Raw genomic sequence first — 288,358 nt, forward strand, 5'->3', positions numbered from 1 at the left:
ATATCAGATTACTATAAAAAATTCTACTCTAACAAATTTGAAAACCTAGAAGAAATGGATGAATTCCTAGAAACACGCTACCCACCTAAACTAACACAAACAGAGGTAGAACAACTAAATGACTCATAACAAAAGAAGAGATTGAAAAGGTAAGCAAAAAACTCCCTCCACCCCACCAAAAAAAAACCCCTGGCCCAGATGGCTTCACTGAAGAGTTCCATCAAACTTTCAGAGAAGAGTTAACACCGCTACTGCTAAAGGTATTTTGCAGCATAGAAAAGGATGGAATACTACCAAATTCATTCTATGAAGCCACCATACCCCTGATAAAAAAAAACAGATAAAGACACCATAAAAAAAGAAAATTACAGACCTATATCCCTCATGAACTGAGATGCAAAACTCCTCAACAAAATTCTAGCCAATAGAATTCATCAACATATCAAAAAAATAATTCACCATGACCAAGTGGGATTCATACCAGGTATGCAGGGATGGTTCAACATTAGAAAAACAATTAATGTAATCCATCATATAAATAAAACAAAACACAAAAATCACATGATTTTATCAACTGACGCTGAGAAGGCATTTGACAAAGTCCAACACCTATTCATGATAAAAACTCTCAGCAAAATAAGAATAGAAGGATAATTCTTCAACGTAATAAAAGGCATTTATACAAAGGCAATAGCCAACATCATCCCAAAGGGAGAGAGTCTGAAAGCATTCCTCTTGAGATCGGGAACCAGACAAGGATGACCTTTATCACCACTCTTACTCAACGTTGTGCTAGAGGTCTTAGCCAGAACAATTAGGGTAGATAATGAAATAAAGGGCATCCAGATTGGCAAGGAAGAAGTAAAAGCATCTCTATTTGCAGATGACATGATCTTATACGTAGAAAATCCTAAGGAATCCTCAAGAAAACTACTGAAACTAGTAGAAGAGTTCAGCAAAAGATCAGGATAAAGATAAACATACAAAAATCAGTTGGATTCCTCCACACCAACAAAAGGAACATTCAAGAGGAAATCACCAAATCAATACCATTTCCAGTAGCCCCCCAAAAGATAAAATATTTAGGAATAAATCTTACCAGAAATGTGAGAGACTTATACAAAGAAAACTACAAAACGGTTCTGCAAGAAACCAAAAGAGACCTACATAAGTGAAAAAACATACCTTGCTCATGGATAGGAAGACTTAACATTGTAAAAATTTCTACTCTACCAAAAGTAATCTATAGATTTAACGCAATTCTGATCCAAATTCCAATGGCATTCTTTAACAAGATGGAGAAACAAATCCCAACTTCATATGGAAGGGAAAGAGGCCCCGAATAAGTAAAGCATTACTGAAAAAGAAGAACAAAGTCAGAGGCCTCACTCTAACTGATTTTAGAACCTATTATACCACCATAGTAGTCAAAACAGCCTGGTACTGGTAAAACAACAGACACATAGACCAATGGAACAGAATTGAGAATCCAGATATAAATCCATCCACATATGAGCAACTGATATTTTACAAAGGCCCCAAAGCAGTTAAATGGGGGAAAAGACAGTCTTTTTAACAAATGGTGCTGGCATAACTTGATATCCATCTTCAAAAAACTGAAACAAGACTCATCCTTCACAACATGCACAAAAAAGAGCTCAAAATGGATTAAAGACCTAAATATAAAATCTAAAGCAATAATGATCATGACAGAAAAAACAGGGACAACATTAGGAGCCCTAGTACATGGCATAAACAGTATACGAAATATTACTAACAATGCAGAAGAAAAACTAGATAACTGGGACCTCCTAAAAATCAAACACCTATGCTCATCCAAAGACTTCACCATAAGAGTAAAAAGACTACCTACAGATTGGGAAAAAGTTTTTAGCTATGACATTTCTGATTAGCGCCTGATCTCTAACATCTGCATGATACTGCAAAAACTCAACTACAAAAAGACAAATAACCCAATTAAAAAATGAGCAAAAGATATGAACAGACACTTCACTAAAGAAGACATTCAGGTAGCTAACCAATAAATGAGGAAACGTTCACGATCATTAGCCATTAGAGAAATGCAAATCAAAACTACAATAAGATTTCATCTCACTCCAAAAAGGGTGGCATTAATCCAAAAAACACAAAATAATACATGTTGGAGAGGTTGAGGAGAGACTGGAACACTTACACACTGCTGGTGGGAATGTAAAATGGTACAACCACTTTGAAAATCGATTTGGCGCTCCTTAAAAAGCTACAAATAAAACTACCATATGATTCACCAATCCCACTCCTTGAGTATATCCTAGGGAAATAAGAGCCTTTACATGAACAAATATATGCACACTTGTGTTCATTGCAGCAGTGTTTACAATAGCAAAAAGATGGAAGCAACCAAGGTGCCTATCAATCGATGAACGGATAAATAAATTATGGTGTATTCACACAATGGAATACTAAGCATCAATAAAGAACAGTGATGAATCTGTGAAACATTTCATAACATGGAAGAATCTGGAAGGCATTATGCTGAGTGAAATTAGTCAGTTGCAAAAGGACAAATATTGTATAAGACCACTATTATAAGAACTTGAGAAATAATTTAAAAAGAGAAGAAAATATTCTTTGATGGTTATGAGAGGGGGGAGGGAGGGAGCAAGAGAGAGGAGTATTCACTAATTAGACAGTAGATAAGAATTATTTTAGATGAAAGGAAAGACAACACACAATACAAGACAGGTCAGCACAACTGGACTAAACCAAAAGCAAAGAAATGTCCTGAATAAGCGGAATGCTTCAAAGGCTAGCATAGTAGGGGCATGAGTTTGGGGACCATGGTTTCTGGGGACATCTAAGTCAATTGGCATAATAAAATCTATTAAGAAAACGTTCTGCATCCCATTTTGGAGAGTGGTGTCTGGGGTCTTAAACGCTAGCAAATGGCCACATAAGATGCATCAATTGGTCTCAGCCCACCTGGAGCAAAGGAGAATAAAGAACACCAAGGACACAAGGTAATTATGAGCCCGAGAGACAGAAAGGGCCACATAAACCAGAGACTACATTAGCCTTAGACCAGATGAAATAGAGGGTGCCCGGCTACAACCGATGACTGCCTTGACAGGGAATAAATCAGAGAGCTCCTTAGGGAGCAGGAGAGCAGTGGGATGCAGACCCCAAATTCTCATAAAAAGACCAGATTTAATGGTCTGACTGAGATTAGGAGGACCACTGTGGTCATGACCCTCAGACCTTCTCTTACCAAAGACCGGAACCATTCCCAAAGGCAACACTTCAGACAGGGATTGGACTGGACAACGCAATAGAAAAAGAGCTGGTAAAGAGTGAGCTTCTTGAATCAAGCAGATCCTTGAGACTATGTTGGCATCTCCTACACAAAGGGGGGATGAGAGGGCAGAAGGGGTCCAAAGCTGGTGGAATGGACACAAAAAGAGAGAGTGGAGGGAAGAAGCAGCCTGTCTCATTAGGGGGAGAGCAATTAGGAGTATATATCAAGGTGCATATAAGTTTTTGTATGAGAGACTGGCTTGATTTGTAAACTTTCACTTAAAAGCACACTAAAAATTAAAAAAAAAAAAAACACTCGCACCTCCTCTGTGGCAACTTGGAGCCTTTGGCAGCAGATCACAGAGGAGGAAGATACTCTTCATTAAGTTTACATGCATTGAAATCCAGCTAGATCTCATCTAGCCTGTCTGCCTGCCTTTTCTCGCCTTTTTGGGACTCTGTTTCGTCTACATTCTTCTTTGTTTCTCTGCCACTCCTTTCTTCTCTTCCCTATACTGCCTCATAAGCACAGAAATGTTCATTAAAATACCCAAAATTATACAAGTAGTAAATAGAATAGCTGGAATTCAAACTTGGGCTGATTCCAAAGTCTCTGCTCTTTCTGTAAAATGAAAACCTATGTTGCAAACTTTGAATAAATAATAATGGAATAGTATGCAGCCATTACAATGGAAGATGTCTATCTCATATCAAAAATAAAGCTGGTCATATTACATAACTATAATAGGACATATGTTATAATCCTATCTTTGTATTACATGCACAAAAAATCTTGGAAGGAAATATACTACATGTTCAACAGAGATTACCTCTGAGTAAATGAGTCATGGGTGACTTTTTACTGTCTTTATTATGCATTTCCTATATGCTAATTTTTTGCTATAAATATTTCTGACATTAATGATTTTAAAAAGATATTGCCTTCATTCCTCCAACAAATATTTATTGTGTAACTGCTATGTACTAGACCATACAGCTGAAATGCTCCTTAGAAGTAAGAATAGAGAGACTTCTTGTTGCTTACTTTGGACACGTCATCAGGAAAGACCAATTGCTAGAAAAAGACATCATGTTTAGTAAACTAAAGAATCAGAGAAAGTGAAAGAAACCTTCAATGAAATAGATTTACACAATAACCTCAACAATGGGCTCAAACAAATCAAAGATCATGGAGATGGCCCAAGACCAAGCAATGTTTCCTTCTGTTACAGATAAGGTCACCAGGAGTCAGAGTCAACTTAATGGCAGCTAGCAAGCGTATGTGCTAGGTACCATTCAAAGCACAAAGACTACAAAATTGGCACAAAAACAAATGACATCTTTGCTTTCATGGGGCCTAACTTGTAGTGGGAATGGGAGAGGAAGAGGCAAAGAAAAAAAAAATAAGATAAATATATAACATTCCAGGTGGTCATAAAGGCTTTGGAGATGTTACAAAATCTTTGGATCGCATCACTTTAAGTATACAGATTCTTTCTGCATAAGTACTCTAAACTGCCAAACTCCTAAACTGTAGTTACAAAGTTATTCAAAAGCTTTAGATTCACTATTCAATAGCTTAACAGATATTTGTTTTGTATATATATGTCAGACACTGGAAGGGGGTCTTGAAAGTAAAGATATATAAAATAATTTTTGACCTGGAGGAGATCACAGTCTAGTGAATAGCTAGTTATATAAGTGGCGAAACTGGTTTTCTACTATAAACATGATAGACATGGATGGTTACGTAATCTTTGGCAAAAAGATAAATTGAGACTGTGCACAAAATGATTAATTGCCATTCTCCACCCTGAAAACACAGAAAAGTGACGTGGCTGACAACCTGAGACTATCCATGGTACTACACCTGAAGGTGATAGGTGTATAACAACAACGGACTGTGTCTATATGCCTCTTTCTCCATTTTATTTTTACTTAAATATGTGAAAGATGGATAATGAATAAGGAAGACTGAAGAAGAATTGACACCTTTAAATTATGGTGTTGGCAAAGGATATGGACTGCCAGAAGAACAATCAAGTCTGTGTTGGAAGAAATACAGCCAGAGTGCTAATTGGAAGCAAGGATGGCGAGACTTTGTTTCACATATTTTGGACATGTTATCAGGAGGAACCAGTCCCTGGAGAAGGACATCATGCTTGGCAAGGTAGAGGGTCAGTGAAAAAGAAGAAGACCCTCCACAAGATGGATTGACACGGTGGCTACAACAATGGTCTCAAGCATAGCAACGATTGTGAGGATGGCGCAGGACCAGGCAGCGTCTCATTCCGTTGTACATAGGGCTGCTATAAGTTGGAACTAATTCAACGGCATCTAACAGCAACAACATATGCCTCTTTCTCAGTTTTATTCCTACTTAACTTTCCTAGGATTATAAAACTATTTGTTTTATAATCACAGAGTAGTGCTTTTTAATGTTCAAACGGTATAAAATTTGGAACTTATATATTTTCAAAAATAGCAACTGCAAAATTGCCCATAATTTTACAATCTAGAGGGAAGAACTGTTAATAATTAAGTTTTGTCTTTCTTCTGGGCAAATGGGCAATAGAAATCTTTTGATTGAAACATATGATTTAATTGTATGAAGTGGGCTACAGATACAAGATGGTAGTTTTTATGGAGACATATTTTAAATACTTTTCAAAGACTTGAGTTGGGTCCAGTATGTTGGGGACAATTTTCATCTACATATTCAGTTTCAATCACTCCTCAAGCTCAGTATGTTAATGGAAAGCATTTTCTAATTTCTAGTGATCTTCATTTTTCTTATTCCCTAAACTCCATAGTCATTTTTTTCTACCTGGTCCATAAAGGTATGCTCTTATTTGCTTTAAACCAAAAATTAAATGTTAACCAATTTTCAAAGGTGTCTATCAAAAAGGTGACAACTGTAATGTTGATCAGCACAGAGTAGTGACATGGCTAACAAGTCATGAATGCCCGTGGCGCTGCACGTGAACATCACAAGCCTGTGACAATGACAATAGACTAGCACAGAGGGGGCCCGTCAACCTCCAGCAACAAAGACAGGAAGATCAAGACGAAACTGTCAAAAGCACATCAAAAGAAAGAACATCCAAAGATAACGAGTAACACATTGTATACAAGAGTTCCCAAATTTTAATACCACAATATATTAAGAAAATAAAAATTTGGTCTTTTTTTTTCCCTCTCTCTCTTTCTGTTCATTCCTAGTTTTCTTCTCAATATCCGAATTCTTACATAATTGCCTTTGTTTCCCTATTTATGGTTTCTGGACTCTCCCTACGGTGCTTCAGACAAGTCCACGCGTTCTTGTCCCAAAGGTAAAGATGAAGGCAGAGCAAAATTGAATAAGATCAAGAGTTCATGAGACACAGAGTGAAGGAGAAACAAAAGCTTTCCTTCTCCACACAACAGAACTGGGAACATCTAATCAAAGATGAGTAGGGGGATTATTTTCCCCTCTCCTGCTCCTAGGTAAAAGGAGATATGAGTTAGAAAAGTCACAACCCCACTTCCATAGCACACAAATAATCAGTCTCCTGAGTCCACTTTGGGGATTCCTTTGCTGGCCTTTGCCAAGCATTGATTATCTGTACCTGCTTGAATGACTCAAACTACCACACGTCTATCATGAACGCTTCTCCATTGCAAAGAAGAAAAAAAAAAAAAGATGATGTCACTCTTCCAGCTTGAATTTTTATAACAGGAACTGGAGGTAACAGACAAGATTTTAATTAGGGATACTCTGCCTCAAGCTAACCACAATGGATTAGAATGCAATTCAGTTAGGCTCAGGAGTAGACAAAAATTTATTCTGCCTATAATGGGATTGCTAGATTTCAGGTGGATTTGTGCTTTGTTCCTTACAACAATAGTTGATACAGATATTAAAGGTGAATAGAAGTTCTCCATTATTCTCAAGTAGAAATGGATTTGCTTCAATACTAGATATTCAGGTCTCAGAGCTTTACTTATAATGATTTAAAATGCCCTCATTACTGAAATTCCTGCAAGAAAACAATAACTTTATTATCATAGGTCTAAAGCACTAACAATAACTTTGTTGTTTTAGGTCTAAAGCAACTTAGCCTTTTCCCCCTTTTCTCACTGAAGTAATTGTTTTTATAATGTAATTTTTAATAACTTGAGTTTTTCTGAGTGAATACTACAGTTGAGTTACATTAGAAGAGACTGTTTCCATATAATGATAGTCATTTTTAAAAATTTAGAGATTTTATATATATATATATTTATATGCATACATACATACATATATATTCATCCCTTGGCCTAAGCATTGTCAGCACTTTGATCCTCTTTAGCATCAAAATAACCTATTTTATACTTTTGATTACATACTGTTTGTTATGAGTATCATTGTCAGATTCCACATAGGGACACAAGGTGCCAAGATGGTGCAACCGAAAGATACTCAATAGATAAAAGAATAAATAAGGGATAAAGCAGTCAATCTTCTGGGCCACGTTGTTCCCAAAAAAGCAAACCTCCCAGGGTTCCATACTGATGTTACCAACTCTTTCCACGTGGTAATTTAATAACATAATTGATACGCCCTTTAAAATGTGATTTTTAAAATTGGTTTGCTAAATTTTAGTGATATTTATGTCATTTATTTATGATTAGAACACAAACTATTTCCTACAGATTTCATATTCAATTTTCTAAGGATGGTTTCCTGGGAAAATATCATTAAATGTTGGAATCTCACCATATAGCCAAACTTTCAAGGACATACCTCAATTACATATTACAGAACACAGTACAGGTAAAAGGAGGCAAACACATAAAGGTAAAACACGGAGAAAGATCAAATGTTTTGTTTTGATGAAGATACAGTGTCTTAGAAAAGTAAAACTTTCACTGATAGGCTAGTTCATGTGCATTTGTAGCATGTTGTATAAGGAGATGGTAAAAATATCCATTGTTCCCATATCATGACAAAATGCTCATCTCTGAGATCCTACTGACACTAATCTCAGCAGGCCTCTTATGCCATCAGAAGAATCATTCCCTACTGCCATTTGCACCTAATTGGCCCAGCAGCTAACCCAGAAGAGACCTTTCCTTCAGCGGTCACCACCCCCCACCGTGATTTGCACCCACTGACACTGGAGCAGCTAATTCACCTTCACGACCTGTCAGCTTCCACTTGGGTCACTTTAACGCTGCCTCCTTTGTGACTTGGATCTGGTTTTAAAACGGTGATAATCTAGGAAGTGTTCCTCTTGGGATTCAGTTGTGATTACATAATCTGTCACAGACCCGAAGGAGTTATAAATACAGACAGACGCTGAGATTTCACTAGGGATAAGGCATTGGAAACCCTTATGTCAGATAACTTACTTGCTTGCCCTTAGAAGCAATTCTGTATTTTTATTCATGTACAAAATATGCAGTGAGGGCAACACTGTTATCAAAAGAAAGGGAAAAAAGCTCTTAGCTATTAGCTAAACATCATTTTACAAGTTATCCTCTGATCTAGGCACTGAAATCAAAAGCACACAGTTGGAGTGAATGGTAATTGGAGTACTAAGTGATTTGAATGGTGATAATTGGTGCGTCATTGCCCAATATACGCAAAAGAGAATACATAAATAGGAATAATTCAGTCCTACTGGATACAAGTTTCACATACGTTAAGCAATGAAGCTACAATTACCCATGGTAGCCACTCAATTACATATGTTCCCTTCAACACAGCTTCAATTTCCACTCTAAGCTCACACTTAACTTTCTCACAATTTTTTTTTAATGTAAGCCCTTTATGCCAGCAGATCCGTATATGCAATTTGGTAAAGAAATAGTAATCCTGGCTTAAAGCCAGTCACCATCTCATGCTGGCCTGAAACGAGCCATGCCGAAAACTGATTCTCACCTTGTCTTGCACATGAACTACTAACATAAAGTATATTCGTCTACACCCACTTAAATGCTCACCCATGGAGTGGCACATCCCTCGTGCAGGCATCAATCCACACATCCAGGTGGGTGCCGAGAGAATAGTGCTTCCCCCAGCCATGTGTCTGTTAGAGGTAGATGCATGCATGCACAGGTACATACATCCACAGACTGACACTGCAGAGGTATTCACACATACACAACCACACCTACATTCACTCAGTAAAACAACCACCACCCACTACCCACTGCCATCGAGTCGATTCCAACTCAGCGACCCTGTAGAACAGAGTAGAACTGCCCCATAGAGTTATTGCCCAAAGTCTCATCCATGGGCCATTGCTCCCATTAAACACTCAAAGAAATGTCCCATGGACAAGATTCCCAAGGTCAAATACACAGTATCTCCCCACCTTTTAGACTTTCTCAGTGTACATTGGCCAGACTTCCACTAAAGAAACACATTTACATTTGTATCACTCAATATTCCCCACATTTGTTTAATCAAGTAAACTTTAATTTAATGCTAAGTCAGAAGATGTACAGCCATTACTTATTGACAAGGATAAATAAGTGGCAAAAGGAAAAGAAAGGGTAGAATGTGAAGTATGAATACCTCAAGAAAACAAAGGATCTATCATAAAACAATACTAAACCTATTAAGAACCCATATTTAAATCCAGAAAGTTGTAAGGTTATTTGTTTTTAATACCCAGTCCCTATAAATAGAAGCTCTGCGTCAAAAGCAGTTTGTTTATGAAAAGAGTCTGTGGCTAAAGTTCATAGCCAAAAATTTAAATTTCAATATACATGAATACCAGTGACAGAGAGTAAAAAACATTAAGGATAGGGAGGTATTTCTCATTTCCAGAAAGAGTAAGAAAGAAAACTTGCAATGAAACTTGTTAGAGATGGTAGAGCCATGCTGAAATGAACTATCAATTTTGTTTTTAGGTTCACAAAATAAAGACTCAGGTCTGAGGAAGTTTCCAGGAGGGGAGAAAAGATGTCCCTCTCACTCACCCACGTGTCTGCCTCACATAGGCAGCAGTGGCTGAGGGACAAGTGTAATGACAGTGAAAGTGGAACCAAGGACATTTACAAATCTGGGCCACGCATAAGCCTAGTAGTTTTAATAAGTGAGCAATTCAGAAAGGGAAAAAAAAGAATCTCTCTTTACAGCCAGAAATAGAGAGAGAGAGGACCAGAAATATTAATAGAGAAAAGGCAGAGAAAAAGCACCAGACTATGTAAGGCCACTGTTTTCATTAACCCATTTCAAGGCATACATTATTTTTAAAGTGTTTGGCAATATTTTTATTTTGATATATCTTAATAAAGAGTTCTATTTTTTATTTATAAAAGCTACAAGTGAAAAAAAAGAAGGAAATCAAATAAAAGCATGTTTCTTGTCAGACAGGCCAGAGGGCCTGGTGTCACCTTCATCATGGATTCAATTCTCATAGGTTAATTCAGCAAACTTGCATGAGTGCAGTAATGAAAAATATCATAAGAACAAAGGCTGACCGTGGAACCCGTTGAGGCATTTCTCCATTTTCTGTTGACAAGATCTTGATCATAATCTTTTTGCACAGACCACTGAGTCCAAGGCTGTCCACCAAGAACACAGTGAATGATGAGGTCAGGTTATTCCACACAGTCATGCTTCATGTCTCCAATATAACCTGGATCTTTAAGGCAATACTATCTATGGCCTTTTCCCTGGGCTATGAGCTTTTGCCTCTACAAAAACAGCTTAATGCTCAGTCATCTCAATAACTCAGTTTGTTTTTTTGGCTTTAATCAGTACTGCATTCTTATGTAATTTTAGAGATATCAGTGGAGTCCCTGGGTGGTGCAAATGGTTAACATGCTCACTGCTGACTGAAATGTCGGCAATTTGAGTCCACCCAGAATTGCCTCGGAAAAAAGGCCTGGAAATCTACTTTCAAAAAATCAGCCATTGAAAACCCTATGAAGTACAGTTCTACTTGACACACACGGGGTCTCCATGAGTTGGAATAGACTCAAGGGCAACTGTTTTTTTAGAGGTGACAGTAAACTCATTGTTGGTGGCAGAGAGAAAGACCATATAAATTTGTTATTTTAAACTGAAACATTTTTGAGAGTGAAAGAGAAGATAACAGGATTCTGGGGCAGTGGGTGTAAATTGGAACTGTCCTGGGCAAAGGGGACATGTAGTTGCCCTATGGAGAAAGGACTAGACGCTAAAATCTAATGTAGTCCAGTACTTATAAATACCACATATGGAATTTCAGATGAAAAGTGCCAGTTAAAACTTCCCCTCTGGGGAGTTTTGGCATTCTCCTCACTGTCTCTAGACTACCTATTCCTGTTCAGTCTGGCTATGATCTTACATTTAGACAGTTTCTCATCCAAGTAAATCTTCCAATATTTCACTGAGTTTTAAACTATCCACATAGTCAATTCAAAGTGCAAAAGGACATAATAAAAAAAATTCTAGTAACAAATATGTTTTCAAAAGATGTCATAAGGTCAAAGAACAGCTCCTTTTTCTCTGCTTGGGCTTTTTAAAAAGGGGAAGCCACAATGTTCTGTTTTTAGATCTATTCTGATTTCCACCCTAAAAATAAAAAATAAAAGGCACCACATTGTGAACATGTAAAGATTGAAAGAAAATTTCAGGAGACTCACATAAAAGATAATAAAACAAAAGGTTATGATCATCACAAACCCTATTCAAGCTGGCAGCAGTGTTGGCAACAAATCCAAGGGGCCCCCTGAAGAAGCACGCAGTAAAATCAGGATTGTGGTTTAATAATTTTACTTACTGCCTTTTTTTCAGAGGTCAGTTACCTAATTTCAAGGTCATGGACTTCAGAGAGTTTATTTTCAAACATCAGTCCTAAGTGTAGATAAGGTAGGCAATTTTCTTCATTGTGTAATTTGATATGTCCCAAAATTCTCCCTGCTGAAAAAATATATCCCACTAGTCTATCATGGAACCTTTGTTACTATGTTCCCTGCCATCTTCTATAACAGTAGTTATTAACCTTTTCTGGGTCACAAGCCACTTTTGAGGGCCTGACGAAAGCAATGGACCCCATCCCCCCCAAAAAATGTACAGGTAACATTCACTAAACATTACAAGCAATTTCAAGAGTTTCAGAGACCTTGTCCGTCCCTCCTCAAGCCCATCCATGGACAGTTGAGGCATTTGCTCTTTTAGGATTTTCAGAGAAATGTGTTTTCAAAAAAATAGGCTTAGGTGTTGCCAGTCTGAGGGTAATATGTTCACAGGTTAACACTTTTATATCATTAAGTTAATATGCAATGACTTATTATGGTATACTTTCATGTGACAATTAGTAGGCACTTCAAGAATTGAGACTCATAGCTAAAAAAAAAAAAAATGAAAGATAGTAAATTTAAGAAAGTCTACATTTCACTATGAAAATGAGGATCACACAATTTACAAAGAAAAACGTTTCAGCACAAAAAAGTAAGTGGAAAAATGAAATTGTCAGCAACACACATAAAAACGCATCAAAATGACAACACTAAACACTTACTTATCTATAATTACGCTGAATGTAAATGGACTAAATGCACCAATAAAGAGACAGAGAGTCTCAGACTGGATAAAGAAACACGATCCATCTATATGCTGCCTACAAGAGATAAACCTTAAACTTAGAGACACAAACAAACTAAAACTCAAAGGATGGAAAAAAATAAATCAAGCAAACAATAAGCAAAAAAGAAGAGGAGTAGCAATATTAATATCTGACAAAATAGACTTTAAACTTAAATCTACCACAAAGGATAAAGAAGGACACTACATAAAGATAAAAGGGAAAAATGACCAGGAAGATATAACCATATTAAATATTATGCACCCAATGATAGGGCTGCAAGGCACAAAAATCAAATTTTAACAGAACTGAAAAGTGAGATAGACACCTCCACAATTATAGTAGGAGACTTCAAAACACCACTTTCGGAGAAGGACAGGACATCCAGGAAGAAGCTCAATAGAGACATGGAAGATCTACTTACAACAATAAACCAACTTGACCTCATTGACTTATACAGAACTCTCCACCCAACTGCTGCAAAGTATACTTTTTTTCCTAGTGCACATGGAACATTCTCTAGAATAGACCACATATTAGGTCATAAAACAAACCTTTGCAGAATCCAAAACATCGAAATATTACAAAGCATCTTCTCAGACCACAAGGCCAGAAAATTGGAAATCAATAACAGAAAAATTAGGGAAAAGAAATCAAATACTTGGAAACTGAATAATAATAAAAAAAAAAGACTGGGTTATAGAAGACATTAAAGAGGGAATAAAGAAATTCATAGAATGCAATGAGAATGAAAATACTTCTTATCAAAACTTCTGGGACACAGCAAAAGCAGTGCTCAGAGGTCAATTTATATCGATAAATGCACACATACAAAAAGGAGAAAGAGCCAAAATCAGAGAACTGTCCCTACAACTTGAACAAATAGAAAGTGAGCAACAAAAGAATCCATCAGGCACCAGAAGAAAACAAATAATAAAAATTAGAGCTGAACTAAATGAATTAGAGAACAGAAAAACAATTGAAAGAATTAACAAAGCCAAAAGCTGGTTCTTTGAAAAAATTAACAAAATTGATAAACCATTGGCCAGACTGACTAAAGAAATACAGGAAAGGAAACAAATAACCTGAATAAGAAACGAGATGGACCACATCACAACAGACCCAACTGAAATTACAAGAATCATATCAGATTATTATGAAAAATTGTACTCTAACAAATTTGCAAACCTAGAAGAAATGGATGAATTCCTGGAAAAACACGACCTACCTAAACTAACACAATCAGAAGTAGAACAACTAAATAGACCCATAACAAAAAAAGAGATTGAAACAGTAATCAAAAAACTTCCAACAAAAAAAAAGCCCTGGCCCGGATGGCTTTACTGCAGAGTTCTACCAAACTTTCAGAGAAGAGTTAACACCACTACTACTGAAGGTATTTCAAAGCATAGAAAATGATGGAATACTACCCAACTCATTCTATGAAGCCACCATTTCCCTGATACCAAAACCAGGTAAAGACATCACAAAAAAAAAAAGAAAATTACAGACCTATATCCCTCATGAACATAGATGCAAAAATCCTCAACAAAATTCTAGCCAATAGAATTCAACAACATATCAAAAAATTAATCCATCGTGACCAAGTGGGATTTATACCAGGTATGCAAGGCTAAAAAAAAAAAAAAAAATTTTTTTTTTAATGCAAGGCTGGTTTAATATTAGAAAAACGATTAATGTAATCCACCATATAAATAAAACAAAAGACAAAAACCACATGATCTTATCTATCGATGCAGAAAAGGCATTTGACAAAGTCCAACACCCATTTGTGATAAAAATTCTCACCAAAATAGGAATCGAAGGAAAATTCCTCAACATAATAAAGGGCGTCTATACAAAGCCAACAGCCAACATCACTCTAAATGGAGAGAGCCTAAAAGCATTTCCCTTGAGAACAGGAACCAGACAAGGATGCCCTTTATCACCGCTCTTATTCAACATTGTGCTAGAGGTCCTAGCCAGAGCAATTAGGCTAGACAAAGAAATAAAGGGCATCCAGATTGGCAAGGAGGAAGTAAAATTATCTCTATTTGCAGATGACATGATCTTATACACAGAAAACCCTAAGGAATCCTCCAGAAAACTACTGAAACTAATAGAAGAGTTTGGCAGAGTCTCAGGTTATAAGATAAACATACAAAAATCACTTGGATTCCTCTACATCAACAAAAAGAACATCGAAGAGGAAATCACCAAATCAATACCACTCACAGTAGCCCCCAAGAAGATAAAATACTTAGGAATAAATCTTACCCAAGATGTAAAAGACCTACACAAAGAAAACTACAAAGTACTACTACAGGAAATTAAAAAGGACCTACTTAAGTGGAAAAACATACCTTGCTCATGGATAGGAAGACTTAACATAGTAAAAATGTCTATTCTACCAAAAGCCATCTATACATACAATGCACTTCCGATCCAAATTCCAATGTCATTTCTTAATGTGATAGAGAAACAAATCACCAACTTCATATGGAAGGGAAAGAAGCCTCGGATAAGCAAAGCATTACTGAAAAAGAAGAAGAAGTTGGAGGCCTCACTCTACCTGATTTCAGAACCTATTATACAGCCACAGTAGTCAAAACAGCCTGGTACTGGTACAACAGACACATAGACCAATGGAACAGAATTGAGAACCCAGATATAAATCTATCCACATATGAGCAGCTGATATTTGACAAAGGCCCAGTGTTAGTTAATTGGGGAAAAGATAGTCTTTTTAACAAATGGTGCTGGCATAACTGGATATCAATTTGCAAAAAATGAAACAGGACCCATACCTCACACCATGCACAAAAACTAACTCCAAGTGGATCAAAGACTTAAACATAAAGACTAAAACGATCAAGATCATGGAAGAAAAAATAGGGACAACCTTAGGAGCCCTAATACAAGGCATAAACAGAATACAAAACATTACCAAAAATGACAAAGAGAAACCAGATAACTGGGAGCCCCTAAAAATCAAACACCTATGCTCATCTAAAGACTTCACCAAAAGAGTAAAAAGACCACCTACAGACTGGGAAAGAATTTTCAGCTATGACATCTCCGACCAGCGCCTGATCTCTAAAATCTATATGATTCTGTCAAAACTCAACCACAAAAAGACAAACAACCCAATCAAGAAGTGGGCAAAGGATATGAACACACACTTCACTGAAGAAGATATTCAGGCAGCTAACAGATACATGAGAAAATGCTCTCAATCATTAGCCATTAGAGAAATGCAAATTAAAACTACGATGAGATTCCATCTCACTCCAACAAGGCTGGCATTAATCTAAAAAAACACAAAATAATAAATGTTGGAGAGGCTGCGGAGAGATTGGAACTCTTATACACTGCTGGTGGGAATGTAAAATGGTACAACCACTTTGGAAATCTATCTGGCCTTATCTTAAACAGTTAGAAATAGAACTACCATACAACCCAGAAATCCCACTCCTCGGAATATACCCTAGAGAAATAAGAGCCTTCACACAAACAGATATATGCACACCCATGTTTATTGCAGCTCTGTTTACAATAGCAAAAAGCTGGAAGCAACCAAGGTGTCCATCAACGGATGAATGGTTAAATAAATTGTGGTATATTCACACAATGGAATACTACGCATCGATAAAGAACAGTGACGAATCTGTGAAACATTTCATAACATGGAGGAACCTGGAAGGCATTATGCTGAGCGAAATTAGTCAGAGGCAAAAGGACAAACATTGTATAAGACCACTATTATAAGATCTTGAGAAATAGTATAAACTGAGAAGAACACATACTTTTGTGGTTACGAGGTGGGGAGAGAGGGAGGGTGGGAGAGGGTTTTTTACTGATTAGTTAGTAAATAAGAACTGCTTTAGGTGAAGGGAAGGACAATACTCAATACACGGAAGGTCAGCTCAACTGGACTGGACCAAAAGCAAAGAAGTTTCCGGGATAAAATGAATGCTTCAAAGGTCAGCAGAGCAAGGGTGGGGGTTTGGGGACCATGGTTTAAGGGGACTTCTAAGTCAATTGGCAAAATAATTCTATTATGAAAACTTTCTGCATCCCACTTTGAAATGTGGCGTCTGGGGTCTTAAATGCTAACAAGCAGCCATCTAAGATGCATCAATTGGTCTCAACCCACCTGGATCAAAGGAGAATGAAGAACACCTAGGTCACACGATAACTAAGAGCCCAAGAGACAGAAAGGGCCACATGAACCAGAGACCTACATCATCCTGAGACCAGAAGAACTAGTTGGTGCCCGGCCACAACCGATGACTGCCCTGACAGGGAGCACAACAGAGAACCCCTGAGGGAGCAGGAGATCAGTGGGATGCAGACCCCAAATTCTCACAAAAAGACCATACTTAATGGTCTGACAGAGACTAAAGGAATCCCGGCGGTCATGGTCCCCAAACCTTCTGTAGGCCCAGGACAGGAACCATTCCCAAAGACAACTCATCAGACATGAAAGGGACTGGCCAGTGGGTAGGAGAGAGATGCTGATGAAAAGTGAGCTATTTGTATCAGGTGGACACTTGAGACTGTGTTGGCATCTCCTGTCTGGAGGGGGGATGGGAAGATAGAGAGAGTTGGAAGCTGGCAAAATTGTCACGAAAGGAGAGACTGGAAGGGTTGACTCATTAGGGGGAGAGCAAGTGGGAGTACGGAGTAAGGTGTATATAAACTTATATGTGACAGTTTGACTTGATTTGTAAACGTTCACTTGAAGCTCAATAAAAGTTAATAAAAAAAAAAGTCGACATTTGTAGATAAGTCAGATGAAACCTTTCATTCATTCCATCAAGAATTATTAAGTATCAACTGTTTCAGATATTACGCTATGCCCCAGGAATAAAATGCAGAATAAGTTAACGGCTATAAATCTCTCGTTAACATACCAGTTAATACAATAAAACGTGAAGGGCTTTAAGGAGAGAATTGACAAAACAATAATAAGCATTTATAAAGAACTTGCTATATGCCCGGCTATGTGATCCATCTATCCTTACAGCCAAATGCAGCAAATATTTAAACACTGTTTTATAATGAAGATACTATAGCATAGAAAACCAGAGCAATTTGCTAAGGTCACTCAGCTGGTGAGTGACAGAGGAAGGAAATGAGGCCAGAGCTGTGTGACACAGAGACTCTGCCCCTAACTTTTGTATTATCTAGATTTGTTTATTTAAAAGCTATGCTGGTAGGCATGTGAACGGTAAAATGGGGAAGAGGGAGACTGGGGGAAGAAAACAAGTTACAGACAGTTTTCTGAGGTACTGAAGGCTTTAATTCAACCATGATACAACTGGATAAGGAGTATGTTTGAGAGATTGTGCTTTGTGACTAATTAGTTATAAGGAGTTAGAGGAAAGAGAACTCAAGAGTGACTCCATAGGTTTCTGAGTTGAATGACTTGGCAAATGATGGTATTGTGAATTAAACTGTGCCCTCCAAAAAGATATGTTTAAATTTTAACCCCTGTGCCTATGAATGTGACCCTGTTTGGAAACAGGATCTTTGAAGATGTTTTCAAGTTAACATGAGGTCATTCTGGAGTAGGGTGAGCCCTAATTTGATATAACTTGTGTCCTTATAGAAGAGAAGATACACAGAGACAGAGAGATAATGGCCATGTGGAGATGCATCTATAAGCCAAGGAATGTGAAGGATAGCCAACCATCAACAGAAGCTAAGAGAAAGGCATGGAACATATTCTCTCAGAGCCATTAGGGAGAATCAACACAACCAACACTCTGATTTCATATTTTAGCCTCCAGAACTGGAAGACAGTAAAGTTCTGTTCTTATAAGTTGCCCAGTTTGTGGTATTTTGTTATAGCAGCCCTAGGAAACTAAGACACATGATGTCTGAAACAGGATATTAAAGAGGGACAGCTTAGGAAAAGAGAAGGAAATGTAACCAGTAACAAATTCAGATGCTTGAGTTGGTGGCTCCTATAGCCCTGGTGGTGCAGTGGTTAAGAGCTTGGCTGTTCACCAAAAAGTCAGCAGTTGGAATCCACCAGCCACTGCTTGGAAGCCTTATGAGTCAGTTCTACTCCTTCCTGTAGGGTCGCCATGAGTTGGAATTGACTCAAGGGCAGTGGGTATGTGTTTTGGGGGGAGGTTATAGGACATCTAGTAGACTACGGAGTATATGAGTCGAAAGTTCAAGAAAGGGTTTTAAGCTAGTGCAGGGCTTATCAAGCTGTTGTCCACAGACACCTGGGGCTTGCATGAGACACTTTTAGGAAACCCATACAGTCAAAGCAATTTAAATAATGCCACAAAGACATGAACGTATTTGCCTTTTTTACTGTATTGATATTTGTACTGATAACACAAATCAATACTGAGTACAACTACCAGCACCTTAGTGCAAACAAAACAATAGTCTCCACTGCCACACGCCTGCTTTAAAAAAAGAAAAAAAAAATCCCATTTCACTTAAAAATGCCGGCCAGAATTAAAATATTATATTTTATTATATTTTTATTAAACAATTTTATTATAAATGATTTTATTAAATCTCAGCTCTTCAGTAGAGCTTTTTTTTAATATTTAGAGTGCTGGAATGGGAGGTGCGTACACAGCACTTATGCTGCAGACTGAGGTACACTGGCTGTTGTGTCAGCAGAAATACGTGTGCACTTGAGTTGTGAGCTGATGCAGTCACTTTTTTCATGGGACCATTTTGTTTTTGTTGTTTCTTGAAAGAACAACTGCAGATAAACTATGGTTACTCAGACCTGATTACTTGGCAGATGTTTTCTCAAAATGAACGATGTGAGCCTGTCACTTCAAGGAAAAGCATTTGTTGCTAATGATAAAATGCCAATTTCAAAAAAAAATTAGAATTTTGGAAAACTTGCATCCACTACTATGAGTCTGGAAGCTTTCAAATACTTAATAACTTTTCTGAGAGGATAAGTCATGACAATAACAGATCTGGGTTTTTAATATTGTAGAGTTAAATATGTCAACATCTGGAAAATCTGCAAAACTAAGGGAATCAGTACTTTCCACATGGCCAGTGTGTGATGTTGCAATGTCCGGCACAAGTAAAAGGTCCGTTGGAAGCTCAAGGTGAACCAGCAGATTGTCACATTACAGAGCGTGAGGAGTTCTTTGCTATGGTTTCTGATCCCACCTTGCAGCTTCTTTTTCTGAAACTACTTCTTGTTGAGATTTAGCGTAGTATCACAGAAAAATATCCCCTGTTATCTGAAAAGGCTATTAAATACATCTCCCTTTCTGAACCATATATCTGTGTGAGGCTGAATTGTCTTCATATACTTCAGCCAAAACAGAATATCACAAAAGATTGAATATAAAAGCAGATGAGAGTTCCTCTGTCTTCAATCAATCCAGACATAAAAGAGATTTGAAAAAATGCCCACAATGCTTCTCTTCTTATCAAATGTTTTGTTTTATAAAATAGTTACTTTTCATTGAAAATATTTACTTATTGTAATAGATTTTAATGTTATTTTTAATTAATAAAACTTCTCAATTTTAGTATTAATACAATAAATATAGACAGATATATCCATATAACCAAAAGCTCTTGGGGTTCTCAATAATTTTCAAAAGTGTAAATGGTTACTAAAACCATGTAAGACTCATCAGTATATAAATGGTAACTGACACCATAAATAAGAGAGAAAAATGGAAACCCTGGTGGCGTAGTGGTTAAGTGCTACGGCTGCTAAACAAAAGGCCAGCAGTTCGAATCCACCAGTTGTTTCTTGGAAACTCTATGAGGCAGTCCTACTCTGACCTACAGGGTCACTATGAGTCAGAGTCAACTCAAGCCATGGGTTTTATTTTAAATAAATTCAGTGAGAAAATAAAACTATTACCAGCCTCTAGGTGGCAATAGTTAAGTGGATTTCAAAGAAGGGAGTTGTAGAAGACTTCTTTGAAAGCCAGGGTGGCTAGAAAATTCTAAACACATGAAATTAACTAAGAGGTTAATTGAGGGAGATCAAAGGAGCCCTGGTGGCACAGTGGTTAAAGTGCTCAGCTGCTAACTGAAAGGTCAGTGGTTAGGACCCACTAGCTGCTCCAAGGTAGAAAGATGTAGCAGTCTGCTTCTGTAAAGATTACAGCCTTGGAAGCCCTACGAGGCAGTTCTACTCTGTCAGATCAATTTCATTATTTTCTCTAAGGTCAATGTTGGTATTTAATACGTATCCCTCATGGTAAAAGTAGGAGCGAGCAAAGACATAAACCTGAACAGCTTGATCCAAATGGCCACTTTGCAGACCAATTCAACACTTCTGAAAACATTTTATAAAATGTGCAATAACTGATGAGACCAAATGTTCTATTAATTAATTTAGCTGATATGACAAACGAAGAAACTAACAATGTAGAATGAAATATTCCAAAATCTAATTGATACAAAAATTTGAAAATAACCTCTATAAGCAAAGGTGATAATCTAGAAAATTCTTTAATGACAGTCATTCAACATTAAGAAGGCCACCACTGATTTCATTTGATTTGAAAACTTAATAAAAGGAAGAAGGTTAAAAGGGTTCAGGTTAGCAGTTACACAACTGCCTTGACACTGAAGCATTATAAAGGCTAAGAGCTCTCAAAGATAAAAAGAATAGCGAACTGGACACCTTAAATGCGAACTTTTAAAGAACATGTGGTAATAATGTTTGCGTGGTATCTCGGTGTCCAGTGAGCACTGGTCTGATTTTAAAATATAGCTCCTCTAGATAGGAATTTTCACTACCAAATATAAATAATCAGGACTAATGAGAAGCAACACACAAAGTCTTGGCAAGTGTTTTGTTCCAGGAATCTTCCTGGTAAAAACGCATTGATCTGCACAGCTAAAACAGGTACTGCAGGCCTCGTATTCCTTGAGCCTGACAGAAAACAATATATCTACTAAAACTCTTATGTCATTGTGGAGTTTTGATGTGTGTGTGAGGGTGTGGGTGTGTGGAGGTCTGCGTATGTGTGCTCATTGTGGGGAATGGTTTATTTTGTGGATTCATTCATCAAATTAAAAATATAAATATAAAATTTTTATTTTATTCTATTTTAACACATACGAAGTTAGTAATCCATGAAGTATCACTGCTTCTTCCCTCACCCACCAGACAGTTCTAATCATCCATTCCAAAGGGGCACTATCGCCAAGCAAGAAACCCTCTGTGGGAGCCAGTCATATCCTATCATAACAGCTCAATGACGCCCTCTAGTGGATAGTTTCCATGCTATACTTTTGAGGAGAAAATTACATGTGTATTCCTAGTTTTCCCTTCATTCTCAGTTGTAATTTATGGCATTTTAGGAATTTTCACATTTCATAAAAATATTTTTTAATAGGGAACATGTACTCAATGGAAGTTGTCATTCAAAACAAGAGTCGAGAGTCTAAGATGGACATAGAATCCATATAAAGTATATAAAAGCAAACTGGCCTCAGAATATCAAAAGGAAACCCTGCTGCAGCTGTAATGACCCACTCAGAGCCCCCAGAGATGGCTTTTTCCCTGGAACCTGGTGGCCAGAAGCTCGCTTCTTGCAGACACATATTCAAAGTAAAACAAGGGAAAGTCTGTTGTAAGCACAACTAAGACAAAAAGGTTAAGGGAGAAAGACAAAGAAGAAAAGAGAGGAAGGTATCATTCTATGTCAATACATCTTTGCTAGGACTAAAATCCCAGGGAAGCTTTCATTGGTTAGGACAAGATAATATACAGACAAGCTGAGGAGAGAAGAGGTAAACCATGCTATCTTGGGTAGATGGTTGAAGGGTGTGTGTGACTGTGAACCTACACAATTTGAGGCAAGATATAGAATAAGTTCAATAATTATGTCATCACTGTGGAAGCCAACAGATCAACCAGTGCTCAATTGTCTGTTGTTGGGAGCTTTGAGTTGATTCCAACCCATAGCAGCCCCATGTGACGGAGTAGAGCTGCCCAACAGAAGCATCGCTAGGGTTGGCGTCATCCAGTGCGGTAATTCAAGGTGTCATCCCCCCCCCACGGAACTCCCATACCAGACCATACAGAATCCTTAGTAATGTTTATTATCAATTTTAATCATAGAATAATATGTGATAAATATAGTTGTAAATTGTTTAAATGTATATTTCTTAGATTATACAAATACTCACAAAATTGTTTTGTAAAATCTTTCTATGTTGAAATAGAACATTATTATAACATTATTAGTAACTGAGCAGGAGCCTTTTTTTTTTATTTTTCTCCTTCTTTTTCTTTAATTACTACTTCATTCTCAAAAAAAGCTGTTAATATAGACACACAAAAACTAATTACCACCATATTATAGCTAAAACCCCAGAAAATTTGACAAAATTGGTGACTATAAAACACCAGCAGCAACGAAAACAGCAAGTGCTTGTAGCACGTGCTCCTAGTGCTCGCTTGTAGTGTATGCTCGTAGTGCCTGCTCTGTTTCACACAAAGATGAAACCACGTGATTCAAAACATCGTCATAAATGGGTAACAACAACAACTCTGATTGGAATGCATTAGAAGGTTCAAAAAGTAAATCAGCATAGGGTTTTATCCTTGTAGGTATATTGATACGTATAAGCAGGGCTTAAGAAAATTTTTTTCGTTGTTATAACTAACTACAAGGATATTTTTATTAAAAATAATAATAAATTTCTGCTGAAACACTGCACAAAAGTATTACAGACAGGCATTTTGGTGTTACCCTCTCAGACAGTGTCACTCAGTATGGTTCATACCCCCTGTACTGCTCTAGTGATGCCACTGAAGCATCGGGTTTTCTTTAGGGGAGCAGATCACCACATATTTCTCCCACAGAGCCTCCGGATGGGTGCAAACTCAACCTTTCTGCTAGCAGCCTCATCAACCTTTTCGTTAGCAGCCCACCGCTTAACAATTGCATCACCAGGGCTCCTTTCAATTGTCTGTAGTTGGATCCAATTTGAAAGCCAATACTGAGACTTAGTAAAGTGCCCTGAAGCAGTGCTGACCACATTCACAGGACTGGAACTCCCTAGGGTACACCAACGAGGATCCCAGAGGACAGCTACAGACAAATCTCTCAGTCACACATATAGCATTATCAATAGTCCCATAAAAAAATAGTGAGCAAAAACTGAAGATTGTTATGTGAACCACTGCGTACTTGTTCATTTCATGTATCTGCTGATTATTGCTGCTTCTCCTTCGTGAATGTAGGCTCTGACATTCAAAACAAAACCCTTTTGTAAAATTCCTAATAGTCTAAGTTAATACGTGTATGTATAAATGTCTGAATTACACTGAACTGACCTGACTTAAAAGTCAAGACCCTGGTGACCAGGAGAAATCAGGTAAAAACCACTCTGCATCATTCTCATTCGTTTTCTCTTTACCATGCTTGAATCAGAAGACTTGGATTAGAAGTTTGGAGCCTGACTCTGAAAATAACAAGCTGTGTGGCCTTGACTAAGTCAAGGAGCAGGAAGCATCAAAAGAAGATGGAAGGAATACACAGAGTCATTATACCAAAAAGAATTAGTCGATGTTTAACCATTTAAAGGTGGCATATGATCAGGAACTGATGGTACTGAAGGAAGAAGTCCAAGCTGCTCTGAAGTCATTGGTGAAAAACAAGGCTCCAGGAATTGAGGGAATATCAACTGAGATGTTTCAACAAATAGATGCAGCACTGGAGGTGCTCATTTGTCTATGCCAAGAAATATGGAAGACAGCTTCCTGGCCAACTGACTGGAAGAGTTCCATATTTATGCCTATTCCCAAGAAAGGTGATCCAACTGAATATGGAAATTATACAACAATATCATTAATATCACAAGCAAGCAAAATTTTGCTGCAGATCATTCAAAAATGGCTGCAGCAGTATATCGACAGGGAACTACCGGAAATTCAGGCTGGTTTTAGAAGAGAATGTGGAACCAGGGATACCATTGCTGATGTCAGATGGACCCTAGCTGAAAGCAGAGAATGCCAGAAGGATGTTTACCTCTGTTTTATTGACTATGCAAAGGCATTCAATTGTGTGGATCATAACAAATTATGGATAACATTGTGAAGAATGGGAATTTCAGAACACTTAATTGTGCTCATGAGGAACCTTTACATAGATCAAGAGGCAGTTGGTTGGACAGAACAAGGGGATGCTGATTGGTTTAAAGTCAGAAAAGGTGTGCGTCAGAGTTGTATTCTTTCACCATACCTATTCAATCTCTATGCTGAGCAAATAATCCGAGAAGCTGGACTATATGAAGAACAGGGCATCAGGATCTGAAAGTGAAGTAAATCCTCACAACTGGACCAATGAGCAACATCATGATAAATGGAGAAAAGATTGAAGTTGTCAATGATTTCATTTTCCTTGGATCCACGATCAACAGCCATGGAAGGAGCAGTCAAGAAATCAAAAGACAGGTGGAGGAGCCAAGATGGCGGAATAGACAGACGCTTCCGTCGAGCCCTGTTTACAAGAAAGACCTGAAAAAACAAGTGAAGTAAGTGAGTATGTTTGTGAAAAGCTGGGAGCCCTGAGCATCAAAGGTGAGCTTAGACAATGAACTGAGGGGCAGGGGGAAGAAGAGGCTGTTCAGAAGTGGAGAGGAGTTGCTGGACCTGAATGGTGGGGAGCCCTCAGGCACCATTCCCAGAGCAGCAGTGGAAGCAGTGGTGGCAGCAGGCTGGTACTAGCGTGCGGCCGCAGTTTCCTCAGGGAGAAGCATCCAACCACACAGCCCACTCACACCTACAGAACCTGAGGAGAACTGCGCGCCCTCGGCAAAAGCTAAGTACTTGCGTATATTTTACCGCGCCCCCCCCACCCTCAAGCCATCTTCAGTGGCTGAATCCCTGGGCCTGAGATAGACCCTGGTGAGCACCTACAGCCATCCTCCCAGCCTTGGGGAAGAAAAAATTTGCAATTGGGGGGAAAAGATAATTTGCTAGCTCCATTAACCAGGGGAGCTGAGGACAGAAGTGGCTCCTGTCCGAGCATAAACTGTCCATGGACCTTGAGCACCTTTCCCTTCTGCATGGACCTGTGTGGGCCTATTTCAGAAGACTAGGCCCTTGTTGGCAAACTCCAACCATTTCAGCGGTGCGGTGGAGAGGTGGGTGTTTGACGTTTGTTATTGCTTTGCCTAGTAAACAAGGTCCTCACCTACCCACATCGGGGACCAAAGCACTGGTAGCTCCACTCAGGTCACCCAGCCACCCGCAACAGGGGTCCAAGGATAACTGGTACCTCCCAGTCCTTACGACCAAAAACTTTGGGTGCCCATGGTCCCTCTGCAGAACCCACCCACCAGCATGCTCTAGGGAACAGAGACGTGTTTTCCTCAGAGACTCTTGTGGGTCATTGCTCAGTACCATGCCTTGTTCAGAGCATGACCCCCTGCTGCAATCAGATACTGGTATATATGCCAATCACCCCTGCCTGTCTAAGACTGAAGGACACAGCCTGTACCAAACACTTGATATCAGCTACCTAGAAACCTGAGCTGAATTCATACAAGAAAACTGAATGGACTCCTAGACTGATATACCTGATAACAGCTCCAGCCAGCTGGGGACAGGACACCAGAGCTCCAAAGGCAAAAATAATCAAGATAGCTCACTCAAGCAACGCATAGGGGTATACCAAAACAAAACAAAGCAAGAAGCTATGACACAGTAAGCAAACATAAACTAATACAATAACTTATAGATTGCTCAGAGAAAACAGTCAGTATCAAGTCACATAAAGAAACAGAAAATGATCACCTCAACAGGCTCTCGAAACAAAGAATCCAGGGATCTTCTAGATGAAAGTGCGTTCCTGGAATTACCAGAAGCAGCATACAAAAGTTTAATATACAGAACCCTTCAAGACATCAGGAAAGAAATGAGGCAATACACAGACCAAGCCAAGGAACACACAGATAAAGGAACTGAAGAAATTAGGAAGATTATCTAGGAACATGATAAAAAGTTTAATAAGCTGGAAAAATCCATAGGCAGACAGCAATCAGAAATTCAGAAGATTAACAACAAAACTACAGAATTGGATAACTCAATAGAAAGTCAAAGGAGCGGAATTCAGCAAGTAGAAGCTAGAATTTCTGAACTCAAAGATAAATCACTTGGCAATAATATGTTTGAAGAAAAATCAGACAAAAGAATTTAAAAAAATGAAGAAACCTTAAGAATCATGTGGGACTGTATCAAGAGAAATAACCTACAAGTGATTGCAGTACCATAAAAGGGAGGGATTACAGAAAATACAGAGAAAATTGTTGAAGATTCATTGGCAGGAAACTTCCCTGATATTGTGAAAGACGAGACGATATCTATCCAAGACGCTCATCAAACTCCACATAAGGTAGATCTTAAAAGAAAGTCACCAAGACATATTATAATCAAGCTTGCCAAAACCAAAGATAAAGAGACAATCATAAGAGCAGCGAGGGATAAATGAAAAGTCACCTACAAAGGAAAGCCAATAAGAATAAGCTTGGACTATTCAGCAGAAACCATGCAGGCAAGAAGGCAATGGGATGACATATTTAAAAAATTAAAGGAAAAAAATTGCCTGCCAAGAATCATATATCCATCAAAACTGTCTCTTAAATATGAAGGTGAAATTAAGACATTTCCAGATAAACACAAGTCGAGGGAATTCATAAAAACCAAACCAAAACTACAAGAAATACTAAAGAGAGATCTTTGGTTAGAAAATCAATAATATCAGGTATCAACCCAAGACTAGAACACTGGGCAGAGCAACCAGAAGTCAACCCAGACAGGGAAATCCAAAAAACAAAGCAAGATTAAAAAAAAAAAAAAAGCCCAACACAAGGTAACACCGATATTATTATATAAAAGAAGACAACATTAAAATAATAAACAGGGACTAAGAAATGTAATCATACACCTTCCATACGGAGAGGAAGATATGGCGATACAAAGAAATAAAAGTTAGTTTTAAATTTAGAAAAATATGGGTAAATAAAAAGGTAACCACAAAGGAGACAAACTATCCTACTCATCAAAATAAAATACAAGGGAAAAATACAGACTATGCAGAAACAAAATCAACAACTACAAATATGAGGAAAGGACAATATATAAAGAAAATCTACTCAGCACATAAAATCAAGTGGGAAAAAGAAACTGTCAACAACACACAAAAAAAGACATCAAAATGATAGCACTAAAATCATACCTATACATAATTACCCTGAATGTAAATAAACTAAATGCACCAATCAAGAGACAGAGAGTGGTAGAATGGATTAAAAAAGAAGATCCATCTATATGCTGCCTACAAGAGGCACACCTTAGACTTAGAGACACAAACTAAAACTCAAAGGATGGAAAAAAATATACATATTAAGCAAACAATAGTCAAAAAAGAGCAGGAGTGGCAATATTAATTTCTGACAAAATAGACTTTAAAGTTAAATCCATCAGAAAGGATAAGGAAGAACACTATATAATGACTAAAGGGACAATACACCAAGAAGATATAAACATATTAAATATTTATGTACCCAATGACAGGGCTGCAAGATACATAAAACAAACTCTATCAGCATTGAAAAGTGAGATAGACACCTCCACAATAATAGTAGGAGACTTCAACACACCACTTTCGGTGAAGGACAGGACATCTAGAAAGAAGCTCAATAAAGACACTGAAGATCTAAATGCCACAATCAACCAGCTTGACCTCATAGACATATACAGAATGCTCCACCCAGCAGCAACCAACTATACTTTCTTTTCTAGTGCACATGGAACATTCTCTAGAATAGAACACATATTAGGTCATAAAGCAAGCCTTAGCAGAATCCAAAACTTTGAAATATTACAAAGCATCTTCTCTGACCATAATGCCATAAAAAAGAAAAAGCAGGGAAAAGAAATCAAACACTTGGAAACTGAACAATACCCTGCTCAAAAAAGACTGGACTATAAAAGACATTAAGGATGGAATAAAGAAATTCAGAGAATCCAATGAGAATGAAAACACTTCCTATCAGAACCTTTGGGACACAGCAAAAGCGGTGCTCAGAGGCCAATTTATATCAATAAATTCACACATCCAAAAAGAAGAAAGGGCCAAAATCAAAGACTTATCCCTACAACTTGAACAAATAGAAAGAGAGCAACAAAAGAAACCCACAGGCACCAGAAGAGAACAATTAATAAAAATTAGATCTGAACTAAATGAAATAGAAAACAGAAAAACAATTGAAAGAATTAATAAGACCAAAAGCTGTTTTTTTTTAAAAAAAAAAATCAACAAAATTAATAAACCACTGGCCAAACTGACAAAAGAGAAACAGGAGAGGAAGCAAGAACCCAAATAAAAAATGAGAGGGGCGATATTACAACAGACCCAACTGAAATTAAAAGAATCATATCAGATTACTCTGAAAACCTATACTCAAACAAATTTGAAAACCTAGAAGAAATGGATGAATTTCTAGAAACACACTACCTACCTAAAATAACAAAAACAGAGGTAGAACAACTAAATAGACCCATAACAAAAGAAGAGATTGAAAAGGTAATCAAAAAACTCCCAACACAAAAAAAGCCCTGGTCCGGACAGCTTCACTGCAGAGTTCTACCAAACTTTCAGAGAAGAGTTAACACCACTACTACTAAAGGTATTTCAGAACATAGAAAAGGACAGAATACTACCAAACTCATTCTATGAAGCCACCATATCCCTGATACCAAAACCAGGTAAAGACACCACAAGAAAAGAAAATTATAGACCTATATCCCTCATGAATGTAGATGCAAAAATCCTCAACAAAATTCTAGCCAATAGAATTCAACAACATATCAAAAAAATAATTCACCATGACCAAGTAGGATTCATACCAGGTATGCAGGGATGGTTCAACATTAGAAAAACAATTAATAAATCTACTGCATAAATAAAACAAAAGACAAGAATCACATGATTTTATCAATTGATGCAGAAAAGGCATTTGACAAAGTTCAACACCCATTCATGATAAAAACTCTCAGCAAAATAGGAATAGAAGGAAAATTCCTCAACATAATAAAGGGCATTTATACAAAGCCAAGAGCCAACATCACCCTAAATGGAGAGAGCCTGAAAACATTCCCACTGAGATTGGGAACCAGACAAAGATATCCTTTATCACCACTCTTATTCAACATTGTGTTGGAAGTCCTGGCCAGAGCAATTAGGCTAGATAAAGAAATAAAGGCATCCAGATTGGCAAGGAAGAAGTCAAAGTATCTCTATTGCAGATGACATGATCTTATACACAGAAAACCCTAAGGAATCCTCCAGAAAACTACTGAAACTAATAGAAGAGTTCAGCAGAGTATCGGGATACAAGATAAACATCCTCTACACCAACAAAAAGAACGTCTAAGAGGAAATCACCAAATCAATGCCATTTACAGCAGCCCCCAAGAAGATAAAATACTTAGGAATAAATTCTACCAGAGATGTAAAATACTTATACAAAGAAAACTTCAGTACACTTCTACAAGAAGCCAAAAGAGACTTCCATAAGTTGAAGAACATACCTTGCTCATGGATAGGAAGACTTAACATCATAAAAATGTCTATTCTACCAAAAGCCATCTGTACATTTAATGCAATTCTGATCCAAATCCCAAAGACATTCTTTAATGAGATGGAGAAACAAATGACCAACTTCATATGGAAGAGAAAGAGGCCCCGGATAAATAAGGCATTACTGAAAAAGAAGAACAAAGTGGGAGGACTTACTTTACCTGATTTTAGAACCTATTATACCACCACAGTAGTCAAAACAGCCTGGTACTGGTACAACAGATACATGGAACAATGGAACAGAATTGAGAATCCAGACATAATCTATCCACATATGAGCAATTGATATTTGACAAAGGCCCCAAAACAGTTAAATGGGTAAAAGACAGTCTTTTTAACAAATGGTGCTGGCATAACTGGATATCCATCTGCAAAAAAATGAAACAAGACCCATACCTTACTCCATGAACAAAAACTAACTCAAAATGGATCGAAGACCTAAATATAAAATCTGAAACGATAAAGATCATGTAAGAAAAAACAGGGACAACATTAGGAGCCCTAATACATGGCATAAACAGTATACAAAACATTATAAAGAATGTAGAAGAAAAACTAGATAACTGGGAGCTCCTAAAATCAAACACCTATACTCATCCAAAGACGTCACCAAAAGAGTAAAAAGACTACCTACAGACTGGGAAAAAGTTTTTAGCTATGACATTTCTGATCAGCACCTGATCTCTAACATCTAGATGATACTGCAAAAACTCAACTGCAAAAAGACAAATAACCCAATTAAAAAATGGGCAAAAGACATGAATAGACACTTCACTAAAGAAGACATTCAGGTAGCTAACATACATGAGGAAATGTTCACTATCATTAGCCATTAGAGAAATGCAGATCAAAACTACAATGAGATTTCATCTCACTCCAACAAAGCCGGCATTAATCCAAAACACACAAAATAATAAATGTTGGAGAGGCTGTGGAGAGATTGGAACACTTATACACTGCTGGTGGAAATGTAAAATAGTACAACCCTTTGGAAATCGATTTGGTGCTTCCTTAAAAAGCTAGAAATAGAACTACCATAAAAAAAAAAAATAGGATCCAGCAATCCCACTCCTTGATATATCCTAGAGAAATAAGAGCCTTTATGCAAACAGATATATGCACACCCATGTTTAATGAAGCGCTGTTTACAATAGCAAAAAGATGGAAGCAACCAAGGTGCCCATCAATGGATGAATGGATAAATGAATTATGGTATGTTCACACAATGGAATTCTACGCGTCGATAAAGAACAATGAGGAATCTGTGAAATATTTCATAACATAGAGGAACCTGGAAGGCATTATGCTGAGTGAAATTAGTCAGTTGCAAAAGGACAAATATTGTATAAGACCACCATTATAAGAACTTGAGAAATAGTTTAAACTGAGAAGAAAACATTCTTTCGTGGTTACGAGAGGGGGAGGGAGGGAGGGTGGGAAAGGGACATTCACTTATTAGATAGTAGATAAGAACTTCTTCAGGTGAAGGGAAAGACAGCACACAATACAGAGGAGGTCAGCACAACTGGACTAAACCAAAAGCAAAGAAGTTTCCTGAACAAACTGAATGCTTCAAAGGCCAGCGTGGCAAGGGCAGGGGTCTGGGGACCATGGTTTCAGGGGACATCTAAGTCAATTGGCATAATAAAATCTATTAAGAAAACATTCTGCATCCCACTTTGAAGAGTGGCATCTGGGGTCTTAAACGCTAGCAAGCAGCCATCTAAGATGCATCAATTGGTCTCAACCCACCTGGATCAAAGGAGAACCAAGGACACAAGGTGGTTATGAGCCCAAGAGACAGAAAGGGCCACATGAACCAGCGATTACATCATCCTGAGACCAGAAGAACTAGATGGTGCCAGGCTATAACTGACTGCCCTGACAGGGAACACAACAGAGAACCCCTGAGGGAGCAAGAGAGCAGTGGGATGCAGACCCCAATTTCTCATAAAAAGAGCAGACTTAATGGTCTGACTGAGACTAGAAGGACCCCGGTGGTTATGGCCCCCAGACCTTCTGTTGGCTCAGGACAGGAACCATTCCCAAAGCCAACTCTTCAGACATGGGTTGGACTGGACAATGGGTTGGAGAGGGATGCTGGTGAGGAGTGATCTTGGATCAGGTGGACACATGAGGCTATGTTGGCATCTTCTGCCTGGAGGGGAGATGAGAGGATAGAGGGCGTTAGAAGCTGGCGAAATGGACACGAAAAGAGGGAGTGGACGGAGAGAGCGGGCTGTGTCATTAGGGGGGAGTAATTGGGAGTGTGTAACAAGGTGTATATGGGTTTTTGTGTGAGAGACTGACTTGATTTGTAAACTTTCACTTAAAGCACAATAAAAATTATCAAAAAAAAAAAAAAAACTATGCATTTTCTTCGAAGGCCGGCGAAGCAGGGGCGAGGGATTGTGGACCATGGCTTCAGGGGACATCTAGGTCAATTGGCATAAATAAAATCTATTAAGAAAACATTCTGCATCCCACTTTGGAGAGTGGTGTCTAGGGTATTAAATGCTAGCAAGCAGCATCAATTGGTCTCAACCCACCTGGAGCAAGAAAGAATGAAGAATATCAAAGACACAAGGTAACTATGAGACTAAGAGACAGAAAGGACCATGTAAACCAGAGACTACATCAGCTAGATGGTGCCTGGCCACAACCAGTGACTGCCCTGACAGGCAACACAACAAAGAACCCCTGAGGGAGCAGGAGAGCAGTGGGATGCAGACCCCAAATTTTCGTAAAAAGACCAGACTTAATGGTCAGACTGGGACTAGAGGGACCCTGGAGGTCATGGTTCCCAGATCTTCTGTTAGCCCAAGACAGGAACCATTCCCAGGACCAACTCTTCAGACAGGGATTGGACTGGAATATGGGATGGAAAATGTTACTGTTGAAGAGTAACGTTGAAGAGTAATATGGTCAGGTACCCATATGAGGCTGTGTTGGCATCTCCTGTATGGAGGGGAGAGGAGAGGGCAGAGGGGGCCAGAAGCTGCCCGAACAGACATGAGGAGAGAGAGTAGAGGGAAGGAGCATGCTGTCTCATTAGGGGAAGAGCAATTAGGAGTGTATAGCAAGATGTGTATAAATTTTTGTATGAGAGACTGACTTGATTTGTAAACTTTCTCTTACAGCACAATAAAAATTAATTAAAAAAAAATCAAAAGACGCATTGCATTGGGTAAATCTCCTGTAAAGGACCTCTTTAAAGTGATGAAGAGCAAAGATGTCCCCTTAAAGACTAAGGTGTACCTGACCCAAGCCATGGTATTTTCAATCGTATCATATGCATGTGAAAGCTGGACAATGAATAAGGAAGACTGAAGAAGAATTGACACCTTTGAATTGTGGTGTTGGCGAAGAATATTGAATATACCATGGACTGCCAAAAGAACAAACAAATCTGTCTTAGAAGAAGTACAACCAGAATGCTCTTTAGAAGCAAGGATGGCGAGACTGCGTCTTACATACTTTGGACATGTTGTCAGGAGGGATCAGTCCCTGGAGAAGGACATCATGCTTGGCAGAGTACAGGGTCAGCAGAAAAGAGGAAGACCCTTAATGAGGATTGATACAGTGGCTGCAACAATGAGCTCAAGCATAACAACGATTATTAGGATGGCTCAGGACCAGGCAGTGTTTCTTTCTGTTGTGCATAGGGTCGCCATGAGTTAGAACCAACTTGGCGGCAGCTAACAACAACAAGAACAACAAAGTCAAGGATTTCTTTCCCAATGATAGATGGCAAAATATATGAGTGAAACTGATTTAGTGCAGGGACTCAGAAGATTTTCAAAATGTGTGTTCACTGTCCTGAGCCTCCTTGCTAGTGCTTGTATATCCACCCCTCTTCCCAAAACATTCCTGTTTTCTCAGAGATAGGACTATACATCAGTCCATAGCAGTAGCACCCAACCATTAACCCATTGCCGTCAAGTCGATTCTGACTCAAAGCGACCCTACAGGACAGAATAGAACTACCACATGTGGTTTCCAAGGAGCACCTGTTGGATTCAAACTGCAGACCTTTTGCTTAGCAGCTGTAGCTCTTAACCACTACACCACCAGGGCTCCCAGCAGTAGCACATCTGCTAAGTATTATTATGTAGATGCTATTTGATGCTCAAGAAATCATATCAATTATTTAAATCTTTTATCTTGAGCCAGGAAATCCTCCTTTGCCATTCCTAAATAAAAACGTATTCCAGATGGGTTCAGAAATATGAAGTTGGGCATATCTTCATACTTGGGAATGTTTTGCCTTCAAATTAAAAAAAAAAAAGGAATGTAGGTATGTTACTGGAAACCTGGTGGTGAAGTACTTAAAGAGCTTGGCGCTAACCAAAAGGTTGGCAGTTCATATCCACCAGCCCCTCCTTGGAAAGCCTATGGGGCAACTTCTTCAATGTCCTCTAGGGTCACTATGTGTAGAATGGGCTCAATGGCAATGGGTTTTGGTTTATGTATATTATTTGGTAGTTGTATGTTAGGAGTCTATCAACATATATGCAGAGAAACTTTAACATGAAAAAGAGGTGTTTTGTTGTTGTTAATAACTAAATAGACCAAATTCAAGCCCTTCCATTAAAGTCAGAGGTCTTAGCTTAAAATGACATTCTTTTAAATTTTTCAGAAGTTAATATTAAACTATGACAGCAGCTCATTTGAAAAGGAAAGTTTCTGAAAAATGAAATAAAACTGTACCTTGAACTAAATGGTTTAGAACAATGTTTAATTATTTGTAATTAATAAAATAGTGTTGGTCACATTTTATGAGGGTGTAAAGAAAGAGGGAAAGCCTCCATTCCCTTAAAATTTTGACTGTAGATGCAGAAGTTTTACCCAGTGACAACTGCTTTTGAGTCATAATTCTCTACACAGGAGAGGGGATTTAAAAAATTAAAATCATTTTTATTAACCAAACTTCTAATTTTAGTCATTCCTTTCCATTTCTTTCTCAGCAAAACTTTTTAGGAGAGCTGTACTGTTTTACAAGATTGATACGTTTTCTATTCCATCTTCTTTATTTTTCCTGGGGCAAGTTGCTACAAGAAGCTGGTAGGATATCAAAAATTTGAGTCACTCAAGTTCTAGATAATCAAGCACAGTTGAAATTCAAGCAAAATCAAGTAATGGAGAAAGGATGGGCTTCCCTGGGTGAGGCGAACAGTTTGAGCTCAACTACTAACTTAAATGTTGGCAGTTGAAACCCAGCAGAAGAAAGGCCTAGTGATGCGTTTCTGTAAAGACGACAGCCAAGGAAACCTCAGGAAGCAGTTGTACTCCGTAACACACAGGGTCACCATGAGTCAGAATGGACTCAGTGGCAGTGGGTTTGGGTTTTTGGTTTCCAATCAGAGAGAGCTGAGTTCAAATACCTGCTCACTTGCTCATTAACTATATAAACTTGGGCAAGCTGTCTCATCCATTTTAATTCTTAGATCATGGTGTTGTTGTGGGGAGATTAAAGAGAGAATAAGTACAAAGCAATGGGTGCAAATTAGGTACCGAGTACATTCCACTGATTTTCAAGTGTTGATCATTTCAAGCATGTTTGTGCTTGCCTCAGTTGATGAGAATCTTAGTGTCTATCAGCACGGGCCTTAAAAAAAAAATACCGCCTATAAAGCAAAAGAATATACAAAGCAATTTTGCTTCAAAATGTACCTTCTTTTATCAAATCAAGCCTAGTTTAAGCAATGGAGTTAATTACAAAAAATAAAAGTATCACATTAACTTTGTGCAAAAATAGAGTAGCAAAGTGATAATGCATAACAATAAGCAGCAGAGTCAGAGTCACTGAATCAATCCATGAACACTTACAGCAAAATGAACAAAACTGTCATAAAAGTACTGTGCTGCAAGCATATTCTCTCAAATAGGTCGTTCCGTGCTGTTAGAGACGAGGTGTGTGGATGCCTCAGCTGTGTTCTCACTATTTCATCTTTCCGTCTCTGATTCTCCTTCCCTGAAGCGCCCTAGGAACTGAAAGCCGCTAATTCGACCTACTGCAGCTCTCATTTGGATCCCATTACTGCAAATGTCCCTTCAACCAAATTACAAAATAACACTCATAAATTTTATTCCACCAGCCAGAACTGCCCCAATTCTAACATAACTCAGAATCTAGCCTGAATTTTCATCCCTCTTAAAAGGCTTACATTTTTAATCTCTGGAATATTTTACCTGCCATGTTCTAACTTTCGGCCTAGTTTAGAAATGGATTTTATCATAAAAAATAAAAGTACTGCAATAACTTTGTGCAAAGCCAAAGCGCCAACATGATAATACATAGCTATAACCAGAAGAGCAAAAACCCAGAAAAACCTAGAAAATCACAGCCCTCTCTGCTTTCAGGCTCTTACAACTCTTTTTCAGAGAGATTTTCTAGACACTCTCCCTCTGGCTTCATTCCCAGACATGCCCTCACTTCTATTGCACCCCATCACTGCAGCACTACTTAGCACTTATCCTGGCTACAGCTGTGGCTGGTGGCGTGTATAATACCTCCACGTGCCTGTCCCTTGCATGTATAGTTTTATGGGGTTTTCTATATGATCCCCCATTAAATAAGAGCAAAATATATGTCAATTTTGCTTTCTGTCATTTCCCAAATACATAACAATTGTGGATTCCCAGAGGAGCTATGCGTCAGAAATGTACCTCTTGTACCGGTTGTGAGTGTGCCCAGATAAACATTGGATGCCTTCTCTCAAAGACATTTATAATTTAATGTGGTCAGATGTATTTTAAACAATAGGTAGCTGTCGACAAAGTCATTATATTTCAGCCGTAAGTAGCGTGTTACCTTGACTGGAAATACATCTCTACAAAAGTTAACTTCTCTAAGAGTGAAAGAACAAAGGAACATAATATGTCCCGTTTTATACTTATGAAAGCTGTGCACCATTTTCTTGTTGTTTTGTTTTGTTTTTAACTGCTACTCTACCACGTTCAAAAAGAGTTGGCTGTTCTGTGCTCAGCTCCATTCATTTCCCTGACATTCCTTGATTCTGGGCCGGCTCCCCAGCCACCATCCTTCCTTGTCGCCGAGTCCTGCCAGTGCAGCTCATTCAGTAGCCATCATCACAGCGAACTATCTCCCAGCAGCTCCAGATGGAAGATAGGGGTAAACAGCTCCCTGAAGAGTGCTCTCCAATGCGGTGCCATCAATCAACCCGCAGCTGGGACCAAAGAAGGCTCAGTGATGGAACCAGCTCCTTCCTGCCAAAAACACAGCACTTTCCTTAGGGCCCAGCTTCCTTCAAGAGGAAGATGTCACACCTACTTGTTTACGCATTCAGGCAGCCCCTGATATCTGAGATTTATACCCAGCTTTGGGTAACCTTGGTCATTAATATTCTTTATTAATTTTTAAAAATTTTTTTCAAGTATAGCAGACGTCCAAATTGGTAACTGTATTCACTTTACTTCCCCTTGGAAAGGAAAAAATTTCCTTATGCTTGTTTCTTTAATAAATCAATATACACAAAATCAAATAATAGGTTATTTAACCAGACTAGTTGGTACATCAAATTATTTTTATGGCTCATGTTCATTATCCAGCTCAAGACAGTAGTAGTGTCTGTTGAGTGGTGGCGTGCAACAGTGGTAAGCAGACCATTTTTTTCTGCAAGTAGCAGACAGAGGGAGGTCCTTCTTTAAGCCAAGATTACCTCTGAAAACAAAAGTTGGAGCTCTGCAGCACAAGAGCCTTGGCACCCACACACTGCAGGGTAGACATCTGTGTGATGACTGCCAGGGACGCATCCCTCTCCACCATAATGTGGGCGAGTGGATGATGCTATAAGACATCAGCATGGATTATATGAGCAGAAAATAACTATCAGCAAAAAAAATAAATTCCATTTATTATTATACCTTTCATCATAAAAATGTTCAATCTGTGGCATACACACCTACTTGGTAGCGTTATTTAAGGTAAGACTACAGAGGTCATTTTCTTGAAATAACAAGTGTTAATTGCATCACATATATCCTCCCCCAAAATTGTATATGGCTTCCCTATTCTCTGGAACTACCTTTTCCAAGATGCTGTGGGTCTCCCATCTCTCAACAACCTAGTCTGCAGACAGTAGGAAGATTTCCAGAGCTCTTCAAATCTTTTTTTTTTTTTTTTTTTTAAATCATCCTTACTGGTTCAGTAAGCTGATTTCCTTTTCTTCAGTTAGATACAAAAAATCATTCTATCCACAGATAAAAAAGTCTGTTTTTACAAAGGTTTTTACTTTTCTACACACACACACACACATTCATGTACACATATTTACTTCCATCTAATTTCTGCTTCATACGTACAGGAAAATTAGATACAAAGAGAATGAGACTGTCATTAATTCTACATGATAATACATGAGCACATGCTAATGTATATGAGAGACTCCAGGTAGGAGTTGTTATTAACTCCCCTAAGCCTAAACCTAAGCTTAAACCTAAGCCTAAGCCTAAGCCTAAACCTAAGCCTAAGCCTAAGCCTAAGCCTAAGCCTAAACCTAAGCCTAAGCCTAAGCCTAAGCCTAAGCCTAAGCCTAAGCCTAAGCCTAAGCCTAAACCTAAGCCTAAGCCTAAGCCTAAGCCTAAACCTAAGCCTAAGCCTAACCCTAACCTAGCCCCATGAGCAACGGGATTGGATCATTGTGATTCATAGGGTTTTCATTGCCAGATTTTTCAGAAGTAGATCACCAGGCCTTTCTTTCTAGTCTTAGTCTGGAAGCGCCACTAAAACCTTTTCAGCATCATAGCAACACACAAGCCTCCACTGACAAACAGGCTGCCCTTGAGGTACATTAGCCAGGAGTCGAACAGAAGGAATAGCATATAAAATCAAAGCAATGGAATTGAGTTGAGTGATAAGAAAGACAAAGAGATCAGCTATGGTACTTTAGAAATTGCCCATGTTGTTTTATAAGTGAGGAAACTGATACCTGGAAACATGAAATCACTTGCCAAAAATTGCTCATCTGGTGAGTGGCCGAATCAGGACGAGTACCAGTGCCTCATGAACTCGCATGGAACAGGCCAAAGAGTTTGGGTTATTTTAGGCTATGCCATGATAAACAGCTGGAAGGAAATGGCAGTATAAAAATCAATTGGGAGAAATTATTCTGCCAACAAAGAACACAGTATCATTATTCATTCATTCTACAAGTGTCTTTTGAGCAACTAATGTGTTAAAGTAATTATGTGGCTTATGAAAATAAGATCGAGTCCCTTCCATCCAAGGAAAGATAAGCCTAGAAAAAAAACAGTTGCTGTCGAGTCAATTCCAACTCATAGTGACCTTACAGGGCAGAATAGAATAGCCCCACAAGGTTTCCAAGAAGTGGCTGGCGAATTGGAACTGCTGACCTTTTGGTTAGCAGCGGTAGCTGTTAACCACTGCGCCACCAGGGCTCCAAGCCCACAAACAACCACAATACAAGGCAGACTATAAATGTAAGCCGTATATATGTAAGTCAAACCTCAAAACTTAGCATCCCCAAATGAAGGCAATAACCCATTTGGTAAGGGATATAATAGAATATAAGAAACAAATCTCTGAAACTCTATAAAAACCATTTAGATTCAGTTCAATTAAACAGACTAGAAGACAATAATTAACAACAGTTTCCATTAGTGCCATGTTTAATCTCCACCACCCATCTGTCAGTTTGTCATACTGTGTTGTGATGCTGGAAGTTATGCCACCAGTATTTCAAATACCAGCAGAGTCATCCACAGTGGACAGATTTCAACAGAGCTTCCAGATTAAGACAGATTAGGAAGAAAGGCCTGGTGACCTATTTTCTGATAATTAGCCAATGAAAACCCTATAGATCAGAACAGAATATTGTCTTATTGGACTCAAACATGTCAAAATCATGAAGATGGTGTAAGATCAGGCAATGTTTCATTCCATTATAGATAGGGTAGCCAATGAGTCAAAGCCAACTTGACAGCAGCTAACAACAATAAAGTAAAGATAATCTATATGTAAAATAAAATTTAAAATACCTATTTCCATAATGGAAGATATGTTCCTCTCAGTGGATGCTAAATTTTTGGTTTATGAATTCTAAGGCTTTAAATTATGCATAAAAGTGAACTTACTCTAGAAATTGATCCCTAAAGAAAAGTACCTGCTCCTTTATTTAAAAATTATTCACTAAATGACTTCTAAGTGAGGCAGCTAACAGATACACGAGGAAATGTTCATGATCATTAGCCACTAGAGAAATGCAAATCAAAACTACTGTGAGATATCGTCCCATTCCAAGAAGACTAGCATTAATCGGAAAAATAATAATAATGATAGATGTTGGAGAGATTGTGGAGAGACTAGAACACTTACACACTGCTGGTAGGAATATAAAATGGTTCAACCACTTCAGCAATTGATTTGGCACTTCCTTAAAAAGTTAGAAATAGAAGTACCATACGATCCAGCAATCCCACTCCCTGGAATATATCCTAGAGAAAAAAGAGTTGTCACAAGAATAGATATATGCACACCCATGTTCATTGCAGCACTGTTCACAACAGCAAAAAGATGGAAACAATCTAGGTCTCCATCAACAGACAAATAGATAAACTATGTTATATACACACAATGGAATACTACGAAATGATAAAAAACAATGTTGAATTCCTGAAACATCTCACAAAATGGATGAATCTGGAAGGCTTTATGCTGAGTGAAATTACTGAGCCACAAAAGGACAAATATTGTATGGGACCACTATTACAAGAACTCAAGAAAACATTTAAACACAGAAGAAAACATTCTTTGATGGTTATGAGGGTGGGGAGGGAGGGAGAGAGGAATTCACTAACTAGGTAGTAGATGAGAATTATCTTAGGTGAAGGGAAGGACAATACACAGTGCAGGCGAAGTCAGCACAACTGTCCTAAACCAAAAGCTAAGATGTTTCCTAAACACAACCAAATACTTGGAGGGACAGAGTAGCAGGGGCAGGGGTCTGGGAACCACGGTTTCAGGGAATATCTAGGTCAGTTGGCTTAACGAAGTTTATCAAGAAATATTTTGCATCCCACTTCAGTGAGTGGCATATGGGGTCTTAAAAGCTAGTGAGCAGCCATCTGTTATGTTGTTGTTAGATGCCACAGAGTCAGTTCTGACTCATAGCGACCCTACTATGTACCATAGAATGAAACACTGCCCGAACCTGCGCCATCTTTACAATTGTTGTTGTGCTTGAGACCATTATTGCAGCCACTGTGTCAATCCACCTCGTTGAGGGTCTTCCTCTTTTCTGCTGACCCTGTACTTTACCAAGCATGATGTCCTTCTCCAGGGACTAATCCCTCCTGACAACACGTCCAAAGTATGTAAGATGCAGTCTCGCCATCCTTACCTCTAAGGAGCATTCTGGTTGTACTTCTTCCAAGGCAGATTTGTTTGTTCTTTTGGCAGTCCATGGTATATTCAATATTCTTTGCCAACACCACAATTCAAAAGCTTCAATTCTTCTTCAGTTTTCCTTATTCCTTGTCCAGCTTTCACATGCATATGATGCGATTGAAAATACCATGGCTTGCGTCAGGCTCACCTTAGTCTTCAAGGTGACATCTTTGCTTCTCAGCACTTTAAAGAGGTCCTTTGCAGCAGATTTGCCCAATGCAATGCATCCATTTAAGATGCACCAATTGGTCCCAACCCACTTGGAACAAAGGAGAATGAACACCAAACACACAAGGAAAATATTAGCCCAAGAGACCAAAGGGCCGCATAAACCAGAGACTCCATCAGCCTGAGACCAGACGAACTGGATGGTATCGGGCTACCACCAATGATGACCCTGACAGGAAACACAACAAAGAGTGCCTGACAGAGCAGGAGAAATGTGGGGTGCAGAACTCAAATTCACGTAAAAATACCAGACTTAATGGTCTGACCGAGATTAGAGGAACCCCAGAAGACATGGTCCCTGGACTCTCTGTTAACCCAGACTTAAAACCATTCCTGAAGCCAACTCTTCAGACAGAGATTAGACTATAAAACATAAAATAATACTTGTGAAGAGCGTACTTCTTAGTTTAAGTAGATTAAAAAAAAAAAAAAACAGGAAACTAAATGGGCAGCTCTTGTCTGGAGGCAGGATGAGAAGACAGAAACGGACAGTTGCTGGTTGAATGGACACGGGAAACCCAGGGTGGAAAGGGGGAGTGTGCTGCCACATTATAGGGATTGCAACTAGGGTCACATAACAATAAGTGTACCAATTTTTGATAAATTTACTTGAGCTGTAATCTTTTACTTAAAGCACAATTTTAAAAAAAAAAGACTTGTAAGTGTAAGCTTCTTCAGAAAATTATTTTTTCTTTCACTGTCTTAGAATGAGAGTTCAGAAAAAGGTGGCCAGGTCTTAACTGAAGTAACATTTTGGTGGAAGGGAACCAGTAGATATGAGTTCCTCTTATATAACTCTTTCATGCTGTCTCACACAGGGTTGCACCAAACTGCACTTGCCCTGCTTGAACTCTTGTTTGGGAGGTGTTTTAACATTTCTAGAAGCCACAATGTGTGTTGCTTCTAGTAGTTACTGCCATTTGAACTTTTGCTGATTCAGAGCACAAGGGCCTTGTGTCAATCAGTCAGGGTTCTCCAGAGAAACAGAACAAATAAAGAGATTTATTCTTAGGAACTGGTTATTGTGATTGTGTGGGCTGGCAAGTCTGAAAACCATAGGGCAAAAAGGCAGGCTGGAGACTTAGGATTTCTATGTTCAATCTTAAAGCAGAATTCCTTCTTTAGGAAACCTCAGTTTTTGCTCTTAAGGGTCTCAACTGACTAGATGAGGCCCACTTACATTAGCAAGGGTAATCTCTTTACTTAAAGCCAACTGATTGTAAATGTTAATTACATCTACAAAATACTTTCACAACACATCTAGACTGGTACTTGACCAAACAACTGAGCTCCATAGCCTAGCCAAGTTGACACATAAATTAACCATCACAGCTCTCACAGGGTTGATTTAAAGGCCAAAATGTGTTAGAACTCAAGGGTAAAACTTACAGACTGGGAGGGTCAGGTTAAAGATTTTCTATTTATGAAACATTTACATGTAACATCTCTTTTTATCTTCACACAGGCCCTGTGAGGTGTCAGACAAGGTATTAGCATTCCTACCTCTTGGATGAAGATACAGAGATCCTTGACTATGGTTCCAAGAAAAGTCAGTAACAAAGTGGTGACTCAATTCCAGGCCAAGACTTTTTTCTTACCACCACACCATATTAAGCAAACAGCAAATTTCTGTTCATGGTAAGTTTTCTTTTTTTTTTATTACTTTTGTTGTACTTAAATGTATATGTAACAGAACATTTGTCAATTCTTCACAAGTACAATGCAGTGACATTAGTTATGTTGATCATGTTGTTCAGCCATCACCATTATCCACTTCCAATTTTTCTGTCATCCCTTAACGGAAGCTCAATGTCCCTTAAGCAATAAGTCTCCCCTTTTCCCTCCCTCCTGCCTGCCCTGGTAACCTCCGAATACACTTTGGTCTCTATACACGTGCCTATTCCAAAAATTTCATATAAGTGGAATTGCATTAATAATAATCAGCATAAAGCTAGTCTCCAAAATGTGAAGATAATTCATATCCCCACTTTCTCACTTCATTCTCCTGACACCACCTACCCATGTGGCACTTTCTGTCTCTGACCCTAACCACCCAGATTTGGATCTCCACAGGTTAGGTCTTTGTCCTTCCAGCCCTTGCCAAAGAGGCAAACTTCAGCCTCTCTGGCGGTTCTCACCAATTACAGTAGGTTCAATAATTCAAAAGAATGACTCACAGAACTCACAGACACTACCTATATTCACAGTTACCCAATCGTTATAACCAGAAAGATACAAAAGGGATGCATCAGGCAATGTCTGGGAGAGGTCCATTTTCCTCAGGGGTGTGCCATACCCTCTCTACCAGTTGGATGTTCTCACCAACCCAGGAAGCCCCAAAGAGGGAGAGCTCCAAAACCCAAGGTCCCTTATAAGTCACTGGGACCTCAACGTATATGCATGACTGAGGCCTCATTGGAAACCCTGGCATCATAATTGTTAAGTGCTACAGCTGCTGACCAAAAGGTTAGCCTACCAGGTACTCTTTAGGAACTCTATGGGGCAGTTCTGCCCTGTCCTATAGGGTCGCTATTAGTCAGAATTGACTCGATGGCAACGGGTTTGGTTTTGGTTTTGGGGGGCCTCATTACATATCATAAATCAATCAATATGTACAATTGACTGCATTGTGCCTCCTCACTTCCAGAGGCCTGTTGGCAGGGTAGGGGCTGTGTGGCTCCTCACATTTAAGTATTGCCTGGCTATTTCAGAAAACAAAGGGCACCTTGATTTCTCAAGAATTCCAAGGGCTCTTTTCAGAAACCAGAAGCAAAAGCCAAATTAAATTCTCTGTCCCACACAGGGATCATAAAATATTTGTCCTTTCATGACTCACATTTCACTCAGCGTAATGTCGTCAAGCTCTATTCACCTTGTAGTGTGTATTAGGACTTCGTTTCTCTTTATGGCTGAGTATTATTCCATTGTATGTATGCACCACATTTTATTTATCAATTCATCTGTTAATGGACATTTAGGTTGTTTCCACCTTTTGCCTATTGTGACTAGAGCTGCAGTGAACATTGGTGTACCATTAATTATCTGCTTGCATTCCTGCTTTCAGTTGTTTGGGGTATATACCTAGTAGTGGAGTGCTGAATTATATGGTAATTATATGTTTAACTTTTTGAGCAACCACGAAACTGTTTTCCATAGCAGCTGTATCATTTTATAATGCATAGTAATATCTTTTAAAATTGACAAATATTTGTTGAGTCTTCGATGTGCCAGATTTTACATCATTATATGAAATTAGCACAAAAGAAGTATGCATTCTCTTCCCACCAGGATATTTTCATCTAGATAAAGACCTAAGATATTTATAGATGGAATCCATATTTATCAAGCAAGTATAAAACAAGTTGTTAATTTTGAAATACAGTTAATTAATACAGTAGGTAAAAACAAGTGTGAAATCTGAACAACAAAATGAACTCGAAACACGGAATCTTTGTAAGAATAGATGGATGGCTCCCACCAGCACTGGAAAATGGAAATTGTTCAACTTTTTCAGAAAAACAGGATTAGAACCGCAAAGCTCTAGAGACAGATACACTGCCTATAAGCCCTACTACTGTTTGGTTTTTTGCTGCTGGAACTTTACAGACACCAGAAAAGTGGAGCAGAAAAAGCAATGTAAATTATTGAAGTGGTGCTGCCATTTCCTGAAGCATCCAGGATAGTCTGTCCATGAAACATTAACATGACATTTCTGAGCTTTGACAGGTCGTTTGGAAGAGAAAGGGTAAAGAACACACAGGTCCTTTGGTGGGAATGGAGACATTTATTCGGATAAAAGCAAAAAGCACTCTGGCTGGTTTGTGCGCCAGCCTCCACTGAAAAACAGGAAGAAAACATAAAAATTTAAAGCCCAATACTGAAATAGATTAAACTTGATTTGTTCACTACCATACGAGCAGGCGGCATTAGAAGCATCTGAGGCTTTTCTCTCCTCCTTTACTCTTTCAAGGAAGAAAGATGTCCTGCCTCCTGAACTATGCTCAGCATTTAATTTATGCCTCTAGTAAATAACTGAGCTGCATGTCCTTTGTACACAGTGAATTAATGTGTTTATCCATTGTGACTAGAGGGTGATGAAGGATGAAAAGTGTTTGTTTCCTCAGCTGGCAAAAGGATCATTCCTGTTTCTAGTAATGATTTTTGACAGTACTGGTTTATAGGCAGAGCCAGACTCGCTCACATGTAGGCAATCTTGAGGAACACTGGCAAAGGAGTGTGTGCCGTGGAGTATGTCCTCCACCAAAGAATCACCCCTAGGAACCAGAATCACTTCTTTGGATGTAGACCCTGAGACTCAAAAAATAAAATAAAACCCCCATCTTTAATGACAATATATTCGTTGTGGTAAACATACCCCAATGCTCTGAGTGTGAATTCAGTGGTTCCTAGGGCCGGTTCTAAAGTGCTCCAGGTGGTGCAAATGGTTTGCACTCGACTACTAACCTAAAGACTGGCAGTTCAAAACTACCCACAGATGCCATGAAAAAAAGGCCTGGTGATCTGATTCCATAAAGATCACAGCCAAGAAATCTCTATGAAGTAGTAACTGCAACACATGGGGTTGACATGAGTTGGAATTGATTGAACAGCAGTACATTTGGTTTGGGTTTAGAGCCATACAAATAATCTATGCACATACATAGAAACCCAATCATGTTATACTCTTTCAAAGAAATTTTAACTAATGGCAAAATATCTTTCTCTGTAATATAAAAAAATATATATATATATATATAGCCTAATACAAATTCAAAATCAGGAACTTCCTAGAAACAAACTTCAAGACATTTACTGAAATCATTTTGTAGATAAACGTTTGGCCACCTTGACATAAAAATGGGCAGCAGGGCAAGGTGATTCTTCAAATCTTTCTTATATGAGCATAAAAAGTAAACCAAAGGAGGAAGTCAAATTACAATAGTGGAGATTATGCTACAAAATGCTAACACGCTATAGGGATATTTTTTATTCCCTTTTTTGTGGTTTTTTAGTAGTTCATTTAAATAAGGACTTAAAATTAATAAGTGAGTTTATACTCATGGTTCCCCCATCTTAGTATGTTTTTCTAAAAGTGACATCAAGATATTTTCATGGGGCATGTGATTGTTCCATAAAAGTTAACTTGAAAATATCATTGATATACTCCAAAAGCCCTAATTCTCTTAAATTACTTATTGTCGGGGAGATGAGAGGGCAGAGGGGGTTAGAAGCTGGCAGAATAGACACGAAAAGAGAGAGTGGAGGGAAGGAGCAATTAGGAGTATATTACAAGGTGTATATAAATTTTTATATGAGAGACCGACTTGATTTGTAAACTTTCACTTAAAGCACAATAAATTTTTTTTTAAATTACTAATTGTCTAAAATTATTTCACTTATTCAGACTTTATGTGGACTTATTTATGTTTTCTCACCTCTTTAATAAGCATAAATAACCAGAACTGTTCACAAATTATATGTGCAGATATGCCATAGTTTTCATTCAATATTATTTTTTATACCATTCCCATTGCTTGATTTCCTACTACGACATCACTCCAAGAGCTAGAGTTGGGGCCATATACTGCATACGAATAAGTTCAGCCCCTTTCAAATCCTGAGAATAATTTAATTCCAAGGTAAGAAAAATATGATGACCTATGACACCAATATTTGGATCCACAGCTAGTCCACTCTACTATTCTGACTCATATTCCAGTTGTAATAAGTACTTGCCTTACACTCCAGATCTAGAGATAGGCCTTTCAGACTCCTTTCCTGGCTCCCTATTTGGTTCTCCATCCTCTCTTTCTTTTCCCTCCCCAGTTCCGCACAGGAGTCTTGCTCCTCTAGACTAGTTCTCATAACTCCCTCTATATTCAGTAGCCTCCTGGAGTCATGTTAAGCTCACTCATCTACAATTCCACTTTGTACCTCCTGTTGTGCCCTAGCCTAGCCCTCCATCCTATCTGAGAGGGAATTAACCAAACTGATAATGACATACGTATATACGATAAATAACATACACAATTAGGAATTGTTTTCAGCTGCTAGTAACAAATATTTATGGGGAAAAAGGGGGAAGGAGTATCATTTTCTAACATTAAAAAAGTCTGAAGGTATTGGTCTAGGGATAGTATGGAAGTTCCATGATGTCGTCAACACTCCAGGCTTTTCTCTCTTTCTTCTTGGATTCTCACAGCCCCCGTTCTCAAGAATAGCTCGTGGTAACAAGACAGCCACTGTATTCCATCCATCACGTCTGCATTCCAGGTAAAGCTCTTAATAAAGGCCACCCCCCCCTTTTCTTTTCCTAATGAAAATGGAAGGTGTATTAGATATTGAAAGGAGCTCTGGTGGTGCAGTAGTTAAAGTGCTTGGCTGCTAATCGAAAGGTGGGTAGTTGGAACTCACCAGCCGCTCCATGGGAGAAGGATGTGTCAGTCTGCTTCTGTAAAGATTCCCATTGCCGCCAAGTTGCTTATGGACTTAACTCTATGGCAAAGGATTTGGTTTTGGTTTGGGGTTGGGTATTGGAAATGGGTGACTGTAAATTTCAACCACAATAGCTTTAATTTAAAATCATGATTATTTTTAGCCTCCCCCTCCCCCGCTTTGAAGGTCTTAAATGAATAATATAAATTTTGGTATTAAGCAATTGAGTTTTTTTTTTTTCCCTACAATTATTTCCTTAAATATTCACACAAAAAATCTAAACAGTCCTTTTTCCCATTGATACAGCCAGTTGACTTCTTGTCAAAATTTATTCCACGTATTTAGCATCTTGTTCCAGGCCTTATTTAATTGTGTAACTGTCATAAATGTTTGATATTTTCCTTTAACAAAAACTGATATATTACTGTTTACTTAATTTACAACTGATTCATTCAGTAACAAATATTTCTTATGTACTATAGAAATTTTCCCTAATTTGAACATAAAATTTGCTAACAGGGGGCAAAGTTTCCGGGTCAGAGACTGCCAGATATCTCGGATTTTATGGTTAAGGATCTCAGATTAATTTTGCTTAATGGGAATCAAACATTTCTCAGCCTGCCGAGCCACTTTCAAATCCTATTACCTAAATGCTTTTGTTTTAATTTCAACATATTACTTACAGGTGCCAATTTGTCATGATTTTCAAGTTCTCAGGAGAACTTAGATGTGCAAAATCAAAATATAACTTCTCCATTTTTGAAAGTGGATGGATAAATAGAGATATAGATAGACAGATACACAGATGATAGATAGATTGATAGATGAGAGACAGATGATAGATGATAGATAGATGATAGGTAGGTAGGTAGATAGGTAGGTAGATGATAGATGATAGATGATAGGTAGATGATAGGTAGGTAGGTAGGTAGATTAGATAGGTAGGTAGATAGGTAGATAGATAGGCAGATAGATAGGCAGCTAGGCAGATAGATAGATGATAGATTAGATAGATGATAGATAGACAGACAGATAGGTAGGTAGATAGGTAGGTAGATGATAGGTAGATAGGCAGAAGATAGATAGATAGATGATAGATAGATAGATAGATAGATAGATAGATAGATAGATAGATAGATAGATAGATAGATAGATAGATAGATAGATAGATAGATAGATAGATGATAGGTAGGTAGGTAGGTAGGTAGATAGGTAGATGATAGATAGATGATAGATAGATAGATAGATGATAGATAGATGATAGATAGATAGATAGATAGATAGATAGATAGATAGATAGATAGATAGATAGATAGATAGATAGATAGATAGATAGATAGATAGATAGATAGATAGATAGATAGATAGATAGATAGATAGATAGATAGATAGATAGATAGATAGATAGATAGATAGATAGATAGATAGATAGATAGATAGATAGATAGATAGATAGATAGATAGATAGATAGATAGATAGATAGATAGATAGATAGATAGATAGATATAGACAGGTAGCTAGAGAGCTAGACAGGCAAGCAGGCAGGCAGACAAGCAGGCAGCCAGGCAGACAGGCAGACAAGCAGGCAGGCAGGCAGACAGACAGACAGCTAGATAGCTAGACAGACAGCTAGACAGCTAGATAGAACAGCTAGACAGACAGCTAGACAGACAGGCAAGATAGACAGATAGATTAGATAGACAGACAGATAGATGATAGCTACATAGCTAGACAGCTAGACAGCTAGGCAGGCAGGCAGGCAGGCAGACAGATAGACAGATAGATAGATAGACAATAATAGAGATGCAGGCAGAGATACAGATAGAGATGGAAAGATGTATCCTGACCACATTGATCTCTCTAGCTAAACAAGCCACTGCCAAAAGGAAAAGGTACTACTGGCCATTACACATGATACAGACAAGCCCGGCATGACATGTTGTGGAAACTGAGCCATCAGATCCTTACCCGTGTTTTAAAGGAAGACTAAGATCCTTTGTTCTACAGACAGCCAATGGCCTATACGCTCTGAGTACCACAGATAGAAAAGAAAAGGGAAAGAGCAAGAGATACACAGACTTGGTGAAAAGAGAAATGTATATTACCACTGAAGGAAAGGGAAAAGAAAATGAGGGCAAGGAGGAGAGAAAGTATGAAAAAGTAGATGGTAGAAAAGACCCAGAAAGTTCTGGAGGGTTAAGTATACTCATCTTGTCATTCTCTGACTTCATTTAAGAGGTGAATTGTTTGACCCTTCAATTGTTCTTTATCCTTATCTTTATTTATTTTGAATAAACAAAGCAGCAAACTCTGAGAGAAACAGTGCTTTGAGGTAAACCACAGTGAACAGGGAAATATACCTGGGGCGTGGCAGGGGGCGGGGGGGCAGAAGAAATCGCCAAAGACTGACCCCTCTTGTCTGCTCTCATTACCCAATACTCCCATTGCTGTCAAGTCCGTGCTGACTTATAGTGACCCTAAAGGACAGAGTAGAACTGCCCCATAGGATTTCCAAGGAGTGGCTGGTGGAATCGAACTGCCAACTTTTGGTTAGCAGCTGAGCTCTTAACCACTGTGCCACCAGATGCTTTTACGTCTCATCTTCTCTGTTTTAAACAGTCTTACATGGACCAGCTGTGAATAAAGAAAGAGGAGTGTGGCCTGTGCTAGGGTTCTTACTAACTGAGATAGAGAGCAAAGAATTCCCCTCTGAAAAGAAAGATAACATAGTGATCAGAGCATCGGGCTAAAAATCAGAAGCCAGGTAAGAGTACTCAACCTACCACTTGCCAACCAGGCAAGCCACTTACCCTTTTGTATGAAGATTTTAAGCTATAAAACATGGCTAATTATTTTAATGAGCAAATAAGTTATGTGTCAAAAGCTTTTAAAAGTATACAGTATCATAGCAATTTAACAATTACCAATAATGAAATGAGAAGTCAAATAGTGATTTCCAAGCGTGGTTAAATTTAATGCATTAGCAGTTGTATAAGGTCTTTGAGGTTAGCGATACAATAAAAGATGAAACTGAATGCTATAATCACATTGAAAAAGAAAAACTAAAATAAAGGTACTTGAAGAGTAATATGTTTCTCTTAGATTTTATTTGCTGAAGCAAGATAGAAAATCATGGCAATGCCAGGCTAAACCCTTTGTGAGTTTTATATTTGCTTTTAACTCTTGTTTTGAGAGGATTTGAGAAATGATGGCTACAGGGTTATGTTTGCTACAGAATATGCAAGCACACTCAGGTAAGTAGGGAGCGAATGGCATACATAAGAGGAAACCAGCCAAAATCAATTAAATTGTATTCTTGGTAACTCATTAATACAGTGCTATATGCAGGGTATTGTTGCTTCTCTTGTGAGGTAAAAAAGCATTTACCTCAAGTGCCTGACTGTAACAACACACCCTCAAAATGCCAGTAATTAGTATAATCATTTTGCCAAAGAATGGAACGTATGCAATATTGTATCCACCGTATTTAGAATTATTCACATCAAAAGGAGTCTCCGGGTAGGTCCTGCTGAGCCGTGTGAGAGACAGCTCCCTGCTGGGAGGTGACAGTAGTTTGGATCCTTCTTTTTCAGGCCTAGCATGCCCCAGTTGGTATCGGAAGGGTTCCTCATTGTTATTGCCAGTTCCTGCCTCCAGGACAGCCCCTTCCACAACCTCCCACTGTGGGGACCTCCATCCTGCAATGAGCCATCTGGAGAGAAAAGGCTGACCCCAGCTCCCTCTGGAGGTTGTTAGCTCTGTCCCACAGTTGGCACCCAGGGTCTCAGGAGAGTTGGCCTCTTCGCAGGCTTTCTTCCCATGTCAGGAAGCTGATTGTGCTCTTCTCACTACCCTGTCAGCTTCTACCGGTTGCCCAAATTATCGGACAAATCTCTAAAGCAGACTTGGAGTTCCCATGAGAAATGCAGGCTGCTACACTGAAATTTCTTGTTAACAAGCATAAGGACCTTGTAGCTAAATTTAACTGGTAAAAAAACTCACCTTGTTTGCTTTGTATAGCTTTTAAAAATAATTTAAAATTTAAAGTATATAGATACATATCTTGATATAGGAGTATAAGACCATGAGCTTGGGGGTTAGAAAGGTTTGTGTGTTCCATCATCGGTTAGCCCTGTAACATTACCTTGAGTTGCAGCTTTTGCATCTGTAAAAATGTGTGTGTGAGTGTGTGCATCTGTGTGTGTGCGTGTAAATTAAAAGATGAGTAGAAGCTTCCTAACACATATAACTGTTAGCTATTGGTATAAAGACAAAAGAGAAAACTATTGGTAATTATGATGGTTAATGTAATGTGTCAACTTGGCTACGCTATGATTCTCAGTATTATGTAATTATTCTCCATTTTGTGATCTCCCATAAGTAATTGTCATGGATTGAATCGTGTCCCCCCAAAAATATCTGTCAACTTGGCTAGGTCATGATTCCCAGTATTGTATGAGAGTCTACCATTTTGTCATCTGATGTGATTTCCCCATGTGTTATAAATTCTAACAGTATAATATGAAGAGATGAATTAGTGGCAGATTTTTGTATTGATGAGATCTACAAGACTAGATAGTGTCTTAACCCAATCTCTTTCAAGATATAAAAGAGAGAAGCAAACAGAGAGACACGGGAACCTCACACTACCAAGAAAGCAGTGCTGGGAGCACAGTGTGTCCTTTGGACCTGAGGTTCCTATGCACAGAAGCTCCTAGGCCAAGGGAAGATTGATGACACAGATCTTCCCCCAGAGCCAATGGACAAAGCTTTCCCCTGGAGCTGAAGCCCTGAATTTGGGCTTGTAGCGTAGAAGACTGTGAGAGAATAAATTTCTCTTTGTTAAAGCCATCCACTTGTGTTATTTCTCTTATAGCAGCACTAGATGACTAAGACTGTAATATAATGCAATCACCTGCATGATGTGAGCTGCTGTGATCAGCCAATCAGTTGTAAGGGGAGTTTCTTTAGGGGTGTTGCCTACACAATGTATATATGGACGTTCTGGCAAAGCTTGTTTGCTTGCTCTGAATCCTTTCTCCAACACATCATCATCTGACTTCTGGTTCTTGGGACTCGAGCCAGCAGCTTGTCATCTAACCTGTCAACTTCGGGATTTGCTGGGGATCTGCAGCCCTGTGAGCCAGCAGCCTTCCATCTGACCTGCTGATTCTGGATTCATAGGCCCCTATAACCACATGAGTTGGGAGAAGCCCCAGCCTATCTATGCCTGGCCCACAGATTTAGGACTTGCCAGCCTCTACAACTGTGTGAACCGTTTTCTTGAGATAAATATATATATAAACAAAACCTGTCACCATTGAGTTGATTCTGACTCATAGAGACCCTATAGGACAGGATAGAACTGCCTTGTAGGGTTTTCAAGGAATGGCTGATGGATTTGAACTGCCAAGCTCTTCCTTAGCAGCCATAGTTCTTAACCACTAAGCCACTAGGGCTATATATGTATGTATATACACACACAGACACACACTTCATTCGTTTTGCCTCTCTAGAGAACCCAGCCTAAGACAGTGATCCTCTGTTACATTCATTAGTAAAAAGAACTTATTTAATATCCCAACCAGATAGCAGACCACTGTATTAAGTCCTGGGGAACAAAGGCAAACAACAACAAAAAATCCTTCCTCTCTACTGTGAGAGATTGTTAAAAATAATCAAAACTCACCAAAATTTGAACATAAGGTTTATCCAGAGAAGTTATTCTATATGCATATAGGGAAGCCATTTTTATTGGCCTCCCTATATGCATATAGAAGAAAAGCAAATGGCTTGAAGAAGTTAGGTCCAGTGTGGCTTATAAAGAGAAAAGGCAGGAGAAATACAGAAGATCAGCCACTGGCTAATCTTAAAGTGGCTGCTTAAACCCTGCCTCTCCTGCTAATAATTTGGCCCTTCACCCACCTGCAGCCATGACGTTTTCTGAGATTTAAATTAGGAGGTAATGATTTGATGATTATCTTTTTCTAGCAGGATAAGACAAATTTATATTGCTATAAAGCAGTTTCTGGCAGGCTTTTGCAATTTGGGTCAGGTTTTTAATGGTTAGTATTTGGTTTCATGGATAAGAAAAATGTTAAAGTCAAAGTAAGATATCTTGTATTAATTTTCCCATTCAACAAGATTCTTTCTATAGAGTTATGGTGATACGTGACTCTATGGTCCTAAGGCAGATTTTAATAGCAATCTTTTATAATTATTGAACTCAGGACTATAAAGTATCATAAACATCCATCTTGTACAATCTCTTACGCTAAGCTTGCATTACCTCTCTAGTGTCCTTATTGGGGAAACGAAAATCAGCCCCTTCATATTAACACAGCTTCCTATGACAGTCCTTAGAGAAAGAAAGTTCAAGTTTCATCAATATGATAGATGCTTAACACCTTTTTGGATACAAGGCCCCTTTCAAATGCATGTTATCAACATCCCTTTCAAATAGCCTAAAGTTTAGTAACTTCAAGGTCCACTTCTGAGCAACAGCTTAATACCAGTAGTGTCATGATGCCCCTCCTCCCCTGCTAGCCAACAGGCAATGGAGGTAATCTTAAATAGTACTTGTGGAAAAGAAAATCTGCAATTTTGATGTGTTAAGGAACTTGAGTGTAAAGGTCCCCACCCTCCTTTTTTCCTGAAATGCAGTTCTTAGAAAAGACAAAGTCTTATTTTAAATTGTGAGTCCATGATCTTTTTTTTTTTTTTTAATTTTTATTAAGCTTCAAGTGAACATTTACCATTCCAATCATTCTGTCACATGTAGGTTTACATACATCTTACTCCCTTCTCCCACTTGCTCTCCCCCTATTGAGTCAGCCCTTACAGTCTCTCGTTTCGTGCCAATTTTACCTTCTTCCCTCTCTCTCTATCTTCCCATCCCCCCTCCAGTCAAAAGTTGCCAACACACTCTCCTGTGTCCACCTGATTTAATTAGCTCACTCTTCATCAGTATCTCTCTCCCCCCCACTAACCAGTCCTTTTCATGCCTGATGATTTGTCTTCGGGGATGGTTCCTGTCCTGTGCCATCAGAAGTTCTGGGGAGCATTGTCTCTGGGATTCCTCTAGTCGCAATCATATCATTAGGTGTGGTCTTTTAATGAGAATTTTGGGGTCTGCATCCCATTGGTCTCCTGCTCCCTCAGGAGTTGTCTGTTGTGTTCCCTGACAGGGCAGACATCGATTGTGGCCGGGCACCAACTAGTTCTTCTGGTCTCAGGATATTGTAGGTCTCTGGTTCAAGTGGCCCTTTCTGTCTCTTGGGTTCTTAGTTGTCGTGTGACCTTGGTGTTCTTCCTTTGCCTTTGCTCCCGGTGGGTTGAGACCAATTAATGTATTTTAGATGGCTGCTTGTTGGCATTTAGGACCCCAGGTGCCACAATTCAAAGTGGGATGCAGAGTGTTTTCATAGAATTGTTTTGCCCATTGATTTAGAAGTCCTCTCAAACCAAGTTCCCCAGACCCCAGCCCCTGCTTCGCTATCCTTTGAAGCTTTCATTTTATCTCGGAAACCTCTTTACTTTTAATCCTGTCCAATTAGGCTGACCTTCCATGTTTTGAGTGTTGTCTTTCCCTTCACCCAAAGCAGTTCCCATCTACAGATTGATCAATAAAAAGCCCTCTCCCTCCCTCCCTCCCTCCCTCCCCCCTTTGTAACCACAAAAGTATGTGTTCTTTTCCGTTTTTTCTATTTCTCAAGATCTTATAATAGTGGTCTTATACAATATTTGTCCTTTTGCAACTGACTCATTTCGCTCAGCATAATGCCTTCCAGATTCCTCCATGTTATGAAGTGTTTCAGAGATTCGTCACTGTTCTTTATCGATGCGTAGTATTCCATTGTGTGAATATACCACAATTTATTTACCCATTCGTCCGTTGATGGACATCTTGTTTGCTTCCAGCTTTTTGCTATTGTAAACAGAGCTGCAATAAACATGGGTGTGCATATATCTGTTTGTGTGAAGGGTCTTGTATTTTTAGGGTATATTCCGAGGAGTGGGATTTCTGGGTTGTATGGTAGTTCTATTTCTAACTGTTTAAGATAACGCCAGATGGATTTCCAAAGTGGTTGTACCATTTTACAACCCCACCAGCAGTGTATGAGAGTTCCAGTCTCTCCGCAGCCTCTCCAACATTTATTATTTTGTGTTTTTTGAATTAATGCCAGTCTAGTTGGTGTCAGATGGAATCTCATCGTAGTTTTAATTTGCATTTCTCTAATGACTAATGATCGAGAGCATTTTCTCATGTATCTGTTGGCTGCCTGAATATCTTCCTTAGTGAAATGTGTGTTCATATCCTTTGCCCACTTCTTGATTGGGTTGTTTGTCTTTTTGTGGTTGAGTTTTGACAGAATCATGTAGATTTTAGAGATCAGGCGCTGGTCTGAGATGTCATAGCTGAATATTCTTTCCCAGTCTGTAGGTGGTCTTTTTACTCTTTTGGTGAAGTCTTTAGATGTGCATAGGTGTTTGATTTTTAGGAGCTCCCAGTTATCTGGTTTCTCTTCATCATTTTTGGCAATGTTTTGTATTCTGTTTATGCCCTGTATTAGGGCTCCTAGGGTAGATCCTATTTTTTCTTCCATGATTTTTATCGTTTTAGTCTTTATGTTTAGGTCTTTGATCCACTTGGAGTTAGTTTTTGTGCATGGTGTGAGGTATGGGTCCTGTTTCATTCTTTTGCAAATGGATATCCAGGTATGCCAGCACCATTTGTTAAAAAGACTATTATTTCCCCAATTGACTGACACTGGTCCTTTGTCAAATATCAGCTGCTCATAAATGGATGGATTTATATCTGGGTTCTCAATTCTGTTCCATTGGTCTATGTGCCTGTTGTTGTACCAGTACCAGGCTGTTTTGACTACTGTAGCTATATAATAGGTTCTGAAATCAGGTAGAGTGAGGCCTCCCACTCTCTTCTTCTTTTTCAGTAATGTTTTGCTTATCCGGGGGTTCTTTCCTTTCCATATGAAATTAGTGATTTGTTTCTCTATTCCCTTAAAGTATGACATTGGTATTTGGATTGGAAGTGCGTTGTATGTATAAATGGCTTTTGCTAGAATAGACATTTTTACTATGTTAAGTCTTCCTATCCATGAGCAGGGTATGTTTTTCCATTTAAGTGTGTCCTTTTGAATTTCTTGTAGCAGAGTTTTATAGTTTTCTTTGTATAGGTCTTTTACATCCTTGGTAAGATTTATTCTTAAGTATTTTATCTTCTTGGGGGCTACTGTGAATGGTATTGATTTGGTGATTTCCTCTTCGGTGTTCTTTTTGTTGATGTAGAGGAATCCAAGTGATTTTTGTATGTTTATTTTATATCCTGAGACTCTTCCAAACTCTTCTATTAGTTTCAGTAGTTTTCTGGAGGATTTCTTAGGGTTTTCCATGTATACGATCATGTCATCTGCAAATAGTGATAGCTTTACTTCCTCCTTACCAATCTGGATACCCTTTATTTCTTTGTCTAGCCTAATTGCTCTGGCTAGGACTTCAAGTACGATGTTGAATAAGAGTGGTGATAAAGGGCATCCTTGTCTGGTTCCCGTTCTCAAGGGGAATGCTTTCAGGTTCTCTCCATTTAGAGTGATATTGGCCGTCGGCTTTGCATATATGCCCTTTATTATGTTGAGGAATTTTCCTTCAATTCCTATTTTGGTGAGAGTTTTTATCATAAATGGGTGTTGGACTTTGTCAAATGCCTTTTCTGCATCAATTGATAAGATCATGTGGTTTTTGTCTTTTGTTTTATTTATGTGATGGATTACATTAATGGTTTTTCTGATATTAAACCAGCCTTGCATACCTGGTATAAATCCCACTTGATCAGGGTGAATTATTTTTTTGATGTGTTGTTGGATTCTATTGGCTAGAATTTTATTAAGGATTTTTGCATCTATGTTCATGAGGGATATAGGTCTAAAATTTTCTTTTTTTGTAATGTCTTTACCTGGTTTTGGTATCAGGGAGATGGTAGCTTCATAGAATGAGTTGGGTAGTATTCCGTCTTTTTCTATACTTTGAAATACCTTCAATAGTAATGGTGTTAAGTCTTCCCTGAAGGTTTGGTAGAACTCTGCAGTGAAGCCATCTGGGCCAGGACTTTTTTTTGTTGGGAGTTTTTTGATTACCGTTTCAATCTCTTTTTTTGTTATGGGTCTATTTAGTTGTTCTACTTCTGAATGTGTTAGTTTAGGTAAGTAGTATTTTTCCAAGAATTTATCCATTTCTTCTAGGTTTTCAAATTTGTTAGAGTACAATTTTATGTAGTAATCTGATATGATTCTTTTGATTTCATTTGGTTCTGTTGTGATGTGGTCCTTCTCGTTTCTTATTCGGGTTATTTGTTTCCTTTCCTGTTTTTCTTTAGTCAGTCTAGCCAATGGTTTATCAATTTCGTTAATTTTTTCAAAGAACCAGCTTTTGGCTTTGTTAATTCTTTCAATTGTTTTTCTGTTCTCTAATTCATTTAGTTCAGCTCTAATTTTTATTATTTGTTTTCTTCGGGTGCCTGATGGATTCTTTTGTTGCTCACTTTCTATTTGCTCAAGTTGTCGGGACAGTTCTCTGATTTTGGCTCTTTCTTCTTTTTGTATGTGTGCATTTATCGATATAAATTGGCCTCTGAGCACTGCTTTTGCTGTGTCCCAGAGGTTTTGATAGGAAGTATTTTCATTCTCGTTGCTTTCTAAGAATTTCCTTATTCCCTCCTTGATGTCTTCTATAACCCAGTCTTTTTTCAGGAGGGTATTGTTCATTTTCCAAGTATTTGATTTCTTTTCCCTAGTTTTTCTGTTATTGATTTCTAGCTTCATTGCCTTGTGGTCTGAGAAGATGCTTTGTAATATTTCGATGTTTTGGATTCTGGAAAGATTTGTTTTATGCCCTAATATGTGGTCTATTCTAGAGAACGTTCCATGTGCGCTAGAAAAAAAAGTATATTTTGCAGCAGTTGGGTGGAGAGTTCTGTATAAGTCAATGAGGTCAAGTTGGTTGATTGTTGTAAGTAGGTCTTCCGTGTCTCTATTGAGCTTCTTACTGGATGTCCTGTCCTTCTCCGAAAGTGGTGTGTTGAAGTCTCCTACTATAATTGTGGAGGTGTCTATCTCACTTTTCAATTCTGTTAAAATTTGATTTATGTATCTTGCAGCCCTGTCATTAGGTGCGTAAATATTTAATATGGTTATGTCTTCCTGATCAATTGTCCCTTTTATCATTATATAGTGTCCTTCTTTATCCTTTGTGGTGGATTTAAGTCTAAAGTCTATTTTGTCAGAAATTAATATTGCTACTCCTCTTCTTTTTTGCTTATTGTTTGCTTGATATATTTTTTTCCATCCTTTGAGTTTTAGTTTGTTTGTGTCTCTAAGTCTAAGGTGTGTCTCTTGTAGGCAGCATATAGATGGATCGTGTTTTTTTATCCAGTCCGTGACTCTCTGTCTCTTTATTGGTGCATTTAGTCCATTTACATTCAGCGTAATTATAGATAAGTAAGTTTTTAGTGCTGTCATTTTGATGCCTTTTCATGTGTGTTGCTGGCCATTTCATTTTTCCACATGCTTTTTTGTGCTGAGACGTTTTTCTTAGTAGCTTGTGAGATCCTCATTTTCATAATGTTTAACTTTGTGTTTATTGAGTCGTTACGTTTTTCTTGGCTTTTTTCTTGAGTTATGGAATTGATATTCCTTTTTGTGGTTACCTTTTTATTTACCCCTATTTTTCTAAGTAAAAACCTAACTTGTATCCTTCTATTTCGCCTTGTATCACTCTCCATCTGGCAGTTCAATGTCTCCTATATTTAGTCCCTCTTTTTGATTATTTTGATCGTTTATCTATTGATTTCCATGATTTCCTGTTGTGTGTATTATTTTGTTTATTTATTTATTTTTTAGAATTAGTCTTAATTTGTTTGTTTTTGTGCTTTCCCTGTTTGAGTTGCGTTGATATCAGGACGTTCTGTTTTGTGACCTTGTATTGTGCTGGTACCTGATATTATTGGTCATCCGGCCAAACAATCTCCTTTAGCATTTCTTGCAGTCTTGGTTTAGTTTTTGCAAATTCTCTAAACTTGTGTTTATCTGTAAATATCTTAATTTCTCCTTCATATTTCAGAGAGAGTTTTGCTGGATATATGATCCTTGGTTGGCAGTTTTTCTCGTTTAGTGCTCTGTATATGTCGTCCCATTCCCTTCTTGCCTGCATGGTTTCTGCTGAGTAGTCTGAACTTATTCTTATTGATTCTCCCTTGAAGGAAACCTTTCTTTTCTCCCTGGCTGCTTTTAAAATTTTCTGTTTGTCTTTGGTTTTGGCAAGTTTGATGATGATATGTCTTGGTGTTTTTCTTTTTGGATCAATCTTAAATGGGGTTCGATGAGCATCTTGGATAGATATCCTTTCTTCTTTCATGATGTCAGGGAAGTTTTGTGTCAGGAGTTCTTCAACTATTTTCTCTGTGTTTTCTGTCCCCCCTCCCTGTTCTGGGACTCCAATTACTCGCAAGTTATCCTTCTTGATAGAGTCCCACATGATTCTTAGGGTTTCTTCATTTTTTTTAATTCTTTTATCTGATTTTTTTTCAGCTATGTTGGTGTTGTTTCCCTGGTCCTCCAGAAGTCCCAGTCTACATTCTAATTGCTCGAGTCTGCTCCTCTGACTTTCTATTGCGTTGTCAAATTCTGTAATTTTATTGTTAATCTTTTGGATTTCTACATGCTGTCTCTCTATGGATTCTTGCAACTTGTTAATTTTTCCACTATGTTCTTGAATAATCTTTTTGAGTTCTTCAACAGTTTTATCAGTGTGTTCCTTGGCTTTTTCTGCATTTATCCTAATTTCATTTGTGATATCTTTAAGCATTCTGTAAATTAGTTTTTTATATTCTGTATCTGATAATTCCAGGATTGTATCTTCATTTGGGAAAGATTTTGATTCTTTTGTTTGGGGGGTTGGAGAAGCTGTCATGGTCTGTTTCTTTATGTGGTTTGATATGGACTGCTGTCTCCGAGCCATCACTGGGAAACTAGATTTTCCAAGTAGTCAGCTAAAAAAAAATGCAGTCAGATCCCTATCTGAATTCTCTCTCTGGCTCCGGGTATTCGGATGTTAATGGGGTCGCCTGGGGAGGGTGGGGGAGGGATCTGAGAGCTAGGAGTGTAGCACCACAGAATATAGAGCTGAACAACACGTTCACGCTCCACCCCCGTTCGCCAAAATCCGGGCTGGACGGGTCCCTGGCTAGGACACTGCTTTCCTTGTTCAGAAACCAGTCAATTCCTCCTGGGGACTTCCTCCGGTGCGCGGCACCGCTCGTGGGCACTGGGTGGGCGTTTCCCGCACGAACGGGTGGGCCCGCCCCCAGGGTCTATTCAGGCGATTATAATTAGGTCCCGCGGTCACGCCCCGCCTGTGCGCACGCCCAAATCCCAGCGGGATGACTTCCGGGTTAAGACGCTGCATTCCCTGTACGGGAACCAGTCACTTCCTCCCCGGGACTTCTCCTTCCAGAGCGCCACACCTCTCGCGCGAACTGGTTTGGGGTCACCTGCACGGCCAGGTGGGCCCGCCCCCTGGGTCAATTCAGGGCAATAAAAATGGACTCCGTGCTCACGCCCCGCTCGTGCGCGCGCCCAAGCCCCGGCAGGACGGCACCCCGTCTGGGACGCTACTTTCTGCGCTTCGGGACCAATCAGTTCCTCCGCACGGCCCGGTGGGCCCGCCCCCTGGGTCAATTCAGGGCAATAAAAATGGACTCCACGCTCACGCCCCATTCGTGCGCACGCCCAAGCCCCGGCAGGACGGCACCGCATCTGGGACGCTACTTTCTGCGCTTCGGGACCAATCAGTTCCTCCGCACGGCCAGGCGGGCCCGCCCCCTGGGTCAATTCAGGGCAATAAAAATGGACTCCGCGCTCACGCCCCGCTCGTGCGCGCGCCCAAGCCCCGGCAAGACGACACCCTGTCTGGGACGCTACTTTCTGCGCTTTGGGACCAATCAGTTCCTCCCGGGGACTTCTCCTTCCGGTGTGCCACACCTCTCGCGCAAACTGGGAGGGCGTCACTCGCACGACCAGGTGGTCCCGCCCCCTGGGTCAATTCAGGGTAATAAAAATGGACCCCGCGCTCATGCCCCGCCCGCGCGCGCGCGCGTGCCCAGATCCCAGCGGAATGGCTGCCCGTCTGGGATGCTGCTTTCCCTGTTTTGAGACCAGACACTACCGGGGATTTCTCCCTCTGGTGTGCCGTGCCACACGCACGGACTGGGTGTGCGTCCTCCCGCACGAACGTGTGGGCCCCGCCCTGGGGTCACTTTAGGGAAATATAGTTGACCCCCCACCCGCTCGTGCCCCGTCGGCTTCTCGCCTAACTCCCGGCGGGACGGCACCCCAGCTGGGATGCTGTTCTCCCCCCTCCCAGATCAGTCACTGCCTCCCGGGTGCTTCTCCCTCCGGCTGCGCCCCTACGCCGCCCGCGCCAACCTGCTAGGCTTCCTCCCGGGATGGGTTCGGGGGGGAAGGGGTGGGCCCCCTTTCTGTGCCGTCTGCCCCCCTGGGCTCTGCCCCCGATCGAGCTCCGAAGGTCACCTGCCTGGTGCGCTGGCTCCTAGTTCTGAAAACAGTCGCTGTCTGCCCGTATTTGTTCGTTTTCCGTCTCTAAGTCTGTGCTTGTTGTTCAGAGTTCGTAGATTGTTATGTATGTGATCGATTCCCTTGTTTTTCCGAGTCTTTGTTGCAAGAGGGATCCGCGGTAGCGTCCACCTAGTCCGCCATCTTGGCCCCCGCCTTCCTTATTTTCGAGTCCATGATCTTTTATTTTCCATCACACTAACAAGTGTTCATGTAGCCTGCCTGGATTTGAACATGAAAACCCCAATTAAGCAGCATTCCCTTTTTAGATCAGGCAGACTGCTAGAAGCATCTTTCTTACACTGAGCTCAAGGTTGTTGGTTTGCCTTTCTTGTCACACACACCCTGCCATCTCTGCTCTGATCTCTGTGCTCACACCAAGATGAATTGTTTGATGTTCCTCAGAACATAGCCTATACTTCTGTTCTGGGGGTCTCTGCTCTTGCCCTTACTCCCTCTGAATTTTCTCTCATTTCTTCCCTTCCCTTTTCAAGGATAACACCTACTTATTTTTTCAAGATTGAGCCCAGGCATGTTCTTTCGCAGGAAGCTATCTGTCTTAGTCATCTAGTGCTGCTATAACAGAAATACTGCAAGTGGATGGCTTTAACAAACAGAAGTTTATTATCTCATGGTCTAGTAAGCTGGAAGTTCAAATTCAGGGAGCCAGCTCAAGGCGGTGGCTTTCTCTCTCTGTCAGCTTTGGAGAAAGATCCTTGTCATAAACACAAAGGAAAACCACATCAGATGTCAAAATGGTGGACAATCACACAATACTGGGAATCATGGCCTAGCCAAGTTGACACACATTTTGGGGGACACAATTCAATCCGTAACACTGTCTCTGACCATCCCAAATGCACACTCTTCATCCCAGATTTATTCAGCACTCTCCAAATTTCCTATTCCTGTCTCTAGCATTGTCTAATTTCATTGTATCATGATTATTCATGTGTCTAATACCATGATCTTAAACTGTCAACCTCTTGAAGGCTTAAGCTGTGTCTTGTTCCGCTTGATAACCCCACTTTCAGGACAGTACATGCTAAAAAATACTCTGTCAAAAATGTTTATTGAAAGAACTTTTTTTTTTCTTCTTCATCTTATAACTGTCATTCATCAGTTCAACTTTGATCACGTAGAACTAAAACCAAGCCTAACTCCTCCTTGACACAAGAGTCCCTCGCAGATTTGAGGATAGACAGCATCTCAAGCCATGTGTAAAAACGGAACCAACTGTAAAAATGATGCAGCAGGCATCTGACCTTTTCATCTAACTTCACAAGGGGGAGGAGAAAGCATCAAGATCAGCATCAGCCCAAAGCTGATTCCTATGAGGTGGAGGTCAGACATACTCCTCTCTCCAACCTTTTTACCAATTCCAACACCAGCCGCCCCTCCCATGGCACTCTCTACTTCTCTGCTGAGTTTCTTAATTCATTGCAATAGCCACAAAGAACTTAAAGGTAATACTCATATTTACGGGGGTTATTAGGGAAGTAACAGGTTACAATTCAGGATCTGGGATTACTCATTACTCAAGATACAGTTCTTTTATCAGGATGACCTCTTCTCAGCAATGCCTCTAGGTAGGCCTCTCTCTAACCCTTGGCCTTTCAGGCCCACGGACCCTCAGCCTGGCCTCTGCCCTACTTGGGTAAGTGTGATAAAGCTCTTTAGCTCCACCAGTAAGTGCCCGGAAGTACCCCACTCCACTAGTAAGCCTCAGCCCAAAAGCGCCCAACTCTCTCTCCCTCTGTGGGTCGGTAAATCTAGCTCCGCCAAGTGCCCAGAAGTATCCCACTCCACCAGTAAGCTGCCTGCCCAAAAGCTCCCAGCAGTCTCACTCTGTGGGTTTGCACACCCACTGTAGCTGCCTAACTCCATGCGCAGGGAAGCACACTGCACTATCTATCATCCGTCTGCTAGTTCTGCTGCTGGTTCCCTGCTACCACTTCTCACCAACCCATGCCATCTCTGATGTTATAGCCCTTTCTCCTGTGTCTAGGAAGTTCTTAGCACAGGGACCCTAGGTTCAAAGAACACGCTTTGCTGTCATCTCTTCTTGGCAATAGTGAGATCCCTCTACCCTCCTCTGGAATAGCTCATTTTAAGCCTTGTGGGATGGCAAAACTGACCAATCCCCTTCTCAGGGTTCCATACACCTTATATGCATGGTCCCACCTCCATAAGAGTGCCATGCATCTTATTTGCATTAATATCAATGCTGTTCAATCCCCCTGGTGGGTCACAAGCACCTTATTTGCATAGCCCCACCCAATCATTTTGTAGGAGTCACAATACCATGAATAGCTAGAAGGGTCATATTAAGCAATTTACTATACCACACCATGTCATTAACATTCATACTCATTCATTTGTTCAACAGTTAATTGATAATATTTAATTGATGCATGACAGTTAATTATTGTAGATACCATGGAAAAGAAAAGAAGTGAAGCATGAGTCCTGCCATTGGGAAGAACATAATTTTGGATGGTTTTCCTGTATTTTATCTTCTCTATTGTAAATTCCAAGCCCCACCTCACCAGTCCCATTTAAAATCTATAGATTTTTACATTAGTAATATGTTCACATTTTTCAAAATAGAAATAAAATTTAAAAGGGTATATTGGGAACTTCACCCCTACTCTTATACCTTGCTGCTCCATTCTCACTCTGCCTCCTATGGGTAACTACTTTTTTAAATTATTTTTTCATTATGCTGGAATTTCTTTATGAAAATAACAAATATGATAATACATTCTTATTTCTTCCATTTCTTAAATAAAAGATATCATGCTATATATTCTATTGTGTACCTTCTTCTTTTTTTGTGTGCTTAACAAATTATCTTAAAAATCTTTCCTAATTAGTGAACAGAGAGCTTCCTCATTCTTCTTCATAGCTGCAGAGTCTTCCATGGTAAGAATACATCATAATTTATTTGATTAGTGTCCCAACTACAGATTGTCCCCAGTAGTTCAATTTTGGACATTTCACATATCAAATTACACACTTTCCTGAGTTGGACCCTAAACTGTCCCTACTCATGAAACCCAGGGTTGTACTAGCTTTAAAGCAATCACAATACTGGTCTGGTATCATTAATATGCAAGCTTTTTATCAAGTAAAACACCAGTCTTTTCCACAAGTGGTATTAAGGCGTTTCTCCTCCATTCTGTACTTTAAATGATTTATTTTCGTATAAAGAGAAAATTTTACATTTATCACAACTAAACTTCACTTTGTTTCAATTCATCATTCCTGCATTCCAGTATGACTTTTAGAATCTTGACTCTATTATCAATCATATTAGCTGCTACCTCTCACAGATTGGTAGCGTATACAAATTTGATAAGTGTGTTCTCTGTTTTTGTCCAAATAATTGATTTTCTCACTTTACCATAATAAATCTCTTTCCCTGAGGCTGAGATCTCATTGCTCATTCCCTCAACTTTCCCTTCTTTCTGCATCCGTCACCTACCTCATCCTTCCAAGTTCCCAGGCTTCATATTCCCCCAGTTAGTCCTGCTTTCCACAGCACCTTCACCATTTGTTTTCTCTCCACATATGTCCTTCCCTCAGAATCCTTTATTTTCCTCTTATCTCCACTTAAATATATATGTGTGTGTGTGTGTGTGTGTCACTGGACCCTGCTAACATCCTAATTGATTTGCTTCCTTTCACAGGTACAATTCTCCAATGCATGGTATACTCACAGTCTTCCCTCCTGTTCTGGTAATCACCTGACTGAAACATGCACACCAACAGTATCAGGCACCTTGGAGTCACAGTCTCCACTGCATCCTTTGCCCACATTGAAACGTTGAGGCTCCTGCAGCAAGTCCCCAGCTGCCTCTCTGACCACATCTAGCTGGAGCCTCCTTCTTTAACTCACCATACTTCCTGTTGTCTTCTATCCAACCTAATTCACAAATGAATACTTTGGGTTTATGACCTCTGCTTTAAGGTAACAAGATGGATTTCTAAACAAATACACCAAAGTTTTTATCCCCACAAAATCCCTTCAAAGAAGTAAATTTGCACACTATATATATATATATATATATATATATATATACACGTTTATTACAGTGGCATGGCCATTGCTTAAAATATTTTAGCAACCTGTCTATATGCATTCTTTTATGCAATCGTATCATGGCAAGTCTTTCTTCATGAAGAGAATATTTAAAATCACATTTTAGCCAAAAGTTATTTGAAAAGGTGTATATTAATTTAGCTAATGATGTTTTTGGTTAAAAACAAAATATAACTCTAATTAGACTGATTTTCTCTTGAGATTTTTAGAAGGCAATTTGGAAAAGAGAATTTAAAATATTATTTGAACAATAGCAGCAACTTTATTAAAATGAGTGTAGTTTTTTTAAAGAGACTACCTTAAAGGTCAACATCCCATTTTTTTTATTTTTTTAATTTATTTTTTTTAATAATTTTTATTGAGCTTTAAGTGAACGTTTACAAATCAAGTCAGTCTGTCACCTATAAGCTTATATACGCCTTACTCCATACTCCCACTTACTCTCCCCCTAATGAGTCACCCCGCTCCCGCCTTCCAGTCTCTGCTTTCGTGACAATTTTGCCAGTTTCTAACTCTCTCTACCCTCCTATCTGCCCTCCAGACAGGAGATGCCAACACAGTCTCAAGTGTCCACCTGATACAAGTAGCTCACTCTTCGTCAGCATCTCTCTCCAACCCATTGTCCAGTCCCTTCCACGTCTGATGAGTTGTCTTCGGGAATGGTTCCTGTCCTGGGCCAACAGAAGGTTTGGGGACCATGACTGCCGGGATTCCTCTAGTCTCATTCAGACCATTAAGTCTGGTCTTTTTATGAGAATTTGGGGTCTGCATCCCACTGATCTCCTGCTCCCTCAGGGGTTCTCTATTGTGCTCCCTGTCAGGGCAGTCATCGGTTGTGGTCGGGCACCATCTAGTTCTTCTGGTCTCAGGATGATGTAAGTCGCTAGTTCATGTGGCCCTTTCTGTCTCTTGGGCTCATAGTTATCGTGTGACCTTGGTGTTCTTCATTCTCCTTTGATCCAGGTGGGTTGAGACCAATTGATGCATCTTAGATGGTCTCTTGTTAGCATTTAAGAGCCCAGGCGCCACATTTCAAAGTGGGATGCAGAATGTTTTCATAATAGAATTATTTTGCCAATTGACTTAGAAGTCCCCTTAAGCCATAGTCCCCAAACCCCCGCCCTTGCTTCGCTGACCTTTGAAGCATTCAGTTTATCCTGGAAACTTCTTTGCTTTTGGTCCAGTCCAGTTGAGCTGACCTTCCGTGTATTGAGTATTGTCCTTCCCTTCACCTAAAGTAGTTCTTATCTACTAACTAATCAGTAAAAAACCCTCTCCTACCCTCCCTGCCTCCCCCCCTCATAACCACAAAAGTATGTGTTCTTCTCAGTTTATACTATTTCTCAAGATCTTATAATAGTGGTCTTATACAATATTTGTCCTTTTGCCTCTGACTAATTTCGCTCAGCATAATGCCTTCCAGGTTCCTCCATGTTATGGAATGTTTCACAGATTCGTCACTGTTCTTTATCCATGCGTAGTATTCCATTGTGTGAATATACCACAATTTATTTACCCATTCATCCGTTGATGGACACCTTGGTTGCTTCCAGCTTTTCGCTATTGTAAACAGAGCTGCAATAAACATGGGCGTGCATATATCTGTTCATGTGAAGGCTCTTATTTCTCTAGGGTATATTCCGAGGAGTGGGATTTCTGGGTTGTATGGTAGTTCTATTTCTAACTGTTTAAGATAACGCCAGATAGATTTCCAAAGTGGTGGTACCATTTTACATTCCCACCAGCAGTGTATAAGAGTTCCAATCTCTCCGCAGCCTCTCCAACATTTATTGTTTTGTGTTTTTTGGATTAATGCCAGCCTTGTTGGAGTGAGATGGAATCTCATCATAGTTTTAATTTGCATTTCTCTAATGGCTAATGATCGAGAGCATTTTCTCATGTATCTGTTAGCTGCCTGAATATCTTCTTTAGTGAAGTGCGTGTTCATATCCTTTGCCCACTTCTTGATTGGGTTGTTTGTCTTTTTGTGGTTGAGTTTTGACAGAATCATATAGATTTTAGAGATCAGGCGCTGGTCGGAGATGTCATAGCTGAAAATTCTTTCCCAGTCTGTAGGTGGCCTTTTTACTCTTTTGGTGAAGTCTTTAGATGAGCATAGGTGTTTGATTTTTAGGAGCTCCCAGTTATCTGGTTTCTGTTCGTCATTTTTGTAATGTTTTGTATTCTGTTTATGCCCTGTATTAGGGCTCCTAGAGTTGTCCCTATTTTTTCTTCCATGATCTTTATCATTTTAGTCTTTATGTTTAGGTCTTTGATCCACTTGGAGTTAGTTTTTGTGCATGGTGTGAGGTATGGGTCCTGTTTCAGTTTTTTGCAAATGAATATCCAGTTATGCCAGCACCATTTGTTAAAAAGACTATCTTTTCCCCAATTAACTAACACTGGGCCTTTGTCAAATATCAGCTGCTCATGTATGGATGGATTTATATCTGGGTTCTCAATTCTGTTCCATTGGTCTATGTGCCTGTTGCTGTACCAGTACCAGGCTGTTTTGACTACTGTGGCTGTATAATATGTTGTAAAATCAGGTAGAGTGAGGTCTCCCACTTTCTTCTTCTTTTTCAGTAATGCTTTACTTGTCCGGGGCTTCTCTCCCTTCCATATGAAGTTGGTGATTTGTTTCTCCATCACATTAAAAAATGTCATTGGAATTTGGATCGGAAGTGCATTGTATGTATAGATGGCTTTTGGTAGAATAGACATTTTTACAATGTTAAGTCTTCCTATCCATGAGCAAGGTATGTTTTTCCACTTAAGTGGGTCCTTTTTAGTTTCTTGTACTAGTACTTTGCAGTTTTCTTTGTGTAGGTCTTTTACATCTTGGGTAAGATTTATTCCTAAGTATTTTATCTTCTTGGGGGCTACTGTAAATGGTATTGATTTGGTGATTTCCTCTTCGATGTTCTTTTTGTTGATGTAGAGGAATCCAAGTGATTTTTGTATGTTGATCTTATAACCTGAGACTCTGCCAAACTCTTCTATTAGTTTCAGTAGTTTTCTGGAGGATTCCTCAGTGTTTCCTGTGTATAAGGTCATGTCATCTGCAAATAGAGATAATTTTACTTCCTCCTTGCCAATCTGGATGCCCTTTATTTCTTTGTCTAGCCTAATTGTTCTGGCTAGGACCTCTAGCACAATGTTGAATAAGAGCGGTGATAAAGGGCATCCTTGTCTGGTTCCCGTTCTCAAAGGAAATGCTTTCAGACTCTCTCCATTTAGAGTGATGTTGGCTGTTGGCTTCCTATAGATGCCCTTTATTATATTGAGGAATTTTCCTTCAATTCCTATTTTGCTGAGAGTTTTTATCATGAATGGGTGTTGGACTTTGTCAAATGCCTTTTTTGCATCAATTAATAAGATCATGGGTTTTTTGTCTTTTGTTTTATTTATATGGTGGATTACATTAATGGTTTTTCTAATATTAAACCAGCCTTGCATACCTGGCATAAATCCCACTTGGTCATGGTGGATTATTTTTTTGATATGTTGTTGAATTCTATTGGCTAGAATTTTATTGAAGGATTTTTGCATCTATGTTCATGAGGGATATAGGTCTGTAATTTTCTTTTTTTGTGATGTCTTTACCTGGTTTTGGTATCAGGGATATGGTGGCTTCATAGAATGAGTTAGGTAGTATTCTGTCATTTTCTATGCTTTGAAATACCTTTAGTAGTAGTGGTGTTAACTCTTCTCTGAAAGTTTGGTAGAACTCTGCAGTGAAGCCGTCTGGCCCAGGGCTTTTTTTTGTTGGGAGTTTCTTGATTACCGTTTCAATCTCTTTTTTTGTTATGGGTCTAGTTGTTCTACTACGGATAGTGTTAGTTTAGGTAGGTAGGGTTTTTCTAGGAATTCATCCATTTCTTCTAGGTTTGCAAATTTGTTAGAGTACAATTTTTCGTAATAATCTGATATGATTCCTTTAATTTCAGTTGGGTCTGTTGTGATGTGGCCCATCTCTTTTCTTATTCAGGTTATTTGTTTCCTTTCCTGTATTCCTTTAGTCTGTCTGGCCAATGGTTTATCAATTTTGTTAATTTTTTCAAAGAACCAGCTTTTGGCTTTGTTAATTCTTTCAATTGTTTTCCTGTTCTCTAATTCATTTAGTTTAGCTCTATTTTTTATTATTTGTTTTTTTCTGGCTCCTGATGGATTCTTTTGTTGCTCACTTTCTATTTGTTTAAGTTGTAGGAACAGTTCTCTGATTTTGGCTCTTTTTTCTTTTTTGTATGTGTGCATTTATCGATATAAATTGGCCTCTGAGCACTGCTTTTGCTGTGTCCCAGAGGTTTTGATAGGAAGTGTTTTCATTCTCATTGCATTCTATGAATTTCTTTATTCCCTCTTTAATGTCTTCTATAACCCAGTTTTTTTCCAGGAGGGTATTGTTCAGTTTCCAAGTATTTGATTTCTTTTCCCTAATTTTTCTGTTATTTATTTCCACTTTTATGGCCTTGTGGTCTGAGAAGATGCTTTGTAATATTTCAATGTTTTGGATTCTGCAAAGGTTTGTTTTATAACCTAATATGTGGTCTATTCTAGAGAATGTTCCATGTGCACTAGAAAAAAAAGTATACTTTGCAGCAGTTGGGTGGAGTGTTCTGTATAAGTCTATGAGATCAAGTTGGTTGATTGTAGCAATTAGGTCTTCCGTGTCTCTGTTGAGCTTCTTACTGGAAGTCCTGTCCTCCGAAAGTGGTGTGTTGAAGTCTCCTACTATAATTGTGGAGGTGTCTATCTCATTTTTCAGTTCTGTTAAAGTTTGTTTTATGTATCTTGCAGCCCTGTCACTGGGTGCATAAATATTTAATATGGTTATGTCTTCCTGATCAATTGTCCCTTTTATCATTATGTAGTGTCCTTCTTTATCCTTTGTGGTGGATTTGATTTTAAAGTCTCTTTTGTCAGAAATTAATGTTATTACTCCTGCTCTTTTTTGCTTGTTGTTTGCTTGATATATTTTTTTCCATCCTTTGAGTTTTAGTTTGTTTGTGTCTCTAAGTCTAAGTTGTGTCTCTTGTAGGCAGCATATAGACGGATCGTGTTTCTTTATCCAGTCTGAGACTCTTTGTCTCTTTATTGGTACATTTAGTCCATTTACATTCAGCATAATTATACGTAAGTATGTGTTTTAGTTCTGTCATTTTGATGCCTTTTTATGTCTGTTGTTGAGAATTTCATTTTTCCACTTACTTTTTTGTGCTGACACGTTTTTCTTCGTAAATTATGTGTTCTACATTTTCGTAATTGTGTGTTCTACATTTACGTTTGCTGAGTCGTTATGTTTTTCTTTGTTTTTCTTTTGAGTTACGGAGTTGTTATACCTCTTTTTGGTTACCTTAATATTTACCCCTATTTTTCTAAGTAAAAACATAACTTGTATTGTCCTATAGCGCCTTGTTTCCCTCTCCATATGGCAGTTCTATGCCACCTGTATTTAGTCCCTCTTTTTGATTATTGTCATCTTTTACATATTGACTTCAATGACTCCCTGTTTTGAGCATTTTTTTTTTCTTTTTAAAATTAATCTTAATTTTTTTTGTGATTTCCCTATTTGAGTTGATATCAGGATGTTCTGTTCTGTGACCTTGTGTTGTGCTGGTATCTGATATTATTGGTTTTCTGACCAATTTCCTTTAGTATTTCTTGTAGCTTTGGTTTGGTTTTTGCAAATTCTCTAAGCTTGTGTTTATCTGTAACTGTTTTAATTTCACCTTCATATTTGAGAGAGAGTTTTTCTGGATATATGATCTTTGGCTGGCAGTTTTTCTCCTTCAGTGCTCTATATATGTCATCCCATTGCCTTCTTGCCTGCCTGGTTTCTGCTGAGTAGTCTGAACTTATTCTTGTTGATTGTCCTTTGTAGGAGACCTTTCTTTTATCCCTGGCTGCTTTTAAAATTTTCTCTTTATCTTTGGTTGTGGCAAGTTTGATGATAATGTGTCTTGGTGATTTTCTTTTTGGATCAGTCTTGGATGGGGTTCGATGAGCATCTGGGATAGATATCCTTTTGTCTTTCATGATGTCAGGGAAGTTTTCTGCCTACAGATCTTCAACTATTCTCTCTGTATTTTCTGTTATCCCTCCCTGTTCTGGGTCTCCAATCACACGCAAGTTATTCTTCTTGATAGAGTCCCACATGATTCTTAGGGTTTCTTCATTTTTTTAAATTCTTTTATCTGATTTTTTTTCAGCTATATTGGTGTCATTTCCCTGGTCCTCCATATCCCCCACCCTCCATTCCAATTGCTCAAGTCTGCTCCTCTGACTTCCTATTGAGTTGTCTAATTCTGTAATTTTATTGTTAAGTTTTGGATTTCTGAATGCAGTCTCTCTATGGATTCTTGCAGCTTATTAATTTTTTGGCTATGTTCTTGAATAATCTTTTTGAGTTCTTCAACTGCTTTATCAGTGTGTTCCTTGGCTTTTTCTGTAGATTGCATTATTTCTGAGGTCATCCCTGATGTCTTGAAGCATTCTGTAAATTAGTTTTCTTATATTCTGTATCTGGCAATTCCAGGATTGTATCTTCATTTGGGAAAGATTTTGATTCTTTAGTTTGGGGAGTTGTAAAAGCAATCATGGTCTGCTTCTTTATGTGGTTTGATATCGACTGCTGTCTCTGAGCCATCTCTAAGATATTGTAGTCATTTATTCTATATTTGCTCACTGAGTCTTATCTTGTTTTGTTTTCTTTCAATATACGTACATGGGCTACTAGATTGTGCTGTCTTGATTGTTGTAGTCCTTGACTTACTTATGTCCTATTACCAGCTAGTCTGGGCTGTTACTAGATATATAAGCCTAAGAGTCCATTCACTATTCTTGAGTAGAATCTGATTTTGGGTCATCAAGTGTGTGGTGCAGACCATCACCTATCCACCTAGAGAAGTAGTGGTGATAGTTGTGTGCACCAGATTCTAGTAGCAGCAGGGTTTCACATTCCAGGGGGAGCAGGATGCTGACAGGCAACCCTCAAGTGTCAGTGAGGTAGGTGTGTCTCTATTCCTAAAGCACTTTGGTGGGTGGGCTCTGCAGCTGTACCTTAGGCCCCCAAAGTGTATACCTCTGCGTATTGGTAGGTGTCACCCTCCTTAGACCCCTAAGGCAGGAGGCTAGGTGGTCTAGGGGGAGCTTCAGCCCTCAGTTCCCTGTTGTGGGTCAGTGAGGGCTCTGTTGAATACGCAGAAATATCAGACCTGGGAAACTTGTCTTTCCAGTAATCCGCTAAAACAATTACAGTCAGATCCCAATCAGAAATGCCTTTGCATTATAATAGCCACCTTGTTCCCTGTAGGGATGAAAGCCCAAGTCTGTGGATCACATGTTTGGCTGGAGCTGGTTCTGTGTTTAGTCCAATTAGGGAAGGATTTTTGGTCCCTGGGTTTTCTGTAGCTGCTTCTCTCAGGCCAGTAGAATGGGTTGGGAAAAGACCAAAAAAAAAAAAAAAAGAAAAACTGCAGCACACTTCACTCTCTGGCTCAGGAAATTCCAATGTTAATGAAGCCACCTGGGAAGGGGAGGGGAGGTTTCAGATAAATAGGAGAGAATATAGACAAAGTTACTTATCTCGTTTGGTGATGACTGTTTTATCTGAGATTCCAAAGGGGTGTGTAGCCTGTGTGCCGTTGGCTGGGTCGAGATTGCCGCCGAGGGTCAGGCCCGCTCCCCGTGCTTGTGCTGTCTCAGAAGCCGTGGTCAGTTCCTCTGCTCCCAGTCCAAAGCCCAGCTCCAAGGCTCCCTGGCTGGGACGCCACACTCCAGGCTCCAAAACCAGTCGCTGCCTCCTGGTGACTTCTCCTCCTGTCAGCTGCGTCGCTGCGCTGCCTGCGTGCACTGGCTGGCCTTCCCCCGAGGTTACTTCTGGGGGCTAGGGCTTCGTTACGTGTTTGCGCCGTCTCAGGATGCGGTGCTCAGCTCCCCTGCACCCAGTCCAAAGCCCGGCGCCAAGGTTTCCTGACTATGACGCTGGCTTCAGGCTCCGAAAACAGTCGCTGCTTCCCCGTGATTGTTCATTCTCAGCCTCTGTCACTCAGGTCAACTCTTTAGATCTGTATTTGATGGTCAGGGTTCATAGATCGTCATGTATGTGATTGATTCACTTGCTTTTCCAAATCTTTGTTGCAAGAGGGATCTGAGGTAGCTTCTACCTAGTCAGCCATTTTGGCCTCACCAATCCAGCATCCCTTTTAATGTATATTTTGGTTTGTTAATAAAAGATCTCTCTATTTACTGACTAGAATAATGAAACTACCATCACCAGGTTCCCCATCACCACTTCTAATGGGGGCTAGGAGGAAGACATCTGCTGTGTAACAGTTTGGCAGTCCTCAAGCTAGAACAGGGCTCAATTCCTGGCCAATTCATCTCAAATGTGTAGCCACCATCCATTTATCAGTGAAGGCTTGCTTGTTGCTATGATGCTAAATGGCTTTCAGCAGAGCTTCCAGAATGAGATGGGCTAGAAAGGTCTGACTATCTATTTCTGAAAATCAGCCAATAAAAAACCCATGGATCACAGTGGCCCAAAGTTTGTTCTGTTGTGCATGGTGTCACCAAGAGTCGGGGTCCAACTCCACAGTAGCTAACAACAAAAACGGTCTTCATGAGTCCCTGGGGTGAAAAACGGTTAACATACTCAACTACTAACTAGAAGAATGGAAATTTGAGTCTACCCAGAGGCACCTCAGAAGAAAGGCCTAGTGATCTACTTCCAAAAAACAAGCCATTGAAAACCCTATGGGTGCAGTTTCACTCTGACACACATGGAGTAGTGAGGAATTGGAATCAACTTCATGGCAACTGGAACTGCTCTTCATGTTGCTAATGGAGCAGTCCCTGAGAGGTATATGGCCCTAGTAACTGAGTGGTTCTCATTTCTTGAAAGGCCTATGAAGATCATGAAAGTGGGAGAGGGGGATGAAGAAAAGGCCCTGACACTGCTCTGGATATTAACTTGAAGTCATGTCCTCCTGTGAGATAGGCAACTTTGAAAAGTATGACATAATTAAGAAAATGTTTATCTGTCCTCCTATGGATTTAATATAAAATACTGAAATAATGACCCTGACCTTCAGGCATGTCGTGAATGGTACCTCACACCATTGTTTGGTTTTATTTTGTCTTAATTTTCAGTTAATTGTGAACATTTAAAATTTATTAATTTTCATTTTAAAAAATATGGATTTCTGGACCCTATCAACTTAGATTGTATGACAACAGGGGAACCTCATTCCAGTGTGGTAACAAAATGATGGAGACCGTAGAGGTCACCACAGTCTCCACTTCTCCCTATAATACTGGCCCCTACACTTGATTTTTCTACCTGGCCCCTGAACACAACTGAATTTGAGACCCATGACTTAAGCTATGTTGTCTATGAGACCTGACAATGTTTGTCCTTGGGAAGAGTCTTTGTGTATGTTCTTACAGTTATTATTTTAGACAATGAGAAAAACTAAGGGGCATATATACAACTTACATTCAGGGGAGGTCTCAAAGAAGAACTGAAATTCAGGTGAAAATGACCATCCAAGTGAATTCTGAAGGATTTGAAATACCAAGGTTCCTTCTCTCTATCCCCTGACAACCCTGGGGTGCAGGGAGTGTCAAAAGCACCACAGACTCTCTTACTGGAATTCCTGGGGAATTATTCTGGACTGAATGATGCAGACACAGGAACATGTAATGTCGGCAAAAAGGGACTGGGTCTTGAGGCAGAACAATAAATCCTAGTGCTTCTGAATTGATTGAAATAGAAGTGATTCTGAAAGTGAGTAAATACCCTAGGAGATTGATTACTATGCACTTTTTTAAAACACTGATTTCTCAATTCTTAATTTTAGACAAATATTGGCTGTTTTCTTAATGCCAAGAGGCATAAGTGAAGATTAAGCCCTGAGACAGAGCAACTTTGGGCTAAAGAGAAAGAAATTCAAGCTCTATTACAAAAGTAGTGAAAACCAAGTACTGAATAAATATAACTAGTGGTTTCTACCTACCTAAATGCTTTTTTAAATGCCTGGGTTCCCCCAACACTTCCTTCCACTACTCACGCATCCTCCCCAGGTGAACCTACATGAACTTCATTTTGAACTCTGGTAGACTCTAAGTTCCTTTAGGAAAGGAAGTGTATCACATTCTTACATTCACCATGACTCTTAAAACAGGATTTTCGTATAATAAAAGCTCAATAAGTACATATTAAGTGAATGGATTTAACTTCTTTAAATATATTCCTCAAAATATAACACTCAAGCTTGCAGAAGGGCTACAGAGTAAAGAAAATGAAATTATGATAGATACCACACAAGCACACACACACGAAACACCATACTTTTTTGCTGCTACTTCATCAGCGGGGTAGGATTTGGGAGTCAATTCTCATATTTATAGATGTATTCGTAGTCTCAGGTACATAACCCCATTGTAATACACTTTAATCGAATCTTCCAAATAATAGATTCCTAAATTAACACTTCCTCCTACCCACCTCCACAATTAGCACATTTACCTAACTTGAGGGCAATGGTGCACACGGAAGTTCTGATTCTTCTATGTTCAGAAGATAGTAGAGAAACCAGAAAATCAGGGAAAGAAGACTGACATTGAAAACAGGAGATTTAGGATAGGAAAAAACAGAGTCAGCGCTCTTATTCTACATCCTTTGTGCTGGAATTGCGAGGCCATGAAGGTGTTTGAGAAGAGAGATAACATGATGAGTTGGTATTCAACAAAGAAATATTCAGCTTCTTCAGTCTCTCCCTTTCTGAGGCAGAGAAGACAACAGGAGGATGCACAGTCATCCATGGATCGAGGCATGGGGAAGGGGGTCTGTATTAGGGTGTCACTGATGAACCTTATCTACGTGTGCTGCATTCGCTACCCTGAAACCAGCTCCCTTAAATAGGTGCTCTCTATTCCGTAATATATGCCACAGGCAAGTAATTATTTTATAAGGACCAAGAAATTCCCAAAATTCTCTAAAGAAAGAAATGAACCTTTTTAAACAGAAATAAAATACAAAAAGTATGTATAGTGATTTAAGAAATAAGGAATATGAAGGTAGGTAAAAATAAGCATGTACATATGTTTTTTTTTTTTTTTTTTTTTTAATTTTGAAAAGATAAAGGGATCTCTAAGAACTAAACAGAGTCCCTAGGTGGCACAAATAGTTAGCATTCTTGGCTGCTAACCAAAAAATTGTAAGTTTGAGTCCACCCACAGGTGCCTTCAAAGAAAGGCCTGATGATTTACTTCAGAAAAATCAGCCACCGAAAACCCTATGGAGCACAGTTCTACTATGACACACTTGGGTGGCCATGAGTCAGGGTCACCATGAGTTGGAGTCGATTTGATGGCTACTAATAATGGGTGGACTAAAAAGGACAAAACTAAGGATGCAAAACTAAGCTCTTTCATGTCTTAAGAGAGGGGTTATAGGCTTAAAGCCCTAACTAGAGTTTCATGTGCAAATATCTTCTGAACTTGGAACTCAGACTAAAGAAAAAACCAAACTCGTTGCTGTTAAGTATATTCCGACTTGTAGCGCAACCCTACAGGACACAGTAGAACTGGGCCACGGTGTTTCCAAGGCTGTAAATCTTTACAGGAGCAGACTGCCACATCTTTCTCCTGTACAGTGGCTGTTGCCAATCTTTTCATTAGCAGCCGAACTCTTAACTACTGCCCCACCAGGGCTTCTGGCCTACAAATTGTGTACCAATATTTTTTCAGGCTAGAATTACAAATCCTTCACTTAGCATGAAATCCCCTTCAAAACCTGGTGTTGACATCTTCTCCCGACTCTCTCCAACCCTTCAGTCTGAGTTCAGGGTTTATCTTTTAAGCCCTCACAAAGGCTCATTCACTTCTGTGTAACAACACTTAAGCACACTCTGTTGTAATCATTGCTTACTTAATCTGTCTTCCCCACAGATCTTGGAGGACAGAGATTGGATCTTCAGTGTTAACATATACTGAATGTATAGTGTGTGCCAGGCACTGCTCAAAGTGCTTTAACTATTTGTTTTTCTAAACAATTCTCTGAACTTGGTAATATCTCCATTTTACAGATAAGGACACAGGTAAGAGAGTGTAAGTTACATGTTCAAGGCTGTTGTTGTCTGTTGCTGTCAATTCTGACTCATGGTGACCTCGTGTGTGCAGAGTAGAACTGCTCCACAGAGTTTTCAAGGCTGTGACTTTTTGGAAGCAGATGGACAGGCCTGTCTTCTGAGGCGTCTCTGGGTAGATCCAAACTGCCAACCTTTCTGCTGGTAGCCAAGTGCTTAACCATTTTCACCACCTAGAGACAACTAGCAATTCAAACCTAGGATTCAAGACTAGTCAATCTAGCTCCAAATCCTAGCCACATAACCATACTGGGCTTTCTCTATTATTCATATTTTTACTCCCAACCCCTCAGCCAGTCTCTAGCACACAGCAGATACCCAATAGCACTGAATTGATGACCGAATGAACACCCAAAGCTTTTCTACCACACCACTCACCCACCTTCTTATATCTCAACCCTCATGGCAGGAGATTTACTGCCCAGCATAAAATTAGATTGCTTTCCTTAACTACACACTAACTAATTTGTGAAAGGAGACAGCTCAGAAATATGTTATGTGGCAAGGGGATAACAGTCCAAAACTAAGTTCTCCACACATAACCCACTAAGTGGGATTTGAGAGTTGGCTGTATTTGATAATACATACTTAGATCTAAATATCTCAAGACCTTCATGAAATATTCATAGCTTTATGTTCATGCAACCCTCACTGCAATTCATAAATACTAACAACAATATTTTACCAACAGCAAAAAAAATAAAATAAGACTTACAGAATTAAGTAATTTGATTTGGCAAAGAACTGTTAGTAAATCTCTGGCTGAGACTGAAATAGACACTATAAATCTAACTACATTGTCTCAAGAGAGAACTAGCTTTCTCCTGCCAGCTTACCATTGCTCTGCTTAACTACAATTTTTCTTCTTCCTTATTCCCTTTCTTCTTCTTCTTTCTTTTTCCTCGTGACCTCATTCCCATCCTCTGGCAAACATAAGAAATATAAAGTAGGGAAATGAACAACTCTTTTAGAGGTCATAAAGCAGGAAATTCCTAAATTCCTCCAGAGAACATTTACCCTTTCCCTTTCTGCTACCCTCATCTTTCCCTGCAACTACATAGTGGTGATGAAGATGATGCTGAAAGCTTGCTTTGTTGGTAAATCAAGTGTTCTCTCAAATGAGTCCAAGGTGAACTTTTCTGTTAGTCCAGCAGTCTGTCAGAACCAGACTGGGATTCTAACCTTCCATACTTCCTCATCCATCCTATCCTAGGAAACAGTAGGAAGAAAGATGTAGAGTCAACCTATGTATTGGCATTTTTTTCAGTATTAACCAAGCAGCAATTTCCTTTCTGGAAAACTTTTCACCATGAACACACATGGATGTGAGGCTGCTAGAATTTAACCAAACAATGTTAAAAATGAAAGAGAAAATGCAATTGTATCACACATGCAGGAAAAAATGCATGAATCTTTCTGAGTCTTCTTCATATTATTAGAAATCTGTTTTATAGTGATAAAATAGAGTTGAAGGATCTAATTCTTCTTTGGGCAACAGATTAATTTATAATCATAATATTGAGCAGATAATAGAGTACAGGTCAGCTGATTTTCAGATCCACCAAAAGTGTCAATGTGATTTAGAGAGTTTTAAAGTGTTAACACAAAATCAATATTTGACATATTAATATATTTAAATTTTATGCCAAAAATTCATTAAGGATTTAATGGAAGAAAATAAAATTATTCTAAGGTTCCAAATTAAATAGCCTTAATGCCACAAACACCATATCATTTTCCATGTTTCCTGAACTGAAAGTTCTAAAGCACAGTGGGGAAAAAATTGTGCAATTTTTCACTGGTATAATAATAATTTAAGTCTCGAATGATTGAAAAAATGAACTATGATTAGTCTTCAGTTTTGTGAGTTAGTATTGAAAATGTTTTACTTTTGTATTACTAACAACCCAAATGCCTATGCTTTTTTTAAATTAATTTCACAGAAGTCTATTCCTACTTCTTGGTTAAAAGAGTGAATAAGCAAAGAAAGTGAGCAAAGACATCCAAAAAGTATTTCAAAGCTTTTGAAATGTAATTGGGCATGTGGGAAGATATGCAGTGTGTACCATAAAAATAAGAGCTGAAGTATTAAAATATATATATATATATATTTTTTTAATATATATATATTTTAAAAAAAGAAACATTCAGGCAGTCTATGGGCTGTTAACTCTGCTTGGTGAGGAACCCTCAAAGTTATTTTGAGAATTAGAGTTTGGTGAGAAGTGAACTATGTAATTTTGCATTCCTCTAAAACTGTGGCGCACTCTATCGTAATTTCTGACCATTGTCTTCATTGGATGTCTGAGTATAGATACTTAAGACCAAGTGAGCTTACCTGCAGTATTTTTTTTTTTTTTTACGTAACTGAATATTACATGAGAATTTAGACTATTTTTATGACCCTTTTCTTTTTTTTTCTAATCAAAAGCTCTCAGGCAGTAATTTGAGCTCCTATCTACTGGCCTTTTTGAGAATTCACGAAAGGAATTTCTCCTGTTGCTTTGGCTTTAGCTATTACTTGGTGTTGGCACCCACTTCCATTTGCACAAGGTTACACATCTGACATGCTTTATAACAATATTTTTCATGTGCAGACACAAAACCAAAATTTGAATTTTATCTTTTTTGGTGTTGGCACCCACTTCCATTTGCACAAGGTTACACATCTGACATGATTTATAACAATATTTTTAACGTGCAGACACAAAACCAAAATTTGAATTTTATCTTTGCTATATTCTAAATTAATCCTGTAAGTTTCTCTAAAATGCAGGGAAAAGACAATTAATTTGAGACAACCTTATTTATGCCACGTCTTTTCTTAAAGATTTGCAAATAAATCTGCAGGGATTTGAAGTAGACGCATTCAGTTTTATCTGAAGGAAAGTACCTCTCAAATGATTAAATACACTTTGCTTTTTATTTGTTTCGCTTCTGAATTTTTATTTCAAAAAGGAGGGGAACTCCCAAGAGCATGGCTATACCATGGCCAAGGTTCCTCACACCTCTGACGTACTGTGGTTCTCTGAAAATAGAATGGCAAAGGTAATGCCCAAGAAAGGTTTTATTGCAAAATCACTTCTTCCTGACTCAGGTCCTAAAACTAAAAGTTTGAACTAAGGATATTTTAAAGCCAAATAAGCAAGTTTCTGCATTATTCATAAGCCGGTTAACCAGATAAAGGGAGAAATATTTCTCCTAAGACTTTGATGATATGTTTTCTTAAAATAGCCCTACTTTTCTTTGTTTTCATTTTCCTTTCTTTTTCCCTTTTATACTTTCTTACAATTCTATTCTTTGAGGATAGTTCAAATGTCTTCCCCTGAGAAATTAAAACCCAGGCTTCTTATTACCTCCTTGACACTGTTTTAACATACTCTTAAGTGGATTTCATAATTCATCTGCAAAGAGATATATTGTTTCATTTTTAACAATTAGACCTGACATCCATATTGAAAGAAAATGAATAGATATTTTACCTGGAATTACTTGAAATTTTCCATTTTTATTTCTGTTTCTCTAATCTAGATCCAACTTATATATCTAAAGAAAAGCAGCGTACATACTCATAGAATATTAACAAACCAGACCAATCTTGGGGAAACAGGTAAGAAAATTTTACTGTAAAATTTCCATTAAAACAAAGTAAACAGTCCTGGGAAAAAAAAGGTGTATGTAAGTCCTTAGTCTAGGCCTTAGTCCTCCAAGGCAAAGATGCTCAGTTTAACAAAAAAAGGCCTATATTATAATATTTGCACAAATTCAATGATTGGGAGAGCAGTTGGTCGTCCTTTCAGATTTATCTGAGTCACAAAATATTCCTACACTATGTACTGTATTCATGCTGAAAAAACATCTGATCACCATCCTAAGTGTTTAAACCAGAGATAGTTTCTCCTGTTTTTAGAAACACATAACCCCTCTGAATTCCACATTCTCTACTCAAAAAAAAAAAAAAAAAAAACCCACTGCCGTTGAGTTGTTCCAACTCATGGCAACCCTGTAGGACTGAGTAGAACTGCCCCATAGAGCAGATTGCCACATATTTCTCCCTCAGAGCTGCTGGTAGGTTCGAACTGCCACCTTTTTGGCTAGCACCCAGCACTTGACCACTGTGCTACTAGGGCTCCTAAAGCTGCCTATATCTCTTCTCAGAGGCAGTGGTTGTTCAGTGGTAGAATTCTTGCCTTCCATTCAGGGGACCCAGGCTCGATTCCTGGCCAAGACACCTCGCTTGCAGACACTACCACCCCCCTTCTGCCAGCAGAGGCTTGTGTGTTGATAAGATGCCAATGAAAACCCTATGGATGCAATTGTCCAACCCCATGAGTAGGGCTTGACTTGACAGTAGCCTACAACAACAACATGTTTCTAACAACGTTCACAAACAAATATTGATATCAGGAAAAGATGACATCACAGTAGCTGTTGTCTGCACCTCTTATCTCTCACTTGCACCTCAGCCATCTATGGTCTGATTTTTTATCTCATTTCTCCAGTGAAAATGCTCTTCCATGATGCTAAAATCTAATGAAATTGGCCACTGCCTAAGTCTTGGTTTCTGTGATACTACTTTCCTAATTTCCTTCCCGCTTCGCCAGCTACTTCTCCACCCAAATTTCAAATGCCCTATCTCCTTGGGGCCTAGTGCTGGGCCTTCTTCCATTCCACTCTACACACTCTTCCGTGGTGGTCCCATCCTCTTATGTAAATTGAAACACCTCTTATATGCAAATCCCTCCTGAATTTTTAGTTGGTTTCATAACTTACCAGTAGAGCCTTGTTGGCACAGTGGTAAAGAACTCAGCTACTAACCAAAAATTTGGCAGTTTGAATCCACCAGACACTTCTTAGAAACCCTATGGGGCAGTTCTACTCTGTCCTATAGGGTCGCTAAAAGTGGGAATCAACTCGACAACAATGGGTTGCATATCTCACTACTCAGCTTCAGGTACAATATTCAACTCCCTAATTAACATCTCAAATTGGATGTTTTATGACATCTGTCTTAGTTATCTAGTGCTGCTACAACAAAAATACCACAAGTATTTAACAAAGAGAAATTTATTTTCTCATAGTCTAGTACGCTAAAAGTCCAAATTCAGAGCATCAGCTCTAGGGGAAGGCCTTCTCCCTCTGTCAGCTCTGGAAGAAGGTCCTTCTCATCCATCTTCCCCTGGACTAGAAGCCTCGGTGTGCAGGAACCCCAGGTCCAAAGGATGCACTCTGCTCCTGGAGCTGCTTTCTTGGTGGTATTAAGTCCCGCCGTCTCCCGGCTGGCTTCTCTCTTTTATATCCCAAAAGAAATTTGCTCAAGACACAATTTAATCCTGCAGACTGAGTCCTGCCTCATCAACACAACCGCTGCCTATCCCTCCTCATTAATATCACAGAAGCAGGACTCATAACACATAGGAAAATCACATCAGATGACAAAATGATGGACAATCACACAATACGAGGATTCATACCCTAGCCAAATCGACACACATATCCTTGGGGGACACAACTCAATCCATGACAACATCTTAAACTGATTAGCTAACTAGCTCCCAAATCAGACCCTATAATCACCACCCCAAACCTACTTCTTTTCTATTGTTCCACATTTCAATTTTTCCTGGAGGACGCATGAAGGTCATCCTCGCTACCTAATTATTCCTCACTCACATACCAAAACAGTTACCATGTGTTGCTGGTTCTATCTCCAAATGTCTCACAAGTTTTCATCTCTTTCTATATCCACTGCCATCTCCTACTATCTTTAATAGGATAATAAATCCTCCTAAATTGTCTCCCCATACCCCACACTTATCTTCATCTAAGCCATTCTTCACACTTCAGTGATAATGCTGTTGTTGTTAGTTGCTGTCGAGTTGATCCTGATTCCTGGTGTTACATGTGTTACACATAACACCATGTGCTACAGAGTAGAAATGCTCCATAGGGTTTTCTTAGCTGTAATCTTCATAGAAGCAGATCACCAGCCCTTCTCTTCCATGGAACCACTGGGTGGATTTGAACCACCAACATTTAGGTTAGCAGTCTAGCAAAACAGTTTGTGCCATCTGTTGTTGTTGTTAGGTGCTGTTGAGTCAGTTCTGACTCATAGCAACTCTCTGTACAACAGAACAAAACATTGCTGGGTCCTGTGCCATCCTCAATTGTTGCTATGTTTGAGCCCATTATTGCAGCCACTATGTCAATCCATTTCACTGAGGGTTTTCCTCTTTTTCACTAACCCTCTACCTTACCAAGCATGATGTCCTTCTCCAGGGACTGATCCCTCCTGATAACGTGTCCAAAGTATGTGCTACAAAGTTTTGCCAGCCTCGCTTCCAAGGAACACTCTGGTTATACTTCTTCCAAGACAGGCTTGTTTGCTCTTCTGGTAGTCCATGTTCTTCACCAACACCACAATTCAAATGCATCAATTTTTCTTTGGTCTTCCTTATTCATTCCCCAGCTTTCACATGCATATAAGGCGATTGAAAACATCATGGTTTGGGTCAGGTGCACCTTAGTCCTCAAAGTGACGTCTTTGCTTTTTAACACTTTAAAGAGGTCTTTCACAGCAGATTTGCCCAATGCAATGAGTCATTTGATTTCTGACTGCTACTTCCATGGCCACTGATTGTGAATGAAACTCACAATGAAATCCTTGACAACTTCAATATTTTCTCTGTTTATCATGATGTTGCTTATTGGTTCAGTTGTGAGGATTTTTGTTTTCTTTATGTTGAGGTGTAATCCATAATGAAGGCTGTAGTCTTTTAATAAAGATAATCTTTTGAAAATTCCATTGGGTCATGTTACCAACTTAAAGGCTTTCAATGTCTTCACAGTAAGAATAAGATTATTAACCTGGACTCTATAGTCCTCCAAGATTGGGACAGGACTTGCCTGGCCAGCCCTAACTTATGCCCTCTTTCTCTCACTCTGCACACCCCAAGAAAATTGGATTTCTTTCAGTTCTTCAACTTGTCCTCGCTCTTTGTCCTTGCAGTCTTTGCCTTTGCTGCGGCTACCTTTTCCCTGGAGTTAATCAGTGAACGCCTTCTCATCCTTCAAGCCAAAGCTAAATAAACATCACTCTCTCCACTTCTCCGCCAAGCCTCAGATCCTGTTATGAGTACTCGTTGTTTCCTACAGCAGCACCCCACATTTCTCCTTTAGAATACTCAGCACAACCATATTGGAGGACTTATTTATGCAATTTTTGTTTAATTTCCTCATGTGGCAGGACACTATTTTATGATATTAATTGCTGTGTTTTTCCAAGTATTTTCTTTTATGCTTTGGTCCTCCCCCATAAGTCCTCTATACTATGAGGCATCTAATATTTAAAGGAAGGATTATTACAGTTAAAAAAAAAAAGAAGAAGAAAAACAAGAGTCCAATTCTTTGCTTCAGAGTTTTAAAATCCAAGGCTTTCAAAGTGCAGTGATGAGACTGCTGGTTCATCCATCCAAACCCATCATTCTCAAGACTAAAGATTCCCAGGGTAGGGGTGGGGAGGAGGTGGGGAATGAAGCAACAGGGATGTACGAGAGGTTGGTAGGACCCTGATCAATTTCCCTGTTCTGTGGTGTGAGAAGGGTGAGGAGGGGGACTTGCAGATGGTTTGGGGGACTCTGAGAGCAGAGAGTATCTGATCTGTATTTCAGAATAGAATCTGAGGAGGAGAAGAGCTTCACAATGTTTCCTCATACCTAGCACAGTGCAGGTGAGAACACCTCATGGCTGTAGGAGCATCTAGGCAGATGCATCAATGCCTTCATTTGGACCCAAGGGGAATGTGGAAATAGATTAGAAAAAGCCTTTCAACTAGGTCACTTCAGATTAGAGAGAAGACATCTCAGGATGGCCACATTGCTAGTTGATGACCCAATACAGCACCAGAAAATTCTTCCTCCAAAGCCTTAAAAAAAATTAGAAATAACTGAGATGACTGACTATGTGCCATTCAGAAATGGGGTACTCCTATCTCTAAAAACTGAGATTGGAAGCAATAGTTGCTTTTTTTTTTTTCCTCCTGTAGTCAGGAGACACCTCTCCTGAGGTCAGAAGTCCAAAGCTGGCATTGCAGGTTCCCTGTCACCAAGATCTCAAACTTTACTTAGAAGTGATTTTCATCTCTAAAGTTTTCCTCATGAGCTGAGATGGCTGCTGAATATAAGTGACCCAGGTCTGAAACAAACAGAAAAGACAAAAAGGGGCACATGCCAGTTGTATGTCCAACTCTTATGAAGCCCTTCTAGAAGTCCTACCAAACAACTTTCTCTTACATCTCTTTGGCAGTTTGTCATACTGTGGTAGGTTGCATGTTGCTATGATGATGGAAGCTATACCACCAGTATTTCAAATACCAGAAGGGTCACCCCGGTGGACAAGTTTCAATGAAGCTTCCAGACTAAGACAGACTAAGAAGAAAAACCTGGAAATCTACTTCCAAAAATTAGCCAATGGGTTAATATTATTCCAAAATTAATCCTATGTGTTACAACAGAATATTGTCCAATATAGTGCTAGAAGATGAGTATCCTAGGTTGGAAGGCACTTATAATGCACAGTGGCTGTAACAATGGTCTTGAGCAAAACCAACCACCATGAAGGTGGTGCAGGACCAGGCAATGCTTTATTATGTTGTACACAAAGTTGCCATGAGTTGGAGCCGACTCAATAGTAACTAACAACAACGGTGAAAGAGGCTTGGAAGTGTAATCTTTTAACTCAACTCTAATATAACAGCTTCTCCTATTGAGGAAAGGGAGAATAGAAATTGGGTAGCAGACGGCAGACAACAATTTAATTTTAAGAGAGAAACGAAAATGTAAAATTGTGCACATTGATTTGTAAGCTAAATTCATACAACCCGATTTGTCTCCCCTGATAACTTAGAACTTAGAGAAAGCAGGATCCATTTGTCTCTTGTTCACAATTTTATCCAAACACCTAGCCCAATGTCTGCTACTCAGTACGCAATCAAAAAATATTTGTTGAATAAGTGAGTAAAAAAAGTAAAGAAAAAACAAATGAATAAATGAGCAGATACGGCTTTCCATCACTCAACATCACTGAAAATTCTTTGATGTTTCAATGTGGTGAGATAACCTTTAGTGCTATTTATTGAGTATTTCTGGTGCTGTAGCTCTGGCCACATGGTGGGATTGCACTTCCAGGACTCCTGTGTGAGATAGGCCCATGTGATTTTGTCCAATCAGTTGTGAGCAGAAGTGACATTTTTACCTTCTGGATCCAGGGATTTAATTGCCAACATGACACCCACCGCAGCTCTCATTCCCACTGCCAAAGCAACTGGCAATGTAAGAGATTGCGGTTTCTCCATTGTCCTTAGTCTTTAAGTAAGGTGACACAAAGCTGACCTGAAGTGAGCATACGGCAGAAGCAAGATCATATTCCCTTGATTCACAGAATTACTTCCCCCATCATATAAATGTAAGCTCTTGTAACTTAGTCTCCTGAGGAAACATTTTACTTGCTGTCAGGAAATCATTATAAGACAATGTTATATGACTTGAATTCCTTGTACGCCAATGCACAAACCTGATACTTAAGAAATGTTTGAGATTGGTTATCCTTTTCTGAAAGAGCTGATTATTTTCTTAGAGGACAAAAAAGATGTTACATTACAGTCTATAGCTCCAATGCATTTACTAAATTAACTCCCCAGGCTAGAAGAATAAATGCAAAATATTTGGCCATCTCTTCCTTTAACCTTATAACCCCAGATGTAGACAGCAGCAACTGAATCCAAATTGAAGGCGTGTTAAAGGCTCTGAAATTTAGGGTTTGCATATTATTTTTGCTCTCCACTTTGTTTATAAATGTAATAAATAATTTAAGAGATATACCAACATCACTTCCTTTACATAAAAAAAAGAAAAAATCGAAGAAAGTTGAATGAGGCAATGCAGGCAGTGAAGAGGTGACATTGTGAAAACTAAAAAATCACTGGAATCATGGATTTAAAAAACCAGTAGTATTCACTGTCAAATTTTCCAGCTTGTTTTTTTATTCTACAACACTGAATTTTTACATCACATTGAAGACTATAGGACAAAAGTTGCCCATAATGATGCCAAGGAATACAAGAGCCAAATCATCTTTCTAGTTCACATAATTTATCTCTTCAAAGGGTCTGGAAAAGTCACCCCAGACACACTACCAGGAGGGCTGTTTGGTCCAGAAATCATAGGTTCAACTACACCATGAAATACATTATTACAGGTATGGCATGTGCTTGCCAAGCCGCTGAGAACCAGCTGAGCCCTGTTTCCTCCAGGACTCTACAGCTGGGTGACAGTATTGGGTCTTTTCAAAGGCACTGGTTCCCTTTGGGTTATCAGAGTTGAAAGAGTTTGGGCTACTCATTATTCAAACCATATTGTCACCATGCAGACATGTGTTATGAGTAGAAAGTGTGAGTGAGCCCAGTCTATTATTTCCCCAAAGGCCTTATGGTTCTTGTATCCTTCTGGCTTTTTGGTGTCTCTTAAGACTGTCAATACCTGAAGCCTAGCTTGCAGGTTGCTGAACATTTTGACTTTACCTTTGTTTCTGATGACAAAATATTCAGATTCCATGACTATTACAATCCACCCTGTGACTCTTTTGGCCCTAGGTAATTTAAACCTATTTCCTTCCTAAACTTTCTAAAAGGAGGCTTAATGGAATTTTGAATTTTTTCTATTACAAAAAATTCTTAGGTTCATATGAAAAAAGGTTTGAAGCATCACATGAAATGATGTATTCTCATCCCTCAACACTACCTCCAAATAACTGAATTACATAAATAAAACATTACATAAAAAGTACTTTGCTACAATTTATGGGAGATAAATTTAACAAGAGCGGGCTCATAGTAGGAAAATTCAACTTATCTTTTCCTGATTCTTTTATTCTATAGAGGGAGAGAAATTTGTGTCAGTTTTAAAAAAAAATCTATTACTGCTTCTCATAACTGAATCCGTTATTTTTCTCCATGATCCATCAGGTAAAAACAAGAATAATAGATTGCTTTGACAGAACCTTAAACATAAACGTCCCCAAGAATCAAACATAGTAAGTTAACCAGGTTTCAGGTGGTACTAAAACAGGAAAGGATAACCTTCCTTATGCATTTCAATATCAGATCTTACTAAAAAATGTATTATTATTAGGTATGCAAAAAGAAATCCTATAGTAGCTGAGTCTTCACAATGAAATGAGAATATTTCAATTCATTTCTGTATATGCCTAAGCAGGATACACCTTGAAGAATGAGATGTTTTCTTTTAATTTTTAGTAACTGATTATTTCTAATTTGTTCCTTAATTGCATTAGACTAGATGACTTTATGCAAATAATTGAAGTTATACATATCAACTGATAAGATGATTAGTGTTGTCCTTACCTTATAAGTATTTTCTGTTCATAAAAGAATCAAGTGGCTCTATAATCTTTAGATTATAATGGAGACATGACCCATGCTAGTCTGAGGTCTTCATAAAAGTTTGAGTTTATATGCACAAACTTACAAACACACACATGTATAGCTAGATGATAGCCAGATAGCTAGACAGACAGATGGACAGATATTAGCAGCTATTTCATCTCCTGGAATTTTTTCCTTAGCGGACGCCTATTTAGATCCATTCTTCCTCAGTTTTATTCACATAAGCAAGCCTTTCCAGTTTGCCTCCAGAGGTGACCATATCCCTAGCTTTAGTTGTAGATCATATCCTAAGCCACTCAGCACATAGCATTCACCTTGAGTTTATTACTGGTCTACATAGGGTATATGACCTAAGTTTTCACAAACAGGAAAAGAAGAATAATTTATATTTGAGCTTGGGAGAAATGCTTCCTGTTTTTTTTTTTTTTTTTTCCTGCTAGATGAAAAGTACAGGAGCCTCAGTGGCCACTGGCAGCCATCTTGTGACCATGAGATGAGGACAATGCTGAAGATGGCAGAGGGGAGAGTTGGAAAGAACTCGGTCTTTGTTAACATAGAGCTGCTAATGGTGCATGCTTGGAGCCTCCCTACTTCCAGTCTTCCAGTTGCAAGAGTTTACAAATTTATTTATTACTTAATCCACTTTGAATTTGGGTTTCTATAACTAAACAGATGTGCTCTATTTCCCTTTAAAGAAAGATAGAATATACTCAAAATATCCTGTTTTCTCATGGCTTGTTTCATTCATCTTGCTCTACTTCAGAAGATCTTTTAATATGTATATGATTTTGAAATCATTTTTGAGAAGTTTTGGTATTCATCTAATAAGGCACGGAATTAGATACACCCATTGCTTAAGAAGATGGTAGCTTTGTAACAAAGGTTGATGCAATTTAAGAGGAGTAAAAACACTCTTCTTACCAGACCAAAAAAAAAAAATCAGTTTCATAAACAACATCAGATATTATTCCTACCCTCTAGATCTCTTACAAACTTTGACCTCATTATGGATTGAACTGTGTCCCCTAAAATATGTTGTAAATCCTAACCTCCATGCCTATGGTTATAATCCCATTGGTAATTGGTTCTATGTTCATGGACAGGATTAGTGTGGGGTGTGTTTTGAGTCAATCTCTTACAAGATATAAAAAGAACAGATTAGGATAAGCAAGTAAGCAGAGATAGGGGAAGACTGATGCCAAACCACATGCATATCTCCAAGGAACCAGGAAACAGAAGCTGAAGAGACAAGGACCTTCCCCCAGAGGCGACAGAGAGAAAAAGCCTTCCTCTAGAGCCAGGGCCATGGCCGTGAATTCAGACTTCTAGCCTCCTTAACTGTGAGAAAATACATTTCTGTTTATTAAATCCATCCACCTATGGTATTTCTTTTATAGCAGCACTAGGTAACTAAGGCACCTGTTGTAGTTAATTTAAAATTCTGGCCTATATGCCGAAGCCCACCCTCCTCCTCCCCAGTTTTTTAAATTATCTGGGCCATAACAATCCCACTCTTCTCCTCTCATTTCCCTAGACTATTTTGATACGTATTTCTCAGGCCTTATGTGCTATTAGGTGTTTTTCATATATTTCCATAGATAATAACTCATCAGTTTTACAATCTGATTCTTAAGAGATTAAAACTAATGTAGATTATTCTCAGATGACACATACTGCAGTATAGAAAAATTCCATCATTTCCTTTTACTAAATGAGAGAAATTTTATTTATTTATTCTCAACAGCTGCTTCATTTCTGTATGCTTAGGAAAAAAAAACATGTGCAATTGCTCCAAGTACAATCAAGTCATTTAACGTGGCTTTACAATTATTGTAGTCACAGGATATTCTAAAAGAGAGAAAAAAAAGAAAAAAACATCAAAGCACAGGTCCTGCTGTGCAGCAAAGCAATCAAATTCCTTCATAATAACAGCCTGCTGGAATCCAGCAATTGGAGGAGTAATGAATAACCACTCTAATCAGTAAAAAGGATAATGCTACAACAGTAACTGAGTAAAAACTGACTATTATCTGTTGATTCCCTTGATCAGTATTTCAAACAATAAATAGAAATGCAAGTATCTTTTAAATTAAAAGAAAAATAACTTTGGTTAGCTTGATTTGCCAGGCAGTGAGAAAATGATACATTGTCAACTATCCTGCAGCACTGCCCAGTCAATAAAATGTTCACATAATTTTTTTATAATACCTGGCCAAAGTCTCACTTGAATATGTCAAGATAAACTGATTTTACAGTTATTTGATGAGATTGTGTTTTTTTGGACTGATTATTTTATTTTTACTTCATTATTTGCTATCCTTTCTGGGGTGTTCATCTTACGAAGTTATCTGTATTTGAATATGAGCAGTCTGTTTCAAAATAGTCCTCAAGTTTGCAATGCAGCGTCTCAAATGTCGGCCGCTCCTTAGGCTCTGCGTTCCAGCATTCCATCATGATGTTGTAGAACTGCAGTGGACAGTTAGGTGGTTGAGGGAGTCTATAGTTTTGACCCAACATCTGGATTACCTGAGCACCTGTCATACCTAAAAAAATATAGAACGGAACCAACAAAAGAACAGGTTAAAGAGCAGAGGCTTCAATTCATAAACACTTAAACTCTAAGTTACAAAGCAAATTGATTTCCTTGGTGAAACTATGAATTCTACCATATCCTTTTCAGGCTGCAGAAAAAAAATAGCTGCAGAGATTAAGCTAAATCCTGCAGCAAGTAAGGTCCATAAGATTGCAATTCAAGAGCAAAGAGAAGGATGCGATAAACCACCTCATTAACGCAAATGATCCTCATCAAATTTTATCTATTAAGCTCCCACAGGCACATGGTGTGGTCGGTCTCATAACTCTGGCCTCTAAGTCTGGGGAAAGCAGTTAAAGTCACACCTAAGTAAGTGACCTGCAGCAGAAAGGCCCACTTCAGAATCAATTACTCACCACTATAAGGCATTTTGCCGTAAGTAATAATTTCATAAAGTAGGATTCCAAATGACCACACATCAGACTTAATGCTGAATTTATTAGAGCGAATGGCTTCAGGTGCAGTCCACTTCACCGGTAGCTTTATATCGTGTTTAGATTCATAGATGTCTTCATTATCCACCTGCTAACGAATTGAGGAATCAAGCCAAGTTAAGGTGATTTTTTTTTCCTATCACCCTTGTTCATCTATAGCGTCCTTCACATAAAAATTTAGAGGGAAGAGATTCAAAATGAGTTTTATTCAATGGATAATTACAGTAGAAATTCAAATCTGGCATACAACACTGAAAAATGTGTGGGAAGTCATTAATAAAATACTTTACAGCCTACTATGTGCCAAGAATAGCACCAAAAGAGTGCTTTACTACATATGGGAGAATTGTACATGATGATACTGGCTTCACATCCGGTCTTTAGCAAATAAAAGCAATGCCTATCTGTTTTCTGATTTACTGCTGGTATAGAAGAGCCCATGACTTTGATAATTACCACAAAACTACTTTCTCATACTGAAAAAGTAGGATTCAAGTGATTTAAATTAATATATCGACTCACTGGGGTTCTAATAAATTTACATAATAAAAATATGACAAATTAGTGATGATCAAAAAAGAATCATGTATTGGTTGTGCTTCATGGCCCACATGTCTGTATTTTTAGGGTACAACGTAGGGATTAAAAATTAAACTCAGAAAAAAAACACCTAATATTACATTTCCTATGTCAGTGTCTTTTGCCCTTTTAAAATATTATGTCATGAAATGGAGTAGGGGAGATGAAAAAGCCAATAATTGCTGAACAATTCTGGCAGCATGCAGATTAGTCTGACATAAAGTGAGCAAAAGTGGGCAGGGTAACCCACTGTCCAAAATGTACTGCTTTTTGTAAGGGAATAGAGGCAGAAATATAGGTAGCCAGACAAAGAGAGTTACTGTTACTAATTGAAAAATCAAAACAAATTTTATTACATACTTTCCAATCTGGTTGGTTATTACTTTTACTATTTCTTTCTCCTTGGTGAAGAAAAATGAATAGGCAGGTAACTTGTTTGTAGAGTCTTGGGCTACTGAAGTGGACTATGGACCACAGAACTTAAAGAAACATCATTTTGAGGGATGACAGTAAATCTATTTGTAACTGGTCTGTTAACCATTGATCCATTACAAAAATTAATTCAAACAAAATTAAACATACCTTAAAAACTCTTGCAAGTCCAAAATCTGCCACTTTGTAAATATTATGTTCACCAACAAGAACATTTCTGGCAGCCAGATCTCTGTGGATGTAGTTCTGGGACTCCAGATAGGCCATTCCGGAGGCAACTTGTGCGGCCATGTCTACCTGTTGAGTCAAATGAATTTTTGATCCAGCATCATCTAGGCAGTAAGAAAAAAAAAAAAGTGATTTCCTTCAGAAAACATCTGAACTATTGAAGTGAATTCTAAAAATTTTGATGAATGAGGTATTGCTGGCATTAATTGCTATGACACCATTTTGTTGAGCAAAGAAATATAATCAACACAAATAATTTCAGTTCCTACAAAGGATTAACGAGGCAACAATTTTCAGAATCCAAAAACACTCCAGGGCTGGGGTCCTCCATCCCCTGAATGAGCATTACACAGAAAGGAACAACCATATCACATGATCCGAACATAGCTATAATTATCTGAAAGAGTACAGGTATTGCCATTTTCAATACCCCACATGGCTACCTCATCTCTTATGGACATTGCTGCATGAATGCCTCCATATTTCTTTCAAACACTGCATGCTTTGTTTTATGATTTGAGCTTATAAAACCATACTAATTTGCCTGGTTCTCCATCATGTTGTTCCTAAAAGCTAGTTTGCTAAAAAAAGTGGCAGGTATATCAGTGGCTATATGACGTGTATATTACACTTGTATTTCACTAAGCTTGGTATGTTTTTGGAGTTCCCTTTCTTATTCTTTTAGAATAGGTTGCTCATCTCTTCAAGCATGGATATCTTTTGTAGGCATAGCTTCTAGTACTGCTCATCCTGTAAAACTAAGTGTAAGAAATTTATATAGTAGGGTCAGTTTGATCATTAGTAGAGGGGTCAGTACCAATATTTAGAGTGGGCAGAAGAACAGAAATCTGACTGAAAACTGAGAAGAATCAGCCAGAAGAGTAAGAGAGGAGAACCACGAGAGAACATCATATCAATTAAGGATTTTGAGAAACTCAGATTATACAAATAAATCCAATAAGATAAAGACTAAAATACATCTGCTGAATATGATAATTATGGATTCATTTGGTGACCTTGGTGGCAGAAAGAACAGTTTCATTGGAGACAGAGTACAATGGGTTGAGGACCGAAAGGGAGATGAGGAAGTGAAGACAAGAGGAGCGTTCAGGTGATTAGAGCAGCTGCTGACACCTTGATTACAGCCTTTTGAGAGACCCTGAGCAAGAAGACCCAGCTAAGCTGCATCTGGATTCCTGACCCACAGAAACTGAGATAATAAATATTTGTTGTGTTAAGCCACTAGGTTTTGGGGTAATTTGTTACATAGCAACAGATGACTAATATTAACATTAGGAAAATGAGATGGATGCTAAGCATACGGTTAAAAGCTTGGACTATAGAGTCAGACTCCCTGGGTTTGAATTCTGACCTAGTCATTTTGAATAAGTTACTTAATTTCTCTATACCTCAGTCTCTTCAACAGCAAAGTAGGGATAATTATAATATTTACCTCATAAGATTATTAGAAGAATTAACTAAGTTAGTATCTTTAGTATCTATAAAACACAAAAAAGTGCCTGGCACATAGTTAAGTGCTATAAAGTGTTTTCTAAAGAAAAAAAAAACTAAATATATATGCTCCTCTCCTACCACTATCCCATGTGGTTGACTTCCACTAAGTCACCTCAATTAACATTCAGAAACAACTCTATGAAGTAAGTATTGTTATTATCTCCATTGAATAGGGCTTCCTGCTACTCAGGAACCAGTAGCGTGTTATAGACTGTGTCTGTCAAAGGCTAAAATCTCATGCTGTTAAGAGCTATTTTACACTTCCTAAAACTGAGCTTCCAAAAGTTAGAGGTTAGCGGAGACTTCCATACTGTAGTTGTATGAGGTGAAAGAGTATCTCATTGAGAGCATTCCTGTCTACTTGAGTCCTAAGTGAACTATGAGAACGATGGGCAACACGCAAGGACTTAATTTATAAAAAAAGAAAATGTTATTTTTAAGGAGTACTTAAATTTCTGACATGTATTAGGTGCTCTGTAAGTATTTATCAAAAAGAAGATAACTCCAATTAACTAAAAAAAAGTTGCATATGTTTATTCTCTTTAAATTTTAGTAAGAAACACCCGGCATCAATTAATTGCCTTCAGTTCTAAAGTTTTTTGACAACCTCTTTTCATTTTAGAAGAATTTATTATATATACTATATATGTAATAAATTATATATAACTATAAATACATATATTAAACAAATATATATATAATAAATTAGGGACTGCAAAGATGGTTCTATAGAAAACTAGATAATGTTATTTCAACTGCCAAATACAATACCTAATTCTGTTACAGTGGACATAAAGGTTTTCACTGACAGGCACAATTACTGAAGGAAACTGAGTAATACACATTTCCTGTCTTGAAAGTTCAGTGGCCCAAGGACTGCCTGAGTAAACCCAGAGCAGGAAGGAAGAAAGGAAAAGAAAGAGGCATACGGTATAAAATGATCAGTAGTTCAAGAGAGAAAACAAGAAACAGGGAAGGGGAATATGAAGAGTCAGTAGACAGCAATTAAATTTTACAATTTAGAGGGTGACCGGTGAAGGTCTTACCAAGATACAAACATCTGAGTAAAGATTTTCAGAAAATGTGGACACAAACTTTGTGGATAACTAATGGAAAAATTTCTAGATGGGGTAACAGCAAGTGCAAGGACTTGAGGCAGAAATATGCCTGGTGAGAATGAGGAATAGCAAGAAACTCAGTATAGCTTATGAAGAACGAGCAAGGGGAAAGTTGTAAGAGATAAGGACAGAGAGGTAATGGAGGGCTGGGGTATATAGGACCTAATGGGTTATAAAGAGATGGAAGTCACTAAAGATTTTGAGGTGAGGATGGTCATGACTGGATTTACATTTTAACAGGATTTCTGCATTGAGAAGAAACTGAAGGAAACCAAACAGGGAGACCAGTTAGTAGGCAATTTCAGAATCTAGGAGAGAAGTGATGATGGCTTGGACCAAAGTGGGAATGTTGTTGTTGTTGCTGTTGTTGTTAGGTATTGTCGAGTCGGTCTCCACTCATAGTGACTCTAAGCACAACAGAATGAAACACTGCCCAGTCTGCGCCATCCTTCTCAATCGTTGTTATGCTTGAGCTCATTGCTTATCATGATGTTGCTTATTGACCCAGTTGTGAGGATTTTTGTTTTATTTTGAAGTGTAATCCATACTGAAGGATCTTTGATCTTCATTAGTAGGTGGTTTTCAAGTCTGCTGTTCTTTCAGCAAGCAAAGTTGTGTTATCTGCATATCACAGGTTGTTAATGAGTCTTCCACTAATCCTGATGCTGTGTTCTTCACATAGTCCAGCTTTCTACTGGTTGGTATTTAAAACGCTGTTAGGCAGCATTAGAACTTTCAGACTAAAAAGCATAAATATACTATTGCTTTATTTTCATATCTGCTTCCTGCAGTCAGAAAAGACTTAAGGACATAGTGAAATTTTGATGTTTAGTACAAATGAATATGTTAATAAATAACAACATAATAGCCATTAAAATGAGATGTTCAAAGTAGTTGAGATCAAGTACTGAGAGAAGAACGTACGTCTGGAAAAGTGACTTTTTCTATTATTTCTTGAAATGTCAGAGTGGGGTTGATTGAGTGCGCAGAGGTAAAGAGAGGTGAGAAGAATAATACAACACAGATTTTAGAAAGATAAGAGTATGCTCTGATTTCATGGTGACTTATGAAGCTAGTAACATTAAATTGCAAAACTGGGTTAGGAGGAAAAAGAACATCAGATCTATTAAATGCTATTAAAAACAAAAACATACCTAGCTCACTTGCATAGAGATATCAAATTTAACACTATCAGCATGTTACCTGCAAGGATTAGTGCCATAGAAAGACTAACCTCAGCAGTATTCCCAGGGACCAAGCATGGGGAGATTCTGGGTCATCTCTCACAAAAATGCTTTGTCAAGGTCACTCAGAACATTTACACTGTTAAATCTAATAGTCAATTTGCGATCTTCAGACCTATCAGCAGCATTGATTTGATGGACACGTGCTCCTCCAGAAAACTCTTCACTTGGCTTCCAGGACACGTCACTCAGTGGCTTTTCTTCCTTCTTTTCTTGTTGGTTCTTCTCAGTCTATGTGATTTTCCTCATCTCCCAGACCTTTCAATACCTTAGCATTCCCCCAGGACTCCTTTGTGTCATCACTAGTTCCCTTATTAATCTTATTCAGTCTCATTGTTTAACACCATTTATATATTCACAATTTCCCAAATTATGTTCTTTCCTTACTTCACACTTGTACATCCAACTCTCTTCTCAATTTTCCACACAAATGTTATATACACCTGAATAATGTAGTTATGCTATAATAACAAATAGCTCCCAAATTCCAGAGGCTTAACATAAGTGTTTATTTCTTGATCATGCTACATGTACAATATATGTTGGCTGATAGCTTTGCTCTATTGATTACCTTGGCAGCGGGAAGAGATATAAATAGTCTCACCCTGGCCCTTAAAAGCTTATGACCAGAAGGGACAGAAGGAACTTCTCTGCCGTTTTTATTTTGTCAAATCAAGTGAAAGGCAATAGGGAAAGACAATCCTCTAAAGTGCCTGAAAAGAGAATAAAGTTTGCAAACAGCCCTAATTTCTACCGCATATGTCTATTACATACTCAAAATAACAGGCCCATGTCCTTGAATTCTCTCCTATAATCTGCTATTCTTGTAGTCTTTCCCTAACAATATCATTGCTTAGACCTACTATCTTGAAGCCATCCCTACTTATTCTCACATTCCATATCTCACCAATCAGCAAATCCTTTTGGCATGCCTTCAGAATATATCCACTATTTTACCACTTCTCAACATTTGTACCCATCTGTCAGTGCAAACTTGCATGTTGTTACGAGGCTGAGCAGGTTTCAGAGGAGCTTCCAGACTAAGACAGATTAGGAAGAAAGGCCTGGAGGTCTACTTCCAAAAATCAGCCAGTAAAAACTCTATGGATCACAACTGATCATGGGAATGGTGCAGGACTGGGCAGTATTTTGTTCCATTGTTCATGGGGTCACCATGAGTCAGGGTGATGATTGATGGCAGCTAACAGCAACACCTTGTTTGCTGAAAGTGAAGAGGACTTGAAGCACTTACTGATGAAGATCAAAGACCGCAGTCTTCAGTATGGATTATACCTCAACATAAAGAAAACAAAAATCCTCACAACTGGGCCAATAATCCCATAAAAAACAGTGAAAAGATTGAAGTTGTCAAGGATTTCATTTTAGTTGGATCCACAACCAACGCCTATGGAAGCAACAGTCAAGAAATCAAACAATGTATTGCACTGTGCAAATCTGCTGCAAAAGACCACTTTCAAGTGTTCAAAAACAAGGATGTCACTTTGAGAACTTAAGTGCGCCTGACCCAAGCTATGGTATTTTCAATTGCCCCATATGCATATGAAAGCTGGACAATGAATAAGGAAGACCGAAGAAGAACTGATGCCTTTCAATTGTGGTGTTGGTGAAAATATTGAATAAGCCATGGACTGCCAAAAGAACAAACAAACCTGCCTTGGAAGAAGTACAACCAGAATGCTCCTCAGAAGCAAAGATGGTGAGACTACATCTCACATTCTTTGAACATGTTATCAGGAGAAACAAGTCCCTGGAGAAGGACATCATGCTTGGTAAAGCAGAGGGTCAGGGAAAAAGAGGGAGGCCCTCAACTAGATGGATTGACACAGTGGCTACAACAATGGGCTCAAACACAGCAACAATTGTGAGGGTGGCACAGGACCGGGCAGTATTTCCTTCTGTTGTACATAGGGCCACTAAGAGTCAGAAGAGACTCAACAGCACCTAACTACAATAAAAAAACAGTAAAAAAAACCACATACCCAACACCTAGGGTACCACTCCTCTATTTCTCCCAAAGCATTTCATGGCCCTAATTCTGGGCCATAGCAAGGGTTGGTCTGTGAATATCATGTTCAATTTCTTACTGAAGGAAACAAAAGATCATGCGGCACATCCATTCTTCAATTTCCTACATTACACTTAAGTACTCTGATATGTCTATTGTGAATGATTTGTTCTTCCACTACATAAATATTTTTCCTCCCTTTGAATACAATGGATATAGCTTATTAAAGAGTAATTGAGCCATTCAATGTTAAGCCATTCATTCTCTCAGATATGCACATAGTAAATACCCTTTGGGTTACAGAAGGCTTGGTAAATTGACATTTATATATTAAAAAAAAAAAAAAGGACTAAAAAATTCCTCTTTTTTTTTTTTCCTTTTATAAAGTCTTTAGCTTACTTTGGAGATATTCTTGCAGACTTCCATGTCTCATCAACTCTGTAATAATATAAATTGGATCTTCTAAAGTGCAAACAGCATAAAGCTGGATAAGCTTTGGATGTCTTAAGTTCTTCATTATCTGTGCCTCCCTCAGGAAGTCACCTGGATCCATTGAACCTGAAACAAGAAGAAAGGGAAATCACTTTATGTTATTGAGGCATTCCTATCCACACAGCAGCCTGGTGGGAATCGCCAAGATTACTTCCTGTCTCTCAGTAAAGCAAGAGCTTCAGTGCCACAAATTTTCAGCATTATCACAGAAAAGAATCAGTTCAGGGCAACCTAATAACTGGATGTGCCGGAGCATCAGCAGTGTGGAGTTTATGTGCTATGACCTGTAGGTGAAGAAAAGTTGATTCAAGTCCATATGAAAAATGAAGGAAAAAGGAAAGACTGGCAGTCTAATTGATAAAACAACACAGAAGTCTTAGGAGCAGATGTTCTACTAACATGAACATGAGAGGACACTAAATGTTTAATTACTTGCAGCCAGAGCTTTTCCATCCAGCAGCCAGGAAAGACTGATAGCTGCCCTGTCCTCAGTGCCCACTGTGTGAACAGCCAGATGACAGTCCTTCTGCCGTGTTTATATCTTTAATTCTGTAGGGACATATGGTGTAGGCCAAGTAGAAAACATTCGAGGGCCACCTCCAAAACTTAGTTTTTTTCACCAGTTTTATATGTTTAACCTAAAGCCCAAATCCAACATTTTCTCCTATATTATCTTATTCCTCAGTACAGTCTTAATAATTTGACCAAATGATGAAGGAGACAGTATCAGGCCTATTTTGAAGCCTCATCTACAATTAAATTATATTTGAAATGGTTCAACTGTGACTCACTGTGCAAGGTGCCAAATAGTTAACATCAAATAAAACCCAAGAGGAGGAATGATCCTGGGGCTTTACATTTTTTATGTAATATAAAAATATTTTATTTCATTTAGGATATGATATTTATGAGATATTATTGTAATGGAAGGAATATTGTCATTACCCATATTAATATTCACTATGGATCATGCAAATATTTCCACGGATGGTCAAAGAGACCACTCCATTCGCTATTCTTCCCATGCTGCATACTTCACAATTTACATTGGACTCAGGTATGGACAAGCTTTGTCTAAGTAACACTTGTGACCTGATTATTAGTGTAGAGTGAAGAAGAGTTACATGTGACCCACAAATCATTTCACATAGAGCATATAGATAGTCTTTTTAAGAGAGTGACTTTTTAAGATGTCACGTTAAGGACTAAGGTGAGCCTGACCTAAGCCACGGTATTTTCAATCACCTCATATGCATGTGAAAGCTGGACAATGAATAAGGAAGACCAAAGAACCGACGTCTTTGAATTATGGTGTTGGTGAATAATACTGAATATACTATGGACTGCCTAAAGAACGAGCAAATCTGTCTTGGAAGAAGTACAGCCAGAATACTCCTTAGAAGTGAGGATGGTGAGACTTCATCTCACATAATTTAGACATGTTGTCAAGAGGGATCAGTCCCTGGAGAAGAACATCATGCTTGGTAAAGTAGAGGGTCAGCAAAAAAGAGGAAGACCCTCAATGAGATGAATTGACACAGTGGCTACAATAATGGGCTCAAGCATAACAACGATCATGAGGATGACACAAGACCAGGCAGTTTTTCGTTCTGTCCTACATAGGGTTGTTATGAGTCAGTGCTGACTCGACAGCACCTAACAACAACATATAGATAGTCTGCCCTTTGGTCAGGCTCAATTGAGCTCTGGATTCTGGATGAATCTCAACTCTGTCATTAGCTTGCTCTATGATCTTGAGCAGGCTAACAAATCTCTCTGAGCTTCAGTTTCTTCATCTGTAAAATGTGGCTAATAATCCTACTGACATCACCAGGTCACTATCAGGATTATAGCAATACCTGGTACATAAGTACCTGTTATGGATTGAATTGTGTCCCCAAAAATGTGTGTCAACTAGGCTAGGCCATGATTCCCAGGACTGTGCAATTGTCCACCATTTTCTCACCTGATGTGATTTTCCTATGGGTTGTAAATCCTACGTCTATGGTGTTAATAACACAGGTTTATAGGCAGTTGTGTTAATAAGGCAGAACTCAATCTACAGGATTAGGTTGTATGTCGAGTCAATCTCTTCTGAGATACAAAAGAGAGAATTGAGCAGAAGGGGACAGGGACCTCATTACTACCAAGAGAGGAGAGCCAGGAGTGTGTGCATCTTTTGGACTCGGGGTCCCTGCAATGAGAAGCTCCGACACCAGGGGAAGATTGATGACAAGTAACTTCCCTCAGAGCTGACAGAGAAAAAGCCTTCCCCTGGAGTTGGCACCCTGAATTTGGTCTTCTAGCCTCCTAAACTATGAGAGAATAAGCTTTGTTTGTTTAAGTCATCCACTTGTTATATTTCTGTTATAGCAGCATTACATAACTAAGACAGTACCCAATAACTGATGACTATAATTTTTTATTATTAATATGCATACCCTTGGTAAAACCAAACAGATCAATTATAAGCATTTTTTCACAGGATTAAGAAGTGAAGGGCAAGTACTTAATGAAGGCAAACAGTGGCATGGCTCTATTATCTTTTTTATCATATCTTTCTGAGCTTGCACAATTTCTTCTCTATTATTAGTTTACTCTGAAAAATCAAATAGGATTAAATTGTTTAATCATAGTAGCAAAAACGAACTGAGAATAAAAGAGGCACCTTAACTATAATAAAGTACTTTTTTTCTCTGTTGGTACAATTAGTTGGGACTATGGTTAAATATGGATGTAGTGGGACCCCGCCCTCCAAAATAAAGAATCTGATTCATGAAGATTCCAATGACAGCAGCAATTGTTATCATCATTCAGATAATTTATATACACAATATGCTTCTACGTTAATTCTTTGGGTGGCCATCAAATTCACGGACTGTAAGACACTCAAATCATTCCCAAATCAGACTACCCTCAAGAACTGAAGTCACAATCTGCCATGAGCCTCTGCAGGTGAAGGCTGCTCAGAGCACTCCTTGGTGACTACACAGTTTATAGCTGACCAGCTGCACAGCAAGGGAGACCCAATCTCAATTCAGCTAGTAATGCAACATTAAATATTAATTTTTGCCTGTGAAAGCTACTGTGGGAGTTTATTTCAGGCTCATCTTTATTGTGTAGTAGTCTGCTAAGCAATAAATAGCTGCTGAGATTGATTAATGGCCCCAGTAAAGTGAAGACATTTAGCCAATCACCAAAGCTGTTTGCTGCTATTACACTGTAAATCAATAATAATTATTCCTGTTGGAGAGAAAACTATTGTGGCTTTTTTTTTTTTAATATAAGAAATATGATTTTTGTTCTCTTTTGACCTCTAGAGGGCCTTCCTTAGAGAGCAATGTTTGGATGGATAGTCAGCTGCCTCTTTTTGGAAAAGAATGATAAAATTGGGTGAAAAAATTCAATCTCAATCGTCATGACGAGATTAAATTTAAAAATGTATACACACAGTGATTGTGAGAATCTCAGTGATAGCTTGTCTTCACCTGGAGTACTCACATGGCATCTAGCCACTTAAAAGTTCTCTGTTTTTTCATCTGGCAGGTGTAGATGCTGGGACTGAACTCCTGTGCTAGGAAATTTGCACTTCAGTGGTCTGCATCTGTCAGCAACCCCACCGAAGCTAACATTTGTTAAGAATGCACTGCATATACTTTATGTACATTGACTCAATTTGTCCTCATAAAACCCTCAGACGTAGGAACTATTATAATTCCCATTTGCAGGTGATGAGATTCAGAAAGGTTAATAAATTGTCCAAAGTCACAGACGACAGAGCCAAGTTTGAACTCAGGTTTATCTTACACTAAACTTTATGCACCTAACTATTTAAAACACCTGGTGCCACAGTGGTTAAAGTGTTTGCCAGCTAACCGAAATGTCACTGGTTCAAATTCACCAGCCACTCTGTGGGAGAAAGATGTGGCAGTCTGCTTCCACAAAAATTACAGCCTTAGAAATCCTATGGGGCAGTTCTAATCTGTTGTACAGGGTCACTATGAGTAGGAATCGATCCTACAGCAATGGTTTTTTTTGGTTTTTTATTATACCAGAGGGTCCCAAACTCAGTTCATGGCATCCTTCCTTTTTCTACAATCTCCTGTAGGCCAAACTGAAAACTTAATAGTTCTGTTTATTAAGTGGTTAGGTTCAAATAAAATAATAAATATTTGTGTCCAAACAATTTAATGGAGCCCTAATGGTGTAGTGGTTAGAGCTTGGCTGCTAAGCAAAAGGTTGGCAGTTCAAATCCACGAGCCACTCCTTGGAAGCCCTGTGGGCAGTTCTACTCTGTCCTGTAGGGTCACTATGAGTTGAAATCGACTCAATGGCAATGAGTTTCTAACAATTCAATAGTCATTTAAAAAAAATAATAAAGATAAATTGAAAGAAAAAAATTTAATTTCATTCTTAACCACAATTAATTACTAAGGAGATATATATGCACCTACTGGTCACTGCATGTCTTCTCAAATCTTGCAACCAAATTAAACACTGCTATCCTCATTTCGACAGCACTGGGTTTTTTTTGTGGGTATCCTCATTTCCTGTTCCACTTTGATTTTTGTGTGGAGCTTGCTTTTGATCACTCATCCACTGCTGTCAAGTCAATTTTGACTCCTAACGACCCCATAGGGTTTCCAAGGCTATAAATCTCTACGGAAGCAGACTGCCACATCTTTCTCTCACGGAGATGCAGGTTGTTTTGAACCACCAACCTTTTGGTTAGTGGTTACTTCAACCACTGTGCCCAGGGCAGTAGCCACTAAAAACCCAGCTTCACAAAGTATGATGTCATCTAAAGGATTGTAGCATGATGTATTGCTGAGACAGTGAATTACCTCAAGCTAGAAGTTTGTGCATATTCAAGATGTCTACCTCAAAACTTAAATATCTCACGGCACTCCTGTGAATTCACTGTGGTGGCCCTAGGCACCTTGGCACACAGTTTGAGAACTATGGCATTACACTATACTGTTAGCCTACAGGAACCAAGTGTTCAAGTTGTATCACCAGGTTGGGAAGGCCCAACCTCTAAGAATTCTGGACTAGGTAAACAATGGAGATTCCCAGAGAAGTATGTTTTTACTTATAGTTATTACTCTTACCTATGTTATTTAAAGTAGCTATAAGAGACTACTGTAGAAACACTGTGCCTTTATAGAATATCACTTCCACGGGGTGTAATGCAAGAGTGATAGATGTAGGTTGAAATCTCAGCTATATCATCGTTTTTTATTGATCACTTACTACGAACCAGGTGCTATGCAAAGCATTTCCACTAATGACCTAATTTAATCTTCATAATAACCCTGCTAGGTTGATCTTCAGGTCCCGACTGCCCCAAACAGTTTGCTCTTGGTTACTAACCTAAAGGTTGGCAGTTTGAATCCACCCAGTGGTGCCACAGAAGAAAGGCCTGGCAATCTGTTTCCATAAGATTACAGCCAAGAAAACTCTGTGGAGTGCAATTCTACTCTGAAGCACATGGGGTTGCCATGAGTTGGAACTGACTCAGTGGCAACAAGTTTAGTTTTGGTTTTAGGTTGATATTATTATTTCTATTTTAACGATAAAACTGAGGTATAGCGTGGTTCAGCAATTTGCTCAAAATCATATGACTTTTTTTTTAGTTAATCTTAGGAAAGTCACTTAATTTCTATAAATTCTCTCATTCCATCTTTAAAATGGTGAGACTAATTAATGTCTGGCTGAATAAATATTGATAATAAATGTACTTTTACTTGCTATCACAGGGAAAAGGAAGATGGAGGAAAAAAATAGCTTCCTAATTTTCAAATATGACTCCTTTTAGATGGACCATTTCTACCTCTAAACCATACATAGTTAATATTTGATGAAATAGTCCTTCCCTGAATAGTTCGAAGGTTTCATCTAAATTTTTTTTTAAGTATTTTCAGTGAAGCTAGTAAAAAAAAAAAAAAAAAAAGGAAAAAGGGGGAAAGGGAACACTAGAGGACTGAATCCTAATTCCAGAGAAGAGGTGCCATGTTGAAATCTTGAATTTACGGATATTTTAAAACTTAGTGATGAAATTAAGTTTTTACATTCTCTAGCCTTTATATCTAAAGTCCTGTCCACAGGTTTTGGTTGCCAGAGGCCAGAGAGTGACCACAACACTAGTTGGTTCCAGGTATAGCATTGGCTGTCCTGTGACCTCTTGAACATTTACAGTGGCAGACTGAGCCTATAAAAATCAACATATGCCATGTAAACTTTGAGATTCTCGTACCTGGTTTTAATGTTTTCACTGCTACTGGCGTGGTATTGTTCCATAGACCTTCCCACACTTCACCAAACTGACCGGATCCTAGTCGCTTCAGAAGCTGTATGGAGTTGCGGTCTATCTCCCATTGGTCCACAGTTTTATATGATAAATCAAAAGGAGTCGGGACTTGTATCTGTCTCAGAGAAAAATTAGAATACTTGTAAGAAAAAAGTTAGATTTAGCTTATCTTTCTTGAGAGTAATAGTCTAGGTACTTTTCAAAGGAATCACAATTTTTAAAAGACAAAATATGCTAGATTTTATTTTTACTATTTTAAACCAAAAAATGTTTGTGGGAGAACATGCATCCTTACCTCTTCAAACTCGTCTCCCCCCCAACTCCTGTTAAGTCAGGCACCTTGCTGTCCATCAGTCCCATCCCACCCACCCCATCGTCATTCTCACTTGGATCTGAAATGCTTTCTCTCGGCCTCTTTGTCTAGCTAAATCTTCCCAAGTTCAAAGCCCAATTAAAGTCCCACCTCACCCACAAATCTTTCCCAAATTCTCTGCCCTATAGCATTTCCCATATTTATTATATATTTTACATAATTTTTAATCTTTTTTCATGCTCATTTTCTCTATTTGTTTATTCATTTGTTCAGTAAAGAAATATTTTTTAGGAATCAACTAAGTGCCATTTTGCAAATGAAACAGTCAAGGCCCCTGCCCTCCTGGAACTAACTCATGATCTAGTTTACCGTCTAGCACCGGATATTTAACTTATCTCCTCCCACCAAGCCATAAGCATCTTGAGTGTATAGATGACAGGCTATGCATCTTTGTAAACCCTTTCCCCAACCAGAATTCAACAATACTGATTGAATTGAGTATTTTTAGACCATATCATTGTGTCAGGTAAGATATTTCTCAGCATAAGCTTATACATTTTTGTAGGGTCACTGCTGTATCATCCAAGTTATCGATATTTATACCAGAATTGCATATCCATTTGACATTATTTAAGTCAAGAAATTTCCTCCGTATTAGACAAAGCTCTTCAGCTTCTACCGATTCATAAAATTCTGATCAAACATCACCAGGAAGCTTTCACTGATCCCCCGGGTGTAAACCTCAAGGTTGGATGTCTCACTGGACAGTGAGACCTGAATTTTGATGAGCCGCTAAAGGACTTTTAGCTGTAATTTTAATACGTTTACGTAAAATATGAATAATGATAAAAAAAATGTAGATAAATTTGACATAATGTTATCTCCTCTCTACAAATACACCACATTGGGAAAAAAAAAAAAAAAAGCTGTTTATTTTAAACAACAGTTACGAACCTGGTAATTTCATATTAATATTCTTGTATACAAAGCTAGTTATAATTATATTCTGGCATCTTTTTCACCTCTGGCCAGATCATTAAGTGTTCCAATGGCAGAGTATTATATTAATATCCCAGGGCAAAAAAGGATGTGTATTTGCTGTCTTCGGTGATTGTCTTAGGTCAGAGGTTGGCAGACTTTTCTATAAAGGACAAGGTAGTAAATACTTTAGGCTTTGTGGGCCATACAGTCTCTTCTGCAAGTACTAAACTCTGCCATTACAGTATGACAGCAGCCAAACATAATACATAAATGAATAAGTGTGACTATGCTCTAATAAAACTTAACCACAAAAACAAGTATAGGCCAATATTGGCTCACTGACCTTAGTTTATTTCTGCCTTGGGAAATTAAATGATAATTTTTCTCTCAACAAACATCACATGACAAATGCTCCAATATCTAAAGGAAAAAGGTTAGCTTCAGAAATAAACAAACATAGTTTCAATGCATTTTACCTTTAAGCATGGTTTTCCCAGCTTGACACACAGGCCGTCACTACTCTTGGTATAGTGGTTCACAAATTCATTCAATGTTGAAAAGGTTACTCTGCGGCTAAGGAAAAACCCTCCTTCATCCAGTCTTCTGATTCTGTAGTGTTTTACAACGCCATCATCTAAAACTAGAACCCAAGGTAAATTCCATTAATAAACTTCTTGCCAAAGCAGTGCAAATTTATTTTGTAGGGTGACATTTTCAACGCATGGAATCAAAGTTCAACAAAACTCTATTTATTTCTTAACTTTTTCTTTTTTTTCAGAAAAGACTTAAGAAAATATACCAGAATAAAAAGGAAAAATAATTGGGAAATAATAATGAAGGAAATATAAGGTAAAAATAAAGGGTTAGGGTTGGAACTAAAAAAATTCATGCTTTGAGGCCTAGTATATTTGACTAAAACGAGCCATAAAATTAGCTCTGTCATTCTAGTAATGCAAAGAAGGAAACAATCCATTTTATTAAGCCCAGTATCCATAAGATAAAATCACAACAGTTTGACTTTTCCTGGCACGGAGACCAGAGTGAAATTTTGCGTGTGAAATCCTGTAACACGGACGCTGAAACTGAATAAACAGTGTCCTAGGGTACTATCCTACAATGTTCAAGACGTTCCACAGGACCTTTCTTTACAGTTCAATAAAAGTCATTCCACATATACAGCTTTCCAGAGGCATTGCTTAATCCAATGGTAAATCTTGCAGCATCTAAGAAATAAAGGGATGTATACCCCTGTTTTTAGAACCCTGGTGGCACAGCGGTTAAGAGTTTGGCTGCTAACCAATAGGTCGGCAGTTCGAATACACCAGCCACTCCTTAGAAACCCTGTGGGGCAGTTTTACTCTGTCTTATAGGGTCACTACCAGTTGGAATCAACTTGATAGTAATGGGGTTTGTTTTTTTAATACACTTTTTTAGGGAGGCTGACTTGCAATGGATTTTATGTTGTTTTTGCCTTTCACCACTGTCATGAATTGAATTGTGTTCCCTCAAAATATGTGTTAACTTGGCTAGGCCATGATTCCCAATATTGTGTGGCTGTCCTCCATTTTGTGATCTGATGTAATTATCCTATATGTTGTAAATCCTAATCTCTGCCTATGGTTAATGAGGAAAAATTATGTCATGTTAAAGAGGTTAAGGTGGGATGCAACACACTTACTCAGGTCCCAGACCTGACTTATATATGGGGAGTTTTCTTGGGGTGTGGCCTGCATCATCTTTTATCTTTCAAGAGGTAAAAGGAAAGAAAAGCAAACAGAGAGACAGGGACCTCGTACCACCAAAAAAGAAGAGCCAAGAGCAGAGCGTGTCCTTTGGACCTAGGGTTCCTACACTGAGAAATTTCTAGATGCAGGGAAAAATTGACAAGGACCTTCCCCCGGAGACAACAGAGAGAGAAAGCCTTCCCCTGAAGCTGGCACCCTGAATTCAGACTTCTTACCTCCTAGACTGTGGGAGAATAAATTTCTGTTTCTTAAAGCCATCCACCTGTGGTATTTCTGATATAGCAGCACTAGATAACTAAGACACCAACCATAGACTCTTTTTCTGGTAACAGCACCTCAATTTTCCTCAGAGAATTGTTGCTTCTCAAGAACATGTTGGAGGGGAAAAAAAAAAAAAAAACAACTTCAAACCCGTTGCCATCAAGTCAATTCTAAGGAAGCTGATGCTAAACCTAGGCTAAGAAAGGCACAGTAATCAGATCCAAAGAAACTGGATTCTACAACTCGTGTTAGAGTGCTTCTGGAAAACAGGAAGAGGCTTTTTGCCCCTACTGCTGAAAGTCAGGAGCTGCTGGCAGACTTTTGCCCCCAGACAGGAAGAACTTGCCTGAAAAGAGAGGCAGCACAGTGGAAAGCTATCTCAGACCCTGGAGAACCCTGGCTTTTCAGCTACAGGAGCCAATTAGATAATTACCTTTTTTGCTTAAACTAATTTGAATTGGGTTTTCTGCACTTCCACTCAAAAGAATATTGACTAAAGCCCTTCACAGCTATTATATCACTTAGCAGAGCTATTGATAAGTATTGAACAGCATTTACCAGGAATGCAGCTATTCTGAGTTCCTTGCTAAATATAGAACCTTATGCTTCAATCATGAGTCAAGCAATGATTTCGTGAAAGGAAAGAAGATTGAGTAAAAAAGAGCCCAATCCCAGCATGGCGATTTACTGAGGGCATGCCAATGGCTAGGACAAGATTTTCCTCAAAAAATAATTGGTATACACCAGAATAGCTAAAATGAAAAAGGACAAACAGTATCAAGTGTTGACAAGGAAGTGGAGTAACTGGAACTCTATGGAAGTATAAATTTTTACAACCACTTTTGAAAACTCTTTGCCATTATCTACTAAAGTTGAGCCTAATCATACCTATAACAGAGCAATTCCACTCCTGGGTATACACCCAACAAAAATGTACAATATTTTCACCTAAAGACATGTATAAGAATGCTTTTGGCAGCATTATTTGCAAGAGCCTAAACCTGCAAACAATTCAAGTATCCATCAACTGTACAATTGATTAATAAATTGTATATTTGTCAGTGAAATATTACACAGGTTTGGGAATAAGCAAACTACAACTACACACAACATCTCACAAGCACAAAACTATGTCCAGATGATTAAAAAGTTTAAAAGCAAATAAATTATTAGTATTAGAGATCATCACAGTGACTGGACTCTTGGTAATATTCTATTTCTTAACTGGGTACAGATTACACAGCTATGTTCACTTTGTAAAAATTCATCAAATTAAACTTATATGAACTGTGCACTTTTATTATGTGTGTTAAGCATAAATTAAAAAAAAAAAAAAAAAACCTAAAAAATTTGTTAGTCTGCCCCAGTTCATGGACAAATGGACGATCAAGTCCCCAGACTGTTACGTCATGACACCTGCTTAATTTTCCAGTCTGGAAATTTTTTAAGGTAAATGTTACCTAATTTTTACCTCGGCCATCAAAATTTCTCAGTAAAGGACCTGTAGAAAATTAATTTTAAGCAAAGTAATTTTCTGGTATTACAAAATGTCCACCTAATACCTAAGTGAATTGACTTCTAATATGTGGGTATTTGTTATAAGCCAGGGAAATGTTGGGGAATACCAATCAAAAATAAAGACTCTGAGTGTAAAACATTGAATTTGAAGGTAGCCTTGCTGTAACAACATCAACAATAGTGTAATCAACACGTCAAAGAAGCACAGCTGGTAATTTAATTACACACCTTTCACTTTCTTCTCAATGCCCTTTAAATTGTATTCAGTGAGGATAATACTCCCCTGCCCCTAGATGAAAGGTCCAGCAAAGCCCATGAATTTTCTGCTCACTTTCAGGTATCCGATAGTCCTACTTTTACTTAAAATCATAAGCACGGTTTCAGTTAAAACTTAGAATGTCCAGTCCAAGAAATTCATCATAACATTCTACTCCATTTAATATCAAATCTTTTCCTCTTCCACAACTCAGGCCTGCTTCAGACTGGAAGGCATCAGTGGGAAAGGTGGGGTGTGGGTAGCTTCCTTTCTGTTTCTCTGCCTAGAGCTGTTCCTTCATCCCCTTGCAGATGAGTTCTGAGTATTCAGAGCAGAGAAGGGAGAAGGAAAATTTGGGAAAGGCCTTACTTAAACCTGTACCGTAGTAGGCCAGCTTCACACTCTCATCCTGGCAGATGTTTAAGCTGACTCATCCCTCACAGCCTCTCAGGTAGACCTTTAGGAGCTTTCCCAGCTCTGCTGAACCCCTGCCTGCAACTACTAAGATGCAGGTGTTTCCTTGGATGCCTACTCCCAATTCCCCTTTAACGTCTATTTCTTTTGCAGTTCACCCTCCGCATTTTCCCTACTTTTCCTAATCCTCTGGCAGAACTCTCTTGGGCAGAACCTAAAACTCCTCCAGGCCATCTATCTACAGTGCTCTGGTGTTTTCGTTAATGTAGGAGGCCCACTCATGGTCCTGAGACAACACTTACACATCCCTTGCCCTGACAATCACGGGGAGGACGGGTTAGTGCTATGAGCATCTCAGCCCTATTGTCACAGGCTGCACTAGGCTTCTCAGCCTCAGTAGGCACCAGCGCTCTATCCCCCCGACTGCAGACAGCAGAGGAGCAAGCTCTCAGGGTGGCCTCCTGAAGCTCCTTTTCACTAGGTTTGGGGTCACACTCCTTCCTATCAGGAAGAAAGGGGGACACATATAGTGGCAACAACTTTCTCCAAAAATAAAATGTCCTCACCAAACCCTCCCTCCCTTCTACTCCTTGTACCCTTTTTAGCTCATTAACAAGTTGAGGCATCCAAGAGTTGCAGTTCCTGTCCCTGTAAACTCTGGATATGGGAATCTGTGTTGGAATTTTACTTTTATTGTATCTTGATAACCTTAGTCAAAACTTCAATCGTAACATTATGTTACTGTTGGGAGGACGGTCTGCTGTAGCCCTTGCACCTCTTACCTGGGCCACCTAATAAGAAGTCTTAGATCTGCAACATTCCCTGACAGTGGAGCCTGGAAACTGAGACTCCCTCTCTCCCAGTTTCTTCTTCCTTATCAGGGGAACTCCTTCCCTGTTACATACCTAATGAGTACCTCTTTGTTCTGCTTGTGTGTGTGCATTATGTGGCACCTGACCTACCCCATTACTATATCTGTTCCTGGCATGGAGGCAACAGGCATCTCTCAACAGCAACATGAGAGAGGCGTGTGCAGACCAGCCCTGCGTCAGCTGCAGGAAGTGACCCAGTGGGCCCGGGCCCACTATTAAAGCTAACCTTGCTCTGTCTCTTCTCTAAATAAGTCAAGTGTTGTTCCAAACAGTGCCTGTGTGTAAATGGTGTCCTTCTTGGTGACCGTGGACCCTGACTTGACCTTACACTCACATTTATTGAAACAAGCACTATGCTAAGCACTATTTTTACATTATCTCATTTTATCCTCATAACTGTCACATAAGGGTGGTTATTATTATTATTAGGACCATTTTACAATTATAAAAGCAAGTAGTTGGCACTGCCAGAACTCATACTTGGGGTCTTTTGGCTCTAAGAATCCCTATGCAGCAAATTTTAGATAGCAGATCCAGTTGTCTAGTAAGAAGCTCTCAGTGTGTGATAATAAAATCATGTCATCTGCATATAGGAAAATGTTTTACGCTCAGTTGTTTACATTAAAATACAGAAGGCAGGAGTGCATTTAGCTCCTCCAAAGGCAACATCAGGCTCTTAAATTACAATGTTTTAAGGATTTGGAACACATACTGTACCCTCTGATATGTCAAGTTACCACTCCCACTGACTGTGACTTTTGGGGCAATGCTAACATGATTGTCCTATATAATCTGCACCAAATAGAGGGTTTGCATTAGATAGCGAGCTTAGTTCATAACAGAGTTCTGTATATGGATTAAAAGGCTAAAAAAAGTCAAAGAGAGCTATAAATTATATTACGTTAGTCCCAATTCATTTTCCCACGATGTAATAACAATATTATAAGTAGAAGGATAGCTAAATATAAAGTGTATCTGCAATTTATATAAATTATTGGTCTGAAAATTCTAGCCTTGCAATTTATCAAGAAGAAAAGTGCATATATTATGGCTGAGATGTCTAGTAAGCCAGCAGGTCAATAACTGTAAATGGCGGGAAGGGATAAAACATTTCCATATTTTAAACAAGATGGAATCTCCTCAGGTTCCAAACTGAAGAAGACTACGTGGAAATTAAACATGATTCTAGGAATACCTTTTTAAAATACCACAAAATATCTGAAGGTTTCCAGGTTAAATACAGAAGTCCATAGATCACTGAAAGGTTGAGGTATGTCTGCTAAATGAATGAATGATGTAACCAATCCCTGAATTTGAAGTAAAATGTAAGCTTCTGAAATGTCTGCTACAAAATTAGACAATTATACAAATACTTTGAACAAACAAGACTTCCTTGAAATTTTATTTACAAAGGGAAGAAAACAAACTTAGCCCCTGGATATAAATACTATTAGACAACAGCCTCTTCCAGTCTATATCTACTATCTTGATTTTTAAAACATAACACAGAAATAACTACTCCATCTTTAACTAGCATCCTGGGTATTTATATGTGTTTATCCAAGCTTTCAGTCTGAACAAGCCTGAAAGATACATATAATTTAAAAATTAGACCACAGAAGCTACAGCACAGAAATTAAACTCTTTGTAGTCAGGATGAAGTCAAATTTAATATTATATATATATATATATGTTCCTAAGTAACCAAATTCAAAATATATGACTTTTGTTTAAAAGTGGTTTTAATTTGTTAGTAGTGAGTCCACACATTTAGGAAGATTGAATTCAAAGGTCTCAGACTAGGAAGAAATAAATTTTCTATTCCTTTTCCGGTTCACCATAATCTTTATTATTGAACCAAACCTATTCCAAATTCTACATAATTTAAGTGAATGATAATGCTTGTGCCATTCTTATTGTGAATTACTAGGAGTTCAGATTAAGCATTTTAGCAGTTCAACTGCAAAAAATATAAGGCTAACTATAAAGTATAATGGAATCATCCATCAACAAATTCAGTACCATCATGATTGAACAAATTGAGCTAAAAGGCCAAGGATCTTGAGTTTACATCTTGACTCTCATTTATGTCATTTGACCCAAGGAAAAATGTTTCACCTGTCAGCTGATTAATCTACCAGAACATGTCCAAGAATTAGGATATATTGCAGAGATATAGGTAAGCATGTATGAGGAGTATAATAAAGGTTTGTTAAATGTTGAATGAATTCTACTATTTCTGCCCATGAACTTCTACATGGACCATAGCACAGGTCATCTGATTATTTGGCTGCCTTCCCATCCAGAGTAATTGATTCCAGGAATCCACGTGATCTAGATGAGGGTCTGGTGATTTCAGTCCTATTTGCCAGGCCCAAGTGTATTTATGTGAAGTTAGTGGCAGATATAGAAGCCCAGCTTTCTCTTAATAGTGAAGCCTTATTTTATATTATCTTAGATCATAGAAAAAGGTCTGTCTGCCACTACATAAAGAATGGTGCGAGATTTCATCAGAAAACATATTCAAAGAGCTCTGTTCTAACCCTATCACATTGGTAGCATATTATTCAGAATATATTAAATAACTCTAATTCCAAGGGATTCCAAAATTTGATTTTTTCAAAGACAGAGCCTCTGGAAATTAACTTTGGAATATGACACAAACATACAGCTAGAGGTTGGCACCAAGATGCCTAGGCAGCTCAGTGAAAAATACCAATATTATGAGTAGTTTAGCATTTTATAGATAAACAAATGGCTGATTGAGTAGATTTTCATTTTTCAATTGGTCTATCTGGCATCATCTGGGCAGAGCAGTATTCCTACTGACTGAGAATAATCTGTTCCCACACTGAGTAAAACAATGACTTAGCTGATTGACCTAAGGATTGAAAATCAAGAACTCACTGCCCTAATCTTATTCTGCCAGTGATTTGTTCTTTGACCTTAGGCAAGGCATTTCATTTCAGTTTCTTTATCTAGAAAATGAGAATGATGATCTTATCTATATACCCTCACAGGGATGGTTTGAGTGTCACTGTTCACAACAGATGATAGATATTTCTAAACATACAATGTGTGAGTAATGGATTTACAATATCAGTATTATCAAATAGCATTGTCAACAAAACAGACACTTCCAAAGTAACATTTTCTACTCTGCAGAATAATGGCTAATAATACAGTGGCTATCAAACGTACTAAGTGAAGAAATTGCTATTAATTCTGTGAGACAGAACTCCTGCACCTGTAAACTCTTGTTTGCTTGGTTTCTCTTTGTAAGCTTTGTTTGTACTTTTCAAAACTATTGGAAAGACAGCCATGGTAATTCTTCCCTATTCTATTACATTAGAATTCATACTACTGTTCTATACCAATAAGTAAACAATATTTAATTGAGTTATCCTATTGAATCCCCTACTAAAACAGAATTTAAAACACATACTCATTTGACACTGAATTCTGTCCTATAGAAAATAGATTAAGATCATACCGGTAGGTTGAGTTAGGTAAATTTTCAGAACAGAATGTCAATTTTATATCTTATGCATCGGCATCTAAAGCAAATGAGTACCACTTAAGTTAACAATATATAATTGTAACATCTGACATTTTGTTAGATAATTTAATTAAAAATTGTCTTTCACAAATACATATGAAAAAGTATTTGCAGTGTCTAATATTGCAGAGACTCTCTAGGAAATATGCTGACTCTTTATTCCTCTTCTCACTCGGTATTATATGTGCAATAAATCACCAAGAATTAACATACTTGGATTACATTATCTGTTACCTACAGAAAATCTTTCTCTAGGTTAAGATTCAATGTGACATGAGAGCCACTGTTTCTACTTCTCAAAACTTAGCCTAAGGAGATAATTCAAAGATTTACATTCAGTCATTTAGTTATATCCCTGCCTTGTTCTACAAAGAGTTGAAGGGCTTGCATAAATTATAAAATGTCTCACAATAAGATAAAATTTAAAATAAGTAGATAAAGGAAATGGGACAAAAGGTAAAGGAATGGATGAAGATGTCAGAAACAAAGTTGATGTGCTTTTGCGTAAGGTATCCTATAGGTTCCGATTCACGTTCGCTAGATGCAGACCAAAGATTCAACTTTGTGCCTTTCCAGCAGCTCACAGCAAAGGCAAAAAAACACATTCAGTTTCCTGATTCCCTGAAGAAAATATTGACAAGCTCTTACTCAAAACAAAAAACCCACAGGTACACACACACATATACATATAACTACCTCTGGTGTTAAAATGAGAGAGAAATTTCTCATGTAGGGCCTCATAAAGAAAACAGAAAGTGTAAGGAGTGATACGATCATTAGCCTTCTTAACAGTAAATACACAAACACGTTCGTTACAAAAGGCTGGTTCTTATGATGTCTGTTAATGTGGGCCAATTTCCATCATGAAATTCAATAAAAATGTTTGTGTGGGAAACGAAAACAACACAGTTCATCACCCAAAAAAGGAAAACCAACATGTATAAGTATGTTCATTGCATTTTTATAGCATTAAATAACCATTAAATGGTAGTAAATATAAAAATTGAGAGTTAAAAAGTGTTAAAGCTATGTAGCAACAAGAAAAAAGAAAGATATAGCGTGTTAAAAGAAATAAATGGAATACAAAGTTGAGGGAATGTCATAATTACAAGCTTAGAGATACATCTGGCAGCTCGCACGTCCTGGAGCCCTTTTATTGCTAGAGGAACCCAGCTGAGGTGCCTTGTGAAAACCATAATTGCATAAGGACAAAGACGATTAAATTTGTCAACATGAAGAAAGTTGTGTTAGAATAGCAGATTTGTGGGTATTTTGCTCCCTCTGTTTTCCAGCCCAAGTATGATAAAGGTATAAAAAAAAAAAAAAAATACCATCTCTAAAATTAGAACATACACTTGTCATTCTTCCAGATTTTATTAGAGAGGTAATATAAGAATTAGTCACCTAAAGACAATGTCTACACATTTTGCCCAAGACACTTATACTTGCTATTCTTTAAAAAAAAAAAAAAAAAACTCATTTCTCCTTAAACATCATCAAGCGTCTCTTCTTATACAAGCCAGTGATAATCGCAATGTGTTTCAATGTGTTTCCCTTTATGTCTTAGCTGCCAAAGAACCCTGGGCTAAACTGACTGCTAAACTGTGATAATTATCTCCCATTAGAGGCTCAGCAAGATCTACTTCTTGTTCTTTTTCATTAATTTTGTCTCTTTCATGTTCAGCTGTATTTTACACTGTGTCTCAGCGCTGCAAACTAACTTAAAACCTTTTGTAGAAGTAAATACATACACAAATAAATCATAAATAACCAAATGAAATGGCACATCTGCTAAACATAAGAATTTCAAATGAAGAGAATGAAATGTTCTAATAAAGAACAACAGGGGTTCTCTGGGGTTCCTGTATACAGGAAGTCTGTAGCTCCTCTCAGAGGGTGCTGTATTATGAGAGATTCCTCTGAAGAGACAATATTAGGCTAGTTATTCTTTGCAAACTCTGCAATTCTACCAATGAAAAGGTATTACGGAGAAAACAGCATATGACATATGAACTAAAAAATTTTAAAGATGATTTAGTCTAAATCTCTTTTACTGATGAGAAAAACAAAGCCTAGTTCCTGGGTGGCACAAGTCAATGGTTAATCACTCATCTGCTAACCTAAAAGGTTAGTGGTACAAGTCCACTCAGGCTCCTCCGAAGAAAGGCCTGGCAATCTACTTTTGAAAAATCCGTCATTATAAACTCTATGGAGCATGGTTCTATTCGGACACACCTGGGATCTCCATGAGTTGAAATCGACTCAATGGCAACTGGTTTTGTTTTTTTGAAGGAAATTACCTGAGATCTCACAGCTAGTTGTTTGTAGGACTGGGAACTAATTCTTAAGACTCCCAACCTAATCATCTAGGGTGCCATATGAATGACAGTAGGAATAGTAGGAACCTTTAGTCACTTATTTCCTGTTGCAAAGGGCGAAGGGAGTAATAATTCACTAACTCATCAGCAGGATTTTTTAGGTTTCAAAGCTTTCTGAATGCCATCTTTCCCCTCCCTTTCAAAATTTTCCCAAATTCTCAGGCGGCTTTCTCCATGAAGCTGAACCAAGGCTCTGAATTCCTCTTCTCCCTTTCCCCACCTAGCTTCAGTAATTAGTAGATAGGTTAAACAGAGTGAACATGAAATGAATGGTATTGAGGAATGTAATGAATGGTAATTAAGGTACCTTGAAATCAATTTTTATCTTCTTGTGCAAATACAAAGGACCTTCTCCTGTATTAGCTCATTTATTTCCATAGCAGAATACTCCTTCCATTTTTTCACATTTTTTTTCCATATGCAAGAACAGCTATTGGAAATTTACTAATTATTCATTCTTATTTCCAAAAGCAGATAGCTCTAATTATTGTAAGTTTTATTATTGTGAATGAGGGCCCATGATATAAAATATGTCCCTGATGTTTATTTCAGGTAAGTATCAAATGAAGGTTATACAAGACAGGCTATGTTTAAATGTGATTTCACTTACTGTCACTCAGTGCAAACACGGTTCAGGTCACATTCAGGTAATCACTTCACATAAAGACAAACCATCTCCTAGTCACAGCCTGTACTTCGAAGCCTGGTCAAGCACCTTCCTGATGACTCTTGCTAGTTCAAGGGTGGATCAGATAAACAACTGTGAATTACTCAGCACATTTCAGCACTACTCCTAGAAAAATACGGTCAAGTACCTGTTGCAGTGCCAGGTGAGCCATCTATCCGTGCAAAAGGTACCACTTACTATGCATAATAATAAAAGCTATTGGATTTTATTGACCACCTGGCTTAAGCAAGCAATGTGCAAAGTTCATGTAATATTTCATTTAATCCTCCTCACAACCCTATGGGATATGGATATTATTTTCACCATTTTATACGGGAGGAAGCTAAAGTTTATAGAACCTATTTTGGTAAAATTGATTCTGACTCACAGTGACCTCACAGTGTTTCCATGGCTATAAATGGGTACAGAAGTAGACCACCACTTCCTTCTCCAGTGGGGCCACTGGTGGTTTTAAACCACTGATCTTTCGATTAGCAGTCGAGTGCTTTAACCACCATGCTACTAGGGCTCCTTCAAAGTTTATAGAGAGATAAAATAATTTGCCCAAGGATACAGAGCAGGTAAATATTAGAGCCATGATTCAAAACCAGGTGGTCAGACTTCAGAGTCCACACTCTTAATCTCTATACCAACTATATCTATTGTCACCCAAATGGTTTGCATTTGACTACTAATGTAAAGGTTGGCAGTTTGAACCTACCCAGAAGTGCCACAGAAGAAAGGCCTGGAGATATGTTTCTGTAAAGATTACAGCCAAGAAAACCCTATGGAGAAGTTCTACTCTGTAATACATGTGTCATCATCAGGGGCGGATTAACCAGTAAGAAAGGTATGCATAGACTATAGTAAGGAAGGCACAAACCAGATGAATTGTGTTTATTACTAATCTATAAAGCACAATTTCATCTTCGATCTGGTGAAAAACAGGTGAAACCATGCACTACAGATTACTATGTAAGCACGAGTAAGCCCGTGCGTATCTTACTTATTGTGTAATCCATCTCTGGTCACCATGAATCAGAATCGACTTGATGGCAAAGTTTTGGTTTTTTTTTTTTTTTTTTTTTTAAATCACAAGGCATTGTTCGCAGCTGCAGAAGCAAGGAAATTTATACCTAGTATTAACAATAAAAAACAAACCAAACCCATCACCATCCAGTTGATGCCAACTCACAGCGATTGTACATGACAGAGTACAACTGCCCCATAGGGTTTCCAAGGAGTGGCTGGTGGATTTGAAACTATGACCTTTTGATTGGCAGCCGAGCTCTTAACCACTACACCACGAGCATGCTACTATTAACAATAAGGTGATTATAACACAGCAAATAAGGCCTATTTCTGCTACTGATATGTCTTAAAGGGGAATAATAGGTTGAGCATACCCGCCTTGAAACATGTTGCTTCGCGTAATACCATGATTTCACTTCTTCTCAGTCTTACTAGTCCTTGAGATTTTCCCCTTCTATCTATTCCTTCAATATTGGTTCTGTCTGGGGCACCATATAAACAATCTCTCACAGCCCATTCTTGGTATTGTTGCGAACAGTCCGCTTTCAATACTATAATGAATTCATATAATGGCTCTCCAGTCTCTCTCTCCAATGCTGACTCACTCTTGTCTTCTAGATCTGTTGATCCACCTGGATGTCCTGAAGGCACCTCAAATGTGACAAGTCAAAATTTTAACTCATATTATCTGATTCCCCAAACTTCCTCCCCAACTTGTATTCTCCATCTCACTGAACGGAACCATCATCATGAAATTCATACACTGAAGTTAGAGATTTGGGAATCACCCTTAATTCCTCTCTCTTCCTGACTTCTCATATCTGACTAGGCATTATGTTCTATAAATCTGTCCTTTCCATGACCTTGTTGAGTGCCCTCCATTTCTCCTTCCTGGAGTATTGTGGTAAAGTTCATACTTGGCTCTTTCTGTCTCCCGTGTCACCGTCCATCTTCCACACTGCCACTAAGAATAACCGTTGCCATCAAGTCGATTCTGACTCATAGCGACCCTACAGGAGAAAGTAGAATTGCCCCATAGCGTTTCCAGTGAGCAGCTGGTGGATTTGAGCTGCCAACCTTTTGGTTAACAGCTGAGTTCTTAACCGCTGCACCACCAGGGTTCCTGCCACTAGAATCCAAACCAAACCCATTGTCATTGAGCTCATTCCAACTCATAGCGACCCTATAGCATAGTCTTTCTAAAACCTAAATCTTGTTATACTCCTCCTTAAACCCCTCCAAGTGTTTGTCCATTGCCTAAAGTTCAGATCCCTTAACAGAGTTCTCCAATGTCCCCTATCCTCAAGGCTTAAACACTTATTTGCAGTTCTTTGAATGCACCATAGTGTTTCCTAACTCCATGCATTTGTACAAACTGCTAACTCCAACTAGAATGCTACCATTTACATTTTGCATACTAATTCATTTTTCAAGGCCCAGTTCAGGTATCCCCTCTGTTAAGTCTCCTGATCTATGCCAGCAGAGCAGCTTTTGTAGGTTCTTTGTATCACAGCTCACCTGTCTCTGTTATTGAATTTACCCCACAGTACTGTCCCTATATATTTACAGTGTGTCTCTCTTACTGAACTTTAAGTCCTTTGTTTGCAGAACAATGTCTTAATTTCTTTATTATCCAAGCACCCAACAGTCTGTCACATCATCGTCATCATCATAATAACAGCTAATATTTATTGAGTTCTGATAGTATATCAAATATGATGCTAACAGCTTTACATATATTATCTCAGTATTCTCACAATAGCCCTGAAATGAGAATAATAAGGCTTTAAGCTCCTAAAAAACCAAACCAAACCGCTGTGGTGGAGTGGAATCTGACTCATGGCAACCCTATAGGATAGAGTAGAACTGCCCCACAGAGTTCCCAAGGTAGATTCGAACTGCTGACCTTTTGGTTAGCAGCTGTAGCACTTAACCAACCACTCTACCACCAGGCTTTAAGCTCAGGTGGCTTAAATAACCGGTTCCAAGTCACACAGCTATTAAGTGACAGAGCTGAAGAAGAAATCCAGATAGCTTGATGCCCTTAAGGTCTGTAACCTAATGCCCCAACCAAAGTTCTCCATAGATGTTTGATGAATAGATGGATGTACACATTAATGTATGACTGGATTAATCTGTCGAAGTATGACCCAGTATAGACCTGCTATGTGAGTTCTCATGTTGCTTCGTCTTGTTTATCCCTTTATTTCCAGGTGAAAGGTCTGTCTCCCTATTCTCACCCAAACAAAGTCTAAGTAGTAGAATAAATTGCCAATAGTTACCGAATTAGGCTTCAAAAATTTTAGAAATGTTAAAAATTAAGGCTCATGCAGCTGATGCCCAGGGCTTCTAATTTCCAGTCTAGAGTGAAATTCTTGAGATAAAGAGAAAAGTAAAGATGAGGAGAAAAGTATTAAAACTATCTCCCAAGAAGGGACAAAAAATTATTACTAAAATACTGAATATTTAATATATTACCCATTTACTTTCTAGTAGTCAAATTTTCAATACATTAGAGTTGTACTTTTGACGGGGAAAGGTAAATGTGAGTAGTAATCTATGGCAACTAACAACAATAATGGTAATTTGAGGTTACCTTTGCATAATTAATATGTGCAGCCACTTATGTCTGGGACTATTCATCTGGAACATGAGGCCAATTATTCATTCTCTCCCAGCCTTTGGCTTGACTTACAATAGGTGGAATATCTTTCCCCATCCCCTGACCTAGGATGTGGCTACATGACTTGCTTTGGGGAATGGAGTGGGAAAAAACATGTCGTATGGCACATCCCAGCAGAAGCTTTAAACACTGTGCATGATTTGATCCTTTGCCTCCCACCATGAGTGTGCCATGCCACAGATAGTGGCTGCTCCTTTGGTCTTAGTCCCAGAAGGAAAGATACATGAAAATGAGCCCAGGCTTGCCTAGCCCGGACAAAGCCCAGCAGAGCCAAAGGTAACCAGTAGCCCTCATGGAGCATAAAATTTGGGAGCAAAAAGCGGACTAATACAGGACAACTTAAAGAAAGCCGTGTGATGTCGGAATAACATTTAAAAGACATCAGAAGATCTGATTTTAGAGCTAGCTATGCTCATACCTAGTTACATTATTTTGAATAAGTAACTTACCTGGCCTCAAATTCTTTCAACTATAAAATAAGTGTTTTGGACTAGTGATCTGAAAGTCCTCTCCAGTTCAAGTTCTACTATTCTAGCAAGGAGCTTCACAGAAATAAACATTCCAATGTGGTACAGAGAAATTACAATCTCCACTTTCCAAAGAGAAAACTGAGACATAAACCCGAACATTTAGAAGAAGCTGGAAAATTCTGAAGACTCATCAGTGTGACACCAGCACATGCAGGGACACGTGGTAGGTTATATGCAGAGTGATGTGCTTTGACGCTGGGATTCTGCTGTGTTCATTGAGTGCTTCTTTTGTGCTTCAGCAGCTCCACTTACTTACCTAATCCTCATTTTTTATGTCCTAAATTAACACCTTTTTTAAATTAAATTAACACCACGAACAAAACAAAATGCTGAAACTACATCACAAATTTTGCAAAGAGCAAAACCAATGTCATCTTCCTCCCAAGGCACAGTTATAACCATAGCCTCATGGTCCCTTTGTTATACCATAGACACCAAGCGAGAATCATGGGCCAAGTCAATTCCGACTCATAGCGACCTATAAGACAGAGTAGAACTGCCCATACAGTTTGCAGGGAGCAGCTGGTGGATTCGAACTGCCAACTTTATGGGCCAAGTAAATGCTCATTATTACTCAGTTCTGAATGCTAATGACAACAGAAAATATTTACATATCTTGCTTGTGTTGAACACTGTTCTAAGTATTATCTCATTTAATCTAAACAACACCATCATGAGGTAGACACAATTTTTAATTCCCACTTACCAAATAGGAAACTGAGGCATAAAGAGGCTAAGTGACTTGCCCAAAGCCATAGTGCTAGCAAGATGGCAAACCCAAACTCAAGCAACCTGACTGTAGAGTTCATTATCATAAACTGCCATATCGCTTATGAGAGAATCCAACTGAAACCATGATGACACTTTTTGTCCAACCAAGACAACCTTAGTGTAAAATTATGCTCGTAGACATTTTCCAAATTTCCAGTGAAAAAGAGCAATCCTCATTTCTACTCTAATTGATTATTATTATATGCAGAAAACCAGTGTTTTCCTTGATTTTGGCCATTTGTTTACTCTTATAAAAACCAGAGTAACACAACAAATAGGTATCTTTCCTATATAACTGTGTTTTTTTTAATTTAGTTGGCACCTTCTCTCCACTGCCAACTAGAATATAAGCTTCATGAGGTCAGAGACTGCCTTGTTTTATATAGTACCCTAGCCCTCTGAATACTAACTGGCAAATACCAACCAACCGACCAATCAGCCAGTTGCCATTGAGTAGATTCCAACTCATGGCGACCCCATGTATGTCAGAGTAGAATTGCACTCTATACGGTTCTTAATGGTTGATGTTTTGGAAATAGATTACCAGGACTTTTTTTCTGAGGCACTTCTGGGTGAACTCTAACCTCCAACCTTTCAGTTAACAGTTGAACGTGTTAACCACTTACACCACCTAGAGATTCCAATAAGCACATAGTAAACACTAATATTTGATGAATGAATGAATGAATCAGAAGTTCTTTAAGGCTTTGAGCGTCTCTTTGTTCAGGATTATACAAATAATAGATACACAGAAAATGCTACTGCCTACATCCATAATTACAGAAGAATTGGAGTATATTTTCTGCTTTTTCCCTTCCTTTATGCTTTAACCTTCTCCATATTTTACTTGTGACAAAACCTTTTAAAAAGCATTTGCAGGTGGCAATGAGATAGCTTTGCAGAGAGGAGAGATTTAAAGAAAGTCCCTGCCCTGCTGAAACAAATAGGAAATAAATTCAGCCCTGCCATGAATAGGCTTTTAAGACAACAGAGTATTTTCTCAGATTGAATTTCTGGGCCAGATTTTCCAATAACATAATGCAAAGCACATTCCTAAAATGTATTAGAAATGATTGCATGATTGATGGGGTGCTGACAAATAATTATAAAGTAGCTAATATGCATATGTCATTTTAAATGCATAGTTTAAAATTAGAGCTACTAATTTACTAAATTAGATTGTATCTATTTCACTCACTTTTTACATCATGAATACATTTTGTGTAACTACCACACAGAAACTAGTTAACTGAGCCATTAAGAAAATTTAAAGCTTAGCCAATTTTTTTGACATTAATAAAGTAAAATTTGCTGCCAATCGAATTCTCATCTACAGTGCAAGTTGCTAGAGATGTTTTAAAATTATAAACTTGTTTTCAACTAAAATCATGTATCCTTCCCCTTCCTGTAAATTAATGTTTCACGAATAACGGCATGTTATTTCCTGATGGGCCACAGGAGGGAGCACATGTTTGAAGGAAAGCCCTCCAATGGACAGCCCTACAGAGCCGGGAACCGGAAGTAGAAGCCAGCATGGTGTTTTGATTTTAAAATAAAGGGTACAACACATAGCATTCAGCATGTAGACAAAGTCCCTGTGTGTATCAACGCCTTGTTATATTAAGGCTTAATTTCACAGGATTTTTTCAATATACGTTTTTGTCATAGTAACAAAAAGAAATTGCTTAGATACTTTATTTGATACAGGAATCAGGTGATCTGAGATGCAAACATATATTTAGTTGCTATTTATTTGAGAAATAAACAAAACCAAACTCGATGCCATTGAGTCTATTTTGACTCATAGTGACCCTATATTAAAAAAAAAACCCACTGCCTTTGAGTTGATTCCGACTCCTGGCGACCCTATATAAACTGCATTAAATAACTTAAGGCTGGTGGGAGGTGGGGGAGGAGTTAAAGGCCTGTGGCTTTCATTTCTAGAGCCAAGATCTCTTAACTTCCAGTTCAATCCAAAAATCAACCCCATGGTTCAAATGGGGTTGAGGTGGTCTATGCCTGGAACTTTCTTCCTACTCCATTTTACCTCCGTCTATCTTCCATTGCTCAACTCTTCTTTGAATTCTTCCCTTTTCTGCCAATTTGAGATCATTAAATTTATACATTATCTGTGCTCGGGAATCAGAGACACCAAGGTTTGAATCTCAGTTCTGGCACTGTCTTGCTATCTAAAAATATAACCCATATTGAATTTATCATGACCACATTTATAATATATACAATTGAATACCTTTGTTAGTTATTCAAGTATATAGGTAGTAGTGGATAAACAATTTATAGATTTCAATATTGTTAAAATGCTCAAAAATACACCACAGATCATAATTCCTCATTCTTAATCTAAAAAAAAAAAAAATCCGATTTTTCAAAGTAAGAAAGTTTCTGAATGCACAGTATCTGAACAGAAAAGTAAACTCTGTGTGCACTATTTTTTATTTATTTTAATCACTAGTGGGTAGACTGTTGCCTGCTGGCTCATCTCCCTGTAATGACTTCCCTTATGAAGCCCTTCAGAAAATTAGCTGGACTCTTTTCTGTACTCTTAAAGAACTTTACGTATAACTTTATTATTATGCTTGTCATGGTCTGAACTAGTTGCTTACAAAATTAGGCTACGTAGTAAACACAGAGTAATGATCCATGATAAATGTATGAGTGAATGAATTAGTGAACAGTTAAAAAAAAAAAAAAGTTCCAGACATTCCCTTCAATATTGTTTTCAAAATTGCTCTTCTACATAAAGGCAAGGTCAAGCAAGCACATTATTTAAAAATTCAACCTTCAGTAAACAAACATTTATAAAAAAAATTCAACATGCAGAACTAATCCAAAGAAAATAAAAACAAAGGTTAGAAAGAGGGGAAGTTCAAGGCAAGTCGTGAAATAGTTGGTGCCCTTTTACAGCGAGCAGACTTTGATTTAAGGAAGCATGAAAGATTAAGCTGGAAAATGGGTTTCAGCAAGGGTATGAGGGGTGAAATGTCAAGGTAGAGAGTTACAAATTCATATCTCTTGCAAAGGCAAGTTACTGAAGTCTTTTGACTGTTCTAGAGAAAAGAAACTCATGAGATATGATAACCAAATGCAATTCATAATCCTTGATTGTTTCACAAAACAAAGACCTTTTATAAATTACAAAAAAAAAAAAAGGAGGGGCTGGAGAATCTTGAACTGCCGACCTTTTGGATAGCAGGCAAACAACCACTGTGCTACCAGGGCCCCTTTATAAAGTACCCAGGACAGTTTCGGGAAATTTGAAGAGATTCGAATATAGACTCTACATTAAATAATATTATTGTATCAGCATCAAACATCCTGGGGTTAATAAAGGTATGTGGAAATGTAGGAGAATGTCATTATTCATAAGGCATACACACTAACGTTGTCAGAGGTGAAATAGCACATCTGCAACTTACATCTATACATGTGAAAGAGAAAGTAAATGTCTCAAAATGTAACTATCAGTGAATTTTAGTGAGAGTATACAGGTATCTTTCAATTTTATCAGTAGTTAAAGTTAAAGGGAAAAATGAAGAAACAACTTTATATATTGGGTTTTGGTGTTTAATGATGTGGAGGGAAATTCTGAGGCCAGCTTAATTTTTATCCTTTTGTACTTTTTTTTTTTTTCTGAATGCTCACCATTTTTTTTTTTTTTTTCCATTTACTCATGATACTAGGTGCCCTAGTGGCCCACTGGTTAAGAACTTGGCTGCTAACCAAAAGGTTGGCAGTTCAAATCCACTAGCCACTTCTTGGAAGTGCTATGAGACAATTTTACTCTGTCCCATGACAGAAGTATGTTGAAAAGATACCCTAGGTGTGGATCTATCTCTAAATTTATTTTGCTTGGAACACCATGCATCTTTTCAAGAACAGATTCTTTTGTTTGTTTGTTTTAGCTCAGGGAAGTTTTCCTCTACTACATATGTAATTATTGCTTGCATTTAATTATTCTCATAAATTTCAAAGAATATCTCCTCATTATGCATCATCTGCTTTCTCAAACTTTCATTTATTTTTCTTCTCTCTCCAGAGAGCATCTCAAGTTGGCTCTTTATGTCCCTAATATGCTCCCCTGCAGTGACAATTTTCCTGTTTGCTCTCTCCTATCTATTGCCTGTTCGTGCTGCTTTTTATGCCTAATGTCGCAGAATTTGCATTTTCTTATATTTTATTATTTCAAACCAAATGCTTTCAAAATGTTCCTTGTGTGCCTTTTAGTGAATATTTTTCAAAAGTCTGGGTTTTTAATACATCTCAGTCTCTTGTTCATCATCTCTTATACCATTGTATTATTTCCCAAACCATATGTTATGGATTGAATTGGGTCCCCCTAAAATATGTGCTAGAATCCCCACCTGTGGATGTAATCTAATATAATCACTTTCCATAATACAGTCTTACATAGTGTAGTCAACCAGTTAGTTGAGGTCATATCAGTGTGGGGTGGATCCTAAACCTCATCTCTTCTGAGTTATATGAGGAGCAGCATAAACATGGAGGATGCAGACACAGGGAGAAAGACATGCTATTTGAAGACAACAGAGGCAGAGGAATCTAACAGACAAAGATGGGCCTCCTCCTAGAGCCACATATTGAATTTGGATTTCTAGCCTCCTGAACTGTAAACAGCACTAGGAAACTAAGATATCATGTTTCACAGAGAAAGAAATGTTTGTGTGATCATTAGTTTAAAAAATTCTAGGTAGAAAAAGTTGTATTTCTTAAACTTCTTGTAACATGTTTTGTTGAGTCAGGGGCAGGGGTATATTATGGAGTGTTCTAGAATTTGTGTTCCAGAACAGAGGTTGGAAATTCTATTACTGAATATCCAGAATGTCATGGCTTATTTATTTGTTTATCCATTTTATTGTCATCCTTAAATGAAAAGAAATCTGGTTTTTAGGAGGAAAGCACATGCATTTGTCCTCCTCTGCATCCCGTTTAGCTCTTAGCTCCTAAACAAGGCTGCTAATTCGCCAAGCCCCTAAATGTGTTGCCAATGTCTAGCAAATATTCAGCCTGCATGGCTTTGCTGGAGGAAGGGTGCACTCCTTGCCTACTGACAGTAAGAAAAAGAATTCATTCCTTTGTAATCCTTAGTGTTTGCTTCACCAGAAGAATGTGAAAAACACATTCATGAGATAGCAGTGCTCTTATTTCCTCCTTTCAGAGAAGAAATCAATTTCACATCCCAGTTTGCAGTACAGCTGTCATCTTCCACCGCTACAACACTTGCTCTGCTGGATGTAGAGAAGAAGGAAGTTATGCGTGGATGCTCAGGGAAGACCCAGATCACTTAGCTGGTTCTATGTAGGAGGGCAGAGCTGGCTGGTTTCCTGGCAGCTGTACATACTGCCTCTTTAAGACAGGGCACACACTTGGTATGGGTCAAAGCATCCTCGCATCTTCCTCTTGACTGGTCTTGATCTGATGCAAAGGTCAAAGTTTGCTCCAGCCACTTACAAAGTCTCAGTTCACCTACACTCACATTGCAGTTAGAAATCTACCCAGATTCTAGCATAACATTAATTAAAAGACAGTTTACCAAACACATGGGGTCGCCATAAGTCTGAGTTGACTCAATGGCAACAAGGTTGGGTTTGTTTTATTGGTTCTTTTTTTTTAGTTTTTACCAAACCAAAAATCAAACCAGTTACTGCCCAGTTCATTCTAACTCATGATGACCTCATATGTTGCAGAGTAGAAATGGGTTTTTAAGGCTGTGATCTTTTACAAGCAGGTTGTCAGACGTTCCTTCTGAGGCACCTCTGTGTGGGTTTGAACCATCAACCTTTTGGTTACTAGTCAGGCACTTAACAGTTTGCAGCACCCAGGGACTCCTATAGTTTACAGGGCTATTCCAGTTTTGTACCTCCTACGTATGTTCTCAGTCAGTTGAATAGAAAACAGGGGAATACTAACTCCAGTGAGTGTTACCGAGGCAGTACCTTAATCTAGAAGTAAAATGTAATAAAAAATGCAAATAAAGAGCCGACTTATTTTGGCAGCTATTAAATGAAAGCACATGGAAGCAGAACATGTCGTGAACTGTGAAAAGACAGCAATTTCACCAATCTCCATATTACTTATCAACTTCATGCTTATTATTTAGCATCTAGAAATTGATTATTATGAAGTTACATTCAAAGGGCAATAAACAAAACCCATTGCTGTCAAGTCAATTTCTACTCAGGACAACCCCGTTTGTTACAGAGTAGAACTACTCCCTAGGGTTTTCTTGGCTGTAATCTTCATGGAAGCATATCGCCAGGCTGTTTCTCCCATGGTACCGCTGGGTGGGTTCAAACTGCCAACCTTTAGATTAGTAGTCAAGCACAAACCATTGTGTCACCCAGGGACCTCTCAAAGGGCAATAACATGCATTATTTATTTGTTGTGCTTTCCTCCAAATAGCTCAAAATACCAATATGGAAAATAAAAAACAAGGCAAGCAAAACCAGAAGGGAAAATTTAGACAAGTCAGTATAGGGGGTTCACATATCAACCAAAAGAAGAAAAAATAAAAAATTAAAAAAAAAAAAAACAGAGTACAAACCCTCTAAAGAATAATGTAGCTACTAGAAATGCTAATCATGGGTTTTGAGTAAGATAGAAGACTTCTCCATGAGCTACTGCCTTAGAGAGCAAGGCTCCTTGCCTGTGCATCTGAATGTGTATAACTGTGTGTAAAGACACAAACACTGATATATATATATATATATATATATATATGTATGTATATAAACTACATAATAAAAAGTTAATTTAACTTTATAGAATATTTGAAAGATCTGAAACATAATCTATCAGTAGTAATGTTAAGAAAAGGCAGCATAAACTATAACTCACACAAAAAGTCACTTGTTATTATAGGCAATGATATTCACAATTAAGCTGAACACAACTAAATTATGACTTTAATTAAAAGGCATTTTCTAAGATGGCACAAACATGTTTAAAATTTAATACATTTTATATGAGATACTAGAGTTATTAACATAAAAATTTCTTTCTGCAGCATGTGCACTTTTTAAAAAGCAAAACATCTTTAAGCAATATCCAAATGCTCCTAGAATCCATATAGTCTCATTGCATTATAAATTCAAGGAGCATTTTTTTTTCCAGTCATTTAATACTTGCCTCTGCTCGGGGATATATAATTTTATTTACATTCATGGTTAATAGTAATAGAATTACTGACAAACTCTTGTGGCTACTATGTCCACGTTAATTTTAAATGAAGAATGAATGGATGGTTCAGGGGGTCAATAAGAAAACACAGAGCATTTTGCCATTGGGACACAGTCATATTGGATTAAGTCAGCAGATCTGGAAAAGTTTGGGAGCAATAGTGATAGCTGAATGGCCAGTGTAAAGTGAATTTGGGTGTAAATCCTGTGCCTCACAGAGAAATAGCGGGCCATACTACAAGTGATATCCTCTTCCTATTTTATCTCCTCTACAAAAGTCTTACTACCTGGAAGCAAATAACTTGTCAAGGTGAGAAATCATCTTTTTAAAATAAGTCTGAACTACAGCAGACAAGAGGATTACTTGTGATCTCACATGGCCCAGACTTCAGAGGTTTAAGCAAGTGACAATGGCCTTGCTTATTTTGCTCTTTGTAGACTAGCAGGCAAAGAGGTGAGTTTTTGTTTGTTTTTGTTTTTTAATAATATTGTGTTTTTGGTGAAGGTTTACACAGCAAATTAGGTTCCCATTTGGCAATTTCTACACAAACTGATCAGCAACATTAGTTACATTTTTCACAATGTGTCAACATTTTCTTTAATTATGTTCTGGTTGTTCCAAAGAGGTGAGTGTTGAAGTGTCTACTGTCTTCACAGAGCTGTACTGGAAGCTATGGGGATAGAGCAGAAGCATGGGATGGGAGCCATACAAATATGTTTCTTCTGCTCAAGGAGTTGATAATCTAGTTTGAGAAGCAAATTTTTGCCCTTGGTGAAAGAGTTACTCATAAACATAAATGAATCTTTCAGTACATAACTTCAACATGAAGGATACACAGAGGGTCAACCTGAGAGGACACACACCTTCCCTAATGATGCTGCTGTTGTCCTCATTGCTTTTTTAATTGCCTTCAGAAATAGTTTATAAGGCATGCAGAAATATTTATGAAGTTATAAATCCATGGCATTACTCAGGTTAATCACCCATCCTATTAAGTTGCTTCAGATAACTCTGGCACCTTCCAAGTATCAAAGTTGCCCTTAATGAACATGCAACTGCCTCAGTGGTGCAGTGGTTAAGAATTCAGCTGCTAACCAAAGGTCGGCAGTTTGAATCTGCTAGCCACTCCTTGGAAACCCTATGGGGCAGTTCTAATCTGTCCTGTTGGGTCCCTATGAGTTGGAATCGACTCAACGGCAATGGGTTTTTAGTAAGGGTCTTTAACATAAAGTGGTATTCCTTTTGTAAAGACAGTTCTAAAAAATTGTGTAATAATTTGAATGATGGCAATCAATTACTTTGGACATCAAACATTTGTTTGGTTCTAAAATTTCTATAGTATACTTATTTTAAAACTAAATTATATCGCTACAGAGATGTATCTTATATTCTCAAGGAGGGACTTCATGGCAATCACAGACTACTATTGTCAAAGTCTTACATACTCCATGGGACTTACATGCTCACTGTAATGGAGTTTTATTATAGTAAGTACTCTGCTCAAAAATCAGTAGAAGCAAGAAAAAAAAAAAAGATAATGGCTACTTGTATGTCCACCCACAAGTACTTCAAACATCTCTGAGTTTATGCTGTTCCATCCCATTTCCTTTTCTCCCCGTATCTACGTCACCTTGGTTAAAGCCACCACTGTCTCCCAGTCACTTAAGTCAGAGGTATGAAAGCCATCCTAGATTCTTCATTCTCCTTTATCCTACCCATTTCTGGTCAGCCACCAATTCCTATCAATTCTATCTTCTAAATATTTCTCACCTCCAGTCTTTCCTCTCTGTTTCCCATGCCTCTGCCCTGGCTCAGGTTGTCATCTGTGGAGACAGGAGGACTGTCTAATAGTCCTGGGGGCTGTCTCTGGATTGGATGGCAAAGGGCCCACTGGCCCTGACCCACCATCACTCCCCACCCCCTACAAGACAGGCTGCGCCTGAATTCAACTTCCTTCTTCCAGGCAAGAGAAGCTGCAGTTTCCCACAGCCCATACATGCTGAGCTTTCTAAACCAAACCAACTTGCTGTCAAGTTGATTCCAACTCATAGCAACCCTGGTGGTGCAGTGGTTAAGGACTCAGCTGCTAACCAAAAAGTCAGCCGTTTGAATTCACCAGCTGCTCCTTGGAAACCCCATGGGGCTGTTTGACTCTGTCCTATAGGGTCACTATGAGTTGGAATCGACTCGACAGCAACAGGCTTTCCAAACAACCCTCTAATTCCAAACAACCCTATAAATAGTTGATATCTAAACTCAGAACTGCTTAGATCCAAAGCAGTCTTTTCTATCCCTGGACCTAGGGTCATGTCCACACTTGCCCCATTAAAAAAAAAAAAAAAAAATGAGAGTGACCCAGAGGCCCTGTCCCTCCTGTTGACACCCTGTGTTAGAGCGGAGCCTTACTGTAGCCAGCTGAGCCTTAGTCTGGTGGCACCTCTCTACAGAATGTTCCTAGAACTCTGCTCTTGTTGCACATTTGGTTTTGAGTGGCAGCATGATGCCACTGTGTTTGCTCCTCTCACTTTCTCCCCAGATTATTGACTATAAATTTCTCATCTGTTCTCTACACTGCTGTCAAAGGTAACTTTCCCCACTTCCTTTACTGCCCACTCCCCACCAAAACATTGGATGATTTTGCATGTTTAGGAGGAAATTATTAATATAAGCTTTACTCAGTAAAGACCAGACTACGTCCCTTTCTCCCTATAACTTTCCTCTGTAGAATAATGTGGTACAATTGATTACTTTTGTGTGGCCTTTTTACCATGGTCTTGTAACACCCACCCAAGTCATTGCGTGGGACTGTGCAGACATGGTAATTGTGGCCCACCAAAGGGATTGGTCAGTTTTACCATCCCACTGGCTTGAAATGAGGGAGCCCAGAGGTGAGAAAGAGAAGAGCCCACCACCACCACAAAGGAAGAAGAGACAAGCAAGAGAGACCAACAGGAGAGACTCAAGGAAGATGTCAAAGTGGGTTTCCCAGCCCATGAAACAAGAAAGCTGAGTGTCTTTGGACAGAGGGTGAAGGCCAGGGAGATGCATGCCTGCAAGCACAGCAGGGGAGAGGCTGTACTGATGAAAGAACTGTATCCTTGAGTGTTCCTGAGCCTGAATTGTAACCCGTTACTTCCCTAATAAACCCCATAATCATGAGTATGGTCTGTGAGTTCTGTGTGACCATTGAAATGAATTATCGAACCCAGCAGAGAAGTGGAATGCCATGGCAGGGACAGTTGGTGTCAGAATTGGTAAAGATAAAGGAGAGAGAAAGCATGTCTGACCTCCACTTCATGGGAATCAGCCCTGGGCTGTTGGTCTTGATTCTCCTTTCCCCTTTTGAAGTTAGGGGAGGTCAGACACTGCCCCCACACCATTTTTATAAATAAGGTCCAAATTCCTCAGCATGATGTCTAGCCCCAGCTTACTTTTCCAGGCTTATTTTCTGCCATCCCTCCCCTCCTCTAACCTTCTCCGCACTCTTCCAGCGTCACACACATACATAACAAACACACCTCCATAACACATACCTGTATTATCCTCCTCCCCTTCCACCACTTTGCAAAACACCAGACATATTCACAACTCTGTGCATTTAATTTTTGCCAGAAATAATCATTCCCACACTGTTACCTTATAGCACAAATTATACAGAATGCAAATGCTCTCTCCTCTGTGAAATTTTCCCTGGCTGTGGCCAGAAGACTTGGTCCCTGCCTCCTCTTGTCTCACAACAGGACAAGTTATAGTCCTTCTCCAGATTGAGTTGGCCAAGACAGAGACTGTGCCTTGCTCATTGTTGCTACCCTTCCCCTAACAGAGACACTGACACATAATAGGCACTCTGGGTGTTTGCTAAAAAAATAAAAATAAATAAATAAACTCAATTCCCGATGCTGCTCCCTGAATATTGTTGCTGAGTTTTTTGCCTCATGTCCTCAACTGAGTCATTGTTTGGGTATTTTCTATTATTATTTGTTCTTGAAAGGATGTCACTGAGGAGAAATCTGGAATTCTTTCCATTACTCTATAGGTTTGTATATGCAGAATTGCCTAAAGTAAAATTACAAAGTAAGATGCAGAATATCTTCTGGAAAACTCACCTGCAGCTCAATTTTAGCCCACAAAGCACTTTCTCCTTAAAGTGCACTTTAAACAATAATATAAATGCTTACCCCCTACCCATTGCCATCGAGTCGATTCCAACTCATAGCGACCCTATAGGACAGACTAGAACTGCCTCAGAGGGTTTTCAGGGAGCACCTGATGGATTTGAACTGCCGACCTTTTGGTTAGCAGCCATAGCTCTTAACCACTATGCCGCCAGGGTTTCCAATACAAATGCTTAGAGGGCACCAAACATCAAATTAATATGAATGGTAATAATAATAATAATAATTTCTTTAAAGTAATTGACATCAAGCAACAGCCAAACCAATGGACTCGCAGTCGGAATTTTAAATTTTCCACCAGAAAAACAAATTCACTGCCAATGTTAAGTAACAGTAGGGCCACTAAAAATACCTGTCATGCATCTGATGAAGATAGATTCTCTGGATACCACATATAATATGTAATATCCAAAAGTGCTGCTGTAATTCACAGCTAATTAGTGTCTTGCCGTCATGAGAGCTGTCATAGCCCTAACTCTCTTCCCATATCTACGCAGACCTCACAAAAGCTGACAGCCATGCAAGGATCACAACAACCCAATTAGCATCCACCCCAACCTTCAGCTGCGGCTTCTCTGCGCCACCACAGCATCAATAAATCATGCTCCTTCTTGAAGCCTTTCTGTGACAGCCACAAGCCATCACCACCCAAGGAATAAAGACAATGCTTCTAAGGAAAACTCTGTGAGAAAGACAGAGATACAAAAGGGATATTAGTTGGCTCCCTCTGGCAACACAGCATTCCGCAAAATTGAAGACCATCCATTCTGACTGATTAAGGAGACAACCGCACAAAGAAAGAAATCCATGGGTGGTATATCTGAGGATGCTTAGTGGTAATCAACAGTCAGCTGTGGGGTTAGTTGGTTGTTTGTTTTAACGTAGATTTATGGAAGACCTTTTTCTTTCCATTTTTCTCTTGTATAGCCTTCCCTCGCTTATAAGAAAATTTTCCTTTCAGTAGATCATAATGGTATGCATTTACTCTGTCCCCCAGTGAATGAATACACAGCAATCAGATAATTTGTTCGAAAGACTCTAAATTGTTTGACTTCATTGAAAAAGAATCTATAATGATATGCAGGTCTCCAAGCAAGGCCTACATAAGCTCCCTAAATCCATAAGCAAGCACTAGGGTATTCATAGCACATAACTGCCAATATCCTTGTAATTTTGTTCTAAGCCTGTAAAGCTGTTCTGTTCTGTAGTGTTTGTCATGGATTGAATTATGTCCCCCCAAAAATGTGTGTATCTATTGGGCTGGGCCATGATTCCTGATATTGTGTGATTTTTCTCTATGTTGTAAATCCTGCCTCTGTGATATTAATGAGGGTGGATGGGCTGCAGTTGTGTTAGTGAAGCAGGACTCAATCTACAGGATTGGATTGTGTCTTGAGGCAATCTCCTGAGATATAGAAGATATAAGCAAGCAGAGAGACAGGGGGACCTCGTACTACCAAGAAAGCAGCACCAGGAGCAGAGCGTGTCCTTTGGACATGGGGTCCCAGCGCCTGAGAAGCTCCTCGACCAGGAGAAGATTGAAGACAAGGACCTTCCTCCAGAACCCACAGAGAAAGACTTCCCGTGGAGCTGATGCCCTGCATTTGAACTTGTAACCTACTAGACTGTGAGAAAATAAATTTTCCTTTGTTAAAGCCATTCACTTGTGGTATTTCTGTTATGGCAGGACTAGATGACTATGACAGTATTCTACTTAGCGAGTGTTCAGAGCAGTTACTGTAGCCTGGGCATTATTCAAAGATACGACACAGGTAATTCTACTTTTGGTTTATTTTCTTTATGGAAATATTAGTGTTTCTATATTTTTAATGGTAATTTGGAGGAGGGCAGTGGCACAGCAGTTAAGCACTTGGCTCCTAACCAAAAGGTCAGCAGTTCAAACCCGTTAGCTGCTCTGTGGGAGAAAGATGTGGCAGTCTGCTCTTGTAAAGATGCACAGCCTTGGAAACTCTATGGGGCAGTTCTACTCTGTCCTATAGAGTTGCTATGATTTGGGAGACTCGACAGCAACAGGTTATACTAATCTAAAACTTTTAATCTACTTCTGGCTGAGTAACGACTGCTTGATTTGATATGTGAACATTGGCATAAGGCAAACATGGATGCATTTAATCAAGGAATTCTCTTACTGCTCTCCTTTGCCATCATTAAGCCTAGGGGTTTCAAGAAGATCTACCTTTTCCTTCCTTTAAATATAATATTCTCATGATATTTTTCAAATATTCTAATATTTATCCACAAGGATATCCCTGCATCATGATTTACAATAGCAAAATAACTAAAAATGTACAAAATGTGAAATAGGCTAAATAAATGATGGTACACTCATATAATGAAGTTATTTGGCTTCCACAAATAATGCTGTAGAAAATATTAAAGGGTATGCAGAAATCTTCACAGGATACTACAGAAATAAGAAAAATGGAGACATATTTATATATATGTATGTATATATATTTATATATATATGTGTGTATATACATACATAACAAGATATCACAATTTTGTTCTCTGTGTATGGGAATGAATGTGTGTGAATAAATAGACCTATAGGTCAGGCATAGTAGAAGCCTGACAAAAAAGAAGCTATTATTAATAAGGTATTTTCAAATGATGATAGCCTCAATTGTTCTCCTTTGGCCTTTTTTATTTTATAAATTTTTATAGCATATTATCTTATTATCAGAAAAAAATGTTACTGTCTAAAATATTCACTTCTGTCACCTAGGTTACACAGATACGCAGTGGTATGAATTCCCTGCCTGGTGGGGCATCTGTTATATGTGGCTCATGCACACCCCATATCAGTAATTCAATATTTTGAGTATCACCCTGGTATTAACAATTTTACTGGCACCCTGGTGGCAAAGTGGTTAAGCATTTGGCTTCTAACCAAAAGGTTGGCAGTTCAAATCCACCAGCGACCGCTTGGAAACCCTATGATCCAGTTGTGCTCTGTCCTATAGGATCGCTATGAGTTGCAATTGACTCAACAGCAATGGATTTGGTTTTTTGGTTTGGTAAACAATTTTAGAAATGTCAGTGGCACATTTCAAGAATATTAAGCAGAACAGGATTTTCTAACCTCTTGTCTTTCTAACTAGGTAGGGATAGAGTTGAATCCACATGATTCAGGAATACCATATTTCTCCAGTGCCAGAATAGGCAGGAATTGAAGTACAGACCTCTCTGAAAAACCTGCCTGAACACCACTGCTCTTGATTCTCTCCAGCTCCAATCCACCTGCCCTGATATTTGGAGCCACCAGATGTGAGGAAATATGATGGGTGCAAACACACACACAACTTGCTCTGAGTTTAGGCCAGGACAAAGTTCCCAATACATGTAGGCTCAGGGCCTATTCCAAGACTGAACCATAAAGGCTGTTGTGATTCCATAGATATCATGTTTAATAAGCATTTATTGTAAGGCAACAGGGATAAAAGGTGAGCATAATCTCTTTTCCCAAAAGGTTTACATCTAGTTGAAGAAACAAAATACTTGCTTCAAAGGGAATAATAACACAAATGACAGGCATAAACAACACAGAGGAGCTCAGAGCAAGGGCAGGAGAAAGAAAGGCTCATATTGGAGATGATTTGGAGTAGAATCTTTAAGAAAAGACACTCTGCAGCATTACAAACTACATCTAAAACACAGATTTTTTTTAAAGTAAGAACATGTACATAAGCACATACAATTCTTGAAGATATCTCTCAGATCCCTTGTGCTACTTTTTCCCAGGGTATGTTGCCCCAGAGTAAATATGTACTTGACTTTTATGGAGCCCTGGTGGTGCACTGGTTAAGAGCTATGGCTGCTAACCAAAGGGTCAGCAGTTTGAATCCATCAGTTACTCCTCGGAAACCCTACGGGGCAGTTCTACTTTGTCCTGTAGGGTCACTATAAATCGGAATTAACTCGACGGCATCGGAGTTTTTTTTTACTCTTTTAGCTGAAAACCTACATTTAATTGAATTTTACGTGTCATGAGGTTAATTAAAAGCATTTGCATTCATTTGCAATTACCAGGCAAAGACAAATGAAATGCAAAGAAAGAATGAACGAATGAATTGTGGCAAGATGAATTCCGACAAGAGCGCAATTCTTGCCTCTTGCTTATTACTTCCCTAGAAGGTTCCCAGATAAGGTATAAGTGAGAAAATGCAGTCAGATTCATATTTTTTCATTTCATATCTAGTATGCATATGTTTGGAACTGTTTATAGGGACTTCTAGCCCTAGATAGAAATATTTTAATTTTTATATTACTCGAGTAGTTCAGTAGATTTAATTTTGGCCTAATTACGCAGATAAGACATAAGGCAAATTTTAAATTAACATTTCCCTGTTCACTCCGTATGTTCATGACTGCGGACTCTGGAACACATACTTAAATCACACAAAACAATGCCCGTACCTGAAAGGGAGAAATCTCCTTTCTGGCTTTCACTTTCTCTGATAAGAAAGGCACCCGTCTGGTTTTCTGAATATAATAGTTGTTTTTCAGCATCTGCTCTTTTGATTGCTCCGAAGAACCACCTAAAGAGAGAGAGATGTAAAATTTAATTCACCAGTCAACATTTATTTTTAGGAAGCAAGAAGCTTGGCAAGAGAGTGTCATAACATCACAAACAATGCTTGATATTCTTTATCGAAACTACCATAAGCATAGATAGTAGCCTTTGATATTTGAGATGATTTTTCAAGGTGTCTGTAACCCACAGGAGCCCTGGTGGCACAGTGGTTGAAGTGCTCAGCTGCTAACCAAAAGGTCAGCAGTTCGAACCCACAAGCCACTCCACGGGAGAAAGATGTGGCAGTCTGCTTCCATGAAGATTTATAGCCTTGGAAACCTAGGGGGGCAATTCTATTCTGTCCTGTAAGGTTGCTATGAGTTGGAGTTGACTGGACAGCAGTGAGTTTGGTTTGGTTTTTGTAATACATACTTTTTTTTTAAATCCATGACATTGAACCCAACTTATAGTGACCCCATGTGTATTAGAACTGTGCTTAATAGAGTTTCCAATGGCTGATTTTTCAGAAGCAGATTGCCAGGCCTTTCTTCCAAGGTACCTCTGGGTGGACTAGAACCACCAACATTTTGGTTAGCAGCTAAGCACATTAACTGTTGGCAATACCCAGAGATCCACACTAGGAGTCTTGGAAAAAAAAATGCACACAGGAATTTGGCTGATGCCAGTTACCACAACCCTTATCATACCTGCATTCTGTCTGTAAGGTCCTCTGCCCTCCTTCTCTCAAAGCCAAAACCTGCAGAATGGGCCTGCTACACAAGCCTGCCCCAGTCCATGTTCTAAAATTACTTCTCATCACCATCAAACTGTCTACTCCATTCCTCAGGGAGCCTTTATCACAGCTAGCTGCTCCATAAAAAAACCTATTGTCCTCAAGTCAATTCCAACTCATAGTGACCCTATAGAACAGAGTAGAACTGCCCCATAGGGTTTTCAAGGATCGCCTGGTGGATTTGAACTACTGACCTTTTGGTTAGCAGCAGTAGCACTTAACCAGTATGCCACCAGGGTTAAAATTCCAATCAAAGGATTCTTGTACTTCACATTAAAGTGTGAATGATTAAAAATGTGGCTCTCCAAACATTAATTCCCTTCTTTCTCTGCCTCCATCATTGCCCAATCCCTGCCATAAAATGGGATGATTTTGCATGTTTAGGAGGAATTTACTAGTATAAAGGAATCTGTAATCAATGGAGTGATTATGTAAAAAAGGTACTTCTGCCTGGGAAGTACCTTCCTAGTGTCACTTCTGCCTCTTGTCTTTACCCTCTTATCCTTAGCTCTACACATATACAACCAGATACTGAACACATAAGTTTGTGAATGTGGTCAACCCCTGGAGAATTATGGGTCTTTAACGTTAAAGCTAGTCTACAGTGTATGTCAACTGAGTAGGCATCAATGTGATCTAATAAGAGAAAGCTGGGAAAGCCTGCTTGTCGCAAAGGACTCCTCACTATAGGGCCATAATGATGATCAAAAGAGATTTTAGGTAAATCATGGATCTTTTCAGGTCTCATCTTTGAAAATGTAAATACCCTAGGAAAGGAAATGCAGGGTGGGAGAGGAAATGCACTCATGAACGAAAAGGAAATATAGACTAGGGAATGAAAATGCACTCTCAAAAAAGTTAGCTCAAATTGGCTTAACAGATCATTTGCCTCCGGGGCAAAAGAGACCAGGTAAGAACATAAAATCCTGGTTACAGAGGAATATGAGTACACTGACAGTGGCTAACAACAACAACAAGGGTAACACAGTTGGAGGGTGGAGGGAGGAATTTAAAAACATTAGAGACACTAAAAAAAAAACTGTTACATTCTAACAAACACAGGGTGTCTGTTTACCATTTTCCAAATTATCAAAATGAAAATTATATAATATGAACTGTATCAGTTAGGATATGCTAGGATATATTGCAATAATGAGCAGCTCCCAAAAATCTCAGTGGCTTAAGGCAACTAAATTTACTTTTCATTCAGCAATATGTCAATTGAAGGTTATCTGGGGCTTTGCTCTATGTCTATATCACTCGGGGAGTTTCCATCTTCTTGTTTCTGTGATTGCTGAAGCAGGATTGGGAAATGTGGCAAATCGCAGGCTACTTCTTGGATTTTCTATTTAAAGCTTCTATGCCATAAATCGACTCTATGGCAGCTATCACCATCAACAACATTCATGAAGGAACCCATTGGCCAAATAAGCTGCATGATCATGCTTAAATGCAAAAAAGTAGCAAGTGCAATCCCACCATTTTCCAGAGGGCAGAGAACTGAAGACATTTAATAGATTACACTGATGGACTACCACACTGACTCAGTATCAGTAGCCAAACTGATGTCCACAGACTATTGCTTGTCAAACCGGAACGCTGGAAGGCACAGAAACATTCTAAGGTGGCCATGTAATGAATTCATAGAAGCACAGAATTCATGTTTTCTTACTATTGCAGAAATAACTAACAGAATAATGAAACATAATAGAAAACTCAAGCAGACCCACACATACCAATCAGTGATGAAAAGATGAATTCTTGAATAAATAATTGCATTACTATTAATGATCTATGTGGGGAAAAAACTGATCCTATCTTATATCACATACCATAAAATTCACATTAATTAAAGCCCTCATGTAAAAGTCAAATTTTAAAATTTTCCAAAGACACTGGCAAGGATTTCTTAGATAAGACTGAAAAATAAAAAAGACACACAAACCTTAAGAAAAAAGATTAATAATACTTCTAACATCAGAATTAAAAATTTTGCATCAGCAAGATTAACATTAAAAAATTAATAAGCCACAGGTATAGGGAAAATATTTGCAAAGTACGTAGCCAAGAATAAGATTAGTATTCAGTTTATATATGTTGTTATTGTTAGGTGCCTTTGAGACAGCTCTGACTATTCAGTTTATATAGAGACCTCTAATCAATAAGAGGAGCCCTGGTGGTATAGTAGTTAAGAGCTTGACTGCTAACCAAAGGGTTGGCAGTTTGAATCCACCAGCCACTCCTTGGAGGCCCTATGTGGTAGCTCTACTCTGTCCTATAAGGTCGTATGAGCCAGAATCAACTTGACAACAAGCTTTTTTTCAATCAATAAGAAAACACTAGAATAATTTGCATAGGACATAACCAGACAGTTCACAGAGGAGGAAAACCCAAATAACTGATAAAAATAAGGAGAAACACAGCTTCATTATTAAAAAAAAAAAAAAAAAACGGTGCTATCGAGTCATTTCCGACTCATAGTGACCCTATGCAACGCCCCATAGGGTTTTTTGGGGATATTCAATTTAAAACCACAAGTAGACACAATTTCACATATTTCAGGCTGACCAAAATTAAAAACTCTCACAATATCAGGTACTGGCACATAGTATTATATTATTGATGCAAGAACCTTTATATAACACCCGTGGATAATTTGGTACAATTAATTCAGACAGCAATGTGGCAATATCTGGTAAAGTTTGCATACCATGCTACTCAATTCTACTTCCAGACTATATGCTAAAGAAACCCTCCATACATGTGCGCAAGGAGATAAGTTACAAGAACATTCACCGAAGAATTCTAGAATTGAAAAATTGAAAACAACCTAAATATTCATCATAGATGAACAGATAAACTAACTGAGTTATGGTTATAAAATAGAATACTATAAAAACCAAAAAAATCCGTTGCCATTGAGTCGATTTCAACTCATAGTGACCCTGTAGGACAGAGTGGAACTGCCCCATAGAGTTTCCAAGGAGTGCCTGGTGGATTCGAATCGCTGACCTTTTTGGTTAGCAACGGTAGCACTTAACCACTACACCACCAGGGTTTCCTATACAAAAAAAAAAAAAAAAAAATACAGGAGGTAAAATTAATATATTGTTGAGGGGGTAAGGAAGTTGAAGAAAAACAAAATTGATATATATTATTATAATGTCATTTATATAAAGTTTAAGCAAATAGATCTTAAAAAAGACTGTACATACAGTAAAACCTGTGAAAGCTGGAACCTGCGTAAGGTAAGGCAGAAACCTGCAGAGAAGGAAAACGCAAGCATTTGCCACTAAATTGAGCAACAGCAAAGTAGTAAGACTGTACCCTGTCAAAAGTGGAAAACTTGCAAAACCCAGAAAAACAAGGCAGTTCCATGGAGTTCTGGCTCTCATAGGTTTCACTGTATTTTTTATGAATACATGTTAAAATACTCAAGCATCTTTTTAGATTCCATTTCCAGAAATAGCAAAATTTCTTCGCACTTAAATATTTCAAACAAAGAAGCAACATGGATCAAATATACTGACCAAACTGATGCATTTTCCTGGTTCAGAATGTATTGATTATGCATGAATGTTAAAATGTTTTAGCAAAATGCAAATATGTAAAATTTTACAAGAATTTGTCTAGCAAATTAAATTCTTAGAAATATTCTGTCGCCTATGTCTCTTTATTCTCAATAAAAAAAAAATTTTTTTTCCTCAATAGTAACTATTAAACAAATATTCCATTACATAAATTTTATGCAACTACATTACTTTGGTGTTTTGAATAATCAAATCTATAAATGATGTATTTTCCTTCTCAATATGTGTATAAGCAAGCAGCTCTTATAAATCAAATGATCACAGATAAAGTAATTTTACCATATTTGTAAATGAACTCAGGAGCCCTGGCTGCACAGTGGTTAAAGCGCTCACTGCTAATCTAAAGGTTGGCATTTCAAATCCACCAGCTGCTCCATAGGAGAAAGATGTAGCTGTCTGTTTCCATAAAGATTTACAGCACTGGAAAACCTATGGGGCAGTTCTACTCTGTCCTATAGAGTCACTATGAGTCGGAATAGAGTCAATGGCAATGGGTTTGGCTTCGTTTTTTGTAGGTGAATGCTATAATAAATTTTTCAAGGAAAAAAAAATCTTTTTTTCTGTCTCAACAATTTTGGATTTTTGTATAGTATGTTGATACAACAGCTTTCCAGGGAAAATCACAACAGTATGGACTCCACGGTAACAACGAAAGGGATATAAATATGTGACTGAATGCGTCAGCTCACTTAATAACCTGAGCTCCCAGCAGGAAATAGAGAATATAATTTTTTTTTTTCTGGATGTAGTAGTGTTATAATGCCATCCTTCATACTCAAAGGTGATACAACTGTTACATATTGCAATCTCTAGTGCATGGGCTTCTGTAGAGACTAATGGACAAACAATAGTTCTTTCCACCCTGTGCACATGTGCAAATTGTTCCTTTATTTGTGATTTGGGCAGCTGGCAGAACTGTCATTCTAGTCAGTTCTGCCTCTCAGAGTCCCTGCCAGCTCCATTCTGGAAGGGCTCACACGCCCCAGGCCTGGTTGTCTACCACAGCCATTTCAACCCTCTCTTTAGGCTGTAGTTCTCATGTACAGTAAACAGCAAGTGCCAAGGTCAAGATGTCTGGGAGGTATAAAACATCAGTGGAGGGTCGTATAGTTCAGTGATTCTCAAAGTATGGTATCCCGACCAAGAGCATCAGTGTTATACGGAAACATGCTAGAAATGCAAGTTCTCAGGCCCCATTCCAGACCTACTGAATCAGAACCTCTGGAGGTGGGTCTAGCCATCTAAGTTTACCACCCCTCCAAGTATTCTGATGCCTGCCAAAATCTGAGAAGTGCTGGTATATGGAAATAGTAAAGAAATTAGGAATTCACACAAAACAGCTGAGAATAAGTTAGAATCTGGTACTTATACATGGAAAATTACCCCGTAAAATGACACTACAGACACATACGCATATTTTATTGATATTTAATGAAAAGAATCTTTACTGTTATGCCATACCATGCCATGAAAGAGATCTTAATTAAGAACACCCAAAAGGAGAGAAGAGTCGTGACAGCCCATTCCTTGGGAGAAAGAAATGCTTTGATTAGATGAAAACAGAGTGAAAAATACAAGATCTGCTTTAAATGAAATGATTATGTAATTTAAGTCTAAAATTTATTTTGCAAACATTTATCAAGTTCTTCAAACAAACAAAAACTAGTTGCCATCCAGTCAGTCCTGACTCATGACAACCCGTGTGTGCAGAATAGAGCTATGCTCCATAGGGTTTTCAATGGCTGTGGCCTTTTGTAAGTAGATCACCAGGCCTGTCTCCAGAGGCGCCTCTGGATGGGCTCTAACCACCAGCCTTTCAGTTGGTAGCCAAGTGCTTAACTGTTTGCGCCACCCAAGGACTCCATCAGGTGTCTAATATGTATAAATTCTGCACTGACATAGAAAGATCTGCAAGACATATTGTTAAAGGAAAAAAAAAGGTAAGTTGCAGGGTAAGGGGTATATTTTACTTCTATTTAGATTTTAGAAGTCAACGAACCAGAAATTATATGTGCTTACTTCTCTAGATGCAAGTGAGAGAGAAGGAAAGTAATGACAGAGGGCTTTCATTCTGCATTCTTCTTTATAATTTGGATGTTGACGAAAAGGCACAGTTGTATATGACTTTAAATTTATTTAAATATAAAAAAATTAAAAGGAGTATACTGCAACAATCTACGTGTTGTAAAGATCTGGACTAGAAACGCTGACAGTTAGAATTAATAGAGACAAGAAAAAAAAGGAATTTGGGATAAGTCATTATATGATGAGACAGATGGAAGATCAAATATGACAGTAGGGTTTCAAATCTGAGTGACAAATATGCTCTACAACACATTAGAAGGCAGCATGTGGTAATGGTTAAAAGCTACAGCATCACATGGGGAAATGTCTTTTTACTCAAATTCCTCTTTTGTGAAGTGGGAATAATAGTAATTACCTGATAGGCTGGTTTTGTGATTAAGAAAAACAATGTATATAAAGGGCGTGGTACCTGGGCACATACACATTCAATAAATAAGAGAACTGATTTAAAGGAGAAATCATACATTTGATTTTAGGCATACTGGGTTTGAGATTATGATAAAACACCAGAGTGAATTTGATCTTACTCTTCTAACTATGTTTGTATGGAAAGTTCCCTCCGGAGTGACTCTTTTGTCCTCCCTATTTGGACACTTTCTTGACTAGGACATGTTGCCACCAGGTGGCAGTAGGCATTTTACTAACCCAAGAAGTAGTGTGAGGTTTTTTATTTTGCAAAAAAAGAAAAATTGAGCCTTTAAAAAAACAACGGAATTTAAGCAGTAAAAAAAAAAAAAAAAAAAAATTTTTTTTTATGTTACTGAGAATCAACACTTAAATAATATAGATACCTATCAAAATGTAAGGAAATCAACATGTAAATAGAAGCAGTGCTGCCATTAATGTATCCTCTTTTCATGTAATAGAGGCTTATTCTGTCTACTCTGCTGCCTCAGTGACTGGCATGTAAACCAAAACAAAACCAAACCCATTGCCGTCGACCAATTCCAACTCATAGCCACTCTACAGGACAGAGTAGAACTGCCACATAGGGTTTCCAGGGAGACCCTGGTGGATTTGAACTGCCTACTTTTTGATAACCACTACACCGGGAGGGTTTTCGACTGGTATACCATAGGCTACTAATCAGTCTCTGCCTAGTTGAACCTGCCTCATGGTGACCCCTTGTGTAAAAGAGTAGAACGATGCTTTATAAGGTTTTCAACGGCTCATTTTTTGGAATAGATCACTAGGTCTTTCTTCCAAGGCACCTCCAGGTGGACTCGAACTGCCAACCTTTAAGTTAGCACCTAAGCATGTTAATTGTTTGCATCACCCAGGAACTCCTAGGACACTCATAATTACCAATCAGAAAGAGCCAATTTCTTCCTACACTTTAGAAGAGAGAACCCATCCTCAGTAACTGCTGGCTAAGATCTAAAAAATTTAACATATAATTCCTTTTCCCAAGATCACCGTAAAAACCAAGGCAGCTAGCCTTCAAGCACAGTAAACAGATCCTGAAAAAATAAACTCCCAAAACCAATCCCAAAAAACAACTTGTGTCCTCTCAGAAACTGCCGTAAGGAGAGTGGATGGATCAACGTGGCATAACCACCCATGGAGAAAGTAACCTGGATGACTGGGAGCTCAGGGCTAAGGGTATCTTACTGTTGTCATCACAGTTACACTTGTTATAATGGATAAAATTATCTGTTGTCCTCACCACTGGGGCTTGGGAGGCATCAGTGACACTAACACTTGCAAAACACCTACAGTTTGCTGGGCACCCTCATACAATCTCATTTATCATATCTAATGAAGGTTTGGTTCTAAGATCCCTTATCTATAATGATTCTATATGACTCACCAGCATCTACCTGCATTTCGGTCACAGTTCTAGAAATGACTCTCTGAAGTACCTTCTTGCCCAGGTAATCAGGTTCCGCCCCTTCCACAAAATCTTAAGATCAGTCGCCTTAGCTCAGAGTACGTTAGGTCTGTCACCGTTTTCCTACTCACATAGAGAGATAGGGATTTTATTTTAGCCATTAGGTCATAGTAAGATTAGCCAGAACATTTAGCTGAATCAAAACATTCTCTTTCCTCCTTTCTTCTTCAATTAACCAGGAAAAAATAAAAATGTGCTAAGATAAAGTAAAAAATAATGTTCATATGTATTTTTTCCATTTCCCTCCTCATAACCTTTTGCCAGCTTATCATCACCACATGCACTGTGGCAAAAATTTACTACCTGTTCTTCTTAATCTTATATTTATTGATCACATAAAGATGAGCCAGGTGCTGTTGTTACGAGTCTTACATGCATTAACTCAATGTCTCCCCCTTGTTTATACCATCACCATCGGATTAATCATCTTAAAATATGACCTGGCTTATCTCACATACATATAGTAAGATTTTTAAGGGTTCCCTTTTGTTTATGGAATAAAACCTGGAATTTCAGGCCCTCCACCATCTGAACACTAGCCATTTCTTGAACTCTATCTTTCCTATATCAACTCTCTGCTCTAGTTAGGACCCCGGGTGGTGCAAATGGTTAACGCACTCAGCTGCTAACTGGAAGTTTGAGTCCACCCAGAGGCACCTCAGAAGAAAGGCCTGGTGATCTACTACTGAAAAATCAGCCATTGAAAACCCTATGGAGCACAGCTCTACTCCGACACACACAGGTTCGCCATGAGCCAGAATCAACTCAATAGAATCAACTGTCTATTCCGGTTAAACTAGGACTCTTACCTCTATTTGTAGTGACATTATTTAAATTTGCCTACCCCGAATTCCTACAGTACTCAATGACTTCACCTTAGGTTTGGCATGTAGCATACAAAAGCTAGTATTGTACTGTTATTTATTTATTTGAAATTATTTCCTGTGTCTGCCTGAGGCTATAGAGCTCCCCAGCCAGCCCAAGGACTGAACCTGACAGTTCCACCTCTTCCTGGCACCAAGCATCGAGCCATATGCCCTTTGGAGCTGTAAAATAAATACTTGTTGATGAAACAATTAATACCCTGTACCTCGATGTGGGCACTTTATATAGTCTTTTGATTCATATTGAACATTGGACTTTAGATAATGTCAGTGTTTTTATATCTTTATTTGTGCTTGCCCCACTGCTTGGAGTATAACGTCCTCAGAGGAGAAGCCTTAAGTTGCAGTTTCTGATGTTAAACCAGAGTCCAGTGTGATTCTCTTCCCCCAAAGAGAACTCTTGCATATAAATGTAAAGATCACAAGTGAAGCTGGCTCTTCTGTCCTTGGAATCACAAGCATATCAGGGCTGCACACGAACTTGTGATAAAATGACAAAGTCCAATATCTAAGAAAGGGCTTGCGTCACATAGAAACCAGGAAGCTCTTTGTTCGGGCCACTTGATAAACTTTTTTTGTTGTTGTTGCTCACCTTTGTAGCCATCATAAAAGGGGAATTTTGAAGGAACTTCCCTAGAGAGGAAATAAGGTGACCTAATTTGTGTTTTCCCCATTGGGAGAGGTGCATGTTTGTGAAAGAATCTAGTTATAACCCCAACCCGCTTCCCTGGGTCTAGTAAACAAAAGTATGCAATTCCTCACGAAAAGGTTACAAAGAAATAAAAAGTTCAGATAAGCAATCTAATCTTAAGGCATGTTTTTGTTTCATGACCATTGCCTACTCATAAAAAAGAAAATGGAAGCTAATATTGATTTGTCTTTTAAAATAAAAAACAAAGTGGGTACATATAGAATGACATTTCCAAACATTAAGCAGAAAATAAAAATGTAAAATGTAACCTTTCTGCTCTGTTTTTCCAGTATATTTATAATAATGCTTGTCCTAGAAACTAGAGGAATATGGGTAAAGTTGAAAACATTAATTATTAAATAGTTCCTATCTTTGTTAAATCCAAAGAAGGTAAATGCAACCGATTTTATAATTCCTGGGAAAATGCCTTACTTCACAAAACCCCATAAATACTCATTCCTTTTCTTTTTATGAATAAACTTTTGGGTAGTAGTATAACTTCTTAATGGTTACACGGGGCACCAATTGCAGAGACAGCCCCTACTTAGTTTCCTGCGCACCTCTCCCCCAAAATAAGTAGTTACCTCCTCTCACAAATTATTTCCTTTCTGAACCCAAGAAGGAAAATAAAAGGAATTCTTAAAATTCGCCTAATTGTAAGAATTTTAATGCATAGCCATGAATTAAAATCATCTCAAACCACTTTATTGGAAGCACTAACTACTCCATAAAGAATTACTTACATAGAATAAACAAGACCAAACGTTGAGTTTTGTCAGGTATTAGTTGATGGGGCCCCACTGTAGATGGGTTAATAATGTCACAGTTTGGACTTAGCAGTCCACTCTGCATTTTTCAGATCTAGATTTCTCTCACCAAAAGAAACAAGGACAGCACCTGTTTTCTTTTTTGTCTATCAAAAATCCATTGCTGTCAAGTAGATTTTGACTCTTAGTAACCCTATGGGATAGAGAAGAATTACCCCATAGGGTTTCCAAGGTGCCACTGATGGATTCAAACTGCCAGCATTTTGGTTAGCAGCCGAGCTCTTCTTAATCACTGTACCACCAGGGCTCCATCTGAACAGACACCAGCAAAACCAGGGCTTATAGCTGAATTTTGACAACAAGTGATGTACTATATCATTGCTTAATTTCTTTACATCTTTTTTGCCAAATAACCAAACCCAGTGCCATCGAGTTGATTCCAACTCATACTGACCCTATAGGGCAGAGTAGAACTGCCCCATAGAGTTTCCAAGGAGCACCTGGCGGATTCAAACTGCTGACCCTTTGGTTCGCAGCTGTAGCACTTGACCACTACGCCACCAGGGTTTCCTTTTCCCAAATAGAAGAGTGTAAATACCTGTAAGCTGTCTTAACCTTCTTATATACTTTATTCCCTACAAGGATATATATTTTTATGTGCTTTATATGCTGCAATATGTCAGTAACATTTATTATATACTAACCATTTGGAGAAAAGATGAGAAAGCATATTTTCTTTTCCTTTGAGGAGCATAGAGTATCAAGGGGGAATTTTTTTTTTTTTATGAGTAACAAAAAGAAAATGATAAAACAAAAACAGAGCATTTACACCTGATGCTCTGTTAACCCAGAACTAAAACCATTCTGGAAGCCCACTCTTCAGACAAAGATTCAACTGGACTATAAAACAGGAAATAATACTTGTGAAGAGTGTGCTTCTTAGTTCAAGCAGATATAGAAAACCAAATGGGCGGCTCCTGTCTGGAGGCAAGATGAGAAGGCAGGAAGGGACAGGAACTGGTTGAATGAACACAAGAAACCCGAAACCTGGGGTGGAAAGGAAGGGTGTATTGTCACATTATAGGGACTGCAACTAATGTCATATAACAATATGTGTATAAGTTTTTGTATCAGAAATTAACTGGAGCCGTAAATGTTCACCTAAAGCACAATTAAAAAAAAAAAAACACCATTTAATTGCCAAGGGTATACAGTCAGAGAAACCAACGATGGACGCCTTACAGAAAATATACCTTGAGAAAGGAATGGAAGGAGATAAGAAATCCAAAGCCTGGAAAGAAAAGGGCATGCGTACAGAGGAAGACCCCACAAGGTGTCAAGGAGCAAATTGCTTTTGTGGACAACAGCAGGGGCAGGGTGGGAGGGTCTTTAAAAGAAAGAAGCAAGAAATACAGTTCTTTGATGTTTACAGCTAATTCCATATAGAAATGACTAACTCCATGGAAGCACTAAATCTTTGGAGAAATCTGAAAAGTACATTAGGAGGATGTTAAGATAATCATTTTAATGTTTAATACAGTGAAGGATTTTAAATTCTGGCTCACAGGCAAAACAGCAGGAAGATTTCACTTGTTCTTTAAAAATTGCTTAATAGGCAAGTTTAAGAGGAGAAGGAAGGAGGGTTGCAGCAAGGAAGAGTTCTTACATGGGGAGGAACCAAAAAGGGACTTCATCAGAATTTTAGAGCTGGAAAGAAATTTTTATGAGGATTCACGGGTAAACATCTGAAACCTCCTATTTGTGTTTTAAGGAGCATATGTTGGGGTATGCATCTTTAGGGAAGCCCTGGTGGCGTAGTGGTTAAGTGCTAACCAAAGGGTCGGCAGTTCGAATCTGCCAGGCACTCCTTGGAAACTCTATGGGGCAGTTCTGCCCTGTCCTATAGGGTCACTATGAGTCGGAATCCACTCGACGGCGCTAGGTTATGCATCTTTAAAGGAAAAAAAAACCCAATAGTTTCATTAAATTCTCAAAGATGCCCACGACAGAAACTATCATGTTCTTCAAAAAGCAAAACAACTGTACCTTAAGTCAGCTAAGTGATTTTTCCAAGTTCACACAAGACATGGTGACAAAACCAAAGCCAAAACCTACTACCATAAAATTAATTTACTTATTCATTTTACATTCAGTTATTACATTCTGAACACCTACTTTGTGCCAGGCATAACTGTAGTTGGTGGAAGTACAGCACAGAACAGAATAAACAAAAAGCCCTTCCTTTGTGGAGCTCACATGCTAATGCGGAAAGATAAACTATAAACAAAATAAATAAGTAAATTATACAGTAGGTTTGAGTGTGATAAGTGCTATGAAGGAAAAAGAGGAAGTAAAGCAAGTAGGATAGAGAGTGCCATTTTTAAATCACTCAGACAGCAGAATGTGGCAGGTGGAATTCCATAGGGTTTTCCTGTATGTTTTTGTTGTGTTGTTGTTAACTTCACTCTTTTCCAATGCTAATGTTTATGGAAATGCAAAATACCAGAAGGTACAAGTATCCCCCAAGGATCTGTGTGGAGGCTATGGTTCTTTGGGCAAGGAAAAATGAGGAATCTGTTTAACAGAAAAAATAAGGTTTCATGAAAAATAACTGTCTTAGTCATCTAGTGCTGCTATAACAGAAATACCACAAGTGGATGGCTTTGAAGAAGAGAAATTTATTTCTTTACAGTAAAGTAGGCTAAAAGTCCAAATTCAGGGTGTCAGCTCCAGGGGAAGGCTTTCTCTCTCTGTTGGCTTTCTCATCAATCTTCCCTAGGAGCTTCTCCGCACAGGGACCCCAGGTCCAAAGGACACCCTCTGCTGGCACTGCTTTCTTGGTGGTATCAGGTCCCCCACTCTCTGCTTGCTTCCCTTTCCTTTTATCTCTTGAGAGATAAAAGGTGGTGCAAGCCACACCCCAGGGAAAATCCTTTTACATTGGATCAGGGATGTGACCTGGTAGGGGTGTTACAATTCCACCCTAATCCTCTTTAACATAAAATGGAGAACAGCCACAGAATACTAGGAATCATGGCCTAAAACCAAGTTAGGCCACACGTTTTTGGGGGAACATAATTCAGTCCATGACACTATCCATACAATAGAAATCATATTTTCAATATGATAGAATAATTAAGATGGGATTTTTTCACAAGTATCTCTTAAATTCTAATAAAAAATTAAAATGTTTAAATTGATGTATATGTGGATATATGTACCATATTTTTACACAAATAACCTGTGCCTTCCACATTAATTTGTCAGCTGTGCCCTACCCCCAAGTGCTGCTATTCCAATTTTTTTATATGTTGCTGTAAAAAAAAAAGTTAGCATAGCACACTTAGGAAAATACCTTGGGGATTGGGAGGGAGTGGCTGGCAAATAAAAGTAGAAGGCAGACATTATTTGCGTAAAAATATAGTGCATGTGTAGCCACAAGTACTTTCACAGCAGATGTACATGACTGTAGGAGGGAAGCGCTAGTTTCACTACCCATTTGAGGATAAAAATGAACCAGGTGAGTCAGGCTCAGTCACACATACCTCTCTACTGTACTCAGACAAGCATGAGACTGAGAGAGTCCACTAAAGCTCAGAACAGGTACATCCTTTCCAGTTTTTTTTTAATAATTTGACCCTGCACATCCAGGTACACACTAAATATTGCTATGATTAATAACTGGTGATAAAAGGCAACAATTAATAACTAAAGGTTGTTTATAGCCCATGTAAATACTACCCACTGGACTTTGAAATGGTAAAAGCTGAACATGTCTACAAAGCAGCTTACTCTGGACAAAAGGAAAGGCAGAAGCAGTGCCAGAAAATACACCTTTTGTTTTCAGTATCAACAAGCTATTTGCCAGGAAACAAAAGTAAGGCTCTGCCAGCACTAGCTGATTTTTCTAAAATCTAAAAATTAGTTTTATGTTTGTTGTTTCTGCTTAGAATTAGAGGAAAGGCAGTTACATAAGTATGTCATAACTGCACTCCTTGGGACACTGAAAGGCAGTTCGAAAGAAAGAAAAGTGTCCCCAGCCCACTCTACACATACCAGCACCACCAAAAGATTGACCTCCTCTAGAGCTGAGCTTCTCAAATTCCAGTCTGCCTAAGAATGACTCCGGGAAAGTGTTTCAAAGACAAATAGCCAGAACTCAACTGAAGGTATGATTCAGAAGGTCTGAGGTGGACCTCAGGATTTTGCAGCCTACCCAAATGCAGCAGGGAATGCACATACAAACCTTGGAAAATATGTTGTTGTTGTTGTTAGGTGCCATCGAGTTGGTTTCGACTGATAGCGACCCTAGGTACAACAGAAAGAAACACTGCTGGGTCCTGCGTCATCCTAACAATCCTTGCTATGCTTGAGCCCATGGTTGCAGACACTGTGTCAATCCATCTTACTGGGGGTCTTCCTCTTTTTTGCTGACCCTCTACCTTATGAAGCATAATGTCCTCCTCCAAGGATTGAACCCTCCTGATAATATGTCCAAAGTACATGAGAAGTCTCGCCATCCTGGCTTCCAAGAAGCACTATTCTTCTTCCAGGACAGACTTGTTTGTTCTTCTGACAGTCCATGGTATATTCAATATTCTTCACCAACACAATTCAAATGCATCAATTTTTCTTCTGTCTTCCTTATTCATTGTCCAGTTTTCACATCCATATGTGGCAACTGAAAAAAACACAGCTCGGGTCAGGTGAATGTTAGTCCTCAAAGTAACACCTTTGACTTCAAGACTTTTAAGGGGTCTTTTGCTGCAAATTTGTCCAATGCAATAGGGCCTTTGATTTCTTAAGTACTGCTTCCATGGGTGTTGATTGTGGATCCAAGTAAAATGAAATCCTTGACAACTTCAATTTTTTCTCCATTTATCATGATGCTGCTTATTGGTTCAGTTGTATTTTTATTTTCTTTACATTGAGGTGTAATCCATACTGAAAGCTATACAGCCTTTGATGTTTACTAGTAAATGCTTCAAGTTTTCTTCACTTTCAGCAAGCAAAATTGTATCATCTGCATATCGCAGTTTATTAATGAGTTTTCCACCAATTCTATATGCCACATTCTTCTTTATAAAGTCCAGCTTCTTGGATTCTTCCTCAGCACACAGATTGAATAAATGTGGTGAGAAGATAGAACCCTGACACACACCTTTGCTGACTTTAAACCAAGCAGTATCCCCTTGTTCTGTTCCCATGGCTGCCTCTTGGTCTACATACAGGTTCTGCATTTAGCAAAATTAAGTGTTCTGGAATTCTCGTTCTTCAAAATGTTATAATTTGTTATGACCCACACAGCTGAATGCCTTTGCATAGTGAATAAAACACAGGTAAACATCTTTCTGGTATTATCTGCTTTCAGCTATGATCCATCTGACATCAGCAATGATATCCCTGGTTAGATGTCCTTTTCTGAATCCAGCTTGAATTTCTGGCAGTTCCCTGTTAATATACTGCTGCAGCCGCTTTTGAATGACCTTCAGCAAATCTTACTTGCGTGTGATATTAATGATATTGTTTGATAATTTCCACAGTCTGTTGGATCACCTTTCTTTGGAATGGGCATAAATATGGATCTCTTTCAGTCAGCCAAATAGCTGTCTTCCAAATTCCTTGGCATAGATGAGTGATTGTCTCCAGCACTGTATTCATTTGTGGAAATACCACAATTGGTATCCCATCAATTACTACAGCCTTGTTTTTTGCCAATGCCTTCAGTGCAGCTTGGACTTCTTCCTTCAGTGCCACTTCTTGATCATATGCTACCTCCTGAAATGCTTGAAAATCAACCAGTTCTTTTTGGTGCAGTAACTCTTAGTATTCCTTCCATTTTCTTTTCTTGCTTCTGGCACCGTTCAATATTTTGTCCATAGAATCCTTCGAAATTATTACTCAAGGCTTGAATTTTTTTTCTTCAGTTCTTTCAGCTTGAGAAATGCTGAGCATGTTCTTCCCTTTTGACTTTCTAACTCCAGATCTTTGCACATTTCATCTTAATACTTTGCCTTCTCAAGTTGCCCTTTGAAATCTTCTGTTCAGCTCTTTTACTTCATCATTTATTCCATTCCCTTTAGCTACCCAACGTTCAAGAGCAAGTTGCAGACTCTCTTCTGACATCCATTTTGGTCTTTTCTTTCTTTCCTGTCTTTTTAATGATCCTTTGCTTTCCTCAAGGAGAGTCTTCCATCATTAGTGCTCAGTGTGTCAAATCTATTCTTGAACTACCATACAACCCGGAAATCCCACTCCTCGGAATATACCCTAAAGATACAAGAGCCTTCACACAAACAGATATATGCACACCCATGTTTATTGCAGCTCTGTTTACAATAGCAAAAAGCTGGAAGCAACCAAGATGTCCATCAACGGACGAATGGGTAAATAAATTGTGGTATATTCACACAATGGAATACTATGCATCGATAAAGAACAGTGATGAATCTCTGAAACATTTCATAACATGGAGGAATCTGGAAGGCATTATGCTGAGCAAAATGAGTCAGTTGCAAAAGGACAAATATTGTATAAAACCACTATTATAAGATCTTGAGAAATAGAAAAAACGGAGAAGAACACATACTTATGTGGTTACAAAGGGGGGAGGGAGGGAGGGAGGGAGAGGGCTTTTTATTGATCAATCTGTAGATGGGAACTGCTTTGGGTGAAGGGAAAGACAACACTCAAAACAAGGAAGGTCAGCCTAATTGGACTGGATTAAAAGTAAAGAGTTTTCCGAGATAAAATGAAAGCTTCAAAGGTCAGCGAAGCAGGGGCTGGGGTCTGGGGAACTTGGTTTGAGGGGACTTCTAAGTCAATGGGCAAAACAATTCTATTATGAAAACACTCTGCATCCCACTTTGAATTGTGGCGCCTGGGGTCCTAAATGCCAAAAAGCGGCCATCTAAAATACATTAATTGGTCTCAACCCACCTGGAGCAAAGGCAAAGGAAGAACACCAAGGTCACACGACAACTAAGAACCCAAGAGACAGAAAGGGCCACATGAACCAGAGACCTACAATATCCTGAGACCAGAAGAACTAGTTGGTGCCCGGCCACAATCGATGTCTGCCCTGTCAGGGAACACAACAGACAACTCCTGAGGGAGCAGGAGACCAATGGGATACAGACCCCAAATTCTCATTAAAAGACCACACCTAATGGTATGATTGCGACTAGAGGAATCCCAGAGACAATGCTCCCCAGAACTTCTGATGGCACAGGACAGGAACCATCCCCGAAGACAAATCATCAGGCATGAAAAGGACTGGTCAGTGGGGGGGAGAGAGATACTGATGAAGAGTGAGCTAATTAAATCAGGTGGACACGGGAGAGTGTGTTGGCAACTCTTGACTGGAGGGGGTATGGGAAAATAGAGAGAGAGGGAAGATGGCAAAATTGGCACGAAACGAGAGACTGTAAGGGCTGACTCAATAGGGGGAGAGCAAGTGGGAGAAGGGAGTAAGATGTATGTAAACCTACATGTGACAGACTGATTGGAATGGTAAATGTTCACTTGAAGCTTAATAAAATTAAAAAAAAAAATCTATTCTTGAAATGGTCTCCAAATTCAGGTGGGATATACCCAAGGTTGTATTTTGAATCATGTGGACTTGTTTTAATTTTCTTCAAGTTCAACTTAAACTTGCACCTGAGTAATTGATGGTCTGTTCTGTAGTCGGCCCCTGGCCAATGATATTGAGTTTTCCACCATCTCTTTTTGAGGTAAAGGTATTTCTCTAAGGTCTTTTCCTGAGTTGGTCCTGGTTAACCTCCCTGCAAGCCTTTGTTCTCTTTGGTCCAATCTGCCCCACACTTGAGCCCACTCCCGTCTTTCTCCAACCATGCAAAACATTATTAAATTCAAAATTTGTGGAAAGCTTGTGAATAGCAAAGATTAACTATGCAACAAGTCTAATCACATATCTAACATCTCTGTTCATAGAAATTTAATGTCTTTTCCCCTGCAGAGGGAATTTCCCAAAACTTTCTTTCCCCTTAGGCCCAGGGCCTCCTGCCATATGGCTAATGCCTGCCCCTTCCTCCTCACTTCTCCACTGCCAGGCTTTTACAACAAAATCCCCCTTACCCTCACCCCAAGCTAAGCTATGGGCCTCCCTCCGTGAGCTCCAGCACTCATTAAATTGTTCTGCTAAATAAAGGCCCATCTACTCCAGGTCTTGATCCTCAGCAGCACAATCAGCCAGATCTTTGAAAATAGAATTTTCTTTAGCACATCAAATCCTTATGTAGAGCACCTCCCACACCATGGTCCATAAACAGAGGGTAGCAACAGAAATGTGTATCCTCTTCCTGCCTAGAGCAAGCCTGCCCTTGGGGGTAGGTGAAAGGGCAGAATTCCTTGAGTTACATTTATGTGTTAAATAATACAGCTTTATAAGTTAGGAATTACTTGAAATACATAAAAATGTTTGTTCTCTCACTATAAAAGGATATGGTATAAGGATACATAATATAAATATTATTTATAATTATTCTGTAAAAAATACATGTGTACTATGTTCCTAACTGAATGCTGCCCTTCCTAATTGGTAAATGCCTGTTAAATAAAGGTTCGTTTTGATTTTTGGTGACACAAAGTCTCGTAGGTGCTAAAATGCCATTCTAACCTCTTTGCCTGCGGTTAATTGAAGAAAGAAGTCAGTGAGAGACACAGAGTATAATGAGCTCTGACCTGTCAGTAATGACTAGGAAAGGGATTTTAAAATTTTACAGATTTGAAAAGACTGCTGTTGGAATGAGGGCACAGCACAGGAATATCCTAAGGTCCTGGGGATTATGTTTCAAGTAGACCCAAGGAGCAGGTTTCTGCAAGGGCGAGTGATGGTAGTTTCATTATATAAGAGAGATTTCCTTACATTTCACTCCTCCTCAACCTTTGAATTCAAACTCAAAGATTTTTTTCTGGGGAATCCTTCTCCCCAGACGGTGTAGTTGGAAAAGCATACACGTGAACTATTAAAAAAAGAAAAAAGGGCCAAAAATTATCAGCTACCTAACCATACCATACATCATTTTGATGTCAGATAACTGGAGAAATATATTTTAAAAGAAATTTATCATAAGGAAGTATCTCATAATTGACATGTATGATCAATATGTCAATCATTTTGATGTCAGATAACTGGAGAAATATATTTTAAAAGAAATTTATCATAAGGAAGTATCTCATAATTGACATGTATGATCAATATGTCAATGGCATAGACAAAATTTTGTATATAATGGCTGATATGGCAGAGGCTATGAGAAAAAGGATTTATGCAGTATAATTGCCTGGAATATATAACTATACTACCAACTTCAAATTCAACTGCTATTTATTAAATGGCTATTATTAGCAGTTTGGCTTGACAAGCATGGAACAGAATTTTCTGCTTTATGATTTCTCTATGCTGCTGCAGTCTTCATGCCCATCATGTGTAATTAACTGAAACTGAATCTACAGCAACAATCATGTGCCTTTTTTAAAAAAATTCCAGAATAACAGAAAAGAATATTTCAAAAATTGTTCAACGTAAATTTTCTAAGCATGTCAAAATGCAAAAGCTTTTATTGCTTTTTCAAAATCATACCAGATTTTCCCTCTAAAAGGATAGAAAAAAAAAGAAGAAATTAAACCTAAATTACAAGAAGGAAAGAAATAAAGACAGCAGTGAAATTTGGTTTAATAGAAAGCAAAAAAAAAAAAAAAAAAAATTTAATCCACAAAGACAAAAGCTGACTTTCTGAAGAGATTAACAAATTCACAAAGATAAAATTTGATTTTTTGAAATGATTAATAAAAATTATAATACTCTAGCAAGACTATTTAAGAAAAAAAAAAAAAAAATCAATCTGGTCCCAGCCTGACCTTCAGTGCCTTTGTAAATTTGGCTTACTCAACGGTTTGAGCTACAGTTTCTTCTTCTTTAAAATGTGAAGCATAACACTCTTTGTCTTCTAATTTCTGTGTGTGTGTGTGTGAGGATTGAGTGAAATAATACAAACAAAGGCACTTGACATTGTGCCTGGAACCTAATAAATGATCAAAAGTTTGAAAAAGAGAAAAAATAAAAAAGAAAGTATCAGTATTAGCAGTCAGAGAGGGGACAATCACAGATTCCCACAGACATTGAAAGAAAATAAAGGAATATTATTAAAAACTATATGCCAATAAATTTGACAATCAGACTGAAACAGACATTTCACTGATAAATATATCTTACCCAAATTAACACAAAAAGAAATAGAAAATCTTAATAACTATATTTGTTTAAAAAAATTGTATTCATCATTTGAAACGCTATCAGAAAATAAAGGAAGAATGTTTTTCAATTTGTTTTATGAGGCCAAATTACCCTGATAATAAATCCAAAGACATTACAAGAAAAGAAAACTACAGATGAATATCCCTATGGGCACAGATGCAAAAATTCTTTTAAAATACTACTTTAAATATTAAATATTTAAAATGTTAGTAAATCAAATTCACACAATACATAAGATAAAAAATGTACCATAACCAAGTGGGGTTTATCCAGGATTAAGGTTGGTTTGGAGCCCTGGTGGTACACTGGTTAAAAGCTCAGCTGCTAATTAAAAGGTTGGCAGTTCAAATCCACCAGCTGCTCTTGGAAACCCTATGGGGCAGTTCTATCCTGTTTTGTAGGGTCACTATGAGTCAGAATAGACTCATTGGCAATAGGTTTGGGTTTTTTTTTTTTTTTTTTTGTAAGGTTAATTTTTATGTAGAAATCAATGTAATTGACCATATTAACACATGAAAAAAGAAAAACTATGTTAACTAAACAGATGAAGAAAATGCATCTGAAAAATTTAATATCTATTCATGACTGAAAATAAAAACAAAAATACTTAGGGAACTTGAAATAGAAGAAAACTTGCTCAGTCTGAAAAAGGACAACATGAAAAATTTTTAGTCAACATCATATTCAATGGTGAAATAAGAACAGAACAGGGATAAAAGCAAATATATACCTTGAGGGAGACAAAAGTTTACATTTAGAGTCTATGCAACTTAACTACTTAGTAAAGCAAAAAGTCAGTACTTTTCAGAAGAACATGACAGAATTCAGAATTGCTATAACATACTATCTACTACACCCAGTATTCAACCAAAATTTACTAGCATTGCAAAGAAACAGGAAAAAAGGCAGTTGATAAAAATTAACTTGAAGTAGGCCCAGATGTTGGATTTTTAAATGGGTTACTGACTTAAACAGACATTTTACAAAAGCAGATACAGGAATGTCTGGTAAGCACAGGAAGAGTTGCTAAACATCAGTAGTTATCAAGGAACACAACTATAAATCACAATGAGATAATATTTCACACCCAGTAGCCACTTCCCTTGAGCCAATTCCTATAAAGGATGACACTATAGGACAGAGTAGAGCTGCCCCATAGGGTTTCCAAGCCTGTAATCTTTATGGAAGTAGACTGCCACATCTTTCTCCTGTGCAACAGCTGGTGGGTTCCAACTGCTGACCTTTCAGTAAGCACCCAAGTGCTTAACCACTGCACAATCAGATATACCGTAAAACAGTTAAAATAAAAACAACTGACAATGCCAAACATTGGCAACAATGTGTAGCATCTCTAATATGTTGCTGTGAGTATAAAAATGGTACAAACTCTTTGGAGGAATATTTGGCAATATCATATAAACATACACTTAACCTATGAAACAGCAATTCTACTCTTGGTTATTTACTCAAGAAAAATGAAAACATATTTCCACAATAAGGCATCCACAAAAATGTTCAAAGCAGTTTTATTTGTAACTGGCAAAAATGGAAATAATCCAAATATCCATCAACAGGAGAATGGAAAAAAAAATTGTCGTGCATCTACGATAATCTAGACTCAGCACAAAAAAAGAACAAACTAATAATACACACCTTGGTGATGGAAATGATGCTGGAGATCGCATGATAGAATTTTGCAAGACCAATGATTTGTTCATTGCAAATATCTTTTTTCAACAACCTAAATAGTGACTATACAAGTGAACTTCACCTAATGGAATGCATAAGAATCAAATTGGTTATATGAAAAGACATGATAGAGAGGCTCAACATCATCAGCCAGAACAAGGCCAGGGCCAACTGTGAAACAGACCATCAACTGCTCACACGCAAGTTCAAGAGGAAGCGGAAGAAAATTAAAACAAGTCCATGAGAGCCAAAATACAATCTTGACTGTATCCCACCTGAATTTAGAGACCATATCAAGAATAGATTTGATACTTTGAACACTAATGACCAAAGACCAGACGAGCTGTGTGATGACATCAAGGACATCATATATGAGGAAAGCAAAATAGTCATTAAAAACACAGGAAAGAAAACAAGGACCAAAACAGATGCTAGACGAGACTCCGAAACTTTAACATAGAGCAGCTAATGCGAATGAAGAAATGATGAAGTCAAGTAGCTGAACAGAAGATTTCAAAGGGTGGCTAGAGAAGACAAAATAAAGTATTATAATGAAATGTGCAAAAACCTGGAGTGAGAAAACCAAAACATAATAACACACTCAGTATTCTCAAGCTGAAAGAACTGAAGAAGGAATTTAAGCCTTGAGTTGCAATACTGAAGGATTCTATGGGCAAAATACTGAAGAATGTGGAAAGCATCAAAAGAAGATGGAAGGAATACACAGAATCACTATATCAAAAAGAACTGGTCATCATTCAACCATTTCTGGAGGTGGCATATGATGAAGAACTGATGATATTGAAGGAAGAAGTCCAAGCTGCACTGAAGGCATTGGCAAAAACAAGCCTCCAGGAATTTACAGAACATCATTTGAAATGTTTCAACAAATGGATACAATACTGGAAGCACTTACTCGTCTATACCAAGAAATTTAGAAGACAGCTACCTGGCCAACCGATTAGCAGAGATCCATATTTGTGCCCATTCCAAAGAAAGTTGATCCAATAGAATGTGGACATTACTGAACAATATCATTAATATCAAATGCAAGTAAAATTTTATTGAAGATAATTAAAAAATGGCTGCAGTAGTACATTGATGGGGAACTGTCAGAAATTCAGGCCAGATTCAGAAGAGGACATGGAACCAGGGATATCATTGATGATGTCAGATGGACCATACCTGAAAGCAGAGAATACCAGAAAAATGTTTACTTGTGTTTCATTGACTATGCAAAGGCGTTTGACCATAAAGATCATAACAAATTATGGATAACATTGCAAAGAATGGAAATTCCAGAACACTTAACTGTGCTCATGAGGAACCTGTACCTAGGCCAAGAGGCAGTCACTGGAACATAACAAGGGGATGGTAGGTGGTTTAAAGTCAAGAAAGGTGTGCATCAGGGTTGTATCCTTTTACCATACTTAATCTGCATGCTGAGCAAATAATCCGAGAATCTGGGCTATATGAAGAAGAATAGGGCATCAATAACTGGAGGAAGATTCATTAACAACCTGCTACATGCAGATGACACAACCTTGCTTGCTGGAATCGAAAAGGACTTGAAGCACTTACTGGTAAAGATCAAAAACTACAGCCTTCAGTATGGATTACACTTCAATGGAGAAAACAAAAATCCTCACAACTGGACCAATAAGCAACATCATGATAAATGGAGAAAAGACTGAAGTTGTCAAGGATTTCATTTTACTTGGATCCGCAATCAACACCGCAGTCAAGAAATCAAAAGTGGTATTGCATTGGGCAAATGTGCTTCAAAAGATCTCTTTAAAGTATTAAAAATCAAGGACGATAGATGATAATTATTATAACAATGAATGTAAGTGGCCTAACTGCCCCCATCAAGTCATGGAATTTAATTGGTTTAAAAAGTCAAAGTTAAGTGTATATTAGCTTACTAGAGAACCTGAAAGTAGAACAAGAAAAAATGTTAAAAGTAAAATGTTAAAGACATTCATTTAACTAAAAACAAAATTATAAAGAACAATATTAATTTAGAAAAACTGGAGTTTGAATAATTTTACAGCATCAAAATGAAGAGTCTCATTATAATAGACAACAGGTGAAATTCATAATTAAACATAATATTATTGCAAAGTGGATAAATCAAAGTAACATGAAGCAACAGTATTTGAAATTAAAAGAGAAAAGAGGAGAGTTTTAATACAGTTCTATAACTCTACAAAGGAGCCCTGGTGCCTCACTGGCTAAGTGCTTGGCTGCTAACCGAAGGGTGACCAGTATGAACCCACCAGCTGCTCCAAAAGAGAAATATGTGGCAGTCTCCCTCCATAAAGATTACAGCCTTGGAAACCCTATGGGGCAGTTCTACTCTGTCCTATAGGGTCTCTATGAGTCAGAATCAACTCAACAGCACACAACAACATAGTTCTACAACAGATTCAATAAAGAAAAATTTTAAAATGACTAAAGAGATTCAGATAAAAGACATTACGAGAAAACTTCAAAATAAAGCAAGACCTTTGAGTTAAAAAATCGCTGATGTACAGGAGTTGGGCAGCCTTCTTAAAAAAGAAGGTCAAAGGGAAATGAGGAGTTGTTCAGAGATAGAGTCAGGGCTCAAGGGAAAAGCCAGTCCATGTTTACAGGAAAGGAAAACTGAAATTCATTAAATATCTATGAAAAGGGTCCAAGGCAGGGACTGCGCAACAAAATGTCATGAGAAGATAATCTGCTAAGGGGCAAAGCCATTCTAACTGCTTAATTCAGACAATTAATTCTTGCTTGAACAAGAATTAATGGACAGATACTGTGATGAACAAAATCCATAAATAGCACTGCCTGAGCTCCGAGATTCATTGGCAGTAAGTGGGCAATACCATGGAATTGGCAGGCATATCTGTAAGAACACAACAGTATCAGACTCTCCGTCCTGTTCCCACCCCCATCCCCCAAACTCAGGAACAAAGAGAAATTCCTTGAAAGGAGCTGACCTGTGGAGTGGCTGGCTCATTATCATCTCACACCCTATCACAATGTACAAAATGGGAAAAGTACTATTTCAGATACCAACTCTATACCACACAAAATTGGATTACACATTCTTATGTAGTTTTGAAACTAAATACCAAGAAAAATCAGGTGGGAACAACCCAAATGCCCATCAACAGAAGAATGGATTAACAAAATGTGGCATGTACATACAATGGAGTATTATTCAACTGTAAAGAGAAATGAAGTTCTGATATATGCTATGACATGGAAGAGCCTTGAAAACATTATGTTGAGTGAAATAAGTCAGGCACAAAAGGGCAAATATTGTATGACCCCACTCATACGAATAGAGGTCAAAGTTTATTAGTGGTTCCAGGGGCAAGTGGAAGGGAGAAATGGAAGGTTATCGCTCAAGAGGCACTGAGTCTCTGTTAAGGGTGAAGAAATAATTTGGAAACAGATGGTGGTGTGGTTGTACAATCTGACGAACGTAATTAATATCATTGAGTTGTACACATCAAAATAATTGAAATGCAAATGTATTGTTACATATATTTTACCACAATAAAAAAATGAAAGAAAAAAAACAAGCTAAGAAAAATCAGGTCAAAGAGCAAGTTAAGAATATAACATTTTGATTTCTTGAGATGACCTAAAGGAGTGACTAACATCTGGATTTGCATTCCAGCCCTGTAGCTTACTACATATGTGACCTTAGATAAGTCTTGTAACTTCTCATTTCCTTGTTTAAAAGTTACAAATAATATTACTTCCCTCATAGGTTGTTCTGAGGAATAAGTTGAGTAATTAATACAAACAGCTCCCATGCTGGCTCTTACCTTATGCAAGAAAAATATTAGATCCCTTCCTGGACCCCTAACAGCAACATTCAGAGGTAAATTCACAGCTTAACACACTTTTATTCTTTAAAGAAATAATAAAAGAATAAAGAATTGAACTCAGTATAAGTCCTACTATATATACAGTACCTAAATAGGTGTTGAATAAATATTTTTAAAATAAATCAGAGAGTATTGAACTTAAAATCTTAACATTGTATCTTGCAGCACTGAACCCACACATGGCATCATATCTCTCTCTTCATTCATTACACATTTATTGAACTTGGATTTAGGTCCTGGAGATAAATCAGTGAACAAAACCTACAAACAGACCGTCCTCAAATAGTTTATATTCTAGTGGAGAGACACAACGATAAACAAAATGAATAAGTTATAGACTGCATTAGAAGGTGATAATAGATTCTGAGGAAATTAAAGAGAAAGGAGAAATAAGAAGAGTGGGACGGGTGGGGTCTCAATTTTAAACAGAGTGGTCAGAGACAGCCTCACTGAGATGGTGACATTTCAGCACAGAATTGACGGACCGGAGGGAGCAAAGCCCACAGATATCTAGCAGAAGAGTATTTCAGGCAGAGGAAAGAAAAAGTACAAAGTCCCTGAGCGAAGAGCAAGCCTCATGAGTCCAGAAATAGAGAAGAGGCCAGTGTAGCCAGAACAGAGTAAGGGGCGTAGAGTGGTAGTTTCCACAGCCAAACTTCCAGCTCCAGGAGGTCAGGAACTGTATCTTTCATCTCTATTTAATGCTAACTGGGAGGTTTAACATGTAGGAAACACTAAGTGAATGAATGTTTTCTCCTGATGGAGTCCAAACACAATATTAAGCGAAAAAAAAAGATCGAATTTTTAAATAGCCAAAAGGCTAAAAAGTCATTGGTGAAAAAATACAATTAGTGAAGGAATATATGGGAAAAGTTCAAATATGTTAGCACAGAAAAAAAAAATTTAAAACAAACTGTAATTTCCTATTGTTAGAAAAAATAATGATAACACTGAATAGTGACAGGGTTTTGTGAAAATATTTACTCTATACAGTATCAGTGGAATCCTTTTTTGAAAGAAGTTTAGTGTTGAGCATTAAGAGGCTTGAAACTTTTCATCTCTTTACCTCAGAAATTCAGATTCTGGGAATCAATCCTGAAAAAATCATATAAAAGATGAAAAAAAAAAACTTTATGTAGAAATATGGTGGTGTAGTGGTTAAGTGCTACAGCTGCTAACCAAGAGGACGGCAGTTTGAATCCACCAGGCGCTCCTTGGAAACTCTATGGAGCAGTTCTACTCTGTCTTATAGGGTCCCTATGAGTTGGAATCCACTTGATGGCAGTGGTTTGGTTTTTTGGTGGGTTATGTAGAAATATATTTCTTGCTATGGTCCTCGATAGCACTGTTTTTTTATGGTATTTAACATACCAAACAATTTTTAAAATAGAATTGACCACAATGCTTTAAAGAGGAGGCATAATAAATTAGGGTGCATTCACTGAGAGGAACATTAGGAAAATTAGAAAAATAAATAAGAAGATGGTGTCGGAGTGGTTAAAGCAACCGACTGCTAAATGAAAGGTCAGCGGTTTGATACCACCAAAGGCTCTGAGGGAGAAAGATGTGGCAGTCTGCTTCCATAGAGATAGAGATTTACAGCTTTAGAAATCCTATGGGGTCACTATGAGTCGGATTCGACTCGATGGCAGTGGGCTTTAAAATGCACAGGAGTAAAAAAGCAGAATGTGTATGTTGATCACTTTGATCTAGAAGACACATGCCTATGAAAACTAACAAGCAATAGGTATTGTTGTTTGTTGTTAGGTTTTATATATATATATATATACGCATGTATTTGTTGTATAAGTCACTTGGGAATTTTTTTTAATAATATCCAAAAATATTGATATAAGACAACATATGATTAAGTGAATTTCAGAGAAGAAAATGAGTCAAGATGGAGTGGTTGAGGAGAGACATAATGTAAAAAGTAGGATTTAGGCTAGACCCTTAATAATTTGGAGGCCAGAGAAATGAGAAAAGCAGATTCAGAAAAATACTTTTAATTTCTGTTCCAAACTGCAGATCACCTCAACTTGGTGAATTAAGGATTCAACTCGGTGAATCTTTGTATGTCTAAACCAATGAGAATTAGAATCTGTAGATTCCCATAAAGTCATGTGAACTCCATCTTCATCACCAAAATAACATTAAGATTAGGTAGAGTTAGTGCAGCTTGGGTTTCTTTTGATTTGACCCTTGGAAGATGAAACTTGTCACAAAAATATACCATGATTATGTTTAACCGATTTATGTTAAACATATTATACAATGGATTGAGAATAAAATCCATTTTAAGAAATGACATGATCGTGCACATAAACAATCCCCTAAACTCTCAGATTCTATAAATTCCTGAAAGGTGATCTCTGATGGATTATTTAGTAAAGGATGTCAGCTTAACAAAGTAGTAAATTAAACTCCCCCCAATTTACCAAACTTTCTACTCTTTCTAGATTTCCAGACAATGATTTATCATTATTCTAATACAATTTCACCATAATTCTTAAATTATAACTAAATTGAGGTAGAACAATATGCATGCTGGAGAAGAATTAGAGAAATACCCAAAACAAGGTCCCTTCCTAATAAAAAGAATCCCTTACTGAATTCCAAGGTCTATGAAGTCAAAAGCCCACATCTTGTTCCTCAGACTGAAACATAGTGTTAAATACATGGCGGACAATTATAAATTCCTTTCTGGGAAAAACACTGCAGGTAAAAATGATAAAATAAAAGACTGATCGACAAGATTATATAAAAATTTGAAACTTTGTATAGCAAAAAAAAAAACCCCACAAAGTCAAAAGGCAAGCCACAAACAGAAACATGACTTTCAACCTATATGAGAGAAAAAGATTTGCTTTGCTTATAATGTTCTCTTATATATGAATTAGAAAAAGATTAACATCCAAGAAAGAAATAAGGGCAACACACGTGAAAATCAATTCACAAAGGAAAAATTCAAATGATCAATTAACATATTAAATACTTTCAATTCCATTCCACTAATTTAAAAAAGGAAAGCCTAAAAAAAAAATGCAAACTAATATGATACCATTTTTACCTAATAGGAATACAAAGGAGGAAAGGAAAAATGACACTAAGCTCTGGTACAGGTATGTGGTGAAGGTTCATTTAGTATATATAATAGATCTCATTTGTCTTTAAAAAAAGCTATATATTGTATAACTATATATGTTATTTGTACTTTTTATATATAATTAAAAAAAAAAAAAAACCTGTTGCCATCCATCCAGTTGATTCCGACTCATAGCAACTCTATAGGATAGAGTAGAACTGCCCAGTAGGGTTTCCAAGGAGCACCTGGTGGATTCGAACTGCCGACCTTTTGGTTAGCAGCCATAGCACTTAACCACTATGCCACCAGGGTTTCCACTTTATATATATAGTTTTATTTATTATATATAATTTTCTTTATATATATGTGTGTGTGTATATATAGAGAGATATATAGATTTTTTTTCCTAAAAACTAAAAATCAGATACCAAAATCTACATAAGTTGTTACCTCAGGATGTTAAAATGAGAATTTTTCTCTTTTTCTTCACATTTTTCAGTGTTTTCTGAAACCTTATTGTAGTAAGTATATATTGGTTTTCATAATCGTAAAAATAAAACATATGTCCATTTTGAAAAAATAAAATACTAATATAACCAAAAACAAAAAAAGAAGGCAACTTTGCTTCTTTTGGATTCAGCCGCTCACACTGAAGTGGTACCTTTCTCAACCCTGCCTACTCAGGCAATGGAGCTGGTCTGCAATGACACAGCATCTCAAGGAAGAAGTAAAACCTACAGGACTGGTGTAGCAGAAAGCACTAGATTCGTGTGGTAGGTACACTACTCTGTTTAATAATGCAGCATTCAGAAAACCTTTAAAATGCACGAGGTATATCGATGAGTGTGCATAATCTACTCTGCATTGTTACTGAACTCCATGTTTAAAGCACTTTACCTTGTTAATTAATGTTGATTAATACAAAATGCTGTTAATACAACTACAATGTCGCATAGTATTAGAGCAAACACATATTCATTTCTTTTTCATGGTAATATTTTATTTCCTAGGGAGAGGAGAGAAATATTACTGAAATGCAAAGGGTAATTTTACGTAGTGGCATTGTGAAATTGACTCAAACTATTTTTCTCTATTTAGAAGTATATTTAAGCAATGTATATATTGCATTGAGTTCAATGTAAAAAAAATTTTTTTTTAATGATATAAACAAGAAAAAATGCAATGTCAAGGATTTTGAGATGGCTAGGACTGAAATCTAGATATCTGTTCATTAATAGAAGCCTTTTGTTGTCACAGTTAAAAGTGCTAAAGACTATTTTGTTCAACTCAGATTTTCCCTTCTCCCACTCAGTACCCCAAGCACCCCAGAGGAAGAAAGACTGTGTTCGCAAGACTCTACAATGGGACACAGACAGCCACACATTAATGAGAATCAGTTTGAAATGCCAGACACAGGTGAAACATCTGCACAAAGTAATTAAAAGGCCACCCTCAATTCAAAAGTCTAAGTAAGAATGATAGTCTTTTCCACAATATCAATAGATTGAATTTGTTTGCTAATATCTTAGGGTTAATGTACATATGTATACATGGACCAAGAAAGACGTTTTCTACCTTAATATCAAAATCAATTGTTTTGGGGGTAATTCGGTCTGATCTTGTAGATCAGTGTTTCTCAAACCCATTGGAGAAGGGCATTGCATTTACAGTTCTATCTGAGTCAGTCATTTATCTCCCTATTTCTTACAAGTTTATTGAGCAATAATTATTCCAATTCAAGTCTCTAAACAAAATTTTACAAAATAATTTTTCAACTACAGCTCCACTTCCTGCCAGGAAAGTCCTATGGCAGGAGTGTAAGAGATGAGGAGAGAGATGAGAAGTGAAGTCACAGAGGTGATCATGGAAACAGGCAATCACCTGGGCCCTTGTCAGTCACCAAAAGAAGATTCAAATGTTTATTCTGAGTGATAGCGGAAGCTGCTGGAGAACTTTAAGCGGAGACCTGATATGATTTGGCTTGCATTTTAACAGGATCGCTCTGCCTGCTGAGTTGAGAAGAGACTATATATTTAGGGCAAGGGCCCAATCAGGGAGGTGTCAGGAGACTATCATACTAATCCAGATTGAAAGATGATGGTGGGTCAGAACAAGGCGGTAGCAGGGGGTGGTGAGAAGTTGCTGATTTGTGGATATATGTTAAATCTAGAGGCAAAATGATTTGCTGATTGACTAAAAAGTGTGGTATAAAAGTTGGGAGTTAAGGGTGATTCCCAGCTATTTAGCCTCAACAAATGGAAGAATGGTGTTGCTATTGACAAAGATGGGAAAAGGCGAGAAAGTTTGTAGGAGGACTGTAGGAGTTTGGTTTTGGAAGGGTTGGAAATGTCGGAATTTGGAAAGTTCCATTTGGGTATAGATACTTATCAAGTATATCATTGGACAGACACATCTTGAGTTGGTGATATGACCAAGAAATGAGGGCAGACAGAGAAGAGACCTAAGGTTAGAGCTCTGGAGCACCCCAACATGTAGTGGTCAGAGAGGAGAGAAGGAGCAGCAAAAAGATGTGGCAGCTGGTGGTGTAGGAGGAAATCAGATGAGTGGTCATCCTGGAGATAGATTAAAGGAAGTGTATATCAAGGAGGTAGAGTTACCAAGTGTGTTAAATAATGTTGATAAAACAATGTGAGGACTCAGAACGGACCACTGGATTCTGCAATATGGAGTTTACTCCATAACCTTTGATAATAGCAGCTTCCTGGAGTTGAGTAAAAGTCTCATTGCAGTGAGTTCAAGAGAGAATAAATCAGCAAAACTGAGATTGTGGGAAACAGTACAGGCAAAAGAAATAAATTGCAAGGAAAAAAACATGGAAGGGGGATCATATTAAAAGAGAGTTCTCAACTAACTGTGATGTATGGGCCTTACATGGATCCAAAAATAAACTACAAAACAAATCCACAAGAACTTGGATTCAAATAAACTAAAAAAAGAGTTTAAGAGTGTATGGGAAGTTTCACACTAACTGAATATTTGATGGGTTGAGAACATGTGTCTTTTATTTTAAGATGATGGTGGGTCAGAACAAGGTGGTAGCAGGGGGTGGTGAGAAGTTGCTGATTTGTGGATATATGTTAAATATACCAATTTTGAAAAAATAAAATACTAACTTAAGACAACATTTGTTCTCTTATTTTTTTTTTAAGTGATAATTATGTTTTACTTATGTTTGTTCTTTTTTTAAGAGTACTTTTAAGGGTATACGAAAGACACCTACCAAAGAATTTACAGATAGAAGTTTATGATGTTTAGGGTTCACTTCAAAATAACCCAGTGGTAGATGAGGGGAAGGAGTACACCTATGAGATAAGATTGGCATGTGTTGATAATTTTTTAAGCTGAGTGACTGTACAAGGGTCTCTGTTTTCCATACTTCTGTAAAGGTTTGAAATTCTCCATACAAAAAGTAAAATAAAAGTAAGTTAGAGACAGACTGACAGGAAAGAATGAAAGAAAAAAAAAAAAGAAATAGTCTGAACATAGGCAGTTTTTCAAAACCCTTTGCTGTAAAAGAGATTAATGTACAGTAGTCAGAGGGGAAGTAGAGTCAAGAATCATCTTGAAGAGTTAAGAATGTTGATTTTGTTTGCTATGTCTTTTGTTTGTAATGGCTTTCCAAGAAGAAATTTCCCCTACCAGCACTCATTGCCATGGAGTTGATTCCGACTCATAGCAACCCTATAGGCAGAATAAGTCTGCCCCATAGAGTTTCCGGGGAGCACCAAGTGGATTCAAACTGCAGACCTTTTGGTTACCAGGCGTAGCTCTTAAACTGTGCCAACAGGGGTCCTTCCAAGAAAAAATTCTGTTCTCAAAAATACTAACTAGAATTTTAATTATAGTGATGAATTTAAGAGAGGTCAAGAATTTTTATAAGGACTGTCATGGATTGAATTGTGTCCCCCAAAAATGATCTGTCAACTTGGCTAGTTCATGATTCCCAGTTTTCCAGTACAACCACAGCCATTACTAACTCCTACATATATCAAAAACATACTTTTAGAAACCCTCTATATAATAATGGAAACCCTGGTGGCGCAACGGTTAAGAGCTAGGGCTACTAACCAAAAGGTTGGCAGTTCCAGTCTACCAGGTGCTCTTTGGAAACTCAATGGGGCAGTTCTACTTTGTCCTATAAGGTTGCTAGAGTTAGACTCCAGGGCAATGTCTGTTTGTTTGTTTGTTTCTACATAATAATATGAATTAAAAATTCTCTCTCGAAGTTATAATTCTATGAGTTGGAATCAACTCCACGGCAACAGGTTTAATATATTTGATTAGCAATGTAGTGTGCATCGTAACTAGAAAACTCAGATTAAAGGCAACAAATGCCTGAACCAAAAAGGGAAGAAGTAAGAAAAATGGTCATATAATTCATGTAGCTACTTCTTAAAATTAGACTTTCTAACTCATTGGCCTCTTACAGACATCGTTAAATATTTTCCCTAATTCCCCACTGTACTGACTTTTTTTTTTCTTCTTTTTTTCTCATTATTGGTGGCTAAACTAGCAGGTACCGAGTTTTTGTGTTGCAACAATTACCCATGAATAAATAGTGAGCAGGTGAATGCGTGTTTCTATGGTTTCTATTTAGAGTATTCACAGAGATTGTTTGACATTTGTTACTTTCCTTTGTAATAGAAATTTAAGTATTTCTTTCTCTTCCTTTATTCCTATCCTTATTTTCCTCCATCTTCTTGTTCTCATTCCATCTATTTTCTTTCTCCTCATCTGGCTTTCTCAATCACCATTACCTCTAAGTTCCATTAAACAGGATTTCATTTCAGTTTTCCATTTTAGGACATGTGTCTGCACAGAAAAGGAACAGGCAGTGGGAAATCTGCTCGTTTTTAATACGTTTGATCAAATATTTTGTTTCTGAAAATAGATCAGCCATTTGAGAAGAAAAGACAAAGTCTCCTTCTTCACTTGGACAAAGCCTCATTTGATTACAAATCCTCTGGTAATAGGAATAGTTGACTCCCTTCTTTCAGCAAGGGCTGAGATCCATTAGATAACGCAAACTCCAGGAATGGAGCGAACCTCGCCAATTACTTGGGTTGCCCTCAGCAAATATACTTAATCTTCTGCTGGGTCAAACTCAGCCACTCATTATTTATACTCCTATTTCTTTAGAGTAGCACAAAATTATAGCAACTAAGAATTGCTAAGATCGTGATGGCAAATGGCTAACTAAAATATAACTTTGAAATATAAATTGAGATCATTTTACACCTAATCTCTTTCAGTATGCAATAATGAAGTTAGAACGTTAAAACAAAGCCACTTTTTGAAATATTTTCTCTACCCAGAACTGTTGAGCAAAGATTCCTGGGAGATATTGCTCCTTTGCATTTGAGGAAGATTAATTTCTATTAACTTACTTTTGAAGTCAAGTAAACTGATAATATTCCTTTGAAAGAAAAAAACAATTTTGCGCATTAAATAAGTGAAATAGCTTTACAAAATAAATATCAGTCTACTTAACTGTAAATATAAATGTACAGATAAGTTAAGCAAGGTAAGTAAGTTTTGTACAAGAAAAGTCAACATTTGAATTGTGCAGAAACTTATGTCAGTCTTCTCATATCTATGGTCAGCTATTTATTCCTTCAACTCCTTAGAGAGTAATTTCATATTCTACATGTGAACATGGAGTTACGTTTATACCATTAGCATAGCATTACTGAATCAGCTAATAATAAATATTTCAGGTTTGCCCTAGTAGAGGATGTGAGACACACTCAAATGTGTCACTGTTTTCTGAATCACTGGAAGACAAGGCTTACTCCAATTCCCTACAGAAGTTTTCCATTTTACTACCTTGCCTATACAACCAATTTTCCATTAACAAATGTAAAAGGCTTCTTATAACACTATTAAGTTGCTTTAACCTGATATGCCCACAGTATAAAGGTTAATTCATTTTTAGATCCCTGAAGTCACTTACTTGATTTCAGTCTATACCATAGCAAAACCAAGCTCATCGCTGACGAGTCAATTCCAACTCATAGCAATCCTATAGGACGCAGCAGAATTGCCTCATAGGATTTCCAAGGCACAGCTGTTGGATTCAAACTGCCAACCTTTTGGTTAGCAGCCAAGCTCTTAACCACTGCACCACCAGGGCTCTGTCTGTACCATAGATATGTGTATTTTTCTGGGTTGTTTTCTTTTTTTTTACATTGTGAAAGATAACCAATACCAAAGTGTAATAGATCGTTTAGATGGTATAAAGAAGGTAGAATGAAGTAACACGCTCAACTTGCCTTTAGTGACAATGATTAGCATTTTATTTTCTTCACTACAGACCCAGTGGAAACCCTGGTGGCATAGTGGTTAAGTTCCACAGCTGCTAACCAAAGTGTTGGCAGTTTGAATCCCCCAGGTGCTCCTTGGAAACTCTACAGGGCAGGTCTACCCTGCCCTATAGGGTCGCTATTAGTCAGAATGGACTCAACAGCAATGGGTTTTTTTGGTTTTATAGATCCAATAGCAACCCATGAGTTGACAAATTGTATCTGGTTTAGTCTCCTTGTTATAAATGCTTATGTAACACAAATGCAAAACTATAGGGATTTTTTAAAAATATATTTAATATAAGCAAGACTTATGGACTTCCCTACAAACCCACGTTTGTCTGACTTATTTCCATACTTGCCACAGTATCCACATCTAGTCTTCCCTCAACTACATACCATTGCATGCTTGTATCTGTCTGCTCTCCAATCTTCTTTTTTATTCTCTCTACTTTCTCACATACTCTCACTTTTTTCCTTAAACATTAGCTTTACTTTCTTTTATCTTTTACTTGTTGTATCTTCTGTTTGCTCCTTACATCTTCTTTTTGGACATTTATCCAAAATTCACTTGCCTTTTTACCCACATTTTAAGCCGTTGTGTCCTCTCCTTCCCTTTGTTTTCTCCATCCCTTTTGCTTCTCCTGTAATATACATGGTCTTACTGAGGATGGAAGGCTCTACCTATTAAGAGCACTCTCCTGCCAATTTCACCGGGTCCAGAGAAGACAAGAGTGGTTATTATAGACTGAATTGTGCCCCCTTCTCCCCGCAAAAAATGAGTGTCAACTTGGATAGTCTAGGATTCCCAGTATTGTATGACTGTCGACCATTTTGTGATCTGATGTGATATTCCCATGTGTTGTAAATCCTGCCTCTAAGATGTTAATAAGGTGGGATTAGCAGCAGTTATGTTAATGAGACAGGACTCAATCTACAAGACTAAGTAGTGCCTTAAATCAATCTCTTTTGAGATATAAAAGAGAGAAGCAAGCAAAGAGACATGGGGACCTCGTACCATCTAGAAAGTAGCTCCAGAAAGAGAGTGCTTCCTTTAGACCCAGGGTTCCTGCACCGAGAAGCTCCTAATCCAAGGGAAGATTGATGACAAGAGCCTTCCTCCAGAGCCAGTGGAAAGAGAGAACCTTCCCCTGGGGCTGATGACCTGAATTTGGACTTCTAGCCTACTAGTCTATGCAAGAATAAGCTTCTGTTTGTTGAAACCATGCACTGGTGGTGTCTCTGTTATTAAATAAATAAATAAATAACCAAACCCATTGCCATCATAGCAGCACTAATTTGGTACCAGAAGAGTGGAATGCTGCTCTAACAGATACCTAAAATGTGGAAGCAGTTTTGAAACTGGGAATGGATAAAGGCTGGAAGAGTCTCAAAGTGCCTAATAGTAAAAGCCTGGATGGCACTGAAGAGACTGTTAGAGGAGTCATGGACGTCAGACAATTCCAGTGAGGATGCAGAAGAAAACGAGGAGAGCTGATACACTGGTGATGGCACAGATGGCACAGATGGCGAGAAGCAGCATCAGAGAAATGGCAGCAGCACAAGCGGGAGACCAGCACAAGACAGTGCTGGAGCTGACTGATGGAGCAAGAGAGGTGAGTGCTCCTTTGCACAGGAGGCTCCCTGGTGGAGTACAGTGCCTCTAGGCACTTATTGGTGGAGGTATAGAGCTTTGAAACACTTTCCTGAGCCAGCAGATATGGGCGATGCAGCCCAAGGGGCCAAGAGGCCAAGGAACAAGGAAGTAGAAGGTGAAGGGACAAGAAACACAGGAAGCAGAGCTGCCTCAGACTCAAAGGGTAGGCTCAGGACCTCTGAGGTCTCAAAGAGTGGAGTAGCCACTCAGATGAATGAGAAAAATGTGGCTGCCCAAAGCTGAGGGAGGAGAGTTGCCATTCCAGTGGACCTGGGAGGTGCAGCTGAACCCAGGGCCAAGGTGCCTCTACCCAGAATCCTGAGAGTATGGCCAACACCCAGAGTCTGGAGGGCAGGACTATTGTGTAAATGGTCTCAGAGAATGGAGGATTATTTACAAGCCTTGAGGGCTAATGGAATGTTTTCTACTGACTTGCTTAGTGCCCGTTATCCCTTCTTTCCTTCCAATTTCTCCAATTTATAATGGAAATGTCCACCTTGTGCTTGTTCCACCACTGTACTTTGGAAGCAGATAATTTGTATTCCAGATTCCACAGATTAAGAGGAACTTGGGTTTGATTTATGACTTTTGCTATGATATGATGGGGTGAATGTGTTTTACATGTGGCAAGGACATGAATTTTTGAGGACCAAAGGGTGGAATGTTATAGATTGAATTGTGTCCCCTCCCCACCAAAAAAATAAATAAATAAAGTGTCAATTTGGCTAGTCCATGATTCCCAGTATTGTGTGATTGTCCACTATTTTGTCATCTGATGTGATTTTCCCTGTGTTGTAAATCCTACCTCTACGATATTAATGAGGTAGGATTAGTGGCAGTTATGTTAATAAGGCAGGACTTAACCTATAAGATTGTGTCTTAAGTCAGTCTCTTTTGAGATATAAAAGGGAGAAGGAAGCAGAGAGACATGGTACCTCATATTATCTAGAAGAAAGCTCTGGAAGCAGAGCTCAGGGTTCCTGCACTGAGAGGCTCCTAGACCAGGGGAAGGTTGATGACAAAGACCTTGCTTCAGAGCCAACAGAGAGAAAAGCCTTCCCCTGGAGCTGATGCTCTGAATTTGGACTTTTAGCCTACTAGACTGTGAGAGAATAAACTTGTTTGTTGAGGCCATCCACTTATGGTATTTCTGTTATAGCAGCACTAGATGACTAAGACAGTAGTGAAGCCTGCACAAACACAAACTAGCTACAATCCTGAAAACAAGGGGAAAGAGCAAGGAGATTGTGTCAAACTCTTTGTCAGACAAAGGCAGCAGTTTAAATCGAAAAGGAATGAAACAAAATTAAAAAAAGAAAAGGAATGAAAGAGGGAAGGTAAGAGGCAAAAGAAAGCACTAATCTGTGTGAGAGCCAGGAAAGCAAAACAGCAGCAAGGTGAGGAAGTGGTTATAGTAGGTTTCTGCCAACAGTCGTTAACTGTGATTCTAGCAAAGAACCTGTTATGTGTGGCTTATAATTAGTGTCTTAACCAAGCTCAGGAAGATAGTCATGAAATATGTTATTTAATTAACACATAGATTAATATATAATTTTTTTTCCTTTATAACTTAAGATTCCTGAGATGTAAAATATGCCTAGACTGATAATCGTTCTCAACCCCAGCTGATGCCAAGTTGACATCAGCTCATGGAGACCCCATGTGTGTCAGAGTAAAACTGTACTCCATAGCATTTTCAATGGCTAATTTTTCAGAAGATCACTAGGCCTTTTCTTTCAAGACACCTATGGGTGAACTTGAACCTCCAACTTTTTGGTACGTAGTTGAGTTTGTTAACCATTTTCATCACCCAGAAACTCCAAAAAACCAGTTGTTGTCTCATCATTTCTAAGCCATGGTAACCCCGTGTGCTTACATGTTATGACCCTTACAAACACTCAATATATTTTTTTACAGAATAGAAGTACGAAAAAATAAAAAAAAGGGGGAAAGAGAAAGAAGAAAATAAGGCAGACTTAAGGTCAAATATAATCATCATCAATAAGCGTTAAATTGAACTCTGAGCTTCCTGGTAGCTAATAAAAAAGAAAAGCATGATATATAATAAATTCTTATTACTTGCTATAAGGAAGCAAATAAATTTTTCAAAAGAAACAAACCTTAAACTTTTGCTTATACTAAATTTTTGAACACAGATTCTTATACTTTTTTTAATATGATTCCTTTGAGAATATCTTAAACCTATAATTCCATATTCTAAAAAATATACAAATGTACATAGTACCATTGTATATAATAATATGCAGTATGCATATATGTATGCATAGTAAAATTGCATACAATTTTAGAGGGTTCGTGGACTCTCTCAAGCCTATCTTTGGAATCTCTATAGGGTCACTATCAGTTTGGATAGGGTCGCTATCAGTTGGAATCAACTCAACGACAATGGGTTAGGGGCCCATGGTCTATAGGTTAAGGATTCTTGTCCTATGCAATTAATCTTGTGGAACTTTGTAAGGTTTTAAAAGTCATCATGGATAATGAAAACCAAATTGCAGAAGCTGCCTGTTTTTACATTTATTAAAAAAAAAAAAAGAAAGACAAAGCCCGTTGTGGTTGACTCAGTTCTGACTCATAGTGACCCCACAGGACAGAGCAGAACTGCCCCACAGGGTTCTCAAGGAGCGGCTGGTGGATTCGAACTGCCGACCTTTTGGCTAGTAGCCATAGGTCACCATAGCTCTTAACCACTCTACCACCGGGGCTTCTTATTTATGTCAGAAACATAATATTAAAGAAAACTTCAGCAAAAATAATTTAGTCAGACCAGTAGAGTCATGAACTACCTTAGAGCCAGCATATTTGCTATGCTTTATTTTTCATGGCATACATAGCTCCTAAATCATTTCTTTAAATTCTCTGTAGAAGTTTACAACTTATATACCGAGACGAGTAAATCAAATACCAGATCTGTTTATTCATTTCCTTATTTAATTTTATAGTTTACTAACATATATATCCAGAGAGTCCATGGGTGGTACAAACGGATAATGCACTCAGCTGCTAACTGAAAGGCTGGAGGTTTGAGTTCACCCAGAGACATCTTGGAAGAGAGGCCTGGCAACCTACTTCTGAAGAATCAGCCATTGAAAATTCTATGGAGCACAGTTCCGCTCTGACACCTGTGGGGTTACCATGAGTTGGAATCAATTCAATGGCAGCCAATTGGTTAACTGGTTAGCATATATGCCCAAAGAAACCCTGGTGGTGCAGTGGTTAAGTGCTGCAGATGCTAACCAAGAGGTTGGCAGTTCAAATCTGCCAGGTGCTCCTTGGAAACTCTATGGGGCAGTTCTACTCTGTCCTATAGGGTCGCTATGAGTCGGAATCGGCTTGATAGCAGTGGGTATTTATGCTCAAACAATATATTGTTTAGTTTTCTTTATATATGGACTTTATAAAAATACAATCATATTTTACGCAGTTTCTTAGAATTTTTTTCACTAAACATTATGCTTTCACGATTCATCCATGTTGTTGCATGCCTTTCAGTGCATTATTTCCACCATTGTATATTTAATTTAAGTAAATAAACCACAATTTATCTCTTCAATGGACACTTGTATTGACTCTAGACTTATGCTTTTACAATTCAATTGTTATAAACATTTTCTAGGAAAGAAGTTTTTCTCTGGGGATGGGAGCACAGGAGGAACTCATAGGCCCATTATTAGTAATAGTCTAGGTCCTGAGTTAAGTGGTTACATGAATGTTCTTTAATAATTATGCTTTCAAAACTAAGCAGAAAGTTATACGTATTTCATCTTTATCAAATATACTTTAAAATATAAAAAGTAAAAACAAGAAAAGATAAACTAGAATATTTTGTAATGCTAAAATTTTTGGAAAATGGATAATCATGCTTTCAAAAATATCTGAAGTTTCATTAGGCATCAAAATTACCATAAGTAAAAATCATCTACTGAGATTCTGTTTCCCATTAACTATCGCGTAACTATTTTGCATTCTACCGTTTCATCAGGATCGACTAAGCAATAGCATGACTCACCATTTTCCTTAACTACTGCTTCCCTAAGTTAGGCTTTTGATAAAAGGTAGCACAGAGTTCAAAGTGATTCAGCATTAAAACTAGTATCTGCCTGTTTTGATATAAACTATTGCACCACCCAGATACAAGTTGAGTCACTTTTGAATTGTTTCTATCTGAAACATCACTGTATTATAGTAACCTGGGGTGAAAGAGAAACACCCTACAACACACACTAAAGTATTTTTTAACTAGTTGATGTAGCTGCTAACCTGACCAGCTATTTCCAAGTTCTGATCCTGATGCCTCTCTCAGCTACTGTCCTATTGCTCTTCTTTCCTTCAAAGACAAACTTCTTTTAAGTTATATATATATATTGCTGCCTCTCCTTTTAAGACAGGACTGAGCACACTCTTCCCTCAATATGACTCTAAAACCTGGGAGTATAGCACCTGAGACAAAAACGCTGATGAGTTTTTCTAATTATTTTGGGAAGGCCAGATCTATTGAGTGAAAGATGAGCCCTCAATCTATTCTCATTCCACTCCAACTCCCAAGTGACAAATATTCAAACCTACCAGACGATGTTGAATACCTATCAGCTATCAAACCCTGGAGTTGGTAAAAAATAAAAAACCCACTGCCATTGAGTCGATGACGACTTATGGTGACTCCATAAGAGAGAGTAAAACTGCCCTATAGTGTTTCCAAGGAGCAACTGGTAGATTCGAACCACCGACCTCTTCGTTAGCAGCCAAACTCTTAACCACTACACCACCAGAGTCTGAAGATGGTAACGCCCTTTGTAAATCCCAAGGACATAGGCATAGTCCTTTAGAGCCTGTAGACTCTGCTCAGAGAGAGAGAGCGAGCTGGGTTCGACTAGCTCTTTTGCTTTTTCTCAGCTCTGATTTTCAGCATGTACTCAAGTGCCATGTGTGCAGCCCTACAACACAATACTTTTTTCATGGCTCAACCCAGCCTGAACCTCTCCCCACAAGAGTCCCAGGCACAGTGTGCAGTCCCCCTTCATAACTCTCTCTTTACTACATGCCATCACCCAGACTTACTTTATAAAATTACTTTTTAGTGTCACCAATAATCTCCAGCAAATATAATGGTCTTTACCTAGTCCACATTGCCTTAATCTTTCTGGTTTTGGAATTCCTGGGTGGTGCAAATGGTTAATATGTTCAGTTACTAACCAAAAGTTTGAAGGTTTGAGTCCATCCAGGGGCATCTTGGAAGAAAGTCCTGGCAATCTACTTATGAAGAATTAGCCATTGAAAACTTTACGGAGCACTATATCAAAAAGTTAGCTGAATAGATACATGAGCCCCATAGAAACTATTTTCTTCAACTACCAGAAAGGCGAAAGAGATTTTGGAGAAAGTGTCCTGTACCCCTGGCTCACAGAAGTGCAACAGGCATCCTCCAAAAACTACTCTCTGGAGATGACTTTAAAGGAGGCACCAGGTTGGCGTTTGACGAGTGGTGTCCCTACTGTGAAGGAGCCCTGGTGGTACAGTGGTTAAGAGCTTGGCTACTAATAAAAGGTTAGCTGTTAGAACCTACCAGCCACTCCACAGAAGGAAGATGGGGCAGTGTGTTTCCATAAAGATCACAGCCTTGGAAACCCTATAGGACAGTTCTATACTGTCCTATTAAGTTCCTATGAGTTGGAATCAACTCAATAGCAATGGGTTTATTCAGAAATGGCAAAAAGATGAAATGTGACATTGGAATAGTATTACAGTAACTTCAAATCTATCAATAATACCCTTCCTTAAGAGAAATCCTACTTTTTCTGAATCGTCTGACATTGCCAATACAGTATGCAGCATTTGTGTTAATTGGAATATTTATTTCAATATAAGATTCTAAATGCCTTTCAAAATAGATTCCTCATATAAAGTTTGAAAGTTCTAAATAATAGCATTTCTTGAATTGCATTTTAACTTTATCTTAAAAAAGGCTCTGAAATCATGAAAATAAAAATACCCGTAGTTTATAGAGGGACCCCGGATGTCATGGTCCCGGACCCTTTGTTAGCCTGAGACTAGAACCATTCCTGAAGCCAACACTTCAGACAGGGACTGGACTGGGCTATAATACAGAAAATGATACTGGCGAGGAGTGAGCTTCTTGGCTCAAGTACCCACATGAGACTATGTGGGCAACTCCTGTCTGGAGGTAAGAGGAGAAGGCAGAGAAGGACAGAAGCTGGTTGAATGGACATGTGGAATACAGGGTGGAGAGGAGAAGTGTGCTGTCTCATTAAGGGAAGAGCAGTTAGGAGTACATAGCAAAACGTGTATAAGTTTTTGTATAAGAGATTGACTTGATTTGTAAACTTTCACGTAAAGCACAATAAATTAAAAAAAAAAAATACCTCTAGTTTAGAAATTCGGTTTCAATTAGAAAAGAAACCAAACCCATTGCCATCGAGTCAATTCTGAGTAGAACTGCCCCATAGGGTTTCCAAGGAAAGGCTGGTAGATTCAAACTGCCAATCTATTGATCAGCAGCCTGAACTCTTAACCACTGCACCACCAGAATTAGAAAAGGCACATATAAAACATGCATTATGAATAAAAAAATAGAAGACATAAATACGAACATCGTTAACACATTTTGACACTTAAATTAATTCAATTTTTAAACTAAAAAATATCTTTAAAACTTTGTAGAAAAAAAATAACATGGTATCAAAATGATCTCACACAAGGGATAGTCTATTATAGCATCTGAATTTAGCCAAATAAGCAAGAGGGGGTAACAAATCACATGATCTACACTTGCATCTATGCATCTTAGCAAAATTCTTCTGTTACATTCATCTTCAAAGAAACAACCACATAAACTAATACTAAAGTTGCAGGCTTCAGGAAAATAGCCACAAAATGCCTGAAACACCATTAAAACTGCTGTTAGTCTGCATAACTGCCCTCCCTAGAGAAATGGGCCCAAATCCTTCTAGTGCAAGTGCAGAGAGCCTCCACTAACAAATGACAGTCAGAGAATGCTATAGAGGAATTAGCAGCTAATTATTAAGAAACCTAGTAAAAAGAACATGTAATTATTTTGTTTGGTAATATTTTAGAATGTAACAGGGAAAATCTATTAATATTCAGCAAACACTCAAATTTCCAGCAAGTACAAACTTAAAATATTTTATATATGCACTTATTTGAAATTATGCATGTTGAGCATAAAAATGGAAATTAAATGTCTGGTCCCACCAACATTAATTTTATAAATTACACTTTGGTTTGCCATCTATTTAAAAACTCAGGCCAGTCATTTGCTTATTTTGACTATAACCACAGTACAGTGAAATATGTACATATGTGGTTATTAGATGCCACGCCAATGGGATTTACAATCTGTTCCTGACTTGATATTCATTTTACATTACGAAGAATATTCGAATCAGTTTGTGACCCCTAAGTACTTTCTCCAATTAATTTCTGGGCCCCTGGCAATTATGTTGTTATGACTGTGAGTCTAACCAAAAATTAAGCATGCACAATTCATTGAGAAAACAATGCAAAATGACCTGTGCCTTTAATGAAGAAACGCCTTAGATTTTCTTAACAGGTAAAAAGCAACTCAGAGAGAAACACTTGAAGAAAAGAGGCGGCTCTCGTCAGCTACTCTTAAAAAGATCTGAGATTTGCAGATGAGCCATCATTCATTAATTATTCATTTATCCAACCAATATTTGTGACATGCTCATTATGCATAGGCACCACACTGAGCTCTATAGCCCAAGGTGATGGCTCCCTTTCCACATCCAGAGTTTAAGGTCTTGCAGAAAATAAATTAGCAACAAGCTAGCATACTTATTGTAGTCTAGGATGTCAGGAAGGGCTATGATGGAGAAGAAGGGTTGGATTAGAAGAGGCCTGAATGATTAATGAGAGTCAGGAAAAGAGGAGGAGAGTGTTGCAGGCAGAGAGAACAGCACATATAAAAATCACAGGTGAGGCCTTACCTGACTTCAGAACCTATTATACAGCCACGGTAGTCAAAACAGCCTGGTATTGGTACAACAACAGACACATAGACCAATGGAACAGAATTGAGAACCCAGACATAGATCCATCCACGTATGAGCAGCTGATATTTGACAAAGGACCAGTGTCAATTAACTGGGGAAAAGACAGCCTTTTTAACAAATGGTGCTGGCATAACTGGATATCCATTTGCAAAAAAATGAAACAGGACCCATACCTCACACCATGCACAAAAACTAACTCCAAGTGGATCAAAGACCTAAACATAAAGACTAAAACGATAAAGATCATGGAAGAAAAAATTGGGACAACCCTAGGAGCCCTAATACAAGGTATAAACAGAATACAAAACATTACCAAAAATGATGAAGAGAAACCCGATAACTGGGAGCTCCTAAAAATCAAACACCTATGCTCATCTAAAGACTTCACCAAAAGAGTAAAAAGACCACCTACAGATTGGGAAAGAATTTTCAGCTATGACATCTCCGACCAGCGCCTGATCTCTAAAATCTACATGATTCTGTCAAAACTCAACCACAAAAAGACAAACAACCCAATCAAGAAGTGGGCAAAGGATATGAACACACATTTCTCTAAAGAAGATATTCAGGCAGCCAACAGATACATGAGAAAATGCTCTCGATCATTAGCCATTAGAGAAATGCAAATTAAAACTACGATGAGATTCCATCTCACACCAGCAAGGCTGGCATTAATCCAAAAAACACAAAATAATAAATGTTGGAGAGGCTGCGGAGAGATTGGAACTCTCATACACTGCTGGTGGGAATGTAAAATGGTACAACCACTTTGGAAATCTATCTGGCGTTATCTTAAACAGTTAGAAATAGAACTACCATACAACCCAGAAATCCCACTCCTCGGAATATACCCTAGAGATACAAGAGCCTTCATACAAACAGATATATGCACACCCATGTTTATTGCAGCTCTGTTTACAATAGCAAAAAGTTGGAAGCAACCAAGGTGTCCATCAACGGATGAATGGGTAAATAAATTGTGGTATATTCACACAATGGAATACTACGCATCGATAAAGAACAGTGACGAATCTCTGAAACATTTCATAACATGGAGGAACCTGGAAGGCATTATGCTGAGCAAAATGAGTCAGAGGCAAAAGGACAAATACTGTATAAGACCACTATTATAAGATCTTGAGAAATAGTAAACCTGAGAAGAACACATACTTTTGTGGTTACGAGGGGGGGAGGGAGGGAGGGTGGGAGAGGGTTTTTTTATTGATTAATCAGTAGATAAGAACTGCTTTAGGTGAAGGGAAAGACAACACTCAATACATGGAAGGTCAGCTCAATTGGACTGGACCAAAAGCAAAGAAGTTTCCGGGATAAAATGAATGCTTCAAAGCTCAGCGGAGCAAGCGCGGGGGTCTGGGGAACATGGTTTGCGGGGACTTCTAAGTCAATTGGCAAAATAATTCTATTATGAAATCATTCTGCATCCCACTTTGAAATGTGGCGTCTGGGGTCTTAAATGCTAACAAGCAGCCATCTAAGATGCAGCAATTGGTCTCAACCCACCTGGAGCAAAGGAAAATGAAGAACACCAAGCCCACATGACAACTAAGAGCCCAAGAGACAGAAAGGGCCACATGAACAAGAGACCTACATCATCCTGAGACCAGAAGAACTAGTTGGTGCCCGGCCACAATCGATGACTGCCCTGACAGGGAGCTCAGCAGAGGACCCCTGAGGGAGCAGGAGAGCAGTGGGATGCAGACCCCAAATTCTCATAAGAAGACCAAACTTAATGGTCTGACTGAGACTGGAGGAATCCCGGCGGCCATGCTCTCCAGACCTTCTGTTCACACAGGACAGGAACCATCCCTGAAGACAACTCATCAGACATGAAAGGGACTGGTCAGCGGGTGGGAGAGAGACGCTGATGAAGAGTGAGCTAATTATATCAGGTGTACACTTGAGATTGTGTTGGCAACTCTTGTCTGGAGGGGGGATGGGAGGATAGAGAGAGAGGGAAGCCGGCAAAATTGTCAAGAAAGGAGAGACTGAAAGGGCTGACTCAAGACGGGGAGAGTAAGTGGGAGTAGGGAGTGAGATGTATGTAAACTTATATGTGACAGACTGATTGGATTTGTAAACGTTCACTTGAAGCTTAATAAAAGTTATTATAAAAAAAAAAAAAAATCACAGGTGAGGGACAGCATGGGACAGTCACAAGACTCAAAGAAGCTCAGTGGGTGGGAGGCCTGCTATAGGCAAGATGGTTGGGAGCTGAAGCTAGAAAGTATGATCTATTCAGACAGAGGTAAAGGAGGAACTGCCCCCCCAAAATAAAATAAACAGTTGCCTTTGAGTCAATTCCAACTCATAGCGACCCTACGGGAGAGAGTAGAACTTCCCCATAGGATTTCCAAGAAGCAACTGATGGATTCCAAACTGCTGGCCTTTTGGTTAGCAGCTGAGCTCTTAACCACTGCACCACCTGGCTCTTCTACTAAATAATAAACAAAAAAAAAAAACAAACCTGTTGCCGTTGAGTTGATTCTGACTCATAGCAACCCTATGGGACAGAGTAGAACTGCCCCCATAGGATTTCCAAGGAGCGCCTGGTGGATTTGAACTGCTGACATTTATAGCTTGCCATAGCTCTTAGCCACTATGCCATCAGGGCTCCAAACTAAATAATAAACCAGTGCCGTCAAGTCGATTCCAGATTCCGACTCATATAAGCTAAATAATAAAAAAAAAAAAAAATTTGTAACATTTATTAAACCCTTACTATGTGTCAGGTTCTCTACAGTGTACCTTTTCTACACTAATAGTCTCACTTAAGTCATATAGCAATCCTTTGAGATAGGTGTCATTATTATTCCTGTTTTACAGATAAAAGGCTGAGGCAGAAGGGTTAAATGATTTGTTAGAGTTCACACAGTTAGGTCATGACAAGGCCATATTCAAATCTACATCATCTGAAGCCATAGTCAGTATCCTTAACTATACCACAGAGTAGGTCAGACAGATAATTGGAATATTTCAATTAAAATTCTATGTCAGTAAGGTTTGGACCTAATTAAAATATCCAGTAGAAGAACCCAAAGATTGCTCTGACTTTTATTTACGACATGGATTTTTCACTGTGATATAGGTAGTTAGAATATCTGAAGGGAATTTTCTAAGGTGATAAACAAAAAGTGTTCATTGAGGTAAAGTTGCTGATTTTTTTGTTTGTTTCCTATTTGGAGTCCAAAGACTAATACAGTGCATAGTTCATGGTAGTTGCTAATAAAATTTAATCCTATTTTACTGTATAGAAAACACCTGGTAGGTGCAGTAATCATTTGGCTGCTAACCAAAAGGGTGGCAGTTCAAATCCACCAGCCACGCCTTGGAAACCCTATGAGGCAGTTCTACTCTGTCCTATAGGGTTGTTATGAGTCAGAATTGACCCAGCGGCATGAGGGTTTACAGTATAGAAGACTGTGTCTAGTCTGACAATTTCAGTTTGGTGAGATGGTTGAATTTTTATTCGTCAAAAAATAAACAAGATGTATATACAGAGACAAGCCAAACATGTGAATGAATCTAGCTGAACGAAAGCAAACCAGTTTCAACCCAACAGAACTTTTTTTTTTTTTTCCAAAGAAAGGATTTAATCAGGTTGGAATTTAACTTCTAATCTTTAAGACAGTAATTTAGGAATTATTCCAGAGGACATAAATTGAGTTCGTTCATTAGTAATTCGTTGACAATCTGAAAAGAAAAATTTAACCAGTATTTTCACTAGAGAGAGTGGTTTTGAGTGGCATCTGGCAGTTAAAATTTCCAAGATAGTATCAATTTTATCAGTTTTCCTAGAAAAAACTAAGTTTGAATCCTGAGTCATTTTAATGATTCCAGACTATGTCACTTTAGTGTTTCTCAGATAAAATTTGAGATGTATGTAATCAAGTTTTACTGCTGTTAACTAAACTCAGACTTTTAACTGTGATTTCTATGCAGTTCAAAGGCATCACATTTCTTTACTTCTGTGACTTTGCCATTATTCTTTAAAATTTTATTTCAGTTTATCAATTATTATTTTCCTTAAAAATTATGCCAATTAACGTAAAAATTCATTACATAACAAATTGAGATAAACACAGAGAGTTACATTAACATGAAAAGATCATGATTTTACCTGGGATATAAAGTTTTTGATAAGTTATTTTAGCAACACATTTGTCATATTACTATATTTATTTGAAAGTAATATATAAAAAAAATTTATTATATTTATTTGAAAGTAACATATAATGACAAATAATTCAAAAGATGGGGAAAGTAGAATATATCATAATCCTACAAGTAATGCAGGAGCCCTGGTAACAGAGTGGTTAAGTACTTGACTGCTAACCAAAAGGTTGGTGGTTTGAACCCAGCAGCTGCTCCACAGGAGAAAGATGTGGCAGTCTGCTCCCATAAAGATTACAGCCTGGAAACCTTATGGGGTGGTTCTACTCTGTTCTATAAAGGTTGATATGAGTTGTAATTGACTGAACAGCAGTGGGTTAGCTTTTAGGTTGATAGGTAGTAATCTAATAATATCCATTCTGGATCAATCTGAGGGCATCTAAATATGCTTTTGGTTGATTTAAATGATTTGTCCTAAAATTCTAACCCTAAATTTATTCAAATCATTTAATTTAATAGGCATATATATATATATAAAACACAGAAGTATTTTCTTATATATAAAAATCTCTTCTTAATTTCTAAAAACTATGGTATTTAAGTATACTTTTTCTGAAAGGAGAACAACTGAAAATGTATAGTTTTCATTTTTCACAAATATGCATATAGTCATCCTTGAAAACTAACATGAAAGGAAAGAAATAAGTGACTTGGAAAAAGAAGAGTTGTGAGACTGTTTGGTCATAGGTAATTTTCTAGTGCTTTAAGCCATTCAAAGTAGAAAAATTCTGTTAAGTTAGATTGTTGTTGTTAGGTGCCGTCAAGTTGGTTCTGACTCATAATGATCCTATTAGATGAGGTAGAACTGCCCCATAGTGTTTCCAAAGAGGTGCTCGTGGATTTGAACTGCCAACCTTTTGGTTAGCAGCCCAGCTCTTAACTACTACGCCCCTGGGGATTTCCGAATATTATGATGCTTATTTCTTTTTTTATCAATAGTACTTTTAATTTTTTAAACCACATTTTCCCTTTAGCTTTCACTAATTTAAGGTTCAAAAGCATTTAAAAATGCTAGTTTCATGTCCCAGCTGAGACAGAAATCTACTGACATCTAGGTTGAAAATGGCAAGGAGGACTGTGTACAACCTGTATTCCACAGTTATTTAATTCAGCAGTATTCAGATCACCAAATAGTGAAGCCTCAACTCTATTCTAAAATGAGGATGTGTGTGGCTTCCTGAGAATATATCACTTTATTTCTCCACGCCACTTTCTTCAAACCAGACAATGGCAATGACCTTAAATTAGATAAAATCTTGAAAGAATTCTACTCTGAGGCATTAAAGAGAAGCACATGAAAATAAAAAAATTAAAAAATGCCCTTTACTCTTATAAAGAAATTCCATTACTTTATATGCATAATATTTTGACATTTTTAACATAACACATAAACATAAACTACAAACAAAATCAGAAGTTACGAATATTTATTCTATTTTTTCAAAAAACGAAACCCCTTGTCATCTAGTCAATTCGATTCCGACCCATAGTGACCCTAGAGGACAGAGTAGAACTGTCCCATAGGGTTTCCAAGGAGCAGCTGGTAGATTTGAACTGCCGACCTTTTGGTAAGCAGCCATATCATTTACCCACTAAGCCAACCCTAAAACAACAAATAAGAAAGGAAGTTGGAAATAACCTATCTTTACTTGGTAATAAGAACAGGAGAAAATGCTTTCCACAAAACACTTGTCTTCTTTAAGCGTTAACAAGGAATACAAAGACACCATTGTAGGTCAGTATGCACAGCTCCTCTAGGCCTTATATAAGCAAAAGGACACCATCCTGAGGTTCAGGAGTGTGCAGAGAGGCTTCTAGCCTTTATTGGTCTATGTATATGTGCAAAGACATTTCTTATCATAAGATAAATTATCCATGCAACAACCAAATCAGTTGCGTTGAATTGACTAAGACTCATGGCAACACCATGTGTGTCAAAGTAGAACTGTGCTCCACAGGGTCTTCAATGCTGATTTTTTGGAAATAGGTCACCAGGCCTTTCTTCCAAGATGACTCTGGGTAGATTGAAAGCTCCAACCAAGAAAGCTCTAATTCCTCCAACTTTGATGAGTCCTTCACCTAGCACCACACTAGCCTCATGGAATGGACTTAGAACAAAAATTATTTTTCTCAAGTAAGAATAGTCATTTGGATGTGACTTAAAAAAGGAATAAAGCTTAATAAAAAATAGAGTTCTGAGATCATTTGAGTAATCTTTAATATCTGATTTTTTAATGGAAACTTAATTTAATTCCTTTGAGAAGTTTATGGAGTCAGGATTTCTGCAGCATATTGCATTGTTGTTATCATAACTTAAGAATCTTCCTACATGCAAAGTACAGTAAAATCTGTTATCCTAACGACTACCCTTGGCTTGTGTGGGCAAGTCAATGAAGCAGAAATCATCAGCTTCTGGCTTATGTGATAATGTGTACCCTATTTTCCCCATCACTCTCTGGAAGACTGAATTGATTTTATCTCTGATACTAGTCCAATTTAACTAACAGCTGCCATCAAGTCAACATCAACTTATAGTGACTCCATGTGTGTCAGAGTAGAACTGTGCTCCACAGGGTTTTCAATGGCTGCTTTTTCAGAAGTAGAGCACCAGGCCTTTCTTCCGTGGTGCCTCCGGGTAGACTTAAACCTCCAACCTTCCACGTAGCAGCCAAGTGGGTTAACCATTTCCACCACCCAGGGGCCGCTCCAATTTAACTACACTCTCATAAAGCCGTGTGGACCCCACCTTAGGTATACTTAAATTAGGCAAACAAATATTTCAGACTCTTCATACATATACCACGTTGATTGTATTTCTTGTCATCAAATATTATATCACTTAATTTTTTTTTTTTAAATAAAAGCATTGGAATTTAGAGCCATATAAATCCAAGATTTATATGCACTTGCCATACCATCATTATCTGGGTGGAATTGAACTATATCTTTTAAAATGCTATGAATAAAAATTCTAAGAAGAGTTCTAAGTAATCAGACCATAACAGTAAAATTTTTGAGGAATTCTATGTTGAAGAAAAGCACTCATCCCTAAAAGAATCTAGGAATAAATTTAAGCTGAAGATAAATACAATGATTCTTCATATAGGCAAAAATAAATCATTAATAATTGCTTATTAAATTACTTAATACGAGATATATAGAAAGGGGTAAGTATTTCTAGGTAGAATAATAATCCATCAGAGTTCATGTTTTAACAATTGTCTGGTTCTTTCAAAACCTCCATACTTTCTATTTTTTTAAAAAAAAAGCAAAATAAAGACTAAAACCTTCAACACTTCTGCTCTATCCCTGGAATCACTAATAATTTCAGAGTATTAGTACTGTTTTCTTACTAATACAAGCTCCGAATAAAGAAATAAATGGATGAATACTAACACACATTGCATTAAACGGTCTAATTAGGAATTAGGTGATTCAATTTTTATTGGTTTCCCATTGTGTACTTATCTCACATAAATGAATATAAACTATAATCTTTACTTATTACTATTTACTGATCTCAATGTAGAATAAACTGCATTAACTTTCACAGTATTTCTAAGGGAAGATGAAGTATATCGTATTTTCACTCAAATAATGCACGCCTTCTACATTTGTTTGCCAACTGCTCCCTTCCCCCGTGAGGTATTTTCTTAAGTGCACTATGATAATTTGTTTTTATAACAACATGTAAAAAAAAATTGGCATTGTGATATTTTTGAAAATACCTCATGGTGAGGAAGGGAACAGTTAGCAAACAAACGTAGAAGGCACACGTTATATGCTTTAAAAAGTTGTACGTTTTAAAAAAACTCACTGAAGAAAAAATATTAAAAGGAGCTGTTTTTTGTATAATTTCCCAGGTATTAAGGTGTTTTTGAGCCACTTAGACACCCTCAGGCTTTGCTAAAATAACTTCTGTTCAAAATAGAGTGGAATTCTAGAGGCTACAACTACTTGCATTAAAAGTATTATAGCAATTTGGCAATATAGTGGCAAGTACCCCCCAAAAGAGACCTGAGTTCACAAGTGAAGGCCATGGTGTGCACTTAAAAGGAAACAGGTTGCCCGTGCTAATCGGGAGGCATAGCAGCGCAACTTCTGGGCACCATCTTTTTTTCAGTGGATGTGAACAGCCCAAAAGAAGCCCACTACAATGATTTAGGCTGGTAGTGACACATAGGAAAGCTGCTGAAAACCAATTCCAAGAGGAAAGGCCAGGAGTTATGTGCAGAAGGAAAAATACTCTTGGCTACAGATGGCCTCTGAAAGTCAAAGAATAGCCACAATCCTCCAGTTGCCTTATTTTCTGTTTGTTAGGCAAAGAGAGCCTAAATTAGTAAGGACACTGTGCTCAAGTCTTTTATTCAGAATCTTATCACTTTTGGATTACTTCTTTTGTTTCAGTCAACTTGCTTTCTTCAGTATTTATAAGTCTGTCATCTATTAATGTAGCTGAACAACTACACATGAAACAGAAGAGCTCATGCACCCAGGTAATCAGGAAATCCAGAGATCTAAGCATCTCACAGAGCAGGCCAAGAGAAAGACCTTACAGATGAGAAAACTGAGGTCCTAAGCAGTTAAATGAATACATTTAAAAACTAGTAGTTTATAAATTCAGGGCACTAATTTTTAAATATGAATATTATAGTATTATAACATATGTTACCCTGAAAATAAAACATGCATAATGCCATACCCTCCATGGAAATCATGTAGTAGTGAATACACACAAATGCACGTAAGCAAACATTTAATAAATAAGTAAAGATATGTCTTATAGGTTATTGCTGAAAAAAAATGTTCTCATTTAAGAACTGATCGATTCACTTCATCAAAATTTTAAATTACAATCTCTGTCTAGGCATAAATTTTAAAACCATCTTTACATCCGTAGGTTCCTGGCATTGTTCAGAATCTCAAAAATTCCCTAGCTACCTTTTTTATTTGGATTTGAGAGTTTGGAAAACTGCAACAATGTCCATGATTCCTCCTTAACATCTTACTTTTTCAGCCAATAAGAGGTGCTCCAGCTTGCATTAAAAAAAAAAAAAAATGATTGCAGGAGAAGATGAGTGAAACTTCAATGGTTCTTCAGCTAAAATCCATTCTATAATGAGTCCATTTCCTGTGAGTCACTCTCTTATTTGGGTTTCACCGGACAAGGCAGTACAACAGTCTCCACTTTCCTCTCAGCCCATCAAACCCTAAGCACCCATTGTCAGAAGCATGCTTCATCCACTTTATACTCAACACGACTAGTGTCAGTCCCTCTATCCTTACCCCACACACACCATGCCTACTACTGTGCCTGGCACTTGCATGGATGAATGAATGAGTAGGATGAATAAACACACAAAATTTTCCCCTTTTGTTCCACTATAATTCATAGAATTCATTCAAATACAGAGTCTTTATCTTCTCTTCTGAGGAAATGATCATTGTTTTTACTATTTTTTTTGTTAAAACTTAAGTAAATGTCTGGCCAGTTTCCAATGCTAGTAAAAACTGAAAGATATTTTAAGTTGGGTAGCGTAACTCAAGGTCTGGAATTCAAAGGAAAAATGCCTACACGTGATTTCACTGGGGAAAATGTAAGTAAAAACTGTTCTGCTCTAAATGTTATCTTTTGTGTTAGTTAGCCCCGTGTGTGCTGTCAGAATGAAAAAGGATTAGGATTAGAGTTAGGGGAGTGCTTCAAAGGTTAAAAAAAATAAATAGGAAGAGCTGGACTTTCGATCTGAAACTGTGGTTTAGGGAAGTCCTATGATTTACTATCGTTAAAGTGAAGTGTGAGTGGTTTTATAGCCAAAGGAAAGGTAAAGTATTAAGTGCACCATTTGTTTATATTGATGAAAATGCACCCAGGGCCTGTGGGTATACATTCTGTAATACAAGTTCTTTCAACAACAACTATCAGCCAAGTTCACTCTCACTGGGTGGGGGAGGTGTATTTCAATTAGTAGGTTCTTGCCAGGACTTCCTCATACTTTCTGGGCAGCTCTCTGGAAATTCGGGGGTTGTGGATAGGTAGGGAGGAAAACTCATTACCCGGTCTTCTGAGAGTGGGAAAATAAAGTTTGGGTTTGTACTACTCACGGCTCTGCCTCTATGCTTCTGTCCTCAGCGACATAGTTAGAAGGAATATAGCCCTGGAGTTGCTGGCCAGAGCCGTCTCCCCTTTTCTCCAAGTGTCTGGCAAACCACCAACCCTCGTGGGAACTGTCCAGGATTTGGAGCTTGTCCCCTGCGTGGAAGCTCAGGTCCTCTGCTGTCCGAGCCTGGTAATCAAACAGAGCCACAAAGTAGTGGCCATGGCTTCTCTGAGGCTCGTTCTTCTGTGGCCGGGGAGCATCAGGGGAGCAACGGGCTCCTGGATTCTCAATCACCACCGGCTTGACTACCTCCTGGAATAAGCAGGGCAGACAGGGCTGCAAGTATGCCCAGAGCCTCAGACAGACGTTGCCCATGGTGCTCTACCTGGTGGGGAGGAAGAGAGAGAGGCTTCTCCCTCTCCTCTTTGTCTCTGCAGATCCACTTTCTTGCCCTCCACCAGGCGACTTGGAAATCAGCACCAACTCACCATGCTTTGGAGAGTGTGCAAAAACCCTGTTTCAAAACAATCTGGCAGGTCTGGCTGCAGTGAACCTTGCTTTCTTCCTGAGGTGGTAGCTGCTGCCCCAGAGCCAAAGCGAGGAGGAGCAAGGCAGCTGCTCCGTGGGAAGGTAGGTGTCTTTTCTTCTTGTCTGCCTAAGAATGCCACAACAAAAACAAAATAAAATTAAGAAGGCTTTATCTTGACAAATGTCTGAGAACAGGAAAGAGTCATCTTGCCTTTGTCCCAAGGAAAAGTGAAGAAGGGAAAGACAGTGAGTCCAGGTAAAATCTCCACGCCTTGCCTTTGCCAGGGGCTGTCTCCCTGCTTCAAGCCTGTTCCTGTAGTTTGACCAGTCTTGACCCCCACTGCTCTTTCCTTTTTGCTAATGAATAACCAACCAGCCCAGGCTATTGCTTTTAACATCCTGAGCTATGTACAGACGGCAATAATTTCGCCTTACTTCCTGGTTTGTTTTTGGCTGTGATCTAAATGGGATTCCCGACCTCTCTGTCCCTCCCTTCACCCACATCCAAGATAGAACAACGCCCTCACCAGGGAGCCAAACTTAAAGCAATTGCCAAAATCACCCTGGAGAAACAGGCTCACTCGAGGTAGCTGTATTCCCCAGTCAAAAATGCAAGGTAGTGGTTTATTTATTTTTCCCCTACAAAGATTGTTTTGCCACTGCTAGGGGAAACAAGACAGCACATTAAAGTGATTAGGCAGTTGTCACTGGACAAAGGGAAGTTGGGGTGGGATCATTGAGTCCCTGCCCTTTTTTCTTCTTTTTTCATCACTGCAAATGTTTTTAATAGCCTTAAAGTATATTCGCAGTCTGGAAAAGTAAGAGAGAAGCTGACTAAAACTCTGAGAACCTGAACCACAGCTTTTTCCCACAGAGACATTTAATTCGATGACCACTGGAAAGAAAGAACAGAAGACCAGCTGTGTGTGTGCTGCTGTGAAAGCTCTTTCTGTTAAACTTTGACCTCCAGGTCTGTACCAAAAAAAAAAAAAAAAAGCATGTCACTGTCGAGTTGATTCCAACTCATAGCAACCTTATAGCGCAGAGCAGAACTCCCCCACAGGGTGCCAAGGAGCGGTGGTGAACTCAAACTGCCAGCCTTTTGATTAGCAACCCATCTCTTAACCACTGTACTACCAGGGCTCCAGGTCTGTACCAGTCCTTACTATCTTTGTTGGCCAGAGCTCAGCAACTAATGAAAGAGAGAGCAGGACAGCTAATCCTACCCAGGCGGTTGATTTTCCTTCACTATCCCTCCCTAGCTCAGGGCAGCTGTCTCACAATTGCGTGCCTGGATGACAACAGCACCTGGGCAATACGTTTAGAGAGATCAAGGCACTCGGTTCCCACTACTAGAGAGCACTGCAAAAAATGCTTATGACTTGTTTTCCATAAGACATTTATTAAAAAATTTATTTCTTAAAAACAATCTCTTGAAATGTTGGCGAAGCCTTGAACCTTGCTAACCTAGCCCCAGAACAAGCTCAAAAATCCTGTTTTTTGTCAAACTACAAGGCATTCTAGTTGCCAGAATAATCCAAACTCAAAAGAAAGGGGAGGAGGGGAAGATGAAGAAAAGAAATAAAACAGAGAACTATGGCTTAGCCCTACCTGCTATTATCTGTTGCTGCTGTTAAGTCAATTTTGACTCATGGCAACTCATGTGTTACAGAGTAGAACTGTTCCATAGTGTTTTCTTGGCTGTAACCTTACAGAAGCAGATAAAATTCCATGGTGCTTCTAGCTGGGTTCAGGCTGCCAACTTTTAGGTTAGTAGTCAAGTGCAAACCACTTGTATCACCCAGGGACTTCCCACATGCTATTAGCTTGTGTTAAAATCAGGCACTCACAGTGGACAGACCATTTGGCTAGAACAAGTTCTCGCATCACACTTCTAGGTTTCTCCAATTGTCTTCAGAGTCAGAGTAGAAGTAAAGATTTGCCAGGAATAGAAAAGCCAAAAGCTGAGCCAGGTGTTTTTTTGTTTGTTTGTTTGTTTGTTTAATTTATGCTATGGGACCTAGGATAAAATGTATATTTAATTCCATATTACAGACATAAGAAACCAGAACAAACCCATTGCTATCCAGTCAATTTCAACTCATAACGACCCTACAGCAGAGTAGAACTGCCCCATAGGTTTCCAAGGAGTGGCTGGTAGATTCGAACTGCTGACCTTTTGGTTAGCAGCCGAGCTCTTAACCACTGCACCACCAGGGCTCATAATTATGCCAGAAAACATAATATTAATTGTAAAAGCATAAGATTCTATTAATGCCCCTAAGCAGAAGGAGAGGTGCTGATGTCTTTCCTGAGATACCTACTTTATCTATAAACGAAATATGATTTGGAGAGAAGTCATCAAAACCAGTTGGCAAGTAGGGTTTGAGACTTCAAAATTTTGAAGGTTCTAAATTGAAATAGGCTTTCACTCTTGTTATGACAAGGCATTCTGGAAAGGGACAAAGAGGCAGACCTGCACGGCACAGTCAGTGAACAAGTGAAGGAAATTGAAAAAGCGCCGACCATCCAAAGATGTCAGGCAAGCAATGGCCTGAGAAAGCAGAGCCAAGGGATTGGGAAAGAAAGAATTTCCTTCTGTTGACAGTAGTACCAGAATCCTCCAGTCACCCAAGCTTGAAGCCTTGCAGTCATCTTATACTCCCTCCCTAGTTCCTTTGAGCTAATCAATCACTAAATTCTGCTCAGTCTTCCTTTTCATTTATTCTACAAACTTTTTTTTTTTTTTACCCCTGAATGACAGCTGGTTATTAGACAGAAAATAGATGAATATTTTTCCTAAATTATTCTAGAGGCCTCATAACTGGTCACCCTCCCTCTAGCCTCTCCTCTTCTCTGATTCATCTTGCATGTTGCTCCTAGAGCAGTTTTTATAATAGTAACAATGACTAATGTGATATTAATACTAGTAAGGGTAGTAAGCAATTTTTGAAGGCTTTCTATGGCCAAGCACTGTGCTAAGGATTTTACAAGTTACACATCATTTAATTCTTACAAAATGAAAACCAAAAATACCTATGAGGAAGGTAGTTTTTCCCCCCTTAAATTTTACAGAAGAACTGAGGCTCAGAGAGGTTAGTAATTTGCTGAAGATAACACAGCCACCAACTAGCTAAATCATGAATCACACTCTGGTCTCAATTGGACTGCAGGGCCTGAGATTGTAACTCCTCAGTTTCACTGACTCAAAAAAAAAAAAAAATTAACCATGTCATTCTTCTATTTAAAATCCTTCAGGAGCCCCCAACACATTTGAAATAAAACTTAAACTCTTTAGCGTGGCACATAAGAACCACCAAATTCTTCAATTCACATCCCTTCACGCCAGCCAGCACGTGTCCTGTGATGCAGGTTCACTGAACAACTGGCCGCTCCCAGGAATGCAAAGGTGCAGCCTTCTTTTCGCTGCTTCTTTGCATCTTCTTCCACCTGCTCCCGATTGCTTTCTTGTGATTCTTCCAGGCTGGGTTCAAGCATCACCTTCTCTGCCATCCCAGATTAGAAGCCCATGTTCTGTACCCCTAGAACTTGGCACACAACTCTTTGGTCATTTGTTGAGCTCCACTTGGTTCCCTTACTTGTTTGCTTTCCCTGAAAGAATAAAATTTCCTACTCTGAGTCTTCAGTGCCTTGTACGATGTCTAGTATGTCTGTAATACATACTCAGTAAGTATGTGTTGAATGAATGAATAGATAAATAAGCAACTGGGGTGAGGTAAGCACTTATGCAAATATTCATGATTGAGAGTGAAAGTTCTACAGTGGTGATATGTGAAAAAAGGCTAAGAAAGCACAGAAGGGAGAATAACTTTCTGCCTATTGCCTTTCTGTCTTTTATTTATTTATTTGCTCTCTTATTTATTGTTCTATATTTATATTTATTGTTTGCTGATTCTTGGGTTATTTTGCCAGCCCTCTGAGCCAGTCTCAACCTGCAGCCAAGCTCCCTCCCATGCTTATGGCAAATTGCCACCACATTAATCTTAAATCCCTCTGCTATACAATAACCTTTAATAGATCTTCATTGCCTGAAAGATACGGTTTGAAATTCAAGGCTAAAGAATGTGTATCTTAACCAGTCTTTATCGGGTGTACCCTTTCAACATCACCATCCATTACTGCCTTACGTTAGCCCTCCATTCAGCCAAGTTGGTCTACTGAGTCTTCCATATGCCTTACCTATTCCCATTCTTTCTCTTCCCTATGGATTTCTGCCCATATTTCAAGGTCTGGATAGAAATTCTACATCTTCTTTAGGCCGTCTTTGATCATTCCAGACAAAAACAATTTCTTTCTTCCTTGAATTTTTCTCTCCTCCTTCAGTATTAAATTAATTTAACCATGCTCCTACATCTGATTTTCTGAATACCACTAGAGGAAACCTCACAGTTATTCAGTTTTGTACCTGGAAAAATTAACGATCTTCAATCCCTGCTAGGCCCCTGGTAGTGCTCAACATCCTTTTGTATGCCAGTCTAGTCAGCTGCTGTTCTCTTCACTTTCTCATAACATTATTCTAAATCTCTACCATTCTTTTCAGGGTCTCAGTGGATACCCCCTTTCTTTGATGCCCTTGTCATATAAATTAACAGATATCCTAAATCTATTTGACATAAACTAATTCACTTTCCTTCTCTTGCATCAAAAAATGTGTCTACATCTGCAAATACTTGTAGTTTTTTTTTTTTCCTCCTGGGACAAAACTTCTTCATGCCTATCCAATATCCATTTTTTCTTCTCTACTAGTAGAACCTTAATTTTCTCAGCCTTTTTATGGCTAGAAGTGGCCAATGAAATATAAGCAGAAGTCACTGAATGGGGTTTCCAGGAAAATCCCTTAAAGGCAGTCAACTCAGGTAGGAGATGAACTCTTTTATCCTTCCCTCTTTTCTCTTTCCTCCTCCTTGGAACTCAGTTGAGATGGCTGGACCTCCAAAAGAGGTGACCTTAAGAATGGAAAGAACAAAAAGATAAAAGGAAGCTGTGTCCCTCTTGTTCAGGAGTACATACCTTCAGACTTGTTCATAATATGGGAAAAAACCTATCAATGTAAACAATCATTATTTTCATTTTTTAAATATGCAGCTAAAACTAGTCCTAACTGATATGCCTTCAATAACAGAAAAAGTTTTCATTCTCCTGTTAAAGGTTAAATGTTGTGCCCTTGCTCTTGATGATATGTATTCCTTTCAAAGTCTTTGGATACCTGATTCTATCAGTTAAGCCCCCTCTATAAGCACCTTCCTCAAAGCCTATGATCAAGTGCAAGACTCTCAAGCATTGAAAAGAAAAGAAAGGGAAAGGAAAGAAGAGGAAAATAAAATGATTTTTTTTAAATCCTTTATACCACGGTAGCCACCATCCTGTCTCTCTCCTTTCTTCAGCCACACTTCTCAGAAGAATAGTGAATATTTCCTCTTTGCCATTTTTCTCTTCCTTTTCCACTCATAAACTGCAATTTGGCTCCCTCTCACACCACATCGCTGAAGCTGATCCACCTGATGTCACCAATGCCCCACCATTTGCCAAATCAAATGACTTCTTTTCTGTCTTCATTCCACTTGACCTCTCTTCACTCTGACAAAGAGAGTTCTAATGCTTCCACAATGCTGCTCACTTATTTTCTCCTTCATCTAACAGTCCTCTCAGTATCTTGCAAGTCAGTCTTCCTCTACCTCTCCCTCAGAGTTGTTGTTAACTGGGCTCTGCTCTTGCCAGTGGTTAAGAGCTTGGCTGCTAACCAAAAAGTCAGTAGTTTGAATCCACTATCCACTCCTTGGAAACCCTATTTGGCAGTTCAAATTTGTCCTGTAGGGTCGCTATGAATTGGAATCAGCTCAACCACAACAGGCTTTAGTTTTTTTGGGCTCTGCCCCGGCTGGTTTCTTCTCTTTCTCTATACACTCCACCGGGTGGTCATGGCCTCTGCATCCAGTTGCTGATAACACCCAAACCTCCACCTTCATCCCAGACTGATCTGCTGAGATCCTGACCTATGTAGCCATTGCCTCCTGGAAATGACTTCCCAGAATATCCCACAGGCACCTTAATTCCAAATTCAATAGGTCCAAAATAGCATTCATTATGTTTCTTTCAAAACCATTCATTCTTAAGTATTCGCTGCTGAAGACAAAATCAAGTCAAAGCTAGAACTGTAGAAAGCATGCTAAACTTTTTTTTTCTTTTTTCCTTACCCCCAGAGCTGATTACGGACTAAAAAAAAAAAAAAATTTTTTTTTTTTTGACTACATCCTATGAATTCAAATTGCTTAACATCTGTTCTTTTCATCTCCTTTCTCTACACCCCAACTGATGCTGTCTTAACTCTTTGGCTCTTTCAACTTTTTAATAATCTCTAATCTGGTGATCCTGTCACTCTATTCCCATGCTCTACTAACCATCTGCAACTTTGTAGCCAGAGTGATTTTAATCAGTTGCCACTGAGTCGACTCTGACTCATGGCAGCCCCATGTGTATCAGAGTAGAACTGTGCTCCATAGGGTTTCAAAAGCCAATTTTTTTTAAAAAATAGATCACCAGGCCTTTCTTCTGAGGCACCTCTGGATGGACTCAAATCATCAAACTTTTGGTTAGCAGCTGAGTGCATTAACTTTTGAGTCACCCAGAAAGTCCAGAGTGACCTTACTAGAGTATAAATCAGATTACAGTGCACCCCTGTAAAAACCCTTCGATGAACAGAAGAATGAAGTAGGAGGAATCAGTCTACCTGACTTCAAGATCCATTATATAGCTGCAGTAATCAAGACTGTATGGAATTGTTACAGTAATATACGTATAGACCAAGGAACAGAATAAAAAACTCAGAAATAGATACACAGAAATATGCCTAACTGATTTCGAAAAGTGAAAAAGCAATTCAATGGAGGAAAGATAGCCTTTTCAACAATGGTCCTGGAGCAACTGGACATCCACAGGCAAAAAAAAAAAAATTAACCTCCACCTATGGTTTTCATCTTATACAAATATTGACTCAAAATGAATCATAGACTTGACTGTAAAAATGTAAAACTATAAAACTTTTTTAAAAAATTATTGGAGAACACTTTAGGAACCTAGGACTAGGCAAAGAGTTCTTAGAACTGACACCAAAAGCATGACCCCCCCCAAAAAAAGCATGATTCGTAAAAGGAAAAATTGATCAATTTAAACTTCATTAACATTTAAAACTTGCTCTGCTGTTAAGAGGATGAAAAGACAAGCTACAGACTTGGAGGAAATATTTGCAAACCACATGTCAAACAAAGGACTAGTTTAGATATATGTAGAGAACTCTCAAAACTCAACTGTAAAAAATAATCCAACTTGAAAATGGGAAAAAGACATGAAGAAACACCTGGCAAATGGGCACATGAAAAGATATTCAATCTCATTAGCCATCAAGGAAATGAATATTAAAACTACAATAAGGTATCACTACACACCTATCAGGATAGATAAAATTAAAAATAATGACAGTGCCAAATGGGAATGGCAAGAATGTGAAGAAACTGGATTGCACATACATTGCCGATGGGAATGTAAAATGGTACTTTGTAATAAAATCAACATCACATGACTCAGCAACTGCACTCTTGGTCATTTATCCCATTTGTTCACAATAAATCCCTGTAGACATATGTTTATAGCAGCTAATTCACAATAACCAAAAACTGGAATCAAGTCAGATGTCTTTCAAAGGAGTTAAACAAACTATTATACATCCATACTATGAAATACTATTCAGCAATAAAAGGGAACAAATTATTGATACATGAACAACTTGGATAAATCTCCAGGGATTTATACTGATGGAAAAAAAACTATTCCAGAAAATTACATACAATATGATTCCATTTACATAACATTCTTGGCATGACAAGATTATAAAATGAAGAATCCATTAGTGGCTGCCAAAGATTAAGAGGAGCTGAGGGTGGGAGGGAAGAGAATGTGGCTATAAAAGGGAAACAGGAAGGTTTATTGTACTGATGTAATTGTTCTGTATCTTAACTGTATCTATGTCAATACACTGGTGGTGGTATTATACTATAGTCCTTAGACATTACCACAATGAGAAGCTGGGTAAAGGTTACACAGATCTCTCTGTATTATTTCTATCAACTGCATGCATTTCTACAACTATCTCAAAATTAAAAGGTTAATTAAAAAAAAAATCTTCAATGGCTTCTCATTGCCCTGAGGATAAAGGTCATAGGTAGTATATTATATAAGACCCCCTCCCCAATCATCTCACTCCTGCCTACTTCCAGTCTCTTCTATTTTATACCAGTCAAGCTTCTTGGGCAAACTAAGAAACCAACTCTGGCTAACTTACACCGAAAATGGATATACTAAATAATTAAAGTAGTTCGCAGAATCAACATAAATTCTAAAAGTCAGAGAACCACAGTCAAAGTCTTGCCACAAGAACAACAGGTTAATGAGGAACTAACATCATCAAGGGACACTGGACACTGTCACCAGCTCCACTACCAGCTCCATCACTGGGTACTAGATGCCATTGTCCCTCTAGAGAGTCTTGTCCAGATTCCACTTGCAGGAGTTCAGAGAGATCTTTCATAGAGAAAGATGGGATTCTGCCTTCCCAAGAATCACACAGCAGCAGTTTCCTCATACATGGAAAAGAGAATTACATGCTAGGCTGCCATAAAAATAATACAAATAAAATCTCCACCTCATCTAGTCTTCTTCCAAACTCTTGCTCTGGGCCCATTAAGTCTCAAAGTCCCCAAATGTGCCTTGCTGCTTCACACTTGTGGGTCTTTGCTCAAGCCTCCACTTTTGCCTGGTATAGCTTCTCCCAACTCCTCTCTCCATTCCTACCCTTACTACACTTTAACTTATTTGTCAGGTAAATACAGGTACTTGCTCATTTTTTAAGTCAGAATAAGCGTTTCTTTATTAATTCTTTCCTAACCTCTTTATTAGGTAAAATTCACTTCACCCTCAACATGCCCCTCCACAGCAATACCCCATGCCTACTTCTATCACAACCCATGTGATGACTTATGTCATGCCTCCATCATCAACTGATTTTTAACCTACTTACATGCTTACTGTAGCCTTCTTTTGTTCCCTATGTTTAGCACAATGCCTAGCCCATGGGGAAAAAAAAAGTTGTCATAAAATCTGGCTCATGGTGACCCCGTGTGTCAGAGTAGAGCTCCACTCCACAGGGTTTTCAGTGGCTGATTTTTCAGAAGTAGATCACAAGAACTTTCTTCTAGGGTAGGTGGACTCAAACTTCCAACCTGTCAGTTGGCACCAATGCATATTAAACCATTAGCACCACCCAGAAACTTCAACACAAAATAGATATTATATACATACTTCTTGAGCTGCCCTTTGAAACATTCTGTTCAGCTCTTTTACTTCATCATTTCTTCCATTTGCTTTAGCTATTCTACATTCAATAGCAAGTTTCAGAGTCTCTTCTGACATCCATTTTGGTCTTTCTTTCTTCCCCAATTTGTAATCATCTCTAGCTTTTTTCATGCATGATGTCCTTAATGTCATTTCGCAACTCGTCTGATCTTCGGTCTTTAGTGTTCAATGCATCAGATCTACTCTTGAGATGGTCCTAAATTCAGGTAGGATATACTCAAGGTCATACTTTGGCTCTCATGGAATTGCTCTAATTTTCTTCAGCTTCAACTTGAACTTACATATGTACAATTACTGGTCCGTTCCACACTTGGACCCTGGCCTTGATCTGACTGATGATGTTGAGCTTTTCCATCATCTCTTTCCACAGATGTAGTTGATCTGACTTCTTGTATTCCTGTGTATGAAGGCATTGATGAAAAACAAGGCTCCAAGAATTGATGGGATACCAATGGAAATGTTTCAACAAATGGAGGCAGTACAGGAAGTGCTCACTCATCTATGCCAAAAAATTTGGAAGACAGCTACCTAGCCAACCGGCTGGAAGATATCCATATTTATGCCTATTCCAAAGAAAGGTGATCCAACAGAATGTGGAAAATATTTAACAATATCGTTAATTTTCACACACAAATAAAATTTTGCTGAAGGTCATTCAAAAGCGGCTGCAGCAGTACATTGACAGGGAACTGCCAGAAATTCAAGCTGGATTCAGAAGAGGATGTAGAACTGGGGATATCATTGCTGATGTCAGATGGATTCTAGCCGAAAGCAGAGAATGCCAGAAAGATGTTTACCTGTGTTTTATTGACTACACTATGAATGGGGTAGAGAAGTCAGGAGTGCAAGAAGAAAAGGATGTCGCCAAGGAGAAATTTGGTGCTGAATGTAGCCCTATCTAAGGCCCCAAAAGTGGGTAATGTTAGAATCAGGACTAAAACGTTGGACTCCTAGTCTAGACTTATATTTTGCTAATGCCTAATTCTTTTGTATCCTTCTAATGATGTCTTCAAGTCATAGCACCTGAAACAAAGGCTTCTCTTTCTTATAATGCTGCTTTTATAATACATTCTGCAAAATCTCAATTAAAAAAAAACACCCAGTGCGTCAGGTAGTACTAACAAAATCCTAACACAAGGGAGAAAAATAAAATCGCTATATATCAAATTGGTGTTTTCCAATTAAAAGAAATATAATAGGTTTTATTTTGATCACCCCAAGTTGTAAAAATTGTGATCATTAACAAGAAAAATGTACCAGTTCTTACTTATACATATGTTTTTATTAGAAACAAATTTTAAAAATATTCTTGTACAAACCTTCCCAGATTTAGAATTTCCCAATGCCCATGCCAAGTGATTGGGCAGAGCTTCAAGAATTTCTTGTCTGGTGAGGCTTTTTTTTTTTTTTTTTGTCTCTTGATAAATAAGTAGTATATTTGGTCTTCTTTATTTTGATATTGGATTATCTCTAAGTAACCATAACCAAAGCCAAACCCAGTGCCGTCGAGTTGATTCCAACTCATAGAGACCCTATAGGACAGAGTAGAACTGCCCCATAGAGTTTCCAAGGAGCGCCTGTCAGATTCAAACTGCTGACCCTTTGGTTAGCAGCTGTAGCACTTAACCACTACACCACCAGCGTTTCGTAAGTAACCATATCCAAGCTTTAACGGTTATTGTTTAATCGCTTTCATGTTTTTAAGCACTTATTTTCATTTGCGTTCCTTGATTTAAAAGAAATACAAATCATATTACCCCCATAAATTCCTACTGTTTAAATTCAAAGTTAAAGACAGATTTTTGTTAACTTCAGATAAATACATCTAAAAACCTTTCAAAAATAATGTAAGAAAAAAATAAAAGACTTTTAAGGATGGATAGATGATTTTAAAGTGCTTGGTATTTTGATAGCTAAGCTCATAATAATGATATTTTAGTTATGTTGATACTGAAAACCTCCTGTCAAACAGTATACTGAATATAGTTGTGCGTGGCAGCATAACATACAGGCTTGTAATCAGTGTCATGGCCCTGGAAAGAAGGGGGTGGTCATTTTGGAAACATAACCAAATCTCAGGGACCCAATGTTCTCTAGGATCATCAAAGTAAACATGTTCAGTATACAATAAAAGCCTGTTAGAAGGTGGTTTGTTTTTCCTCTAAGTTAGACTAAAAAAAAAAAAAAAACTAGTGCCATCGAGTCGTTTCCGACTCTTGGCGACCACAAAGTTAGACTATAGGTCAAATATTGTCCCCTGTGTATATAATGGAGCCTTGGTGGCACAATGGTTAAAGAGCTCAGCTGCTAACCAAAAGATCAGCAATTCAAATTCACCAGCTGCTCCTTGGAAACCCTATGTGGCAGTTCTACTCTGTCCTATAGAGTCGCTATGAGTCACAATCACAATGGGGTGTACATGATGATATAAAATGCATATTGCTCCACTTTAGCACAAAAAGCCTATAATCTGTGTGTTATTCTCATCTTCATAAAGGTGTATTCATCACAGTATGATTTAGCGTATACATTTTTACAGGACTCTCGATTAATATCAGAATATTGAAGTTTAAAAGAGTATATATGAATTGAGGTACAAATCCATTCAACAAATCCAGCCCTGAACATATTGAATATAAAAACTTTCTTCTCAGCATTCTCCACTTTGGCTGCCAGCAGAGGCTCAATCCAACCCTAGGAGGTCATCTGCTAAAATTCCATTGCCCAGCTAGTGTCAGGCTCAATCAGAATTTTGTCCAATTACAAAAACATTCATTTGGCAGTCTATCAGAAGCAATCGTTTGTAACTCTCATACTTTAGAAGATTAAACCATATGTTATTGATGGACCAGTTGAAAGAAGCTATCAACAACTACTTCAATAGTCCTAAGAAGCCCTGGTGGCACAGTGGTTAAACACTTGACTGCAAACTGAAAAGCTGGTGGTTCTAACTGACCAGCCACTCTGTGGGAGAAAAGACCTGGAGATCTACTCCTGTAAAGATTACAATCTAGGAAACCCTCTGGAGCAGTTCTACACTGTCATATAGGGTTGCTATGAGTCAGAATCAACTCGATGGTACACAACAACAGGGGCTTACCTCCTTTGTTACAGTGAGTCAACAAATATTTACTGAGCTCCTCAAATATGTCAGGCGCTGGGTTACTGCATAAGAAATACAAAAACAAATAAAACAAGCACACATGCACAAAAAAATCCATTGCTGTAGAGTCGATTCCAACTAACCGCAACCCTATAGGACATAGTAGAACTGCCCCATAGGATTTCTAAGGCTGTAAATCTTTACAGAAACAGACTGCAGCATCTTTCTCCTGCAGAGCAGCTAGTGGGTTCGAGCTGCTGACCTTTCGGTTAGCAGCTGAGCACTTAAAAACACTGCACCATAAATGTTGTTGTTGTTATTGTTAGGTGCCCTTAAGTTGATTCCGGCTCATAGCGACTCTATGTACAACAAAACAAAACACTGCCCAGTCCTGTGCCTTCCTTTCTCGCAATCATTGTTATGGTTAAGCCCATTGTTGTAGCCACTATGTCAGTCCATCTCATTGAGGGTCTTCCTCTTTTTCGTTGACCCTCTTCTTTACCAAGATGTCCTTCTCCAGGGACTGATCCCTCCTGACAACACGTCCAAAGTATGTGAGATGTAGTCTCACCATCCTTGCTTCTAAGGAGCTTTCTGGTTGCACTTCTTCCAAGACAGACTTGTTCACACTTTTGGCAGTCCATGGTATATTCAACATTCTTCTCCAACACCACGGTTCAAAGGTGTCAGTTCTTCTTCAGTGTTCTTTATTCATCATCCAGCTTTCATATGCATAGGAGGTGACCGAAAACACCATGACCTGAGTCAAGCTCACCATAGTCTTCAAGGTGACATCCTTCCTTTTCAACACTTGAAACAGGTCTTTTGCAGCATATTTGCCGAATGCAATGTGTCTTTTGATTTCTTCACTGCTGCTTCCATGAGTGTTGATTGTGGATCCAAGTAAAATGAAATCCTTGACAACTTCAATCTTTTCCCCGTTTATCATGATGTTACTTATTGGTCCAATGTTGAGGATTTTTGTTTTCTTTATGTTGAGGTATAATCCCTACTGAAGGCCGTGGTCTTTGATCTTTGTCAGTAAGTGTTCAAGTTCTCTTCACTTTCAGCAAGCAAGGCTGTGTCATCTGCATATCACAGATTGTTAAAGAGTCTTCCTCCAATCCTGATGCCCTGTTCTTCTTCATACAGTCCAGCTTCTCGGATTATTTGCTCAGCATACAGATAAGTACGGTGAAAGGATACAACCCTGACCACACCTTTCCTGACTTTAAACCACAAAGTATCTCATTGTTCTTTTCCAAAGACTGCCTCTTGACCTATGTAAAGGTTCCTTATAAGCACAATTAAGTGTTCTGGAATTCCCATTCTTCACAATGTTATCCATAATTTGTTATGACCCACGGAATAGAATGCCTTTGCATAATCAATAAAACACACATAAACATCTTTTTGGTATTGTCTGCTTTCAGCTATGATCCATCTGACATCAGCAATGATATCTCTGGTTCTGCATCCTCTTCTGAATTCGGCTTGAATTTCTGGCAGTTCCCTGTCAGTACACTGCTGCAGTAGCTTTTGAATGATCTCCAGTAAAATTTTACTGGTGATATTAATGATGTTTTTCAATAATTTCTGCACCTGGTGGGATCACCTTTCTTGGGAATAGGCATAAATATAGATCTCTTCCAGTCAGTCGACCAGGTAGCTATCTTCCAAATTTCTTGGCATAGAAGAGTGAGCACTTCCATGGCTGCATCCCTTTATTGCAACATCTCAACTTGTATTCCATCAATTCCTGAAGCCTTGTTTGTCGCCAATGCCTTCAGTGCAGCTTGGACTTCTCCCTTCAATATCATTGGTTCCCGCTCATATGACCTCCTGAAATGACTGAACGTCAACCAATTCTTTTTGGCACAGTGAATCTGCATTCCTTCCATCTTCTTTTGATGCTCCCTGAGTCGTTTAATATATTCCCCATAAAATCCTTCAATATTGCAATGCGAGGCTTGAATTTTTTCCTCAGTTGTTCAGTTTGAGATATGAGGAGCATGTTCTTCCCTTTTGGTCTTACATCTCCAGGTTTTACACGTCATTATAATACTTTTTCTTCTCGAGTTGCCATTTGCAACCTTCTGTTTGACTCTTTTACTTCATCATTTCTTCCTTTTGCTTTAGCTACTTGATGTTCAAGAGCAAGTTTCAGAGTCTCTTCTGACATCCACTTTGGTCTTTTCTTTCTTTCCTGTCTTTTTAATGACCTCTTGCTTCTGTCATGTATGGCGTCCTTGATGTCATTACACAACTCTCCTGGTCTTTGGTCATTAGTGTTCAATGTGTCAAATCTATTCTTGAGATGGTCTCTAAATTCAGGTAGACTATACTCAAGGTAATACTTTGGCTCTCTTGGACTTATTCTAAGTTTCGTCCGTTTCAGCTTGAACTTGAATATGAGCAATTGATGGTCTGTTCACAATTGGCTCCTGGCCTTTTTCTGACTGATGATATTGAGATTTTCCATCATCTCTTCCCACAGATGTAGTCAATTTAATTCCTGTATATTCCATCTGTCAAGGTCCACCTGTACAGTCACCATTTATGTTGGTGAAAAACGGTATTTGCAATGAAGAAGTCATTGGTCTTGCAAAATTCAATCATGCCATCTCTGGCATCGTTTCTATCACCAAGGCCATCTTTGCCAACTACTGATCCTTCTTCTTTGTTTACAACTTTTGCATTCCAATCACCAGTAATTATCAATGCATCCTGATTGCATGTTTGATCAATTTCAGGCTACAGAAGTTGGTAAAAATCTTCAGTTTTTTCACCTTTGGCCTTAGTGGTTGGTGCGTAACTTTGAATAATATTTGTATTAACTGGTCTCCTTGTAGGTAGGTGTATGGACATTATCCTATCACTAACAGCGTTGTACTTCAGGATAGATCTTGAAATGTTCTTTTTGACAAGGAATGCAATGCCATTCATCTTTAAGTTGTCATTCTCTACATAGTGGACCATATGATTGTCCAATTCAAAATGGCCAACATCAGTCCATTTCAGCTCACTAATGCCTAGGATATCAATGGTTATGTGTTCCATTTCATTTTTGACAACTAGATTTTCCTAGATTCATACTTTGAACGTTTCACATTCTGATTATTAATGGATGTTTGCAGCTGTTTCTTCTCATTTTGAGTCATGCCACATCAGCAAATGAAGATCCCAAAAGCTTGACTCCATCCACGTCGTTAAGATTGACCCTACTTTGAGAAAGGGGCTCTTCCCTGTCCTTTGAGTGCCTTCCAACCTGAGGGACTCATCTTCTGGCACTATATCAAACACTGTTCCACAGCTATTCATAAGGTTCTCACTGACTGAATCTTTTCAGAAGTAGACCCCTGGGTCCTTTTTCCTACTCTTAGTCTGGAAGCTCAGCTGAAATATGTTCGCTCTGGGGACCCTGCTGGTATTTGAATACCAGCATCACAGCAACAAGCAAGCCTCTACCATATGACAAACTGACAGACAAGTGGGGGCACCATTAATGTGACCAGATAAACATTGTCAGAGTAAAGGGAAGTGCAGATCTAAATAAGGAATACATTTGTTTGGAACTAATGTCTCCATCTTTGACTTTCATAGCAGTTTTTTTCTTTTGAAATTTATTCAACACATAGTCATTGAATATCACATACTAAAATATCAGATATGGTGCTAGCTATTGAGTATATAGAAATGAATGTGTCCTTTGTACAATTTATAAACCTGTGGAAGAGACAACATTAAACAATCATAGAAATAATTAACAACCATCATGCTAAGGGACAGAAGAAATGCAAAATACCATTACAGGATTATCATATTATATTATACATGAGTATTTAGATCTATATTTGTTTCTTCATTGCATTATCCACTGAATATGGAATAGTACATTGCAAAAATACGGCTCTTAAATGAATATTTGCTGAGTGATTGAGCTCTGAATTTTAAAGCAGGGCCAGAAAATGCCACCCTTTAAAAATGAAAACATTAATCAAAATTATTAGACGTGGTATTCATTATTGCTGTTCAAAGGGTATGTCCAGTTCTCCTCTTCCAACAACATGGTAGGATTATATTTCCCTATCCCTTTGAAGATAAGCATAGTCTTATGACTTGCTTTCACCAATGGTATGTGATTGAAACTGCTGTGTTTCAATTCCAGGTAGAAGCCTGTAAGAGGAAGTATGCAATTAAACATGTTCCCGTCCCCTGCCATGATGACAATGTTCCAAATGAAATAGGACCTATTGGCCTGCATCCCTGGATGAGTAAAACATGGAGCAGAACCTCCACTAACCACACAAGTACATGTAACCCAATAAACAAAGAACCTTTGTGAGTTTAGGCCTCGGAAATTTTAAGGGTTATTTCTTGTACAAGAAAAACCTAGCCCATACTGATAACCTGGATAAGGTTAGATATCTGTGAAAAGTATAACAGGCAAGAAAAGGGGGAGTGGAATCTGCCGCTAAGATTAGAGTGCTCAGCAAAAGACTAGGATTCTACCTGAAAAAAAAAAAAAATACATATATATATATATATTCTTTCAAATGAATGTTGGCAAACATAACGAATTTGTCATAAGCAACTATTATGCAATTCCAGAAGACTTGTGTGTACATGCACATGTGTGACTAGTTAGAAATATTTAAAGGGTGGAACAAAATGATTTATCAGTGTATCTCCTATAATGTACTCTGATTTTAATTATCAGGTATCATTACAGAATTTTGGTAAGAGTGAGAAAGTGTCACATTCTAGAACACATAAGGGTGAGGTAATCATTCTAAAGGTTACCTTTCTCAGATTCTGTATTCACTAAGCAACCTTCTGTTCTCTGTTTTGGACTCTTGAATGTATCACACAGGCTCTGTCAAGTATACCTACTATTATGAATTAATAATTTGACATTCTTTTTCATAAATCCTTCTCCTTGAATTTGATTAAAATATATTATACAAATTTTATAATTTCTGGGTAATCTGGGGGAATAATTTTTCTAAACACATATTGTCAAGAACCAGGCCCTTCATCAGCATTGATTCTATAAGATATAGATGACTCAAGACAGTCTGAAAGGGCTTTCAGCCTTATGTGGCACAACATCTGGTGGGGGAAGAAGGCACACTAGCGCTCGTCACCTTCTTAACTAGAATATCAGCTATGGCTGGAAATAGTTATGTAGGCCGAATTGTGAGAAATGAGAGAAACATTTACAATAATAACCATGAGTTTTAAATTGGACGTTTCACAGATATCAAATTGTTAAAATGGCTGATACTTTCCTCTGTAACAACATATGAGGCACAAATTAAAATACAGTATCTCTGAACTGGACTTCCTTTCAACATTTAATGTATTTATTTTTTGACAGTTGTAAAAGATTGTCATTTTGAATATTCTCAGAAATGCTACTTTGTTGTTAGATGCCTTGGAGTCAGTTCTAACTCATAGTGAACCAATGTACAACAGAACAAAACTGCCCAGCCCTGCACCATCCTCACAATTGTTGCTGTTTGAGCCTGTTGTTGCAGCCACTGTGTCAATCCCTCTCGTTGAGGGTCTTCTCACCATCCTCCCTTCCAAGGAGCATTCTGGCTGTACTTCTTCCAAGACAAATCTGTTCGTTCTTCTGGCAGTCCATGGTATATTCAATATTCTTCACCAACACCATAATTCAAATGAATCAATTCTTCTTCGGTCTTCCTTGCTCATTGTCCAGCTTTCACAGGCATCTGAAACGACTGAAAACACCATGGCTTTGGTCAGGTGAACCTTAGTCCTCAAAGTGATATCTTTACTTTTTAACATTTTACAGGGGTCTTTTTGCAGCAGATCTGCTCAATGCAATACAGCCTTCGATTTCTTTAATACTGCTTCCATATTAGTTGATTGTGGATCCAAGTAAAATGAAATCCTTGACAACTTCAATATTTTCCCTGTTTATCATTATGTTGCTTTTGGTCTAGTTGTGAGGACTTTTGTTTTCTTTATATTGAGGTGTAATCCATCCTGAAGGCTGTGGTCTTTGATCTTCATCAGTAAGTGCTTCAGGTCTTCTTCCCTTACAGCAACAAGGTTGTGTCATTTGCATATAACAGGTTGTTGATGAGTCTTCCTCTAATCCTGATGCTACATTTTTATGCAGTCCAGTTTCCTGGATTATTTGCTCAGCACACAGATTGAGGAAGTATGGTGAGAGGATAGAACCCTTACGCACAACTTTCCTGATTTTAAACCACGCGGTATCCCCATGTTCTGTTTGAATGACTGCCTCTTGGTCTGTACAGTTTCCTCATGAGCACAATTAAGTGTTCTGGATTCCCATTCTTTGCAATGTTATCCATAATTTGTTATTATCCACACAGCCTAATGCATTGCATAGTCAATAAAACACAGGTAAACATCCTTCTGGTATTCTCTGCTTTCAGTCCAAATCCAGCTGACGTCAGCAATGATATCCCTGGTTCCACATCCTCTTTTGAATCCAGCTTGAATTTCTGGCAGTTTCCTGTTGCTGTACTGCTGCCACCATTTTTTAATTATCTTCAGCAAATTTTTACTTGTGTGTGATATTAATGATATTGTTTAATAATTTCTACATTCCATTGGATCACCTTTCTTTGGAATGGGCACAAATATGGATCTCTTCCAGTCATTTGACCAGGTAGCTGCCTTCCAAATTTTTTGGCACAAATGAGTGAGTGCTTCCAGAGCTCTATCCATTTGTTGAAACATCTCCATTGGTATTCTGTCAATTCCTGAAGCCCTTTTCTCACCAATACCCTCAGTGCATCTTGGAATTCTTCCTTCAATACTATCAGTTCCTGACCATATGCAACCTATTGAAATGGTTGAATGCCGACCAATTCTTTTTGGTACAGTGACTCTCCGTATTCCTTCCATTTTCTTTTGATGCTTCCTGCATCATTCAACCTTTTGCCCATAGAATCCTTCAAAATTGTAACTTGAGGCTTGAATTTTTTCTTCAGTTCTTTCAGTTGAGATATGGTTTTCTATCTCTAGGTCTTTGCACGTGTCATTATAATACTCTGTTTTCTTGAGCCACCATTTGAAATCTCTGTTAAGCTCTTTTACTTCATCATTTCTTCCATTTGCTTTAGCAGTTATCCATTCAAAAGCAAGTTTCAGAGTCTCTTCTAACATCCATTTTGTTCTTTTCTTTCTTTCCTGTCTTTTTAATGACATTTTGCTTTCTTCGTGTATGACATCCTTGATGTCATCCCACAAATCATCTGGCCTTCGGTTACTAGTGTTCAATGAATCAAATCTACTCTTGAGGTGGTCTCTAAATTCAGGTTGGATATACTCAAGGTTATACTTTGGCTCTCATGGAATTGCTCTAATCTTCAGCTTTTGCTGGAACTTGCATATTAGCAATTGCTGGTCTGTTCCACATTCGGGTCCTGGCCTTGTTCTAATTGATGATATTGAGCTTCTCCAACATCTGTTTCCACAGATACAGTTGATTTGATTTCTCTGTATTCTAACCAGCAAGGTTCATGTGTATAGTCACCATTTATGTTGTTAAAAAAAGGTATTTGCAATGAATCCGTTAGTCTTGCAAAATTCTATCATGTGATCGATCTCCAGCATCATGTCTATCACCAGTGCTGTATCTTTCAAAACCTAATACCTAATAAGTATGATTTTAGTATACTCAAAATCCCATTTTCTTCTAGTTAAATATACTTTAATTTTATACTTCAGAATATAAGAATGGGGCAAAAATCCATGTAAGAGAAACTCGATTTCCCATGAGCTTGATTAGACAAATATATATTCTCTTAAGCAGTGGATTTCTACTGTTAGTTTTAAGTAATGACAAATGTCCCCAATACTGCCAAGTTTCAATGGAGAAAGATCATAGTGAATGATTTACAAATTCTAACTGGAAACAAAGAGACGTATTGAGCTTAACAGGAAACAGAATACATCAGTAGAATAACAACAATAAAAAAAAAATTAGCATAAATCATTGTTGAAAACACTAAATAACAAAAGCACTAAACTTACTACAGATGAAAGGGGAAATAGCAAATAACTGATCACCATTTTCAAAGTGTTCCAAGAAGACACTATAGTGAGTGGCTTATTTTCCTTTGTGCATAATATTATGTAGGAAACAATTTTTCAATTCATGCAATAATATTTATACTGCACTTTTCCATTTAAATGTGTTCATAAATATTAATCAATTCCCACAACAGCACTGTGAGATAGCTGAGAATTATCCAAATTTGACAGACTGAGAGCTTGAAATGCTGCTTGGCTATGATGCCAAGCACTGCTGAGGGAATTAATAAGAGAACTGACAGCAGAGTCCAAAATCCTGGCTCCTGGCTGTTGCTTGGGTGAAGGAAGCTGTCAGGGAGCTTCCTTGCCCTGTCCTTTGACACCTGGCTGCCACGCTGACAGATAGGAGCTGAGAGTACATGCTCCTACATTAGCCTCCGAACATTGTCAGCAGCCCTGCTGCAGATACTTCTATTCTATTCTAGCCCTTGGTATTTCACAAGTTAGGTATCTCACTTCCTCTTAGGAAAGATTTAGAAAGATTTTCAAATCCATGATTCAGAGACCTGCTTAAAGAAGTCATCCATGGGTCCAAGAAAAAGAAGTGCACTTAGAGCTTCAGAAGGAATATCATTGCATTTTACAAAGCTGAAGCAGAAAAGTGGGGCTGGCTCGTCTGACTTCTTGATATAATTTAATGTTAGGGAGCTTGTAGTTGATGTGTGGCACGCTGGTGACGAACTGTCCTGGTTTACCAGAAACTGAAAAGAGTTCCCAGTATTTGGGAATTTCAGTGTTAAAACCGAATAATTCAAGTAACCCAGGATAGTCACTCACCTTATTTTTGAGTGATGAGATATGCCTGTGCTTCTTTCTTTATTTTATGTGACCACTGAAGTGAACTTAACTAGTTGTCTTATTTCTCAGGTAATCAGATATACATGGAACAAAATTAAATTTGAGCAAAACTATTTCTAGAAAACATACCTTTTAGTGAGTTATGGCCAAGTTTTCATAGATAGTATAACTTCATACACAATATTCAAATTGTCATGGGTGGTTCGAAAGGTTAATACACTTGGCTGCTAACCAAATGGTTAGAGGTTCAAGTACTACCAGAGGTGCCGTGGAAGAAAATCCTACAGAGCACAATTCTTCTCTGATACACATGAGGTCGCCATGAGTCTGAATCAACTTGGTGGCAACTGGTAAGCACCACTGGTACATATATAAACCAATTCTGAAAACTTGTCTTGAGATTCTTTCCTTGCATAGGAGTCAGACTGGAGAGGTCTAATTCCCCCTTGTCCCTTTTGAGAGACATGGACAACAACTTCCTAAAGTTCTTCAGGGCTGCAATAGGACACAGGAGAATCAGAGAGGCTGTCCTTAATTCTGTCTGCCATGCTAGATGAGGTCTTCTCTTTGAAATTGGAAATTTAACCTGGGAAGTGAGACACCTACACTCCCTATTCTGGGTCTCCCTACAATCCCCTCCATTGTGAGTACTTAGCCAGAAGGGGAGAAACAAAGCCTCCTCATTTCAATAACCCAAGAGGATCTCAGCTCTCATCAAAGTCTCCTCCATTCTCTCCTTTTGGAAGTGGGAGTCAAAGAACTCAATTTGACTTTTATCTTTTTTTCCTAAAAGATAGCCCTTGGAATTCCCCAGCAATTGAGGTGCTGGACAGCACCTGAGAATGTTTGCAAATAGGTGGGGGCTACACAAATGTGGCTAGTAACCTCAGGAACAGAGGGAAGCATGATGCAATCAATCATGAATACTTATTGATTCAGTCAATGATGACTATGCGATGAGGCCTCAGTCATGGCTGTGCAACAAAGCTAATAAAGGCCCTGGACATGAAAGTTCCTTGGAGCTCCCATATTGATGATGCCCATAGGAGGACCAAGCATCTCTGGAGACATGATGCTTCTCACCAAAACCCCTCCCCAACCTTCCTTGTTCATCTCTTCGTGTGTATCCTTTTCTAGTTATAATAAATGGCTACCTGTAAGTATAGGTAGTCTCCATGAATTCTGTGTGCCATTCTAGAGAACTAACAAACTCACATAGGGCAGTGAGGGCCAGGAGGAGCTGGTGTCTGCCTATTTGGCAGTCAGAAGGACAGATTCCCTCTAAGTTGTGAATTCTGAGTTAGCTCGGGATAGCTAATTCAGAGACAATGCTGCACAGGCAGTTGATCTGAAGGACACAGTCCTTCTAACTTGTGAACATGTCCAGCTCCGGAGGCTGAAAGGTCTGAGAAAGGCTGTATGGGCAGTCCATGTGAAGGATAGTCCTTCTAATTTGCAAAAAAACAAACAAACAAAAAAAACAACCCATTCCTCTTGAGTCGATTCCGACTCAGAGTTCCTATAACCCCATAGGACAGAGCAGAACTGCCCCATAGGGTTTCCAAGGAGCACCTGGTGGATGTGAACTGCCAACCTTTTGGTTAGCAGCCTAACTCTTAACCACTATGCCACCAGGGTTTCTTCTAATTTGTAGGCTCTGACCTAACTTAGGGCGGTTAGGGTCAGAGAAAGAAAATGCCATGTGGGTGGCTGGAAATGAGGACAGTGGAGATATAGGAGGTGAAGACTGGATCCATTTCCAGGTGGGGATTCGATCCATGCTGATCTTTACCACGCAGTTAGCTTTATTAGCACAGGGAGAGAAACTGGCTCTTACATCATCATCCATTAATTCCTCCAGGCTTTGCCTCTTCTTATGGGTACTTAGTATATATGACTATGAGCAAGATTTTTTTTTTTAAATCTTGCTATGTACATTTCCTCATCTGTACAATGAGGATAATTACTGTATCTACTCCATATGGATTGTTGTTATATTAAAATGAATTAACACATGTAAAATGCCTATAAAAATTTTGACACAAAGCAAACTCAGTAAATGTTACTCAATATTTTTTATTTTGTTATGATTATTTAAATGCAAGCTTTAGAATTAAAAATAATAATAAAACTTTTTCCTCAAAAACTGGTACTTTAAATAGAAAGTTTTTCTTTTAAGTCTACTATTTCTGGTAAAAACTCAGCAATCTACTTTAAAACTCAAAGGTGAGAAATGAACTTTCTTCTTCTGGTATTCTTTTGTGCTCTCCTTTTTCTGGGTCCTTAAACCTCTGTTTTTTGTTCTGGTTTTGAAGGAATGTCCCCTACACCAAATTAAGGAGAAAAGATAAGGAAAAAAAATACATGTGGTGGTATTACTGCCCTTTGTTAGCTGTGTGACATTGCCAAGTGGCTTAAATGCTAAGCCTCAGACTTCCTCATCTATAAAATAGGGATAATAATAATTTAGTGATTGAATAATCAATCAACAAAATTTATCGAATGTTGTTTTTGTTAGGTGCTATCGAGTTGGTTTCAACTCATAGCAACCCTATGTACATACAACGGAATGAAATACTGCCGGTCCCACACCGTGCTCACGATCGGTGTTATGCTTGAGCCCACTGTTGCTGCCACTCTGTCAATCCATCTCACTGAGGGTCCTCCTCTCTTTTGCTGACCCTCCACTTTACCAAGCATGATGTCCTTCTCCAGGGACTGGTTCTTCCTGATAATATGCCCAAAATATGTGAGACGAAGTCTCATCACCCTCGCTTCTAAGGAGCATTCTGGCTGAACAGATTTATTCATTCTTTTGGCAGTCCATGGTATATTTTGTATATTATATGCCAAATATTATGTCTACCCTGTAAGTAAAAAATGTGAGCCAGCTTTCATAAAGCTTAGAATTTGGAATGAAAAAGAGATTAAGTCAACAATTACAGACACATTTAGTAATTTCAATTGCAATGAAAGCTATAAAAAAAAGACCTCAACCTGGTCTTGATAGTCAGGGAGGCTTCCTGAGAAAGGGGCATTTAAACTGAGATTTGAAGGGGAGTAAGATGAGCTGGAATAACACGCAAAAAAGTTTGGTGACAAAAGAAGCAGACATGCAAATCCTTCACATTGGAATGAGCCTGACACTTTCTAAGTGTGTAAAGAAAGACATTGTGGGGGGCCAAGATGGCTGACTAGGTAGAAGCTACCTTAGATGCCTCTTGCAACAAAGACTCCGAAAAACAAGTGACTCGATCACATACATGACAATCTATGAACCCTGACCATCAAACACAGATCTAAAGAGTTGACCTGAGTGACAGAGACTGAGAACGAACAACCACGAGGAAGCCACAACTGTTTTCGGAGCCTGGAGCTAGCGTCCCAGTCAGGAAACCTTGGCGCCAGGCTTTGGACTGGGCGCTTGGGAGCTGAGCACGGCATCCTGAGATGGTGCAAACACGGAACGCAGCCCTAGCCCCCGGAAGTAACCTCGGGGGAAGCCCAGCCAGTGCACGCAGGCAGCGCAGCGACACGGCTGACAGGAGGAGAAGTCACCGGGAGCCAGCGACTGGTTTTGGAGCCTGGAGTGCAGCATCCCAGCTGGGGAATCTTGGCGCTGGGGTTTGGACCCGGAGCAGAGGAACTGACCACGGCTCCTGAGACAGCGCAAGCACGGGACGCAGGCCTGACCCTCGGGGGCAATCTCTACCCAGCCAGCGCACACAGTCAATGTGCCCTCGGGAATCTCAGATAAAACAGTCATCCCAAGCAAGCCAAGTTCCGGGGTGCCAAAAAAAAAAAAAAATTTTTTTTTTTTTTTTTACTCTCTCTTATTTATCTGAAACCTCCCCTCCCCTTCCCAGGCGGCTTCATTAACATTGGAATTTCCTGAGCCAGAGAGAGAAGTGTGCTGTGGTATTTCTTTCCATTTTTTTTTTTTTTCTTTTTTTTGTTCTTTTCCTAACCCATTCTCCTGGCCTGAGAGAAGCAGCTACAAAAAAACCAGGAACCAAAAATCCTTCCCTAATTGGACTAAAAACAGAACCAGCTCCAGACAAACATATGTGATCCACAGTCTTGGGCTTTCATCCCTACAGGGAACAAGGTGGCTATTATAATGCAAAGGCATTTCTGATCGGGATCTGACTGCAATTGTTTTAGCAGATTACTGGAAAGACAAGTTTCCCAGGTCTGATATCTCTGCATATTCAACAGAGCCCTCACTGACCCACAACTGGGAACTGAGGGCTGAAGCTCCCCCCAGACCACCTAGCCTCCTGCCTTAGGGGTCTAAGGAGGGTGACATCTACCAATCTGTAGAGGTACTTGCATTGGGGGCCTAAGGTACAGCTGCAGAGCCCACCCACCAAAGTGCTTTAGGAATAGAGACACACCTACCTCACTGGCACTTGGCGGAAGCCTGTCAGCATCCTACACCCCCTGGAATGTGAAACCCTGCTGCTACTAGAAATTGGTGTACACAACTATCACCACTACTTCTTTAGGTGGATAGGTGACAGTCTGCACCACACACTAAAAACTAAAAAAATTTTTTTTTTGATGACCCAAAATCAGATTCTACTCAAGAATAGTGAATGGACTCTTAGGCTTATATATCTGGTAACAGCCCAAACCAGCTGATATTAGGACATAAGTGATCCAAGGGCTACAACAATCAAGACAGGGCAATCCAGTAGCCCATCTACGTATATTGAAAGAAAACAAAACAAGATAAGACTCAGTGAGCAAATATAGACTAAATCACTAAAATATCTTAGAGATAGCTCGGAGACAGCAGTCGATATCAAACCACATAAAGAAGCAGACCACGATTGCTTCTACAACTCCCCAAACTAAAGAATCAAAATCATTCCCAAGTGAAGATACAATCCTGGAATTGCCAGATGCAGAATATAAAAAACTAATTTACAGAATTCTTCAAGACATCAGGGATGACCTCAGAAATGAAATAAGGCAATCTACAGAAAAAGCCAAGGAACACACTGATAAAGCAGTTGAAGAACTCAAAAAGATTATTAAAGAACATAGCCAAAAAATTAATAAGTTGCAAGAATCCATAGAGAGACAGCATTCAGAAATCCAAAAGCTTAACAATAAAATTACACAATTAGACAAGGCAATAGGAAGTCAGAGGAGCAGACTCGAGCAATTGGAATGCAGGGTGGGGGATCTGGAGGACCAGGGAATGGACACCAATATAGCTGGAAAAAAATCAGATAAAAGAATTTAAAAAAATGAAGAAACACTAAGAATCATGTGGGACTCTATCAAGAAGAATAACTTGCGTGTAATTGCAGTCCCGGAACAGGGAGGGAGGACAGAAAACACAGAGAGAATAGTTGAAGATCTGTTGGCAGAAAACTTCCCTGACATCATGAAAGATGAAAGGATAGCTATCCAAGATGCTCATCGAACCCCATTTAAGATTGATCCAAAAATAAAATCACTAAGACATATTATCATCAAACTTGCCAAAATCAAAGATAAACAGAAAATTTTAAAAGCAGCCAGGGATAAAAGAAAGGTCTCCTACAAGGGAGAATCAATAAGTTCAGACTACTCAGCAGAAACCATGCAGTCAAGAAAGCAATGGGATGACATATACAGACCACTAAAGGAGAAGAACTGCCAGCCAAGGATCATATATCCAGCAAAACTCTCTCTCAAATATGAAGGCAAAATTAAAACATTTACAGATAAACACAAGCTTAGAGAATTTGCAAAAACCAAACCAAAGGTACAAGAAATACTAAAGGAAATTGTTTGGTCAGAAAACCAATAATATCAGATACCAGCACAACACAAGGTCACAGAACAGAACATCCTGATATCAACTCAAATAGGGAAATCACAAAAACAAATTAAGATTAATTTTAAAAAGAAAAAAACACCCAAAACAGGGAATCACTGAAGTCAATATGTAAAAGATCACAATAATCAAAAAGAGGGACTAAATACAGGTGGCATAGAACTGCCATATGGAGAGGGATACAGGCGATACAGGACAATACAAGTTAGGTTTTTACTTAGAAAAGTAGGGGTAAATATTAAGGTAACCACAAAGAGGTATAACGACTCCATAACTCAAAATAAAAACCAAGAAAAACATAACGACTCAGCAAACATAAAGTCAAATACTATGAAAATGAGGAACACACAATTTACAAAGAAAAACGTCTCAGCACAAAAAAGTAAGTGGAAAGATGAAATTGTCAACAACACACATAAAAAGGCATCAAAATGACAGGCCTAAAAAAAAAAAACACATACTTATCTATAATAACGCTGAATGTAAATGGACTAAATGCACCAATAAAGAGACAGAGAGTCTCAGACTGGATAAAGAAACAAGATCCGTCTTTATGCTGCCTACAAGAGACACACCTTAGATTTAGAGACACAAACAAACTAAAACTCAAAGGATGGAAAAAAATATATCAAGCAAACAACAAGGAAAAAAGAGCGGGAGTAGCAATATTAATTTCTGACAAAATAAACTTTAAAGTTAAATCCACCACAAAGGATAAAGAAGGGCACTACATAACGATTAAAGGGACAATTGACCAGGAAGATATAACCATATTAAATATTTATGCACCCAATGACAGGGCTGCAAGATACATAAAACAAACTTTAATAGAACTGAAAAGTGAGATAGAAACTTCCACAATTATAGTAGGAGACTTCAACACACCACTTTCGGAGAAAGACAGGACTTCCAGTAAGAAGCTCAATACAGACATGGAGGACCTAATTGCTACAATCAACCAACTTGACCTCATTGACTTATACAGAACTCTCCACCCAACTGCTGCAAAGTATACTTTTTTTTCCAGCGCACATGGAACATTCTCTAGACTAGAACCACATATTAGGTCATAAAACAAACCTTTGCAGAATGCAAAACATCGAAATATTACAAAGCATCTTCTCAGACAACAAGGCCATAAAAGTGGAAATCAATAACAGAAAAATTAGGGAAAAGAAATCAAATACATGGAAACTGAACAATACCCTGCGGAAAAATGACTGGGTTATAGAAGACATTAAGGAGGGAATAAAGAAATTCATAGAATGCAACGAGAATGAAAACACTTCTTATCAAAACCTCTGGGACACAGCAAAAGCAGTGCTCAGAGGTCAATTTATATCGATAAATGCACACATCCAAAAAGAAGAAAGAGCCAAAATCAGAGAACTGTCCCTACAACTTGAACAAATAGAAAGTGAGCAACAAAAGAATCCATCAGGCACCAGAAGAAAACAAATAATAAAAATTAGAGCTGAACTAAATGAATTAGAGAACAGAAAAACAATTGAAAGAATTAACAAAGCCAAAAGCTGGTTCTTTGAAAAAATTAACAAAATTGATAAGCCATTGGCCAGACTGACTAAAGAAATACAGGAAAGGAAACAAATAACCCGAATAAGAAACGAGATGGGCCACATCACAACAGACCCAACTGAAATTAAAAGAATATCAGATTATTATGAAAAATTGTACTCTAACAAATTTGCAAACCTAGAAGAAGCGGGTGAATTCCTAGAAAAACACTACCTACCTAAACTAACACAATCAGAAGTAGAACAACTAAATAGGCTCATAACAAAAAAAAAGAGATTTAAACGGTAATCAAAAAACTCCCAACAAAAAAAAGCCCAGGCCCGGACGGCTTTACAGCAGAGTTCTAACAAACTTTCAGAGAAGAGTTAACACCACTACTACTAAAGGTATTTCAACTCAGCAGACTACTCAGCAGAAACCACGCAGTCAAGAAAGCAATGGGATGATATACATAGAGCACTGAAGGAGAAAAATGACAGAAATACTACCTAACTCATTCTATGAAGCCACCATATCCCTGATACCAAAACCAGGTAAAGACACCACAAAAAAAAGAATATTACAGACCTATATCCCTCATGAACATAGATGCAAAAATCCTAAACAAAATTCTAGCTAATAGAATTCAACAACATACCAAAAAAATAATCCACCACGACCAAGAGGGATTTATACCAGGTTTTTTATGCAAGGCTGCTTTAATATCAGAAAAACCATTAACATAATCTACCATATAAATTAAAAAAAAGACAAAAACCACATGACCTTATCAATTGATGCAGAAAAGGCATTTGACAAAGTTCAACACCCATTTATGATAAAAAAAAAAACTCTCAGCAAAATAGGAATTGAAGGAAAATTCCTCAACATAATAAAGGGCATCTATACAAAGCCAACACCCAACATCACTCTAAATGGAGAGAGTCTGAAAGCATTTCCCTTGAGAACAGGAACCAGACAAGGATGCCCTTTATCACCGCTCTTATTCAACATTGTGCTAGAGGTCCTAGCCAGAGCAATTAGGCTAGACAAAGAAATAAAGGGCATCCGAATTGGCAAGGAGGAAGTAAAATTATCTCTATTTGCAGATGACATGATCTTATACACAGAAAACCCTAAGGAATCCTCCAGAAAACTACTGAAACTAATAGAAGAGTTTGGCAGAGTCTCAGGTTATAAGATAAACATACAAAAATCACTTGGATTCCTCTACATCAACAAAAAGAACATCCAAGAGGAAATCACCAAATCAATATCATTCACAGTAGCCCCCAAGAAGATAAAATACTTAGGAATAAATCTTACCCAAGATGTAAAAGACCTATACAAAGAAAACTACAAAGTACTACTGCAAGAAACTAAAAAGGACCTACTTAAGTGGAAAACATACCTTGCTCATGGATAGGAAGACTTAACATAGTAAAAATGTCTATTCTACCAAAAGCCATCTATACATACAATGCACTTCTGATCCAAATTCCAATGTCATTTTTTAAGGTGATGGAGAAACAAATCACCAACTTCATATGGAAGGGAAAGAAGCCTCAGATAAGTAAAGCATTACTGAAAAAGAAGAAGAAAGTGGGAGGCCTCACTCTACCTGATTTAGAACATATTATACAGCCACAAGAGTCAAAACAGCCTGGCACTGGTACAAAAACAGGTACATAGACCAATGGAACAGAATTGAGAACCCAGATATAAATCCATCCACATATGAGCAGCTGATATTTGACAAAGGCCCAGTGTCAGTTAATTGGGGAAAAGATAGTCTTTTTAACAAATGGTGCTGGCATAACTGGATATCCAGCTGCAAAAAAATGAAACAGGACCCATACCTCACACCATGCACAAAAACTAACTCCAAGTGGATCAAAGACCTAAACATAAAGAATAAAACGATAAAGATCATGGAAGAAAAAATAGGGACAACGTTAGGAGCCCTAATACAAGGCATAAACAGAATACAAAACATTACCAAAAATGATGAACAGAAACCGGATAACTGGGAGCTCCTAAAAATCAAACACCTATGCTCATCTAAAGACTTCACCAAAAGAGTAAAAAGACCACCTAGAGACTGGGAAAGAATTTTCAGCTATGACATCTCCGACAAGCACCTGATCTCTAAAATCTATATGATTCTGTCAAAAGTCAACCACAAAAAGACAAACAACCCAATCAAGAAGTGGGCAGAGGATATGAACACACACTTTATTAAGAAGATATTCAGGCAGCTAACAGATACATGAGAAAATGCTTTCAATCATTAGCCATTAGAGAAATGCAAATTAAAACTACGATGAGATTCCATCTCACTCCAACAAGGCTGGCCTTAATCCAAAAAACACAAAATAATAAATGTTGGAGAGGCTGTGGAGAGATTGGAACTCTTATACACTGCTGGTGGGAATGTAAAATGGTACAACCACTTTGGAAATTTATCTGGCATTTTCTTAAAAAGTTAGAAATAGAACTACCATACAACCCAGAAATGCCACTCCTCGGAATATACCCTAGAGAAATAAGAGCCTTCACATGAACAGATATATGCACACCCATGTTTATTGGAGCTTTGTTTACAATAGCAAAAAGCTGGAAGCAACCAAGGTGTCCATCAACGGATGAATGGTTAAATAAATTGTGGCATATTCACACAATGGAATATACGCATCCATAAAGAACAGTGACGTTATCTGTGAAACATTTCATAACATGGAGGAACCTGGAAGGCATTATGCTGAGCGAAATTAGTCAGAGGCAAAAGGACAAATATTGTATAAGACCACTATTATAAGATCTTGAGAAATAGTATAAACTGAGAAGAACACATACTTTTGCAGTTACGAGGGGGGGAGGGAAGGAGGGTGGGAGAGGGTTTTTTACTGATTAATTAGTAGATAAGAACTACTTTAGGTGAAGGGAAGGACAATACTCAATACACGGAAGGTCAGCTCAACTGGACTGGATCAAAAGCAAAGAAGTTTCCAGGGTAAACTGAATGCTTCAAAGGTCAGCAGAGCAAGGGCGGGGGTTTGGGGACTATGGCTTAAGGTGACTTCTAAGTCAATTGGCAAAATAATTCTATTATGAAAACATTCTGCATCCCACTTTGAAGTGTGGCGTCTGGGGTCTTAAATGCTAACAAGCGGCCATCTAAGATGCATCAATTGGTCTCAACCCACCTGGATCAAAGGAGAATGAAGAACACCAAGGTCACACGATAACTAAGAGCCCAAGAGACAGAAAGGGCCACATGAACCAGAGACCTACATCATCCTGAGGCCAGAAGAACTAGTTGATGCCCGGCCACAACCGACGACTGCCCTGACAGGGAGCACAACAGAGAACCCCTGAGGGAGCAGGAAGTCAGTGGGATGCAGACCTCAAATTCTCACAAAAAGACAATACTTAATGGTCTGACTGAGACTAGAGGAATCCCGGCGGTCATGGTCCCCAAACCTTCTGTTGGCCCAGGACAGGAACCATTCCCGAAGACAACTCATCAGACATGGAAGGGACTGGACAATGGGTTGGAGAGAGATGCTGACGAAGAGTGAGCTACTTGTATCAGGTGGAGACTTGAGACTGTGTTGGCATCTCCTGTCTGGAGGGGAGATAGGAGGGTAGAGAGGATTAGAAACTGGCAAAATTGTCACGAAAGTAGAGACTGGAAGGAGGGAGCAGGCTGACTCGTTAGGGGGAGAGTAAGTGGGAGTATGGAGTAAGGTGTATATAAGCTTATATGCCACAGACTGACTTGATTTGTAAACGTTCACTTAAAGCTCAATAAAAATTATTAAAAAAAAAAAAAAGAAAGACATTGTGGCTGGTTTGAGCAAAGCAAGAAGAGTGGCAAGAGGCGAGAATGAAAGATGGAAGGGCCAGATCTGCAGAGATTTTTTGATGGTGGATTGTGAAAATGTAATGAGATAATACATATAAAATTCTGACACGTAAAAACTCTTCACTAAACATTGATTCCTTTCCTTTCTGCAGTGCAGAATTTTTTTTCCCTTATTATTGCTTTCTTAGCACTCCTTTCAGTATTTTACATTGAGTCACTTCATTTATATACTTCCATCTCCTAAGTGTTTGTTATAAATATTTTCATAAAAGGTTTATATCATTGTTGCTAAATAATGCAATATTTTCAGAAATATTTCAAGGAAATTTTTTTTTTTACAGTATGTTCTTATAGGTGCCATGTACGCAAATAATTTACACACACTATTTACATATGCAAATGTATACATGCTAAACAGCAAAGGCACACATTATTGTCCTTAAATTATTCTAAAATATTCTGTTCTCCTGAACCATCCAACCGTTCATTTTGTTCTTCATATTTTCAACTGCTGTTTCCTTTTCTGGATTTTTAAAATGATCACTGTAAGACTTCCGCTCTGATTTTTAACAGATGAGAAAAATGTTAATGTTTTTCTTTCATTTCAGTCTTTTTAGAATGACACAATGATAAAGAAGCAAAGGGTATGAGACAGTCCATAAATACCATGTTGAATTGTCTCTGGTTGGTCACTGACATGTCTTAAGACTTGTTGCATTTATTTTGAGGAAGGAAATAGTAAGTGAGCTCAACTGCTGAAAGGTCACATGTTTCAGATCAACTCTGTCATAAGATTTTCTCTGACTAATGTAGTGAAGTGAGCTGGCTGCATAAAGGGCCTGGCAGACCCAGGAAGAATTTACTCTCTGTTCACAGGTTCAGATCAACTCTCTCATGAGATTTTCTCTGACTAACGTAGTGAAGTGAGCTGGCTGCACAAATGGCCTGGCAGACCCAGGAAGTATTTATCCTCTGTTGTCATATGAACATTCTGTGCACTGATTCTCTAAATTAAAATATTAATTATAATAGTAGCAACACTAATGATGGTAGTAAAATGCCTTTCACTTTGTCAGCAATTTGAGCCTGAACTTGCAGGAGGAAAGTATTGATCACAGCAAGGAAAGTCAGTTGACAATACTAGAGATTATTCCGATTACATTGCATCTACAGTCTCCCAAACAGTAAACATATTTAAATTACCCGAAGACAATTCACATTATCCATATTTTGGATTGACCATCCAAAAAACAAAAGGAAAGAAAATTTAAAAGATTTAAGTACTTACCACAATTTGATTAATAAAATAATTCATAACAAGTGACATATTACTATTGCACTGTATCTGTTTTTGCCTGTGATGTAGGTTTTGTATTTACTTTTTTTAATTAACTTTTATTGAGCTTCAAGTGAACGTTTACAAATCAAGTCAAACTGTCACATATAAGTTTATATACACCTTACTCCGTACTCCCACTTGCTCTCCCCCTAATGAGTCAGCCCTTCCAGTCTCTCCTTTCGTGACAATTTTGTCAGCTTCCAACTCTCTCTATCCTCCCATCTCCCCTCCAGACAGGAGATGCCAACACAGTCTCAAGTGTCCACCTGATATAAATAGTTCACTCTTCATCAGCATCTCTCTCCTACCCACTGTCCAGTCCCTTTCACGTCTGATGAGTTGTCTTCGGGAATGGTTCCTGTCCTGGGCCAACAGAACGTTTGGGGATCATGACCCCTGGGATTCCTCTAGTCTCAGTCAGACCATTAAGTATGGTCTTTTTGTGAGAATTTGGGGTCTGCATCCCACTGATCTCCTGCTCCCTCAGGGGTTCTCTGTTGTGCTCCCTGTCAGGGCAGTCATCGGTTGTGGTTGGGCATCAACTAGTTCTTCTGGCCTCAGGATGATGTAGGTCTCTGGTTCATGTGGCCCTTTCTGTCTCTTGGGCTCTTAGTTATCGTGTGACCTTGGTGTTCTTCATTCTCCTTTGGTCCAGGTGGGTTGAGACCAATTGATGCATCTTAGATGGCCGCTTGTTAGCATTTAAGACCCCAGACGCCACACTTCAAAGTGGGATGCAGAATGTTTTCATAATAGAATTATTTTGCCAATTGACTTAGAAGTCCCCTTAAGCCATAATCCCCAAACCCCCGCCCTTGCTACGCTGACCTCTGAAGCATTCAGTTTATCCTGGAAACTTCTTTGCTTTTAATCCAGTCCAGTTGAGCTGACCTTCCACGTATTGAGTATTGTCCTTCCCTTCACCTAAAGCAGTTCTTATCTACTAATTAATCAGTAAAAAACCCTCTCCCACCCTCCCTCCCCTCCTCATAACCACAAAAGTATGTGTTTTTCTCAGTTTATACTATTTCTCAAGATCTTATTATAGTGGTCTTATACAATATTTGTCCTTTTGCCTCTGACTAATTTCGCTCAGCATAATGCCTTCCAGGTTCCTCCATGTTATGAAATGTTTCACAGATATGTCACTGTTCTTTATGGATGCGTATATTCCATTGTGTGAATATACCACTATTTAACCACTCATCCATTGATGGACACCTTGGTTGCTTCCAGCTTTTCGCTATTGTAAACAGAGCTGCAATAAACATGGGTGTGCATATATCTGTTCATGTGAAGGCTCTTATTTCTCTAGGGTATATTCCTAGGAGTGGGATTTCTGGGTTGTATGGTAGTTCTATTTCTAACTGTTTAAGATAACGCCAGATAGATTTCCAAAGTGGTTGTACCATTTTACACTCCCACCAGCAGTGTATAAGAGTTCCAATCTCTCCACAGCCTCTCCAACATTTATTATTTTGTGTTTTTTGGATTAAGGCCAGCCTTGTTGGAGTGAGATGGAATCTCATCGTAGTTTTAATTTGCATTTCTCTAATGGCTAATGATTGAAAGCATTTTCTCATGTATCTGTTAGCTGCCTGAATATCTTCTTAATAAAGTGTGTGTTCATATCCTTTGCCCACTTCTTGATTGGGTTGTTTGTCTTTTTGTGGTTGACTTTTGACAGAATCATATAGATTTTAGAGATCAGGTGCTTGTCGGAGATGTCATAGCTGAAAATTCTTTCCCAGTCTCTAGGTGGTCTTTTTACTCTTTTGGTGAAGTCTTTAGATGAGCATAGGTGTTTGATTTTTAGGAGCTCCCAGTTATCTGGTTTCTGTTCGTCATTTTTGTAATGTTTTGTATTCTGTTTATGCCTTGTATTAGGGCTCCTAACGTTGTCCCTATTTTTTCTTCCATGATCTTTATCGTTTTAGTCTTATGCTTAGGTCTTTGATCCACTTGGAGTTAGTTTTTGTGCATGGTGTGAGGTATGGGTCCTGTTTCATTTTTTTGCACATGGATATCCAGTTACGCCAGCACCATTTGTTAAAAAGACTATCTTTTCCCCAATTAACTGACACTGGGCCTTTGTCAAATATCAGCTGCTCATATGTGGATGGATTTATATCTGGGTTCTCAATTCTGTTCCATTGGTCTATGTGCCTGTTGTTGTACCAGTACCAGGCTGTTTTGACTATTGTGGCTGTATAATAGGTTCTGAAATCAGGTAGAGTGAGGCCTCCCACTTTCTTCTTCTTTTTCAGTAATGCTTTACTTATCTGAGGCTTCTTTCCCTTTCATATGAAGTTGGTGACATGTTTCTCTATCACATTAAAAAATGACATTGGAATTTGGATCAGAAGTGCATTATATGTATAGATGGCTTTTGGTAGAATAGACATTTTTATTATGTTAAGTCTTCTTATCCATGAGCAAGGTATGTTTTTCCACTTATGTAGGTCCTTTTTAGTTTCTTGTAGTAGTGCTTTGTAGTTTTCTTTGTATAGGTCTTTTACATCTTGGGTAAGATTTATTCCTAAGTATTTTATCTTCTTGGGGGCTACTGTGAATGATATTGATTTGGTGATTTCCTCTTCGATGTTCTTTTTGTTGATGTAGAGGAATCCAAGTGATTTTTGTATGTTTATCTTATAACCTGAGACTCTGCCAAACTCTTCTATTAGTTTCAGTAGTTTTCTGGAGGATTCCTTAGGGTTTTCTGTGTATAAGATCATGTCATCTGCAAATAGAGATAATTTTACTTCCTCCTTGCCAATCCGGATGCCCTTTATTTCTTTGTCTAGCCTAATTGCTCTGGCTAGGACCTCTAGCACAATGTTGAATAAGAGCGGTGATAAAGTGCATCCTTGTCTGGTTCCCGTTCTCAAGGGAAATGCTTTCAGGCTATCTCCATTTAGAGTGATGTTGGGTGTTGGCTTTGTATAAAGGCTTTGTATAGATGCCCTTTATTATGTTGAGGAATTTTCCTTCAGTTCCTATTTTGCTGAGAGTTTTTATCATAAATGGGTGTTGGACTTTGTCAAATGCCTTTTCTGCATCAATTGATAAGATCATGTGGTTTTTGTTTTTTGTTTTATTTATATGGTGGATTACATTAATGGTTTTTCTAATATTAAACCAGCCCTGCATACCTGGTATAAATCCCACTTGGTCGTGGTGAATTATTTTTTTGATATGGTGTTGAATTCTATTAGCTAGAATTTTGTTGAGGATTTTTGCATCTATGTTCATGAGGGATATAGGTCTGTAATTTTCTTTTTTTGTGATGTCTTTACCTGGTTTTGGTATCAAGGAGATGGTGGCTTCATAGAATGAGTTGGGTAGTATTCCGTCATTTTCTATGCTTGGAAATACCTTTAGTGGTCATGGTGTTACCTCTTCTCTGAAAGTTTGGTAGAACTCTGCAGTATAGCCATCCGGGCCAGGGTTTTTTTTTTGTTGGGAGTTTTTTAATTACCGTTTCAATCTCTTTTTTTGTTATGGGTCTATTTAGTTGTTCTACTTCTGATTGTGTTAGTTTAGGTAGGTCGTGTTCTTCCAGGAATTCATCCATTTCTTCTAGGTTTGCAAATTTGTTAGAGTACAATTTTTCATAATAATCTGATATAATTCTTTTAATTTCAATTGGGTCTGTTGTGATGTGGCCCATCTCGTTTCTTATTCGGGTTATTTGTTTCCTTTCCTGTATTTCTTTAGTCAGTCTGGCCAATGGTTTATCAATTTTGTTAATTTTTTCAAAGAACCAGCTTTTGGCTTTGTTAATTCTTTCAATTGTTTTTCTGTTCTCTAATTCATTTAGTTCAGCTCTAATTTTTATTATTTGTTTTCTTCTGGTGCCTGATGGATTCTTTTGTTGCACACTTTCTATTTGTTCAAGTTGTAGGGACAGTTCTCTGATTTTGGCTCTTTCTTCTTTTTGGATGTGTGCATTTATCGATATAAATTGGCCTCTGAGCACTGCTTTTGCTGTGTCCCAGAGGTTTTGATAGGAAGTATTTTCATTCTCGTTGCATTCTATGAATTTCCTTATTCCCTCCTTAATGTCTTCTATAACCCAGTCATTTTTCCGCAGGGTATTGTTCAGTTTCCATGTATTTGATTTCTTTTCCCTGATTTTTCTGTTATTGATTTCCACTTTTATGGCCTTGTGGTCTGAGAAGATGCTTTGTAATATTTCGATGTTTTGGATTCTGCAAAGGTTTGTTTTATGACTTAATATGTGGTCTATTCTAGAGAATGTTCCACATGTGCTAGAAAAAAAAGTATACTTTGCAGGAGTTGGGTGGAGAGCTCTGTATAAGTCAATGAGGTCAAGTTGGTTGATTGTGGTAATTAGGTCTTCCGTGTCTCTATTGAGCTTCTTAGTGGATGTCCTGTCCTTCTCTGAAAGTGGTGTGTTGAAGTCTCCTACTATAATTGTGGAGGTGTCTATCTCACTTTTCAGTTCTGTTAAAATTTGATTTATGTATCTTGCAGCCTTGTCATTGGGTGCATAAATATTCAATATGGTTATATCTTCCTGGTCAATTGTCCCTTTTATCATTATGTAGTGTCCTTCTTTATCCTTTGTGGTGGATTTAAGTTAAAATCTATTTTGTCAGAAATTAATATTGCTACTCCTCTTCCTTTCTGCTTATTGTTTGTTTGATATATTTTTTTCCATCCTTTGAGTTTTAGTTTGTTTGTGTCTCTAAGTCTAAGGTGTGTCTCTTGTAGGCAGCATATAGACGGATCGTGTTTCTTTATCCGGTCTGAGGCTCTCTGTCTCTTTATTGGTGCATTTAGTCCATTTACATTTAGCGTAATTATAGATAAGTATATAGTGTTGTCATTTTGATGCCTTTTTATGTGTGTTGTTGACAATTTCATCTTTCCACTTACTTTTTTGTGCTGAGACGTTTTTCTTTGTAAATTGTGTGATCCTCATTTTCATAGTATTTGACTTTATGTTTGCTGAGTCGTTACGTTTTTCTTGGTTTTTATTTTGAGTTATGGAGTTGTTATACCTCTTTGTCATTACCTTAATATTTACTCCTATTTTTCTAAGTAAAAACCTAACTTGTATTGTCCTATATCGCCTTGTATCCCTCTCCACATGGCAGTTCTATGCCACCTGTATTTAGTCCCTCTTTTTGATTATTGTGATCTTTTACATATTGACTTCAATGATTCCCTGTTTTGAGCATTTTTTTTTAATTAATTTTAATTTGTTTTTGTGATTTCCCTATTTGAGTTGATATCAGGATGTTCTGTTCTGTGACCTTGTATTGTGCTGGTATCTGATATTATTGGTTTTCTGACCAAACAATTTCCTTTAGTATTTCTTGTACCTTTGGTTTGGTTTTTGCAAATTCTCTAAGCTTGTGTTTATCTGTAAATATCTTAATTTCGCCTTCATATTTCAGAGAGAGTTTTGCTGGATATATGATCCTTGGCTGGCAGTTTTTCTCCTTCAGTGCTTTGTATGTGTCATCCCATTGCCTTCTTGCCTGCATGGTTTCTGCTGAGTAGTCTGAACTTATTGATTCTCCCTTGTAGGAGACCTTTCTTTTATCCCTGGCTGCTTTTAAAATTTTCTCTTTATCTTTGGTTTTGGCAAGTTTGATGATGATATGTCTTGGTGTTTTTCTTTTTGGATCAATCTTAAATGGGGTTCGATGAGCATCTTGGATAGATATCCTTTCATCTTTCATGATGTCAGGGAAGTTTTCTGTCAGCAAATCTTCAACTATTCTGTGTTTTCTGTCCTCCCTCCGTGTTCTGGGACTCCAATCACACGCAAGTTATCCTTCTTGATAGAGTCCCACATGATTCTTAGGGTGTCTTCATTTTTTTTAATTCTTTTATCTGATTTTTTTTCAGCTATGTTGGTGTTAATTTCCTGGTCCTCCAGATTTCCCATTCTGCATTCCAATTGCTCGAGTCTGCTCCTCTGACTTCCTATTGCATTGTCTAATTCTGTAATTTTATTGTTAATCTTTTGGATTTCTACATGCTGTCTCTCTATGGATTCTTGCAACTTATTAATTTTTCCACTTTGTTCTTGAATAATCTTTTTTAGTTCTTCAACTGTTTTATCAGTGTGTTCCTTGGCTTTTTCTGCAGTTTGCCTTATTTCATTTCTGAGGTCATCCCTGATGTCTTGAAGCATTCTGTAAATTAGTTTTTTATATTCTGTATCTGATAATTCCAGGATTGTATCTTCATTTGGGAAAGATTTTGATTCTTTAGTTTGGGGAGTTGTAGAAGCAATCATGGTCTGCTTCTTTATGTGGTTTGATATCGACTGCTGTCTCTGAGCCATCACTAAGATAAAAAAAAAAAAAAATTTTTTTTTTTTTTTTTTTATCCTAGTAGTGGTTTATTCTATAATTTTTCACTGAGTCTTATCTTGTTTTGTTTCCTTTCAATATACGTGGATGGACTACTAGATTGTGCTGTGTTGATTGTTGTAGCCCTTGACTTACTTATGACCTATTACCAGCTGGTTTGGGCTGTTGCCAGATATATATGCCTGAGACTATTCACTATTCTTGTGTAGAATCTGATTTTTGGTCATCAAGTGTGTGCTGCACCCTAACACCTATCCACCTTGAGAAGTAGTGGTGATAGTTGTGTGCACCAGATTCTATTAGCAGCTAGGGTTCACACTCCAGGGGGGGCAGGATGCTGACAGGCTTCCCCCAAGTGTCAGTGAGGTAGGTGTGTCTCTATTCCTAAAGCACCTTGGTGGGAGGGCTCTGCAGCTGTACCTTAGGCCCCCAATGCAAGTACCTCTACAGATTGGTAGATGTCACCCTCCTTAGACCCCTAAGGCAGGAAGCTAGGTGGTCTAGGAGGAGCTTCGGCCCTCAGTTCCCTGTTGTGGGTCAGTGAGGGCTCTGTTGAATATGCAGAAATATCAGACCTGGGAAACTTGTCTTTCCAGTAATCCGCTCAAAAAAAATTCAGTCAGATCCCTATCAGAAATGCCTTTGCATTATAATAGCCACCTTGTTCCCTGTAGGGATGAAAGCCCGAGATATGGATCACATATGCTTGGCTGGAGCTGGTTCTGTGTTTTTAGTCCAATTAAGGAAGGATTTTTGGTCCCTTGGATTTTTGTGGTTGCTTCTCTCAGGCCGGAAGAATGGGTTAGGAAAAGACCAAAAAAAAAAAAGGGAAAAGAAAAGCCGCGGAGCCGTTCTCCCTCTGGCTCAGGAAATTCCAATGTTAATGAAGCCGCCTGGGAAGGGGAGGGGAGGGTTCAGAAAAACAGGAGAGAGTGACACCCCAGAATATAGACAAAGTTGCTTATCTTGCTTGGGATGACTATTTTATCTGAGATTCCCGAGGGGCGTGTCATCTACGTGTGCTGGCTGGGTAGAGATTGCCCCCGAGGGTCTGACCTGCAGAAGCCACGGTCAGTTCCTCCGCTGCCAGTCCAAAGCCCAGTGTCAAGGTTCCCCGGCTGGGATGCTGCACTCCCAGGTCCAAAACCAGTCACTGCCTCCTGGGGACTTCTCCTCCCACCAGCCACGTCGCCACGCCAGCCGCGCAGACTGGCTGGGCCCCCTCCCGGTGTCAGTTCAGGAGGGTAGGGCTGCGCCCCGTGTTTCCACTTTCACAGGATGTGGCGCTCAGCTCCCCTGTGCCCAGTCCAAAACCCCGCACCAAGGTTCCCCGGCTGGGACGCTGCACTTCCGGCTCCAAAACCAGTCGCTGCCTCCCGGGGACTTCTCCTCCCGCCAGCCGCGTCGTCGAGCCAACCGCATGGACGGGCTGGGCCCCCTCCCAGGATCAGTTCAGGGGGGTAGGGCTGCGCCCCGTGTTTGCGCCGTCACAGGATGTTGTGTTCAGCTCCCCTGAGCCCAATCCTAAGCCCGGCGCCAAGGTTACCTGACTGGGACGCTGGCTCCAGGCTCCAAAAACAGTCTCTGCTTCCCCGTAGTTGTTCGTTCTCTGTCTCCGTCACTCAGGTCAACTCTTTAAATCTGTGTTTGTTGTTCAGGGTTTGTAGATTGTCATGTATGTGATCAACTCACTTGTTTTTCTGAGTCTTTGTTGCAAGAGGGATCTGAGGTAGCGTCTACCTAGTCAGCCATCTTGGCCCCCTCTCTTTGTATTTACTTTTATTACAAAATAGAAAACTGAGGCTAAGAGGCTAAGTAACTCACCTGAGGTCACACGGTTAGTAAGGATCAAGTAGGGATTGGTTCCCAGGGCATCGAAAACCGATGTCCTTGTTCCTTTACACAGCAGCAGGAAGAGCTCTGGTGGCACACTGGCTAAGCGCTTGGCTGCTAACTGAAAGGTTGGTGGTTTGAATCTACTATTTGCTCCTCAGGAGAAAGATGTGGCAGTCTGTTCCCATAGAGATTTTAGCTTTGGAGGCCCTATGGGGCAGTTCTAGTCTATCCTATAGGGTGGTTATGAGTCAGAATTGACTCAGCCACAAGGGGTAGAAGGAGCATTCCCCACAGAGTTTATCTGTGAATTTGAAAAGGCAACACTGGGCTCTAACCCTTCCCACCTCGGAGTGTCCAGAGCTGCCTTTCCTTTCACAAAGATCACCATTTACTTCAACCTGCTCCTCAGACAAAGACCATTTAGTTCAATCACCTCCTCAGTCTTTAAATTTTGTGGCTTCCTTAAATACCCAACAAACCTGGTCACTGTACCCAACTCCTTGAAATCTGTGATTTGATCCATGTAAGTACGTTCACACTGCTGATTCAATATGATCCTTCTCTAAATTATGGCCTTTCTCTCCTTTGACTTAAATTGTAATTACCTCTTAACTTCTTTCCTGATCATTATATTCATATACACATTTCTTTACTCATTGAATAAACATTATTATTATTATTAGTTCCTGTATGCCAGGCACTAGGGAAAGCCTGTACTTCTTCCTTTCAGAGAAAGTGGGGAATTGCCTTGCATTGGTTATAGATCTCAATGCAAATACTGCCTATGACCTGATGCCTTCATTTGTTCCAACCCTGCCAGATCAATTCATACTCTCCAGCAGTTACACAAAGACGGACATTCCAAGTCTTACAAGACAGTTTACAGTGCAGAATGAAAACAAGAGAAAAATGGCTTTGTGGCCCAAGAGCAGAACGTCACATATTGTGGGTACTCTTGATAACATCCAGCAGTATATGAATATGTGCTACCCCCCCCCCCGTTACCCCATTGCTGCCTGTTAATTCTGACTCACAGCAACCACTGTGCCACCAGGGCTACACATGAACATGGAATATCAGAATTTGTTATACAGAACTATTTAACTTGTTGGGCAACATCGTTGTTTATTCTAGAACCAAAGACAATTAAACACTCCCATGAAGACAGTCCTGCCCTGCTTCTAATGCCCCTGGACAAATCTGGAAAAATGAGTCTGATCAGCCTGGAGTCCAAATATTGAATTTATGAGGTCCTCTAAAGAGTTTGGGATGAATAGACAAACTCCTTCTAATAACTAATATTTGTTGAGGAGTTTTTATGGTACCAGGCTTTGTGTTAGGTGTTTTAATCCTTACAACACTCTATGTGAAGCAAATACCTTATTCTGTTAAACTTTCAAGATTCTGAAATAGAGAAAACATGTAGAAAAGGACATAAAACTTAAATGTGCTTAATTTGTTATAAAATGAACAGTCGCGTAACCCCATCCAGAGAAAAAAATAGAACATTACTGGCACACTATCACCCCCTTGGGAACTCTGATGGTGTAGTGGTTAAGAGCTACGGCTGTTAACCAAAAGGTCAGCAGTTCAAATCCAGCAGGCGCTCCATGGCAACTCTATGAGGCATTTCTACTCTCTCCTATAGGGTCATTACAAGTTGGAATTGACTCGATGGCAATGGGTTTTTTTTTTTTTAACAACCCCTGTAGGACACTTCTGGATCAGGGTACTCCCCATTCTCATCCCCTGTGTCAAGCACTTCCTGACTTTTATGGAATCCAACTTCATTGCATTTCTTTGCAGTTTCACTTTCTAATTAACCATCATTAAAAATATAATTTAATTTTGCCTACTTTTTCATCATATAGTTCTATTGTGCCTGGCCTATTTTGCTTCCCATTATATGTTTAAGATTCATCCATGCTGTAACACATCAGAAGTCAGGTTCATTCGCATTGCTGTATGATGTAACTTTGTGTGGATATACCACAATTACATATTTTTCCAGGATGGACTTTTGGCTTGATTCCTATTTTGGACAATTTTGAACGATGCTATGAACATATATGCACATGCTTCCTGATGAACTAGTATATACATTTCTCTCCCTAGGAGTGAAATTCCTAGGTTGTAGGTAATGGATACCTTAACCTTCATTAGGTACTTTCAAACAGGTTGTACCAGTTGACACTGTCACCCAAAATTTGTGAGAGTTCTCATTGCTCCACATCCTCCCCTAACTTGTTGCCAATTTGATAGAAACATAGTAGTGCCTCACTGAGATTTTAATTTTCATTTCTTTGGTTTCCAATGATTTCAAGCATCCTTATTTATATTCCATTTTTATGTCCTCTTTTGTGAATTGTCTATGTAAGTCTTTTGCCCATTTTTCTATAGGGTAGTTTGCCTCTTTCTAAGCGATTTCTGGAAATTCTTATTGGATGTAAGTTCTTTATCAGTTATACACGTTGAAAATATTTTTTTCCTTTATCACTTGCTTTTTTCACTATCCTTCTCATGTGTTTAAATAGATAACCTTAATTTCAATGTAGACAAATTAATTTTTTTTCTTTGATAGTGTTTTTGTGTCTCGTTGAATAAATTTTCTACCCTGAGATTATGAAGATGGGCTCCTATATTATCTCCTAAAGGCTTTATTTGTTTTGCTTTTCACATGTAGGTGATACTTCAATTTTAACCAAAGAAACAGATTTAGAGACCAAATTCGTTGCAAAAGCTCACAAGCTGGTAATTGGTACAATCAGAATCGGAGCTCAGGCATCTAGGACTGCAAAGTTCATGTCTTAATCACCGCAATTTATGGCCACTCATGACACAGCCATAATTCTGTGGCTCTCGTAAACACTGCAACAGTTCTATGCCCCACTTTCTGCCTACATCTGACATCCTCACTAGTCTGTTCAGAAAGAATCATTTTTCCCCAATAACCCCAAAGACTCAGGTTCTTTTGTGGACTTGAAGTGTGAGTTCGGGTGTGTGTGTATATACATATATATATACACACACACATACATACATACCTGTACAAAAAAAAACCCAGTTACTGTGGAGTCGATTCCAGCTCACAGTGATCCTATGGGACAGAGTAGGGTTTCCAAGGAGTGACTGGTGGATTGGATTCAAACTACCAGTCTTTTGGTTAGCAGCCGAGCTCTTAACCACTGTGCACCAGGGCTATATATATATACCAGCATGTCTCTTTTCAAACCAAAACTCAAACCTGTTGCCATCGGGTCAACTCCGACTCATAATGACGCCATGTATTTTAGAGTAGAACCGCACTTCGTAAGATTTTCACAGCTGTGATCTTTTTGAAGTAGATGACCAGGCCTTTCTTCTGAGGCACCTCTGGGTGGATTCAAACAGCAAACCTTTTGGTGTGTAGCTAAGTACTTAATCATTTGTGCCACTCAGGTCTCTTTTAAACCATCTAAAATAACAACATTAGCATGGAATATCTTCTTACAGGAAGAGGGCAGAGTTTATACAGGGTATTCTTCCTTGTTTGGTGATATCTCCCTGCGATAGCCCAATGTGTGTCTCTTTGTTCCGCTTATGCATGTAGGTCACATGGCACCTGGCCAACGCCACTTCTATATCTATTCCTAGTAGGAAACGGAAGGGGTCCTTAGCCTACAGAACAAGAGAGGCATCAGTGACCCTCTAGCCATGGTGACCAATGCCCACTATTGAAGCTGATCTTATTCTGCTTCTCTTTCCTGTAAGTAAATGCTATTCTACATAGTACCTGTGTGAGTCATGTCTTTCTTGGTGACCCTGACACCTATTCACTATGGAGTAGGTTGCTCCTGGCAATCTCTGTGCAGTGGGGCTCCTTCAGTGGTGGTAACTGATATTGCACCAACAATAAATATTACACTTATTAGGCACTTATTATGGGCAAAGTGAGGTCCCTGAGTGTTGTAAATGGGAAACAGGGGCTAGAGAGTGAGGCCTTGCAGAGCTGTAATGACTTAGACTTGACTCTGAGTGAGGCTGGAAGCCACTGGAAGGACATGAACAGAGGAAAGACAAATCTGATTTATGTTTAAAGAAGCACTCTGTTGGGTTGAGAATATAATATTTCGGAGAGGATGAGTTCTAGTGCACAAAATGGAGGGTTCGCCTGGTCTCTCGAGTCATCTCAGCCTTCAGTCAGCCAACTGCCAAACATCTGAGTGAGGCTATGTTAAAGTAGCCTGTACCCAGCTGACCTGTAGGCTGACCACAGACCATAGTAAGTTGAGTCCAGCCAAGAGTAGCTGAGCCTGCTCATTTTTACCCTGGAATTATTTATATAACCTATATGTGAGTTCTTTTTTTTTTTTTTTTATGTGAGTTCTTAGTGTGGGGATTGAATTGTCTACAAAAGGTCAAATTAAAAATTAATATCTAATGCACTTGTGCTAGTATATGACAGAATAGTTAACGGTTGTTAGAACACTCCCTGAAATTGCAGCTCTAAGATATTAAAATCTTTATTATAAATCCAGGAAAGATGAATCCTAATTTACTGATTAACAAGAACACGGGATTCAGAGTGTTAGTGAAATATAATGCTTCCTGCCTCTGATTTCATAGATGAGGAGACTGGGGCAAGGTAATTAAGAATAAAACACAAATATCAAGTTAGCAAAGGACTTGTTACTCATTTGATGAAACGCCATTTGTTGAAACTCCTATTATAAGAAATGCATGATGGTAGGTAGTTGAGGGACCAAAGATGAAAATACACATGTGGGATGCATTCAGTCACTTAGGTCATAAATGTAAATGTGCTTCCCAAGAGGTCTGGAGACAATGGAGTTGTAGATTCAGGCCTGAGCTATGGAGGGACTTCACTTTTACTGGATCACAGTTCGTAAGGAATTCCTGAGATTTCGACTCATCTAACTACTTGAAAACTTGGCATCAAGACATAAGTAGAAAAAGAGGAAGGGGCAAGGATGTACAAACCATTTCATATATGGTATAATTTGCTGCTAACCAGATTCTAAAACCATCTCGCAAATTTCCCATAATCCCCTAGGAATACCAAACCCTAGATAAGAAGGCCAGGCTTAAATGTTTCCATTGTTTCTTTGTTTATAGATTTTTGTCCATACTAGGATAATATTAAGATATTAACCAAGGTTTCTTTGCTTCACATTTTCTCTACCATTCCAAAAGTAGTAATAGTTTTTGTCTAAGCCCACCCTCAAGGGAATGTTTTGTATAACAAAAAAGAAAGAGACAATTTCTTGGTTTTGTGTACCAGAAAGGGCTTCAAATTCTTATGGTAGAGAAAGTAGTCTTGAGAGCCGAGGCACATTTGATTTTCAAGTTCTGGGCTTTCTAACAGAAAAAAAAAAAAATTAATTGACAAAAATTTTCAAAACATTGGTTTCACAATGGATGCATAGTATATGTCTTAGATATGGTTGTCAGATTTAGCAAATAAAAACACAGGATGTCAATTTAAATTTGAATTTCAGATAAACAACAAATAATTTTTTAATGTATGTTCCATGCAATGTTTGGCACAATTATACTTAATTGAGTAGTCCATACATTATCCGACAATGCTAGACTCAGGGGAATAGAATGAGAACATGACAATGAGTCATTTGGGTAGATCCTGGAGTAAGAGGCCTACACCCTCTCCATTGGAAGGTTAAAACCACTGCATAGGAAACAACAAAACCCTCCAAATAAAACTGAGGATCCAAAAGTGGGGAGAGCTGGGTGCTGATTCCCACTGGAATTCTGAAAGAAAGTAACACTGCAAAGTGTCCTATGACAATATGGGATAGTCACTAGAATAGAAACAGTAGGTCACATCTGTAGAGAGAGGGTTTGAGGTAGCCACCATCCCCACCATAGCACATACCTTCCTTTTCTGTGGTTCCAAAGCCAGTGGTTTCCTGTAACTGCTCAAGATTGTGCAGAGGTTGGCTGAGAGCGGAGTTGCAAGCCTGAAATGGTCTTGTGGTTCGGGATACGTAAGGGTTTTCTGACAGTGCTGTCACTAAAGTCTCAAGTTTATGCAGCTGGGATGGTTGCTGACTATGTAGTCAGTGTGGCCAGAGGCAAACAATCAAAAAGTAACAGAGATTTTCTAGCTCAGGAAAAGTCCTTTGTATGGGTGCCGTTCACCAAGGACCAGAAGCCTCTCCCGTGACAATGTGTTAGTCCTTCTGTAATTTAGAACCCCACACCCCAAGAAGGGCAGCCAAAGAAAAAGGGAAGTACCATGTTTTTACGCAAATAATACACACATTATACCTTTATTTGCCAATCTTACAACCCCTTCTCCCCTTATTTTCCTAGACGCACTGTGTGCATTATATGTGTGGGTCCATTATTTACGTGGGCACATTATTTGTGAAAAAATATGGTATCTGGAACGGACTGTTAATCAAAGAGATAGTGAGTTTAACCTGGAACTCGGTTTGCCTTGTGTTTATGTGTTTATCCCCCCCTGCCTTCTTCCCCCAGTTTAACTGCTGGTAAATCAAGTGTTTGAACTTAAAAACAAAATTTAATGTTTGTCCTAATTAAATTTCAACCCATTGCTCCATCAATTGTGATCTTTTTGAATCACAATTCTGTCATTTAATATGTTAGCTATGCCTCCAAAAGATACCCATTTCATTTCATACTGTAAATACCTGGTTCTTTATCCAAATCGAACGCTGAAACCTTAATAAGTTTCCTACCAACTGTTTCATCATATCCCATTCTCCCTCCCCACTATTAAAAATAAACACACACTCACACACATACACAAATACAGTGAAACTTCTAAGTGGGCTTCTCTTTTTGTGGAGAGAGCAGAAAAGGAGGGTAGAAAATAAATTGATTTTTTTTGGGTTAAGAAAGCACTACAGAAAAAATAATCTTTAATGCAGATCTACTGCCATCTTAAGGCCACAGCTAGGTATTGCAAATCAGCTAGTGGTCCTATTTGCCTAAAACGAAACCAAACCCGTTGAGGTCCAATTGATTCTGACGCATAGCAACCCCATAGGACAGAGTAGAACCGTCCCACAGGATTTCCAAGGAGCGGCTGATGGATTTGAACTGCCGACCTTTTAGATAGCAGCTGAGGTGTTAACCACTGCGCCATCAGGGGTTCCCCTATTTATTTGCTTAGTGGCTAATATTTATTTAAGTATCCATAGAGATTATGTTTTAGGCATTCATGTATTTGATCATTGTTTGAAATTTTCTAAATAAATTTTCCTGCCCTCCTTTAAATACATTATACAAACCAGAGAAGATGTGTGTATTGGCTTAGGTTACACAAAAGGTTGGAAAATTACAGTGTCTAATTTGAAGTATTTAGAAAAGCACATTTTAAATTCATGAAAAGAAAAAACAAACCACTCCCCTCTCTCCCCAAAATAACAGTTTGGTAAATGACAGTTACCATGCCAATGTTAAAATACAGTATTATAAATCCACAAAGATCATTTTAGAGTTCTTTTGGAGTTTAAAACTTAAGTGAACTGATCACAAATAATTATTTAGGTAAATAAGAAAAGATTGTGGACTCTCTAGCATAGGGACACTTTGGGTGCATGTGAGCAATGTAAGAAGTATAACAGTTACTATTCAGCAAGTAGATGGAACTGCCCATGAACATGTCCAGACCTGATGGCCAACTCCAGTTTCAGGGCCACCAGGTTACAGATTGGGTTGGAGTCATTTTCTCTTTCTTTAAGTATGCCCCCAAAAAACATAACCCATTGCTGTTGGGTAGATTCCAACATGAGTCAGAAAGAATGCCCCAGGGTCCCCTTAATAATAAATAAATCCACCTCCTGTCCACATTTTAGCACACTCAGTAAGAGGTAGTTTTTGCTAAGGGGCCCTGGTGATGCAGTGATTAAAGCGCTGACTGTTAACCGAAAGGTCGACCGTTCTAGCCCACCAGCCTCTGTGCAGGAGAAACGTGGCAGTGTGCTCCCTAAAGATTTACAGCCCCTCGGAAACCCTATGTGCTGGTTCTACTCTGTCCTATTGGGTCGCTGTCAGTCGGAATGGACTCCATGGCAGTGGGTTGGTTGGTTTGTTTAGTTTTTGCTAAATCATTGCCATTGTGGAGCCAACTCTGACGCATAAGGGCCCTATAAGAACAGAGTAGAACTGCCCCCACAGGGTTTCCAAGGCTATAATCTTTACGAAGCAGATTGCCACATCTTTCTCCCTTGGAGTGGTTGATGAGTTCGAACCACAGACCTTTCGGTTAGTAGCAGGAGCATTTACCCACTGCACCACCAGGACTCCTTACAGGTTTTGCTAAGTAATCAAAAAAATAATGTGTTTACATTCTTCCCTCTGGCAATGAATGTGCTTGTATATTTACGTTACTAAGGGAAATCTCTAAAATGCTTCCCAGTAACCAGCTGCCATCTACTCCATTCTGACTGAGGGTGACCCCATGTGTTTCAGAAAAGAACTGTTCTCCACAGGATTTTCAATGGGCTGATTTTTCAGAAGTAGATCCCCAAGCCTTTCTTCTGAGAAGCTTCTGGGTAGACTCCAACTGCCAGTCTTTCCGTTAGCAGCCTAGCGCACAGCCTAACAGTTTGCACCACCTAGGGACTCCCAAAAGTGCTTATTCCCACAATAAAGCAAAACATGCTTCGAGGTGACCTGTGGCCTTCAACGTGTAGTTTACCTGAAAGTTTGACCTCATCAGGCACTTAATTGAGGGGAGAAAGGGGGTGAGGAATGCTCCATGGCCAACAGACTCATGAATGGAAAATGATACAAGCTATGGTGTAATTTACTGTTTTCTCTTTGATTCATAGACATCAAAGACTTGGTTGTAGGACTCTTATCAGAGAACAATGCAATTCTGCTTGAGGATTCTCTCCTGTTCCTATTCCAGAGAGATTTGTTTAGGGCTTTTAAGGGTTATAATAGAACAAGTTATCAATTTATTCAAATGGGTCCACTAGGTATAATAAGTGTCACAGTCAATCGAACTATTTATTGCAGTAAATGAATTCCTTGATTGGTCTACTAGTCTCATAAGGGATAGTATTTGTAAGGGTTAAATGTAATTCTCAACCAATTATATTTTCATTATGTTATGACTATTGATTTTTTGCCATTGGACATGTTCCTTTTAATGTGAAATAGAAGCAGTATGATGATAATAAATTTGTTATTTTCTTTTTTAAGTAAGGAGCTGTATTGTAAAGCCCTCTAAATCCTAGCTCTTCTCATCAAGGAATTCCGGGAGACAATTAAATACCCTAAGGCATTCATGGTATGTAATGAATTAACTCTCCATTTATGCATCTAAAATGATACTAGCTATGCACAGTCCTTGCAGGAATTGAGAAAACAGTCACTCAAATAATTTTGGCCTCTGTAAAGCTTAAAATCTTAAAGTTTTCTTTTCAGTAGTATGTTCTCTGGAGGTTCCCCCCCCCTTATGTTTTGTCATAGAAAACTTCTTCATTATGATTTTAAAAAAATGGAATTAACAAATAACAAAACAATATTGGTTTCTTTAACTGGTGCCATTTTTAAAATGGTTCTTTGTAATGTCTAATGAAAATGAATGCACTTGGAAGAGTGAAATGGTAATGCTTTCCATTTTACTACTTAGGAAAATATCCAATATAAAGTTTTGGATTCAGCCTATGGTCAGAGATCACAAGGAAGAAAAGAACTTTCAAATTCTAGGCTAACTGAGTCAGAGAGATACTAGTCAATAAAATTCTCCCCGTAATCGTACATTATTCTGCATGCAAGTATTAAGAGGTCAGGCCTAATCTTACAAACGCCAGGTTTCTGCTGTGCCTGAAGATGAAGGGGAGAGCAGGTTTATTTCGTGACAACCTTCGGCAAGGGTTACACACCAACAGGGTCTTAGTTTCATGCCCCCCACCCCCAAATTCCTCCATTAGTGGCACCACCCCTGGTAACATCCCGCCCTCGGTACACTGTGGTGCAGGTAACTGAGCAGCAGGAGCCCACAGGCTAGGTGTCCAGCAGATGCAGGCAGGTACAAAACAGATTAGGTAAGCCATGCTTAGGGCATCAACAAAATAAGGGCACTCATCCAAAGCAAAGACCCATAGATGCCAAGAAACAAGACACAAAGAAAAGCAAGCTCCACAGTGGAAGGGAATGGGCAGGGCACTAAATGAAACTGATACCACCTCCAATGTGTGATAAAGTGCTGGCCAGAAATCAAGTTCATGCAGGGTTCTGAGGGTGCCCAGGTGCAAGACTGTTTAAGCTATGAGGCCCCTACTACTTCAACACCTTCATTGACATCTGTCTCCTGCAGTCCCCTCCAGTGTAACTGATTTCAGTGGGTCTCTTGGGAGAGAATAATAAAAAAGAGGTGGGGGTGGGCTGTCAAGTCTAACTCTTGCTACATTCACCCAATATGCAACTGTATCCAGCATAAGCAGTTACGGGGCAAGGATGGATCATATGAATAGATAACAGGTCTCTGATTCATTTTGAGAGAACCGTCTTGTACATCCATGTCTGCTGATCCAGCAACTCCAGCCAAGGGCAACAGCAATGCTCTTTGCCATGATATAAACACAAGGGTGTGCTCTTGCACACTTCCTGGTAAACAATCAACGGGAACTCCAGTCCCACATCACATACAAAAGTGAGGGAACTCAAATAAGTCGACCATTGCAATGAATTCAATCTAGTTACTTTTAAACTGTAGAACACTTACGTAGAGTTATGTCCTCAGTTGTGTAAACAATAACATTTATAACTTTAAAATGTTTGGCATACACACAGATTGAAGCTAGCATACATGTAACATAATACTAACACAGGTAATAATTTAATATAATACTAACACAGCAAACATCCAAAGAATATTTGGAAATAATAGTATTTATCTAACATGAAAAGTTTTAATTTATGTATCAATTTTTTTTTTTTTTTTTTTTTTTGGTCTGTTGCACAGGATGCAGCACTTTATATTACTCTATAGGTATTAGGGAAACCCTGGTGGCGTAGTGGTTAAGAGCTATGGCTGCTAAGCAAAAGGTTAGCAGTTTGAATCCACCAGGCGCTCCTTGGAAACCCTATGGGGCAGTTCTACTCTGTCCTATAGGGTCACTATGAGTCGGAATTGATGTGACAGCAATGGGTTTGGTTTTGGTTTTTTTTAGGTATTAGGCACATTAAGAGGATGCGAATTTCAAAATTTATTTATTGTGCTAAATGTGTTTCTGTTTTGCAACAATGAGTGTATTTCTAAATTCGTCTTCCAGGAAAGCAACAAAGGGTGTTTATCAGAACATTACACTTATATTTTATTGGAATATTTACCTATCTTCTTGTAAGGAAATTGAACAATTCCTTCAGGAAATAAATGATATTTAGATAATAAAAACTATACAAATGTATTTTATTTTTCATCTCCCTTCATTCTTTTACAAAACTGATTGACATTGCTATGATTCACAAAACAAACTTGCTCGTTGAGAAGTGGTGCTATTTTTATATCAATTATGTACATATCTCCGAATATGGGAAGTGAATAATTCCAAAAGGATAGAAAATGTACATTTCATAAATTTTGTATACAATGACAATTATATTTTCCATTTCATTTTGTAGCAATCAGGTATAACTTCACATTCAGTTCTCTTTCATCGACCACCTAAAAACACTCCAGTGGCACTATATTTACATGACTCATGATGTATCTGGTCCTGTCCCACATAACACATCTTCAGATTGAGCAAATCCTTGTATTTGTATCACGCCCTTTGTAATAGATCTCGCCCCATCAGGTATCAGCAGTAGTCTAACGAACTGTGAGGATGCAGCATCAAAGGACGGAAAGTGAGAAAGTGAGTGACTAAGTTTTTAAGTATTATTTCAAGACTAAAAACACTCTTGGAAATCTGCAAAGGGCCTGCCAACAAACATCGTATGACAAATGAAAAATTATTTCCAACTGCCTAGTAAGTACTATTTCTTTTGACTATCTTGGACCCTGGTGGCATAGTGGTTAAGAGCTACGGCTGCTAACCAAAAGGCTGGCAGCTCAAATCCCCCAGGCATTCCTTGGAAACCCCGTAGGGCAGTTTTACTCTGTCCTATAAGATTGTGGAATTAACTTGATGGCAGCGGGTTTGGTTTTTTGGTTTTATCTGGAACCTGAAGAAGAAAATTGCATGTTCCAAATCAATTTTCTTTTTTACTTAGTAACTTTCTGATATAATCTTTGTGTTAACGTCCAAATTCGAATGTAAATTTTACTTTATAAATTTTACTTGTGTTATAAATTTTATTTATTTTCAATTATTCAAATTTATTTGCTATGGTAGAACCAAATTTAAAAAGTGACATAATTTTATTTCATATTTAGGTAAATGAAACAACTAAGTGGAGTACAAAAACGAAAGCTCACAGAAGATAAGAAGGATTTGTGAATACTGAAAGACAATTCCAAAATTAACTTCCTTTTCAAAACAACAAATCAGAAGAGACTTCTTTCATTGTATGCTCTAGTTTAATGGGTGCAAATGGTTGTGCTACTACTGCTACTGCTGAAATTACTAATAAAAATACAAATATAATAGAATTTGTTCCAATTTCTGCATCTACTCCTTCCTGTAGTAAAATAATAATAATAATAATTGTGTAGAAAGTGAAACTACTTTAGAATCTGAAATGTCTGATCTGCAGATCCCATAAATAACAGAAATACAGATCCTACTTCGTGGAATAATTTTTCTTCTAATGGTGTAAATTATTGGATAGAAACAGGGCCAAGTGATTTTCAAAGTCACGGTGGACCATTTGAAAATTCATGTTGAAACTTTCTGGATGGTAAACAAATAAGGTGCTATAGCCAGAATATATCTCTATGGTGCAAAGCTAATGGTAAAAATTAAAACAGGGAGTGGCTACTGTATTCTCATCAGTCAGCTCTGTATATTATTTCGTTTGCAGACTATTCAGTCCTCAGTCATTTAATTCTCGATTTGCTATGGATGGGTTTAACAATTGGCACAACTCTAATATGACTGATAAACAGGAAAACAGTTCAATTCACAGAGCTTGTATGTTGTCACATTTAAACCAAAGACATGGTTTTGGCTCAACTCATGAACTGGAAACACAGATTAATGAAGAACATTAGTACTGGAAAGCCATTCTGTTATGTTTTGTTACTGTCATTATAACAATCATTGAACACGGACCATCTTTTTTGAGGAAGAAATGAAGTGTTTGGGTCCCCACAAAATGGACATTTTTTTGGCTTACTTAGACTTGTTACTCAGTTTGATCCATTTATGGCAGGTCACACCTCAAAATATGATAACACAGGAAAGGGTAACCCATAGTATTATGTCTAAAAAAAAGTGAAGAATTAATAAACTTAATAAGTGATAAAGTTCTATTACCTATTTTCAGTGAAATAAGTGCAGCTTGATATTTCATTTTGTCTGTAGATTTCATTCCTGATCTTTCTCACACACATCAACTACATATTGTTTTAAGGTACATATCGCCAACAGACGGAAACCTGTCGAGCTATTTATCGCATTTACTAGCTTAAAAAGTCATGCCAATGAAGAATTGCAAATCAAGTACGTCACTATTTATGTGAAGTTTGCAAAATTGATTTTTCTAAGTGCAGAGGCCAATCCTATAATAATGCTGGCAATATGTCAGTGTGTTAAAAGGCATTGTTGCTGTTGTTAGGTCTCATCAAGTCAGTTCCAACTCATAGTGACCCTGTGTACAATAGAACAAAACACTGCCCATCCTGTAACATCTTCACAATTCCTGCTATGCTTGAGCCCATTACTGCAGCCACTGTTGATCCATCTCATTGAGGATCTTTCTTTCTTTTCCTCACCCTCTACTTCACCAGTCATGATGTTCCTCCCCAGGGACTGGTTCGTCCTGATAACATGTCCAAAGTATGTGAGAAGAAGTCTCACCATCCTTGCTCCCAAAGAGTATTCTGGCTGTACTTCCTATAAGACAGATTTCTTTGTTCTTCTGGCAGTCCATGGTATATTCAATATTCTTTGCCAATACCATAATTCAAAGGCATCAATTCTTCTTCAGTTTTCCTTATTTATTGTCCAGTTTTCACATGCATATGAGGTGATGAAAAATACCATGGCTTGGGTCAGGTGCACCTTAGTCCTCAAAGTGACATCTTTGCTTTTTAACACTTTTAAGAGGTCTTTTGCAGCAGATTTGCCCAATGCAATACTACAAAGGCATACAACAGGAAATTTTAGAACATAATGAATATGCCATTTTCATACTATGTGCTGTGCATTCACTTAGTGGACTGTTGTCTGGAACCAGATGATTTTTTTTTTTTTCTGTTCAGTTACACTACACATTTCTTGCCACCTCTACTCAGAGGTGGGCAGATTGCAGAATTACACTCGTTGCTATAGTTTGTGCTTCCCAACATATATTAGAAAGACATTTTATACTCTATCATTGCCTAAATATGTTTTAAGAACTGTCCATCAGCAAGGAGAGGTGGCAAAAAATGTGTACAGTAACTGAACAGTAGAAAAAAAAGTCAGCTGCTTCTGGACAACCTGGAATTGTATATACAGATTCAGAAACCCTGGTGGCATAGTGGTTAAGAGTTACAGCTGCAAACAAAAAGGTTGGCACTTTGAATCCACCAGTCACCCCTTGGGGACTCTAAGGGACAGTTCTACTCTGTCCTATAGGGTTGCTATGAGTCGGAATCAACTCAATAGCAATGTTTTGTTTTTTTCCTATACTCAGATTCTAAATGACTTAGAATATATTGCTGAAGACCAGACAAAAAAAGAAAATACCAAAAGAGAAGCTGAAAACATCGCCAACAAAACTCAAACAAAAATGTTGGTTAAGTGGAACAATATATTACAGCATTTGGTTTTTTTCTGGGAGTCAAGCTTCCCAAGATTCAGAAGTAAATTTAAAGACATGCACATCTCTGCCAGTCATTAACAGGATATTTACATACTTTAAGAGAAGATTTTGAAAATTCTGGAAACACAATAAAACAAACACTGCCAAATACTGATTATCAAGCAGTTCACCATGATTATCAAGCAGTTCACCGTCACAGAAGCACTAGAAAGAAACAAGTGACAAAAGTGCTCCAGAAGTATTGAGTGCCAGAGATCAATTTTGCATAACCACATACTATACATCATTAACACACTTGAATCTTTCGTGAAAAGAAGTGTGAAAGCATATGAAGTTCTTTCAAATAGATTTTCCTTCTTAACCAATGTGGATATACCTGATGAAGACTGTGTGAAGGCATCCAAGAATTTAGTGCAGGCTTACCCCGATGACTGAAACACCAACCTTTACGGAGAAGGCCTACAATTTTATTATTTTATGAGAACTAAGTTTACAGATTCAGGAAAGACAAATTTTACTCACGTAGGCATATATGATTTCATAATAGAGGATAGAACATAATGCATATTTCCCAATATTGAAACTGCTTTATGCATATTCATAACTTCAATAATACAAACTGTACAACAGAGCACTCATTTTCATCCCTGAAGAGACTCTAAAAACCTCAGCATACAACAATTCAAGAAAAACTCAATTCATTATCCTTATTATGTATGGAAGTAGATACTGTTCAGCAGCTTAATTGTGACAAAATCATTGAAGAGTTTGTAAGAGTAAAAATATATATCTACCTGTTGCCGTCGAGTCGATTCTGACTCATGGCAACCCGACAGGACAGAGTAGAACTGCCCCATAGGGCTTCCAAGGAGCACCTGGTGGATATGAACTACCGACCGTTTGGTTGGCAGCCATAGCTCTTAACCACAAGGCCACAACGGTTTCCTAGAGTAGAAATAGAAATAACAATTATAACATGCTAAAGATTTATCTAAAAATAAAATATAGTAATTTGTTGTAATATTTGTTTTCTGATCTTTAAATTTTCTTTTATGATATCTTCTCATTTGCTCATTTATAATTATAGCATATATTATGAAACAAGCATTTACCAGCAAAACTGGTAAGGTCAATTTTTTGTTGTGGGAGAACAGAATCTTATTGTTGAAAGAACTAAATTCACTGACTCATTTTCTTTGTTGTAGACTATGTGGAATATTCTTTCTGTAGAAAATGTATATAGCAAAAATCTTAGCATCCACTAAAAATTTTAAAATCCAGTTCATCTCATTCTGCTAAAATGGCATACACCATTTTTGTGTTCAATCACACACAAAAAAAACCATTGCCGTGGAGTTGATTCCAACTCATAGCGACCCCATAGGTCAGAGTAGAACTGCCCCATAGAGTTTCCAAGGAGCACCTGGTGGATTTGAACCGCCTACCTTTTCCTTAGCAGCTGTAGCACTTAACCACTACGCCACAAGGAATTCCAACTAATATTACGGTCGCATTAAAAAAAAAAAAAGTTACATCATGGATAGCTAAAACACACATATGTACATACCCGTTGCCATGGAGGCAAATTAGACTCATAGTGACCTTACAGGACAGAGCAGATCTGCCCCATAGGGTTTCCAAGGAGTCTAGTGGATTCGAACTGCTGACCTTTTGATTAGCAGCCGAGCTCTTAACCACGGAGCCACTAGGGCTCCACATATGTACATATATATCTATAACTCACATATCCCGTCTGAATGCTGAGTAAACAGGAGGCGGCACCACAGATTATTAGCGTTTAGGGCCCTCAAATGCCTTAACCCTCCATAACAGGGCAGGCACAAGGCTGGGGCTGGGCAGCAGGGAACGCTGGTTTAAGAGAGGGGCGGGGGACGCGGAAGAAGCGCTGCCTGGGCGGTGCTCACAGAAGCTCCAAGGCCTCAGCCCCGCCCCGCCCCTCCACGCCTCGCCCCTCCATGTTCCTTCTGGTCCAGTCAGGTCCGGTCCAGCCCAAGAGAGTCCCGCCCACGCTCTCTGTGCACTTTCCCCAGAGCCCGGGCGTTCGCTGATGCCCCCAGCGGAGGGATGGCTCAGCGCAGTGACTGGCACTTCTCCCTGGCCGCCTGCGACACCGTCGACTTCGACCAGGACCACACTGTGTGTCGCTAAGACCTGTCTGAAAGCGCCGTGCGAGTGCAGCCCGGCGGCCGAGGCGAGTTTCCTCCCGGCTTAGGCGGTGACGAGCACTGCCGGGCGCCAGTATCCACAGCGCCTTCCTCAAAATTCGGCCTCCCACCTCGCGGCTAAGCGGAAGTTTGCATACCTTGGTCGCCAGCTGTTCTGAGAGGACCAATTTATTTGGTCTAGTTTTTAAGCCAAATGCTAGAGCGAGGATAGGGGTAAAGATCAGCTGAGGAAATGGGGGTCAAAGGCAGAGGAGGGGCGAGGCCAGGGGAAGTAGACCTTTTCCAGACCCCCAGCATTGGACCTTCTTTGCAAGTCAGCCTAGGCACAAGCAGGGCGCCGAGATAGCCACCTGGTTTGGGACTTTGCTTAAATTGACTGGATTTTTTACCTTTGCATGTTCAGGCCACCACCTGTCAATTTTTAAACATTGCAGCCTGGGAAAGGTTGTGTTATGTATCGGAAAGTACACTAGCCCCCCCCAAAAAAAGTCATTAAGAATTTCCTTAGTCCTAATTATGCCTCTTGCCAAGAGGAGAAAATAAACACTTATTGTGCAGCCACTAGTTTGGGGGCCATGCACTTTAAGTTCCTATCCCAGCAACAGTCTGCGAACCTTAACTTGGGGGGGAAAATGGAGTAGGATTACAGACTTGTACTCTCAAATCAGTAGCCCTGGTGGTCAGTAGTTAAAGCGCTGGGCTGTTAAACAGCAAGGTGGGTGATTGGAAACCACCACGCTGCTCTTTGGGAGAAAAACGTGGCCGTCACTTCAAAATGTGGCAGTCTGCTTCCATAAAGATTACAGCCTTGGAAACCCTGTGGGGAAGTTCTACTCTGTAGGGTGGGAGTCAGACAACAGCTTACTCTCAAATAAGCTGCCCCCACCCCTCATTCCTTTGGTTTGAGGAGAAAAGGAATTGTGAAAAGTTTTACAGAATTTTTTTAGTCAAAGAGCTAAGTATCAACCAGGAAAGAGCTGGCTATGAGCACAGTGGTCAGAGTGATGACTCTGCTTCGGCACTGTTTGCCTTAGGGATTGCCCCCTCTGTTACTAACTCTGTGACCTTGGGTAAGTTTCTTAACCTGTTTCTGTTCTCAGTTTCCCCATCTGTGGAATGGGACTAATTATTGGATTTTACCTCAAAAGATTGATTCAAGGATTAAATGTGTAAAAGATGCCTGATGTAGAGTAGTGCCTGGTATGTTTGCTTCTATGATTCCCATCCGAGCCACTTTGAAGCCTATTTATGGTACAGCTGTAGGCCACTGGTGAAGACATATGTCATTGCCCAAATCAGTGTTTCAGGTAGCATTCAAAGGTCAAACTAAAATGGCTTTTGGAATTACTCATGTGTTTTCTGTGCACTGATGCTAAAAAAAAAAAAAAGTACTTTTCTACTGTTATGCTTTTTTTCTTTGCTGCCATACAGATGGTTTCCATAGCCATATTAAGAGCTGAGAAGGCTTTTCTTTACTTGCTGGTCCTTTGGCCAGTACTTCCCCTATAGACCTCTCATTTCCTTCCCTCTGTGCCTTTCAAATCCCCTCTTGTTTCACATTTTTTTTGCATCTCTGCTCTAGTCATCTTCGTTTGGAGGAAAAATTGTTAAACCACTGTCATGTTGGGGCCAATTTTGTACATCCGTGTGGGAATAAAATTTCAGAATATAAGATCTTTGAGCAGACAGCTTTTTTATTTACCAGCCTTGAATACAAGTAATGTTTAAAGGTTGAAAACAGTAACCTCGTGAGTTTTGGGTCATGTTTGGTGCAAAAATCTTTTATTAAGCATCAGCAGTATACCAAGCACCGTGCTAGAACTGGGCATACAGAGATAAACAACATGCAGGCCTTCGAGCTTCAAACAAAGAGGAAGAGAAGGTGTAAGTTTTAGTCCCCTGTGGTAAAGCCAAGTTGCCTCTTCCATCACTCTAACTCCTCATTCTGTCAATTCTCATTTTAAATGTTCTTTCCTTTGGAAGTTTTCCCTAGCTCCGTAAACTTTACTCCTCCACTCCTATCCCACCCCTAGATTTCTTTAAAACCCCTAATTCCCCATAGCATTTACCCCACTGCATTATAAATTCCTTTTTACTTGTTGGTACATTCCCCTAGAGCGATGGCTCCTTCATATCCTTACCTACAGTAGTTTATTAATTTACTGCTTACTTGTTGGACTATTCCCCTAAAGTGATGGCTCCTTTGTGTCAGTATCTTTGACAGTTTATTGTATGTTCTGTGTCCTGAGCTTAGTACTTGGCACACACTGGGTCCAGTAAATAATTGTGGAATGACTAATAAAGAATAGGCATTTTAAAAAGTGAATGTTCTATTATCCATAAGGTTTTCTTTTTTATTTTTTTGCCATACTTTAGATGAAGGTTTACAGAACAAACTAGTTTTTCATCCAACAGTACACACGTTGTTATATGACATTGGTTAACAACCCCACAACATGTCAGCACTCTCCGTTCTCAAACCTGGGTTCCCTATTACCAGCTTTCGGGTTCCTTCCTGCGTTCTAGTCCCTGCCCCAAGGCTGGTGTGCCCCTTTAGTCTTGTTTCATTCCGTAGGCCTGTTCAATCTTTGGCTCAAGGGTGAACCTCAGGAGTGACCTCATTACTGAGCTGAAAGGGTGTGTGAGGGCCGTAGTCTCAGGATTTCTCCAGTCTCTGTCAGGCCAGCAAGTCTGGTCTTTCTTTTTGAATTAGACTTTTGTTCTACATTTTTCTCTAGCTCTGTCCAGGACCCTCTATTGTGATCCTTGTCAGAGCAGTCAGTGGTGGTAGCCAGGCAGCATCTCATTGTACTGGACTCAGTCTGGTGGAGGCTGTGGTAGATGTAGTCCGTTAGTCCTTTGGACTCATCTTTCCCTGTATCTTAAGTTTTCTTCTTTCTTCTTTGCCCGCAAAAGGGTGAGACCAGTGGAGTATCCTAGATGGCTGCTCACAGGCTTTTAAGACCCCAGACGCTATTCACCAAAGTAGAATGTAGAACATATTCTTTATAAACTGTGTTATGCCAATTGAGCTAGATATTCCCTGAGATCATGGTTATCCATAAGGTTTTCATTGGCTGATTTTAGGAAGTGGATTGCCAGGCCTTTCTTCCTAGTCTGTCTTAATCTGGAAGGTCTGCTGCAGGCTGTCCACCATGGGTGACTCTGCTGATATTTGAAATACTAGTGGCATAGCTTCTAGCATCATAGCCACCACAGTATGATAAACTGACAGATGGGAAAAAGTGTGCAGCAGGGTTGCATTCTTTCACCTTAGTTTCTCAATTTGTATGGTGAACAAATAATCCAAGAAGCTGGACTGTATGAAGAAGAGCACAGCATCAAGATTGGAGAAAGACATGTGCAAAGAGCTGGAGATGGAAAACCAAAAGGGAAGAACATGCTCGGCGTTTCTCAAGCTGAAAGAACTGAAGAAAAAAATTCAGGCCTTGAGTTGCAATAGTGAAGAATTCCATGGGGAAAATATTAAACGATGCAGGAAGCATCAAAGAAGATGGAAGGAATACACAGAATCATTCTGCCAAAAAGAATTAATTGATATTCAACCATTTCAAGAGGTGGCATATGATCAGGAACCAATGGTACTGAAGGAAGAAGTCCAAGCTGCTCTGAAGGCATTGGTGAAAAACAAGGCTCCAGGAATTGATGGAATATCAGCTGAGATGTTTCAACAAACAGATGCAGCACTGGAGGTGCTCACTAGTCTATGCCAATATGGAGACAGCTTCCTGGCCAACTGACTGGAAGAGATCCATATTTATGCCTATTCCTCAAGAAAGGTGATCCAACTGAATGTAGAAATTATAGAACAATATCATTTATATCACACGCAAGCAAAATTTTGCTGAAGATCATTCAAAAACGGCTGCAGCAGTATATCGACAGAAATTCAGGCTGGCTTCAGAAGAGGACGTGGAACCAGGGATATCATTGCTGATGTCAGATGGATCCTGGCTGAAAGCAGAGAATTCCAGAAGGCTGTTTACCTGTGTTTTATTGACTATGCAAAGGCATTGGACTGTGTGGATCATAACAAACTATGGATAACACTGCGAAGAATGGGAATTCCAGAACACTTAATTGTGCTCATGAGGAACCTTTCCATAGATCAAGAGGCAGTTGTTCGGACAGAACAAGGGGATACTGATTGGTTTAAAGTCAGGAAAGATGTGCATCAGGGTTGTATTCTTTGACCATACCTATTTAATCTGTATGCTGAACAAATAATCTGAGAAGCTGGACTATACAAAGAAGAACCGGGCATCAGGATTGGAGGAAGACTCATTAACAACCTGTGTTATGCAGGTAACACAACCTTGCTCACTGAAAGTGAAAAGGACTTGAAGCACTTACTAATGAAGATCAAAGACCACAGCCTTCAGAATGGATTACACCTCAACATAAAGAAAACAAAAATCCTCACAACTGGACCAGTGAGCAACATCATGATAAACGGAGAAAAGATTGAAGTTGTCAAGGATTTCATTTTACTTGGATCCACAATCAACAACCACAGAAGCAGCAGTCAAGAAATCCAAAGACGCGTTGCACTGGGCAAATCTGCAAAGGACCTCTTCAAAGTCTTGAAGAACAAAGATGTCACCCTGAAGACTAAGGTGCGCCTGACCCAAGCCATGGTATTTTCAATTGCATCATATGCATGTGAAAGCTAGACAGTGAATAAGGAAGACCGAAGAAGAGTTGATGCCTTTGAATTGTGGTGTTGGCGAAGAATATTGAATATACCATGGACTACCAAAATAACGAACAAATCTGTCTTGGAAGAAGTGCGGCCAGATTGCTCCTTAGAGGCAAGGGTGGCAGGACTGCGTCTTACATACTTTGGACATGTTGTCAGGAGGGATGAGTCCCTGGAGAAGGACATCATGCTTGGCAGAATACAGGGTCAGCAGAAAAGAGGAAGACCCTCAACAAGGTGGATTGACACAGTGGCTGCAGCAATGAGCTCAAGCATAACAACGATTGTAAGGATGGCTCAGGACTGGGCAGTGTTTCGTTAGGGTTGCTATGAGTCGGAACTGACTCGACAGCACCTAACAACAACAACAACATGCAGATGACACAACCTTTCTTACCGAAAGGGAAGATAGTTTGAAGCATTTACTGATGAAGATCAGAGACTACATCCTTCAGTATGGATTACACCTGAATGTGAAAAAAATGAAAATCTTCACAACTGGACTGATAAACAACATCATGATCAATGAAGAAAAAATTGAAGTTGTCAATGATTTCATTCTATTTCGATCAACAGTCAACATCCATGGAAGCAGCAGTCAAGAAATGAAACGACATATTGCAATGGACAAATCTGCTGCAAAAGACTTCTTTAAAGTTTTAAAAAGTAAAAATGTCACTTTGATGACTAAGGTGCATCTGACCCACGCCCTGGCCTTTTAAGTGTCCTTGTATGCATGCAAAAACTGAACAGTGAAAACGGAAGGCAGAAGAAAAATTGATACATTTGAATTGTGGTGTTGGCAAAGAATATTGAAAATACTGTGGTCTGCCAAAAGAATGAACAAACCAGTCTTAGAAGACATACAACTAGAATGCACTTTAGAAGTGAGGATGGCAAGACTTTAGCTTGCTTACTTTGCACACATCATCAGGAAAGACCAATTACTAGAAAATGACATCACGTTTGGTAATACAGAGTGTCAGCAAAAATGAGGGAAACCCTCAGTGAGATGGATTGACACAATAGCCACAAGAGTGGACTTGAATATGCCAACAATCATAAAGATGACGACTCAGGACTGGCAACATTTCATTCTGTGATACCTAAGTTCACATTGAGTCAAAGCCAACTAGACAGCAACTAACAACAAAAACTGAATATGCACTTACGGTCACTACTCTTTGAGCGCTCTGCTTATGTAGGCTGATTTAATTCTTAGAATAACTGCAAGATAGATATTAATATCATCACAAGCTCCTTTTGGACTTGAGAAAAATGAGGCACAGAAGGTTAAATTACTTTTATTCAAGGTCACCTGGCAAGGTGGCTGCAGGTTTTCTGCCCCACACCACCATGCTTTATACATGGTGCCATAAGGTATAGAGAGAGGCCTGAAGTAAAGGACACTTAAGCTAGCTCCCAACAGAGGAGTTGGAGTTGTGGGTGAGGAGGTGGAGAGAAACACTTCAGGCAGAGAGAGTACAGCAAGAACAAGAACCTAGAGGTGAGGATCAGCACCATGAACTGCTGGGTTGTCAAGTGGAAGGTGGGAAGTAGCAGGAGAAGATGCTGGAGAAGTCAGCAGAGGCTGCATCATCCAGGGCCGTGTGCCACGCACGTCAATCTCTTAGACATTTAATAAATGCAGAGTGTTGTTTGAACTCAGAACTGGTTCAGGAGTGTCATCCTAGAGGAGATGGTGCCACCTGTGTTTTCCTGGGGTTGCAGACTCAGAAGTCTGTGTTGCCAGGCAGTTAAACTAAATGCATGAGTGGAATTGGGGGGCAGAGGGGAGGGGGTGGTTAACGTAGCCAGGAGAATGTGTGCCCTTTCCAAAGAGCAGCCAAACTCAGCTCCTGCCAAAAGTTGCCATGAGAAAATAGGGGCTCAGTCTTGGCAGATCAGATTTTTTAAAGACAAGCCAGAAATCTGGACTTGTATGTGAAGTCTGCCCATTCCTAAATGTTAGCTCATTTTCAAACACAGCGGGATTATAGGCTTGCCAGAGTTAGCAAAGAAAAATACAGGATGCCCAGTTAGCTTTAAATTTAAAACATTTAAATTTATTCAAAACATTTTTAGTATAAGTATGTCCCAAATATTACATGAGACATACTTAATTTAGAAAAAAAAAAAAAAAACTTTGCTGTTTATCTGAAGTTTAAATTTAACTAAGAATTCTGTATTTATTTGGCAACTTTAAATGATACCACATGCAATTTGTGGGCTGCATATGGCCACAAGGTGCCAGTTTTCAGCTGCTGCAGTGTGTGCAGTATTATTAATGTGAGACTGGGGGAGAGTAAGCGGCAGCTGAGGCTGTGGAGAGAAAGGGGGCCATCCTTGGTCCATCACACCACCATAAGTTGCCATAGAATTGATTCCAACTTATGGTGACCCCATGGTGACAGAGTAGAACTGCATTTCATAAGGTTTCCGATTGCCGATTTTTCAAAAGTGGATCACCAGGCTCCTCGTCGGAGTGTCTGTGGTTGGACACCAACCTGCCACCTTTCAGTTAGCCGCGGAGCACATTACTAATAGCAGTACTTATGTTGAACTTAATCTGTGTCAGGTGCTGCTTTAAGCACGTTCCATATATTAACCCTACAGTGCTAGTTGCTTGTAAAGCAGGGATCATTGATACGTGCTTTTTATTGTACATATTACTTTGTACTTCAGTAACTAAATACATTTTTCATTGATTTTCTTTTGATAATGGAATGAAAATCCATATAACATATACGTTGATGGTTTTCAATTCTCTCTGGTCTTAAGGGGTCCTATGGGTGCCCCGGAAACCCTGGTGGTAGAGTGATTAGGTGCTACGGCTGCTAACCAAAAGATTGGCAGTTCATATCCACCAGGCACTCCTTGGAAACTGTATGTGGCAGTTTTACTCTGTCCTATAGGGTCGCTATGAGTGGGAATCGGCTCGATGGCTACGGGTTTGGTTTTTGGTTTTATGGGTGCCCCACTTGAGCCCCCTAGCCTGTGTAGGCTTAGAATTTCCAGGCTATTAGAAGTAGGTGGTTTTAAGAAGTGACACCTGTGATTCTGAATTAGTGCCAGAGTTGAGAAGCATTCATACACAGTGCAGATTTAATGTGGGTCTATTAAGAATTGACCTGGATTAGGGTCAGATTTCATTGGAAGGGAATACATGTTCAGTGATTTTAGTTTTATGACTGAGAACAGCTCTATTTGACAAGTAGCCCTTGCTTTCTCTACACTCATCTCCTGATATTCACATTCCAGCCCCCAGCTCCAGCCGTGTGGGTCTTTCCATTTCTGAACCTGGCCTGCCCACCACCACCCTGCTGCCCTGTTTACCCAACTAGCTGCTATATCATTTGGTATAAACATCATCACCTACAGGAAGACTTCCCTCACTCCTTATGTTGCCTGTTATATTCTTTTCCCTTTTGCAGTATTTCACATTATGAAAACCTGCCATGGGTCAGCATTCATAGAAGAAGGATCAGACAGCTGAGCATGTCTGCTTGGACACTGTTATGTCTGATCCCAGACCACCAGTCTGCCTCAGGCTCAAGTGAATCTGACGCAGACCTAAGATGACTCTTCTGAAGGAGAGGAGGGTAGGGCTGAGGTGGACCTTCATCCCATCTTTTGACCACTTTTTGTGTGCATATTGTTGTTAAACCAAACCAAAAAAACCAAACCCATTGCCAACGATTTGATTCAACCTCATAGACACCCTATAGGACAGAGTAGAACTTGCTCCATAGGGTTTCCAAGGAGCAGCTGGTGGATTCGAACTGCTGACCTTTTGATTATCAGCTGAGCTCTTAACCGCTGCGCCACTGGGGTTCCATGTTGTTGTTAAGTGCTGTCAAGTCAATTTTGACTTATAGTCACCCCATGTGACAGAGCAGAACTGCACCATAAGGTTTTCTAAGCTATAATCTTTACAGGCGCAGATTGCCAGGTCTTTCTCCCATGAAGCTGCTGGGTGAATTTGAACTGCCAACCTTTTGGCTAGCAGTCGAGTGCTTAATCATTGTGCAACCAGGCATAGATCTTTCAAAAATTGAGCCAGCTTTTTATAAAAGCAGATATTTTACTCAAAATTGTAGGATTTTCTTAGGAAATCAGAAGATCTGTCAACACTGGTCATTTTTTTTGAGCAAGTCAACCATCAGCAGATGTTTCTTTTTTTCCTTTTCCTCAGTTGCTTTTCTTCAGGTGGAGAAATAAGAGAGAGTTCCTGTGTCTGACAGAGGCTCTGTGATTCTTCACTTAAACCACCTGCCTGCTTCTCATGGCTATTTTGTGTTACGACTCCTTTGGATGGGACTTTTCCAGCAAGGACAGATGTAGTAGTACATAATCAGCATGTTTCTTGTTTGGGTGGTGTGTTATATAAGTTTATAAAGCTTTGTCAAGTCTTAGCCAGGACCCCCAATCAATTCGAATTTGGGAGTAAGAGTCACAATTGTCCATGATTGTATAATGGTATACTGATGATACAATTCTGGAGTATAAGAAAGATGTGACAAGTACCTGGCACTCACAGGGGATGATAAATTGCTTTCAAATGGGGGACCAAACTGCAGAACTTCACAGTTACAGGTATTTCTCTCCTATATGTCCCTCCTACTTGCCCTCATCAGTGATTCTATTAGATTTTCAGGTTTGTGAAATTAAGAATGAATAGTGAACTTTATATTTAATATCTTTTTTTCTTCCGTTATTTGTAGTTCATCTATAATAGCTTTGCTCAGTTCCTAGTCAAGGAATTGCTCGCTGTGACTCCAGAGGACTGGGATTTCTGGTAAATTCTTTTTTTAAGCAGTCTTCACATTTCTCCTAATTTTTAATTGTTGCTGATAAAATTTTAATGCTTAATACTCTACAAGGGGAAATGGTGAAATGTGAAATCAAGTCAACGGGCAATATGCCTTCTATACTAAAAGTTTTATGTTGGTGAATTAATGTCTTTTCGACTTTAACAAGTTTAGATTTGCTTTATTAAATATGAAATTAAGCTAATAACCTATGTGACTAATTTGGATAGTTTTGGTATGGTTTAAGTTTGTTGTAATTAAGAGTTGAAGAGGTTAAGAACTGTCTCCAAAATTTACAGCTTCGGAGCCCTGGTAGCGAAGTGGCTAAAGAATCAGCTGCTAACCACATGGTAGGCAGTTCGAATTCACCAGCCACTCCTTGGAAACGCTATGAAGGCAGTTCTACTCTGTACTATTGGGTCACTATGAGTAGGAATCGACTTGATGGCGATACCAAAAAAAAAAAAAAACCAAACCCAGTGCCGTCGAGTCGATTCCGACTCATAGCGACCCTGTAGGACAGAGTAGAACTGCCCCATAGAGTTTCCGAGGAGCACCTGGCAGATGAAAGGGAAAAAAGTTGACTTTATTACCCTTCGGAGTCCTGGTGGCACAGTGGTTAAGAGTTCAGTTGCTAACCAAAAGGTCAGCGGTTCAAATCTATGACGTTGGTTACATTCTTCACCATGTGTTAGCATTCTCAGTATTTCCTTTTTTTTTCTTTTTTTGGTTCTGTTTCCGTTGATCTGGCTTCCCTGCCTCTCCTTAGCTTCTGTCTTAGTCATCTAGTGCTGCTATAACAGAAATACCACAAGTGGATAGCTTCAACAAAGATAAATTTATTTTCTCACGGTCTAGCAGGCTAGAAGTCCAAAGTCAGGGCATCAGCTCCAGGGGAAGGCTTTCTCTTTCGGCTCTGGAGGAAGGTCCTCATCATCAATCTTCCCCTGGACTAGGAGCTTCTCCATGCAGAAACACCGGGTCCAAAGGACACGCTCTGCTTCCAGCGCTATTTTCTTGGTGATATGAGGGCCCCTACTCTCTGCTTGCTTCCCTTTCCTTTTATCTCTTGTAAAATAAAAGGTGGTACAGACTACATTCCAGGGAAACTTTCTTTACATCGAATCAGGGATGTGACCTGAGCAAGGGTGTTATATCCCACCCTAATCCTCTTTAACCACAGGCAGAGATTATGATTTACAACACATAGGAAAATCACAAAATGGAGAACAACCACACAATACTGGGAATCGTGGCCTAACCAAGTTGACACATATTTTGGGGGGATACAATTCAATCCATGACATCTTCTCATCATCTTTGTTTTAGAGTGAATGTTGACTCTTTGGTCTCTTGTAGTTGATTATTTAAAGAACAGTATTCACAGGTGATAGTGTTTATTTTATAAGCCAATCCGTTATCTGGATGAAAAGTAACCATCGAGAGTAGCTTCAGTTCCAAGTTCAAGGTGTATCTTAGGGCGACAGTCTCAGAGGTTCCTCTAGTCTCAATTGGTCCAGTAGGTCTATCATTTTTTAGGAATTTGAGCTTTGCTCTACATTTTTCTCCCTTTCTACCCACGATTTTCTGTTATGTCCCTGGTCAGATTGGTTGACCGTGGTTGATCAGTGCCTCTAGTATCAGGCTAAATGAGGGCGTTGTTCATGTGGCCTATTAATCCTGTGGACTAGTTTCTTCTTTGAGTCTCTGGTTTCTTTCATTCTCTTTTGTTCCAGATGAATAGAGACATTATTATTTCTCGGGTTAGAAAAATAGGTGAATTGATTGATAATCATATTTTCTATTTTATCTGTAAAGGTTTGGTTGACATTGGATCTGAAAGACAAGAACTTCATTAAACTTACAGTTAATGGCATTGTGCTCAAAAAATAAGATTTAATTGTGAAGCAAAAACTTTACTATTTCTGGGATTTTTATTACTATTTAGTATATGACTATTAAGATAATTCTGTTAAGTATGATGATTATTTTAGTCAATCAGGTGACAGGCTATTGATCTTTGTGCCTATATGTCCCTAAATGTATTACTTGAGCTGCTTAAATACAAAACTGGAAGGAATTAGACTTAATGGCCTAGTTCCTTTAAATTTATCTCATCAGAAATATTTGCAAGAACTACAATAGTGTGTTAATAACCCACCACCCCTACTGCAAAAGAACATTGGAATTATATTGTTTCAGTTAGCTATGCAGGTGCATGGAATAAAATCAGGGTACTTTTTATTAAGGAAGAAATGGAGAATGAATATTAGGTAGTGAATTGGTGATCTTTGCACATCTCCCTTTCCTCCTTCATTTATTCAAATTGCCCCCCTTAATACAGGGCTCATGATGTGTCCCAGCTCTTTCTGGAAGTTTTTCTTGTAGTTGTCACTTGCTGCTGAGCCAGCCCTGACTTACGAAGACCTTATATTCAACAGAACAAAATATTGCCCAGTCCTGCACTATCTTCATGACTGTTGGTATGTTTGAGTCCGTTGTTGAGGCTATTGTACCAACTCATTTTATTGAGGGTTTCCCTCATTTTAATTGGCCCTCTACAACATGATTTCCTTTTCAAGCGATTGGTCTTTCCTGATCATGTGGCCAAAGCAAGCAAGCCAGAGTCTGGCCATCCTAACTTCTAAGGAGCATTATCAGAGTAAGATGTAGTTTTTTCATATGTGCCTAATTTCTCTTTGGCAGTTGGTCCAAGATACTGTTAGCATTTTCACACTTTTTTCATTTAAGGTTTTCCTGATACTCCTATTATTTGCACTTGTTTTAAAAATGGCTAGCAATTAAGAAAGATACATTCATTTGCGACCCTGTATTCTTTATTAATTTGTTATGTGCTCGATTCTTACTTTTCATTCTCTATCTCCCATTTCCCCCCATGTTCATATTACCCACCTATGCTGCTTTCTCTTCTGCTGGTTCTAGTATCTTCTGCTTTTGTCTTTTATTTTCCTTTATTTTTAAATGATTTTACATGTTTTTCTTTTCTACTTTCTTTAAAGAACTAACACTGTTAGTAAATATGAAGTTTTTTTTTTTTTTTTTAATTATATTACAAACCTTAAAAAAAAAAAAAAACCCAAGGGGACAAGATGGCAGAATAGACAGATGCTTCTGGTGAGCCCTCTTACAACAAAGACCCAAAAAAACAAGTGAAACAAGTATATTTATGACAAGCTAGGATCCCTGAACATCAAAAGCAATGTTAGAAAACAAACTGAGTGGCAGAGGGAGAGACAGTTCAGAAGTGGATAGGAGTTACCAGAACTGAATCACAGGGAGCCCTCAGGCAGCATTCCTGGGAGCCGTTGTGGCGGACTGGTAGTAGCGTACAGCCACAGTTTCCTCAGGAGAAGCAGCCAGCAACACAGTCTACTCACACTTTCAGAACCAGAGAAGAACGGCACTCTTGGCAAAAGCTAAGTACTTGCGTATATTTTATTGCGCCCCCCTCCTCCAAGCCAGGTTCAGTGGCTGTTGATTTCCCTGGGCTGAGATAGGCCCTGTTGAGGACCTAGAGCCATCCTCCCAGGCTTGGAGAAGGAATAAATTCTCAATTGGGGGAAAAAAAATTTGCCAGCTCCACTAACGTGGGGAGATCAAGACAGAAGTGGCTCCTGTCCAGCCATAAACGGTCTGTGGGCTTTGAGTACCTTTCCCCCCTGCATGAACATTTCAGGAGAATAGGCCCTTATTGGCAGACTATAACTGTTTCAGCTGTACGGTGGAGAGGTGGGTGTTTGATGTTTGACACCGCTTTGCCTATTGAAAAGGGTCATCACCTACCCACATCAGGGCCCTAAGGACTAGTGGCTCCACTCAGGTCACCCAGCTAACTGCAACAGGGGTCCAGTGATAACTGGTACCTCTCAGTCCTTACAAACAAAAACTTTAGGTGCCCATGGTCTGTCTGCAGAACCCACCCACCTGTACGCTCTAGGGAAGAGGGACGCACTTTCCTCAGAGACACTTTGGGGATGATTCTCAGCCCCCTGCCTTATTCAGAGCATGACCCCCTGCTGCAACCAGATACCAGTAACTACACCAGTCACCTCTGCACCTCTAAAACTGTAGGACAGAGCCTGTACCACATACTTGATGAGCAGCTACCTGGACACCTGAACTGAATCCATACAAGAAAAGTGAATGGACTCCTAGACTGATATACCTGATGACAGCTCTAGCCATCTGGTGACAGTATGTCAGAGCTTCAAAGGTGAAAATACTCAAGCTAGCTCACTCAAGCAATCCATTTGGGCATATCAAAACAAAACAAAGTAAGAAGCTAGGATACAATAAGCAAACATGAAATAAACTGATACAATAACTTATCGATGGCTCAGAAACAACAGTCAATATCAAATCACATAAACAGATCATGATTGCTTCAACAAGCTCTCAGAACAAAGAATCAATGGATCTTCTAGATGAAAGCGACTTCCTGGAATTCCGGATGCAGAATACAAAAGATTAATATACAGAACCCTTCAAGACATCAGGAATGAAATCGGGCAATATGCAGAACAAGCCAAGGAACACATAGATAAAGCAGTTGAAGAAATTAAAAAGGTTATTCAGGAACATAATGAAAAATTTAGTAAACTGGAAGAATCCATAGACAGACAGCAATCAGAAATTCAGGAAATTCACAATAAACTTACAGAATTAGCCAACTCAGAGGAGCAGAATTGAGCAAGTGGAAAGGCAGAATTTGTGAATTTGTACATAAAACACTTGGCACCAATATATTTGAAGAAAAAATCAGAAAAAAGAATTCAAAAAAATGAAGAAACCTTAAAAATCATGTGGGACTCTATCAAGAGAAATAACCTACAGGTGATTGGAGTACCAGAACAGGGAGGGATAACAGAAAACACAGAGAGAATTGAAAATTTGTTGGCAGAAAACTTCCCTGATATTGTGAAAGATGAGAAGATATCTATCCAAGATGCTCATCAAACTCCACATGAGGTAGATTTCAAAAGAAAGTCACCAAGACATATTATAATCAAACTTGCCAAAACCAAAAATAAAGAGAGAATTTTAAGAGCAGCTAGGGATAAACAAAAAGTCACCTACAAAGGAAAGTCAATAAGAATAAGCTCAGACTACTCAGTAGAAACCATGCAGGCAAGAAGTCAGTGGGATGACTTATATAAAGCATTGAAGGAAAAAAAAGTCCAAGCCAGGAATCACATATCCAGCAAAACTGTCTCTCAAATATGAAGGTGAAATTAGGACATTTCCAGATAAAGAGAAGTTTAGAGAATTTGTAAAAACCAAACCAAAACTACAAGAAATAGTAAAGGGAGTTCTTTGGTTAGAAAATCAATAATATCAGCTATCAACCCAAGACTAGAACACTGGACAGAGCAATCAGATGTCAACCCAGAAAGGGATATCGCAAAAATAAATCCAGGTAAAAAAAGCTCAAAACAAGTAAACAGTGATGTTAGTATATAAAAGAAGACAACATTAAAACAATAAAGAGGTACTAAGAAATGTAGCCACAGATCTTTCCTATGGAGAGGAAGACAAGGTGAGATAAAGAAATAAAAGACAGATTTAAATTTAGAAACTCAGGGGTAAATATTAAGGTAACCACAAAGGAGACAAACTATCCTACACATCAAAATAAAATACAAGAAAAAAAATAAGAGACTCAGCAGAAACAAAATCAACAACAACGAATAAGAGGAAAAGACAATATATAAACTACTCAGCACAAAAAATTAAGTGGGAAAAAGAAACTGTCAACAACACACAAAAATAGACACCAAAATGGCAGCACTAAATTCGTACCTATCCATAATTATGCTGAATGTAAATGGACTAAATGCATCAATAAAGAGGCAGAGAGTGGCAGAATGGATAAAAAACATGATCTGTCTATATGCTGCCTACAAGAGACACACCTTGGACTTAGAGAGAAAAACAAACTAAAACTCAAAGGATGGGAAAAAAATGCATCGAGCAAACAACAATCAAAAAAGAACAGGAGTGGCAATATTAATTTCTGACAAAATAGATTTTACAGTGAAATCCAGCAGAAAGGATAAGGAAGGACACTATATAATGATTAAACAGACAATATACCAAGAGGATATAACCATATTAAATATTTATGCACCCAGTGACAGGGCTGAAAGGTACATAAAACAAACTCTATCAGCATGAAAGGTGAAATAGACAGCTCCACAATTATAGTAGGAGACTTCAACACACCAGTTTCAGTGAAGGACAGGATATCCAGAAAGAAGCTCAATAAAGACACAGAAGATGTAAATGCTACAGTCAACCAACTTGACCTTACAGACGTATACAGAATACTCCATCCAACAGCAGCCAAGTATACTTTCTTTTCTAGTGCACATGGAACATTCTCTAGAATAGACCACATATTAGGTCATAAAGCAAACCTTAGCAGAATCCAAAACATTGAAATATTACAAAGCATCTTCTCTGACCATAAGGCCATAAAAGTAGAAATTAATAACAGAAAAAGCAGGGAAAAGAAATCAAACGCTTGGAAACAGAACAATACCCTGCTCAAAAAAGACTGGTTATAGAAGACATTAAGGACAGAATTAAGAAATTCGTAGAATCCAATGAGAATGAAAACACTTCCTATCAAAACCTTTGGGACACAGTGAAAGCAGTGCTCAAAGGTCAATTTATATCAATAAATGCACACATACAAAAAGAAGAAAGGGCCAAAATCAAAGAATTATCCCTACAACTTGAACACATAGAGAGCAACAAAAGAAATGCTCAGGCACCAGAAGAAAGCAAATGATAAAAATTAGAGCAGAATTAAATGAAATAGAAAACAGAAAAACAATTGAAAGAATTAGCAAGACCAAAAGCTGTTTCTTTGAAAAAATCAATAAAATTGATAAACCATTGGCCGAACTGACAAAAGAAAAACCAGAGTGGAAGCAAATAGCCCCAATAAGAAACGAGATGGGTAATATTACAACAGACCCAACTGAAATCAAAAGAATCCCATCAGATTACTGTGAAAAATTGTACTCTAACAAATTTGAAAACCTGGTAGAAATGGATGAAGTCCTAGAAACACACTACCTACCTAAACTAACACGAACAAAGGTAGAACAACTAAATAGACACATACCAAAAGAAGAGATTGAAAAGGTAATCAAAAAACTACCCCCCCCCCAAAAAAAAAAGCCCTGGCCTGGATGCATTCATTGCATCGTTCTACTAAACTTTGAGAGAAGAGTTAACACCACAACTACTAAAGGTATTTCAGAGCATAGAAGAGGACAGAATATTCCCTAACTCATTCTATGAAGCTAGCATATCCCTGATACCAAAACCAAAGACACCACAGAAAAAGAAATTACAGACCTATGTCCCTCATGAACTTGGATGCAAAAATCCTCAAGAAAATTCTAGCTAATAGAATTCAACAACATGTCAAAAAAATAATTCACCATGACCAAGTGGGATTCATAGCAGGTACGCAGGGTGGTTCAACATTAGAAAAACAATTAATCTAATCCATCATATAAATAAAACAAAGGACAAGAATCACAGAATTTTAACAATTGATGCAGAAAAGTCATTTGACAAAGTTCAACACCCATTCTTGATGAAAACTCTCAGCAAAATAGGAAGAGAAGAAAAATTCCTCAGAATAACAAACGGCATTTATACAAAGCCAATACCCAACATCATCCTAAATGGAGGGAGTCTGAAAGCATTCCCCTTGAGATCAGGAACCAGACAAGGATGCCCTTTATTACCACTCTTATTCAACATTGTGCTGGAGGTCCTAGCCAGAGCAGTTAGGCTAGATAAAGAAATAAAGGGCATCCAGATTGGCAAGGAAGAAGTCAAAGTATCTCTGTTTGCAGATGACATGATCTTATACACAGAAAACTACCAAAACTAATAGAACAGTTCAGCAGAGTATCAGGATACAAAATAAACATACAAAAATCAGTTGGATTCTGCTACACCAACAAAAAGAACATCCAAGAGGAAATCACCAAGTCAATACCATTTCTAGTAGCCCCCAAGAAGATAAGATACTTTGGAATAAATCTAACTGGAGATGTAAAAGACTTGTACAAAGAAAACTACAAAACACTTTTGCAAAAAACCAAAAGAGACCTAAACAAAAAAACCCAATGCCGTCATGCAGCTGCTAACCAAAGGGTTGGCGGTTCAAATCCACCAGGTGCTCCTTGGAAAAGAGACTTTTCCAAGGAGTAAGTGGAAAAACATACCTTCCTCATGGATAGGAAGACTTAACATTATAAAAATGTCTATTTCACCAAAAGTGACCTATAGATACAATGCAATTCCAATCCAAATTCCAACGGTATTTTTTAATGAGATGGAGAAACAAGTCATCAACTTCGTATGGAAGGGAAAGAGGCCCCGGATAAGTGAAGCATTACTGAAAAAGGAGGACAAAGTGGGAGGCCTCACACTACCTGATTTTGGAACCTGTTATACTGCCACAGTTGTCAAAACAGCCCAATATTGATACAACAACAGGTACATAGACCAATGGATCAGAATTGAGAATCCAGACATAAATGCATCCACATATGAGCAGTTGATATTTGACAAAGGCCCAAAGTCAGTTAAATGGGGAAAAGACAGTCTTTTTAACAAATGGTGCTGGCATAACTAGATATCCACCTGCAAAAAAAATGAATCATGACCCATACCTCACTCCATGCACATAAACGAACTAAAAATGGATCGAAGACCTAAATATAAAACCTAAAACAATAAAGATCATGGAAGAAAAAATAGAGACAACATTAGGAGCCCTAATACATGGCATAAACAGTATACGAAACATTACTGACAACGCAGAAAAGAAACTAGGTAACTGGGAGCTCCTAAAAATCAAACACCTATGCTCATCCAAAGACTTCACCAAAAAAGAGAAAAAGATAACCTACAGTTTGGGAAAAAGTTTTTAGCTATGGCATTTCCGATCAGCACCTGATCTCTAAAATCTACATGATACTGTAAAAACTCAACTACGAAAAAACAACCCAATTCAAAAATGGGCAAAGGATATGAACAGGCACTTCACTAAAGAAGACATTCGGGCTGCTGACAGATACATGAGGAAGTGCTCACAACCATTAGCCATTAGAGAAATGCAAATCAAAAGTACAATGAGATTTCATCTCACTCCAACAAGGCTGGCATTAATCAAAAAACACAAAATAATAAATGTTGGAGAGGTTGTGGAGAGACTGGAACACTTACACACTGCTGGTAGGAATGTAAAATGGTACAACCCTTGGAAATCGATTTGGCGCTTCCTTAAAAAGCTAGAAATAGAACAATCCAGCAGTCCCACTCCTTGGAATATATACTAGAGAAATAAGAGCTTTTACACGATCAGATATATGCACACCCATGTTCATTACAGCACTGTTTATAATAACAAAACAATGGAAGCAACCAAGGTGCCCATCAATGGATGAATGGATAAATAAATTATGGTATATTCATACAATGGAATACTACACATCGATAAAGAACAGTGATGAATCTTTGAAACGTTTCATAAAATGGAGGAATCTGGAAGGCATTATGCTGAGTGAAATTAGTCAGTTGCAAAATAACAAATATTGTATAAGACCACTATTATAAGAACTCGAGAAATAGTTTAAACAGAGAAGAAAATATTCTTTGATGGTTATGAGAGGAGGGAGGGAGGGAGAGGGTTTTTCACTAATTAGATAGTAGGCAAGAACTCTTTTAGGTGAAGGGAAAGACAACACACAATACAGGAGAGGTCAGTACAGCTGGACTAAACCAAAAGCAGTTTCCAGAATAAACTGAATGCTTCGAAGGCCAGCGTAGCAGGGGCACGCGTTTGGGGACCATGGTTTCGGGGGACATCTGAGTCAATTGGCATAATAAAATCTATTAAGAAAACCTTCTGCATCCCACTTCAGAGAGTGGCATCTGGGATCTGAAACACTAGGAAGCGGCCATCTAAGATGCATCAATTGGTCTCAGCCTACCTGGAGCAAAGGAGAATGAAGAACACCAAAGACACAAGATAATTATGAGCCCAAGAGACAGAAAGGACACATAAACTAGAGATTAAATCATCCTGAGACCAGAAGAACTAGACGGTGCCCGGCTATAAACGATGACTGCCCTGACAAGGAACACAACAGAGAACCCCTGCGGAAGCAGGAGGGCAGTGGGATGCAGACCCCAAATTCACAGAAAAAGACCAGACTTAATGGTCTGACAGAGACCAGAAGCGTGGTCCCCAGACCCTCTGTTAACCCAAGTCAAGACCAAGTCTTCAGACAGGGTTTAGACTGGACAATGGAATCGAAAATGATACTGGTGAACAATGAGCTTCTTGGATGAAGTAGAAACATGAGACTATGTTGGCATCTCCTGTCTGGAGGGAAGATGAGAGGGCAGAGGGGATCGGAAGCTGGCCAAATGTACATGAAAAGAGAGAGTGGAGGGAAGGAGCGTGCTGTCTCATTAGGAGGAGAGCAATCAGGATTATATAGCAAGGTGTATATAAATTTGTGTATGAGAGACTGACTTGGTTTGTAAACCTTCACTTAAAGCACAATAAAAAAAAAAAAATCTCAAAAAAAAAAAACCATTACCATTGAGTTGGTTCTAACTCAGGGTAACCCCATGTGTTACAGAGTAGAACTGCTCCATAGGGTTTTCTTGCCTGCAATCTTTACAGAAGCAGATCACTTGGGCTTTCTTCTGCAGCGTTGCTCGGTGGGTTTGAACTTCCAACCTTTCGATTAGCAGCTGAGTGTATTAACCATTTGCACCACCCAGGGATGTAGAGATTTCACATTGGGGTTAGCTATAGAGTGCTTTTACACATCTCAAGTCAAAATAGCCACTGGAAGTTAAATGGGTGAGTAGCCTTTTTATCAAGTGATGAGAGAGAACTGCAGCCATCTCCCCAGGTGTAAGCATTATAAATAAGCCCTTACCTTATCGCAGAAAGGTAGTCACCTAGTTAACTGTTACACTGTGAAATTCAATCAGAAAATAGGAGTATTTTAAAGACATAAAGTATTTTTCAGCTACAAAAGCAATGTTCACCCAGTATGATTCACCTGTTTACTTGCTTTCCTGCCCACTAGGGGGCACTGCCTCCTGCAATCCACAGCTTGTTCGTGGTACTTAATTTACTCAGAAATATTCTAAAGGTGGTCTTAAGAGTTTATCTACTCTTAATTGGGTGTGTTAGGGAAGTATTTCCCATCTAAGTGTCCAGTGCTCAGGCTGTGACAAATAGTAGAGGCTTATTGTTTTGCAAAACAATAAGAGAAAGAATACCTTTCAAAAATAATACCTTTTTTTGTTTTGTTTTGTTTTTAGAGAAATATAAAAGAAGGAAAAAATGGCCTGTGATTCCACAGCCCATTTAAACTTAATGTGTACATATGGTTAGAAAATTTCAATGTTACAGAAAGAAAATGAAGAGTAGTTTTTTCTATCCACAATCGAACAACATATTGCACTGGGCAAATCTGCTGCAAAAGACCTCTTTAAAGTGTTAAAGAGCAAAGATATCACCTTGAGGACTAAGGTGCACCTGACCTAGACCATGATATTTTCAATTGTGTCATGTGCTGGACAATGAGCAAGGAAAACTGAAGAAGAAATCGATGCGTTTGAATTATGGTGTTGGCAAAGAATATTGAATATACCATGGACTGCCAGAAGAAAGAACAAATTTGTCTTGGAAGAAGTACAGTCAGAATGCTCCTTAGAAGCAAGGATAGTAAGAATTCATCTCACGTAGTTTGGTTATGTTATCAGGAGGGATCAGTCCCTGGAGAAGGTCATCATGCTTGGTAAAGTACAGGGTTATCGAAAAAGAGGAAGACCCTCAATGAGATGGATTGACACAGTGGCTGCATCAATGGGCTCAAGTATATCAGCAATTATGAGGGTGGCGCAGGACTGGGCAGTGTTTTGTTCTGTTGTACATGGGGTCACTATGAGTTGAAACCAACTGTGTGGCACCTAACAACAAATTGTCTCCAACCTCTATTCCCCAGATTCTCCTTTCCTCAAATTTTATTTTCTAAGAAGTATACAAAAGGGACCATACATTTTCTGTACTTTTCATAACTTCTGCCAGCACATTTATAGATATAGCTCATTCTTTTAATTGCTGGTATAATCTGCTATCCATTTCCTAAATCATGATTTATTTAATCCGTCCCCTAGTGATGAACATTTATGTTTTGTTCAGTGTTTCTTTGGTCATTATAAATAACTGTGCAGTGATGCTTTTGTACATGTATATTTTGCACTTTGGTAGATATATCCATGGTAAATTCCGAGAAAAGGAGGGAAACCCTCAACGAGATGGATTGACAAAACAGTCACAAGAATGGACTCAAAAATAGCAACAATCATGAAGGTTGAGCAGAACTGGCAACGTTCCATTACTAAACATAAGGTCACCACGAGTAGGAGCCAACTCAGTGGTAGCTAACAACAACAACAAAATCGTAGATATGCAAGTGCTCTAAGGAAAGGATATATGGGTTTAAAATTTTGATAAATATTGTCAGTTAAGACATTTATTTTCAGGAACTCCAAATGATTCTTTATGTGCAGCATCCTTCTACATTAAGTGTATTCTTCACACTCAGTGTTAAGTACAGAGTTGTAAAAGTACATTCCCTACCACTAAAATTAGGGAATTTAAAGATTGATGGATATGGATATGGAAATTTTCAGATTGCTGATCTGGCATGAGTATGGTTTTTCTAACCAACTAATTTCCAGAAAGCAGGTCATTATGATTTCCCACTCCTCCCTGCCCCCGCCACCCCCCCCTCCCCCGCCAGCCCCTGAGACTAGTAGGTTGAACTGAAACTGCTTGGTGTAGTGGAAATTACAGGGACTTGGAGCCAGACAGTCCTGGCTCATATTGACTCTGTTCTTTGCTGGATAAAGTGACTGGTCGGGTACTAAGCCTCTCTTATCATCAGTTCCTTCATCTTTAAGTGTGTATGTGTGTTGGGGGGGAAAATATTCACTTACATGCAGAGGAAATGAGAACTTATGCTACTGTATATTTTTCTCTTCCCCTCATTCACATGCCTTTGTTCCATTGTCACTAAGAATGCATAGCTTGCAAAAGGAGTAGTGTTGCCAGTGGATACTTGGGGAATAATTTTTCACTGGGCAGAGCTTAATGATTATAGGTCTTGGTCTTTCGGAGGCTTGTTTTATTGAACTGAGCTCACTAATCACATCACTCACAATGAAATGTCTGCCCCATAAGAAGAAGCCGAGATGGAAGTAGAGAATTGAAGCTTTCATGTGATATAGCCTCAATTTTGGAGGGGCATTGAGAACAGCCTGACCCAGTTAACAGCTGAAGGCTGGACAAGTCTCACTGTGTCCACACAGTGGTCACTCAACCAATATTGTACAGTTGAGTGACATTAGCCCCTTGTCTTATGGGTGGAACTCAATGAGTCCTTATTAAGCCCGTGAGTTGGTTAGACCCCAACCAAGACTAATAATCAGTATTTCAACTCTTGGACAGAATTTTGCTATTAACACCCAAGAAGGAAGAGAAAGGGGAGGTTAAGAACAAGGGTGTATAACTGGAAATGAGAAGCCTTCTGCTCCCGCAGTGCCCAGGATGGCTGGCCATCAGGTTCAGACAGGTTACTCGTGTCTCAGGCCAAGACAGAATGCAGATTAATGAACCTTGGGAAGCTTTGCCCACTGCCCAGGGTCTTGAGAACCCTGCAGTATTATGTGGTCTTACAGCATAGCAAAGTGTGGCCCGGGGTGGACATGGGATATCATCTCCCATTTCCTCGAAATTCCTGGTTCCGTGCACTGGCAAAAGCCATCTAACCTTTCATAGGAATGAAAAATGGTCTGAGATATTCCCCTAAACAACTTAAGCTTTGCCGGAGTGAAAATGAGGAACATTGTGTTAACCAAAGTATTTTTAACTGAGGAAAAGGACACAAACCAGCTCAGCCATTTTGTGAATTAACAGGAGGACTTGGAATTTGTTTCTTATACATTCTTAGTAATTTGACAGGGGAAGGTGAGGGGCATTAAATAATATACAAAAGACAAATACCTGGCCCCTGTCACATTTCTTAATTCAAAGTAATTCATTCTATTATTGAAAAAATGCATTCATTCATTCAATGAACATTTATGGAATACCTACAATATGCTGGACTCTGTGCTCAGTGGACACTAAGAAACAACACAGACATGTTCCATAACCTCACAAACATAGCTAACAAATGAGGGGGAAAAGGAGCTCAAAATCAGGTAATTATAATACTGTGAGCGAGAGTAGATGTGACTATTTGAAAAGAACTTTCTTACATTAAATTAAAATCTGGCTCCACCTACTGGTTCTGTTTTATTTCTCTTTGTGCCAGGAGTTCTCTAGTGAACTCTGAGTTTGGGTTCCCCCAAAAGCAGAGTGGTTACTCCTGATCCCAATAGGCAGGAGTGAAAGAGTGTAGAGGGTGAGCCATGGAAGGAAGCAACACTGGGGCTGGATTCCACTGAGACTGCTGAGAGGAAGCACAGAGAATGCCTCCCAAAGTTGTCCATCTAGAGGACAGGAGTTTGGGGCATTATCTACTTGCTCCTGACCCTGTTGGTTGAGGCTGCCCCCTAGGCCACATGGGCTTCACGGCCTTCCAGAGAATGCTAATAACCCAGGTGTGCTTGAGGTAGATGACGTTGTAAGTGTCCAGGGGCAGTGAATACAAAAGAGATATATGTACCTGTGAAGAATTAGACAGCTTCATTCTACCTCAGGGCCGTACAGAATAAATCCAATCCCTCTCCTCTGTAAAACAGCGGAATGTACCTCTTGTGTACTCCTAAGGTTTTCTAAACGAGCACGTGGCATGGTTTTTATTCCTCCTGTCATCCTGGTTGTTCTCAGGTTGTGCTGAAATTGCATAAAAATTGAGTGTGGTACTCTAGATGGGCCAGCCAGCACACATAGGGAAAGAGACCGTGTCATGGAGCTTTTCACAGTGATCCAGTGCTGGGTGATTTGGTTGTTTTGAGAGACATTCAAATTGATATTATAAATTGTTTTTTTCATAATCTACTTTATGTTGGGGTATAGTTTAGTTTTTACATTTTTTAAAACAGCTCTTAAATATTTATGATAAAATGCTTAACTTTTTGATACTATGTTTTCAAACTCCTGTACTGCCTTCAGAGCTTAAATTTTTTACATAGACTGTGGGCTGCAATGGAGCCATTTTGAATTGTAATGGAAAAAAAAATTTTTTTTTGTAATGGAGATACCTTTAAATCATTAAGTAGAAATCTGCTGTCTCTTCAGCCAAGTTTCTGTGTACTCCACATAAATGAGGTATTAGTTTAATTTCAATGTAAGACTTTGTTCTTTTTTAGGAAAATATATTTACAATAACTACTTTAACCTGGCAGGGGCTCTTCTGTATACCAGACTGGTGAACTCTTTAGGTGAGTGTGGACACATTTTTTAAAACTGATGAATTTAGTCATAAATCAGAGGACTTAATTATATGTATCTTTTGAGTTGAGATTTTCTTTAATTTCTTCTTTGTGGTTTCAGAGGTGACAGAGGAAGAAAAACAGTGGCTTTGGTCAAAATATTTTTGGAAAATTAAATAGCAGTGACTTCCCTGAAACCCTGGTGGCGTAGTGGTTATGTGCTACGGCTGCTAACCAAAAGGTTGGCAGTTCGAATCCACCAGGCGCTCCTTGGAAACTCTATGGAGCAGTTCTACTCTGTCTTGAGTCCAAATGGGCGCTACAGCAACGGGTTTTCCCCCGAGCCCCAAGGGATAATAAAACTACTCACCAGCAGGGGGTGCAAAAGTCTAGAAAAAGAAAATACAGAACTTGGCATCTGGAAAAAAATAATTTCTTGGTTTTATTGGCACAATAAAAAAAAGTGAAGGTAATTAAGAAAATGCCACATCTTTAAGCATTCTAAATAATACAAGACCAGGAAAATGTGATGAAATTTTAAAATTAATCATTTTCAACATAGTTTAATGCGTGTAAACTTTTTCTTTATACAGTATCAAAATTAAATCTCTGGTTATATCGATATATAGCTAGATCTTAAAACCCATGAACATAAACCGATGTAAATGTCAGAATCACTGTCCTTGGTGCATGTTTTCTTTTAGAATCACGATTATGTTTGTAGCAGAATATATGTAATGGTTTATTTTTTTAATCAGAATTACACTCATGTGTGATGGTTTCTATTGAGCGTATACTTTTGGTATGTTTCTAGAAGTCTTTATTAACGTGAGATAGAAACATTTTCTCTCTCATTTCATAGCTACTACAAGCAAAATATACAGTCTTTAAGTATTTCATAGTTTATATAATTAGATATAAATATCTAGTGGCTTGTCTTTAAGGACACTGTTTTAATGTAATGTTTATTGGCTTTCTGGTTTTTAAAAAAAGCTCAATAAAATAATTTATATTTTGGTTTTGGGAACTCCATCATATCTCCTATTTTTAAGAGACTTGCTGCTCCTTTATATTGGAATTCAGTGTGCGTTGAATTCAAAAGTAATCAGTTTTTTGGGCTTTAGGGCTTTGGGCGTTTTAGCCCAGTTGATGCCAAAGTACATTAAATAATATATTCTGATATCTTGAGATCTTCACATTGCAAAGTTATTTATGTGCTTAAAGTATTTTATAGTTTTTAGACTTTATAATGAGTAAAGATTTTTTTATATTGATATCCAGTTATATATACATATATATTCATATATATGTATGCATAGATAACACACATATATGTATGTATGTGTATTTGTGAAGCAATGATTTTCATGGAAGATTTTGCTCTCTAAAATCACATTTAGAATAAGTTTATTAATCTATTGTGTTTTCTAAAACATAACCCCATATTTCAGAATGTGTAATGTTGTAATTGTTTGCCAAATATTTTCTACTCTGCTAAAAAACAAAATTATGGAATATATAACATTTGGAACTTTTTTTTTTAGCAGAATGATGGTCTAAAAACATTTGATTTTTAGACAGATTCAGTTGCTGCTATACAGTACAGTTATAATATGTCAGCTTTTAAAGGTAAGTAATGTAAAGAGAAACTTCCCACTAGGTGTTTGTTGAATATCGTGTATCTAACGAATTAGTTAGAAACTACTTATTTTGCTATGTTCATTAATTAGGATTGAATTTGATCTTAACAAATATTACTGTAATGTTGGTACTGCTTACATTTTAAGAGGTTCTTTTATTCATGTCTATTTCGTGGTCATAATTGCCAGTATTCTGAGCTGCGCAGCTAAACTGTCCTTTACATGCCTGCCAATAGGATCCTTCTGTAGGCTCCTTAGAATGGAAGTTCCAGCTTTGCTGTTCCCTGGCTTGGAAATGAAGATTAGAGACACCTGTAACCACTGATGTAGTCGTTACAGGCAGGTGGGTAAAGTGCCTGCTGCTGGATATTCTGTTCTTGTTGCTTAAGGAACAGGACAGGCTGACCCAGAATAGGGGCGAAGATATCACCAGCCCCACATCTAGTGTTTCACCTTCCCTTTCTCAGGTTTGCTTGGGTTACGTGGAGTTTACTTCTAAGGAATAAATAGATGCCTTTATAGTACATTGGAGCCCCTGGGTGGTGCAAATAGTTAATGCACTCGGCTGCTACACCAAAAGGTTGGAGGTTCAAGTCTACCCATACACATGAAAGAAAGGCCTGACAGTCTACTTCTGAAAAATCAGCCATTGAAAACTCTATAAAGCACAATTCTACTCTGACACACGTGGGGTTGCCATGAGTTGGAATTGACTCAGTGGTGACTTTTTTTTTTTTAAATAGTTTGTTACCCCAGTGACATGAACCAGCCTGTCCAGATTCAGCCAGTGGCTGATGGATGTTCAAGAGCAATATTTTTCAGCTTAGAAAAATGTTGCCTTTTGATTGACATAAAAAATGCTTACCTCCATTTTAATGTGATTCAAGCTATCAAAATAATTTTAAATATTATGACTAAAAACATGTCAAGGCAATGTTAGCTGTAGAACGTTCAAACTACATATTTCTCTGCCACCTGCATCATTCCCTTTCAGGAGAAAATCACAGTTTTAGGGTGATTGTTTCACTATTCTATGCTTAGTCATCTGCCCATGACTCTGGCTTTTGTGTTGCAGGTGGTTATGTGGGCACCTTTTCACAGTCCAGCCCCTGGGTGGGCAAATGGTTAACATACTTACTGCTAACCAAAAAGTTGACAGTTGGAGTCTACCCAGAGGTGCCTTGGAGGAAAGGCCTTGTGATCTACTCCTGAAAACTCTGCCGTTAAAAACCCCATGGAGCCCAGTTCTACTCTGACACACATGGGGTCAATATGAGCCAGAATAGACTTGCTGGCAACTGGCGGTGGTGGTGGCGTCACAGCCCACACTGAGAGCCTGGTGTGTGGAAACCCCTGTCCCCATAAAGGGGCAATCCATGACAACCGTAAAAGCTACCCACCACTTTATTGTTCTACTTTTTATTAACTTTTAAAAGTCTGGAAATAGTTGAGATAGCAAATCGCTTGCTTTGAAAAAATTCCACAGAAATCTATCAGTTTTTTTATTGCGTTAAAAAAAAGAGTAGGTAAAATATCGTGTGCTTTAATAAGTGAAGCACAGCTTACAATTTTTAACAGCAATATAAAAATACAGTACAGAGCATAAATAAATAATGTCTTTTCATTTCTAGTCAGATTTTGAAACTCTCAACATTAGCTATAATTTCACTGGAATGGGAGACACAATGTCCATATGCTAATGTTGTGTAAACCCACAAAATCATATTAAATAAAATCAATAAGTAATTAAAGAAATCAAATTAATTCAACTTGTAGTAATAGGAAAACTAATAACATCATTTACTGTTTTTCTACAGAGTTTAAATCTGTTATCAAGCACTTTAAATAAATAATAGTTCAGACACCCACTTCCAAGTTGTGAAGGGCATATACAAAGCTTCTTTGCAATCACAGAAAAGTTTGAAAAGGTTCACAATACAACACCTTGCATTTCAGATTAATTTTTACACCGTATTTTACTTTTTCGTTAGAGCTTTAAAAAGTATATATGCACCTGTATGTTTGAGAAAATCTTGATGAAGGAGGTCATATAAGCCTTAGAGTAACGCACAACCAGAAATATCTTAGGGTATACAGTTTTTTTTTTTTAATTTGAATATTCAAGTATTTAAGTTTTATAAAGCCATGTGATACCTCCTGAATGTTTCCCAGAAGTTCTCATATTAATTGTTAGAAACGGGCTTATTTTTTTTTAAAAATTCTGAGTTTCTGAAATCAATTTAACATTATTTAAACTTATCTTTCTACTTTTTGTGGTAGTTTTTTTTTTTTTAACTTAGAAAGATTTTTATGGTTAAATTCTTAAATATTGAAGGAATTCACAGAAAACTTTAAAAGGCTTTAGGCTTGCTGACTAGAAATTCAAGAGGGCCTTCACATATTGATGCTCATTTTTTTAAGGGGGCACATTTGTTAATCTAATAGCTCAAATCTGTATTTTGGAAAACTGAGCAAAAATGACTCACATGTTTTCAGCCTACCTCTGTATGCATATTGTGGGGTGGGGTGGGATTGGGGAACGCCTTTTCAAGCAGAAGATTTAGATCAGGAATATGCTCACATTGGAGCCACTAGGAATCCTGAGAAAGAGGAGTAGACATACTCGGAGGAATACAGACCATTCGACTCAGCATTGGGCAGCTGGAGCCACACCTGGTCATTTTCTGTGAGATCGATTATTGCACTCCCTGAAGCCTGATCCAGGTAGCCTTTGGTGTATTCATCATAGGTGTACATTATGGGGGTGCCATTCTTATACAGGCCAACCCAAACATGGGTCCCTTTCACATGCACGTGGTAGGAGAAATAGTATATTCCTGGTATCACACAAGTAAAGATTCCAGTTCTTGGGTCATAATGCTGTTGCTTGTTATACAAAATCTTATCAAATGGGATGGGGGAGCCTATTGCTGGGTAAGCTTTGGAGAGAATGACAGTAAAAGCAGACACAGGCATTCCTGTAACACCCTGATTGGCACTAACAAGAGGCGTTCCAGAAAGACTGGGCCTTTGGCCTGCCTTTGTGAAGCCTTCCGGCATGACTGCTTGTCCTGGGGGGCCTGGAGGCCCTGGAGGCCCTGGAGGCCCTGGGAGGCCAGGCTCTCCAGCATGACCTCTTGGGCCTGGAGGTCCAGCTGGCCCAATTGGTCCACTGAGGCCCTTAGTTGCTACACCAGCTGGGCCAGGAGGACCTGGATTTCCTGGATCCCCTTTAGATCCAGGGAATCCTGGAATGCCTGGTGGCCCAATGGGGCCTCTAGTACCTGGTATTCCAGGGGCACCTCTTGGACCAGGCTCGCCATTATGTCCAGGAACTCCTTTAGCTCCTGCTGGGCCCATAGGACCTAGAAGACCAGGAGACCCTCTAACTCCAGAATCACCTTTTGGGCCTGGTAAACCTGGGTCACCTTTAGGACCATTGAGACCTGGTTCTCCTGCATACCCTGGTTTTCCATCTAAACCAGGGGGGCCTCTTTCTCCTTTAGCCCCAGGGTATCCAGCAGGCCCTGCTGGCCCTGTCTCACCTTTAGCACCTGGAATACCGTGGTTGCCTGGGATGCCTTTTGGTCCTTGGGGTCCCATATTTCCAGGGGGTCCAGTCAGACCTGGTTCCCCAGGAAGACCTGCTGGGCCCTGTTCCCCTTTGGCACCTGGACTCCCCGGAAGGCCGACGGGTCCTCTTTGCCCTTTCAGGCCTGGCAAGCCTGGTTTCCCAAAGCCTGGAGCCCCTGGGGCCCCAGCTATTCCTGGAGCCCCGGGGTGACCTTTTGCTCCTGGAATTCCTGGCTGGCCTGGGGCTCCAGTGGGTCCTGGCTTTCCAATGCCTTCTAGTCCTTGTTCCCCAGGAGGGCCTTGTGGACCCGGTGGGCCAGTGGGTCCCCTTTCCCCTGGAAAGCCCCGATCACCTTTGATGCCTGGTTGTCCTGGAAACCCATTTTCACCTCTTTTCCCTACTCCAGGAGGACCAGGTGGTCCCATGGGTCCCTGAGCACCTGGAAGGCCCCTTTCACCTGGGCGGCCAGGAGCACCATATCCTGTTTCCCCCTTCTG

At 38.7% G+C, this 288,358-nt stretch overlaps 2 protein-coding genes and 1 long non-coding RNA gene across 4 annotated transcripts in view; all 3 read right to left on the minus strand.

The window, feature by feature from the left end:
* Positions 1 to 92,676: 92,676 nt before the first annotated feature.
* Positions 92,677 to 198,734, minus strand: FRK (fyn related Src family tyrosine kinase). Of its 2 annotated transcripts, none has more exons than XM_049899393.1 (8): positions 197,789 to 198,734; positions 141,709 to 141,830; positions 109,666 to 109,829; positions 107,842 to 108,010; positions 101,493 to 101,651; positions 95,113 to 95,294; positions 93,874 to 94,039; positions 92,677 to 93,467 (listed from the first exon to the last, which is right to left on the minus strand). In XM_049899393.1, the coding sequence occupies exons 1-8, from the start codon at positions 198,157 to 198,159 to the stop codon at positions 93,256 to 93,258; spliced, it is 1,545 nt and encodes a 514-aa protein (XP_049755350.1). In that variant the 5' UTR covers positions 198,160 to 198,734; the 3' UTR covers positions 92,677 to 93,255. The 2 variants fall into 2 exon arrangements, with proteins under 2 accessions (XP_049755350.1, XP_049755340.1); XM_049899383.1 differs by having other exon boundaries at positions 93,874 to 94,042.
* A 52,839-nt stretch (positions 198,735 to 251,573) lies between these two features.
* On the minus strand, positions 251,574 to 257,271 carry LOC126084695 (uncharacterized). The gene is made up of 3 exons (XR_007519054.1): positions 256,973 to 257,271; positions 256,200 to 256,350; positions 251,574 to 254,736 (listed from the first exon to the last, which is right to left on the minus strand). It is a non-coding gene; the product is annotated as an uncharacterized LOC126084695 (long non-coding RNA).
* Positions 257,272 to 286,864: 29,593 nt separating this feature from the next.
* The window catches only part of COL10A1 (collagen type X alpha 1 chain), a 6,666-nt gene continuing 5,172 nt past the window's right edge, over positions 286,865 to 288,358 (minus strand). Inside the window, exon 2 of the mRNA XM_049875548.1 lies at positions 286,865 to 288,358. This exon is cut by the window's right edge and continues 404 nt beyond it. Coding sequence (XP_049731505.1) covers positions 286,865 to 288,358 — 1,494 coding nt within the window.

Source organism: Elephas maximus, chromosome 1 (assembly GCF_024166365.1).
Source record: "Elephas maximus indicus isolate mEleMax1 chromosome 1, mEleMax1 primary haplotype, whole genome shotgun sequence".
NCBI lineage: Eukaryota > Metazoa > Chordata > Mammalia > Proboscidea > Elephantidae > Elephas > Elephas maximus.

What these genes read in the sequence shown, in the direction of transcription:
- FRK (XM_049899383.1), bottom strand. Translation starts at nt 198,159, where the DNA reads ATGGGCAACGTCTGTCTGAGGCTCTGGGCATACTTGCAGCCCTGTCTG. An exon ending in TGGGAAAACCATGCTTAAAG is followed by an intron (nt 108,011 to 109,665) that starts GTAAAATGCATT and finishes TCTCTGAGACAG; the next exon opens with ATACAAGTCCCGACTCCTTT. An exon ending in TCTGCAAGAATATCTCCAAA is followed by an intron (nt 95,295 to 101,492) that starts GTAAGCTAAAGA and finishes CTTACTGCCTAG; the next exon opens with ATGATGCTGGATCAAAAATT.